General features: G+C 32.7%; 22 protein-coding genes and 4 long non-coding RNA genes across 58 annotated transcripts in view; 14 read left to right on the forward strand and 12 right to left on the reverse strand.

Annotated features, from left to right (window-relative positions):
- Positions 1-9,240, forward strand: part of LOC146910349 (myosin-6-like) — a 13,025-nt gene extending 3,785 nt beyond the window's left edge. For both annotated transcript variants that reach the window (XM_085722382.1, XM_085722381.1), the window contains exons 13-39: positions 1-92; positions 650-687; positions 779-905; positions 1,020-1,190; positions 1,275-1,406; positions 1,529-1,638; positions 1,724-1,784; positions 2,124-2,301; positions 2,401-2,606; positions 2,761-2,880; positions 3,222-3,320; positions 4,164-4,376; positions 4,515-4,654; positions 4,741-4,858; positions 4,944-4,988; positions 5,075-5,155; positions 5,252-5,422; positions 5,955-6,110; positions 6,202-6,387; positions 6,600-6,725; positions 6,843-6,913; positions 7,032-7,131; positions 7,280-7,336; positions 7,969-8,025; positions 8,183-8,263; positions 8,353-8,429; positions 8,805-9,240. The exon at positions 1-92 is cut by the window's left edge and continues 10 nt beyond it. In XM_085722382.1, the coding sequence (XP_085578508.1) occupies positions 1-92; positions 650-687; positions 779-905; positions 1,020-1,190; positions 1,275-1,406; positions 1,529-1,638; positions 1,724-1,784; positions 2,124-2,301; positions 2,401-2,606; positions 2,761-2,880; positions 3,222-3,320; positions 4,164-4,376; positions 4,515-4,654; positions 4,741-4,858; positions 4,944-4,988; positions 5,075-5,155; positions 5,252-5,422; positions 5,955-6,110; positions 6,202-6,387; positions 6,600-6,725; positions 6,843-6,913; positions 7,032-7,131; positions 7,280-7,336; positions 7,969-8,025; positions 8,183-8,263; positions 8,353-8,429; positions 8,805-8,919 (3,128 nt within the window). In that variant the 3' untranslated portion in view covers positions 8,920-9,240. The remainder of the gene's footprint in view (positions 93-649; positions 688-778; positions 906-1,019; positions 1,191-1,274; positions 1,407-1,528; positions 1,639-1,723; positions 1,785-2,123; positions 2,302-2,400; positions 2,607-2,760; positions 2,881-3,221; positions 3,321-4,163; positions 4,377-4,514; positions 4,655-4,740; positions 4,859-4,943; positions 4,989-5,074; positions 5,156-5,251; positions 5,423-5,954; positions 6,111-6,201; positions 6,388-6,599; positions 6,726-6,842; positions 6,914-7,031; positions 7,132-7,279; positions 7,337-7,968; positions 8,026-8,182; positions 8,264-8,352; positions 8,430-8,804) is intronic.
- Positions 9,241-28,645: 19,405 nt separating this feature from the next.
- On the forward strand, positions 28,646-29,681 carry LOC146910350 (uncharacterized). The gene is made up of 4 exons (XR_015019920.1): positions 28,646-28,755; positions 28,842-29,224; positions 29,331-29,402; positions 29,557-29,681. It is a non-coding gene; the product is annotated as an uncharacterized LOC146910350 (long non-coding RNA).
- Positions 29,682-34,279: 4,598 nt separating this feature from the next.
- LOC146910351 (putative indole-3-pyruvate monooxygenase YUCCA8) lies at positions 34,280-36,469 on the forward strand. The gene is made up of 3 exons (XM_085725888.1): positions 34,280-35,118; positions 35,230-35,604; positions 35,900-36,469. The coding sequence occupies exons 1-3, from the start codon at positions 34,471-34,473 to the stop codon at positions 36,125-36,127; spliced, it is 1,251 nt and encodes a 416-aa protein (XP_085582014.1). The 5' UTR covers positions 34,280-34,470; the 3' UTR covers positions 36,128-36,469.
- Positions 36,470-52,236: 15,767 nt separating this feature from the next.
- Positions 52,237-53,434, reverse strand: LOC146910352 (photosystem I reaction center subunit IV A, chloroplastic-like). The gene is made up of 3 exons (XM_085722737.1): positions 53,123-53,434; positions 52,667-52,732; positions 52,237-52,574 (listed from the first exon to the last, which is right to left on the reverse strand). The coding sequence occupies exons 1-3, from the start codon at positions 53,369-53,371 to the stop codon at positions 52,470-52,472; spliced, it is 420 nt and encodes a 139-aa protein (XP_085578863.1). The 5' UTR covers positions 53,372-53,434; the 3' UTR covers positions 52,237-52,469.
- A 23,626-nt stretch (positions 53,435-77,060) lies between these two features.
- On the forward strand, positions 77,061-82,320 carry LOC146910353 (uncharacterized). 2 transcript variants are annotated; one of them, XM_085730377.1, is made up of 6 exons: positions 77,061-77,204; positions 77,648-77,808; positions 78,311-78,390; positions 78,569-80,413; positions 81,189-81,336; positions 81,453-82,320. In XM_085730377.1, exons 2-6 carry the CDS (start codon positions 77,664-77,666, stop codon positions 82,181-82,183), a joined length of 2,949 nt encoding a protein of 982 aa, XP_085586503.1. In that variant the 5' UTR covers positions 77,061-77,204; positions 77,648-77,663; the 3' UTR covers positions 82,184-82,320. The 2 variants fall into 2 exon arrangements, with proteins under 2 accessions (XP_085586503.1, XP_085586505.1); XM_085730379.1 differs by having other exon boundaries at positions 78,314-78,390.
- Positions 82,321-95,169: 12,849 nt separating this feature from the next.
- LOC146910354 (RNI-like superfamily protein) lies at positions 95,170-118,008 on the forward strand. Of its 3 annotated transcripts, none has more exons than XM_085731137.1 (17): positions 95,170-95,310; positions 105,208-105,301; positions 105,387-105,501; positions 106,960-107,031; positions 107,128-107,244; positions 107,338-107,411; positions 108,086-108,188; positions 109,923-109,965; positions 111,172-111,234; positions 112,643-112,884; positions 113,481-113,601; positions 113,683-113,789; positions 116,239-116,352; positions 116,438-116,608; positions 116,681-116,830; positions 116,905-117,050; positions 117,828-118,008. In XM_085731137.1, the coding sequence occupies exons 2-17, from the start codon at positions 105,229-105,231 to the stop codon at positions 117,983-117,985; spliced, it is 1,869 nt and encodes a 622-aa protein (XP_085587263.1). In that variant the 5' UTR covers positions 95,170-95,310; positions 105,208-105,228; the 3' UTR covers positions 117,986-118,008. The 3 variants fall into 3 exon arrangements, with proteins under 3 accessions (XP_085587263.1, XP_085587264.1, XP_085587265.1); XM_085731138.1 differs by having other exon boundaries at positions 117,834-118,008; XM_085731139.1 differs by having other exon boundaries at positions 111,172-111,207.
- On the reverse strand, positions 96,727-105,080 carry LOC146910355 (outer envelope protein 80, chloroplastic-like). Of its 7 annotated transcripts, XR_015020717.1 has the most exons (15): positions 104,656-105,080; positions 104,451-104,491; positions 104,197-104,292; positions 103,704-103,852; positions 103,415-103,482; positions 100,640-102,918; positions 100,087-100,296; positions 98,971-99,414; positions 98,692-98,780; positions 98,480-98,573; positions 98,323-98,394; positions 98,089-98,207; positions 97,654-97,766; positions 97,231-97,434; positions 96,727-97,122 (listed from the first exon to the last, which is right to left on the reverse strand). XR_015020717.1 is itself a non-coding variant. In XM_085731143.1 (13 exons), exons 11-13 carry the CDS (start codon positions 98,137-98,139, stop codon positions 97,044-97,046), a joined length of 243 nt encoding a protein of 80 aa, XP_085587269.1. In that variant the 5' UTR covers positions 98,140-98,207; positions 98,323-98,394; positions 98,480-98,573; positions 98,692-98,780; positions 98,971-99,414; positions 100,087-100,296; positions 100,640-102,918; positions 103,415-103,852; positions 104,197-104,292; positions 104,451-104,491; positions 104,656-105,080; the 3' UTR covers positions 96,727-97,043. The 7 variants fall into 7 exon arrangements, 6 of the variants coding, with proteins under 6 accessions (XP_085587269.1, XP_085587271.1, XP_085587268.1 ...); XM_085731143.1 differs by lacking the exon at positions 97,231-97,434 and having other exon boundaries at positions 103,415-103,852; XM_085731145.1 differs by lacking the exon at positions 97,231-97,434 and having other exon boundaries at positions 103,415-103,852; positions 104,197-104,347.
- A 3,093-nt stretch (positions 118,009-121,101) lies between the features above and the next one.
- On the forward strand, positions 121,102-124,500 carry LOC146910356 (uncharacterized). The gene has a single exon (XM_085725373.1). It carries the CDS (start codon positions 122,156-122,158, stop codon positions 124,244-124,246), a length of 2,091 nt encoding a protein of 696 aa, XP_085581499.1. The 5' UTR covers positions 121,102-122,155; the 3' UTR covers positions 124,247-124,500.
- Positions 124,501-126,651: 2,151 nt separating this feature from the next.
- On the forward strand, positions 126,652-144,467 carry LOC146910357 (CLIP-associated protein-like). Of its 2 annotated transcripts, none has more exons than XM_085727418.1 (21): positions 126,652-127,237; positions 128,647-128,802; positions 128,905-128,967; positions 129,652-129,720; positions 129,896-130,061; positions 130,838-130,999; positions 132,198-132,295; positions 132,598-132,672; positions 132,750-132,818; positions 132,904-132,989; positions 133,060-133,177; positions 134,043-134,141; positions 134,224-134,581; positions 134,729-136,536; positions 137,197-137,298; positions 139,773-139,877; positions 140,046-140,120; positions 140,205-140,273; positions 140,392-140,460; positions 141,748-141,849; positions 144,152-144,467. In XM_085727418.1, exons 1-21 carry the CDS (start codon positions 126,905-126,907, stop codon positions 144,311-144,313), a joined length of 4,344 nt encoding a protein of 1,447 aa, XP_085583544.1. In that variant the 5' UTR covers positions 126,652-126,904; the 3' UTR covers positions 144,314-144,467. The 2 variants fall into 2 exon arrangements, with proteins under 2 accessions (XP_085583544.1, XP_085583545.1); XM_085727419.1 differs by having other exon boundaries at positions 130,841-130,999.
- A 5,380-nt stretch (positions 144,468-149,847) lies between these two features.
- RR24 (response regulator 24) lies at positions 149,848-151,847 on the forward strand. Of its 2 annotated transcripts, none has more exons than XM_085727420.1 (3): positions 149,848-149,990; positions 150,133-150,398; positions 151,480-151,847. In XM_085727420.1, the coding sequence occupies exons 2-3, from the start codon at positions 150,183-150,185 to the stop codon at positions 151,654-151,656; spliced, it is 393 nt and encodes a 130-aa protein (XP_085583546.1). In that variant the 5' UTR covers positions 149,848-149,990; positions 150,133-150,182; the 3' UTR covers positions 151,657-151,847. The 2 variants fall into 2 exon arrangements, with proteins under 2 accessions (XP_085583546.1, XP_085583547.1); XM_085727421.1 differs by having other exon boundaries at positions 149,969-149,990; positions 150,130-150,398.
- Positions 151,848-161,257: 9,410 nt separating this feature from the next.
- LOC146910359 (transcription factor PIF1-like) lies at positions 161,258-166,434 on the forward strand. 12 transcript variants are annotated; one of them, XM_085723091.1, is made up of 10 exons: positions 161,258-161,465; positions 161,547-162,237; positions 163,908-164,003; positions 164,096-164,161; positions 164,279-164,344; positions 164,927-165,319; positions 165,639-165,702; positions 165,777-165,846; positions 165,958-166,072; positions 166,153-166,434. In XM_085723091.1, exons 1-9 carry the CDS (start codon positions 161,389-161,391, stop codon positions 165,962-165,964), a joined length of 1,530 nt encoding a protein of 509 aa, XP_085579217.1. In that variant the 5' UTR covers positions 161,258-161,388; the 3' UTR covers positions 165,965-166,072; positions 166,153-166,434. The 12 variants fall into 12 exon arrangements, with proteins under 12 accessions (XP_085579217.1, XP_085579221.1, XP_085579220.1 ...); XM_085723095.1 differs by having other exon boundaries at positions 165,811-165,846; XM_085723094.1 differs by having other exon boundaries at positions 164,945-165,319.
- A 2,204-nt stretch (positions 166,435-168,638) lies between these two features.
- On the forward strand, positions 168,639-172,819 carry LOC146910360 (uncharacterized). The gene is made up of 2 exons (XM_085723105.1): positions 168,639-169,476; positions 171,685-172,819. The coding sequence occupies exons 1-2, from the start codon at positions 168,886-168,888 to the stop codon at positions 172,459-172,461; spliced, it is 1,368 nt and encodes a 455-aa protein (XP_085579231.1). The 5' UTR covers positions 168,639-168,885; the 3' UTR covers positions 172,462-172,819.
- An 833-nt stretch (positions 172,820-173,652) lies between these two features.
- Positions 173,653-181,700, forward strand: LOC146910361 (uncharacterized). The gene is made up of 3 exons (XM_085723109.1): positions 173,653-174,248; positions 174,562-175,592; positions 181,387-181,700. The coding sequence occupies exons 1-3, from the start codon at positions 173,667-173,669 to the stop codon at positions 181,565-181,567; spliced, it is 1,794 nt and encodes a 597-aa protein (XP_085579235.1). The 5' UTR covers positions 173,653-173,666; the 3' UTR covers positions 181,568-181,700.
- Positions 176,635-181,016, reverse strand: LOC146910362 (uncharacterized). Of its 9 annotated transcripts, none has more exons than XM_085723110.1 (6): positions 180,733-181,016; positions 180,610-180,659; positions 180,427-180,464; positions 180,241-180,312; positions 177,482-177,552; positions 176,635-176,964 (listed from the first exon to the last, which is right to left on the reverse strand). In XM_085723110.1, exons 1-6 carry the CDS (start codon positions 180,748-180,750, stop codon positions 176,932-176,934), a joined length of 282 nt encoding a protein of 93 aa, XP_085579236.1. In that variant the 5' UTR covers positions 180,751-181,016; the 3' UTR covers positions 176,635-176,931. The 9 variants fall into 9 exon arrangements, 1 of the variants encoding a protein (XP_085579236.1); XR_015017665.1 differs by lacking the exons at positions 180,241-180,312; positions 180,427-180,464; positions 180,610-180,659; positions 180,733-181,016 and adding exons at positions 177,678-177,763; positions 178,065-178,127; positions 178,762-178,831; positions 179,174-179,355 and having other exon boundaries at positions 176,827-176,964; XR_015017667.1 differs by lacking the exons at positions 180,241-180,312; positions 180,427-180,464; positions 180,610-180,659; positions 180,733-181,016 and adding exons at positions 177,678-177,763; positions 178,065-178,149; positions 178,762-178,831; positions 179,174-179,355 and having other exon boundaries at positions 176,827-176,964.
- A 1,169-nt stretch (positions 181,701-182,869) lies between the features above and the next one.
- LOC146910363 (histone H4) lies at positions 182,870-183,482 on the reverse strand. The gene has a single exon (XM_085723108.1). The coding sequence runs from the start codon at positions 183,392-183,394 to the stop codon at positions 183,083-183,085; it is 312 nt and encodes a 103-aa protein (XP_085579234.1). The 5' UTR covers positions 183,395-183,482; the 3' UTR covers positions 182,870-183,082.
- A 629-nt stretch (positions 183,483-184,111) lies between these two features.
- On the forward strand, positions 184,112-187,528 carry LOC146910364 (uncharacterized). Its single transcript, XM_085723106.1, has 2 exons — positions 184,112-185,135; positions 185,780-187,528. The coding sequence occupies exons 1-2, from the start codon at positions 184,527-184,529 to the stop codon at positions 186,749-186,751; spliced, it is 1,581 nt and encodes a 526-aa protein (XP_085579232.1). The 5' UTR covers positions 184,112-184,526; the 3' UTR covers positions 186,752-187,528.
- LOC146910365 (histone H4) lies at positions 187,044-187,507 on the reverse strand. Its single transcript, XM_085723107.1, has one exon. The coding sequence runs from the start codon at positions 187,505-187,507 to the stop codon at positions 187,196-187,198; it is 312 nt and encodes a 103-aa protein (XP_085579233.1). The 3' UTR covers positions 187,044-187,195.
- A 10,457-nt stretch (positions 187,529-197,985) lies between the features above and the next one.
- On the reverse strand, positions 197,986-199,656 carry LOC146910366 (uncharacterized). The gene is made up of 2 exons (XR_015017673.1): positions 199,207-199,656; positions 197,986-198,355 (listed from the first exon to the last, which is right to left on the reverse strand). It is a non-coding gene; the product is annotated as an uncharacterized LOC146910366 (long non-coding RNA).
- A 2,944-nt stretch (positions 199,657-202,600) lies between these two features.
- On the reverse strand, positions 202,601-207,874 carry LOC146910367 (26S proteasome regulatory subunit 4 homolog A-like). The gene is made up of 6 exons (XM_085723112.1): positions 207,359-207,874; positions 206,097-206,342; positions 205,119-205,288; positions 204,747-204,963; positions 204,506-204,646; positions 202,601-202,901 (listed from the first exon to the last, which is right to left on the reverse strand). The coding sequence occupies exons 1-6, from the start codon at positions 207,836-207,838 to the stop codon at positions 202,818-202,820; spliced, it is 1,338 nt and encodes a 445-aa protein (XP_085579238.1). The 5' UTR covers positions 207,839-207,874; the 3' UTR covers positions 202,601-202,817.
- A 12,557-nt stretch (positions 207,875-220,431) lies between these two features.
- On the reverse strand, positions 220,432-221,054 carry LOC146910368 (Putative membrane lipoprotein). Its single transcript, XM_085726637.1, has one exon. The coding sequence runs from the start codon at positions 220,954-220,956 to the stop codon at positions 220,642-220,644; it is 315 nt and encodes a 104-aa protein (XP_085582763.1). The 5' UTR covers positions 220,957-221,054; the 3' UTR covers positions 220,432-220,641.
- A 3,704-nt stretch (positions 221,055-224,758) lies between these two features.
- LOC146910369 (heat shock cognate 70 kDa protein 2-like) lies at positions 224,759-227,865 on the reverse strand. Its single transcript, XM_085723113.1, has 2 exons — positions 227,559-227,865; positions 224,759-226,700 (listed from the first exon to the last, which is right to left on the reverse strand). Exons 1-2 carry the CDS (start codon positions 227,770-227,772, stop codon positions 224,965-224,967), a joined length of 1,950 nt encoding a protein of 649 aa, XP_085579239.1. The 5' UTR covers positions 227,773-227,865; the 3' UTR covers positions 224,759-224,964.
- An 8,634-nt stretch (positions 227,866-236,499) lies between these two features.
- Positions 236,500-241,267, forward strand: LOC146910370 (fusaric acid resistance family protein). The gene is made up of 3 exons (XM_085723114.1): positions 236,500-237,093; positions 239,121-239,288; positions 239,414-241,267. The coding sequence occupies exons 1-3, from the start codon at positions 236,539-236,541 to the stop codon at positions 241,130-241,132; spliced, it is 2,442 nt and encodes an 813-aa protein (XP_085579240.1). The 5' UTR covers positions 236,500-236,538; the 3' UTR covers positions 241,133-241,267.
- Positions 241,268-242,043: 776 nt separating this feature from the next.
- LOC146910371 (dolichyl-diphosphooligosaccharide--protein glycosyltransferase subunit 4A) lies at positions 242,044-243,319 on the reverse strand. The gene is made up of 2 exons (XM_085723116.1): positions 243,244-243,319; positions 242,044-242,301 (listed from the first exon to the last, which is right to left on the reverse strand). Exon 2 carries the CDS (start codon positions 242,299-242,301, stop codon positions 242,188-242,190), a length of 114 nt encoding a protein of 37 aa, XP_085579242.1. The 5' UTR covers positions 243,244-243,319; the 3' UTR covers positions 242,044-242,187.
- A 1,648-nt stretch (positions 243,320-244,967) lies between these two features.
- LOC146910372 (uncharacterized) lies at positions 244,968-246,408 on the reverse strand. Its single transcript, XR_015017674.1, has 3 exons — positions 246,335-246,408; positions 245,442-245,797; positions 244,968-245,311 (listed from the first exon to the last, which is right to left on the reverse strand). It is a non-coding gene; the product is annotated as an uncharacterized LOC146910372 (long non-coding RNA).
- Positions 246,409-250,448: 4,040 nt separating this feature from the next.
- On the reverse strand, positions 250,449-251,719 carry LOC146910373 (uncharacterized). Of its 2 annotated transcripts, XR_015017676.1 has the most exons (4): positions 251,475-251,719; positions 251,249-251,308; positions 251,051-251,117; positions 250,449-250,769 (listed from the first exon to the last, which is right to left on the reverse strand). It is a non-coding gene; the product is annotated as an uncharacterized LOC146910373 (long non-coding RNA). The 2 variants fall into 2 exon arrangements; XR_015017675.1 differs by having other exon boundaries at positions 250,449-251,117.
- A 5,195-nt stretch (positions 251,720-256,914) lies between these two features.
- LOC146910374 (cation/H(+) antiporter 20-like) lies at positions 256,915-267,221 on the forward strand. Its single transcript, XM_085723117.1, has 4 exons — positions 256,915-257,206; positions 257,722-258,750; positions 265,096-266,052; positions 266,512-267,221. Exons 1-4 carry the CDS (start codon positions 257,027-257,029, stop codon positions 266,902-266,904), a joined length of 2,559 nt encoding a protein of 852 aa, XP_085579243.1. The 5' UTR covers positions 256,915-257,026; the 3' UTR covers positions 266,905-267,221.
- The last annotated feature ends 21,137 nt before the right edge of the window (positions 267,222-288,358 follow it).

Below are 288,358 nucleotides of genomic sequence, written 5' to 3' on the forward strand. Positions count from 1 at the left end.
AAATGGAGCAAGAAGAATACAAAAAAGAAGAAATTGATTGGAGTTACATTGAATTTGTGGATAATCAAGATATTTTGGATCTGATTGAAAAGGTTTTCTCACTCTGAAATCCTTATGTTGATTGTTTTATCTCTCGCTGCATGATTTTATATAAGATATTCAATCTTGATAAATTTTACTCTCTCCGTCCCAAGTTTTAAGTCATTTTACAATATCAATGAAACATTAATTTTTCTTTTCCTATCATACCTTTTACTATTTATTACTCTCCCTCATTCCAATTCTATTAATTTCTCTTTCCCTGACCAGTAAGAAAGGATAATTTTGTATAGTAACTCATAATTTCTCTATCCCATACAAAATTAACTATATTAATTTGTGAGAAATTGCCATAGTGACTTATAATTTGGGATAAAGGTAGTATGTATTAAATGTGTTGGTGATTGGTTATGGTCATAATTCACTTCTCAAGCTCAGTTTAATATGGGTGGCTGTATATCAAAGATAAATTGGCTTGAGAGTTATTGGTAATTTTTCTATTTTTCCTTTTGATAGACTAGTAATATGATTTTGTTTGGTACTGTCATTAATGATTTTATTATCATTTGAAATATTTTTAACTTTGGAATTGTCTTGCATTCATTTTCAGAAACCTGGTGGCATTATTTCGCTTTTGGACGAAGCATGGTACACTTTGTACCGATAACCCATATATTATATTTTTGTTTTAATTATTTCTATGCATGCTCAGTTAGTTGTATATGTTTGTTTTATGCAGTATGTTTCCTAGATCAACACATGAAACTTTTTCCCAAAAGCTGTATCAGACCTTCAAAGACCATAAAAGGTTTAGCAAGCCCAAATTATCACCTAGTGACTTCACAATTTGCCATTATGCTGGCGATGTAAGTTGTTAAAATTGTAATTTTAGCTTAGAAATATAATAACTAGGATACATATATTATATAATAATATATGTCAATAATGCCAGTTCTGATTTGTTTATTCTTTTTCTGTAGGTTACTTATCAAACTGAGTTCTTCCTTGACAAGAACAAAGATTATGTTGTTGCAGAACACCAGTCACTTCTTTATGCTTCCACATGTCCCTTTGTATCTGGCTTGTTTCCTCCTTCACCCGAGGAAACTTCCAAACAATCAAAGTTCTCTTCAATAGGTTCCAGATTTAAGGTGCTTTGAATTTATTACAAAACAATTAATTTGTCTTTCTTGCTTAATCATTGGGATCGTAAAAACTCATCATATGTCCTGCAGCAACAATTGCAATCTTTACTTGAAACTCTAAGCTCCACTGAACCACACTACATTCGATGCGTGAAACCCAATAATCTTCTTAAGCCGGCAGTATTTGAGAATAAAAATGTTTTGCTGCAACTGCGCTGTGGGGTAAGACTGCTACCATTTTTATCCTTTTTTTTTTTTTTTTTACCATAGACTCATGTTGTAATTGAAGGTCAACCATAGAATAAGTAAGTCTATACTTATTAAGATAGTTCACCTGGTTGTAGGGAGTTATGGAGGCAATCAGGATTAGCTGTGCTGGTTATCCCACTAGAAAAGCCTTTGATGAATTTGTCGATCGATTTGGCCTTCTTGCTCCTGAAGCATTGGATGGAAGGTATCTATGTTGTTCATCTTCCTTATCAGGAATCTTAGATGTTATTCTGAAAATGTTTACTTATTCCATATTTTAATTATGTTAGTTCTGAGGAGGTCACTGCTTGCAAGAGGATCCTAAAGAATGTTCGGCTTGAAGGTTATCAGGTAACCAATACAATGTGGCTTAACATTTAATTCTTATGGAATTTTTTATTTTTATTTTATGCTCATTGTTGCTGGGAGAATTGGTAATATTTCCTTTTCCATCCTCTTTGCATGCTTCGCATTCACTACCATTCTGTTGGGTGTAGATTTTGAAAGTGTACTTTGGGTTTAGGAATATCATATTTCATGTATTTGTCATGTGTGTAACGAACATGAATTGCTAAGAATTCGCATCTATAGTTACTTCTATAATGTTCACCGTTGCATTTAGTGATTGCAGATTGGCCATAGAAGGTTATATTATCTTTTTCTAACTAATTTTGCCGGTTATTGGCACAGATTGGTAAAACAAAGGTGTTTCTTCGAGCTGGTCAAATGGCAGAACTAGATACCCGTAGAAGTGAGATCTTAGGAAAGTCAGCAAGCATTATTCAGAGGAAAGTTCGCTCCTACTTGGCACGTCAAAGTTTCATTTTGCTTCGTGTGTCAGCTTTGCAGATTCAAGCTGCATGCAGAGGTCTCTGCTCATTGCTTCTTAAGATGTTAGCTCACAGTATGGAATTGGGGAATTACTTAGACTGTTGACGTCTGTTGTCTTACTTTGTACTAATTGCAGGACAACTTGCTCGGCAAGTTTTTGAGGGAATTCGGCGGGAAGCTTCTAGTCTGCTCATTCAAAGGTGTTTCCGCATGCATATTGCTAAGAAGGCGTACAAAGAATTGTATGCCTCTGCTGTCTCTATCCAGACTGGTATGCGGGTGATGGCTGCTCATTGTGAGCTTCACTCTAGAAGGAGGACTAGTGCAGCAATTATCATTCAGGTAGGGTATATTTTGAAGAGCTATCAGTAAAAGATATTTTAAACATTTTTACTGTTATTGTTGTTCATCCATTGAATACAAACTTATTATTGGTGAACTTTATTTATTTTCGTTTAAAAAACTCTTCCAACTCAGATGAATTTTTGTCGTGCAGAGCCACTGTAGGAAATACTTGATACTACTTAACTTCACAAAATTAAAGAAGGCAGCAATTGCAACACAGTGTGCATGGAGAGGAAAAGTTGCCCGGCGAGAACTGCGGAAACTCAAGATGGTAAACACCTTTTAACCCGTTAATCCTTTGACTCCGGCAATGAATGCATGTTTTAAGTAAAGTTGCGAGTTATAAATATCATATTACTGATAGAACTCAAGATATAGCTTGCTGTGACCGCTGAACCTTATAAAGGGCTACCTTGAAATTCATAGCAATAAGCTTCATATGCATCCGTATGTGTACTTTATATGCTTTTGAACGAAAATAAGATAGTGGAATGTGCCAACTTTATATGTTTAAAACTATTAGATCTTATGACCAATTGGTTGTGCATTGACAATTGACCTCTTTTCATGTTCTCATTTAGTGATTCAGATTTTTCGCATTTTTGGTTGTAGGCTGCAAGAGAAACAGGGGCTCTGCAAGATGCCAAAAATAAGCTTGAAAAACAAGTTGAAGACCTTACATTAAGATTGCAGCTGGAAAAACGTTTAAGGGTAAATGACTATTATTTTGCTATTAGTGTATGTTAATTGGTGACAAGCCTTAGAAGCATATGGCTTCTGCCTGATTAGCAGCAAGAAATAGTATATGGAATGCAATTTTAGGAAAATGCGAAACATTTGTAGATTAGAAGCAGTTGTAAACCAGCGAATTCAAGCGGGGTGGTTGAAATGAAGGTGTTTTATGTGATACAAAAGTACCGTTCAAGTTGAAGAGAAATTTTTAATGCATATCTGCAAGACCGACGATGTTGTATGGGACGAATTGTTGGGCAGTAAAGAACTGGCATGAGAATAAAACAAGAGTAGCAGAGATGAGGATGTTGCTTTGGATGTGTGGTAAGACTAGACGTGATAGGATTAGAAATGACAACATTAGAGGTTGGGGCAGCACCTATCATAGAAAAAATGGTGAAAACTCGGCTTAGGTAGTTTGGGCATGTAGAGAGAAGAGATGTAGATTCTATAGTAAGGAGAGTAGATCAGATGGAGGAAAGCCAAATCACTAGAGGAAGTGGAAGACCTAAAAAACTACAAGAGAAATTATATCTTGAAATTAATGAGTTGGATAGAGATATGATAGAACATTATGACGTCGTTTGATCCATGTAGTCGGCCCCACTTAGTGGGATAAGGCTTGGTTGTTGTACACTGGAAATTTTTCAGCTGTATGAATTAACAACTCCAATTTCAGTGAGATATTGTAGTGGAATGACATTGATTCGTGAAATTGATAAAATAGTTTTTTTTGTTGTCCTTTTCTGGTAAACATGCACGAAAGTGGTAATACAAAATTTGGTATCTGACCTTGCAATAAACTTCTAATATCAAATATAGGTGGACGTGGAAGAAGCAAAAGCAAAAGAAAATGAAAGATTACAGTCAGCTTTGCAAAAGATGCAACTTCAGTTCAAAGAAACTAAAGTACTTCTTGAAAAGGAGCGGGAGGCTACGAAAAGATTGGAGGAGAGAGTTCCTGTCATACAGGAGGTTCCAGTTGTTGACCATGCTTTGTTGGAGAAGCTAAGTAGTGAAAACGAGAAACTCAAGGTGAGATGCTTTGTTGACCATGCTCTGGGTTTTATTTAAAAAAAGTATTATTATATTGATGGTATGCTTCCGATATTTTAGCATAAGATAGTTTACTGAATTTTATTACTAATATAATGCTTCTCGAATTTTTTACAGAACTTGGTGAGTTCACTGGAAAAGAAAATTGACGAAACAGAAAAAAGGTATGAAGAGGAAGCTAAAGTTAGTGAAGAAAGGTTGAAACAAGCTTTGGATGCAGAATCGAAAGTAATCCAGATGAAGACTGCGATGCAAAGGTATCGTTCATTATAAAGCTTTGTTGATATCAGATTAAGATTTAGTTGAACATTATTAACATTTATTTCCTAATTAATATTGATAGGCTCGAAGAGAAGTTCGCAGACATAGAATTTGCAAACCATGTTCTTCAGAAACAATCTCAGTTAATAAACTCACCTGTGAAAACAGCAGTGGAGAACCTCTCTACCCCTGCATCTGAGGTAATTCATACCAACGAAATTATGTAGGTTCTCATTCTTAGTATTTGCGCATGGATTGTTTGAATATTGACATTTTGATATGCAGAAGTTGGAAAATGGTCACCATGTGGCAGAAGAACCATATGATGCTGTAAGTACATTGTTTGCTACTATTTTTGGGTTCCGTTTTTAGAAGCGACTGTGTTTAGTAGAATAAAATATGATTCATCTTTCCAGGATACATATGTTACACCTGTAAAACAATTTGTTGCCGAATCTGACGTGAAATTGAAGAGATCATGCAGTGAACGACATCATGTATGTGCTTAAGTTTAAGAATTTAGTTATGTTGGTTTTTTTAGTTTTTTCATGCAAGGGTACCATTCTCAATTTTAAACTCTTGTTATGCTGTAGGGGAGTTTTGATTCACTCGTCAACTGTGTTAGTAAAAATATTGGGTTCAATCATGGAAAGCCTATTGCTGCATTTACTATTTACAAATGTCTTCTCCACTGGAAATCATTCGAAGCTGAAAGATCTAGTGTATTTGATCGCCTTATCCAGATGATTGGTTCTGCAATTGAGGTGACTTTCCTATTTTCTATTCTAAATTAGACTGTGGGCACAATAATATCAGGAAAAATCTTCGAAAACAAATTAGACTTGGGACAAAAGCATTTAGTTATGAAAAACGCCATGCAAATCATCCTATTAGTTGTGATAATTAACTTGTATTTCATGTTAAATTGCAGTTAGGACGAGAGCATTTAGTTATTAAACATGCCGTGCAAACTAATAATCTTTGCTTGGTTTGCACTTTGCACCAAAAATATTGTTTCTTTGTTGTCCTCTCTTTTTGTTGGGGAAGTTTCATTAATTATTCATCCAAGTGCCAAGTCAAACACATGATTATGGTTTTAATCTCTTTTAATAATGTTTTTGTGATAAAAATTATTGAATACAGTCTAGTGGAATGAATTGTTAAGGCTCTTCGTACAAGTTGTCCAAACAAGAATTATAGTTTTACTAGCTTTTGTATTGAAGGTTTGGGGTATCAGTAGGTGTTTAAAATAAGTTATTACGATTCTTCAAACAGACTCTCTCTATGGCCTTGCAGGATCAAGATGACAATGCTCTTATGGCCTATTGGCTGTCAAATACATCAGCATTGTTGTTTTTACTTGAACAAAGCCTGAAAACTGGGAGTTCAACAAATGCAACCCCAGTTGGAAAACCACCTAATCCAACATCCCTCTTTGGAAGAATGACAAAGGTAATTAATATTACATTGTATATTTTCTGATTTCAATTAAGCACTTCAAAATGGAAATATTCCACTTATTCATTCCGAGGGTAAATTGCAGAGTTTTCTTTCATCCCCTTCTTCCGCCAACCTTGCTTCACCTTCATCAGTAGTACGCAAGGTAGAGGCCAAGTACCCTGCTTTGCTTTTCAAGCAGCAGCTCACAGCCTACTTGGAGAAAATATATGGCATCATCCGAGATAACTTGACAAAGGAGTTAACATCAGCTCTTGCACTATGTATCCAGGTTTGTTGAAATCTAGTTGGAAACTCAAGTTAATTTTAAACCAACAATTATCGGATGGATAAATCCGGAAATATTGTCTAATCCGAAATAGTTTTCCTTTTATGTTCCTATATACACTTATTTTCTAGAAACTTCAAATGGATCGAGTTTGCATATTGTTTAGTCAAAAAATTTGTTCTGCTTCTTATGCAAACCACATTGATGATACACAGGCACCAAGAACATCAAAGGGAGTGTTACGATCTGGCCGATCATTTGGTAAAGATTCCCCGATGGTTCACTGGCAGAGTATTATCGAATCCCTCAACACCCTCCTCTGTACACTGAAAGAGAACTTTGTAAGGAGCTTTGTGACTATATTATTAACATCTGAATATTATGCAATTACCTCTCTGTTAGCCTTGTCCATTCATTTTTTTTAAATTGCTGAAAGATAATAATATTTTTGGTTTCAGGTTCCTCCAGTTCTTATCCGAAAGATCTTCAGTCAAACATTCGCATTTATTAATGTTCAACTCTTCAATAGGTACGTGATTTTTACATACACCCTTTAACATAAAAGCCATTTTTGTTGTATCATAATTTTTCTATCTCATAAATATGGAAAAATTAACAACTCTTTCCTCTAAAATGGTTGCTACTAGTCTTCTAGTTCGTCCCGGTTGTTGCACATTCAGCAATGGGGAATATGTGAAAGCTGGATTAGCTGAATTAGAGCTGTGGTGCTGCCAAGCAAAGGAGGAGGTAATTTGTTTTCAATTTTACTGTAATGTGTTAAAGACTTAATCTTGAGTTAGCACGTATGTTACTTGGTGTCGTGATGACATGTCATTTTCGCACTGGTTTTCACGTCCTTAATAAAAGCTCCAAAATAATTTCCTTATGTTTGCAGTATGCAGGATCGTCTTGGGATGAGCTCAAGCATATAAGACAGGCTGTTGGATTCTTGGTAAGTGTGTCTTGTTAGATAATATAGTACCTTTTCATACTAATATTTCGCCAAATTGTTTTAATAATCAATAATCAATGTTGGTTTTCTGCCTTTCACAATTCATGCTATTTTTATTTACTTGATTCATACATACCTCAGAGAGGCCAAGTCTATTATGATTAGGTTTTGTTCACAACTTGACTGGATATAAATGTCTATACACATTTTGAAGTAACCTCCACCGATTTTCTCGTACAAAATGCTCTTGCATTAGCTCTAGAAAGAAAGTCATGCTCAATAAAATTACAATGAGAATAAATAATTTCAATTTTAAACTTAAAATTTATCCGAATAGTAACAAGGATATCATTAGTTTTAGAATGAAAATCTTGCTCAATAAAGTTACTGAGACAAAGTGCCTCTTGCATTAGTTCTTGGAATTACATGAATTGTGGCATCAGGCCTATATGCACCTGTGCAGCCCGCTCTACTTTTACTGTGCAGACGGACAATTGAAAATTGAAAATCATGGGAACTTTTTTTTTTTACCATATTAGTTCAAAGACAAACACGTTTTGTATGAAATAATCTAAATCCAATCTTGTTTTAATTACTTCCACATTGTTTAATTTTTGTATCTTATATAACAGGTTATTCATCAGAAGTATAGAATATCCTACGATGAAATCATTAATGATTTATGCCCTGTAAGTCTTTATCCATCTCAAACTCCACATGCGTGCATGAAACCTGCGTCTCTCATTTATACTCATGCCATTATACTAACAACTATAATCTCATCGTCACAGTTTTTAGAGTTTATATACTTTTTATCTCATCATTTCCCTGGTTTTGCTTCTACAGATCTTGAGTGTTCAACAGCTATGTAAAATATGTACACTCTACTGGGACGACAACTATAATACACGAAGCGTATCACCACATGTAAGTTTTTGTCGATATTTTCTCCAATCACGCAAAAGGTATCCTTGAAATGGCAAATGTTTGATTGATGCGTTTAAATATTCCTTCAGGTCCTTGCAAGCATGAGGATGGACTTGGACTCCAATGATGCTCTGAACGATTCTTTCTTGTTGGATGATAGTTCCAGGTGAGGGTGCTTTACTAACACGCACTTTGAGCTTTAATAAAATCATGCAGTGGTGGAAATTATCTTGATACCTTCCAATATAATAGAAGAAAATTGATATAGTGAAATTCTTGGTCAAATATTATAGAAATTATATGCTATTAGATTTTTTGGAATTGCAGTTGATTGAGAGATTAATTAGAACATATTAAAGATATTCAATAATTTAGAGATTAATTTTAGATATTGTTTTGAAAAAGACCGAAGCTATTTTGTTTGTTTACTATAATATTTTTTTTTTTATATTTTTTTTAGTTTAAAAAGAAGTTATAAAAAGTTGAAAAAGACCGAAGCTTATATTATTTGTTTATATTGTTTTTTTTTTTTTTTTTACAGCATTCCCTTCTCAGTGGATGACCTCTCTACATCTCTACAAGAGAAGGACTTTTCTGACATGAAACCAGCAGATGAACTTCTTGAGAATCCAGCATTCCAATTTCTAATTGAGTAGCCTTACCTTGCTCTTTTTTTTATTGTGCCATTGGTGCTTGTAAATCCCCTTTTATATTTACTTTCTCTTTTACATTTTTTCCATTTAAAAGGAAAAATATAGTGCATCTTTTGGCCATATCCCTGCATCATCATGGTGCCTCAGCTGTATAGTGTTTTTTTTTCTTCCATTCTTTTGTTGGCATTCAACTATAAAATTTTAGTTTATTATACGGGGAGGTATTTTTTGGGAGCTTGCCCTGTATTTTTTTTCTTTTTGTACCCCCTTTTTGTAAAGTCACAGGAATGAAGAAATATATGAAAAGCAGGAATTTGAACTCTAGTTATTATTTTGTATTTTTTGTTCTAATTTTTTGGGAGCTTTTTCTATTTCGTCGGTAAGAATAATTTCATTCGTACACAAAAATAATGATTATTACAAGCCAATTTATTAAGCAGTGATTGATGGGTGGCACTTTGGTGACATAATGTCACCGTGACATTAAATCTGGGCCACACAAAGGTGTGTGTTGTGTGACCCAGATTTAATGTCACGGTGACATTATGTCACCAAAGTATTATCCAAGGCGATCCCCTGAGAACAATTTGAACTTAGAAGATAGAACACCTAAATCAACAACACTATAGAGCATTGAGTTTAGGGGCTCCAAGTCAAATTTTGTACCCTAGCTTCCAACAAATCAACCACTTAGTCCTTTGGTCTATGACATCAAAAAGATGAGACGTCAGGGGTTTAAAAATTATCCAATTGCGACAATTTTTTGTTGTTGTTGTGGACACTATTCGAATTTTACTGGTCTCGTGAAAGTCCAACTTAAACCTATATATGATTAGAAACCAATTGAATGTAGGAGAGCATACAAAAAATGATTCCAATGGTGTGTTGATATCTCAACAGTTGTAACGAAAAAAGAAAAAAAAAACTAAATTTGAAGGAGAAAGGGCTTTCTCATGATAAATGGTAATCAACTTTAAACATACATGTGCATCCATTGTGGCCGCACAACCATCGCGACTAAGATAAGAGACAAAGGGGAAAGACAAGCCTTCTTGACAACACAACAGAACGACATAATATGTTTTAGATTGACAACCAGATTCGTGCAAGGTGGCTTGACTTATCCAAGACGGTAGCAAGAAGGTAGTCCAGAGAGCCAATAATGGCGACAATCTTCAATGATGGCAGGTAGATAAGGGGTCACAGAAATAGACAATTGAATAGAAAGGTGAAGTGGCAACGACCATGGAGGTAGATGACGGTCGGTGAAGCGATTTCATCATCGATAGGTGTGGAGTGAGCAATTTGAGCCCCCATAAGAGAGAGAAATGATTTACACGAAGAGAGGAAGGGATCAGACCATTACGTTCGATATGAAGACCAATGATCCAATTAGAAGAGTACCCATCTTCAAAAACACGACCAAAGGAGACATGTTTGGGAAACACAAACACCAGAGGAAGGATATATGACTAGAAAACACCAATATTGGGAGGCACCACTATAGGGATGTGAAACACTATTAGCTTCCAAGAGTCCAATTATGGTTGAAAACCCTAGCAGAGCTATTTTTTGGGATCTTACTCTATTTTTATTTTTACCCAAAATTCTACATAAAATGTCTTTACAATCAAACCTAACAATAGGGAACAAAATTTATCTAATACTTAGTTTGCCTTATATGTATGCTTGAACCTTGAATGCTTTCTTTTTTTGGTTACAACCTTGAATGCTTTCTAAAGTAATGGTTCTTTAAGAACTAAATAAATAAAATAATAAATTAATCTGTAAGCTGAATGTTTGAATTCCTTAATTATTTTTATAAATATTATGAAATTCAATTTTTTTGGGCGAAGAACTCTTCAATTAAAAAGGGTTTGTTTTCCCTTCTTTTGCCGTTGAAAACTTTCTATCCAAAATTAGTTTTGCTTAGGTCCACAACATGAAGCATGCCTTTGAAAGTACCAAAATGTTGCACCCGTTCTCCAATTTTAATACTTTTTATTTGTGATTTTCTTCATTTTTTTTAAAAAGAAAACCGGACCAACATCTACGTGAGTCAACAACTCTCCACAAAAAGAATTGGTGTTCGATTCTTGAAGTCTCCTTTTTAAAAGATAACTCCGTCTTTGTAAAAAAAAAAAAAACCTAGTGTGACGACTTGATGTTGATTACTCATAGGGTGACTCACCGTAATTAGGATATTTAATCTTCGGTAGGATCGCCTTATGGTATCCCCATAGCTTAGTCTAGTTTGGTACCAGAAGAAAGAAAACAGTGCGAACATTCGTTTATTCATGCCGACAACCTCTTTCTATCATATATCCAATTGGGTTCAACCCAAAGTTTATGAAAGGAACTAATTTTATGATGTATAATTATTTGCTATGTACAAAATCTGCCTTAAATGAGCACATACAAGATACTATTGAAAAATTTCTCAAGATTTGAAACATTTTCTGCCCAACCCATTTGGAATTCACATGGCACCTAAAGGAAAGATACAAGCCAGATTATCCCTACCCCAAGAAAAGGGTTTGGGACCAAAGCTCCTATCCTTCTGGACCACCCTATATAGTCTAAATTTGCAGCCATTACAACTGTAACCTTACTACTATTTGATAATGTCACAGTCAGAGACTAATAATATGAACAAATTGAAATGAAATAAACGATTATGAATTTAGTTTTTGGATTTGGATAAGCTTTGGTGGCAAGAAAACGAGTAAAGGAAATTTGTTTCAGGTTAGTATGATTCATGCCCATGCTGTGTGGATGTATTTCTTCACGAGGTTCACCTGAATTTCTCACTATTGTTGGTCCATTCCAAGTGCTACAAGGTCCTTACCCTAGCCCTAGCCCTAGCCCTAGCCCTAGGCTATTAAATTAAAATATATACTTCATAATCCTATACCATCCCTATCTATATGCTAGTTGTGGAAATTCATTTATAGCATTCACACAACCTGATCATAATTTTCAATGTAGTAGTATACACAGCAATGATTTGGCACTGTTAGATCTAAACTTTAATTTCCCTTCTTAAATAACATTTGATTGGCTTTGTTCCCAATTTTTCATGCTACTAGGTCTCCCTCTCTAGGCTTTTTTTTCTTTCTTTTTCAAATAGATATTTTTTATACTTTTGGAAAATGATTTTTCTTCCATTTTGACTGGTTTTTCCTCTACTTTGTTGTTATACTAGAATTAATTTTATCCATTTGAAGAAGGAAAATTTAACAAGGAGTATTTTGTTGAATACTAATCAATAAACTAAACCATTCTTTTAGAAATTCAATATTTATTTTTTTGTGAAAATTGATCAAAAAACCATTCTGTTATAATTATATCTTTATAAAAAAACTGAGCAAAACACATCAAAGTTTTCAGCTTGATGTAACTTACTACAATAGATATTAATTAACTAATATATAGGACAAAACAGTTTCCTACATATATAGACGATGAAATTTCTCCATTTGGACCATCAAACATGTAGAAGCTTCCACAACAAGAGCTGTATAAGCATTTTCTTCAAAAAAAAAAAAGAGCTGTATAAGCATGTAGCAAAATTGGAATGGAAAAATAAACACTATGTAGGAAAATGACAGTGGTTTTATTATTATCTGCACAGACACACACTATCATACAAAGGAATTAAATTTCCTCTTTATTATTGTTTTTTTAGGGGTATTATTTTTGTTTATAATTATCTATATAATTCCCAATTTTGATATTTTAAAATAAAAATATTCTATTATTCATTTGAAATATGAGAAACTCTTGGGTGGACACAAAGATTTGGACCCTTTATTTGGTCACACACACATAAAAAGGAAAAAGTAGAAAAAATAACAATTAAATAATCATTAATTTTCAAATGATTTTAACATGTTCACTTTTGTGTGTGTGTGACTAAATAGAGGGTCCAAATCTTTGTGTCCACCCAAGAATTATTCTTGAAATATAAAAACAATATAATTCAACAACCACTAATATTTTCAACAACAGTTGACATCCATCAATCAAAATTTAACAACAATACAACTAAACTCATAATTCAAGAACAATAATTCAACATAATTAGTGATATAACGATAAAACAAAAACTGACACAAATTGACACCCTAATTTAAGAAACCTAAATAAAACTCTACAGACAGTTTAGACACCTGCAGTTTGAACAATCCCACAAGTATAGCACTCTAACTTCAATAACCATCATGGAAAGATTGGAGCGTACGTCAGAATCATCCTTAAAAATCTCTAGATAGTAAACATAATTTCATTCGTTGTTATTTGAACTCAAATTTGTGTGTAGGACTTGAACTGCAATATGATTTGCACGACTTCATGAATGAAATGGTCAAGTTGTCTCTCCAACGATCAATCGAGTCGTCGGTGGGGGCTAATACATTTTAATTATCTTCTTCAAAGCTGCAAATCGGACATGAGCTTTGACTAGAAGCATGTTTGGGTCAGTGCTTGTGTGGGTGCACTTTGACATGATGAAATTGTTTACCTCATCTAGTGAGTGTTTACTTCATCCAATTGAATATGTCTCTTATGATGAATCTACATAGCAATAATACAGGCACATGACAACCTAGAAAAAAAAAACGATAATCAACAATGTAAACAGTTCAAAGGATGTTATACTTGTGCATTGACGCCAAATTAGTGTAGAAATACTTTAGCTATGCTTTGATGATGATTCCTTGGTTTTGATTTTATTTTTTTGAGCTTTAATGTAGGTGATAAAAATGTTGTCTGCAATATAACAAAAAGCAGATCGGGTCGTAACTCTCGAACTTGAGCAAACGGGAGTTAAGACCAAATGTAAAAATAGGTTCATAAATCCCGATAACGATATTTTAAACATTTTGAGGAGAATGTTAGCAAATCAAGGGGTCGATTGACCAATTTTCCACTATAAAAGCCTATATATTTCAGCCCATTACGCATGAATTTGGGAAATGCATGATAAATCATTATTAGGAATTTTTTTTTTCCTACCCCTATCACCAAAAAAATTGATATGTCTGCCTCTAGTTGAAAACTATTGATAAAAATGCCCCTATTCTCCAATTCATTTGGCGAGAGTGTTGAAAAAGAGTTATGGTTCGCCAAATGAATTGGAGAATAGGGACATTTTTATCAATAGTTTTCAACTAAGGGCAGACATATCAATTCTTTTGGTGATAGGGGTAGGAAAAAAAAAATTTCCCATTATTAGTGTGTATTAGTCAAAATGATGCCAACCATAATCTATAGGAGTATAATTTAGGCATCCAAAGCTATCACTATCATGAAATTCACTGCCACGAGTGACGCAATCTTTTTTCTTGGCTTTGTCTTACTTGTGATATTAATCAATCAATATAATATAATGAGAAATTCCAGGTTGGTCATTTTCTTCAATTTTCACATGGCTCCAAAAATGCGTCCCCAGCCACGACTTCCAAATTTAGACTTGAATGATATATCCCTATCTATATAAGTACACACACATGTCGTAGTTGAAAAAAATTTGTGGCTTAGGGTTAAGGAAACAAAATGAAGATAATGAACATGTTCCCATTTTTTCAGTATGACAGTTCGAGAGGGAATGAAAGAATAATACTCACTTGGCTGGCCTTCAATCAATGTTGACGATCCAATTTAAAATAGCTGGTAAACATTTTTATCAAATACATAGGACTAAATATTTTTTAGAAAAAACATAAATTATTATAGGTGATTAGGAAAAATGATTGTGAAAGGTATATAATATATATTTTGGGTTTGTCTAATATAGACCTCCCAAAAAGACTTAAAAAAAGAAAAGAGATGTAATATTTTATTAAATTTATTGATTAAAATAGCAAGGGTTCAGCCTTATATCATTGGAGATTTGGAGGTCAATATTAGATCTACCCATGTTTAAATATTTTAAAGATTATTAACTGATTAGTGTGATTTTTTTTACTCTTATATTCAATCATATTTCACTATACTATGTCATTTCAGTATTCTACTTTCTAAAATATCTCTCAAAATATTATAAATATAGTGAAATATAACTGAATGCAACTCTAAAAATATTTCATGCTATTACTTCATATATAGTCCTAAATTGTCTAATAATTTATTTTTGGTAACAAAATTGTCTAATAATTTGCACTCAGTTATAAACCTTTCATGTCAACTAGGTATTTATTTTATGGACCATTCTACTAGAGGTAAAACTATCACATCATTTCCTCTATGTTGGACAAAATCAACTAATTCAGGTAAAAGTCGTAGATCACCTTTGAAATTATTTTTAGGTCCAAATTAGAGGGGGGCCATACTTATAGAGTATTAATATACAATTTATATTGGATTTTTTTTTTCTCCGCACAAAGACACTCACAACCTACTCACATTGAGTTGAAATGGAAAACTATTTCAAATTTCTATTGAAATTATATGCATGCAGGTCAACTTAAAAGCAAAGATCGTATTTTTGTTGTTGACAAGATTAAAAGAAAGATTGTTAATGATAATTAGTCAAACTATATACCTACTGCACATGATGTAAGTTTCTTAATTAATTAACGATTAAATATTCCAAATTGTAATTTAAGCTTCCTTTCCATGTGGTCTCATGTGTTTCACCGGAGAGTCCACATTTCTTCCTAGTGATGTGGTGTGTATATGAAATCTTCTTGAAATATAAGTATATAGTATATAGAGTCAAATAGGTTTCATAAAATGTAATTTATAATATATGATCATAAGCATCTAATCCACCAGCCATGTTCTTCGTTTTCTTTTGGTAAACGGCCGGTCATGTTCTAAGCATATAATTAATATCATTCTTCCTAACTATCTTGAGATATGTATAATTATTAATTAGTTTTATACTAAAATAATATATGGACGTTTCTTTAAAATTCGTTATAATCTTTGCCGTTATGGTAGTTAGTAGTTAATAGTAAGTGGTAGTATGTGACTAATAATATAGTAATGCTACTGATTACAGCATCTCTTCTATAATGCACTTAATCAATAGGAACACCTAACTTCATGTTCATTTGGGTAAGCACTTAATTTGTCGTTGTGTGCGAAGTGAATAATAAAAAATTAAATAATTTGCATGTAATTCAAATTGATTATACAAATGTGCTATATAAATTGATGGTTTACACACTTATGTACATACCATTTGTCAGAAAGAAAAAAAAAAAAGATTATTGATGACTACTTATGTTTGACCGTTGAATTATCATACCAAACATTTATGAAGAAAGATTTGAACTTATCTCCCAAAATCACTAAAGATGGTACTAATCAAGTTTTTTTAAATTAATTAAATTAATTCATGGATTATTTATTTTGAGAAAATTCATATGCATGTTTTATAGGAGACAACAATAGATTGTACAAAAGAATCCGAGTATTTAAAATGACCAAAGTTTGAAAGATTTGTTTTAGGGAATTGTCACTTAAGTTTTTGACTCTGCATCTCACTGTCACAAAAGTCATTGGCTCATGATTAAATACAAAGTTGTATCTGAATATGTACTTTTGTTATCATATTAGTCCATGGGAGTAAAAACTTTTGTTAATTGATGAGGTGGCAAATGTTTTGTGTTGACAAGGTGCATGAGGTGTCACAGGTACTAAAGTGAAAGTAGAAAATGGTCACTTTAGCCCCTGAATAAAAAATCAATATCCCCAAATTGAATTTCAAATCCATAAATCCTAAATTTAATCATCAAATCCTTAAATCTCATCTAATTCACCCTTTTTTTCAAAATCAAATCTCCCATTAAACACCAAAACCGAATCACATATGATGATGGGTGTTGGTGAAGACTCGTCCCAACGAAGTGTTGCTCATTCGTCAAGAACTGAGTCATCTTCCTCAATGAAGTTGTTCTGAGCATATAGAATAAACAAACAAAAAATATTAAAATGGTCATTAAGGTCACTGATTGTGCATACTTACAAAAAAAAAATTGGATGTAGAAAACTACTATATACCTTGAATTTTTTGTCATTTGTTTCCATTAACAACGGAAATGAAATTCGTTAAATAATTAGTATTTTTTCTATTGTTTTAAGTTTAATCATGCATGCTATTACTAATTTGCTACTATTTTATCCAGATATTAGTACTAGTTTGTCACTATTTAGAAAGAAAAGACACTTTTTTAAGAACCTACAACCAAGATTCATTTTGCACTAAACAAATTGATGATTCTTTTCCAGCTTACGGTGTTTCTTTTTATCATGAACCCAATTTTTTATATTAAAACAATTATGGTTAGTGAAGTTTAACCGAAGTTAGTTAGTTCATCTTATACAAACTTACTTTAATTTACTTAATTTATAAGAATGACTATTTTTTATGTTATTTACAACTTAAATAGATGATAACTATTGTCTACAAAATCATGTTTTCTATTTGGAACTTGTTTTTAATATTTGAACATGACTTTAAATTTTATTGAAATAGTCCTGATAACATACGTAGGGTTTAGAGTTCAAACCCGATTCATCTTAGAAAACTGAATTTCTAGTCACTAAGTATTTAAAAAATAAATAATGTGCATGAAAAGTGGGAAGTGATATACGTGGAACGTGCATGAATCTTATTAAACCTAGAGCATCCACGTAGACATTTTAAAGTTTATAAAATTCGTTCTTCTCGAAACAATGCCTGGGGATTCTATAATTCACCTACATTATGCGTTTGAATTATGTCGACGCTCTATCCTTCACTAGTTCACTCCATTATTTTGTTCTGACACCAAGAATTTTCACAACAATATAAAAATCCTACTCCACCACCTTCCCGAGTAGAGTATATGAACCAGTGCTGAAAATGCGACCTCAATGAGTTCGTAATCAGTGCAGGTAGTACAATCATCGATATTATAATATGGAACCATCACATGTTACGGTTAGTGATTCACTTAACTACCACCTTACATATCCACATACAACAATTAGTTAAGCTTAATTACATTTACATTCTGCTAACTAGTAGGATTATCTGGTCCAAAATTGATTTGTTTATAGTTAGTCAACATATTCTCGCATACTATATTTCTTCTTGAACAAAAATGAGGAAACTAACTAGTATAATAAACTCATGTAGTATGTAGATGTTGGATCTAGCAAAAGATGTTAGTCGCTCTACAATGTGGCAAATCAAAATTCGTATTTCGATTGAGAGAAATGTTCATTGTTAGGAGTCTCACATCGGAGTAAATAAAAGTGTTTGATGTGGTACTTCTCTCCCATCTAATGGACTAGTTTTTTCATGTTGGACTCTCCTCATGGGCTTAAGTCCTAACAATTGGTGTTTTCATTAAGAGTTGAATCACGGAAAGGGCTACATATAAGTTGAATTAAGGTGTTCCACCGAATACTGATAGGTGGGTGAAACCGCCAAAAAAGAAAGGGCTACCATCGGATCAATGCCGACAGAGTGAAAATTGTCGTGGACGTCGGCTCTTTAAAGGTGCAACAATGTTAGGAGTCCCACGTTGAGTAAATAAAAGTGTTTGATGTGGTACTTAAGCCATAAGGCTCTCCCACACTGGTTGGGCTCTCCTCATTGGCTTAAGTCCTAACAGCCATGTTTATTCTCTAATAGTGCTTCAAATAAGACTATATTATATGTAATGAATCCATATATATATATTTTTTTTGAATGGCATAACGAATCCATATATAAATATAAGAAACCAAAAAAAAAAATTAATGTTACCTAATCTTATTTAATTTTTTTATATTATTATAATAAATTGATTTCCTAAGTTATCCTTTATGAGAAGTTGATAATTTATTCTATAAGAGTAAAATTGTTGTTAAAAAAATAAAATCCAAGTTTATATAAAATATTTCCATAGTCTCATTTATAAGAGATATTTGAGACAATAAAAATCAATACATTTGGGTTATATATCAACTTTTACTAACCAAAATATCTTCTATAAAGAGAATCAGTGTGAGTAGTAGTATATATTTTAAGAATAATATTACGAAATGAGGTAAAATTAGCTAAAGTTTACTCTTTTATCTGATTTATGGATTAATTTATAGACATTGAGTGTTTTCTTAATAGGCATTGTGACATTAATTAACATTGCGTACCACCCACCATGTTGAGCTCAAATTTTAAAAAGAATAACCTCATCTGAAATAGTGTGTGGAACGTGAGGATTTTGCTATAACCATGGCATGAGTATTGAGAAGTGTCTCTGAGGGTGGCACCTAGAATAGAGTGAAGGGGAATTTCAATTTTAAAATAAAAATAATCGCATCTTACGGTAAGAAATCTTAAAATGAGAGCAAAACTTGCCACATGCGAATAGGAGGTCGTGCCAAGTGCAATGCTCCTAACATCATAATGGAGTGACTAAACTATATGACTTCAAAGTTAAAATTTACAAGTGATCCCTCCTATTAACTATTTTAAGCAAACATTTATTTTTAAAGTTTATTAAATAATTGTTATATTAGATTTATAATATAATTCAAATACACCAGTTATAAAAGAATTCTAAAAAATTAAAAATTTTAAAAAATTACTTGCTTATAATAGTAAGATGGTAATAGTTTTAGTTTTAATTCAAAGAATTATTGAACTTATTTTTTAAAATTTTAGTGGCCTCCTCTTCCACTTTTTCCGCTCCTCGATAATCTTTATCTTCCTTTGTTTCTATTTATTTAGGCTTAATTGCATGTTTGGTCCCTTATGTTTATTTTAGTTTTCAAGTTGGTCCCTTACGTTTTGAAAGTTTCATGTTGGTCCCTTACGTTTTAAAAGTTTTCAAGTTGATCCCTTACGTTTTGAAAGTTTCAAGTTGGTCCCTTATGTTTATTTTAGTTTTCAAGTTGGTCCCTTATGTTTATTTTAGTTTTCAAGTCGGTCCAAAACATAAGGGACCAACTTGAAAACTAAAATAAACATAAGGGACCAACTTGAAAACTAAAATAAACATAAGGGACCAACTTGAAAACTAAAATAAACATAAGGGACTAACTTGAAACTTTCAAAACGTAAGGGACCAACTTGAAAACTAAAATAAACGTATGGGACCAACTTGAAACTTTCAAAACATAAGGGACCAACTTGAAAACTAAAATAAACATAAGAGACCAAACATGCAATTAAGCCATTTATTTATGTCATATGTATTCATACCATATTATTATTATTATTATTATTTTCATTTTGGTGTTGATAAAGAAAATTGATTTATTATTACACGTGACAGAACTCTAGATGGGAATTGTTGTGCCCAATGCGCCAACTGAACATAACCGTTTGAAAATGTGTGCCTTAACTAAAATAAGCAGGGAAATTAGAATTTTCGAAGGGTTTAGAGGCCACGATTTAGGTCTTAAGTTCTCGGATTCTTTAAGGAAGGACATTTATATTTTAAAGATGGGACAGAAAGTAAGTAAAGAATGACTATGAATTTGTTTAAACTATAAATATTTCAAATGATTTGTTTTTAATTATAATTTATTAACCATTTGATCGTCGATTGTTTGGTTAGAGAGAGTATGATATAGAAATAATATATAAATTAAACTATAAATGTTTCAAATGATTTGTTTTTAACTTTGTATTATTTATTGGCATCAGACACTAAACTTTCTATTTTGGTGGGTGGTTCTCTTTTGCACGCCTTGTGCGAGATGAACCACTTTTTGTGATCTAATATATTTCATTTTGCCTTGTTCAAAAAAAAAAAAATTTAACTAAAACTTATTAATCATTTGATCGTCGATTGTTTGGTTAGAGAGATCACGATATAGAAATAAAATATGAGTTCGTATATAAATAATTTGTTATTGAAAAAAGATGAATTTCTATAAATAAATAAAAAATAGTTGATGTTTTTTAAGTATGTTATATGTGTCACCTATCTCATTACTAGAAATTTGTATAGAATCAATATCACGACAATCCAAAAAAATTACTATGTCAATTCTTGTTACTGATTATTTAATGATTAAAAAATGACATGTTTTAGTCCCTATAAAAAAATTTCAGTTTTGGCATGCCATATCAACAAAGACAAATAATCATATATAGTTATTTTTTACTAGGAATAATTTTTCAATTTACTTTTACTAGGTATAATTTGTTCTAATAAATAACGTATCAGTTTTTGTAAGTACGACTCATATGATAAAATATTGTATATACGTTTGATACAAGGACTGGTGATTAGAACACTCATTTTTTCAATTTTCAGCATTTAGTGTGTGTAAGTTTCGCCGTTAAACTCTTTGATTAGAACTGATTTTAATATTAAAATAATGTATGCGTTTTTAAATTAAATAGGGAGAAGTGAATTTTTTTTGGTACAAAAAGGGGAAGTGTATGATCATTAGTTTGTTGGTCAAAATATGCTCTCATGTTAATAAGTTTGTTGGTCAAAATATGCTCTCATGTTAATAAAATAGTAGATTACAAAATTATTAAGCAATACTTAATTTTCACCAATATGATTCCATCTCGTCATGGTTTGCATGACAAAAATCCAAACCAATAATAAATTATTGATATTTTAATACCAATCATATTTACTAAGATTTTGTTCCATTATCTAGCATATCCAAACACATGCCAGAAAATATTCCACCCGACGAAAAGTTGGTATAATTTTGTCACTACAACACTAATGAAAACTTATAGTTTGTCACATGAGTTATGTGATAAAATTAAGAAGAACAAGAAATTAAGCAAATTTCGGGAAAACGAAGATCTTCTAAAATCTTGTTAAGGTTCTTGTTATGACCTCGTAGATTTGATTTGTATATTTTATTTTTCATAACGGTTATGGTGCTATGCCATGTGACTCAATTGATGTAAGGTTTCGATTGATGTTTCAATTGATGTTTTTCTTTAGGCAAAAGAAAGTGAGCAGTATTAGGAAAGGTCGGTCATGATCTTAACCAAATTGATAAAAAAAGACAAAAAAAGATTTAGGGCACATAAACCAAACCTATAAAAAAAATTAAGTAAAATTTTAAAAAAGTAATACATAGCCCTTAAAAAAAGTAATAAATATATATAGTGGTTGACAAATAAAACTTGGCCAGTAAAAGAATGAACATAATTTCACCAAGTATTAACACTTTGATAAATATTCATAGAGGCCAATTATCACCTTAAGATTTTCTTTTGAGAAACTCTAAATTGCATGGAAGTCGGAAGATAACTTTAACAAAAATTATGTCATGTTATCCAAAGCATATGAGAAGCAACTCAATCATTTGATGAAAATGATTGAACGGCCAGTACTTGAGACAAATCATATTCTAACCATATCATCAAGTAACATTTTTTTATGCGCAAAGTTAATTGGTCTAAACCGCTTTTAAAAATTCTTTCAAAAAAACTATACAATAAAAATATAAGATATACCAATATAAGCACGTAAAAAACTTGCAACTACCCTAGTTTTTTTTCATGTAAGCTCGGGTATAGACTAAATTGTTCTAATTTATTTTTCTTAAAGACTTACTCTCTTTTTTTCAATGACTGAATTGGATTCTGTCTTTTTTTATTAGGGGACGAGCATGGATTTTCACAAAAATATAATCTATATGTAGAAAATTTATTTTCTTAGACCTACATATATAGTCGATAGAGATATCTCAGTTTAGTTCACAGTATCATTCATTCAATCTATTAGGTACCTTTATTAATCATCAATTGAACCTAACTTTAGTCTTTTTCTTAGTATGTGATCTCTATAATATACTATCATGTTTGTTTTATTATCGATCTAACCAAAATCAATTGCTAAAAGAGATGGATGATTTATATTCCCTAGTAGTTGATGACCTAGAAGAAATATGTGGGCAGCAGAAGACCCTACCTAACAATGTGTGACGAAAATGCTCAAAATTCTCTCAATCTATACAGCAAGATACTTATTGTTGGAAACTTCAACGTCTACTTCTGATCGACAATGTTTTACATTTTTTCACTATAATTGTATAAAATTGTTTTTTTTTAATATGAAATGTATACAGTTTTTTACTTCAAGAGTCTTTATTATCTATTTGTTACCAAGTATAATTTGCATTCTAAAATGAAAATGGATATATTTCAGTCTGTTTATTTTTTGTGAAATATATATATATATATATATACACACACACACACACGTGTGTGTGTTTGGGATCGGCATAAAGCCTAAGGTGAATAAGTCCAACAAGAGAGGCTCGGTAAAGTCAAGACCCATATTTCTCATAGGAAGCATAGGAGCGCTCCAGGATCAATTATGGCATGTCCAGATCATCTCTAATGTTGCCTCCATGATTACGCAGTAAAACACGAAGACGGTTAACGCTTTCATCGGCTATATAAGTGTGACTCGGCATTATGCTCCAGATACTTTCATTTACCCAATTTTTGCACACAATCCACATCTTTCACATACTGACTTGAGCGTTGAAGTACTAACGTGCATGCATGAACCATTCTCCTCCTCCGACGAAGTTGCTCTCCTCACGGAAGCACCGCGACAGCAACTGTAGTTCTCGCAGACCCACCACTTCATATTTCTGTTCTTCTCCCGACATATCAACATGTATTTTAACTTGTCAACAAAAAAAATTGAGAATCTTAATGTAAACCATTGTAATTGAGAAAAGATGAAGCGCCAGTCAAAACTCAAATATGATGTAAATCTGAAAATAATGAGATTTTTTTTCTTTCCATTTATATTGTTTTCAAGATAATGTACATAGTTTTTACTTCAAGAGTTTGTTATCTTTTTTTTTTTGTCAGCTTAGAATAAATGGCAGGCAAATAAACACCACACACACTCTCTTCTTCGTAAGCCCTCCCTAACCCTTTGCTATTAGTTAATTGGATCCCTTGTTTTAAGCCTTATTACTAATAAAATTTGAGTTAACATTTCATACTCCCAAAGGACAATCTCACACTCTTTTTTTTGCAAAACAATCTCACACTCCTAAAATGATATTATAAATATCTATAATAGAAAAAAAATATCAATATTAATCCGAAACCAACCTAAAGGCCCTCATATCTAGATTCGAAAATTTCAAATTTAATTTTAACAAGTTGACATGCATATTTTTAATCAAAACCTAAAAGAGACCATTTTTTTAATGAGCAATAACAAACATCCCCCTTGTGCATTTGCAATGAACAAAGTATATTAAGTTATTAACAAAAAAAAAAAAAAAACTTTATTGGTGTCACACCCCTTACTCGGTTCTCAAAACCTTCTCCACCTCCAACCAACGTCGATCCACTCACTTAGAAATTTCTTAGCAGCAAAACAAAGTGATAATACATGGAAGTGGGACTCATAGCTTAATAGTTAAATATATAAACAAAAATCGTACTAATTGGCACCGCCTTATAGCCATATTCCAATGCAAATGGGTTATAACTTTATGCTAAGGTGAAGTTGGCAATTGAGATTTTTCATCAATCCAAAGTCAAGAGATCACCTTATTTGTGTATATATATCCCAATGATTTCGCCTTTCTTGACTACGCGTGAACTTAGAATCACATTATATTAATTCTACTTTACATGCAACTATAGTTTAATATTACTTAGCCACAATACCTGTTTTGTTTGACACTATATCTAAGTTCACAATACATACATAAATATATATTCTTGCAAATTAAAAACGCGTTTATTTAAATATTTATCATTGTTTAAGTAGATCATCACCGCCGACGATTGAAAGCCCTAGCTAGTTCATTATTTATCATGCACGGAATTAAAGCCCTAGCTAGCTATGAGATATCATCGATTACTATAGTTCGCTTAGCAAATTAAATTAAAAGAAAGAAGAGAATCAAACAGTTAGAAAAAAGATGGGGAAGATACATATAATTAATAATGGAGGGAAAAAATAGTATTTGAATATCACATAGCAACATTAGAAAATGCCTAGCGCAATTCGGAATTAGGATTCTCTATAATCACGGGATCCATGTAATTCAACAATCAAGATTGCCCTCCAAAAAGGATCTAAATTTAAGCTCTTACCATTTTTAATTAAATAGTGGAATTCCCAATAGACTAATTAAATAGTTATTAAATTAAGTTATATTTTCTAATAGTGAACCCCACTACTTTAGACTATTTTTTGAGGTTCATATTAAATATATATGTCTATTAAAATTCGACAATTCAAAATTTATATTAATTTATATTTTTTATTAATTATAAATTATTTGAGTTTAATCTATTATGCTTAAAAAAAATCAAGTTTTCTGATATTAATTATAAATTTATATTAATTATAAAATCAAGTTGAGTTTAATCAAGGTTGAAATTCACTCTTCATGCCATTTAGAAAATCTCGAGCTGACTGTGCATTGAAGTGCAAGCTGGTATGAGGAGGAGCTTAATTAGGATAAGAAATATATAAAACACATAATATCTCGATCATATCATATATATGGGATATGACTAGCTGAAAGAATCATATATCTATTTCATATCTCGTTTGGCTACATTTCCTCTCTCATATCTCTTTGGTGTGTAGCCATTTGTAGGATTGTTTTTTGGAGCATTTGATGGTAGTAACTGGAGCAAGATTGGAATGATATGGTGGCTAGCTATAATTCCATTCATTTATTCCCAAAGTATATTTAATAATAATATTTACAAGACTTTTAGAGAAACGCCAAGCTTGTTGCTTACAATCTTTTCATGAAAAGGAGAGACTCCTATGATGTTCAAGCCTCATGCACATGCTGCCCTCTCCTACCCATCAAATTTTAACCATTTCTCAAAGTGGAGATGTGGGGTACTCCATGATTTTCCCAAAAAAAGTTCTTCATATGCAGCCACAAAGTTGTACTTCCATGTATCTGTCATATTAATAATTATATATAAAACTTAATTATAATTTTGTTCCATGTAGTTTGAGTTATATGTTATTTTCATCATTCTTTTTTTTCTTCTTTCAATCCTTTATTTTAGCACTGCTATTATTAAAAAATATGACCCACCACCGATTTTCTTTCACCTAAATCCCTTAGAATCTCATTTTAATTTGCGAAAATATTTGAGATTTAAGGATGAATTTATGATAAAAATAATAATATCGTAATTTAAAAATAAAAAAATTAGAGAAACCAAAATTATATATAGTAAATATAAAAAAGAGTTAAATATGTTTTTGGTCCCTATAAATATACCAATTTTTCGTTTTAGTCCCTCTAAAGTTTTCCTTCAACTTTTAGTCCCTCAAAAATTTTCCATCTTCACTTTTGGTCCCTCTTTTAAAGTAAACTCATACTTAGAATTCTTATTTTTGAATAAAATTTTGCAGAAAAATTCATAATATTATACAAATCTCTCCAAAAAAATTGAATTTTTTTAACAAAACATGAATTTAATATGAATTTTAATATTTTTTTTACGGTTAAAAATTCATATTTAATTTATGTTTTGTTAAAAAAATCTTATTTTTTTTGAAAATATTTTTACAATATTCTACACATTTCTGCACAATTTCATTAAAAAATACAAAAATTAACTTAAAAATAGTGATTGAAAATTTTATAGGGACTAAAAATTGAAGAAAAATTTTAGTGAGACTAAAACGAAAAGTTGACATATTTATAGTGACCAGAAATATATTTAACCCTATAAAAAATAACATAAAAAACTATTTCTTTTTAAAGTAAGAAACCGAACCTGTAATGCAGAAATGAATCATTTACAACACACCTAAAGTAACATACTTCAATCATTTATCGTCCTTCCACTTCCACGTATAGCATAGTGTATAACTCCCATGTCCTTCCAATTAAAGTACATGAAAGTGAAATTAGACGTGCCATTTGCCTATACTATAACTATATTATGCATCCGTCAAAAAAAAAAAAAAAACTATATTATGCAGTTAAAAGGTGATAGTCCAAAAGCTAACCTAAAAAATATCCACTCTAGTTTGTATAGTACTGCATGCACTATTTACTTTTTTTTTAATCATTTTCATGATTGCCTAGTCTGTACAAGTATATATATTTATTTATTTTTGGTCAAGGTACTGGTACAAGTATATATATAATTCAAATGGTAATTAGTAATATATATTATTAATAAGAGAAAGTTAGTGAAGAAAAATTATTGGCAAAATGTTAAACAACACATGGCAACGGTGGGGGGTGTGAAAACCAGCAAACGGGGTTGGCATAGTGGGCGAGAAACAGCCGCAGGTGGAATTTGCCGGTAGTTTTAGCAGGCTGATTTTTATTTTATTTTATTTTTTAGTTTTATAAAAGGTGAGCTGATTTTTTTTATCTTCTTTATTTTACAAAAAAAAAAATACTTTATAAAAAAATAAGTTATTTGAACGGAAAAAAATGAATCATAAAACAAAAAATTTAGTAGAAAATTAAATTGATACACCATCATTTTTTATTGTTGAACAAGCCATCACTTTTTTGTATTTTTCTCACATAATTAAGATATCTAATTTTTCAAAAAAGATTCCAACTAGTGAGTTGGAATCTTGGTCCTCATTATTTTTAGAGTTACAAATGTTAAATGTTACATAATCAAATTGTTTTATGGCACTATGTTCATCGCTTAATTACTACTAAGTAATATCCTTTATTATAAAAGCTAGAGTTGTTTGGCTACATGTTTGCCCTAATTCACCATATTTTGCCCCAATGCCTAGCATTTTTCCCTCCTAAACAAGTATTGATTGCTACTCTAATCTCACCGTTCAAACTCTATTTTCACATTTGATCACACCCATTGATTCAAACTCTAAAAATGTTTCCTCATATAACTTCGTTAATGCAATTAAAGACGTATTAAATGCTAATCAATTCATTCAACAATCCCCTACACTAATTGTTCATCAAAAAAATCATAAACATCCATTAAAATGAACTTATATCAATTGGTCACGAAAAATAAAAGCTAGACTTGCTTGGCTACCATGTTTGCCCTAATTCACCCTATCCTTTATTATAAAAGCTAGAGTTGCCAAGCTATCATATTTGCCCTAATCGCCCCCTCTTTTTCCCTCCTAAGCAATTAAATGATCTTAGCCGTTTATGTGAATTCCTTGCTAATCTAATCTCAGCCGTTGATTCAAATGATATGTTTTAAACTACTCATTTCCTATCTCATACAGATGCGTCATAATGTCCATTAAAATCGTAGTTAATGCCAATCAAATCACCATAACTCCCAACGATTAGTAAACTTTTCTATTTAGGGAATCATATCGTATGTATTCATTTAGTGAGTAAAATCGTAACTACTCATTTCCTTTCTCATAGAAATGTGTCATAATGTCCATTAAAATCGTAGTTAATGCTAATCAAATCACCATAACTCCCAACGATTAGTAAACTTTTCTATTTAGGGAATCATATCGTATATATTCATTTAGCAAATAAAATCGTAGTTAATGCCCTAATCACCCCCTTTTTTCCCTCCTAATCAGTTATATGATCGCTGCCATTGATGTATTCATTAATCAATGCAAATAATGCAAATAAAATCGTAACTACTCATTTCCTATCTCATACAGATGCGTCATAATGTCCATTAAAATCGTAGTTAATGCCAATCAAATCACCATAACTCTCAACGATTAGTAAACTTTTCTATTTAGGGAATCATATCGTATGTATTCATTTAGCGAATAAAATCGTAGTTAACGCCAATTAGTGCCCTAATCACCCCCTTTTCCCCTCCTAATCAATTATATGATCGCTGCCATTGATGTATTCATTGTTGGTTACCGTGGTTGATGGAAAACTATCTTGCAAATGATGCAAGGAATGCAAAAGCGTTGTTCCGAGGTAAATATGCCGCTTTTTATATGAAACATATCAATGCAAATAATTAAATTGGATTATAACTGATATCATTAATCAATCCATTGTAGGTTCAAGCTGCATGTCATTGTCATGGATGATTCTGGCTCGACAACATTTGTTCTCTTTGATCGTATTGTCACCCAGTTCATAGGAAGGAATGTCCAAGACTTGATTGCATAAATTAACAAGGTTGCTTTATTCTTAGTTTTATATTTTATATGCAGATTCAAGTCAACACTAATCACTACAAACTCCAATTTGCTTGGTGCAGCCTGAGAACAAGTCAATTGGTTATCCTATTGATTTCAACTTTTTTGTGGACAAAAAAATGCTCTTTAAGGTGGAGGTTAGTGATGGTAATATCAATAGGAAGTGGAGGAACTATGGTGTCAAAAGGGCTACTGATGATGTTGAAGTCATCAATGAATTCATCAAGAAATACAATCTCAAGGTTTTTTTTTTGTTTATATTTTTTTGTACTATCATATAGGTATGGATTCTTGCGCATGCCGTTATATATTAAAATTTTGACACGGAAGAAACTGTCTTTTTAACAGGATTCAACTGATGATGATGGTGTTGATAAGGAATTAGAGTTGACTGCGCTGGGTAGTGATGCCAATAATTTGGTGAGAAATTTATAAGCAGACTAATTGATCTTATGCCTTTTTTAGCATCCTGATGGCCGGATTATATCAAGTCTAATATTTTTAAACATTTCAGTCACTTTTGCGCAATCACAACTATATGAAAATTAATCGTTTTGCATATATCCTCTCTCAGGTGGGGTGTAGCATTACTACAGATACCTTTGTCAACATGCTGCAGGTTTCAAAGATGATTTCTGTAGTATTTCCTTCCCACGAACATATAACTGTCTACTACGTTTTAAATGTATAGTTTTTTTCATATAATGTAACAAGAAATTTATAGAATCCTCCTAACCGTTTTCTTATGACTGTAGAAAGCAATACGTGGTTAAAACTTTTAATTGCTGCAATTAATAGGAATTACTACCAATTGATTTACAGTGATCATTTACATTAAAAACTTTCTATAAATCCATACGCGGTACAAGTGAAAATTTCCATGAATTATTTCTTATGACTTTACAAAGCAATACGCGGTTAATGCTTTTAATTGCTGCAATTAATAGGAATTACTACCGTTTGATTTACAAGGGCCATTTACATTAAAAACTTCCAATAAATCAATGCGCGGTGCAAGCGAGAATGTCCATGAATTAACGTTGTGAGTATTTACAAAGCAATACGCGGTTAAGGCTATTAATTGTTGCAATTAATAGGAATTAATACCAATTGATTTACAATTGTCATTTACATTAAAAACTTGAGTAAATTACACTCACCTCCCCTTAAAGATGCTTGAATTACACTCCCCTCCCCTCTTATGTTAAAATACACACTCCCCTCCCCTCTTATTCAAAACATATTAGAAATTTTTTCACTCCCCTCCCCTGAGAGAAGCTTGAATTACATTCCCCTCCCCTCTTATGTTAAAATCTACACTTTACTCCCTCAATATTTTTTTTTATTTCTAATAATCTAGCAAAAAAAATAATAATCTAACACAATTCGAAAAAATAGTATTGCGATTCTATTTTAATATAATAAAAATTTGAATACATATTTTTTCGCTATTTTTTATTCATAATTTCATTAACATGTAGTTTTAAACTATGTTATAAAATATGAACAACCCAAAATAAAATTAAAATATGTGAAAAATTACTAAACACAATAAAACATGGTTATTTAAAAGTTAATTTTATACCACAAATTATAAAATCAATAGCAAAATATTTAAATTTAATTATCATTGACATTTAAATTATAAAGAAATGAATTAATTTTTCTTAAATGGTGATTCAAAATTAATGTATATCATAAAAATATTTATTTATATTAAAATAGATTAAAGTGTAGTGCACGTTTAATTATTAAGGGAGAGGGTTGTAATTCAAGCATCTTATAAGGGATGAGAGTATAAATTTTACTTTTCAAGGGAGGTGAGTGTATCTTTTAACATAAGGGGGGAGGGGAGTGTAATTCAATCATCTTTGAGGGGAGGGGAGTGTAATTTACTCTAAAATTTTTCTATAAAGAGTTGTCTTCTCCCTGTAACTTTGTGCAGATTTTCGATTCAAAGGGTGCGATATTCGGCGATGTACGCGTAAGTGAGTTTCTGTTTATATATTGAGGTCATATTTATACATCTAGCCATTATAAACTAACCTATTGGCGCTATATAATATATATTTTAATTTTTTTGCTGTTTTGCTTTTTTTCAATTCCAGTAATTTATACGATTGAGTTTCAAACCTTTTTGTTATGTATGCTACCATTTCATTTTGTTATGTATGATATAAAACTTCTATCGCCAATGTATGGTTACATTATTTTTATTGTTCCGATCAACTTTTACGTGGTTGGACCCGTGCGGTAGCACGGGTCATTGGTCTAGTTTGTATGAAAATAGTTGCTACGGGATAAATTATGCACGAGTGTGATGAGTAATAGGTGTTAGTACGTGTCGATTACTAGCTAGGTTAGTGAGAAATGAAATGAGGGAAGAAGAATGGTATATATAGAACTAAAATTTTACATCTTTTTGCAACAAAATCACAAAAGTCTAAACAAAATAAATAAACTGTAATTTCAAGTCATTACTTCATAATGTATATCAGAACTTTGTTTAGATCGTCTAAATTTCAATTTTTAACTCAATCACGGCTGCCAACACATATTTTCCTCGTCAAACCATTTCATATTGCATAGAGTATATAAAAACTTCGTTCATGACTATTTAAATTTTAACTCCTAACTACAAACACATATTTTCCTAGCCAAACCATTTGATAATGTATGTAGTATATCAAAACTTTGTTCGTGATCATCTAAATTTTAGTACCTAACTCTATCATTGATGTCAACACATATTTTCTTCGTCACGCCATTTTATAATGTAAGTAGTATATCAGAGCTTTGTTCATGATCATCTAAATTTCAATTCATAGCTCAGTCATTGTTGCCAACATATATTTTCCTCGTCAAACCATTTCATAATGTATGTAGTAGTATATCATAACTTTGTTTGTGATCATCACATTTTCAATTCCTAGCTCTAACATATATTTTCCTCATCAAACCATTTCATAATGTATATAGTATATCATAACTTTGTCGTGATCATCTCAATTTCAATTCATTTGCTCCATCACTTCCGCCAACACATATTTTCTTCGTCAAACCATCAAATTTCGTTATCACTCCTTTACTAGTGGTCCCTAAAACTCTCATTTGCAATTTGACTCATCCACTCCATGTGGTCTGGCTCCCCTTACTCATCACTCCCCATGCCATCTCATCATTTTCCTATAATAATGGATTATTTTTTTAAGGAGAATAATGTATTATTTTTTATTTCTAAAAATATGTAAACTTGATTAATTTGTTGTTCCCACCCCTTTTCCGCGTCTCTTACTTTTGTGCTATTTTTACAATTAAAAATATCTTTTTACAATTAAAAATATCTTTTTCTTTTCCTTTCTAAAAAGCGTTTCATTGTTTTTATTTTTAAATAAAAAACATTCAACAATTCATTTTTATATTTGAGTTTAAAGTTTAAACGTTTTTATTCACTAATCAAACATCCACCGATGTTAAGTTTTTTTAGTATTTATATGAAACTTTGATATTCACTTGAATTTTGATTGGGAGTTTAGAAGAAGCGGGGAAAGAAGAAATTTGAGAAAAAAGATTACACACCTTCTAAGAAATATCAATGTACACATTCTTCCAATATTGTGGACACTTGAGTTAAGAATTTCCTCTAAAGTCATCAGCGTACACATACATCCTACTTGCATAAGTGACATGCTTTCAATAAACCAATTAATAACACTAATAAAAAAAATCAACATGAAGGTAAGGTCTATGTCAATTATCAATACCAAAACGGCTAGGCGTATAGGCTTCATACCTTTATTCGAGTTCATATTCGAAACTTCGCAGTTGTATGTGTAAATTTTAAGTGATATGTGAATTCCAAAAGAATCCTGTGTAAAATTAAGGATGGTTTCACTCGCAAACGTAGCACTTTTCATGGGATGTTACATAATTGATTCAGGTTTAGCGTTAGACCCCTTCATATTATTTTATTTATTTATTGTAAAAAATTCCTTCATATTAATTAGGATGTTGTTCCTCTTACATGAGTTTTCATTTAAACTTTAAGGGTTAGAAGATATTTTAACTGCTGACAAAATTTCAATTGCTTTCTTTTACATTTATAAATAAAATATCAATTGTCAATATTCCCTATAACTATTTTTTCATGAAAATTAGATTTTTCATTAATTAGGCATTTCTTTGTTTATATTTTAGAAAAAATTTAAGGTAAGGGGGTGGAACTCCAATCCAAGGTAGAAAATACATCATGGCTCAAAGAAGGTATTTACATTTGAATTTAATTAATATTTGTAGTGTCAGTGTATAATTATTTTACATATGTATCTAACGTTATCACGTCAATTAATTAATATGGAAATTGGTTGTCATATTCATTAATTGCACAACACGTCACTGGATGTTTGTGTAAATTAATTTTACACAATCGGTGCATAGTAATTAAACTCATTCACATTTACCTCCTCTGAATCCATCAACGAAGCTCTAACTTTGGATATCTGATTCCATGGAAGATTTGTCTTTTTACGGGTAAACATAACTCATGGAATTTAGGTATTTATTTACTTATTATTAAAGTTTGCATAGATGTAATATTTGAGTTCCGCATGAATGAAAATTACATTAAATAAGGTTGAAACTAATAAGGAGAATTAGACTTACACGATGTGACGAATCAATATTTAAATCTTGATTAAAGTGTTCAAATTTAGTGTCAACAATAACTAAAATATTTTCAATGGAGGAAACATGTGAGAAATGGGGGAAAAAATCTATACATACATAAGAGTCAATTAGTACCTAATTAAACTTTATTTGTAGAACAAAAAAATTTTAAATTTTTTATAAAAAGAAAGAAAAAAGGAAACCCATAACCCATTGAGAGTGTGAATGTGATGATTGAAGAAACCTTTCCAAGTAAAGAATTATTCCCCCATAAAATTATATATGCTACTAATCCCTCCCACATTATTTCCACCAAAACAATCCCTCCCACATTATTTTAACAACTAGAATCTAATAAAATAATAGAACAGAATATAACGTAAAATATTCACATACCAAAAACATATAACATTCAGGACTATGATTTGACAGTGTACACATCAAACTTAAATGTCAATTGACACTTAACTCATTTCATCCAAACAAAAAAAATCAAAGATGATAAGAAGTTTATTAAACTATACACTTTAATAACAGAACCAATTTAACAATTAAATAATTATTGAAAGAGCAATAACTCCCGCACCCTATCACATGCAATTCTCCTCTATTTAAGCCCTTCAACTCCTCCCTCTTTATTCATTCAATCCATTACTCACATTCTCAATTCCATAAACCAAACTTCATCAAATTCTCTCAATCACAAAAAACTATTCTCTGTTTCAATATTTCAACTCATAACACTTCAAAAACCAATTTGAAACAAATTCATCAAAGAAAAAAACAATCTTTCTCACTTCTTGATCAAACACAAATCATAAAAATGGAAAATTTATTTCGTCTAGCTGATCACCAAGACTTTCTCTCACGCCGTTGCATTTGGGTCAATGGACCTGTGATCATAGGTGCAGGTCCATCTGGTCTTGCAACGGCAGCATGTCTTAGAGAACAAGGGGTACCCTTCGTTGTTCTCGAAAGAGCTGATTGCATAGCATCACTATGGCAAAAAAGAACCTACGACAGATTGAAACTTCACCTTCCAAAACAATTCTGTCAACTACCTAACCTTCCAATGCCTGAAGATTTCCCTGAATACCCTTCAAAGAAACAATTCATAAGCTACCTTGAAAACTATGCTAACAAATTTGAAATCAACCCGCAATTCAACGAGTGTGTTCAATCTGCTAAGTATGATGAAACCAGTGGATTGTGGAGGGTTAAGACAAATGAAGTTGAGTACATTTGTAGGTGGCTTGTTGTTGCTACCGGCGAAAATGCTGAGTGTGTTACTCCTGAAATTGAAGGACTTTCTGAATTCAAAGGTGAAGTTGTTTATGCTTGTGATTACAAGTCAGGGAAAAATTTTGAAGGAAAGAAAGTTCTTGTTGTTGGATGTGGAAATTCTGGAATGGAACTCTCACTTGATCTTAGCAATCATCATGCTTTACCTTCCATGGTTGTTCGTAGCTCGGTAAGTTCTTTTTCAGTGTCCGGTATCTGTGTCAGTATTAATTTCATAGTAAATTTTTTTAACTTAGGATGAAAAAAATCTAACTGGGCTGTTCTGTTTTTTTTACTACAGGTTCATGTGCTACCTAGAGAAATATTTGGAATATCAACTTTTGAATTAGCGGTTATGATGTTGAAGTGGTTACCACTTTGGATTGTGGACAAGCTTTTGTTGATTTTGACATGGTTCATTTTGGGTGACATGGAAAAATATGGTATCAAAAGGCCTTCAATGGGTCCTTTGAAGTTGAAGAACACAGAAGGAAAGACACCGGTTTTGGACATTGGTGCTTTGGAGAAAATTAGATCCGGTGACATAAATGTTGTACCTGGAATCAAAAGGTTTAATAATCATGGTGAAGTTGAGCTTGTTAATGGTGAAAAACTTGATATTGATGCAGTTGTTCTTGCTACCGGTTACCGCAGCAATGTCCCTTCTTGGCTTCAGGTGAATATATGTTCTAGATCTGTTTTTCTTTTTTAACTAGTTGACCTAGATCCTCTTCTGGCCGCTCTGGCTAAATCTTAGTTGTTGGATTAATCTAACATCTGAAATGTTAAAATATTCCGACAACAAAGATTTTACCGGAGGATAGAAAAGACATGTTGTACTATTGTACAATGTCAAATTTAAAACTTTTTTAAGGCATATGGTCTTATTTTAGAAGCTTCTTTTTTTATTATAATTATTATTATTTGTTTGTGTGATCAAGTAACTAATTAATTTTGGTTATGTTATACAGGAAGGTGAATTTTTCTCCAAAAATGGATACCCAAAGATGCCATTTCCACATGGTTGGAAGGGAAATTCAGGACTATATGCTGTAGGGTTCACAAAGAGAGGGCTTTCTGGTGCTTCATCTGATGCTGTAAAAATTGCACAAGATATTGGAAAAGTTTGGAAACAAGAGACAAAACAAAAGAAGCAACGCACCACTGCTTGTCATAGACGTTGCATTTCACAATTCTAAGTTGCTAAGGACTTGGTTAACACACAAATGCTGCTTCTTTTTAGTCTCAGGAATTAATTTTTTGTTGTATAAACAAAAAAATAATAACAATATCTTGTAAAAAAAAAAACACACACATATACAAAAAACAGAAACAGATAGCACACAGAAATATAGCCCTCTCCTAAGACCCAAGTTTTTTATGTGGTTGGTTAGTTTTTGAAAACCATAAGGATGATGAGGCTCTTTCATTCTTTTCTTTTTTTAAACATTCCAATGTATTTCATTTGGTTGATATATATGTAACAAAGTATCATAGTTTTTCAGTGATTAATAAATTTAAGTTCAATGTTCAATTTCTAACTTCAGCTTCAATATCTCTCTAGTGTGTGTTTGATGTATAAAGATCTAAAAGTGAATCTGCAGATCATTTGATTGGAATGAAATTTGAAAAATAAACGTATTCGTTCCATAGCAAATCTATTAAAGGATCAATTTGGATTGGCTCTGGTTCGTTTAGATAATATAATTCGAGGAACTATATCCGGAGCAATTAGATATAAATTGATACCGACTCCTCAGAATTTATTGACTTCAACTCCATTAACAACCGAGTTGTTTTTTTGGATTACACCCATTATCTCAAGTTTTAGATCAAACCAATCCATTGACCCAAATAGTTCATGGGAGAAAATTGAGTTATTTGGGTTCTGAAGGATTGACGGGGCGAACTGCTACCTAAAATTGATTTTGACTTGGTTGGGTGACAATTAAAATTGATTTCGTCTATAGAATTGATTCTTGACGTTAATAAAAAGTTTGTAACTTTTGATTCTGAACATTTTTGTACTTAAATATTGTTCAATTCGTTTTTAAATGGATGCATCCAAACAAAATTAATTTCAATTTTAACTTGATTTCAACGAAAATCAACATTTACAAAATCAATTTTTGTAATCAAACTTGTCAAGACTATCAACTTTTCCTCCTTAATTGTGTTATGTACCTTTTTCATTGTTGGCAAAAAATCTTGTGTTCTTGATTAGTAACAAAAGTTTTTCAGTTTGATTCACATATATAGTGAGCATGCAAGGACGAATAAACGAATATACGGTAGCTACATGTGGTAATCACAACACTTGATGAAGAGAAAGGTAAAAAGGTCAATAACTGCTTTCGATTTTGAGGCTTCATCTTAGATTATCAAGTCTTTTTCCTTCTTTCCAATTGCTTTCATGAAACACTTTCTAGACACGTTGGTGAAACACTGCAACAGAGTGCAATTCCAAGTCCCCAAAGTTTATAGAATATAATTCCAATCAATAGAAACCAAAAAACAGAGTATAATAGTTACAGAAATCAATTTAAATCTTCAAATATCTAACAAAATCAAGAAATCTTAGAATATATTAGAAATCTTAGAATATATAAATATAATCAGAATCATTTCTCATATACATATGCTTCAGCACTAAACATGTTAATGTGTGTGTATTATTTTTTATTTAAAAAAGGACCAACATTATTCATCATTCATCCAAAATTTATAAAGGATCAGCACTCAAATGTTTCTGATAAAAAGTTGATTTAGAAAATACTATTTATATTCATGATAATTCATTACAATAAATCAAATTTACCTAAAAAAATATTCGCCCCACATTATAGAAACATGAACTATATGAGAAATATTTACCGTGTCAACAGGAGTTCATAATAATACAAAAAAAAAAAAAAAAAGTGAAAATGACATGTGGCTGATCTGGAGGTTAATTTGGTATGAATAGTTTATCCATGTATTAATTTTTTGTATTTAATTATTTTGAAGTCAATTTAAATTTAAATTTTGAATACTGTTTTACAAAACTCTATGGTATTAAAGACTATTTGAAAATAATTAGATTTTGAGGCTTTATCATTGCAATAAGAACTTGAATCCAATGAAAGTTTTTTTTTTGGTGGCTGGGGTTTGAATGCATTTGTTCCTACCAACTGAGTTAAGCTCACGAGGACAATCAAATGAAAGTTTATAAACAACGCAAAAGTAATTTTATAAAATAAATTGATTGGCAATATTACACTAAAGGTCTTTTATTTTTTTTATTTGTAACACATTGGTCCTTTATCTTTTTTTTGTCCCATCTAGTTCCTTTATCTATTGAAATGTGCACAAGTTAATCCTTTTGTTCATTTTTCTATTAAAAAAACAAGAAAATATTAATTTTATTAATAACTTAATTTTATAAAATATTTTTTAATAAAAATAAATAAATTCATAAACCATATGAACATCTTCATCCTCGTCTTCATCTTCTTCCTTAAATCAAAAAATTGTCCACCCAAATACACCTTCAAATTCCTTAAAATTTTTCACTTCCATCTTCTTCTAAACACAAAATTCTCAAATTTCATAAACCAGTTTACCAAACCCAAAATTTTGGATTTTGGATTTAAAGAAAGAAATTTGAGCAAATTAAGATTTTTTTTTTTTTGGTGGGCTTCTTTTGATTTAATATACAATTGAATGAAAAATGAAGGATTTGAAGTTAGGTTTATTTGGAATTCGTAAGCTTCCTGCCTTCATCTGTAGTGAATTTTTTCGAATAAAGTTTTGATTTTAATGTTTTCATTTTCTGATTTTTTTTTTGTTACAGGAGAGGTTAACCATGGCAACTGCAGCAGATAAATTGTAATACACATTGATTAGGAAATTTTGGGTTTCTTTCTTTAAATCCAAAATCCAAATTTATGGGTTTGGTAAAGTTAGGGTTTATGAAATTTGGGGACCTTTAGGGCGGTCGGTGTTTTTAGGTGGAATATGTTAGCCGTCGTCGATTCTCTAGATGTTTCTGTTTGGCGTGCTCTTATTTTGGAGTTATTGAGTGGGCACCGCCTTCCTTTGTTTTATTCCGATTGGCAGTGGAATTCGAAGTTGTTTGAATAGGTGATTTTTAAGTGTTCATTTAGCTTAGTTGTGAGAAGAGAAGCAGATGTGTTGTTGCATGGCTTTTTGATCAGGTTGGTGGTTATTTTTGAGGGGTTTGTGGGCGAGTTATAGGTGTTTGGAAGTTGTTTTTGTTGGTCGGTCGCGATGGAGTTAGAGAGTTTGGCACAATATTTGTTTATGTTGTGCGAGGGTTTGACTTCGGCTTTGGAGTTGGTTTCGGTTTTGGGGTTTAGTTTTTTATTTGTGTTGGTGGTAACCCTATATTAAACGGTGTTTTTGATGTATTAGGTATATGAATTCTCATTTAGGTGATCTACCTATGTATGATGCCCTCTATTGTGTTTTTCTCAATCTTGCATGTCTAATTGTCTATGTTGTGTTGTATGTATGTCTATGTTTTTGCAATCTCCTAATCTTTACAAGTAAAACCATTTATCCTTTAAATCATCCAATCATAATAAATCAATTTTACAACCTCTAGAATCATCGTTAACCTTTCAAAATTGAAACTTAAAATTAATTTTTATCACCCAAAATCAAACTCACATTTCAATTTTTTTATATAAGCATTTCAAATATTGTGCATGTGAGATGGAAGGTTGATTATCCTGTTCACCTGACACATTTGCAAAAATAAATGTCATAACTTAGGTTGTCTATTCTCAAATAGTACAGTATAGATGAACTTATATACTCCAATGGCCCACCCAATTCAGTGTTTCTGATTGACAACATGCCCGTATTACTGCTAACATCAGATGGATAGGACCCACAACTCAACCCGATGGCTCCCACAAGCCCACCAATTCATAATTAACCACATCTCTCTTTTGGTGGCTAAAATTGGTTACATTAATATTCCTTTTAAAATTTCTATTTTTGGGTTTGATTCACAATCAGAAATGCTGAGATCATTGTATACTAAAAAACCTCTGCTGTTTGGCACATGCTTAAATAAAGCCTTCACAGCCACAACCAGACTTTTGATGATATTTTTTTTTGTTTTGGAAAAATGATGTATTTTTCCCTATCGACCAGGTTTTTTCTATGCTAGATCGAGTTCAAACTTTTGATCATTTGTACCCTAAGGCTAACCAATGTTTGGTCCCTTGAAGTCGACTAAATAGCAGTCAAATAATTAATTGATTTGTGTAAATTATAATATTTCATAACTTTAATAAAGTTCATATAAGTTTGTAACTAACAATGAAGCCATGAACAGAATGAATTGATGGTAAAGCCTACTATATGTCTCTGGTCAATTGCACTAGCTAGGCCATGTACGTGAAGTTACGGTAAACTAACAGCATTTTACGGGTTCTTAACAAACTCAGTTCCGTTCCGTCACAGATATAAAATATAGATAAAGTCTAAAATAAAACAGTAAATCTATTGATGAAGTAAAAGCAAACAAGTTACTGATGATTTACAGGATAGGAATTCTTGCTCGTAAAAAAAAATTTGTTTTGTTTGTGTGCACACATATTTTCATCTAGAGGAATAATCATTGGCACTGACATACATGGATGTCAAATCAGAGAGAGACCCCTCTATGAATCATGACTAGAACAGTGATTATTTATATATTGGCAGATGTTACTAAGTTATGAGCTGTAATTTTACATTTGTAATAACTAATAATAAAATTAAAATTTTACATTGTCCTATACACATGCAAGATATATGACTTGAAAATATGTTTTGATGAAAGTGGTGTTGAGAATTTTATGTGTAAGATATATGACTTAAAAATATGTGTCAAGTTGGGTCATCTATCATCTTACACGCAGGTTTCGTAAGAGTTGGATCTTAGTAAAGCAGTATGTACATGTAAGTTATGTACTAATTAATTTGTTAGTTATGAAATTAGTGTTTTGAGATATAGACAGTGTATATTTTTTAGATATAAACAATATATTTGTTGTGTGGCCTTTTTTTTCCTTGCATATACATCCTTATGTGTATGTAATCTCTTACGAGCGGTTTGGTTTGAATCAGTTTTGAGAAAGAAAAAAAAAACTCACTCAATTCAAATATTGTAGAGTATATGGGGGTATGAATGAACTATTCTGAAGCATCTAGGAATTATTCTGGACAAGCTCATGAAGCTTGTTAATATCTACCTTAAATGTAGAGACATTAGTACATTCAAACGCTAGAAAAAAGTGTCTTCTTAGTAAATAAGGAGATGTGTATTTTTTAACAAATCAGTGGAGGCAATTAGCTCTAATTAAATTTAACGTTCTATACTTATAAATTTAAAAGATATGTACTAAACAATTAATAAAATTCTATTGTTTTGTTGCATCACTACCTTTGTAACTACATTTCAAACAAGACATGAAAAAATAAAGGTTTCCATTGAACTTCAAAAATTAAGACTGATTTACTTGTCTATATTTGCCTATTGTGAGACTTGAGATCACCCTTCTTAAAGACTATCTAGTAGAAACAGCCCATATGAGTGCCCATACTGACTGACTCAAAAGTTGAATAGTAACTATCACCATAACTTATTTCATCAAATTTCAAGTCAGTCAGAGACATACAAATTTCATCAAATTTCACTGCATTTAACAGCTCCACTTTGTATTGTTTCTCTTGGCTTTCAATACATGTTTCCAAAACCCCTTATCATTCAAGATTATTCACCAAAAAGCTTTGAAAATATACACATGGAATGGCCATGAATTGTTCTTCTCCACATGACAAGGGACCCATTCTTATGCCTCCTCAAACTATACTACCTACTATAGTATGCAAATCATAACTTGTTATCTTCACGTGTTAATGTCTACTATGGACATGACCTGAGAAAATCCTAAAATGAAAAAAGAAATTGCTACTATGATGATACAAGCTGTTTCTAAAAGAAATTTTATATAAGTAGATATGCACTGTACTATATACATTTGCAAAAATTTAAAACAATTCTAGCTGCATTATATGTAGCAATGGATCGAAAAGCAATCACCAATGTTGGTTAAATTTGCTTTTCTTTCTTTGTCCACATCAGAAGGAAAAATATCAGCCCCCCAATCACTTTCAGCAGTGTATATTCGATAATTGTTAATCATGTCTGAAGATTGTAAATACTTGTACTTGTGCACATTCATATGTCTTCTTGTACTCTTAGTACGTACTATTGAAGTACTAATTAGTACTCAGTACTGTTTTGATATCCAATCCAGAGAAATACATGAGTGGAAACAATCCTAAATAAACAATTTTTTGGGCACACATAAAAAATATATAGATTATTTAATTATTTTAAAAATACACATCATTTAATTCTCTTTTCTTCTATTTTTGTGTGTGCACGTTTAAATGGTATATCTAAGTCTTGTAATCACACAAGAGTTTCTCTTTCTCGAAACTAATTTTCTCCTTTGCGTGATTATCATACTTGATTCTAAATATATTTTTTGACTATTTTTGTTCATCTCGAACAATGCTGTTGGAACACTAGTCATTCTAGTGAAGAAAGTTGGAAAGAAAAACACTATGAAAGAACTAGTGTGTGGGTGTGACTTAAAAATGTCCCACATTGGAGGGTCACCCCAACTAGTAAGTGTTTATATATGGGCAAAGTGACCTCCAAGGGTGTGCCCTTGGGGGTACCCAATTTTGTGAACGGGTGAACGCTTACAAAATATATATATCATGCGCGCGACGACGCCGCCGGCCGGGCCGGGCTTGGGTCGTGGGTTATAAAAATGATATATATTTTTTGTTAAATTAATTATCTCACAGTTGATGCTTCCTGTGCGGTTTTCTCTCTTCTCCCTTTCGATTTTAACAAATCGTTCTTCTTCTTCTACTCCTTTCTGTCCCTTCGGTATTAAGAGTGTTCTTAAGACCATAGTCCCTTGGTCTTAGGTTCATATTCCCTTCGATAATATATGATTCTTCGGAATATAGAGTACTATTAAGATCATATTAAAGAATGATCTTAACAGTATATATATTATTTTAATAATTTTAAGGAGAAATGGTGGTATCACCATATTTGAGTGGTCGTAGTGCCATATTCATGTTTTGGAGAAGTTAGAATGGTGGTAACACCATATTTGAGTGGTCTCAGCACCATAATAGAATGGTAATAATACCATATTAATTTGAACGGTTTCGAATAGAGCGGTTACGTACCGTATCGAGTGGCTTCGATCAAACGATTGAGCCATATTTTGAGGGTGTAATTCTCGAACGATTTATCTACAGTGCAGTAGTTAATCGAACAGTTGTAGCTGGGCTTGTTTTATCCTGGAGGCGGCGTGGTTGATAGTCTACCTTGCACAACTTTGGGTAGTGCCACGAAACGTCTTAAAGAGAGCGACCTGGTCGTGACTCAACCTAGTAATAACTTCGGTAGATGATAGAATTTGGAAATTCAAATTTAACAGTTTGGAAATCCAAAAACAACAATTTTAAGACGTTTCTATATGCTATGTCTACCGAAGAAGTTACATATTGAGGTTAAGTTGTCCCTAAATACATTAAGGATAAATCAAGCTATAGATTTACATCTTTCGAATGAAACGATGAAGTGATTGTTGTCTCAATCAACAACACTAAAAATTTATTTGATGAAAATAATAATTTGTCACAAAACAAATTATTAGTTACTAAAAATTTATTTGATGAAAACAATAATTTGTTACAAAACAAATTATTTGTTACAGAACCAAACAAGTTTAGTTTGTTACAAAACATAAAAAAAATTGTTTGGAGCAGAAAATAAAATAATGCAAGGCCGTTATTTTGTTATGGTGAATTCTAAAAGTGTTTTGTTTAAACATTGATATTACGTACTGGTTTTCAAATCTTTAACAAGAATTGATAAACATATGCATTGATCGCTTTAAATAATCCAAACTTATAAATAAGGAAAATAAATGGAATTGTGAAATTCTATTTATGTTTAAGAAAGAATCTGAATTTCAGATTTCTATTGAATAAGACTGAGTTGACTCAGACTTAAAGAGAGACTTGTGTACCATGCACTCTTGTGAAAAAGATTGCACTTTGATGGTATGTTAAAAAATTAAATTCTCCTTCTATGTTATTAGTTGTGTGATTTTAATATTTGACATATCAAAATTGATCACGAACAAGTGTTTAAACAATTTTATTTATTGCAGTCAAGATATATAAATCAAAAGTTCATATAAACTAGAATTTAGAGGATATGAATCTCTAAACATAATGATATGTGTTAATTTGATGACACATAAAATAGAAATGATAAAATAATATTTTTATCATATTTATTGATGACTGTGAACTTTGGAAAAATAAAATTCATATGCTTGAATGTTCAATTTTTTATAACGAAAATTGAAATTTATTGAGTACCCAAGTCTAAGAACAAAAATTCTAATTAAGAAATTTTTGAAGAAAAGACAATCCAACTTGTCTTATTTTTTGAACTTGGGATTGTCTGGACTATATTTAGATCCTGGACCCCAAGAGAGTTGAACTCACTAGTAGAGCTTATGAATATGTATTCATTAGGTATGCGATAAATAACAAAACATATAGGTTTTATGACCTAAATGTGAAAGTGATCATAGAAATTAAAAGATGTCGAATTCTATGTAAATATTTACCCCTTTAACTAAAGAATAGTGGAGGCACTAGTGGGGGCTCTAATGGGAGCACGACATTAGTGGGGGCAAAATAAATTTCCCTTTAAAAATTAAGAACTAGTGGGGGCACTATATCTAATCACATTCATGTAATTAGAAATAGTTATGAAAACATCATACAAGATGTTATAGAACCTCAAGGAGGTAAGAAAGCTAAAATTGCTAAAGAGTATGAACTTGGTTTATACATTGGAAGAAGATTCATTAAGCCTTAAAGAAGTTATATCCTCATTGGATGCTGAATTATGGCAAAAGCAATAAACGATGAAATGAATTTTCTTGAGTCTAACAAAACATGACACTTGGTTGACTTGTCTCATAGTTGCAAAACCAATCAGTTGTATTTGGATTTTTGAAAAAAGGAACTAAAACCTGATGGTACGGTTGATGAATACAAGGCTTTCCTTGTAGTCAAAGGTTTTAAACAAAGAGAAAAATATAGACTTCTTCGACATTCATTCACCAGTCACGAAAATCATATCCATGAGAGTACTAGTCCCTTTAGCCGCCGTTTATAACTCGAAAGTACTCCAAATGGATGTGAAAGTTGCCTTTTTATGGTGAACTAGAAGAACAAGTCTATATGAAACAACCTGAAAAAGTTTGCAATTCATGGACAAGAAAACAAGGTCTGTAAGTTAGATAATTATTTGAATGGTCTAAAATAAACTCCTGAGGAATGGCATGAAAAATTTGACATTCTAATATTATCGAATGAGTATAAAGTGAATGAAAGTGACAAATAATATTTGCACGATCATATGTCTCTATGAAGACGACTTGCTCATATTTGATTTAAAGATTCATGTTATGAATTATGTGAAATCATTGTTTATCAACAACATTGATAAGAAAGACCTAAACAAAAATTGAAGTAATTCTTGGTTTCAAGATTACTAGATCAGAAAAGATAACTTTTTTGATAATTCTCACAAAGTTGAGAAGATCTTAAAGAAATGTAATTATTTCACCGTAAACTTGCAATCACATATTATGATCCAAGTGTAAGAACACTTGAGATGGAATTAGAAAAACATAATATACGAGCATCATTGGCAGCACTTAGGTATGCCACTGAATGTATTAGATCCGACATTGTCAATGTCGTAAAACTCTTGTGCAAGTTAACTAGTAGACGGATGGGAAGCATTGCCATGCTATAGAAAGAGTCATGAGGTGTCTTAAGAAGACTATAACTCTAAGAGTAACATGTTGTACTTAAATGGTACAAGATATAAAATAGAACATCTTTTAGATGAATATTTAGCGACTAGTGTTTGCACATTGAGCATCACTAGAGGAGTTGTTTGTTAAAACAAATGATATTGACTCAGTCCACTATGGAATGAATCTGAGATGAGAACACTAGAGAAAAACTAGTGAAGAAGCAAGTTGGCTAAGATCCTTGCTAGCTGAAATCCCCTTATGGGATAAACCGTTGCCAGTTGTGTTAATTCATTGCGATAGTACCGCGGCTATTGCAAAGATTAAGAATCGTTATTACAATGGTAAGAGACGACAGATAAGGCGAAAACACAGCACGATTAGAGAGTGTATCTCTAAATGGAGCGGTTAGAGTTGATTTTGTACGTACGAATGAAAACTTAGTTGATCCTTTGACGAAACGACTTAATAGAGAGAAAGTCCAAGAAACATCCAGTAGGATGGGACTAATGCCTATAGCCCACAAATGATGGTAACCCGACCTATATGACTGGAGATCCCAAGACTTAGGTTAAATGGGTAAAAACAAGTCATGAAGTGGTAGAACATGCTATGAGAGAAAGAATTTAGAAAGCATGATCCTGCAGCGAAAGAAGGATGAGGTAATAGTAACTCTTAATGAGATCTATACTCTATGTTGAGTGGGGTACACAGCTACAGGAGTACCCTTGATAGACTCCCCTATACGAATGTGGAACTTAGGCCGGTCCTATGGAATTTTGAGGCAGAATTCCTAGAGCATTCGTTAAAACCGGGATACACGTGCAGGGCCTTAAAACGCACGGGCTTTTAGAATACACCTATGAAAAGATTTGTGTGTGGATTCTATGTCTGAGATAGAGTTCAATGTTGTAAGCAACTCTTGTTAAATCATAATACCTTCCACTATGCAAAGGTTCAAGTTGTTGGCGACACCTTTGTATATTAGCAAATCTTATGGAAACGTTTTACGTTATTTCTCGAAACCATTTTGAAGTCAAGTGGGGGATTGTTGGAACACTAGTCATTCTAGTGAAGAAAGTTGGAAAGAAAAACACTATGAAAGAACTAGTGTGTGGGTGTGACTTAAAAATGTCCCACATTGGAGGGTCACCCCAACTAGTAAGTGTTTATATATGGGCAAAGTGACCTCCAAGGGTGTGCCCTTGGGGGTACCCAATTTTGTGAACGGGTGAACGCTTACAAAATATATATATATCACGCGCGCGACGACGCCGCCGACCGGCCGGGCTTGGGTCGTGGGTCGTGGGTTATAAAAATGATATATATTTTTTGTTACTTGAAAATGTTAAATTAATTAATTAATTAATTTAATCATTATCCGTAAGCGCTACGCGTAACAAATAAATTTGTTACGATCCGATCCGACCCAAAACGCGATCCAGAAACTTCCGGATATATCCAATTAAGAAACAAAACGCGTTTGCTTAAGGATTAAGCAGACTTAATCCCCAAGTCACTCGTTTTTTGTTACAAACTCTCCTTATAAAAGGAGAGCTCGCCCCATTCATTCTTTACACCAAAATCTCACAGTTGATGCTTCCTGTGCGGTTTTCTCTCTTCTCCCTTTCGATTTTAACAAATCGTTCTTCTTCTTCTACTCCTTTCTGTCCCTTCGGTATTAAGAGTGTTCTTAAGACCATAGTCTCTTGGTCTTAGGTTCATATTCCCTTCGATAATATATGATTCTTCGGAATATAGAGTACTATTAAGATCATATTAAAGAATGATCTTAACAGTATATATATTATTTTAATAATTTTAAGGAGAAATGGTGGTATCACCATATTTGAGTGGTCGTAGTGCCATATTCATGTTTTGGAGAAGTTAGAATGGTGGTAACATCATATTTGAGTGGTCTCAGCACCATAATAGAATGGTAATAATATCATATTAATTTGAACGGTTTCGAATAGAGCGGTTACGTACCGTATCGAGTGGCTTCGATCAAACGATTGAGCCATATTTTGAGGGTGTAATTCTCAAACGATTTATCTACAGTGCAGTAGTTAATCGAACAGTTGTAGTTGGGCTTGTTTTATCCTGGAGGCGGCGTGGTTGATAGTCTACCTTGCACAACTTTGGGTAGTGCCACGAAACGTCTTAAAGAGAGCGACCTGGTCGTGACTCAACCTAGTAACAACTTCGGTAGATGATAGAATTTGGAAATTCAAATTTAACAGTTTGGAAATCCAAAAACAACAAATGCTATATACTTGAATAATTGTAATCATCCATTCTTTTCCAATTACTCTTTTTTTGACGAGTTTTCCAATTACTCTTATTACATGTTGGTGTAATCAATTGTACTCTTAAAATAAATTTAGATTGTGTCGTGGACTAATTGGTCATTCTCAATTTCAAATATTTTGTTTATAAAAAAATTGTACATATTAGCTGGTGTTTTCTTTCCATTTTAATTTAGTTGTTACGTATTACTCACTTTCTTTGTTTTAATTTTTATCATAATTTATCACTTGGGACTTGATTGCTGGATAGGGCTGCTAAATATTACAATTGATGGGACTGATCAAACAAAACATCCTTAAATATTGCAACAAAGATAGGGCTTGATGTTCAATATTTTGATTTCTCTTTGAATTTGTGGATGTTTCAGATATGGATGCACATATGGATAACAGGATGAGCATGACTGCCTCAGCAAAGCAGAAGCGCTCGAGGAAAGTCAAAGGTGACAGACTCAGACTCTTAGGAGCCAGAGCCACAGCATATTCCGAGTCTATGTTTGTGCACGAGGCACAACAGGTGGAGGTTCAGCAGGAGGAGGCGTCGACACAGCCTCAGAAGTTATATCCTATTGGCCCGTTTAACACATTAAAGCTTTTAACCTTGATAATATGATAAGGATTTACTCTCACCACTCTAGCATAAAATCGCCCTCTCAGAAGATGCATTCCCTATATATAAGTATATTCACTTGTGTCTTTTGCGTTCAAGTCCAATACCTTTCTCATATCTTTTAGTTTAGTTGCTTTCCAAATTTTATTATATCTTTTATGCTAGGTAGTGTGGACGATAATCTGATAAGGAATGAGGTGTGTTGAAAAATATGCAGTTGGTAGTGGAAATCTAAAAATAGCAGTCCAGGAGATGGTTCCATTGGTGGAACCAAAGTTGGCTTTTACCTTCCATTAAAATTACCCAAATGTGCAAACATTGCATTTCCAGAATGGTCATCAATAGCTTGCACTTCTGCTGGACCATTATGTACTTCTGGATGAGCAACTGGGGGGTCATCAAAAGTGTGGAGCGAGCAAATGAAATATTTGCTGATTTTAGGAAATCGACCAGGACTGACTGCAATTCTGCACATAGTATGAACCACAGATACGGACACGACACGGACACTGACACGCCGACACAGCTAATAATTTGAAAAAATCACATAATTCAGTGTAATTACAAGTGTCGGTGTCGTGTCGGTGTCGGACACGACACGTGTCCGACACGCCTAATCCGAGGAGTGTCCGTGCTTATACTCATTAAGTACATCGCATAGCATTTCAGGGTTAATTGCAGACAGAAATAAGGCATGCTGTTGAAGTACTATGCATCACATTCCAGGGTTGGTTGAGTCACATGTGAACAAACATGAGTGAAGTCTGGAAAGTCCTACATAGTGGAAACTGATCTACTCTCCCAAATATCACTACAAAAAAAAAAAAAAAAAAAAAAAAAAACAGATTTTGGTCGACTCATTACAAATGTATAAAATCCTCTAAATATATGTGGTCAAACAAATCACCATAACAGCAATCAAATCCAAATCAGGATTTCACACGCATGAATACACAGGGCCAGTAATTCTCGGACATAGCCCGAAATCAAGGAATTTACAAGAACCTGACAAAATGGTTTTGCTTGAATCAGAAAGAAGAAAGCAAAAAAGAAGGATCATAGACAAAAATAATCAAAAGGGTCAACGAAAAAGAACCATGCAGTATCAACCAATAGTTATCAACAATTCCAGAATCAAAATCCCTAAATTAATTTTTTTAAGAAGGAAAGGTAAATTTAAATAATCAAATTTCTGCAAAGAACAGTTATCAATTAAGCCAAATCATCAAATAACTTTGTGGCTTTGTCGTAGATTAGAGAGGGTAATTGAGCAAGTACCTTATGAAGGAATTTGAAATTCCATGGAATTCAAATGCTTCAATTGTTTGGGTCAAGTAATAGGATTTCCTTCATTTACAAAATTTGTTGGTTGGGTCTACTAATCGGATTCCTTTCATTTGCAAAATTTGTTGATTGTACAAAGTAACTGGATTCCCTTCATCTATACCCCAAGTCTTATACAATATAAATGGTACGACCTTATCTCATTCAAGAAGACTTTTTTTTAACTTGGATAAGACCCCAAATAAGAAACTACGGCTCACTCTAATTCAACTTGAATTAAAAACAATAAAATTAGACAATGGATCACCGGGAAAATGTGATAAAGCATGCACGCGATAGTTGTAACTGAAAACTAACTTAAAATGTAACTTGAAAGTCAAAACCATGAGCACACTTAGGACAACAACATATACAACAACTTAAACAAAACTAAAAATCAGGAAAATGTAACTCAAAGTTTAGACAACAGCATATAAAGCAACTTAAACAAACCTAAAAACCATGAGCACACTACCATTACCCTTAAAATTGCAGATGAAACATGGGCACCGCCAACAAAAACATCTGTTTCATGCCGAAAACAACTGCTAAAAATTGCCACGGGCAAACGAACAGGTACAGACGTCCTAATCCGCGGTTTGCAGGATGATTATATGATTTCCTTAAGTTTATCGAACAACCCTAAAACAGACCAGCTATGTTTGATCCGCAGTTATTCAAGCTTCTGCACATACCAGTTATTTTAGATGTGCTATATGGCATGACAATTAGAAACTCTACTTATGTGTAGAATTTTATACTCCAAGCACACATAAAAAATTCTAAATCCTAATAATGATAATTAATTCTAGAAACCAACCAAACAACACAAATGCATATGGAGGCAAATAGTCACCATAGTTGTATTATAAGCAACAACATCAGGAACCAATCTCAAACTCTCCATCTCATCTCTAAGCCTAACTGCCTCGTCAATCTTACCCTCATCACACAAACCCCTAACCATAGTATTATAAGTCCAAACGTTCGGCAACACACCATTCCCAGTCATCAATTCAGTAACCTCAACAGCTTCCTTCGACCATTTCAACTTACAATACCCATGAACCAAAATATTATAAGTATTCCTATTAGGAACATGACCATTATTCTTCATTTTGATACAACACATCCCTAACTTTACTCAACTGACTTCTCTTACACAGAGCAGTCAAAACAGTATTGTAAGTAACATTATCAGGAAAACAACCAAATTCCCCCATTTGATTAATCAACCGAAAAGCTTCTTCGAAATTTTTTTCAGAACAATGACCATGAATCAAAATATTGAAAGTATTTGTATTAGGTTGCACACCAAGTTTAAAAGCATCCTTAAAAATCTGTCTGGACAAAACCAAAGAGTGAGAGGAATTAGACCTTACAAGAGCATTGCGAAGAGTATTGCAAGTAAGGGAATTGTCAAGTAAGGGTTTAGGGATGGAGTGATCAGAGTGAAGGAGGTGGGAAAGAAGCAAATGATGGGGGTGATCGGAGGAGATGAAATCGAGGAGGAGGGATTTAGTGTGGGAGAATTTGCGACGAGAGAGAAGAGGAGGGAGGAGAGTGAAGAGGGGTTTAGGGGAATGGGAGAGAGAGGAATGTGCATTTGTTTGGAACCATTTGAAGAATGAAAGGAATTGGATTGCTTCTAGCACCATGAACTCGCACAGCAACATTAATCAAAATATCAGTATACTTCAGGCAGCAAAATCAAAAAATATATTTCGCAGCCACACATCCCAAATAAATAATGACATTCCCCGTAATAATCAAGTACCAGGAAAACAATTTGCGTGACAATACTCCTAAAACATTTGATCAACGGTGAGTTGTTTATTCATTATTTGTAAGTCAACTAACGGTGCCTGATTGATCCGTATATCTTCGACAAGGATGCCATCATTGCTTCTGTTTCAAGCATGAGGAGCCTTACATATAAAGTTCCAAAGATCCTAAATGTGGACTAAAGTTGCTTAGATGCGTTATTTTGATATAAAAAAAAAAAGTAACACATGAAGACATTGTCTTGTACCTTGAATTTGTTGGTTCTTTATGCTAACAATCTCTTACGATGCGTATCAAACATATTCTTCAGAAAAACCCGTAATAAGCAAGTTAGTACCCTTAAATTGATAGCAGTAATGTGCTTAATTATTCATTTAAATTATAAAGAGGGGAAGTTTAAGTCTATTAAGTATTATCTGTTTATGAGGAACTACTGCACATGTATATAATGTGTCATCAAGAGGTAGAATGGTAGACATCACACAAAATATGATATACACATTCATTCTTCTTTGTGACATGAAAATCCTTAATCTAGCAACTTGAATTACAAATTAAAGTAGTAGATGATGATGACTCATTTGACTTCCTCAATCTCATCCAAAGCATAGTTGTTTGTTGATACATTTGCATAGTTAACTTTGTTGAATCTTACCACAACTGGGTAGCGAGTATTAGGATCCTACACAACACAATAAAAGGAAATTAATATAGTGAAACTTACAAAGAGATCAAAATCCACATGATTGATTTTGAAGTAGGAGAGAAACTAACCTGATCAACAGCAACAACAGAACCAATACCATTGAACCAGTAGGATTCTTTTCTAAGAACCTTAACCTGTTAAGTAGAACCAACAAAATAAATAAAACTTAGAAGAAGAAAAAATGTTTTTCCTACTAAATTATTGGTTGACAACACAAATTCCAAGTTACTATCAGTTTATAATCGAAGTTTCAAAACAATTGCATGATTTTAGTGCTATACTTATTTGTATAAAAATATTTTTGCATACTTAAACTTACAATTATCATATAAATTAAAAAGGGTGTGACATAAAATGTGATTCCAATTTCCAAATTACAAACTAGGGCCATAATTCTTACTAGAAAAAACTACGGGAACCATTTTCCCAATTCCATATTTCTAAAAAAAAACTACAAATTAAAGTATACTTTCATACGGCATAATTTATTTGGAAGTGTATAGATGACACAAAATATAACACACCTTAGCACCTCTTTTGGGACCAATTGGTGGGGGCTTGATTTTTGGAGCTGCCTCACCTTCAACAGTTGGTGTTGCAGCAGCCTCCTCAGATGCCCTAACAACAAGTCTAGAATTGGTGTTCTTTGTAGTAGTAGGGTACATCACCATGTTCATTCTAGATGCTAATAAATTAGTGTTTGTGTTGCCTGAAACATTATTAGGTGACAACACAAACCCTGAAGCTGCTGATGCTATGTTGCAACTAGCCATGATACCTCTCTATGTCTTTGTTGATAATCTAAAGTGTGGCAATATAATTATAGTAGCTAAGATAAAAGACAAGAACAAAGATTGAGGGGCTTTGAATGAACTAAATTTTGTTTGTTTAGGAGAATTATTATCACAATCTTTTCCTCCATTGTGATAATGCCACCTATGCACCATATCTCATTCCTTTGGATAATGTTGTTACGACTCAATCATAACAAAATCACATAGCGAATCTTGGTGACTATACTCACCCCATAAATATTTCTAGGGAAATGTTAACGAGTGCCACGGGCACTCTTTAGCACTTTAAATAGAAAGTTTTTAATAAAAAATTGTGTATTGAAAATTGTAATAGTTGATTTTTACAAAAATAATTACTAAATTTGAGTTGTTTAAAGAGTGCTCGGGGATACTCGTTAACAAGACCCATATTTCTATTATCTAAAATGTCACAAAAATTCCTTTCCTTTGAGTTTTGGCATTGTTAAACATTTCACTTCTTATAACTATAGACACACAGTTTATAACCTTGTAGTATTAAGGAATGAAGTTCAAATCCATTCGAATGTAAAATGAGCAGCAATGCTCTTTAGTTAATAATTATTAATTATGCTCTTCTTCTCCAGTTTTATATATAAAAACTATATAAGTTTATAGTACAAACTTTTCTAAGAAAAAAAAATGTACATTCTAAGTTACTCCCTTCGATCTCAATTATAACTAAAATTTTAATTTTTAGATTTATTCAATAACTAATTTATTTAGTTTGTATTACAGACCAAATACATTGATTATTTGAATGAATCTAAAAATTGAACTTTTGACTGTGACTGAGACCGAGGGGAATTTTATGTTTAGAGTGTTGTTTTAAAAATATATCCCATAGATCAAAAATTGCATGAAAGGTGCTTGTTAAAATTGCTATATGATTAAAAGGTATGGAGGTATATTACTTTTTGATTTTTGCTCTACACCCATCACTTTTCGCTCGCGCCCTGCAGCCATTCCGAAAATATCTCTGCGTGACTTAAGTCACGCAGCATGATTTAACTCACGCAGGTGTTACTACCCGCGTGAGTTAACTCACGCAGTTTAAAACAATCAAGTTGGAATTGTTGTTGTCATCTTAGGCACATGTTTCTTGCATTCATGACTTTGTAGTGGATAAACCATTTAATGAATATTAAATACCATGCCAATGAATATTAAATGCATGAATCAAAAGAGCTGGCATGCAAATCTATAATTCAAAGCCACATGTATGGGAGAATCGATTGTCTTGCATAGAAAATGTGACAGCAAGACTTGTAAAAGTTGAAACTTAATCATAACATAGCACCACAACATTATAGTATGTAAGGGGTAGCATATTATAATATAAAAGGCTAGCTTGTTCTTTTGTTTTATGCACCTATGATGACAACAACAATACCAGCGTGATTGTTTAAAACTTGCGTGAGTTAACTCACGCTGCGTGACTTAACTCACGCAGTGTTTTACACTTGCGCATCTTAAGTGATGCAGCGTTAATTAACTAACGCATAGTTTTACACTTGCACTAGTTAACTTGTGTAAGGGTATTTTTAGCATGGCTGCAGGGCGCGAGCGAAAAGTGCTGGGTGTAGAGCAAAATTCTTACTTTTTTGTGTGGAATTGGAGGTATGTTTCACAATTGAATTGATAGCTTCTTTCTAAATGGTTATTGCTTGCAGCAGCTAGAACTTGGACCAACCTACACGGAAGGGTAAGTAAATGGGCTTGATGCCATTTGATTAAAAAACGAGCAGTATTGCTAGTCAGGACCCTTTCTTTTTGTAGTGAATTTCATAGGTTTTTCAAATTACTTATGGAACACAAGAAAACAAATTACTTATGGAACACAAGAAAACGAATTTTGGAAAGAAAAAAAACTGAAAAAAAATTGAGTTAGAAAGTAATTTCTGAACACAGGAATATGTTATGGAAACTAATTTCTGAAACATATCAAGAAAACTTGCATTTTTTTTATTTAGTACAATTGGATATGGAGTATCTTTGATATCATGATGTCCGGGGAAGTGAACATACTAACTATCAATATGTAAGTTCTCTCAAAAAAAATATCAATATGTATGTTTTGGTGGTGCATACATAGCTAGTTGAACGGTAACTGTTATGAAACATGGTATCCATGGATGAAGGAGAGAAAAGCTTAACAAACTCTTTCTATTGATGGAAAATGAAATATTACAATATGAGAAAGTTACAATAAAGGAGTACATCAAGGCCTATTTATAGGCATCCACTAACTAGTAACTAACACTTCTTATCACTAGCTCTAACTAACTTCATACTTGGCTATTGAGTAACAATTACACCAACTACTAACTATCATTATTCTTAATAGCCTCCCTCAAACTCAAGGTAAGAGAACTCTTAGCTTGAGTTTGAATTACAAAGCTAGCACCAAACAGAGAGAGAAAAAAAAATGATCAATACAAATCTTCAAATCATAAGAGAAAGCTTCCAAACAGAGGTTGCTCTTCAATTTTCATACAAGGAACACTGAAGGATAGGGAGCTTCAACCAAATATTCTCTGCAATTGATGTTGCCACTCAATAATACTTCAAATGTAGGAGCAAAATAAACCTCCAGTAAGAATGAACATTCACTCCATAAAAAGAAGGTACCAATAGTGCATGCAAGGCAAATATAGTACTCACAAACGACAAAGGCTATCATCAGTAGAAAACCTTTTCCATATAACTCCTCCAACACAGTATGGGAGTATGAAATGCACCACAAAACCATATCCAAACAATGTCCAAACACTGACAGCAAACTGATAAAAGAAAACCATAGAGAGAAATACTTAACCATTAAGCAGAAGCCACAACTCAAGGCTTAACCACTTAACAGAAGCTAAGATCAATAAAGCCAACAAAGGGCACAATGCTTAACCACCATAGGGCAGAAGCGAGAAAGATAATATAAAGAGTGCTTAACCACCATAGGGCAGAAGCTAACATCAAACAAGCCATAAGCCAAAGGCTTAACCACCAAGCAGAAATTATACTCAAAGTTTAACCACTTGACAGAAGCACACCAACAAGAAATGCTTAACCATCTATGACAGAAGCATCATACTTAACCATCATAAACAGAAGCTAAAGAAGAAGAAGAAAACGACGCTTTACCATCCTTGGACAGAAGCACAACGATGCTTAACCATCCATGACAGAAGCACAACAAAGCTTAACCATCCTTGGACAGAAGCACAACAACGCTTAACCATCCATGACAGAAGCACAACAAGGCTTAACCATCATGGACAGAAGCACAAGACAAAAATCAACGCCATAGGCGAATAAGAAAGATGAAGAAGAAAGTCATGGACAGAAACTGTAGCCACATCATGGTATAAAAAACCAGGAGAACAAGAGAAAATTTCAGTAACATCCAGGACAAACAAACTGAGAATCAACAGAACAACAGAACCACTTGCACAAGAGCTTGACAATATAGAGAAACAATCAATTCGGAAAGGAGCTGCTGAAATGAGCTTCTGAAATGAGCTTCTGAAAAGAGCTTCTGAAATCTCTGAACACAAAAACAACATATGCTTCTAAACAACAAAGAATGCTTCTGAAGAATACAACTTCTGAACCAACAAAACAGCTTCTGAACCAACAAAACAGCTTCTGAACAAAACGGCTCCTGAACAAAAACAGCTTCTGAACAGAGAAAGCAGCTTCTGAACAAAATGGCTCCTGAAAAAAAACAGCTTCTGAATGAACAACTCGCTTCTGAACCACCGATGCCAAAGATGCTTCTGGAATGCACTTTCTTCAATCAGAAAGGCTTGTTGCAAAACGCAATTTTATCAAAACATGCTACTAGAAGGATCAAGAAAGAATCAAGAAAGTGAAACCGAATCAAAAACGAAAAAGAATCATGAATTAGATTCCGATCAAGAAATCGAAACCGAATCTGTAAACGAAAGAAGAATGATTGATTAAAGAAGAGAAGATGAAAAATGTAAGACTCACACAAATTCGAAACAAGAATCGAATTGTGAACCGAATCGTGAAAAGCAAGGACGATAGAGAATCAAAACACAAAAGATGAATTGAAATAAGGAATTGGGAAGAAAGTGATGATGAATGTTGAGAATCAAGAATGAACCAGAAAGGAATTGGAAACAAGAACTCTAGAATTTGGGGAAAATTGCAGTAACGACCGATTTCGAGCAAGAAACTCAAATCGAAAGTGAAAGTCAATCAGAAACTGGATTCTAATCCAGAAATTGAAACCGCATTTGCAATTGAAGTAGAATCATGAACAGTAATGAAAGGAAATTGAAAAACACATAACCTAGAATTTGGGATTAAGAACAGAAGAAATCAATCGAGGAAGAAACGAATTCGAAGGAGGAAACAGAAACAAGAAAGGAAGAAAAGAAAATGAAACTGACGTGAGAAAATTAAATTTTCTCAAGAAAAAGGCAGGCTCTGATACCATGTTATGAAACATGGTATCCATAGATGAAGGAGAGAAAAGCTTAACAAACTCTTTCTATTGATGGAAAATGAAATATTACAATATGAGAAAGTTACAATAAAGGAGTACATCAAGGCCTATTTATAGGCATCCACTAACTAGTAACTAACACTTCTTATCACTAGCTCTAACTAACTTCATACTTGGCTATTGAGTAACAATTACACCAACTACTAACTATCATTATTCTTAATAGTAACAATTCTAAAAATTACTTAGCAGAAGTCATCAATTAATACTACTCCCTCCAGATATGTTATTTCTTTTGTCCTTTTTATAAGAAATATTGATCAATTTTTATTTTTAATTGTATTAGATGTTTAATTTTATATGTGCCCAGATTTAACACGAGAGAGAATGTTAAGAGTATACAAATAAGTTGAATGAAGAGTAATTAATATAGAGGTATTTATGAAAAAAAAATGAATAAACTTATAGGAGTATTAAATGAAAATAATTATTTCCAATATGTTTCTTTGGTTTTAATGATTTAGGGTTTTTTTTTAATAATAATTTAGATGTTTTGTTTATAATAAGAAGGACGAGAGGAGGGAAATGAAGGATTTTGGGGGTGGGAAATATACAGGGAAATAGATAAATCTTTCACATTATTTTGAAAGAGTGTTTTTTTGGAGAATGATAAACTAATGTTTATGATTCGTATATTTTTAATATTAAGAATGGTACAACACTTTCACATTTTTTTGAAAGAGTGTTTTTTTGGAGAATGATAAACTAATGTTTATGATTCATATATTTTTAATATTAAGAATAGTATAACAATATAGAAAAAATTTGAATAATTCATGTAAACTTTTCAAAACTCTCCTCCAATACAATTTTTCCTCAAATGAGGATGATTTGGTATTATGAAGAAAAATTAATCTCCGAAAACCTTTTCCTCCCAATGTACTCTATTTCTTTCACTTACTTCTTTTTTTTTTCCAAAACCCACAACTCCCTTCCTCTCAAAACTCGCAAACAAAGCATTATAGTCTTATCTATTTTTTACCCTTTAGTTCTCTATTCTCTCATCCCTCCCTTTGTGTTTGTAATGTAAAGGAGAGGATCCAAAACACAACAAAAACACATAGAACCGGGTGGTTCACCTAAAAAATATTATATTATATAAAAGGGAAATGTTAACCTATACCCTTAATGCACAAATTTAGAAACCAAATATAGAAATAATGTATTGGAGTGCGTGCATTAAACTTAATATTTAATGTTTTAATGAATTAAATGCACAAAGTTTAAGAGAATATTTATTTTTTTAGATTTCTTAACATGCGTCCTAAGGGCACAAGTTAACACTACCCTATATAAAAAAATCTAGAAACGAATTTATTTAAGAATAAAAAGAAAATCACTTCTTCTCTTCTTAGGGAGCGTTTGGCCCTACTTTTTTGAGGTCTAAAAGTTACTTTGATAATAAAGTTGCAAATTAAAACTTTAAAGTTAAAGTTAAAGTCGTTTGCTATTTGTTGTTTTTTCCAACTTAATTAGAAAAACTTTTTAAGGTTGTCTAATATAGACCTCTCAAAAATAGTCCGAAGATGGACATTTACAATTTATAGATGTTAAAAAAATTATAGTAAAGCATAAATTTTATGATAATAAAAAATTGAAAATAAAAATAACATTTTATTAAAGTTTTTTAAAAATATGATGGTCTATTGTTGGACCGGATACATATTAGACAAACTCTTTTTTTAAAAATATATTTTCATTGAAAATCTTGATCTTAATTGATAAATAAGGAAAATATATGAATTTTGCATATGTGATAAATAAAAATTCATAAATAATTTTATTAAACACATACAAAATATTTTACAAGAGTAATTATTTGAAGAGAATTTAATAATATATTAGCTATAAATATAATAATACCTTGTAACATATTTAATCATTTTGATAATTAATATTTTGATAATATCTGGTCAAAAAATTAGATAGCCCAACATGTATATATTACTATAATATTTTTCTCAAAAGAAATTAGATAGTTTATTTTTAGTTGTATACATACGTTGCTATTGAAATTATTAGAAAATAAAAACGTTGGCCATTGGGCTGGATATGCGATAGCATTTTTAATTAATATACAAATAAAAAAATAAAACTAAAATATTTAATGCTTGGAGCTGGGTGGGCACCAGCAAAATTTGAAATGAGGTACACAATAAATAATAAAATAAAAGTAAAAATGTTCCAGGTAGGTATCGAATGGTGAACCAAAAATGTAAAATGCCGTGTAAGTAGTTTTAAAGTTGATTTCAACACCTTATTTTCAAAGTCACTTCTATGTAGTTTTCTTCCTTACAAATAAGTTACTTCTTTTAGAAAGAGCTTTGTTGAAATTGTGTTTGGCCCTACTTCTCCTTAGAAGTGGAAGATAAGTAGAAAATAAGGAGGGTCAAATATGTTCTTAGTTTATTGCGTGCATGCTTAAATAATAGACTCCTTTTATTTTTAAAAGAAACACTAATCAGTAATCACCCTTGCTTGTTAGTGGACGTAGCTTATTATTATGATGTCATTCGAACAAGTTAAAGGTGAATCTTTCTCCTTAATAGGGGCAATGATATACCCTTGTTAGCAAATTATGCATCATAAGTGACACTTAAATTTAGCTTGTGATTAAAAAATCGATTTAGAGGGTCATTTTCAGATGCATGTGCAACTTGTACGTCACTCTTTGACAGGCAACAAAATTAAAGCGACATGTTTTGTGTCCCGTTCAAGATTTTCTTCCCGGATTAACGGCTACCTCATGTACATATTTCTATGTTAACTCACCTATAAGCCCCTAGGATTTGTTTAGATTTGGGTGCGTTTCAGGGTAACATCATCAAATAAATTATTATCAGTCACAAAGTCAAACTAAACAAAATTGTGAAAGAATTTCTTTTATCCCTCTGTTTGGTAAACTCAAAAAAAGAGCTTTTAGCTCCTAGCTTTTAACTTATAAGCTCATTTGACAAAAAAAGTTCTGTTTGGTAACACTTTAGCTCTGTTTGGTACAACGAGCTTATAGCTTATTTCAGGAGCTTATAAGTTATTTTTCAGAAGCTACTTCAAGTAGCTTTTGAGCTTATAGCTTTTAGCTTCTCATTTTTTCTTCCATATTTACCCTTATTATTCAAAGCAAAAGCTATCAGCTAATTTTACCAAACACTTCAACTAGCTTATCAGCTAAAAGCTATCAGCTAGCTTATCAGCTATCAGCTAATTTTACCAAACAGAGCCTACATGTATATCACCCTCTTATGAACTTGATTCATCACCCGTCTCATTTTGATAAGATGAAATCCTGAAATGATAAACTTGTTTTTTATATGCTTTGGCATGTTATGATTGTTAATAAAATTATAGAATTACGGTGAATCGTTGTAATTTTGATAAAAAGTAAAATTTAGAACTTTGATAAATCACAATATCTTTGTAATTTTGTTGAAGTTGTCGTCAATCAGAACATACACTAATGATTTGTAAGAGCATATTTGATGGAAGAAACTACAAGTATTGATATCAAATTGATGCTCCCTTCGGTCTTATATATTCATTGAAAAATTAATGTATTTGGTTTGTAGTATAAAGTAGATATATACCAAAAAGTAGATATATTAGTTTTTTTTACGAGAAATTAGATACATCAGTTATTCAATGAATTTGAAAAAGTCTTTGGTAGTGGAACGAGGGAAAACGAAAAAAAAAACCTCAGTTGTGCCACTAGAATAAACTATAATACACAAATACAAAATTTAAGTTGTAATAAACATTAAACACATAGTTGAAGTGGAAGAGTTTAACTAAAAAGCTCGGAAAGACACTTTAAAAAAATGAATTACATATTTTACAAATTGAACACGAGTTCTCCCGAATTATTCGTCCTTAGACGGAGTTTCTTAAGCATTTTGTCTCATCCACTTGGTCGAAGCTGGACATTTTAGTCCCTAAGTATCACATTTTTTTTCAATTTTGATTTCACCTTGCAGGTTTAGCTCCAAGCTATCTGAGAGACAAGAGAAGGTACAGATGGATAATAAAACATTCAGGAGATATAAGAGAGTCTAGAAAGAAGAGAAAGACAATTAAACGAAGATAATAGGGGAATTAGTCACTTTAGTCCCTGAATGGGGAACGATTCGTCAATTTAGTCCCTGAATGCAGATAAATTGCAAAATAGTCCCTGAATGTAGACTTTGTTAGTTAATTTAGTCCCTGAATGCAGACTCCGTTAGTCAATTTAGTCCCTGAATGTAGACTTCGTTAGTCACTTTAGTCCCTGAAATTGACCATGCAGGGACTGTTTTGCATATTATCTGCATTCAGGGACTAAATTGACGAATCGTTCCCCATTCAGGGACTAAAGTGACTAATTTGTTGGAACAAAATGTGTTTAACAATGAACCTTAAAGAGTTTTGATGATAACAAGGTATTAAAAATTGTAAATTGGACTAGCTAATATTTGTTCAAGTGTACAGGACCATAATTATAAAGTTACATCATCATTGGTTCTGAATGAGCAAATAAAGAGCAAAAGAAAATGAAGCTTAGATGATTCTGAAGGCAAAGCGCTCCTGAAGTCAAGCTGCTCCTGAAGAAATAGCGCTCCTGAAGTAAAGCTGCTCCTAAAGAATAGTGCTTCTGAAGACAAGAGGTCCAGAAGCCACATCATCAGAAGCTGCGTCATCAGAAGCTGCAGAAGTCATATCATCAGAAGCTGCATCATCAGAAGCTGCCTCATCAGAAGATATTTCACCAGAAGCTGAATCTCAACTGAATTTTCAAAAGATTCAAGAATTGAAGAATTATCAATGCAAAAGCTGTCTATTGGATTCGAAAACACAAACAAAGGATTAGTGGAATTTTGCAACGGTCATTTCAAAGGTGTTTGAAGGCTTGTGCTTGCAATTTGGACGAAAGCGTTGACATTGTACTTTGTACGAATTGTACAACCACGTTCTCCACTACTCTGTTTTGTGTCCACGCTACAAGACAAGAAAACAGCTCCAGAATACAGCTTCGCCTGCATAGATGTTCCTTTGGATAAGGAATGGATTTCAAATTGGTTCTTCGTAGGACAACAGCCAAATCAGGCAAAAGATCATTAGTGAAAGATCAAGCTTCAACAAACGACTCTTTGGTGTGCTGGCAATTTCACAACGTCTCTTTCACACCTCTATATAAAGGAGTGAAGACCTAGAGATTTGGTAATGCAAGAACGCTGAACGAAAGACTCACAAGATTTTCACAAGTACCAAACCTCTGCTGAAATTGTTCTGCATTCACTTAGAATTTCTGTGTCTCAAAGTCATATCTTAGAAATTCTTAAGTCCATTGAGTCTGTATCTGATTTGTATTGTGAGCACCTCTGATTGTATATCAAGTGTTCAACCTTAAACAATTTTCTGTGTAATTTTGTTTAGTTAGGAAGTCTCTTGCAGTTGTGCTTGAGCAGGAAGTCTCTTGATTGTGTTCTTGAGCAAAGGAAGTCTCTTGCTTGTGTGCTTGAGCATTGGAAGTCTCTTGCTTGTGTGCTTGAGCATTTGTAATCAGATATTACTCATAGTGAAATCTCCTTGGAAGTGCAAGGGGGACTGGACTACTTCCGGATTGTGGAAGGAACCAGTATAATTGCTTTGTGTCGTTCTTCTTCTCTCTCTCTGTTTTATTCCGCTGCATTTAGATTCTGATTATCACTTCAGAAGCTGTCTCACCTAGCTTCTGATCAGTGTGTTCAGTTTTTAGGAGAAACGAAGAATTTTTTAAAAACACAATTCAACCCCCCTTGTTGTGTTTTTCTCACCTTCAATTGGTATCAGAGCCTTGGTCTGTTGTGTAACACTTAACCGTGCAACAGTCAAAGATCTGAGAAAAACATGTCTACTCCTCCTCCTACTGGTCCTAGTGATACTAGCTATAAACATGTCTCACATGATTATAGTGATAGTAAGAAAACCAGTGTTGGAAAAGTTCCAAAGTTCAATGGAGATGCTGAAGAGTTCTCTTGGTGGAAGACCAACTTTTACAGTTACATCATGAGCCTGGATGAAGAATTATGGGATATTCTGGAAGATGGTGTTGGTGATTTAGTCCTTGATGAAGAAGGAGCTGCTGTGGATAGAAAGAAACATACTCCAGAACTGAGGAAACTTTACAAGAAGCATCATATTATCAGAGGAACCCTTGTCACTGCCATACCCAAAGCAGAGTATATGAAGATGAGTGACAAATCCACTGCTAAAGCTATGTTTGCTTCTCTCTGTTCAAATTATGAAGGGGGCAAGAAGGTCAAAGAAGCAAAGGCTCTCCTGCTTGTACATCAGTATGAGTTATTCAAGATGAAGGATGATGAAACTATTGAGGAGATGTACTCAAGGTTTCAAACCTTAGTTTCTGGGCTACAGATTCTAAAGAAGAGCTATGTTGCTTCTGATCATGTAAGCAAGATACTCAGAAGCTTACCTGCCAGATGGAGACCAAAAGTGACTGCCATTGAGGAAGCTAAAGATTTAAACACTTTAAGTGTCGAAGATCTTGTTAGTTCTCTCAAAGTTCATGAGTTAAGTCTTAATGAACATGAGTCTACTAAGAAGAGTAAATCAATAGCTCTTCCATCCAAAGGCAAGTCATCAAAAGCTCTCAAAGTGGTTGAATCTGAAGAGGAAGAACAGTCAAGTTCAGATTCTGAACCAGATGCTGCTGAAATGGCCATGCTCTCAAACAGACTTCAATATCTGGCCAAGAAGAACAGAAAGTTTCTCGCCAAAAGGGGTAACTCCAGAAGCTCAAGGAAAGAAGATCAGAAGGGATGCTTCAACTGTAAGAAGCCAGGTCACTTCATTGCTGAATGCCCTGATCTTCAAAGAGAAAAGTCAAAGGACAAGTCAAAGAGGTCTACATTCAAACCAAGCAAACTCAAGAAGCAGATTAAGCAGAGTTTAATGGCAACCTGGGATGATTTGGGTAGTGAATCTGGATCTGATAAAGAGGAAGCTGATGAAGATGCAAAGGTAGCTGTTGGGTTGGTAGCAACAGCAACTTCAGAAGCTGGATCAGATTCAGACTCAGAAGATGAAAACGAGGTATATTCCAAAATTCCCAGAAATGAACTTGTTGAGTCACTTAAAGAACTTCTTACACATTTTGAAGTAAGAACCAATGAGTTGAAGGATTTAAAAGAAAAATATGCTGATTTGGTACAACAGCAAAAATCAACTCTAATAGATCTGAAAGCTTCTGAACAAGGACTTAGGGGCTTTGACTTCATGTGTAAAACATATGAAGATCAGCTCAGGTTCTTATGTCAGAAGCTACAAGAAAAGTGTAATGAAAAACCTTTAAGTAACCATGAAATTGCTCTTGAAGATTTTATTATATCTGGCATTGACAGAAGCAGAGTGGCTTCTATGATTTATAGCATTTACAAGAACAACGGCAGAGGAATTGGTTTTCCAGAAGTGAAACTTGAGAAAACCAATCTAAAATCTTGTTGTGAATGTATCAAGGAAGGTCTGAAAACATTTTTTGTACCAGAAGGGGCTGAGTTGGAAACTGTTGTTCAATCAGAACCTGAAGCTTCTAGTTCTAAGGCTAAAATTACTTCAAAGCCAAAGAACTCTAAGTCAAAGGCTATGATCAACTCTGATTCCAAGACTTCAAAGGTCAGGATCTTGAAAAGATCAGAACCTATTCCTCAGAGTCTGGTGAAACCAAAATCTGGGGTTCTGAAGTCTAAGTTTCAGAAGAAGACAGTTGCTGCTTCTGAAGTACCAAAACCTAAGGTGATGGTTAATCAGAAGCAACCCAACTCACAGCACAAGGTACAAGAAGTGAAGAGTAAAGCCTTAAGTACTAACCTTCCAGGACCCATAGAACAATGGGTACCTAAAACTAAAAATGTCAATGATGCAGGTATGTCTAAGAGCAGTGCCAAAGCAAAGATCATGGTACCTAGACAGCGGTTGCTCAAGACACATGACAGGAGACAAGTCCATGTTCCTCAGCCTAACAATGAAAGAGGGAGGAAATGTGAAATTTGGAGGCAACCAGTCAGGCAAGATCATAGGTACAGGAACTATTGGTAATTCCTCTACCTCAATTAATAATGTATGGTTGGTAGATGGTCTTGAACATAACCTTTTGAGCATTAGTCAATTTTGTGATAATGGTTATGATGTGCTTTTTGAAAAACCCAACTGTACAGTAATCAACAAAGAAGACAAATCCATTGTGTTCAAGGGAAAGAGAGTTGACAATGTCTATAAAATCAATTTTTCTGAACTGGCTGATCAGAAGGTGATTTGCCTACTATCAGTGAATGATAAGAAATGGATGTGGCACAGAAGGTTGGGACATGCTAACTGGAGGTTAATCTCTAAGCTTAGTAAGTTACAACTTGTGAAAGGGCTACCAGACATTGACTATCATTCAGATGCACTCTGTGGTGCATGTCAGAGAGGGAAAATTGTGAAATCATCTTTTAAAACCAAGGACATTGTTTCAACCTCAAGACCTTTAGAATTACTCCATATTGATTTATTTGGACCAGTGAGTACTGCATCCCTATATGGAAGTAGATATGGATTAGTCATTGTTGATGATTACAGCAGATGGACTTGGGTGAAATTCATAAAGAGTAAAGATGTTGCGTGTGATGTATTCAGTAGCTTCTGCACTCAAATTCAATCTGAAAAAGAATCAAAAATTTTGAAAGTCAGAAGTGATCATGGTGGAGAATTTGAAAATGAGCCATTTGAAGCTTTTTGTGAAAAACATGGAATTTTCCATGAGTTCTCTTCTCCTAGAACACCACAACAAAATGGGGTTGTAGAGAGAAAGAATAGAACTTTACAAGAAATGGCCAGAACCATGATTCATGAAAACAATTTACCAAAACATTTTTGGGCAGAAGCAGTGAATACAGCATGCTATGTTCAAAACAGGATCTATATTAGACCTATTTTGGAGAAAACAGCATATGAACTCTTTAAAGGAAGAAAACCCAATATCTCTTACTTTCATCAATTTGGATGTACATGTTACATTCTGAACAACAAGCTCTACCTAAAGAAATTTGATGCCAAGGCCCAAAGAGGAATCTTTTTAGGTTACTCTGAAAGGTCAAAGGCATACAGAGTGTATAATTCAGAAACACTTTGTGTTGAAGAATCTATGCACGTTAAATTTGATGACAAGGAGCTTGAAGATAAAACTTCAAAGCAAGGTGAAAGTTCTGCAGAGATACAGGTTCCTGAAGCTACTCCAGAACCTGATCAGATAGCTGAATCTGAAGATAGTCCAGAAGCTGAACCCACATCAGAAGCACAAGATGAAGCTGCTTCTGATGAAGCACAAGATGGCTCACATCAAGCAGATCCTCCCAGAAACACATTCAAACACAAGTCTTCACATCCTGAGGAGCTAATCATTGGAAACAAAGATAGTCCAAGAAGAACAAGATCACATTTCAGACAAGAGGAGTCAATGATTGGACTAATCTCAATGATTGAACCTACAACAGTTGATGAAGCACTTTCAGATGATGGATGGATCCTAGCTATGCAAGAAGAGTTGAATCAATTTCAAAGAAATGATGTGTGGGATCTGGTACCCAAACCTCAGCACAAGAACATTATTGGAACAAAATGGGTATTCAGAAACAAGCTGAATGAGCAAGGTGAAGTAACAAGAAACAAAGCCAGGCTTGTTGCACAAGGGTATAGTCAACAAGAAGGCATTGATTACTCTGAAACGTTTGCTCCAGTTGCAAGATTGGAAGCAATCAGGTTACTTCTTTCCTATGCAGTTAATCATGGCATAATATTATATCAAATGGATGTCAAGAGTGCATTTCTAAATGGTGTCATAGAAGAAGAAGTGAATGTCAAGCAACCTCCTGGATTTGAGGATATTAAATATCCCGACCATGTTTTTAAACTGAAGAAATCACTATATGGCTTGAAACAAGCTCCCAGAGCTTGGTATGATAGACTAAGTAATTTATTAATCAAAAATGATTTTAAAAGAGGACAGGTTGATACTACACTCTTCAGAAGGACCCTTGAGAAAGATATTCTTGTTGTGCAAATATATGTTGATGATATAATATTTGGTTCTACTAATGCATCTCTTTGCAAGGAATTTTCTGAGTTAATGCAGGATGAATTTGAAATGAGCATGATGGGAGTGCTGAAATTCTTCCTGGGCATTCAAATCAATCAATGCAAAGATGGAGTCTATGTTCATCAATCAAAGTACTCAAAGGAGCTTCTGAAGAAGTTCAAACTTGAAGATTGTAAGGTGATGAACACTCCAATGCACCCTACGTGAACCTTAAGCAAAGAAGATGAAGGAGCTAAAGTAGATCAGAAGCTGTATAGAGGTATGATTGGTTCTTTGTTATACCTCACTGCATCTAGGCCAGATATTTTATTCAGTGTATGCTTGTGTGCAAGATTCCAATCAGATCCTAGAGAATCTCATATGACTGCTGTCAAGAGAATCTTCAGGTATTTGAAAGGAACGACCAATCTTGGACTCCTTTATAGGAAATCCTTAGATTATAAGCTAATTGGATTCTGTGATGCTGATTATGCTGGTGATAGGATTGAAAGAAAGTCAACCAGTGGCAATTGTCAATTTCTGGGTGATAATCTTATATCCTGGGCTAGCAAAAGACAAACAACTATTGCTATGTCTACAGCAGAAGCAGAATACATTTCAGCTGCAAGTTGTTGTACACAACTACTTTGGATGAAACATCAGTTGGAAGATTATCAGATAACTGCTAACAGTATTCCCATTTATTGTGATAATACTGCTGCTATTTGTTTGTCTAAAAATCCAATTTTGCATTCAAGAGCTAAGCACATTGAAATCAAACACCATTTTATCAGAGATTATGTTCAAAAAGGAATTTTAGATATACAATTCATTGATACTGAAAATCAATGGGCTGATATATTTACTAAGCCTTTAACTGTTGAAAGATTTGATTTTATAAAGAAAAATTTGAACATGCACTTTGTATCTGATTAAATGCTTGCTCCTGAATAGGATTTTAGGTTCTGAAGTTAGTTCAGAAGCGGTAGTCCATCAGAAGCTCTTTATTGAGGTTCTGAGGAAAACTCGCTTCTGATGATGACGTCAGCATCTGAAGTCCAGAAGCTGGATGTGTTGCTTATGAATAGTTGAATTAGTGGAAACGTTGGAAGTTACCTTTTAAAAAAAAAATAACTTCTGGCCCATTAACTTGGTAGTTACTCTGTGAACTTCTTACGTGGCCTGTATGTGTTGGTGTATAACTAAAAGGGCAATGATGATTTAATAGCTTTGAAAGTACTTTTCACGCGCCCCCAATTTTGTCATTAATGTTATGTTTGTTTGTCTCTTTTGAATTGCAATCGTTTTACTTTTAACACTTTGACAATTGACACACTACTCACTCACAACAAACACATTTGCTCTCAAACCTCTTGCGAAGTAAGCGCATTCTCTCAAACTTAGAACCCTAAAATCTTCATCTTCTTCAAATCTTCGTCAATCATCAAATGGCATCATCAAGCTCAAAAGTTTCAGAATCTACATCAAACAAGCAAAGCGTATCAGAATCTGGGTCCATCTACAAAGAGAAGACTATGGATATTCCATGGAAATCCTTAATCGTCCAAGTAGAATCACCAGTGGACTTCACTTCACTCAAGAAGTACGAAGTGGACATGGAAGGCTACATAGAAACTCAGAAACTGTCTGGCTACTTCAACATGCTAAATGGGCCAACATATGTGAACTTGGTCAAAGATTTCTAGTTAAAGGCTGAAATTGTCAATAGAAAGCCTGTGAAGGCAGCAGATAAACCAACTGGGTCGAAGAAAGGAAAGAAGGAGATTGAGTTGAATCCCACTTCCTTCAGTAGCCTTGAGATAAGGTCTGAAGTGATGGGTATTCCCGTAATCATCACAGAGGAGATAGTTGCTAAAGCTTGTAGAATGGATGCAGAAGGAAGGTTTCAAGAAATTGTTAAGAAGGATGATGTCCTGCTGCAAAACTACTACAACACTCTTCTGGGTGGTAACAAAGATGCTAAGCCTTCTGAAATGGAGATTCACAATAGAATGTTGGTGAAATTCAGCAACGATTGCTTCTTTCAAAGAGCAGGTGGGTCTGATCAACCCAACAACCAACAGAAGCTAGCAATCTATTTCATGACCAATCTGGAAAAGATAAACTTTCCAAGATATGTATTGGATCATCTCTGCTGGGCTATTAATGAAAGCACAGTCAAAGGAAGGAAACAAGTGCCCTATGGAAGATTGCTCTCTGAGATCTTTTATCAAGGGAAAGTGCTGGATTTGTTGAGAAGAACAAGGGATGCTTCTGATAAATGCTTCGAAGTTTCTACTGCAGAGAAGACTATCAGTAGCAAGACTTTGCATTCAATGCACTTTTTCAAGACAGCTCCTAAAGATGAGAAATGGTTGGAGTTGACCACAGAAGAATCTGAGATTATCAGGGACTTTCCTTCCATAGTTAAGGAAAGTAATCATGAACACTTAGCTAGATTAGTAGCTGAGTACGTCTTGGAGGAAGATGCGAGGTCTCAGGAGGAAGCTGCTCTTGCTAAAGGGAAAGGCAAGAAGGCCAAAGCAGTTGATGTGTCAGAAGCTGCTGTTTCTGATGCACCTAAAGGGAAAAGGGCCAGAACTAGTTCAGAATCTGATGCTGCTCCTACTAAAGGAAAGAGGGCCAGAACTAGTACTGAGTCAGAAGCTGCTATAGCTAAACCTGTTTCTATCAAGGATAAAGGAAAGATGCAGAAGGTTGGTGCTGCCTCTATTCCTCAGAAAAGAAGAAAAGGTAAGGCAGATTTGGTAATCACCCAAGAGCAGCTGGAGGAAGCTCTTGAAGAAATGGAGAAAGAAGAGGCTGATCCCAAGCTGAAGAAGAAGAAGGCTCCCCTTCAACTTGTGTGTCCTATGGTTGAGATGACTCCAATAAGGAAAAGGATGGCAGATGAACGTGCTTCTGAACTTATTTCAGACAAAAAGGATCTAAAAGCACAATTCACTCATCAAAGAGATGAAAAGCTCAAGGCCTTGGGTATGGAAGATTGTGATAGGTACTTCAAAGAGAAATTGGCTGAAGTAAGAGCCATTGCTGGTAAATCTACTGAAGACAATGAGGATGAAGAAATGATGATATTTATGGAGAATGCTCCAGAAGAGGGAACTTCAGAAGTAGTTCCTCAAGCTGCTAGTCCACAGAAGATCTCTTCTGAAGCTGGTCCTGTAGTTCAGGAAATCCAGATTCCAGTCACCTCTATCCCCATTTCACCTTCTTCACCATCAGTACCTGAACCAATAGAAGACACTTCTGTCTTAGACAATCTTGCTCTTCACTACTCAGGTGAGTTACCCATAGACAAATCTACTTCAGAAAAGGCCTCTGAAGCAACTCCAGAAGCAGTTGCTTCTGAAAATGTTGTTTCAGAAAACCCCCATCAACAAACACCTGAACCACATAAACCCACAACACCCCCACTATCACCAACAGCTACCATTGACCCCCAACTCAACACTCAAACATCAACTTCACCACAACAACCACCAACTGAAATTGAACACTCCCCAGAACCAACTGAAATTGTCCAGCCTTCATCTTCAAACACACAAACACACTTTACCATTCCAGTTCCTAACCCTGTTCAAGATTTGGAAATCAGTGATTCTGATCTTGAAATCCTTGAACAACCACCCTCAAACATCCTGGAATCTGGATATATTAATTCTGAGCTTCTCACAATCCTGAGTCAGATGCATAATCTTGTGGATCAACGAAGGACAATTGATCTCACAAGTGCATATGAAGACTCCTGGGCATCTCTTCAGAACCGGGCAACTGAGCTAATTGAAAGCATAAGGGCTAAGTGCATCAGAAGCAAGGAAGCTTCTGTCAGGAAGTTAATGGAGCATCTGAATCAGAGTCTCAGAGTAAGAAGTTCTACACTGCTCCTGGCAAACTAGCCTTTCTTCTCAGAAACGGCCTACTTGACCAGAGAAGCAAGGTTGTGTAAGCTTCTGAAGAAACAGATGGCACAGCAGCAGCAAGAAGCTAGAGAAAGGGAACAGGCTCTTCTCTAGAGGCAACAACAGCTTGAAGAACTGTTGCAGGAGAAGATTGAAGAAATGGAGAAGATGAAGAAACAACAACAAACCAACCCTTAGTTGCACACATTTGTGTTATTTTTTTTTTGTTGTTTGTTTTAAATTCTTAGTCCTTGTTTCTGAAACCATCTTGTTTTATTTCTCTATGCTTCTGAATGCTTACTGCTTCTGAATGCTTACTGCTTCTGAATGCTTACTGCTTCTGATAATTGGATATTCATGCTCATGTATTTTGATCTGATTTGTTTAATTAATTTCTTGTATACTCTCTTTTGTTTGAGTTTTTTCTCAAATCTTTTTGTCTTTTATGCTTATTTGTTTATTTCATTTTTTTTTATAATGACAAAAGGGGGAGTATATGTGACAAGTATTTAAAGGCTCTGAGCCCCATTAATGACATTTGAAATTTTTGAAAAACTTCTATCATTTTTTTTTACCTTATTGGTATAAGCTATGAACGAACGAAGAAGTATCAAAATTCAAGTAAAATTAATTGAACCATTCTTCTTATCTATAAGTTAATTCTTTCAATGATTCAATTTTTTTTTAAAAGCTCTGATAATTTTATTGTGCGAAAAATGAATTTAATTAACCTGGATAGAACTTAGGGGGAGCTTACAAACCTCACCTTAAAGACTATCAGACTCAGGGGGAGTTTGAGCTTACAAACCTCAGACTCTGAGCTTACAAACCTCAGAACCCCAAAGTCAACTTGTTAATTAGATTAACAACAATTGATCAATTTTAAATACTTTTGTTTGTCATCATCAAAAAGGGGGAGATTGTTGGAACAAAATGTGTTTAACAATGAACCTTAAAGAGTTTTGATGATAACAAGGTATTAAAAATTGTAAATTGGACTAGCTAATATTTGTTCAAGTGTACAGGACCATAATTATAAAGTTACATCATCATTGGTTCTGAATGAGCAAATAAAGAGCAAAAGAAAATGAAGCTTAGATGATTCTGAAGGCAAAGCGCTCCTGAAGTCAAGCTGCTCCTGAAGAAATAGCGATCCTGAAGTAAAGCTGCTCCTGAAGAATAGTGCTTCTGAAGACAAGAGGTCCAGAAGCCACATCATCAGAAGCTGCGTCATCAGAAGCTGCAGAAGTCATATCATCAGAAGCTGCATCATCAGAAGCTGCCTCATCAGAAGATATTTCACCAGAAGCTGAATCTCAACTGGATTTTCAAAAGATTCAAGAATTGAAGAATTATCAATGCAAAAGCTGTCTATTGGATTCGAAAACACAAACAAAGGATTAGTGGAATTTTGCAACGGTCATTTCAAAGGTGTTTGAAGGCTTGTGCTTGCAATTTGGACGAAAGCGTTGACATTGTACTTTGTACGAATTGTACAACCACGTTCTCCACTACTCTGTTTTGTGTCCACGCTACAAGACAAGAAAACAGCTCCAGAATACAGCTTCGCCTGCATAGATGTTCCTTTGGATAAGGAATGGATTTCAAATTGGTTCTTCGTAGGACAACAGCCAAATCAGGCAAAAGATCATTGGTGAAAGATCAAGCTTCAACAAACGACTCTTTGGTGTGCTGGCAATTTCACAACGTCTCTTTCACACCTCTATATAAAGGAGTGAAGACCTAGAGATTTGGTAATGCAAGAACGCTGAACGAAAGACTCACAAGATTTTCACAAGTACCAAACCTCTGCTGAAATTGTTCTGCATTCACTTAGAATTTCTGTGTCTCAAAGTCATATCTTAGAAATTCTTAAGTCCATTGAGTCTGTATCTGATTTGTATTGTGAGCACCTCTGATTGTATATCAAGTGTTCAACCTTAAACAATTTTCTGTGTAATTTTGTTTAGTTAGGAAGTCTCTTGCAGTTGTGCTTGAGCAGGAAGTCTCTTGATTGTGTTCTTGAGCAAAGGAAGTCTCTTGCTTGTGTGCTTGAGCATTGGAAGTCTCTTGCTTGTGTGCTTGAGCATTTGTAATCAGATATTACTCATAGTGAAATCTCCTTGGAAGTGCAAGGGGGACTGGACTACTTCCGGATTGTGGAAGGAACCAGTATAATTGCTTTGTGTCGTTCTTCTTCTCTCTCTCTGTTTTATTCCGCTGCATTTAGATTCTGATTATCACTTCAGAAGCTGTCTCACCTAGCTTCTGATCAGTGTGTTCAGTTTTTAGGAGAAACGAAGAATTTTTTAAAAACACAATTCAACCCCCCTTCTTGTGTTTTTCTCACCTTCATAATTCCCCAAGATAATAATGGTTGGGTCTCTATTCCTATCTCTCATTCATTTATCTGGTCCCTCTCCCCCTCCTCTCCCTTTCTTTCTCTCTCTTCCTTCTCTTTAAAGTACCTCTGTTGTATTTTACCACAACACCCTATGACATCGTCTATCAGAGATAGAGAGGAGAACTACACAGTAAAATATCTCTCATCAAAATCTTTTGTCTCTCTCTTACCTCTACACCATCCCTGTTTTTCTCCTGCCCATCCTAACTTTTTTCTTAATTTTATTTCCTCACTGTATTTTTTCCTTATGTGCCCTTTCTTGTATCTCCCTCTCCTTTCCTTATCTCTTTATGTCTTTCTCTCCATCTCTCCTTACTCTATTCTTTTCAAGATAAAGAAAGAGAGAGAAAAAATATAGCAAAGAGAGAAAGAGAGAAAGAAACCAGATACATCCTAGAGAAATACAATACAGTGCAATAGAAAAAAAGAGAAATTTACAAAGAAACAGATGAGAAAAGTTATAGATGATATTGTGTATCTCTCTGGTTCTCTCCCCTCAAAATTCTTTTATCTCTCTTTACTACATCATGTCCTTAATCTCTATCATATGCAGTCTCTGCCTCTCCTTTTCCTATTTATCCCCTCATGTCTCTTCTATCTCTTTCTCTCTATATCTGTATCCTCTACATCTCTCCCTCTCGCTCCTTTGTTGATTTTTACAACTATAAACATTAACATTTTGATATATATATATATATATATATATATATATATATATATATATATATATATATACATGCCATTAATATATTTAAAAAAAATGTAATTAGATTATTCCATTGATGCTTGACCAACATTTGACTAATGGAATGACTTAACTATAAAATATACTCCCTTCGTTTCAAAATGAGTGTCGCTTTAGCAAAAAAAACTTGTTTCAAAATGAGTGTCGCTTTCAGTTTCCAATGCAATAATAACTTTTTCTTTTCAATTGTACCCTCCAATTAATACTCTGCACACTACTTCCAAAGTATTACTTTTAAAACTAACCAATAGTTAATAAGGATAATTTGGTAAAATAATCATTCTCTTTCTCTTAATCATTGTATTTCTTAATATGTGTGTAAACACCTAAAACGACACTCATTTTGAAACGGAGGGAGTATTAGTTTAAGGACCTAATTATTGATTTTCTATTTTTTTCAGTGTAAGGACCTATCCAAAAATTCTCAAATGGTGTAAGTGTCTACGAAATAATTATATCATGAAGTTAGTTTAATATTTCATTTATGTACGCATTTGTAGCTTTACAAATCAATCTTAGAGATTCAGTTATTCAACACAAAGATAAAATACACACTCCCATGTGGAGTATATGTTCTAGTTGTATATTGAATGGTGGCTATGTAAGCACTACCATCCCTCAAAAAAAATTTAAGCACTACCTCTCTTCAGAGACCCACTTAATAAATTGTATCAAAATAAATAAATTTCATTGTAATACAATCATATGGAGTTATTTATGGAACCAAATTTATAATTTTTTTAAGTGGTGAGTTGAAGAGATTTATTGCTTATTAAACAGAAGCACTAAAAAAATACATCACCCGGTCACTGTTGTAAGCAAAAATTAACATTTTAGATTCATTCATTAAATGATGTATATGGTATATAATAAAGACTATATACATCATTAATTGAATGAATATAAAATATAGTTTTTTACTTGTAACAGTGTTTGGAGGGTGTATAAAACAAGAGATGTGTATAAGTGCGACAAATTTAATCATACTAAATATGGAGTTCTATTTTAGATGCTCTTAAGTTATGTTTTGGGAAATGCTACACTTGTTTATAAGTTTAAAGAAAAAACTTTTTATTGAAAATTATGTATTCAATACATTGAAATTTTAAAAAGGAACATTTTCTACATAAAGTTTACAAATAATTTCCATTTTTGAATTCTTAACAAGTGTCCTTATGCATTGATTAACACAATCCATATGTTTACTAAATACTCCATCCGTTTCAAAATATAAGCAAAATTAACTTTTTACGTTCATTCATTTAATGATGTATGTGGTTCATAATATGAACCACATATACATCATTAAATGAATGAACCTAAAAAGTGAATTTTGCTTATATTTTAAAAGGTATAAAATAGAGAAATGTTTTTCGAACACAACTAATTCCACACAAACACACACGATTTCTAACTTTCACATTTTTTTATATTTCATCGATATCAGTATCACCCACAATTAAGTTATATTTTATATGGCATCAAATACAATATTCGACTTTATGCTTGTTCCTCGTTTGAGAGACTTTGTTGAATTTTGTTTTCGTATAAATTCCTAGTTTGTAAAAGATCGAAATACTCCGGCTTTCATATATGCAATGTTGAAGATAAGTCATTGGCTGAATCAACAAAAGACCGAAATCAAACAAAGGCAAACATATTTTGTATTACAAAATACTAATTTTTTTTTTATCACAATTTCATTTCGAAATCAAAAATCGAAAAAATCATATATTCATACAATATTTTAATTGAATTCTATGTAATGATCAATAATTTCAGTTTAATTCCATATTTATGCATGTCCAAATTCTATTAACAATTTAATGTACAAATTTCAGTTTAAAAAAAGGACTTAGACTAAATTGGCAATGTTAAATAAGGAGAGCAGGTGTGTTACTAATGTTAATAAGCTTGGCGTAACCCAAAAGTAATAAATGAGTGGAATGGGAAGAAGATAGTCAGAAAAGGAAGTTTCAAGTCCGACCTGACCACGCGACGCAAACACCTAACTTAGCTAAGCTAACCCAACCTAACCACTCCGCTCTCTCTCTCTCTCTCTCTCTCACTCTCTCTTCTGAATGCAATCACCGTCTCCTCCTCCCAGGTTCGCTCTCTCTCTCTCTCTCTCACCCTTTCTTCTCTCCTTTTCCTTTTTCTCCCTCCACCGACATTCCCCTTTCCTTCCAGATTCCAGATCAATGTCGTTTTCCCCTTTCTTCACCGCGTTTCATTCTGTTGCTATCCTTTTCCCAAAATCAACTAACCCTTTTATTTTTACTACTACTATCTAATTTATTTATTTATATAATTAATCAACGATTCTTCTACCTTTTCTTCTTCTGGGTATTCATAAATTCTTCCTTATGTTAGTTGCATTGTTGTTCATTCCCTCTTTTGGATCTCGTCTTTCACTCTCCATTGTTAACTTCTGTTCTCTTAATTTCACGTGTTTGGTTATTTATTTTATGTTTTTTGTGGATGATGTTTTTGTGTCTTTTTTAAGGTTATAGATCTCCACAACCAACTAACCATGATGTTCTTGTGTAGGTGACTAGGTGTTAAAATGAGCGGTGATACAAGGGTTCACGCTGATGACAAACCTTTTCCTGGATGTCTGGGAAGAATGGTTAATCTCTTTGATTTGACTCCTTCTACTGTTGTAAATGCAAACAAGCTTCTCACCGATAAACCGCACCGCGATCATCATGGTCATCTCTCCTTCTCAGATTTACAGTTTTTTTTTTTTTTTTACTATTAGTTTTCACTTTTTGCAACCAAATTCATTAGTTTGTGGTTTTCTTTTGTTGGGTTGTAGTATGTTTTTTGGGGTTATGGTACACTATAGAGAATAGTGGGTTATTTGCTTGTAGGTGTTGATTAATAGGAAACTTTGCAAACTCTATATTTCCCTAGTTTGGTTGCACTTTCCTATTTGCCTTGTAGTTTTAATTATTATTATTTTTAAAACTAATTAACCCACTATTAAAAAAATAGGAAAGTGAGTTGAGTTATGGATAGACAACACTCTTTATGATCTGTCCATTTTTGTGTTTAGCTGACTTTAGCATCATAAAACCCGGTCAATTGCTTTTTTTTTTATATATTTTCAACTTGTCTGTAATAATAATAATTGTGGTTTTGTCTGTTGGAATTTTTTTATGCTATTAGATTTTGCCATATTAATCTCACTGCATTATAACTGACTTGCAGCAGCATCACTTTCAAGAAGTCAATCAGATGTTTCGAGGACTGCAAGTCCTTCATTTGGTGATCGGATAGAAGATAAGCCGGTAAGTTGGAGAGGATTACTCTTTTTTTTTTGTCGATTGAGTTTGCTGGGTGTAATTCAAAAGAAAAAAAATAAACGAGATGATAGTGTCATATGGAGTGTTCTTATCATTTTTAATTTACCACGTGCTTTGCTGTACTTGTTTTGATTTTTTTTTCCCATTTTTATGGGCTTTGCAGATTGTTTCTGACTTAATGAGAGCATCTTCAAATAAGAAAGTAAACGGAACACCCATCAAGATGCTTATGGACCAAGAAATGTCCAAAGAAATTGTTTCCAAGCATAGTCCACCAAATGTGGTTGCAAAATTAATGGGCCTTGAAGCCCTTCCACGGGGAGAACATAGTTTAGCTGTGGAGAGAAGCCCTGGAGGAGATTGTTCTCAGCATATGTGTAGTCATTCTGCGACATCATTCAATCATTGGCAGCTGGAAGATAGGTTTATGGACAAGGAAATGCTTCATGAAGTTCATCCGAGCAGAGAACAGGTTGCTTACAAAGATATTTATGAATTATGGCTGCAATCACAAAGAACAAGCAATGTAAGAGACAAGACACCGGAGAGACGGAAGTGGGTTGAAGATGTTAATGAGAAGAAGATGGCTCTTATACGCCAAAAATTCATGGAAGCAAAGCGTCTGTCTACAGATGAGAGGTTACGTCAATCAAAGGAGTTTGATGAAACCTTAGAAGTTTTAAGCTCCAACAACGATCTGTTAATAAAGTTACTGGATTCTCAAAATCTATATGAACGACAGTCTACTCCACTGGCTGAGACAAAGCGTATTACCGTTCTTAAACCTTCAAAGATGGTTGACAATGAAAAATTCTGTAGAAAGGGAAACAATAATGACAAGCATTTTAAGAAACCATTAAATAATGATGTTGCGTGGGAGAAAAATAGTCCTGGATACTCTCCAGCCAGCCAGAAAGTTGATGAGTTTGCTGTTCAACCTACTCGAATAGTGGTATTGAAGCCAAGTTCTGTGAGGGCGCATGATATTAAGGACGTGGTTTCTCCAACAGTATCATCACCTCAAAATCTGCAAAGTGGAAACTTCTATCATGACCCTGAGGATGATGATCTACTGGAATCGAGAAAAGTGGCAGAAGAAATTACACAGCAGATGCATGAAGACGCGAGGAGCTACCAAAGAGATGAAACCGTATATTCTTCAGTATTTTCCACGGGCTATATTGGCGATGACAGTTCATTCTACAAATCAGATCATGAGTGTACTGCTGGGAATTTTAGTGATTTGGAAGTTATGTCACCATCTCCAAGACATTCTTGGGATTTCGTCAATCGCTGTGGAAGTCCTTATTCGTCTTCATCCTTCAGTCGCGCTTCCTGTTCTCCTGAGTCGTCAGTATGCAGAGAGGCCAAGAAACGACTTTCTGAAAGATGGGCCATGATGGCATCTAAGAAGGGTTTTCAAGAACAAAGACATATGCGGAGAAGCTCTACCTTGGGCGAAATGCTTGCTCTTTCCGATGTGAAGAAATCTCTAATATCTGAGTTTGAAGGTATTAATAAAGAACAAGAACCGAATGAATCTGTTTCTTGCAGTAAAAATTTCAATGAAGAAATACGCGCAGATGGTTCTCCTAAAAACCTTCCCAGGTCAAAATCTGTCCCTCTTTCTTCCACTGTCTATGAACATGGGCTCTACGTTGAAGCTTGTAATAATGATGCGGGTAAAGCACACGACTCCAAGGAGCTGACAAAGTCAAAGAGTATGAAATCATCATTTAAAGGGAAAGTTGCAAGTTTCTTATTCTCAAGGAATAAGAAATCAATCAGGGAAAAATCTTGTCTATCTATTTCTACAGACGAGTCCCAATCAACTGTTGCAGAAACATCAGTATCTCCAATAAACTCACCTGAAGTCCTTAGGAATGACATGTCTCAAAGCTTCAACGGTGGCTTCTCTGGAGAGTGTTCTCTTCCAACTCTTTGTGAATCATCGGGCAAAACTTTATCCAGTTCTGTCTTGAACAAACAAGGCGTAATATCTCTGGAGGTAATAGCATTTGATCTATGTTTTCATGATGTATTGTGCAAATTTTCTCCATTGGCAAGTTAACTCATAAATGTCTCTAACTCTGCCACCTTTTCTTAGTTGCTCAACCCCCTCCTCTCTTCCCCTGCGATAGGGCAAAAGGGAAAGAAAAATGGGAACTAATTGAAATATTGAGGAGTAAAACAGTACAAGTATACATCGATTCTTCTGAAATCCAAAATATGTTGTTCGGTTGTATGGCTGACTGTCATTTAATCTGTGTCTAGGTCATAACATGATAATAACAGTCTTAAACTGTATAATCTTAAGTACCACTTCTTCACCATCCAGACGTAAGTTTGTGCTCTCTCTAAGCTAACTAATAAATTAGTCCCTTGAAACTTGCACTGTTGTAGAGATGCTCGTATGTGTTGTTGCTTCATGGTATACTGTAGTGTTAAGTGTTAATGAAATTGGATGACATGGTGGCGGGTTCTATGTAAGCAAAACTATTTTCTTGGGGATTTTGGTATGTGTCGGAATAGCAAAATAAATGAATACCTGATGAATATCATAGGGCCGGTGATAAATAATAGGACTGTCTTTTCTCGGTCAGCTTAGACTTAGTACTGTGAAGCACAACCTCTTTGATTTCTTGTTGTCGAAGATTATAGAATGACGAACTTAATGCCATATATCCTTGGATCATATTTGTAACAAATACTTTATATGTACTCGAAGTTGGTAAGTAAATGGACTGGAGAAGTTTCTGAGACTGTTTTATTTGTTTTCACAGCCTGAATTGACCATGTCAAAGCCCAGGGTGCCATGGATTTCCAGTGAAAACCAGGATCAGCCGAGTCCAATCTCAGTTTTAGAACCTCCATTTGAAGATGAAAATGCAGCTCATGAGTCCTTGGACTGTATGAAGAGTGGTCAGCTTGGTAATGCTGCTTTGCTCTCTCTCTCTCTCTATCCCGACCTTGCTATTTTAGCATGTTCTTAATTGAAATTTCTTGTCATTATTGGTTTATTTACTCGAATGTTATCTATTCTGTAGGATCACGGGTGTCTCTGAAGTCTAATTTAATTGACAAATCACCACCTATAGGATCAATAGCTCGAACCCTCTCATGGGATGATTCTTGTGCAGAGGTGGCAAGTCCGTACCAATTAAAGCCTTCATTGGTTTCCTTGGACACGAAGGTAGAGGATCAAGACTTGCTTGTCTTCGTTCAGAAATTACTATCAGCTGCTGGACTTGATGATCAAGTGCAGCCTGACTCGTTTTATTCTAGATGGCATTCTCTTGAAAGTCCATTGGATCCAACATTGAGGGACAAATACGCCAATCTCAATGACAATGAACCTCAACCTGTACACGAAGCAAAGCGAAGACAGAGGAGGTCTAATCAGAAGCTTATATTTGATTGTGTCAATGTTGCACTAATGGAAATTACTGGTTACGGATTAGAAAGTTCCTTAATGGGCAGGTTGTGGAGTGGGGGCCACAGAAGGCTCCAAGGATCAGAGGGTGCACCTTCCCTATTGGTGGATTTGATTGTATCCCATATGAAGGAGTTGACATCTAGTGGCATGAGGTCTGTTTGGGGGGATTGTGGGGACAGCAACAGCCTGGTGGTGGAGACTGTTGTCAGAAAAGAGGTCGTGGGTAAAGGGTGGGTTGAGCTTATGGGATTTGAAATGGATATTTGGGTGAAGGAAGTAGAGGGGAAATTGCTAGAAGAACTTGTGGAGGATGCAGTGGTTGATTTGACAGGCAGGGTCTGAATGGTTGAATTGAATCCTTGATGTGGCTTACTGCTTTGTTTTTTGAATATTGTAACTCTATTATTGTTGTATTCGATTATTAACACATGGTCCTACTTAACCTAATTTATTAAATGCTACTGAAAAATGTTGCAGTATGTAGTTCTTTTATAGTAATGAATCTGTAACCAATTAAATATCTTCACCTCTGCCGAAACAAAGTATATAAAGAATTGCACTGGTTTTAAGATATACCGTGTAGTCCATTCTGATTGCAAGTATTAGTAATATGAGACTATTAAATAATAAAAAATGTAAACATTAGGTATCTTACTACTCCCTCCGTCCCTTAATGTAACCACTCATTTGATTTTATTTTTGTCCCTAAATGTAACCCCCTTTTCAAATTACTAGATGCATTTATTACTTTTTTCCTAAACATACCCCTAATTAATAATACTAACTTGTCTTGAAATATGAATAGTCAAATTTAATACACATACAAACAAAGGACAATTTGGTAATATTAATACACAAAACAGACACATTAATTACACTGACAACTTTTCTTAAGAAATGTGAAAAATACAAAGGGGGGTTACATTAAGGAACGGAGGGAGTATTTTTTTCCTAGGAAAAAAAAAGTTTTTGCCCTAGGATAAATAAGAATGACTAGTTGAAATTTGTAGAGGTTAGAAGAATAATACAGTTAGAAGATGCCACTGTCCCAGAAAAAGGAAGTTCACAGATTTGCAAATGGCATCCCTAAAAAGAGTGAAAAAAAGAGAACTGCAAAAGTGATTGATAGATAGACTGTAACAAGCTACTACTACATTGCAATAAGTGTATAATCAATTAAGCTCTGGCAGTAGAATAATATAGTAATTCAGACTCGGTTTTGAGTACTCAATCATCAACTTTTCAACGTTGAGTCTGTCTCAGCGGGTGCAAATGTAGACACAGCCGTGGGGCCATATGGTGCTGCATATCTGTACAACTTGTATGGAACATGGACCCACCATAACCCCTAAAGAAAGGAACAGTTCATTCCCCTCCTTAGAGCATCCACAATGGGAGAGTCTTAAACATTTAAGACCTGGTACCTAATAGGTACCCCCATTGTGGGAAAAAAAAGTGAGGGTCTTAAAAGATGCAAGGTCTAAATTAAGACCTCATTCTTAAATGGACCCACATCACCTTTTTATTAAAATAATAATTAAAAAGTGTATTAAAATAGATAGTGTATTAAATAAATAATATTGGTGGGACCCAATTAGACCTTTTGTTAGAGGGTCTCCATTGGAGTGGTTGAGTACCTATTAGGTACTATTATTAAAAAATTATTAAAAAGTGATGTGTAAATGTGGGACCCATTTAAGACCTCAAAGAGGAGAGTCTCCATTGTGGATGCTCTTATTGTCTACATATTGCAATAATCTGCTGGTTGGCTTCCATTAAATTACGATTAATGATGAATGAAAAGATAGAATCCACAACTCACAACTTCAAGGATCGTTGTCACTCGTCACAAGTTTATGACTGTACGTAGTTAGTAAGCTCAAAGTCATCCGATCAAAATCGAGCTCAAGATTATCCGATCAAAATCAAATTATCTACATTTCAATCTAAAATGTATTTGATCTTAATCAGATGGTTTTGAGATGCTGATCATTAGCGACTGAACTTAAGACATGACCATAAAGGAATGAATTGCATTTCCTACAGTTGTAATCTTGACCGTACGTTGAAGATCGAATGATTATGATTTTAAGTAGTATTATACATCTATTTTAGAATTTAAAACATAAAGTAACACAGTAAGATTTTGTGACTACATTCAATCTGATGGAATGATGATGACTTTTTCACAACCAAACACTATCATGTTGAATATTGATTCTAATTCCCTAATCCATATTATACAGCTGAATGGGAGCACGTTCAATATGTCTGCTCTAAATTAGTCCATGATGGCTGATAGTACATCAGATGACAATACTAAGATGCAAAAGCATATCACTTGCACTTTCCAAACAACCTTTCCCTTTTGTCCCAAAACTTGTCTTACTCATTAGATGAAAATCAAAAAGTTCATTTGTTATCCGAAAAATATCTTATTTTCACTTTTAATTACAAAATTGACTTTATATTTATTGTTTTTCATTTTAAAAGTGAGCGTTGTTTTTCATTGCCTTATTTACAATTCTTTAAAAATAAAAAATTATTGAATAAAGTGAGAGTTTAAAATCTTAGAAAAAAAAATTAACCTGACCGAAACCTGTGTATCATATCATGCATTCAAACTATAACACAAGATACTTCTTATGAGCGAATGTTAAGAGATAGTATTTTTTAGCAAGTTTTGAAGGTTCCATATATTTAAAATACATTAGACGTCAGTGTAATGCAATAAAGTAAATTACAAAAATGTATGGATATTATAAATTTATAGCTGGTTTTATTCATTTTTTTCTCTCTTTTTCCGTGGGTTTTATGGCAAAAGTAATCATATTTGAGCTATTGTTAGAGAGACACGCTAAATATAAACACCCTTTTCGGGATGATTTAAATATTGATTCAGCAAGTTATGAGCATTGCGAATGACTAACCATTTTTGCTAGATTCAATCCTCGGCTGTAATTTTACTCATTTATCTACTTGGATTTCAATGCTTTTCTTTTCTTCATATATATAACTATATTTAATATAAGATTCTCTTACAACACATGGAGTGTCGCATATACTAAGGGAATTTAGTGGTCCAAAAACCACTCACGAGTCGAAACAAGTTTATTTTTTATTATCGTTTTTATTTATTGGCACATCCATTCTATAGAATCTGTTTCGTTTGAGAAAAAGGGGTTATTCAGGATTACGTTGGTCAGAGCTGGATTCATCTGAAAAGTATTATTTATGATTAAACATGGTATATAAAATAAGTACAAACCAACAATTGAAAATTAATACTGTTATGGGATTATCGTGCCAAATTTTGCTAGGCGAGTTGGCAAACTATAAGACATCCCTTGAAAAGTACTGTAATAATGATATTTAATCTAAGTCCTAAGAATGATTAGAAGGTGTGGTCAACTTGTATTATTTTTAAATTTTACATCCTCTTATTTATTTTTTAAAATTCTTGCGGTACAAGCAAAACGTACATAAGCTATGATGAAAAGTTGATGTTCCGAGTTTGAACCTACGCTCCTAAATATCAATTGTCTCCGCAACTTTTTACCATCATAATTGTGTTTACGCGGACATGTATTATTTATATGTCCACATTATAATTGTATATTTGTATATACTAACTTGTGGGATGCAATGAAAGCGAAATAGATTGAGAAAAAAAGATTCTTGGTATATATGAATATGATCATGTAAGCCAGGTACTAATCATAGTAGCTAACTCAGAAACTGAATCAAAAGAGACAAATAATTCTCCAAATAAGAAAGGGTATAGTGGCATTTGTCAAAAGACTCAAAACTCAAATGTGAGAGAAAAAAAAAAAAAAAAAGAATATTCCAAAGTGGTAGGTATTCTGGCAAATGGTGTGATTCACTGAAGCCAAAATTATTGCATCTTCAACTTAAAAATTGAAATATGAAACACAACCCGTGACAGCTCTATTTGACTATGTTGCACAAAGATAAAGTTTATAATAGAGAATAATTATTTTCCTTCAAAAAAAAAATAGAGAATAATTAATTAACTTCAGCTTGTACATCCTTATTGCAGGAGTAAGGCTGATTCTTGAAAGGGACTGAATTTTTTTTCTTTATCACTTGTCATTTTCTATATCAAATAAAAAAAGATAAAAATATCGTACCAAAGAAAAGATAGAAAGATGCCTCGGGCTCTCTCTCAGGGATAAGGATAGAAGAAAAAAGCTTTTTTTTTTCTTTTTTCATTTTAAGGATTTACTAAATTGGTTTGACTGGAATACAAGAACTGAGACTAAATCCTCTAAATTTCTTAAACAAAAAATGGAGATATTTATTACTATTATTTTAATGTATAAACGTCTAATTCATATTATTAACTTTTAAAAAGTGTGTATTTATTCTACTTCTATATCCAAAAAATACGGTAATAGACATCTCAATTTTTTTTTTAAAAAAAGGAAAGTGTTTGTTCATTTAAAGGATTTCAGATGGACTCGTTTATGATTCAAGACTCAATTTATGTAATTTTTATTCTGCATGTAGACGAAATGACAGTAACAATTAGAAATTTGCACACATAAATGCAGGAGTCGGGGTTCGACAATTTGCACACAATTTATGTTATTTTTTACCAAGAATGTCTTATTTTTTACTAAGAATGTTTTTTTACTACATTTTTACCAATAACGTAACAACATTAATTTAAATTCTCTAAAATGGAAATTAATTTAAATTATTTGTAAAATAACAGACTTGAAAAAATATAAATAAGCTCAAATGGTGGCCCATAACTTATTCAACTGACCCGCTAAAATTGTGGTGAATTACATTTTAAGGTTCACAATATCTCTTAGGCCCCTCAAGATTCCCTTTTTACCCATCTACATAACTTAGTTGGTTTGGTTGAGATATATCATTGTACTTATTTTTTTGGGTTAAATATGTTTTTGGTCCCTATAAATATACCAACTTTTCGTTTTAGTCCCTCTAAAATTTTCCTTCAACTTTTAGTCCCTATAAAATTTTCAATCACTACTTTTGGTCCCTATTTTTAAGTTAATTTTTGTATTTTTTAATGAAATTATGCAGAAATGTGTAGAATATTGTAAAAAATATTCCCAAAAAAAAATAGAATTTTTTAACAAAACATGAATTAAATATGAATTTTTAACCATAAAAAAATATAAAAATTCATATTAAATTCATGTTAGGTTAAAAAATTCTAATTTTTTTTGGAAGAGATTCTTATAATATTATGAATTTTTCTGCAAATTTTTATTCAAAAATATAAATTCTACATATGATTTTACTTTAAAAGAGGGACCAAAGGTGAAAATGAAAATTTTTTGAGGGACTAAAAGTTGAAGGAAAATTTTAGAGGGACTAAAACGAAAAGTTGGTATATTTATAGGGACCAAAAACATATTTAACCCTATTTTTTTTTAACAAATATATCATTGCACTTAGTGATTTCAGAGTTTAGAACATAATTGTTGTTTTATGTAATAGAATTGGGCATTTATGTATGAGGGCTGCTAACTTACACCCACCTAAAAACATTAAGGTGTAAGTTAGCAAGCTGCACCCACTTGTTATTTACTAAAAGACCATTTGTCATTGTTCAAACTAATTTTAAATGGAAGGGTATTTTATAACTAACCAAATGACACAGTCCTTGTTTTTTGGTTTCTCGGCAGAATATTGTTGATTTGTTCAAATTAATTAGCTATTCTTCAAACAATTAATGAGCACCGACGAAAGAAAAAATTCACATTAACGTTGTTGATGGCTTTTGAAGCTTAATAATTGTTTTGACAGTCTTAATAATTAATAACCAAAATCAGTTTTTTTTTTTTTGTACGCCCAATTTATCCCTTCAAAAAAAAGCTCCAATTTATAATTGACACCCTGTTCATAAAAAAAAAAATTGGAATCCAAAAAAAATAAAAACAAGAAAACCTTTTGTTTTGGTGTACGCAACATTACTTCTGTTCCGTCAAACACGGATGTTTTGTTTTTTTATTGAATGATAAAGTCAAATTTACGAAACTAACCTTTTATTTCAAGTAACTTGAACAATGGAGATTGGTTTATTTGTAAAAAACAAGTGGGTGTAGCTTGCTAACTTGCACCTTAGTGTTTTTAGGTGGGTGTAAGTTAGCAGCCCCCATATGTTTTATTCTTTATGTTGCTCCTAGTCCTTTCCTGTGTTATTATTCTTTATACCTCCGGAAGATAACTCCAAGATGGTTAGGGAGATATCTACCGGATGGTTTGAGAGATAACTTCCGGATGTAAAAAATACGGGTAGAGAAAATTTTGGGGGGCCTAGGAGATATTGAGGATGTCTACTAAGAAATTCTCAAAACTGTAGCGGTGTAAGCTGAGGCATCTAGCAAGCCACAAGTATTGGGCCTTATTTTCACTTTTCATTTGGTTGGTTTTCTTCAGGGAATTTCTTATCCCACCCTCCAACATTTTCACGCATCCTATTTATATTATAAAATTTGGAAAAACGGTGTATTGTGGAGGTGTTTTAATGTGTTTTGGAAGATATTTTTTTACACTTTTCAAATTATAAAATCCGAGATTCGTAGGACGCGCGGGAAATCAATAAGGTAAGAAAAGACACATTATTTCTTCAAATGGGACATATTAGGACTAAAACTGATTGAGCTTAACAAGTGAGCATCTCAATCATAGAGAGTCGCATGCATTGGTGCACTCATAAGTTTCTATTAGTAAGGGAAGCATATATATTTCAAAGAGAAAATGAGAGATACCATGTCGCCGTAAAATTGTTTTACATTATGGTTTAATAAAACAAGTAAATAGTAGCTAGTTCAAAAAGCCCATAATAAATTAGAAGTATGTAATGTAACCAAAAAAAAAATTAGATGTATGTATGTAATAATCTTTTTTGGGTTGCAGTTTTTCTTTAAATATTGAAGAATGGAATTAATGAAAAGTATTGCATGAGGATCTTAATGTAATATCATAAACATATTGGAGTTTTGGAGAAGAGACGAGGTTGAAAATAATTTATTTTATTTTCTTATACAAATAATTTTTTTATGTTGTTTCTAAAAAAAGTTTATCTAGGTTGTGTCATTTTGAATTTTCGAAAAACAAATTTCAAAATTGAAATATTGGAAAAGAATAACATTTCAAAATATCACTTTTTTCAAAATCACAAAATCAAATAAAAAAGGAAACGTGTTGAAATTTGGGGCCTAACTCATCCTCACAAAATCGGCTTATGAGGTGAGGACTGTCTTCTCAAGAGTCTTATCTATCCGATGTGGGACTTGAGTTTTTCCCAATACACCCCCTCACGCCCAACACTCGTTGGGCTTGGTGCGTGAATAGGTTTAGGCGGCCCTGAAATTCGACAAGCTTTGATATCATCTTAGGCTTTGTTTAAAAATAAGCTATAAGCTAACTGATAGCTGATAAGCTAGCTGATAGCTGAAAAGCTAGCTTATAGCTGATGACTGATAGCTGAAAGCTTATAGCTGAAAAACTAGCTGTTTGAAATTAAAGTGTTTGGTAAAATTAACTGTTGAAATGAGTGATAAGTATAAAATGACATAAAAGTACATGTATGTTTTTTTTTTATAAATTACATTTATAAATATTTTTAACTGATATATTTATATTTTTAAAAGATTTTTTTTTATGAATTTTATATCTTTTTTTATGATTTTTTTCTTTTTATTTGAATCAATAAATAAATTAAAAGAAAAAAAATGATAATATGAAGATATAAGTTCAATAGAAAGTGTCCCTTTTCGAACAATATTTCAAAGAACTAGAATTAATCCTTCAAAAAAAAGAACTAGAGTTAAAAAAATAATAAAAAGCAACGTAAAAACAAGAGAATTAAAGAAAAAGGAATAATAGAAAAAGGAATAAGGCCTATTTAGTGGAAAAAGCAACGTAAAAAATATTTTTAAAAAGAAAAGAAAAAGGAATAATAGAAACTAAGAACGTAGGCAGTTAAGGCCTATTTAATGGGCAGTTTATTTTTAAAAAATAATATTAAAGGTTAAAAATGGAAGAAAATATAAAAAGCTACAAGCTATAAGCTCAAAAGCTAATTGAAATAGCTTCTCACAAAAAGCTATAAGCTCATGAGAAAAGCTTGTTACCAAACACGTCACGTTTTCATCCAATGAGCTTATAAGCTAATCCAACAAGCTATAAGCTAGCTTATTTGTGTTACCAAAAGGTTAAAAATGGAAGAAAATATAAAAAGCTACAAGCTATAAGCTCAAAAGCTAATTGAAATAGCTTCTCACAAAAAGCTATAAGCTCATGAGAAAAGCTTCTTACCAAACACGTCACGTTTTCATCCAATGAGCTTATAAGCTAATCCAACAAGCTATAAGCTAGCTTATAGAAAATATAAAAAGCTACAAGCTATAAGCTCAAAAGCTAATTGAAATAGCTTCTCACAAAAAGCTATAAGCTCATGAGAAAAGCTTCTTACCAAATACGTCACGTTTTCATCCAACAAGCTTTATAAGCTAATCCAACAAGCTATAAGCTAGCTTATTTGTGTTACCAAACACAGCCTTAGAAATTGTGGTCGGGTCTAACACAACCCCACAAAACTGGCTTGTGAGGTGAGGATTTCCCCCACTTATAAACACATTGTCAGGCCATCACATATCCGATGTGGGACTCTTAACATACCCCCTCACGACCAGCGGTATTGGGATTGGTTCGTGGACATAAATGGTGGGTAGTCCGATAGCGGATACCTGATAGCAGGTGGCCCAATGGATCTTGGAGAGGCTCTAATACCATCTTAGAAATTGTGGTCGGGCCTAACACAACCCCACAAAACAGGCTTGTGTGTTTATTGTTTGGTTTTTATTTTGCGATTGTTAATGAAGTCACTTTCGTGATATGGCTTATGAACCTCATCGACGTGACGTCGAAACCTCCGATGAACAACTTGATTTTGATTGAAAAAAGGTTTGAAGGAAAATCTCTTCCTTCATGGCAGAAACATGTTACTGTTAGGGCAATATTCGTGAGTATCATGATGTTAGTGATGTTCACATTCATTGTCATGAAGCTGAATCTCACTACTAGGATTATTCCCTCTTTGAATGTTTCGACTGGGTTGTTAGGGTTCTTCTTTGTCAAGACATGGACCAAGTTATTTGAGAAAGCTGGTTGGCTTAACCAACCTTTTACCAGACATGAGAATATATTAGATTACAACCCGTTAGATTAGATTACTAAAGGAAAAAAAACAAGAATAGCACCACAAAAAGTCCCACCATAATTGTGTCACTGATGTAAAAAAAAAAAGTGAATAAGAACACCAACCCACTGTAACGCCCTCCTTTTTTATTTAATTATTTTTATTAAGTTGGAGTCTATTTATGTGATTTATTTAAATATGTGAGGTGTTAGTATTTTATTAAGTGGCATTATTCTATTATTTATAAGAATATGAGAATTATTAGAGTAAGTAGATTTGGAGGTAGTTTTGAGATTAGATGTCTTTTTATGATTTAGTCGATTATTTTGATGAGTGGTATTTTGTTATGTTATATGTTGGTATTTACTAGCATAATATATTTGTTATTTGGTGTAGAAATATATTTGTTAGAGATATATTTGTTATTTGGTGTAGAAATATATTTGTTATTTGTTAGAGATATATTTGTTATTTGGTGTAGAAATATATTTGTTATTTGTTAGAGATATATTTGTTATTTGGTGTAAAAATATATTTGTTATTTGTGAGAGATATATTTAGTTTAGAAATAAATAAGATTATGAGGAAAATAGTAGTTTTGAGGTGTAAGAGAAATAAGAAGGTGTTATAAATAGAGAAGTTAGGTTTTTAGAAAGAGTTTACCTAAAACCGCTTTTTGGAAAAGAGGAGAACAAGAAAGAATAGAAGAGAAGAGAAGAGAAAAGTCAAGAGAAGAGGAGAAGACCTTAGGAAAGAAGAACGTTGCTGCTGATTCAGGAATTAATCTAAGGTAAGGGTGAGACTATCTTGCATTAATATTAAGTTGTTAAATCATTAGACTGCATCTAACAAGTTGGGGAAAGTTTGTGAGAATTTGAGAATTAGGGTTTTGAGAGAGATTTGATGATTAAATGATGAAAACTTGTTGAATTGATGTAGAAATTGTATACAGTCCTTAGATAACCCATACGACGATTATTGGATGTAGTTTTGAGGTTAGAACCATGGAATTGGATGAGATGTTGGTGAGTTTAAGAATTAGGGTTTAATAATTGTAATAGGTTGTTAATAGATTTGAGAACCCTTTGAATTTGCATACAGTAAGTTGATGAATAATTAGTGCTCTAATGATAGGGTAATCATAGGGTAATGATTAGGGTCAAGTTTGGAGAGTATTGGATCGAATAAGAAGTGGAAAAGATTTCCCCAAAGCAAAATCGCAGCTGAACTGCGATTTTGCTGTCAATGTGCAAAACGCGTTTTTATTGTCTCAGTTTGACAAGTTTAAGTTCCGAACTAGGTTTAGGTGTAAACATGAAAGTTGTAGGTATGGATGTTAGCTTTCTAATGCCGTTGGTCTCATGTCAATAGGATTTATAGAACTTGAGTTATGGTCAAATTACTGCACGTAGGTCACAGTGAATTTTTATGGACTTTCAGCACAACTTTTCCGAATTTAAAATAAAAATTGGTACTGATCGGTACAGAATTGGTCTTAGGCGTAAATATGAAAGTTTTAGATAATTTTGTTAGCTTTCTAGTGGCTTTGGTTTGACGTGAAAAGGATGTTTGGTCTTTGAGTTATGATGAAAATACTACAGGGAGGTCTTAGCAAAATTGTACGGTGACAACATTCTCTGTTTCATGTTTTTGCGTTTTGTTCATATGTTTATGTTTTGAATTGATCTTTGTTGTAAACATGAAAGTTGTTGATATTTGTGATAACTTTCCAGTAGCTTTGGTTTGACATGAAAATATGTTGTGGATAATTTATTATGTTTTTACAAAGATACATAGTGATTTATTGTTGATATTTAAATACTATGTTATATGATGTTGTTTATGATTGATGAATATGATGTTTTAAGATGTTGTTTATTATCTTTTGATATTGTTACATTATGATATGACATGAATTATTTATGTGATCCATATGTTGTCAAGATGCTAAGATGTTAAGACGTTAAGATGATAAGAGTTGTATGAGTCGGTCTAAGTTGTCATGATTTAAGAAGTTGTCCATTTTAATGGAATTGTATAAGATGTTCACGTTGTTGTCCAAGTTGTAGGAAGATTGTGTCGTTGCATAGTCAGTGATGGGGGCTTAATGCCCGACAGGTTCTTTATGACCTTAGCGATGGGGGCTTAATGCCCGACAGGTTCTTTATGACCTTAGCGATGGGGACTTAATGCCCGACGGTCCAAATATGACCTTAGCGAAGGGGGCTTAATGCCCTGGTGGTACCACATGCATATTGAAGTTGTCGAAGTTGTCTAAGTTGTTGTCGAAATTGTCTAAGTTGTTGTCGAAGTGGTCTAAGTTGTTGTTGCATTGTAGAGTCGTCATAACTTATATTTAATGATGATTTGATAAGTGATGTTCGATGATGATGTTTTGATTATGTTTTGATGATGATGTTGTTTATGATTGACGATGATAATAAAATGATATTAAATGAATATTAACGCTGATGTTATGATGTCTTGAGTTGTTGAATATATGATGATACTTGGTTATGATTCAATGATGATGTTTGTTTAAGAAGTTGATTATGAACTTAATTATGAAGTTGTTTTCGATAAATGATATGCCTTGATAATGATACTTATGTGAATTACATGATGATGCTTATGATTATATTTGGTGTTAGATGTTGATGTTTGTGATTAACATATGTGCTGATGTTTGTAATTAATATTTGATGATGTATGCTGATGTTTATGATTAGTAATTGATGTTATATGATGATGATGTTTATGTCTATAATTAAGATGATATAAGATGAAGTGTATAACTAATGTAGGAAGATTAATGATAGTAGTTAAGGAAGTTTAAGTTGTTAGATATGATTAATGAGTTATAAGATGTTTAAGTTGTTGAATGTACTTTATATGATTTATATGTTTAATATTTTTGTTTTGAGAAATCTCACCCCTCTGCTTGGAAATGTTGCTCTTCGTATGGGTAACTTGCAGGTAATCAAGATTATAGGCGTCGTGAGTGGACTCCTCACATCTGTGTCTAGGTGCTCTGATACGTAACGGGATGACTTTACTTCTATTCCTTACGTATTGTTTATGAACTTTTATGAATAAATATTGAACTAAGACTTATGAGATTTTCTGATGAGGCCTGCTTGCCAAAGACTTTTTATATTGAATGAACTATTTTCCGCTGCGAAGTTTTGAATTACTTATGTTAAATGATTTTGAAGAATAAATTGTTATTTATTTAGTTTATGAATTTTTAAGAAGTGTAACATTCCGTTTAAAGTTGAATTACTCTGATTTTTAATTATGAAATTTTTACGTTGGAAAAACGGGGTGTTACACCCACTGTCTTTGTTTCTCTTCCCTTTGCCCACTGTCTTTGTTTCTCTTCCCTTTGCCACCACGTTTCTCTCCCCCGCCACCATCGACGACCACCGTGTTTCGCTCCCTCTCCACCATTGTCGTTTCTCTCCCCTCTGTTACCACCACTTTTTTCCTACCTACTCTCTTTGTCTCTTTCGCATAGATTTTTTATGCAATTCGAATTAGATATGGACTCTCTCTCACCATGTGTTGGTTGTTGTCGTTGTTGCAGTTACCGTCGCCGTCGTTGCGGTTACCGTAACAATCATCGTCGCTGATATCGTAATTAGAGGTGTTCACCGATGTGGACTTTCTGAATGGGAATACACAACACATATCACTAAGTAATTTGTAATCCTATTAGATCTCACTGTTTTGAAAACTGTGCCTGGGATCAGAAACCGAAGTTTAGGAATAGTTTCCCGATCCATGTTTTATTTATTTTAATGGACTGATTCAGTTATCAACAAAAATGTTTTTTTTTTTTATTTTAAATTTGATGCACCCAAAATATGGATGTGGTCCAAGTGAACCGGTTTTAACGCACAACCCTAGCTTAGACTCTACTCTATAGAAATGATATTTGTACAACTATTTTGTGACAACCTTTTTGACAACTTTCTCTCCCATGCTCACATTATCTTATTATTCTCTCTCTTTCTTTTTCTCTCTCCATTGTTTTTAACCAATGAAAAGAGAGAAAAAGAAGTTGTCAAAAAGTTGTTTCTTCAAATATCATTACCCATATTCTATAAAACAAAAATCCGAACCGGCCCCAAAGCAAAAGTAGTAGTCATTAATTGAAATAACCGGACACAACTAGAGTATCTAGTTGCAATAACAAGTCATTGCTTAGACTCTATTCTATAAATTCTCTCGTGCGTGTTTCTTCTTCGCATTTTCACCAAAAACTAGTCACAAACCCGTGCTTCGCACGGGTAGGATTACTTTTTTTCGGATAATTTTGTTTGCAAACACATTTTTGTTAACGCTTAAAAGTAAACTGATTCCAAATATAGATATTACATGCATATAAATATAAAAAACCATAATAAAATTTTCTCCAGCATTGTGTCAACTCAATTCCTCCCCTACACGACCTTTGTTGCTTATTCATGTCAATTCCCCTCCATTTTCTTCTTAAACCTTCAATTTAATCATACCTTAAAGGTTAAAATAATTTGTTGCCATAACTTAACATTGAAAGTGCATATTAACCTCTTGGAATAATTTAAAAGGATCGACATAAACATAGAAGATTAAAGATAAATTTATAACTTTAAACTAATTTTAAAAAAAAAATTAGTAAGTTTGACTAAGATATTGCAAAAAAAAAAAAGTTTGTCGAAGATATTGATCATGACAATACTAAATACTATATTCCCTAGATGCCTAGAACTTGAAAATATCTACTTTCTTACTTTTATTCAGATTCAATACTACACATAGGGGCAATACTCGGAAAATAAAATAAAATAATTGTGTCTAGTAATTTGTAACATGACTTATATTTAGAGACACTTTTTTTCTTCTTCCGAATGAGACTTATATGTATGGACAGAGGTTATATTGATATTGCTGTTTTGTTTGGGTGTTTATGTCTAGTTCTTGCGTCGTTGCTAGAAACTGCAGTATAGTCCTTATCTAGTGCACATTGTATGGCTGAGATTAATGTTTAAACCGGTAAAATCAAACTGTAAATACTGTATGTGTCATGATAGAATTGGACTTGAGGAAAAGTTGTTTTGAGTTAAATTTGCGTTGATTTGGAGCAGTGGGAGCATGAATTGTTGCTTGCTTTGACTCTCTGGAGTGGATATATGGCAGGTTATTATTGATTCACAACCTTTGACAGTGGTTGTACTTGCGGCTTTGCTATTTGGTGAGTCCATTGGAATTGTTGGAGCTGCCGGGCTTGTACTTGGTGTCATAGGACTTGTGTTACTCGAGGTAGATTAATTTTGGTCTCATACTCTTTATGCACAGCCCAAAGTTAGCTTATTCTTATAATTGGAAGGATATCAAGGATATATTTTGCTATAGTTAGAACTGTCCACAACCAAAAAATACATTACCGAGTTGATTTTTTAATTTTGAGATGTACAATTTCTCTTGGCCTGTCCAATACCTTCTATCATGTAGTATTCAGTAATGCAGCACTACTTGTTTACTGCAGTTACCTTCCCTATCAATTGATGGGAGCAACTTCTCACTATGGGGAAGTGGGGAGATGTGGATGCTTCTTGCATTGTGACCAAAAACGAATGGTTTTTTTACTAACTATGAACTGTTAGAATATCAAAAAGGATGAAAAAGGCTTGAATGCTTGACAGAATGCAAAAAAATTATTTATTCATCACTCCATTATTAGTACAGAATTTGTCCTGTTTCTAGACCGAATTCGAATTGTCTACTGTCAAAATACTCTTCATTTACAGTATTCATAGATCTCGAATGTTGGATTAAGATTAGATGACTCATATTCCGATTTCCGACACAACCAAGTCATAATTTAAATACAAATTTGATATATGAACTGTCCGGTCTCAACCCAGAAGTTGAAATTTGCCGATTGCAATGACGGCGGACTACTTTCACTGCAGCTAAACCAAATCCTTCTAAGCCTTGCCTTTTGAAGAACATCTAATGCCAAATTCCCAAAATGACTGAGACAATGAATAGCAGCAGAAGTGTCACATTTCCTCCTGGAATGAAAGTTGGCCTGCAAAATCATTCATTACAATTAGATATCAGTAACCACAACCTTTTCCTTCACAAATTCTAAGGGACTGAAAAATTGATTAATTGAAAGCAAGTTTATATGTATAACTTGTTTGAACTCCAATGAAGCACTAACACGGACATCGAACACAACACGAATACTGACACGTCGACAGTGGTAGAAATTTGAGAAAATGGAATAATCCACATGTGACAGTGTCATGTCAGTCGGACATGCCATCAATATGAAGGGCAGTAATGCATAGGTACATTGTGCCTTTCTTTTGAATGCTTAATTTTGTTATGTAAAACTCTGCAACACAAACATTTTGAAACATGTTGTCAGACACATCACAGTGCCCAACACTGGCACGACACTGACACATGTGACTACATTCAACAAATTCATTTTCTTAAATTATTATCGGAGTCGATGTGTTAGTGTCGTGTTTGGTATTCGTACCTGTGTCAGTACTTTACATCGTGAAATGTATAACTCTAATTAGCATCACTTGGAAAACACAAACCATACCTGATTTTTCCCTTGGATTGTTGATGAATATAAGTCATGACAGGAGGAATAATCCCAAACAGAAAGCAATTTGCATAAACACCAGCAAAATAAGAGCTCTTGAAAAAGTAGACCTGAAATACGAATCTATCAACACCGAAAAACAAAGTACTAACAATGTTACAAACAATTTAATTCCGCGGCCGGTAACATAAGGTGGCACGGGGGTTGCATTTCCGTATCTAGCCGCAGCATCAAATGTACCAGTAGACTACATGCAAATATGAACATTGTTCAAAATACAAAATAAAAACAAAACAAAAAATTGTGGAGATTCTATCAAGGGACCTATTGCTTACCTCAAAAAGAGAAACAAAAGAAGTAGTTATTTGAAAAAATAAGCTTAAGTTGTTTATCTCAACAGGGCATAAGTTTAAGTGCAAGACCATTACATACCTTCTTCAAGTCAACCTTATGTGGAGGCCCCTCATGGTAAAAGCTTGGCATAGGGCTTGCTTTAATTTCTAAACTCCTCCTCAACTGTTTGATGGCTTCCTCTTTCTCTTCCTTAATCGCTGAACAAATTGGAGTGAGAAAACTAACATAAGTTTATATCTATAAGAAGAAAAGAAGTAACAGAATGACAATGTAATTCATGGTTTTTTGAGATAATAAACAAATCCCTTTTACCTTGCTTCTTGCTTCATTTTGGTTCTTCTCAGCTTCCATTGCTTGTTGCTTTTCCTCTAATTTTGAATAGAACTATGACACAAATAAAAGGGGATGCTCCGATCAATTTGGGATGAAAACCCTATTGAAACAAAGCTAATTAATCAACAAATTTTACCTCCTTTCTTCTTTGTGCACGTTCAGTTGACCGAAAGCTTGGAGCAGAAGCAACAGTCGCTCTGGACTTGAACGGCCTCACAGAAGTTGCAGTTCTTTACATGGCCACGGAGAAAATTATAAGATAAAGTAAAACAAATTTCATTGCTAGAATAAGGAAAACAATAGATGAGATTTTGACACCCTTTGACTATAAGGTTTATAAGAGCATACCCAGAAGCAACTGAACATGAATCGTCCTCGTCAGAATGTTTCTTGTTATCAGGTTTCAATGGTTTCCTTCGAACTAAAGGAGACTTCAACTGCAAGGCACAAACATTCAAAACAACAGTCAAAACAAAAGTTTCGAAACTAACTCTGAGTACATAACAATAAATTAACCATAAACATTTCAGCAATAGATTAGACAATGAAGGAGGAAGCAAATTCAAAATCCGCATATACCTAACCCTGTTTAAGCATATTGGAAGACATCACATTCTTTTTACTTACAGATTTTCTCCCGTTAGCGGCCTTGTTATCTTCTTCAAAAGTAGGACGAGTTACAATTGTAGCACGCCTTTCAGTTGCTAGGGAAAATGGTCGCGGAACTGTAGGCTTGACAATATCTTGTGCCTTTTGATTACCCCTTGCTTTGTGCGATTTCGAACTTTTTTCGTTGAGAACACCCTTAAAATCTGGTACTTACTTATTCTCAGTTTTTTTGATGTCAGATACTTTATCTTGAGCTAAAGTTCTTTCACCTCGTATTCCTTTGTGCTTTCTTCTGAACTATGATGTTCAGTAGTCTCATTGATATACTCATAAGACTCTGTCATATTGTGATTATCAGTTCCGGTTTCATGAACTGAATCGTGCGAAATTCCATCGGAATAGACTACGACACGATCTGGCTCCTTGATGATACAAATATCTGAATCTTTTATTCCCATTGCACTATATAACAAAGAAGTGTGAGAACAAAAGAAATTGAATGGTTAACTGAATGTACAATCTTTCACAAATAAGTTATATAGTTAAATTGTTTCACAAAATCTTTCTACAGAAAACCAAAATCAATTATCTTACATAGGTATAGATTCAATGCTGAAATAGAAATTAAAGAATGCTTCCAAAGGGTTTTACTCAAGTAATTTTATGAAATGGACTATATAGGTTCTATTGTTGAAATAATCTTTCAGTTATATCTTGGAACATTACATATCTATTCTAACATAGATATATAAGAATACATGAAAAATTCGGTCAGGTCGACTACATTGCAAATAAACAAAAAAAAAATTGGTAAGTGAATATCAACTATAAAAACAATCATAAGTTATGAATTAGAAGTTCATCATAGTTTTTAAAAGCATATATTGAGCAAAGTGATTCATTGTGTTGCTTTTCATAAACTATAGGCTTTTCAAAATTCTATTATGAAGTATTAAATTAGAAAGGACCACTTAAAGAGTATTAAGGGCTAAGTGAACACTGTATTTATGTGGACTCATGCTTTGATGAAACATCCCGTAATTCAAAGTTCAAATTACTAATCTTAATATTCTTCAAAGTGAATTGATTTTAAAAGGTAGGACATGGGTTTATAAATTGGTATATCATACGTACCTGTTCACAAGAATTTCCCACTTCAATTTGCATGAACTGCAAGGATCTGCTTTCTGGTATAATATCAGTTGCAACATCTTCCTTGGACCTCTTGCTATCAGGCATATTCCTGACAGGACTACTAAATAATTTCTTGTAGTCCCCTGCATAATCCCATTGTACAATATATCTTGCAGAAAACCTTCTAACTGATTAATTCCTTGACTCCATCTGTGCACATAATGCATCAGGTTAAAAAAAGGCATTTATAAGCTCAAGAAAACCTTATAAGATATCTTACTCCCGGAAACTGAGTAGGATACCAATTTCTTTCATTTTCCAAGCTCAATGTGATTTTCAAACACTTTTTTATTTAGAAAAAGAAGTGTCAGAACAAAAGAATTGAATGGTTAACTGAATGACATCATCACTTTTTTAAATTAATTGGAAGGTGGAAAATCTTTATATATCCTTTAATCTGTGATGCCATTTTATGCATAAATACAAACTTAAAAATTAAATTACAGGTGTTGCAAAGTTACTGTGATCTCTTCATAATAACAAAAATGGTTACCTGTAGCTTCCTTTACAGCAGAATACCCAACTTGCAGAGCCAATTACAAAGAACTGATTAACCGAATTCTACGTATTTATAAGGGTAATCAACAAACCATAAACATATGCAAAGGGACCAATCATAGTCACATTCAGTTTAACCTTTCCGGCATAAGACAAATGACAGTTAGGAAAGTGAAGGAGCCTCAAGAAGACGCGTTCTATAAATGCACTAAGGTTTCCTTCAGGTAACCACAAAGGAACCAAATATAGCTAGCAGCTGATGTTGAAATGAACCATATATGCAAACTAACTCAAAAGGCTAAGCAAGTCATGTGATCTCTTTCAAAAAACAAAGATAATGACCTGAAATTAGAAACTCCCTAGTTACAAAAGCATGCAGCAGTTTCTATGAAAATTGACATCAAAGAAAAGGTTCATATTTAGATTAGCATACCAAGCAATAACTTTCTTAAGAGGTTAATGTGTGCATCCATGTTAGAGCTAATATTGTGAAATTTTTTTTAAGGCAAACAACTGATCAAACGGTTGCAAAACATTAGAAATTTAAGAACTTCAATTCTGCTATCAGTTGCCACTTAAAAAATCCCTCAAAAAAAAAATTGAGCACCATGATACCTTCCAAACCTGGTTTTTTCAATCACTGTATCATAAATTTTCTGTAATATTTATATCATAAATTTTCTGTATCACTGGGAAAACTTTTTGTATCATGAACTTTCATATAATCAAAGGCCTTTCCATATCATGAATATAAAACCTTTCCATATCATGAATTTTGGACAAATAACATGAAAAACAAAGAAAATTTCTGTAACATGTGCTGGAATTCTTCAGAAATGCAAAGACCAATCAAATGTGGTTTATTATTACACCAAATTCTTCAGACAATGAACGCAACATATTACACCAAATTACCTCCATAAAATTCAGAAAAACCAAAAGACAATCACTTATCAATAGATACAAACAAACTAAGTAAGGCTACAACAACCAAAATCTGAATTGCAATATCAGAGAATTCACTCACTGTATGAAAGAAGCTTTTATCTATATCATTTTTATCTATATCACGATTTTTGCTAACACAAAATCACTCACTGTATGAAAGAAGTTTCAAAGCGAGAGACAGTACAAATGAAACATCAACCGAAATTTAAGCAACATTGAAAGTTCACCAGTCAGAATAGATAGGCACATTATATTGCAACAAACAGATAATTTACATTTATTTTGGTTAGTTATTTTTCCTGCACGCAATAATTAAATCGGACATGAATTTTTATACAAATTTTTGTTAACATCCAAGTATAATGCAGAATTTACTTCATATCATTACGTCACAACTATACTTATTTTCTTAAAAGAATTTAATGCACTTTGGACTCAAATGGTTAATAGCATTAGTGATTAAGAATAACTTTGCAGATTTAGCATGTTACTTTTACTAACCATATGTACCAGTAACTGCATATTTATTTTAAAAGGTTGATAGGTTGCAAATTCATAATCAAGTAAGGCAGGTCTAAATACACCAATCTATTCCAATAGTGCAAAACCAGATACTGCAGAAAACACCAATACGCAGTCTAAATATACCGATTCTCAAACTTCTATATAGCAGAAAATATTTTGCAAAAAGTGCTGCACTATAACAGAAAATGCTATACCATAAAGTCTCAAATTGCTGAAAGTGCTGTAAATATTGTAAATAATCACACTATATATGTGTCTGGTCATCCAAATATTGTCACCTTTTTTTCTTGCATTCAAATTACGATTTTCCTATGAATAGAACAATAGAAATAACAGTGTACGACAGATTTGAGTCAGGAAAAATTGCCTCTAAAATACAATGTAGCATCAAAATGAACCATTAGAGGAATCACCGTCTTTTACAAACACATAATTCCTTCAAATCTTCAATTTAATTTAAGAAACATATATCTGAGCCATAATATTTTTTCAGGAGACATAACACCTTTCCCTAAAATTTGTTGGTGGATATTGCGAACGGACAAGGACAAAAACAACGACTTCGCTTGCTTGAGACTCAAGCTAACAATTTAAGAGGTCATTTGCCAGTGAATTTTCCCAATTTAAACAACCTTACTACAGTAGATTCACCAAACATTCAATTAATTGATCCCATTCCAAAATAGTATGGATCAAAAATAAGAACATGGGGAATTTCTGAAATGTGAAACTCTTATTTCAATATTTGCCGGAGCAGAATTTCTTGGTTGATTTCGTCTTGGTTTAATGATCTTCTTATTCCTGTGATATGGATACATATATCAATATCAATGTATGCATATAAGAAAAGTATGATAGCTAGAAAAGAAGGTCACTCATGTTGACTTCCTTCTGTAGCAATGTATGACTTAGTCATGTGCAATATTCTTTGCCTACTGATGAAAGCTTTTGATACAATGTATGACTTAGTCATGTGCAATATTCTTTTCTACAAATTAAAGCAAATTGCTATCAAAATTACATGTAAGATCCTCTTGCTACTCTGTTCATACAAATTTGAAGGCTTCAACCCTAATACTTTATATACTTTTAGTACACTTAAGAGAAGTTAACATGAATATATCACCTTTAGCTTAATTCCTACCCACCCAATTTCACAAAATTAACTCTTTTCATGTCGATAATAGTACTTATGTGCATATGGGTGATCTCCAGAATATTAATCCTCAAAAGAAAGGATCAATTAATTTAAATGAACTTCAGTTCAAAAAATAATATAAATGAAATAAAGACCTACCAGGGACAGTCGAGCCTGATTCAATCAGTTCCATAGTCAGAAAATATCACACATTCTAATGGCTTCATCTGCAAATAGAAACAGTGAAGACTCACGAAGTCTTCTACTCTATTCTCTGTATTTCAAAAGCATGCCTCTAGTCTCTACTAAGAAATCACTCAATTCGGCAACAAATTTCATATTCAGCCAGGACTAATCAAGTGCTTATCTTGAAAATTAGGATTAGCATAAACACACATAAGAAGCTAAACTAATTGAGCAGGAAAAAAGCTTAATAAAATTAAAGTACCATAGGGGAGACAAATTTCTCCAGAACCAACAACATACGATCGACCAGAGCCCACACCGCCTTCTTCATAGCCTCTCACACTGTTCGTTCCACCAATGGCAAAAGCTTCATAGGGAGAGAAATTTCCTACCACATGACCACCAGAGAGACTGGCAGTTTACCAATTAAAGTCAGAAAAACATAAGATTATTGTTTGTATTAATATAAAGTGTAAGCAACAATAATACATATACATCATTTCTTAATTGATTTAAATAGCAATAATGGCAAAAATCCATAAGCAAGAATTCAACAAACAGGACAATAAGGGGAAAGATGCAAAGCAAAATCACTAAACATTTACCTCAAATATGGAAATTCATAGAGAATAGTATCATAATTCTCTAACTCACCAAATATGTATAATACTGATATAACATGAAGATTCATATTAACTCCCAATTTACATCTTCAAAATAAATATTTGCATTAAATTAAATTAAATTTTTCTGACCATATTTCATCCATGAATAATCATCTGGTGGAATATCAGCCATCTTCAAGCTAATTGCAGGAACCCTAACAACCCTCTTCAATCTCATTTTGACTACTGCAATAACCCAATTCAGAATATCAGAAAAATTAGACAGATTCGCTTCATAAACCTGAAAAACAAATAAAATCAAAACTTTTTTTCAATGTAAAGCAAAACAATGGAAAAATCAAAAAAAATTTATTCAAAGTATCTGAAAAAAAAAGAAAACTAACATCAAGAAGCTCCTCAACAGTTTCTCTAACCCTCTTCATACCTACACAATCAAAATCACATAATTAAATAAAAAAATTAACAATTCAATTGATAAATTATATCAACAACTACATTAACAACATAATTAACAATTTGATTAACAATAACATTGAATTGAGTGTATATGAAGATGACCCAGAAAGTGAAAAGGTAAAAAATTCATACTTTATGAATTCCCAACGAAAATTATGCTGAGAAAACAACTTGAGTAGAAAAAGGGGAGAATTTCATCTTCTCTTCTCTCTGAGGTTCAACCACCGAACCCATAAACCCCATTAACCAATCTTCCAACTTCCATGAATCAAGCCATACATGTGATTATTCATTTCTTTTCATCTCTTTTAGCTGATAGAAGGTGGAATTCCAGCACAGAATGAATTGAAAGATTAAAGGATGGGGTTAAGGTTCAGTTTGGACAGAACAGGAAGAGGAGAAGAGGATTGAGTCTTGATGATGATTAATCCATCATGAGGGTTTCAAAAATGAGTTTGCATGATGATTTTCATGGGGTTTGGGTGAGGATTGTAGAATTTTGGGGTTGAGAGTGAGAGGGCCGAGAGAGAGAGATGGGAGGCAGAAGGAAGAAAAGTGAAAGAAGAACCAAAATTGTGATATATATACACATATGCAAGTCCAATAAGTGAATTACGAAAATACCCCTAGGAATGGCAAAATGGTAAAATCAACGGACATTTATTTTCTTATCTAGTTTAGTAGACACAATTCCGGTCAGATACAATGGTGGAGGAAGCTCCGCCTTCTTCGCTGATTACTCTCTGTATCAATCATCTCGCTAATCAACTCCTTTTCGGTATACACTTTTCGTTCTCTATCTATATTGATTGAATATTGCAATGTTTATGAAATTATAACCTAAAGTTTTGAAAATGTTTCAGGGGAAGGTGAAGTTATTGCTATCATTCCAGTTATATATGAACTTCCATCACATTTGCTAGATGATTTGATTTCACGTTTAACTCCTCATGCATTGTATCATTTCCACCTTCACACGTACGTTTGTTAATCAACTCGATTTTTGTTAATGATTGTTTATCTGAACTATTATCTGGGAGTTAATATTTAAGAATGAATCACTGATAAGTTTGTTATGAACTGTAGATCAATCAATTTCATGATTTTCACTGAAATTTCATTGATCAATGATGACTAATGTGTTATATGTTATTTTCATTTGTAGGTATTTTATTTTTGTTTTTGGAATTTGTTAATCTCATGCAGCAAGTTTTTGATCTTTATGATTTTAGGGCTAAATTGGCGATTCATGTTGTTCAGTGTTTTTTTTTTGTGTTTATGATTTTTTTTTTTTAATCATATAGTATTAGCCCTTCATTGATCAATCAGGACTGTTGTGATATGATATTTTCAATTTTAGTTTTTTCTCTTTTTGGAATTTTGTTAATTTCACGCACGAAGTTGTTTGATCTTTACGATTTTAGGGCTAAGTTGGGGATTCATGTTGATTGGTGATTTTTTGTGTGTTTTGAGTATTAGCTGTCATATTGTTCTGTTTTATACTATTTAGTGAGTGAATATGCAAACTGGTCATCGAAATTGTGATCATCGGTGAAAATAATCCCTAATTTTTTCGAATTGGCAAATACATCATTGAAATTGTAAGATGTTGGTTAAAAGTCACTCTGATAACTTTAATTGTTTGAGACTATAGTTTTACACATTAGTTGAATACGTGGTCCCTCCAAGTTGATTTCACATCAATTTCACCTCACTAGATGCTAATTTTTCTATGAAGTATAGGTCTCTCAATGACTAACTTTGTCAGTGACTGTCCCTGCACAATTGCAATTACTGACAGTTTTGTCCATGAGTTGATCTAAATTTCATAGGCAATTAAATCCCTAGTGAAGTGACATTTATTTGGAATCAACATGCAACGTGACACATCCAGTTAATGTGCCAAGCCATAGCCTCTTACGGCAAAAATTAACATAGGGACTATTTTGAATGTCATTTTACAATTTCAGGGAATGTATTGGCCAATTTGAAAAAACGAGGGACTATTTTGACCGATGTTTACAATTTTGAGGCCAAGTTTCTTATTAATGTCCCTATTTAGTGTTGTGTCGATAGTAGGAGAGTTTCTCAGTAGATCGGGTAGTAGTTGTTCAGTGCTTTGTTAGCTGCTGATGTCATCTCTATGTTCTTTTGATGTCTTTGGTTGGGTCATTGTTGTGTTATTTTTGGCACAAGAGAAAGTTAAAAAAAGTAACATTCTCCATTCAACACTAACTTTAGTTTCTGATAATTGATACAACAATTTCAATAATAGAACAGTAGAGTGTTCTGCTAACTAACAATGATTATATAGCCTAAACCCCAAACACACTGTAACAATCATAGTGAAAAGACACCAAACAACTACACAAGCACATCCCAAAACACTTGTGTACATCATAAATTTCGGCGTCTGAATAGTTATTATTGGTACAGGCCATTTCAAGATGTAAATGAGGAAGATTTTTCGCGTGATGACTCAACGAACAACAAGAGAAAACGTTCCAGGTTGAGGAGAATTTTATACTCATCTGGTTTGTGCAAATGCATTCTAGTGTTATCCTTGTTGGTTATGAATTTTTGAATGGAATCTTGTTATTACAGGGATCGGAATCTAAATACAGCCTGGCAGAAGTTGTTTGAGTTGCGGTGGCCTGATCTCATTAATCAGATTCAACCAACCGACTGGCAGAAAGCATATTGGGAAGCCCATTTGCAAAAGTATTTACACCATAAAGCATTATATTATGTCTATCAATTGATATCGTTTTCTCTCAAAATTCTTATTTTTGTATAATCTACTTAAAAAAACAGCTGTCTGGATGAAGCAGCAGAGATAGCACTAATTTCACCTTTTAAAGGACGTCTTGCTGACATAAATATTTCAGGTACTATGCTAAGTTGCTTTCTCTGTAATGAAATTTTCAATGCCAAGTTGCCTTTGATATGTTTATGTTAATTGAGGAAATTTGACTCAGTTAGAAATTGTTAGAGATGTGGGTCATGAGAAGTATGTTCACTTTTTAAAGTGGTTATGGAATAAGTCGGTTTTGTTCTTCATACAAGAATGTTGCTAGTGTTCTCCTAGTTAAAGAAGAAATGTGATTGTAACATGTTGCTTTTCACTTTTAAGGATATAGATAGTTTTTAAGACTTTGACATGTTGAACGCCTTTGGCTGATGACAAAGAATGAATGAGCAGTATAGATGATTCAAAGTTTGTTCAATTGATTGATTGTCCTTTTGGAAAAACTATTGAAGTGCCATTTTATTCTTTAAGTATTTTCTGTGATTGTGATATCTCCTACGTGAGTATAAAGCTTCTTAGCTTTTGAGAAGAAAAAAATTTTAGTTGCAAATAGTTTGCTTTGACATCAATCACATTCAGAGTCTTTTTTTTTTTTTTTTTTGAAGAATCACATTCACAGTCTGTATACTTAAGATGCCTTAAACTTTGTGCTTAAATAATATTTTCTGTGTGGTGCACAACCCACTTCACTCTGTTTTATTTTGTCAATTGATAATTATTGAATTTTCTTCCCTTTTGTACTCTTCTTTTCAGCGAGCATACTGCGCCATATTGGTTTTGTGAGACTTGCAGAGCATGAATACGATAAATATTCAAAACTCTCTTATCATTGCCTACAATTTGGAAGCCACGTGAGGTAACATGTTAAATTGTTATCTTCTATTATAATTTATATGAAAACGATATTTCCCCTGGGAATTGGAGGGTTAAAATAAAAATATAATAAAGGGGTTAACCATGGATTACATTTTTGTATTCATGGAAAAATACTTTCTTTCTATTGGTAATGGTCAAATGCTTTGACTGTTGTGGCAGCCACCTTCTAGGTTCGATCATTTTGATAGTGAGGTATTCTGGTTGAATCACGGTAGTGACGCAGTCACACAAATATTCAAAGAGAATTGCTAAAATTACTCAATTTGACAAATTGTAACCGAAAATAAGATCTGAATTTAATTCCAATTAAGTCACGGCAACACTTTTAAGACATAATCTAGTTCAAATTGACCAGAAACATAGTGATGTAATTGTAAATTCACATCCAATGATCCAACCAAATGCAATTCAAGAGGCCAAGCGATACACTCAATAACATATATTAGGAAATGAAATGAAAGGATAACACAATAATTGCTTTTGATGGTATGTCAGAATCATGGCGACCCACCGTGATTTTCCAAAAGCTACACTTAGTAGCTTCTGCAAAATCACGGTGGATTGTCGTGAGATACCAAACATACACCAATTCACTGCTTGTTTGGCGGTGGTGTAAGAAAACGTGTCCAGATGGCTTTGCGCCATGATTTTAAAGAAGCTTCAAATACTAGCTTCCTTGTGGCCGCATATTTACATGGACTCTGCTGCGATAACAAACACATTATAAGTCATTCTTCGAAGTCATGTTCCCCAAAGTCAAAATCCTGACTACACCCCTGAAAGGAGATATCATTGACCAACACTTCTAAGGGTGGCAATTTACTCCATTTATTCATCATCCATCCATTCCATCCAACTATCAATCCATTGACTATACAATAAAATTGTTAATAGATTGGATCCTATTTCTCTATTTTCTTTTTAAATCCAATTGATTACTTTTTATTTAACGAACTTTTTTCGAAAAATCCAATGGATTTTTTTTTATAAATAAAATAGATTTATGTAAAAACGAAAAAATAATTATAATTATTTTAAAAATTAATATTTTTGTTAATTAAAAATCAAAGGTAATTATCACCAGGCCGGTCGTTGGTTGCCACTTTTGGCCTCAGTCAGCCACAGCTGCTACCACCGCCACTTCCATGTATTATAATTAAAATTATTAATAAAAAATTTAAATAATAATAATTTATTTTTTGAGAGATTTGTTTTATATAATTTAATAAATGGATTGGAAATATTGTAATGGATGGTTTAATATTTCAGTGGATTTTGATTAGATATTTTGAACTGACTTTTATTGGGTTGTAAATGGATTGTTTGAATCCATCCAATTACAATCCAAATCCAAATCCAAGGTTAATATAGAACATGCCCCCTCACGTGAGAGGCCAAAGAGCATTAGGTGCATCATAAAATAACACCCATCTTGTTTTTTTTTTCATTTTAATCGAAGCTTATTGATTCTCGTCGTTGACAGAGTCGCACTTTTGATGCATGTATCATTCACTATCCATCACATGATATGAATCATTGGCTTGCCCAACTGCATCGAATTATGATCACTCATGAATGATTCATAAGATTCTAAGCCATTTACAACCCATCACATAATACAAATCATTGGCTTGCCAAATTGTATCGAAATGTGATCACTGCATTTTGTCTTGATTATTTTTTTCACTTCTTTTATCAATTTGTCTTGATGCAGCTGTCTGAGACTGCAGAATATTCTGTGCTCTGCAGAAACTACTGTAAGTTGTGTGCTATCTACAATATCATGAAACACTCCTTGATTACTCCGCATTATTTAGTTAATCTTTTTGGAATCACTTTCATCATATTGTCATCTTGTTAAATGCATTTGTAGTTTTCATAACCTTAAGGAAAGCACTGACAGCTACCTGTTATATACAATACATTTGCGTCTCCACATCTTCTATAGTATAAATGCCACACACACCACTTTAAATCTATTATCGCCGCCATGACCTCCGACCAGACATGTTCTGTGCCGCCGTCTGCTTCCTTTCTTCTATCCATGGTGTCGTTGAATTTCCCAGTTCCATGTATGTCTGCTTCCTTTTGTTTTGTTTGTTTCTGAATTCTGCTTAAATTTTATCCTCCATCTCTGCTTTGTCCTGCTTTCTTTGTGTAAGAAAGGAAGTGAAACAAAGCAGAGACGAAGGATAAAATTCAAGCAGAATTTAGAAACAAAGAAAGCGGAAGGAAGCAGACATCCCTGGAACTGGGAAATTCAACGACGCCATGGATAGACGAAAGGAAGTAGACGGCAGTGCAGGACAAGTCTGGTCGGAGGTCACGACGGCAATGACAGATTTAGAGTGAGGTGAGTGGCTATTATATTGTAGAAGATGTGGAGACACAAGTTAATTAACCTAGTTTTCGTTCTTCCTTTTTTTATTTTTGGGTTTTTTGTGTTAGGCCGTGTCCTATTTGACGAGCACCGCAGTGTCGCGTCCGTGTCCCATCCTTGTACTTTTTTTTTTGTTGGATACGGCGTATGACGCGAATCAAGTCCGTGTCATACGTGTGTTGGAATCACGGTGAATCGCCATACTACCGCCATGTATTCATTGGTAGAAAGTAGAAACCAATTTTGTTTGATATTGTCAAAGTATTTTGCTACTTTCGTGTTCATACTACCGCCTTGATATTGCCATACTACCGCCTTATTCAAAATATCACAAGTTTTAGAGAAATGGTCTCCAAAATATATTTTGAATGTTGAGAACCAACTGGTATTCATGCATTTTGAACAGTCAATAAAATGGGAGGGGTTGGGGGTTCCCTTGAATCTATCTGCGATTTCCACAATTTCTTATATTTATCGTACAATTCAAGACATGCATTATATGATGTTTTCATATGCTTCAACTTTTTAATGCTTTAAAACCACATAACATATATTCATCATATACCCTGATTTTGACTTGCAGCGTTTATTGAGAGAATGCAAGCTGCAGAGTATGGTGGTAAGATGTATCCGATCTGTGGAACAAGTGAGCTATCTTTCTCCGATAGATATGTATTATCTATGCTCCCTCAGTCCCTAGTAATAAGCACTCTTTCCCAACAGTTTCAAATCTTTAATGATTGCAATTTCATAATTGTGTTGAATTGAACTAAAACAAGTTGTGCTAAATAATAAATTAAAGTTTGCTAATAATTGTTTCTGACGCGGACATGAGGCCTGAGATTACTAAAGTTTACACATAAGATTGAATAATATTATATTTATCGTATGAAAGCGAGAGTATGCAATATATATACATTAGGCTTAACCTACTCAATCCCTAAGATACGAGAATAGAATCAATTAAAAAGGGGATAATATCTAAACAAATTATGTAAGTAATTCGAGGACCCTATAGAGGTTTAGTTAATATGTCGTCAAGTTGATCCTTACAATCAACAAAGGAAGTTCTGATGATTCCAGAGAGAATATTATCTCTAATAAAATGACAATGGACTTTTATATGCTTTGGCCTCTCATGAAAAATTGGATTGGAGGAGAGGTGCAAAGCTGATTGCATAAATGTTTCTGCCATAAATGTTTCAACCACAAAAGTTCACATGTGGCATGAGCCATAACCTGATGCTCGACTTCTGTACTCTACCAGGCAACAATAGTATGCTTTCTGCTTTCCCATGAAATTATAATTCCACCCATGAATATGCAGTAACTAGAAGTAGACCTCCTATCACTTGCATCTCCAGCATCAAAATATCCAACGATAACAGTGTTCCCCTTATCTGTGAAAACAAGCTCCTTTCCAAGAGAACTTTTCATATAATTAGTTATTTGAGCAACAACATTCCAATGACTATCACAAGAAGAGTTAAGGAACTGACTTACTACGTTGAAAAGATAAGTTTTGTCTGATTATGATAAGATAATCTAATTTTCCTGATCAGGAAAAAGCTTTACATCAGGATCCATAGGAGTGTTGAGTGGTTTAAAATCTATAAGACCTGTCTCCACGTAAATATCAAGAGAATACCCTGAGAAATAATAATAACCAACTTCGACTGAGCCACCTCTATCCCAAGAAAGTAATGCAGTGGACCCAAATTCTTAGTCTGAAAGTTTTGAAACAATGCCTTGATACCCTCATAATCATCACACATAATCACAATTTCATTAACATAAACCACAAGGCAGATATATATTTTTGATGATGAGCATTTAAGAAAAACAAAGCAATCTAACCCTTAACAGATCATCACATTTTAAGCAAAGAGGAGTGTTTGAGTTTCACAATCTCGCGAAGCACCTTATAGATTGGAGTGTAGATAGATTGTTTTACTTTGTACATATGATTTACTATATCAATATTTTTTCCTACTGTAAACTATGGACTGCCTCTTTATGACTTGATGATTTCATTTGTATTCACTGTTTCACAGGTTAATGGATTATGCAGACTGATCACTCAACATAGCAGGACATTAACGTCGCTGGAGTTTATTCACTGCACACTCTACGAAAATTTTCTAAATACACTACTTGATTCTGTCGTCAGAAAGAGTGTACATAAATATGCGCTCCAAAAACACGGGCTCCAACACCTCTCGATCGTCTCCTCAAGTTTCGGACTATGCACTGGTTCTTTACCTACTGGGCTTCAATCACTCTTGTCTTCAGCAAGGTACATGAATGTAAACTGATTTTTTTTTTTTTTTTTGTTTATTCGCAAACTTCTTCACACTCTTTTTTATGCGCTATTCCTATTTGTTATTTTATCAAAGTTTGATATGTTCTCTGAGTGATCACTATTTCAAGACTTAGTATGATGATCTTAATATAAATGAATAATGGCTGATGCATTTGCTATTTCTCTGGAAATCCAGTGTACAGTTGTTTCTCCAGTTTTTGTTTTATTTGGCTAGGTATGGGTGGTAGAGTAGGGTGATTATGTTCATATATATTGCGTCTATTTGAATGATAATATTATGATGATGACATCGATTTCGGATATTGAAGAAATTGACAAACTTGAGAAGCATTCATCTTATGATAATGTATTAGATCTAGTACTGAAGTTAATCTCCTACTCTGTTCCTCACTTCGCAATTGTTTTATCAGACTATTTAAATCATTTGCAATTGTTTGCTTGATTAATTATGCTTATATATATATATATATATATATATATATATATATATATTGTGTGTTTGTATGACTAGATCATAGCTTTTCTGTCTGTTAAGTATTTACCTTCTTTCATGCTGATATTGCTGCTAGGTCCATGTGCTCATTAAAACTATGTGGCAGTCGCCTTGGACGGAATTTTGCAAAAGCTCTTTTTGTGACTCTTCTCAGTGTTTCCTCATGCATATCTGTTCTTGACCTTTCTGAGAATGAAGTAAGTTTATCATCTACAAAATCTTGTGTTCGGACTTATTATCATTGTAAGCTAACATAAATTTCATGCATACTATTCAAGATATCGGGATGCCTTTCTCACTTTAACAGGAGAATACCAAGTGATTTACGTGAGTCACATATTGGAATTGGAGAGTCCTTGCAACTCTTGCGTGTTCTCAACCTGAGGTAGCACCATACATACTAAATAGTTGTGTTTTCTGTGTGATATGAGAAATCTTTGATAATTTAACGTGTACACTAAGTATGAGAAAGTTTCTCTATAATTTTATCACGTCATGCTTTGGTATATGGGTGTTCACAGTCCAATTGAGGTGAAAAGCCATTTGATCCAAAGTTTTAAGTAGTATGTGGTTCTGTTTAGATTGTTTCTTCAAAAGAATCTAATATGATCCAATTCAATTAAGTTCGGTCTGGATTTGATCGGTTCATTCAGTTTTACTAATATGCGTAATTACATATTTATGTAATGTCAAATAACTTAATACAAGCTAAATTATGTTTGTAATTGTTAAAATTAAGAATCTTTAGATATTCCTTTAATTGTATAACTTCCTACATTGATTGTTATTCTAGAGTATACAACTTCCTAGGCTAGTGCCTCAGTTCTGCCATACACTTCCTCAAAAGGGGTTCTACCAGTGGATGCATGAAAGGTGGTGTTGAACCAGTATTCTGTCCATGGCACTGGCAGCCAATGGGACCATGTCTTTGATCAATCAGAAATGAAGCATCTCAAATAAGTCTTGGCACACTTATTCACTATCTCCGTCTGCCCATCTGACTCCGGATGGTAGGCAGAACTCATCTTGAGCTGCGTCCCTTGCATGCGAAATAATTCTTTCTAGAAGTTTCTCACAAACAACCAGATCTCTATCACTTACTATAGCTGCTGGTAACCCGTGAAGACGTATGATTTCCTTTGCAAACACTTGTGCTACTGTCTTCGCCATATAGGGATGTTTGAGGGGCATGAAGTGACTATATTTTGACAATCCGTACACCACCACAAACATCGCCTCGTATCCTTTAGACTTGGGCAATTCAGTTATAAAATCCATTGACACTTCTTCCCATACCATTTCTAGTATAGTCAGTGGCTGCAAGAGCCCTCCTGGTGATGCAGCCACATACATCTGTCGCTGACAAACATCACAGCTCCGCACAAACTCTTGAATCCTTCCTTTCATCCCTATCCAATAAACATTTGTAGCCATACGCCTATATGTTCTGTAGAACCCAGAATGCCCTCTCATTGGTGACGAATGAAGTTCCTGTAACAACTTAGGAATTATATGTTCTGTAGAACCCAAGATGTTTTCCTGTATCCGCTTTTACCTCCTCTATTATCTTAATCAGAATAGGATAATTTTGAACTTCCTCCATCAACTCCTCTCCTTCCTCCCATCGAGGGAATGAAGCTATAGTCTGTGTAACTCTGCTGTTTCATTGATTCTGGATAGCGCATCTGCCCCACGGTTATCATGGCCAGGTTTGTACACAGTATAAAAACTGTACCCAAGCAACTTAGCCACCCAATTTTGCTGGTCTCCTGTGGTAATGCATTGTTGTCATATCTTTCGTAAACTTTTCTGATCAGTGGATACTTTGAAGTGTCGTCCCAACAGATAAGGGCGCCAATGCTGAATTGCAAGAACTATTGCCATCAATTCCTTTTCATATGCAGATTTTGACAAACTTCTAGGTCCCAACGCCTTGCTGAAGTACGCCAAAGGCCTCCTATCTTGCACTAATACTGCCCCCAGCCCCACTCCCGATGCGTCACATTCAATGAGAAATTCTTTGTTAAAATCGGGCAAACCTAAAACAGGGGCAGTAGTGACCTTTTCCTTCAAAACCTCAAACACTTGTTGAGCTGCAGAGTCCTGTGAAATCCCTCCTTCTTGGCGAGTTTTGTCAAAGGTTTGGCTATCTTGCCATATTAATCTTTGATGAACTTGAGATAGTACCCTGTCAACCCCAAGACTCTCCTCACTCCTTTAACATTTTTTGGGTACCGGCCAATTCAACACACTACTGAACTTGCTATGGTCCACATTCAAGGTCTAACTTAGACAAATAATTTGTCCCATTCAATTCATCAAGCAATTCATCTATGATAGGGATAGTTGGGAACGATAGATATTCATTCACGATCTTGAGGAGTGTTGCAAATAGTGTATTTTTATTTTTATTAGCAGTTTTTTGTATTCCTCCCACTAGTCCATTATTAGTCAAGCAAATAAAGTTAGAATAATCTATATAAACACTTCAGTGGTCGTGCATTATTCATAACTTCAAATATAATATATACGCTTAGATTCGGTATTAAAAAAAGAATCTGAAATCTGATTAAATCCAAACCTAATGGTTTACACAAAAATATCCAAAAGCATAAAATTCGGTTTTGTGTGTTTTTTGGATTTTTTTTTATCTGTTTGTAGCTGTTATTTGGATCGGTTAGGATGTGAACCACCTTAGTTTGATTCCCATCTTTTTATAGTCACCTTTTATATGAGCTGCTCTAAGACAATGTTGATAGGTTGTTTGCATATGTGTTTTTCATTTCAGACAGTATTATATAAACAGAATTTCTAATCTGGTTTTTGTCACATAGGGGGAACAATCTACGGAAAGATGATGCAGAAAATCTTGGATATGCTTTTGCATACATGCCTAACTTGGAGGACCTAGATATAAGTGACAATCCAATTGAGGATGAAGGACTCAGGTCAATTTTATTCCTATTTTGTTGGTATATTTCTAAGATATGAAATCAGAGTTGAGTGTCTAATTGTCTACCATCAAATTTACAGGTATTTGATCCCGTATTTTGCTGGAACATCTGAAATGTGCTCCCGCCTGGCTTGTTTGAAATTAGAGGCCTGTGACCTGTCCTGTGATGTAGTTAACCATCTACTAGATTCCCTTCCCGTCCTCAACGGAACATTGAAGTCTCTTTCCATTGCTGAAAATTGCCTTGGAAGGTTTGTGTGTAGGCTGTATTCATCTCCCAGTTCATCTCTCCACCTTAATTTTGATTGATTTTTCATATGCAGCAAAGTAGCAGGACCTTTAGGAAGGTTTTTGAGCACTCCTATCGAAGTACTTGATGCATCAGGCATTGATTTGCTTCCATCTGGTTTTCTAGAGCTTCAAAATATGCTGACAATAGAGGAGGAGCTTAGTTTGGTGACAATTAATATAAGGTTAGGATTAATACTTTATATTCCATGATTGCTTGTTTAATGCTGTAAAGTGACACTTTTTTCTATGTTGGCAGCAAAAACCGTGGTGGGATCCAAACTGCTAGGTTTTTGTCAAAACTCTTACCACAGGCTCCTCGACTTGTTGACGTGAATGCAGCAAGTAATTGTATGCCTATTGAATCACTGTCCATCATCTCCTCTGCATTAAAGTTTGCAAAAGGTATTTATGGTGTTCCTGTCTCTTATATTGGTGACCTCTTGGTTCTCAGATGCTGGCAGGTGGTAACTTTGGTTATTAAATTGATCAGTTATTATAACATGCTCACTAAACTCCCATCTGTCGCTATGTCTTGTTGCACTGTCACAGTCGTGTAAATAGCACCGATCATACGCTCTAGGGAGGCATTACGGAAAGCATTTGAAAACCCAAAAACACACATAAAGTACAAAGTATGTTTTTGGTAGTTTAGGGGGGTTTGGGTCCAAGTAATCAGATCTCAGAGCTGAACACCTATGTGTTGAGAGCTCTTTTACTCCGCACCCATCCGACCTTCGAGGAACTTTTATAAAAAAAATCGAGTATTTATTCATATACTAGTATAAAATTGATCTTCGGAGAATTTGTTTTAAAAAGAAAAAAAAATCAAGCATTCATTCATATATAGAATTGTTTAATCTGTCATAAAAAAGTAATAGAATCGTGGACATTGTGCTATAGCATTTTTAGGGTTAGCCGCATTTTGCGGCTATCTAGGATTAATAAATATGATCTATGGTTATACTTATACTCCAGCTTGCCAATAGTATAATATTATAGTGTAAGCAACTAATTTTAGCTAGAAGGAATACTCCTAGTTCAACCTCATTTTTTTTTTCAAAGAATTGAGAATGGATTATCTTTCAGGACAATAAGTAGTTGTAGAACCTATTTCAATCTAGTTTGCTAAAATATATTTTGAAGTTCCGATATTTATTTATTGTTTCATATCTTTGACAGCTGCAGGTAATGTTCTGAATTTGGACTTGACGGGACATGACTGGGACTATACGCCAGAGCTTACTTCCCTTTGCACTGAATTTGTACATAATGGAAAGCCTATATTGATGCTTCCAGTATCATCAGCCACTGCTGCTCCTATTGATCATGATCCTTAGAAAACAATTTTGTTTGATTTCAACTAGTGTTCATGCTCAAACCGGTTTAATTTAAATTAAATAAATTAAAACTGCAGGCAGATCCAAAAAAAACTTAAAAAACCACACAAAACCAAATTATTAGATGTTATTGCATTTTTTTGTTGTGAAAACTGCTCGGATTTCAGATTTCAGAACTTTTTCAAAATCAAACCAAACCAAATAAATAAATTTAAATACTTATTTTTTTTTTGTTTCTTTGAGATATTTCATTAGTCTATTATTTGTTGGTTTTCAAATATTTTAATATTTTTCAAATATTACATTAATCTATTATTTATTTCAGACATTTTAATAATGTTTATTAGTTTAATTTAATCTAAATTTTTGTTATTTCACATGTTTCAAGTATAATCAGTCATTCCTCAAAAAGAAAGTATGATCAATAATTGTTACTCTGTTAATTTTTGGTATATTACGTTATATTTTGCATTAAAATTATTTCAACTGCACTAATAGAATATTTTTTTTTAGAATTGTCATTTGGGTTACCGTAAACCGATCCAAACAAAACTGTTTTTAATTGGATTAGATTTCAAGTAATTTGAATCTTCGGATCAAATGATTTTCCCCCCTCAAAACCATTTCAAACTACACCGCAAACAAATCCTAATTTCAACTATGTCACCATAGTTGAAATTGATAATTGTTTTTGTTTCTGTATTAATCATTTTGTATGTTAGATCAGTTTCATTCATAATGCTTGCAAACTAAATTTATTTTGTATTTAACTGTGGCACAAAGTTAAGGAGACTATATAAGTGTGTGTGTATATAATTTAATATTGGGCGGTTTCTGTTCTATGTTTGAAAGCAATCTGACTTTCTTTTTTTATAGATAGAAAAAGTCATATGATTTCATAACTCTATTTATGAGGTTGGTTTACTACCTAGTGTTTTGAGTTGTGATTTTGCTCATTTTAATTTTTTTACCCAATGATTTGGTCGCTCTTTTAAATATCAATGAAATTTTTTATAGCGTAGCAATTATCAATCATTCGGGATGGGTTTGAGTATGAGGTCGGAATGAGTACCTGTATCCTTGTTATTCGTCTCATACCTGTGTTTTGAACACAGAAAATTCAAACTCATACCCAAAAAACCTGTCATATCAAGGTGAGTTTGGACAAAAACACGCGGGTATGTATTTTGTTGTCATGCCTAATTAAGTATGAGTTTTAACTTTAATATTCACATGGCTCACCAACCCATAGAACATCTCTTTTGGTACGTAGTCCATTTTAAAGCTCTTTCTTGCAACATTAATGTTAAGAACATAAATTATTTTTAGAGCATTCGCAACGAGTAGATGTTTCGTCTATTTAATATCAAGTTAAATAGGTATTTTTTTAAAAGGAAAATAGGCATTTTTATTGTTCAGCTAAAACTTTTGGTGCTTTTAGAAAATGATGTTTGTAGAATGACTATCTCTCTTTTCTTTTTTTATAGAACTGACTCAATAAATTGTTTTTAAATAAATAAACATTGGTGAAATACATTAATTTGTGAAACTCAATTAATAAAATTTTTGTGAGGCGCTAGATTGGAGGAAGTGAGTGCCTATTTAGTAAACATTAATATTAAAAAATTATAAAAATAAATGATGTGTATGTACGAGACCGACTTAGACACTTAAATAGTTGGAATGTTTAAGTCTTAACTTTCTTGTTTAAGCCTTAAAAATAAAATTAAGAGATTTACTTTTCCCACCCTGTGGGTTTCCTCGCGCGCTCTATTTTTTTCAAAAATGCCATTGAGTTTCCGGATTTTATAATCCGGAATGGTGTTTTCTTTTGTTAAAGAGTGAAAAAATGAGTAACTGATTTGTAATCCGGAAACTTCAAAAAATAGGGTGTGTTACATGATGTTTCCGGATTACATAATCCGGAAACCCCCTAAACACCCTTTTTAAGGTAAAACAGTTCGGATTATATAATCCGAACTGTATCAGCACAAATTCTAAACATGTTTGTAACATGGATAGTCATTTTAGGGACAATATTAATCTTCCTAACTCTCATCCTTCTGTTTTTGGGTCATTGTTACCTGTTCTTAGTCAAAAATCGGGTTTTCGGGCTACTTGATCGGATTGCTCCGAAACTTCCCCAGAAAATCAGGAAAAATTCAAGGACCATGACTCCCTTAGAAGGGACTTCTTACGGGACTCCGCCCCTCAAAATCCAAAATTCCATCGTTTAGACCAATTTTTTATTTTTTTTTTAATTTTTCATATTCTCAGAAAAATCCGAAAAAATTTGCATTAGTTTTATTTGATTTTTAGAATTTTTCGGTGCTATTTTTTATATTTTTATGATTTTATTTGACAGGTTTTTAGCATCTTTTACTTAGTTTTTTTTTTGTTTTTAAAAGCAAAACTCAAAACTGCTGAAATGGGAGAGAGTCTGATGGCTGATTATACATAAGAATTGTCCGGATTATAAAATCCAAAATAATAAACATGAATCCGGATTTTAAAATCCGGAATGCACACGGACATTTTTGGAAATTTTACAGAACGCAGAAGAAGGTCATAGGGTGGGAAAAGTAACACTCCTTTCAATGCATCTACATGAAATGATCTCATGTGATTTAAACTAAGTGATAAGAGAAATTTATGGACTCAAATTCCAATATACACCTCTCACCCCAATTGGAGATGCTGCGTTTTCTGGCCTGCACCGTGGAAGAATAAAGTAGCTTATGTATAAGAAGGTTGCTTTTTTGACAAGGAATACTTCCAATTGACACATGGAAATGACTATATTGCCCCTGGCGGTAGTTAACTGCCGCTGGGAAACACGCCGGCTGTTAACTACCGCTGGCACCCAGCGGTTGTTAACTACCGCTCCAGTGTTTCCCCCCAAAATCAGCAAACCCCTACCTCCTATTCACTTATCAGCTTCTTTCTCACCATTACCAACCTCAAAAAAATCCCATTTAAAAAATGTTGTGTTAAAATCATGCCTCCAAATCATTGCTGATCGAATGCTAAGACGTTTCTGCACACAAAATGCATTAAAGAACAGGTATTACAACGTTAAAATCCATTACATTTGATGCATTTTTTTGGTTTTTTTTTTTGCAGGGGAACGCGTTGTAGCGGCAGTTAACTACCGCTGGGAGTGAGCGGCTGTTAACTGCCGCTAGAGACTTAGAAATTTTTTCAAAAAATTTCCTGCAATAGCTACTGTGAAAACAATGTTTTTCCAATTTTTTTTTTCTTTTGTTTTTTTTGTTTGTTTATGTTAATATATGATATTAGATATATGTTTATTAATTAGTTTAGTAATTGTATGTTGTTTATTTATAGATAATGTTGAGAAAAAGCAATTGTATGTTGTTTATTCCTTGTCAAATAAGCAACTTTTTTTGTTGTTTATTTATAGATAATGTCGATTCCATTAAGGTTGAAGCTCCCGCTAAGGTCGAAGTCTCCGTTAAAGTTGAGGCTTCAAGCGTCAATTCCGATGTGGACACGGCTCATTTCTTTTCAACCCAAGACACATGGAAAGATAAAAACGAATTGCTCGGTTGGGTCCGTCGACAAGCAAATAGGGCTGGATTTACGGTTATCATTAGGAGATCTTGTGAAGGAAGAAATGCTATGTTGGAGTTGGTTTGTGAACGAAGCGGCGAGCACAAAGTACCGAAGACAAAAGTGAAGAATGAAACAATTGGATCAAGAAAGTGTGGGTGTTTGTTCAAGGTGCGTGGATATGTCGTTAGGGAAGACAATGCTTGGAAATTGACCATTCTTAATGGCGTTCACAACCATGAGATGGTTCCGTATGTAGCAGGGCACCTTCTTGCCGGAAGATTAACTGAGGACGACAAGAAGCTTGTACATGACTTGACCGATTCTTCGGTGAAACCAAAAAATATTTTGACAAACTTGAGGAATAAAAGGAAAGAGTCCATGACAAATATCAAGCAAGTCTACAATGAACGTCATAAATTCAAAAAGGCAAAAAAGGGTGACTTGACGGAGATGCAATATCTAATCACAAAGTTGGAAGAGAATGGATATGTTTATTACGTAAGAGAAAAAAAGGAGAGTCAAACCGTTTAAGACATATTTTGGACTCATCCAACTTCGGTAAAGTTGTTTAACACTTTTCCTACTGTTTTGATAATGGATTCCACGTACAAAACCAACTTGTATAGGATGCCATTGTTTGAAATAGTTGGAGTCACCTCAACCTATTTAACATATTCGGCTGGTTTTGCATTTATGACTAGGGAGAAGGAGGATAACTTTACTTGGGCTTTGCAAATGTTGCTTAAACTTCTTGGACCAAATAGCGATATGCCTAAGGTGGTCGTGACCGACAGGGACACGGGTATGATGAATGCCGTAAACAATGTTCTCCCCGGTAGTAGTGCAATACTTTGTCATTTCCATGTTGGCAAAAATGTTAGATCAAGAATCATCACCGATTTCAAAGTTAAACAAAACGTTGTTGTGGTGGATGGCCAAAAGAAGATTGTCGACGAGGAGAAGCATAGTAAGTTGGTTGATACCATATTTGATGCATGGGAAAAATTGGTTGAATCTCCTACTCAAGAGTTATATGCGGGTAATCTAGTGGAATTCCAAGATGCTTGTAAGGATCATCCAAACTTTCTTCACTATGTTCAAGAAACCATTTTGAAGCCTTTCAAGGACAAGCTAGTGAGGGCATGGACGGACCTTGTGTTACATCTTGGGTGTAGGACCACGTATAGAGTTGAAGGAGCTCATGGTGTGGTGAAGGAATATTTGTCCCCCTCCAAGGGTGATTTGGGTACTTGTTGGCATAAAATTGATGAGATGTTGGCAAACCAATTTGGGGAGATACAATCATCGTTTGGTAGGAGCGTTACGGTCTTGGAACATCGATACAAAGATGTCACTTTGTACTCCGGGTTGGGTGGTCACGTGTCTAGACAAGCCATGAATTTTATTTTTGTGGAGGAAGAGCGTGCTAGGAGAACCTTGTGCATTGAGAAGAAAACTTGTGATTGTGTTCAAAGGACGTCGTATGGCCTACCTTGTGCATGCTTCATTGCTATGAAAATCCGTCACAACATGCCCATTCGATTGGATGAGATACACCCGCATTGGCATAAGTTGTACATGGGTGAAGAACAAAGTAATGAAGATTTGTTTTCGGTCGCGGAGGAGTGGCATGGTATCCAAGAACGTCTCCAAAGAGTTCCGTTCCAAATGAAACTAGAAATCAAAGAGGCTTTGCGGTTGTTAGCGTTTCCGGAGACCACAATGTTGTCACCATCTCCAAGAAAGGTGGCAACCAAAGGAGCTCCCAAAAAAATCAAAACCATACGTGGTAGGATCCCATCTACGTGGGAGACTATTGATTCTCAACATCCGGAAAGCCAATCTTCACCACGGAAAAAATCTTCACAAACTAAAAGGAAAGGTGCTCGCATTGGCATTTCTCCGGTTCCGGTTCCTAAGCCTAGCTTGGTTTCAACAAGTTATGATCCATCCAATCCTATGTATTACATGCCAAAATTCATGATACCATACATTGAGAGAGTTGTGGATGTTATTGGTGACGGTCATTGTGGGTTTAGGGCTATAGCGGAAGCCTTGGGTTTGACGCAAGAAAGTCATGTTATGGTGCGGAGAGCACTTTTTCAAGAGTTGAAAGAGCATAGGAGCAAATACATTGAGGTGTATGCGAGCGAGAACCGTTACAACTACATCTTGGATGGATTGTATCCTCCCAAAAATCCTAGTAGCTTTGCACCTCCCGACAAATGGTTGACATTGCCGGATATGGGACACATCGTAGCATCATGTTACAATAGGCCGGTGTTAGAGATGACTACATGGAAAGACTACATCTCCGCAACTTTTTTCCCACTTAGAGGACGGCCTCCGGTTAACCCGAAAAGCAACATGATTTGCCTTGGTCTAATCCCAGATCATTTTATCCTTCTTTCATTAAAAGATGGTTGCCCACTACCTCCAACATGCACGGAGTGGAGAAATCACAGGAGCGAAGAGGCGGCAACATGGGAGGATGAATTTTTGGATCAACATGATCGTTTCCAAACACTCATGGACATTGAGCTCAAAGAGAGACCGGTTCCACCAAAGGAGCCAACAAATGAAGACAATCCAATTATGTTTGATGACACTCCGGTTAAAGCAAACACCGAATTTGAAGATGTTCTGGAACATTTAGATGATTTGCTTTTATTAGATGAAATGTGACACTTTTTGGTCGGTGTTAATCCGTTTTTTGGTTGATACGCGCCGACGTATTTTTTTGGATATATAATGTAATGACCAATTTTTTGGGTGATATAATGTAACTAACCTTTAACTCTTTATATGTATATCAATATATTTGAGTTTCGCATTTATTAGTAATTAATGTACATTACGTGTAATGTTTTGCATAATGTGGAAAATTTGATGAATTTCAAACAATTGTTAAACGTTAACGCATTATCGGTTTGATGTAATGTAACCGAATAATTGATAAACTATGAAATGTTGATGTTTGCGATGGCTGGATGTTGTTGTTTTGGTTTGATTTCCTCCGGAATTGCCGTTTGAAATTACAGGTCAAACAGGACACATTTCCTGGGCAAAACCAGTTACAGACTGCACTGGTTCTGTAACTGGTGTGAGCGGTAGTTAACAACCGCTGGGTACCAGCGGCAGTTAACAGCCGGCGTGTTTCCCAGCGGCAGTTAACAACCGCTGGGGGTATTTTGGTCATTTCCATGTGTCAATATGAAGTATTCTATGTCAGAAAAGCAACTCTCTATGTATAATGTATGTAGTCATGGTTATATGAAGATGAAAAAGACATTCCACCCATGAGAGTTGAGACATTGAACAGAGCAGGAACATCTTATTATGGAATTCCTGAAGAATTGTTCTAGATAGAGTTACAACGAATTATTTATGTTCATGCATTTGGCTCTACATTAACGTATTCCATAGATTTTTTTTTGTTAAATCTAATTGAGGCAAAGGCAACAGACACAATCATGGTTCATATAAAGCAACAATTGAGCAAATACATAACTTCGGTCGTAGTATTTTTTTTAGTTTTTCTTAATTTTGTGTATGTACACAAAAATTTTGCTCTCATTCAAAGCAAGTGAATTGCATAGCTGCTAATAAATTCGGTGTAATGTTTTAAAAATCTGACTGGCCCAATTAGATTGTCAGTTGGTTTGATCTCAATTGACCTGCAACTGGATTGAACCGTTTGAATTTTAGTTGCTTCAACAGTTTTTTTTGTTGTCTACATTGTTTATTTGATATTTAGTTCAATCATTGTCGAACTAATTAACCAACGATTTAGATGTCTCCGTTTGTCCGATCTCTCATACAACATAAAACATTATTTGAAGTAAGTATATACAATTAGGCACAGTTAGATTTTTTTAACACTATTTGAAGCGTATGGGTTTCTTGGGCGTAACTTTTCAACGATATAGGTTTTTTACTTGTGGAATTGGTTTCATGGTAGATTAATTAATTTTTCTTTCATATTTTACGGAGTGCCCAAAGGGGTTGTAGGCCAGTATACCCTACAACTTACGGTACCCAAGACTTCACAGGACTTGCATCATCATCCAAGCTACTTCATTGGCTTAATTGATGAAATTAATCAAGCATCAAACAATATATAGTAGTAAAACCTAACGACTGACGTGTTGAGACAAAAATGTTCATAAAAAAAGTTATTTTGTATAATTTTTTGAACTTTGTCCAATATGGGTTGTTGATTAGGCTTTGTCATGAAGGTTAGCCTCTATTTGCTCTACTTGTGGCAGTTTCTATCAACTAATGTCAAAGCTTATCACTTCTCAAAATTCATTTAACAAACCTGATATAATAATGTTCTTGAAAGACATGTGAACAAACAACTTTTAAGTTTTTGTCCGGTGGAAGTGGGACTTCAAATATGTTTTAATGTGGAGTCTTAACCATCATTACGTGATGAAAATGTGAATAATGCAATGTAGAGTATCATGCATGGGACCATTATTATGTCTAATTTACACGCTGCCATAAGACCAAAAAAATTATTAGTGCTTTTATCATATTTGTGGTGTACATGCGTTTGTTTAGACTCTTTCAAAAAAATGTGTTTGTTTAGACGTTGAAAAGATGGTTACTGGTTAGTTAATTCTTATAATTTTTTTTAAGGATATTATATAGCAACTCTGAAAATTAACTATGTTTTTAGTTTAATATTTTATTAAAAAAATTTGACAGTAACAATTTTTTTAATTTAAATTTAAAAACATATAAAATACAAATACAATGAACTACAATAAAAAAATGAAGATAGACTTGCTCATGACATATATATAATTCCCATAAAACTATTTCTTGCTACCAAAGAAAACAGTTAATTTTTTTCTTACAAAAAAAACAGATAAATTTCATTTTGAAATTGATGCTTTTTTAATTTATTAAAAAATCTTACTACAATTTATGAAGCGGGGGTATTTTCAAAAAAGTATTCGAAATATTGTCTTGACAATTTTGTTACCAATGCAATAAACAACGTAAAGCAAACATCAACGTGAAGAACAGTGGTATAAAACGTAAATTTGAAGTATAAGTATGGTTAAATTTTCAACAACCACACCCTCAACAACACCACTGTTAATTTTCTTTCAATTTCATTTTCAACTTCAACTTCAACTTCCATTCATTCATCATATCCTTTTTCTCTGTCAATCTACCCTCCCTCACTCTCTCTTTCTCTTCAATTCAACTTCTCCGCTAAATTAATCACTCAATAATCGATTCTCAAACGCGCTTCCAAATTCAATTCACTTTCTCTCTTCAACCGCGCTTAACTTCCCGAAGTGATTATTAGATCTGAAGCAGATCCAAATGGAGGAAGCGTTGGAACTCACACGCGCCAAAGACACAAAGGAAAGGATGGCTGGTGTGGAGCGTCTCTACCATCTTCTAGAAGCTTCTAGAAAGAGTCTTTCATCTTCTGAAGTTACTTCGCTTGTTGATTCTTGCATCGATCTCTTGAAGGATAACAATTTCCGTGTCTCTCAAGGTGCACTTCAGTCTCTCGCTTCCGCCGCTGTTCTCTCCGGCGAGCATTTCAAACTTCACTTCAACGCTCTTCTTCCCGCCGTCGTTGATCGTCTCGGTGATGCTAAACAGCCTGTTCGTGACGCCGCGCGACGACTACTTCTAACGCTGATGGAGGTTTCATTTTCATTCTCACTTTATTAATATAATTTGATTTTAATTTTAATCGAATTTGAAGTTTAGATGGTAATTACGGTGGAAAATTGTTCTTGATAACTTGAGTGTATCGAAAGTTTCTAATGCAGTAAAATTTGTTAGAATATTTGCATGAAGGTTTTACTCTTCATTGATTGTTTGAATTTATTGGTTATTACTAGTTTTCGGTTGTTTAATTAGTATTGTAAGGTCTTTAATTGCATGAATTAAAATGTTCTATTCCAGAATCGTGTTTGAGTCTTTCAACTCTAATGGAATAATTAACATTTAACTGTTTTTAATTAATAGTATGTTTTGCTCTTAATGAGCACTAAGAAACACACACTGAAATGTCCGAAGCTATGAAGCACAAACACACAGAAACTATACCGACATGTCGACTCTGGTAATTTTTGGAAAAAATGACATAATTGAAAGTAACCACATGTGTGGTGTCAGACTGACACATGTCAGACACGCCTTCTATCAGAAGTGTAGGTGCTTCTGAATTCTGCAAGTAGCTTTTATAGAAGAAAATGCATGCGAGATTTCATTTTCTGATAGTCTTAATTTGATATCTATAAAAATATATATCTTATATCTATCACCTAGTGAAACCTATGGCTATGCGCTCTATTATGTTAACAATAAACTAGTTTTAACACCTGTGCAAAGCACTCGGAGGTTTGTGCATATGAATTAAACTAATATATAATTGACATTAAATACTTTTGGCATATAAGGTAGTAGTTAAAATAATCTGGTTCATCTATACAGCCAACTAACTAAAATGATTTTATAATTTTAACAGCAAATGTATAGGCTAGTTTGTATCCTGCATACAATACCATAAGACCCTGTACTGGTCTACAAACTATGAAAACAACAAACCTTCAGTTAAATATATAGTAAAAAAAAAATACAGGATTTGGAATATGATATTCCCAGGAAAGCAAAAAATCCAGCCGAAGTAAACATTGTAGTGCCTATAATGAACAAATGTGAGATGATTAAGTTTGGTACCTTTGTCTTGTTAAATATATGTAGCTATAGAGTGACTGTTTCTGGGCAAATCATTTCTAAAATGGCCTATGGTTAACAAGTTAAGCTGGAAGGTAGATTTTCTATGTCTTATAGATCCGCTTGATTTATATTGCATAATGTAGATATTGTCATAAGCTTGTAATTTATCACCAAATGAACGAAGTTTGACATGGCCAATGGGTCAAAGTAGGATTTATTTATCTGTATGACCTTATTGTAGGTTGGGTGTTTCTTTTATGCTGCCATTCTGTGTCTCTTGCCAACAGTAAAATGCATAATGTTTCATGTGTATTCTGGAGTTTATGTTCTGTTTTGCTCACATTTTGAAATATTATTATTGTTTGCAGGTTTCTTCTCCTACAATAATTGTTGAAAGAGCAGGATCCTCAGCTTGGGCGCACAAAAGCTGGAGAGTCAGAGAGGAGTTTACGCGAACTGTAACATCTGCAATTAATCTATTTTCATCTACCGAACTTCCACTTCAACGGGCTATCCTTCCTCCTGTATTGACTTTACACATTACAAATAAGCAGCACCCTTCTTTGTACGGTTAAATTGTTTTAGGATCTGATACTAACTCATTTCAACACATGATCTATTGTCAGGTTTTGCAGTTGCTAAGTGACCCAAATCTTTCTGTTAGGGAAGCAGCTATTTTGTGCATTGAGGTATGGTTTATTTTGTTGTTATTGTATGTTATAACTAAAGGATTAGGTGAAAATGACATTATTGAGTTCATGTTAGCTACTGAAAAAGGGTTATTTATGCCTTAAGATAAACCCATGATGCATGTATAAAATTCTGTCAACATTAAATTAATATAGAAATGTTGGCTATCAAGTATCTTAGTCTTGGCTGAAAACAAAAAAGAATTGCTAATATTGCATTTTGCTTTTAGGTTTGAAAATAACAAACGGCATAGTTATTGAAGAACAAAAAAGTTGAAGTGGGTATAATGTAGGACGTGGTTGAATCTTAGAACTATGCTATGTTGTGATTTTTGTTTATACTATTAATACTATAATCTCAGCCGGTTTTATATAAAAATTATTTTTCAAGGCCTGTTGGCTGTGAATTTCATGGCTTTAATTTTACAAATTGATTTGGTGCTGATTTATTGTTCTGAAAGTTTGAATTCGTTTATTAATGGAATGTATTTGCTTGTGCATACTATAAGTAACTAGATTACGTTTATCATATTTTATTTAATGCTTTGGTAATTGATATCATATGATGCAATATGTTGATTTATTGATCTGTTTATACTTATACACCTGAGGCTAGCATTTGTGGGTATTTAAACTACAGTGAATGTTATTGTTAGTGTATTTCTTTGACAATCTCTTTTACAGGAAATGTATACACAAGCCGGACCTCAATTTCGTGATGAACTTCACCGCTACAATCTTCCTTCATCTATGGTATATATCAAAAAAGAATTGATTTCCTGATTGTTTTGATATAAATATCTGCAAACATACACACATTTAAAATTTTAAACTCACGGATATGGATCTTTGAAGGCCGTTTTACATTTTACTATCAGCTATTGTGGGAGTTTATTAATTATTTCTCATTGTATCATGATGGTTTCAGGTGAAAGATATTAATGCCAGGCTAGAAGGGATTCAACCAAAAGTTCGCTCTTCAGATGGTATTCCAAGTGGTTATATTACCGGGGAAATTAAGACTTCAAATGTTAACGCCAAGAAAAGTAGTCCAAAGGCCAAAAGTTCTTCAAGGGAGGCCTCTCTTTTTGGAGGTTAGAATATTTTCAATTCTTGGATCTAAAAAATTTCTATATTAATTTAGTATTGATGCAATTTTGTACATGCATCATGGGTTTATCTTATGCATAACTTCCCTCTTTTACAGGTTCTATAATTGTATATTTGCATTACCTTAAAAAAAAAATTGTTCATTTGAGATAGCTGCATGATAGTGATGTGTTTGTTTAATAGTGCGGTGAATGTGGAGAGTGGCGTGTTTGTTCTACAGATCCCATTTTTCTATTTTAGGGTTTGAATTTATAGTGGTTTATTCTACTTTCTATCTTATCATTGAAGTTTTCATATTCAATTGGCACTAGCTGTGTAGATTTTCCTTTTGTTTTTTTGCATCAATCTGTTTTTGGAACTTAGAGATACTGTAGCCAACATGCATCCCTTGGGTAACTCCACAAGTTATGCCTACATCGTAATTGGGATTCTACCTTAAGCTTTAATTACTTTTTGCCTTGGGATCTTCCTACTTTTAGTTGTCGAATGTTGGATATTTTCTTCTGTATTTCAATGAAAAGGTTTACATGAGATGTGAAAGCAGAATGTGTTAAAATTAAAATCTGAAATTATTTTGGTAGTGGAACTTTGAAAGAGCTAAGTAACATTCCTAGTTGTAAATTTGCAAACAAAAAATTTCCACATTGCATGTAAATTCTTTGCATAGTTCAACACTTATCCTTCCCTTCTTAGCTGGGAAGTTGATGCTTTAATTAATGAATTATTTAACTTCACATTTTGTTTATTAAATCACGAGCAGCAGAAGGTGATGTCACGGAGAAACCTGTAGACCCTATCAAGATATACTCCGATAAGGAGTTAGTCAGGGAAATCGAGAAGATTGCATCTATCCTTGTGCCTGAAAAAGACTGGTCCGTTCGTATTGCTGCTATGCAGAGAATTGAAGGTCTTGTTCTAGGAGGTTGGTGTTTTGAAATTCCTTTTCAGTTCAGGATTGTGTACTGACTACTGATCTTCATATGCTATAATACAACTTTAAGAACCTGTACCCGTTTTGAGGATCTTAAGAGGGATAACAGTTACTGCTGTAGAATATCTTTGACTTGAAGGACTGGATTGAAGAATGTTTATAGTGACGTTTTATGAATTTGATTTTGGGTTTTTATGGTGATGTTGATTCGAGACACCTTCATCAATGAAACTATGTCATAAACAATTATAGAAAGGAAAATAAAATGCTACCATGGGCTTGTTTGGATTTACTTATTTAAGCTTATCTACTGACATAAACACTTGGACCCGTTTTGGATAACAACTTATTTGCAGCTTATAGCATAAGCACTTATGTATAAGATATTTCCTCAGCAAAAAGTAAAATAAGATTAAATTGTTTTTGTATAAGCTATAATGTGTTTTCATAAACTATCTTGGAGAACTAATGAAAATAAGCTGAAAACAGCTGATGAACATGCATAAGCTATTTTTACAAGTTCTCTCAAACAGTCTCACAAAACTTATCCCTGTATATAAGCTCAAATAAACCAATCCAAACAGGCCCTTGTTAGACTGCTTGAGAGAGCTTATGGAAACATGTTATGACATGTCCATAAGCTGGTTTCATCTTATTTCCACAAGCTCTCCAATTTAGCTTATGGAAAACAGCTTATAGCTTATATGAAAATTATTTGACTTTATTTTATCTTGTTATAGAAATAGCTTATACAGCAGCACTTATATGTTAAACGCTTATGCTGGAAGCAGTTAATTAAATTGTTTATCTAAACAGGGTCTAGGACCAAAACTACCACTGTCGAGGGATAAGAGTAAACTTTTGTTCCATTTTAGGAGGAGCGTATTAGGATCCCAGTTCTATAAAACTGGGGGATGTGGGCTTATTTAGGGGCTTAAACTTTAGTTTCATTTTTTAATATAAATTGATCAGAGTTCAGAGTAGACATTTCATTGAGTCTATTATGTATTTTGAAATTTGAATTATCTTCTTTGTTCATATCTATTTTTTTAATCAATTTTTTTGTCAATATTTAAGGAAAAGTAGCTGTACATTATTGTAATTTTATCTGAGCTATTTTTGTGTAATACAGTCTTTTTTTGTTGTGTCTGTAATGATTGTTGAATCTTCTTAATACTCTCCTTGTCAGGCGCTGCTGATTATCCATGTTTTCGTGGACTCCTGAAGCAACTTGGCGGACCTTTAAGCACACAATTGTCAGACAGAAGATCTAGCATCGTAAAGCAGGTGCACCAACATTTTTATTGTATTATACTGTCATTATTTAATGCAAGTGGTTTTATTTGTTAGTAAAAGATAATTGTACTTTGCCAATGTGAAAATTTGATTGCCTGTTCATCCTTCTCTATTTAAAAATTGAGGTTTGTGAATGTTCTCTGTTGAAGGCTTGATTACTTGAAGCAGTCCTGCTTTGTTTATCATCTTAAAGTGAAACTTTCATCTATCCATTGACTTTGTCATAGGTGAGGTTCATGTTATATTAGTACTAATACCAAACTAATTTTGGTTTTCTCTTTGCTGTATTATAGGCTTGCCATTTATTGTGCTTTTTGTCAAAGGAACTCTTGGGTGATTTTGAAGCATATGCTGAAATGTTTATACCAGTAAGTTCAACCAGTTATCTTTGGACTGTCATGAATGTGATACTTTCAAAATTATTAATTCTTGATCTGATAATCAGGTCCTTTTCAAGCTGGTTGTGATTACTGTGCTTGTAATTGCAGAGTCTGCAGATAACTGCATAAAAACGGTAATGTAATCTACTAATGTAATTGTCCGCATCTTTTTATGCCTTTTATGTGTTCCATTTTCACCTTCGTCGTTTACCTTTCCAGATGCTGCGCAACTGCAAAGTTGCTCGTGTGCTTCCCCGTATAGCTGATTGTGCTAAAAATGACCGGAATGCAGTGCTTCGTGCAAGGTATGGATTGTCAACTTTTGATAAGTGACTTGAGAATTTTTTGGTTTTTACAACTCCATTTGCACTGTAGGTGTTGTGAGTATGCTCTTTTGGTCCTAGAACATTGGCCAGATGCACCAGAAATACATCGTTCGGCTGAGTTATATGAGGATATGATAAAGTGTTGCGTTTCAGATGCAATGAGCGAGGTAGAGTTATAGGTTCAGGTTATTTGACATTCAGTAAATATGTTTTGTGCATTGAAGTTGTAAATTTGACTAGCTTTTTCATTAGGTTGCTCTTCTTTCTGAGCTATGCAAAATAATAATTTACATAACTTTGGTTGGTGTGTTGCATTTGCAGTTGTGGGAAGTGACAATGTTTCTCTTGTTTGCTCTTTACTTTAGGAACATAGCCATTCCCATTAAATGTCTAATGTTGTAAATTGTAAATTCCATTGGCGATACTGAAATTGTAAAAAATCATATGCTAATTGGTTCATTGTTTGGCTTTATGTCTCGATATTGTCGGTGTACGGTAAAGGATAATTAATTCTGAAAATTTGCGTCAATAAAATTTGTGCAAAAGTGACGCGTCTATTATGTCTAACCAAAGAAAAGGGGTCTGTTCAATGCTCTTTGTGCGCGTATACATGTGTACTGCACTTGCAGAAATGCATGATTAAAGATCAGTTTTACTTTCCAACATGAACATAAGAGAGAAAATAAGCATCCAAAAAGAAATTGTGTTGTAAGAAGCTCACTACTCTCCTGCATCATGTCCCTTAAGAAAATCAGGGTCAGAGACATAAAATCTTTTTTTCTTCTTCCCAAATCTATAGATTTTATCATTTGGAACACATTATTTGGATTTTTTATTCTTCTACGTAAAAGAGCATTCAAATGATGTGATTATTTTTTATTCTGTTTCATCATATAATGATGCTTGGAAAGATTTTGAGATATTGTCATGCAGTATGAACAATATTCATTGACATGACATTGTTCATACCAACCACATTATTGTTGCCAAAGTATATGTGCATGAAAATGATTACTGTGTGAAAATTTATAGGTACGATCTACTGCAAGGATGTGCTACAGAATGTTCGCAAAAACTTGGCCAGAGCGTTCTCGTCGCCTATTTTCATCCTTTGACCCTGTTATCCAACGGGTATGCACTTACGACGTTGAGGGTGTTTTTCTTCCTTCACTTTGTTGTGCCAGTCATATTTTAAAGTGAATTTTAATTGCAGTTAATAAATGAAGAGGATGGAGGAATACACAGGCGACATGCTTCACCTTCCATTCGTGATAGAGGTGCACTGACGTCGTTACCCAGTCAAGCCTCTGCTTCGTCTAATCCACCTGGTTATGGAACATCTGCAATTGTTGCAATGGATAGAAGTTCAAGTTTATCGTCGGGGACATCTGTCTCCTCTGGTGTACTTCTTTCACAGGCAAAGTCACTTGGTAAGGGTACAGAACGTAGTTTGGAAAGTGTGTTGCATGCAAGCAAACAGAAGGTCACTGCTATTGAAAGCATGCTTAGAGGCTTGAATATGTCTGATAAGCATAATGGATCATCTCTCCGGTCATCAAGTTTGGATCTAGGTACTAAATAAGTTTGGTTGTTAAATATTTTTATTTTATACTCAATTTTCAGGATTTTAAACTATTTCATGGTTGGTGGTAGTGGTGTGTTTCTTTTGTAAACTCTTCATGAGCGGCTAAATTTTTCTCTTATTGCCCCTAGTGCAGAAGTTGACCCTCCATCGTCTCGTGATCCGCCTTTTCCAGCTGCTGCCTCTGCATCCCATCATTTGACAAGCTCTTCAACAACAGAGCCTACTGCTTATGGTGTCTATAAAGGTAGTAACCGAAATGGTGGTCTGGGCTTGTCCGACATAATCACTCAAATTCAAGCTACCAAAGATTCTGCCAAGTCATCATATCATAGTAATGTTGAAATTGAGCCTTTACCATCCTCATATTCAACTAGAAGGGCTTCTGAAAGATTACAAGAAAGGAGTTCTGCTGATGACAATAGTGACATCAGGGAGGCTAGGCGATTTATAAACCACAACACTGATAAGCAGTATCTGGATGCCCCTTATAGAGAAGGAAACTTTAGGGAATCACATAATAGTTATGTGCCTAATTTTCAGAGGCCACTAGTGAGAAAGAATGCAACTGGACGTATGTCTGCTGGCAGGAGGAGGAGTTTTGATGATAACCAGCTATCTCTTGGAGAAATGTCAAGTTATTCAGATGGACCAGCATCTCTTCATGAAGCTTTGAGTGAAGGACTTAGGTCAGGTTCTGACTGGTCTTCCAGGGTTGCTGCCTTTAACTATCTTCACTCGTTGTTGCAGCAAGGTCCAAAGGGAACTCTAGAAGTTGTTCAGAATTTTGAGAAGGTAATGAAGTTGTTTTTCCAGCACTTGGATGATCCTCACCATAAAGTTGCACAGGCTGCTCTTTCAACACTAGCAGATATAGTTCCAGCATGTCGAAAGCCTTTTGAGGGATACATGGAAAGAATATTACCACACGTCTTTTCCCGGTTAATTGATCCTAAAGAGGTTGTTAGGCAGCCATGTTCAACAACATTGGGAGTTGTTAGCAAAACGTACAGTGTCGATTCTCTCTTACCTGCACTGTTACGTTCACTAGATGAACAAAGGTCTCCAAAGGCTAAATTGGCCGTGATTGAATTTGCAATCAATTCCTTTAACAAACATGCAATGAATGCAGAAGGTGCTGCTAATATTGGCATATTAAAATTGTGGCTTGCTAAGTTAACCCCTTTGGTTCATGACAAGAATACGAAGCTTAAAGAAGCAGCTATTACATGCATTATTTCAGTGTATAATCACTTTGATTCGACCGCAGTTCTTAATTTCATTCTGAGTTTGTCAGTGGAAGAGCAAAATTCTCTGAGACGAGCCCTAAAACAGTACACCCCTCGCATTGAAGTAGACCTAGTAAACTATCTACAGAACAAGAAAGAGCGGCAACGTTCCAAGTCTTCCTATGATCCATCTGATGTTGTAGGAACGTCATCTGAAGATGGGTATGTTGGTTTCTCTAGGAAAGCTCATTACCTTGGAAGATATTCGGCTGGTTCCCTAGATAGTGATGGTGGCAGGAAGTGGAGCTCTCAGGATTCAACTCTTTTGAAATCGAGTCTTGGTCCAGCAGCTTCTGTTGAATGTGAGGATCATAATCATAGTCATAACCATAATCTTGAGACTGACTCTAATTGTGACAGTCCTGGTTCAAAACCCAAAGATCTTGCATATTCAGTCAATCCAATGGGTCAAAATTTTGGCTCTCAATCTAGCCAACTTGGACAAGTGGACAGTAGCATGAATTTCGAGGGTCTTTCAACTCCTCGTTTAGATGTTAACGGTCTGATCTCATTAGAGCGTTTAAATGTTGGTGAAGGCTATGCACTTGACAAAGAACTTCCTTCTGCATTGGAACTTAATCACCACTCAACTGAAGCTGTAAAGATCAATTCCATGGCAGACACTGGGCCCAGCATTCCTCAAATTCTTCATATGGTGAGTTATGCGACTAGTGGAGGAACAAGTTGGTTTTTTAATTTTATTAATAGAAACAAAAGATTCTGTAAGAGAGATAAAGAGTGGGTGAGAGGAATAGGAGGGAATTAAGCCATTCTCCATGAAAAACATATTGTAGCAAAAAAAGTAGGAAGAAAAAGAATCATCAGCTCAAGAAAAAAGGAAAATTGATCAAAAAATCAAAGGAACTAAACAATTTGCTGAGTACTGATAATTGGTGAATGGCTTATCTTCAATTCCTCATGGCCCTGTTTACTCAATCCAAAAAGTATAAATGAATCAGTACCGTAACTAACCCCTCTAACTAGACAGCCAACTGCTCTAATGATCCCTCCTTGACAAAAACAGAAACCCCTAAAGTCATTGGCTATTAAACCTTTCCTTGTATCTTTTGTATGCTCACCCTTCCCAAAACCTTGATAATGAGCTGTAGGAAAATCGTCTACGGTAGCAGGGACCTAAATCTCTAAAATTGGCCTATAGATTGATTAAAAGCAGCCACATCATGCTACAATGTAAAAACAAATGTCTGCTAGTGGAATCATTTTTATCTAGCTGATCATTTTTTAGGTTTATTATAATAGTTAGATATTATACTATTTGGCATCACGACTCAAAAGATATAGTTATTTTGTGTAGATATGCAATGCTGATGACGGTAGCCCTGTTTCAAGTAAACAGACTGCACTTCAACAGTTATTTGAAGCTTCTACAACAAATGACCAGTCTGTTTGGACCAAGGTATGCTTTATTTGATATTGACTGTCTCTCTTTCTTCTTGTCCCCATGTTGTTTAGCTGTTATTGCTACTTCCAAATACACTCTGTTTTGTTATGATAAAGTAAATGTCCATCAAACTTCATTATTCAAATGTGGCATTTTATTGCGTTACTAATGTTTATTTTTTGATAGTTGTTATCAAGTAATTCTTCTTGTCTTCCTATCTCTGATATTGATATTATAGGGTTTTTTACACCGAGGGAAGAAAGAAAATAATGACTTTGAATTATGATTTATGTTTAAACACAAAAGACTAAGGGCTAACTTTTATATATTCTGGTACTGGATTCATTATCCTAAGATCCTGATTAAATAATGGAGTTGGAGACATTTAAGAGATGACAATACTTTGCTCAAAGGACAACTCTACAAGATGGCTTGTATGATCATCAATTGGAAGTGCTGTTTGACATTTTGTTTAACCAAAATGAACATGGGAGACTTTGAAATCACAAAGAAAGTCAGTATTTTTACAAAAACAAAATAAAATTGAAATTGAAAACAAAATAAAATTGAAATTGAGCTTGACGTGCATTTCAGGTATAAATAAATCATACAGCATACCTTATTATTAGATAGTAGAAATCATTGTTGGCGTAATTCATAGTGGCTGGCATAGATCACAGTTTTTCTCATTACTATTTTGGAGTAGTCAATGTCAAATTGCGTATGGGATTGCCTAGGCCAGATTGAATCTGGGAGAGTTAAAGCCAGACTACATTTAGGATAGGATCAAACTTTATCTGGGACAACTTGAGGTTGAGACAAATTGGTCCATGGCTTTTTGTGAGTTGCAGAAGCGATAAAAATTGTGCATGACCAAGAAAAGGCAAGAATCATGGAGATAATGTGGTGATTATAGTTGATTTCAAGATGTAAGTGAAGTTGGTAGCAAGATAGTGGTGGAACAGGTCACAGAGGATGGCAACATACTCCACACTGATACCAAACCCATAGTGAATAGGTGAGGAGGGAATGAAGAAAAAGTATAAATACTTTGGATTGTGATTATGGTTCAATAAGGAAAAGACATCATGGGATCCACAAATCATGACTGGGTAAACAACTCAAGGATGTAGGAGACATTGGAGAGACATCAACACATTGCTTGAAAGGCAATTCAACAAGATGGCTGGAATAGTCACCAATCTGAAGAGCTGTTTGGATTCTTTGGAACCGACCTGAAACTGGTTTGGTTATATGATATAAAATAGTATTCTCGAAAATGATAGTCTTTGGAAAATCATGTTTAGGAATTTTAATTATTTATTTCTTTGGCGGGATGTTTTGGAAGGTTATTACTAGGTAAGTTCAAAAACATGTTTGGCTGCATTTAGGATTGATGGGGATAGTTTTATATAATTCAAGCAGCAGAAAAAGATGGGAATGGAATTCCTATATCATGAAAGAGAAGATACCCATCCATAGGAATAAAAAATTAGTATAATTGTGGGCATCTTTTTTTCTTGGGAATCAATAATGCCCTAGATTTTCTTTTATAAGAGAAGTTTTATTTTATTTTTAAGAAATTGTGACAAACAGGAGAATGTAATATTCTCACGTTAAATTGCCTGGGAATATTTTACATAACCTCAAACAAACACACAGATAATTTTGTCGAGGTTTTAGGGTTGAATATAAAGTGGGGAAAGAAAGGTTAAAGACTTATGGATATGGTTTGATATCATTGTGGATTATGATTTGATTTTGATTCAAAAAGGTTAAGCACCAAGTTACTAACACTTATTTATATTACTACAGGACTCTGAATCATAATTAAATAAGGATACAAATCATGCCTACAATAAGAAATATGAATAATAATCTTAAAAGATAGTACTAACATAAGAAACCAATCCTGGGATGAAAGATACTTGGAACTCCATACCAACAGATTTGTAGATGTTTCATACATATTTCAACAAATCTAAGATACTTTGCATTACGTCTGAGATACAACTCAAGTATTATGATAGATTTTTCATATATTATAATATAAGATGTTATTTTCTATCCTATGAAAACACACCGTGCTAATTTCTTTAGATCTATCAAGTTTTGTTTGTGCAGCACTTTTTTCGTTGAAACTTTATGATCTGTGTTCAATCTATATTCTATTGTTGTATTGGTGTATTCTTAGAATCTGGGCTTGGGGTCTAACTCAACCCACAAATCTGGTTTGGAAAGTGTGGGCTTCTTAAGCCTCATAAGCACCAAGTATCTCTAGGCAATATGGGATTAAGCACACCCTTCACATTTAGCACAAGTATCAATGTTTTTGAGTTTATACTGATAGTTCATGTGCAATCAATCAATTGATTTATAAAATAGACAAGTTATGTTTGTATAAGAACAATATGTCTGATTTAGGTGACAGCAAGTATATTTGGATTTTTTTGCGCATAAGTAATGGTAGTTTCATGGTGTACTTGCAGTACTTCAATCAGATTTTGACGGTTGTGCTTGAGGTGCTGGATGATTCCGATTCCTCTGTCAGAGAGCTCACTCTTTCGTTGATAGTTGAAATGCTCAAAAACCAGGTTCGTACTCTGTTTTAAGCCATTTTTTTAGACTGCTCTTATCAGTACCTTCCACTGTATCTTTCTTCCTATCTATAAGACATTTTTGGGATTTCAATAATATGGTAAAAAAATATAGTAATTAGTTTTGCAGATTATTTATTTATTTTTTACTTTTATTGTTAACAGAAAGATGCCCTGGAGAATTCAGTTGAGATTGTAATTGAGAAGCTGCTTCATGTTACAAAAGATATCGTTCCTAAGGTAGCCAAAGTTGTCCTGTTCTAGTTGGTCTTTTCTATTGTTCCTTTCTTTTCCTAGTCTCAGTTTCTTCCATCCCTTATACAGGTTTCAAATGAAGCAGAGCATTGCCTGACCATTGTTTTATCTCAGTCTGATCCATTCAGATGTTTGAGTGTACGTTTATGCGATTTTTGTACTGTGTAGCTAACCTCATTCCCTGTAAAATGTTTGAGAAAAGAAGATGGGATTCTCTTTGTTAAAATCTAATGCTCAAAGTTTTAAACTGTTTCAGGTTATTGTCCCTCTACTGGTTACCGATGATGAGAAAACACTTGTCACTTGCATTAATTGCTTAACAAAGGTAGTTATCTCTTGAACAACCTTTTTACTATTTTGGAAATGCGTGTCAATGAATCTTTTATATATTTGTAAATGAGGCGAGGTGTTACTTTGTGCCCATATGCTATACCAATGTGCTGGTGATAGCGGTGGGCGTGGTTCGATTTTTGAAGAAAATAAAATCGAACCAAACCGATCCAACGGTTCGGAAAACTGAACCGAACCGTTTGAGTTTTGCAAGGAACATTATGGTTCAGTTAACCGTTTTGTTGTCTACAAACCGAACCAAACCGAACCTAAAATAATATTTTGATCCAAAATGTATTTTCTTATCCTTTTGCAAACCAATTTGTTTTTTTGTTCTTTTCATAAATTTGAATTGTGCGGCGGGTGTTAAGAAATTTTAACCTCTCAAAAAGGTATTAATACTTTTTATTAATTACTCCCTCCGTCCCTATATGTAAACACCTTTTGCCTCTAATAAAAGGGTGCTTAGATTTAGGGACGGAGGGAGTATATTTATACTATGACCGAATGTATTAAGCCTTTTTAAAAATTAAATCACACCGCTTATTAATTTCTTGTGGTTTTACTAGTTGTATTTTAGGAATATCAACAAAAACATTAACAAATTCCAATGATAATGCATGATGAAAGGGAAAATAAAATTTCATTATTAAAATACGAAGTTTATTCTTTGCTAATGGTTCTGTTCGGTTCATTTCGGTTCAAAATGGTTCGGTTATGGTTCAATAACCGTTGTTAAATTACTAGTTTGGTTCGCAAATCACTTTAATGGTTCAGTTTGGTTCGGTTCAGCGGTTTGGTTCGGTTTGTGGTTCTTGTTGCCCACCCCTGGCTGGTGATACTTGTAAAACATATCGTGGAAGTGTCTTGATATTCTTATTTATTTTATATCCTATGTTAATTGGCTACCACATTATATGAATACAACAGTTTTAATTCTTTGTACAAAAAAATAGCATAAACCAGTGAATGATCCTTAAATTGGACTTGAAGCTTCAATCTAACCAGCAAACTGTTGTATCCTCCTTCGATTAAGTCTTTTTCCTAAAGTCATTTTCAATCTAAAACTCTGTTTTCTTGTTTTATGAATATGTTTATGTATTCTAGGCCAGGCTAGCTGTATCATGAGAATTCATTATATCTCCATATCTGTATCATACGATACATGTATTACATACCATTCTTCTTAGAAAAGAATCCATTTTAATAAACGGATTAATTAGTTATGCTTTCTAAACATTTATTTTGTGTGACAAATAACATCATATTATCCTTTCTTCAGCTTGTGGGCAGGCTCTCTCAGGAGGAACTGATGGCTCAGTTACCCTCGTTTCTACCTTCTCTTTTTGAAGCTTTTGGAAACCAGAGTGCAGATGTTCGCAAGGTACTTGGGTCTCTTACATTTTCTGAAATTTTTGGTGATAATTTCTTAACTGTCAAAGAACATTGTGATATGTGTGTATGTAGTATATCCAATTTATTTGCCAACCAAAAATCAGATGTTTGAGACCTCTCTGGTTATCTGGTACCTACTTAAACGTATTTGGTACCTTAAAATAGTTATCTGTTTCAAATATTGATGAGAAATCATTTTGGTCAATAAGACAAACGTGTCACTAATTGAAACATCTTGGATTATTGAACAGAACTTGCTTTTATATGACCTCAACATTCATCATCCAAAAATGTCGTATGAAGTTAAGTGCTGGACAAAAATTATTCAATAAGAAACTAAAACTCAAATGTTGGGGATGTGAGATGGTTAGTTAAGTTGTCATACCTACTCACACAAAACAAGATAGGATTAGAAAGGAATGCATACAAGGGATGAAGTTGGGGTAGCACATATTGTCGCAAATATGGTACAGTCTTGCCTTAGTCTAGCCTTGTCGTAGAAGCGCTAGTATTGAGGTAGATTAGATGTAAAATGGTTCTTAAATGAGGCACTGGCAATTTGTATACCTTCCAATACAGTCTAGCCTTTTATTATTATTATTATTATTAATAATAATAATAATAATAATAATAATAATAATAATAATAATAATAATAATAATAATAATAATAATAATAATAATAATAATAATAATAATAATAATAATAATAATAATAATAATAATAATAATAATAATAATAATAATAATAATAATAATAATAATAATAATAATAATAATAATAATAATAATAATAATAATAATAATAATAATAATAATAATAATAATAATAATAATAATAATAATAATAATAATAATAATAATAATAATAATAATAATAATAATAATAATAATAATAATAATAATAATAATAATAATAATAATAATAATAATAATAATAATAATAATAATAATAATAATAATAATAATAATAATAATAATAATAATAATAATAATAATAATAATAATAATAATAATAATAATAATAATAATAATAATAATAATAATAATAATAATAATAATAATAATAATAATAATAATAATAATAATAATAATAATAATAATAATAATAATAATAATAATAATAATAATAATAATAATAATAATAATAATAATAATAATAATAATAATAATAATAATAATAATAATAATAATAATAATAATAATAATAATAATAATAATAATAATAATAATAATAATAATAATAATAATAATAATAATAATAATAATAATAATAATAATAATAATAATAATAATAATAATAATAATAATAATAATAATAATAATAATAATAATAATAATAATAATAATAATAATAATAATAATAAATGCTCCACCCAATACAAAGTCAATTTGTAGACCTCACTCATCTCCATCTGCCACCACTGTCTCTGAAAAGTCATCGCCGGCCCAATCATCCCATGGAAGCACACTGCAAGGAAAAATACGATATTTTGAAAACTTGCAATGGGCGAGTTTAGGGGGAACAAGTAGGGGTCTTGGTCCCCACATCCTTGCAACAATTTTTTGGTTATATTTGATATCATATTATCATTTAATGTTAAAAAGAAGTGTTCCTGCTACTGCTGTCCGATTTTTCCCCCATGTCATGACCTATGATTAAAACAAACTTAACTGGACGTTCCAATAATGTATTTGCAAGTAATGATGACTTACCATGGTAAAAAGAAAAAGTAATGACTAACCTTGTTACCTTAGTTATTTGTTACTTCAGTACCCTACTATTTGCTTACATCTTTTGATTCTTGACAAAGAAGTTGACCCCTCATTCCTAGGCTGTCCTTCCTATAAACATAAACTTGTTTGTACGTTATTCCAGTATAATTTGCCATAAGAAATGCATTAATAGAAATCGATGATCATTCCCTTCCATTCTTAAATTGAGGGATTATTCTATTCCATCCCCTCATTTGAACAAAATTATTTTCGGGAACTAACTAATGCTTTCCATGTATAGAACTCCTTGTATTTTGGTGCTGGCGGTTTGAGCTAAGCATCTGAATTTGCATTGCACCCGCTGACAAAATAATGAAATATAATTGAATATTCATATCAAAAGAAAGTGATAAATCTGAATGGCTTAAATCTGGCTGGTTCTATTCTTTTAATGAGGATTAGAGTAATATTTTTATCATTAATAATTGTTGGTTTGTTTTTATATACATGTCCTTTGTTCTCTTGATATCTGGTCTGTTTCATTGCTCATTTTATTTAAATGGTGGATGGTTGCAGACCGTTGTTTTCTGTCTCGTGGATATTTATATCATGCTTGGGAAAGCATTCTTGCCATATTTGCAAGGCCTTAACAGCACACAGTTGAAGCTGGTCACAATTTATGCGAATCGAATCTCACAAGCCAGGACAGGCAAAGCAATTGATACCGTTCATGATTAGCAGGTTCATTATGTAAAGAAAATTTGTGTGTTTTGGGTGTTGTCATCTTCGTTGCTGTGCATTTTGTATATTACCGTGAAAGAATTTTAGAATTGGGTTCCAGTTCTTTACTTCTTCACCTTTGTTCTATATATATATAGTTTTTTTTCCTTTCCTTTTTGCCTGTCAATGTTTGTTGGGTGTTTTTTTGACAAAATATTTGTTGGAATTTGGAGAGTGCTAGTGAAATACAGTGAAATTTGTAAAATCTACATTGAGAAACATTATTGATTGTATTTAATGGTTTTCAAAAAAGCCGCATTGGTTCAGTTATTTGAATACTTTGGATGTTTCCGAAAGCTTTTCTTCTAGCTGTAAATTTGATTTCCTCCAACAGCGAACAATAGATACAGGCTTTTCTTTCTAGTTCTTTTTGGGGTATTCTCAGCTTCTCGTTCCACAGCCAAAAATTGCATTTGGACGCGATTTTTTTAGGTTCAGCATATTTGAAACTCCACACCAAACTCACACTAAGCCCATGCCAAATCTCACAAAACTCTGCATCAACCTACGCATTCATCTCGTTGAGAACATACTCAACCATACAATTGACCTTCACCCACCTATAAAGAGGAACCAACTGGATTTGAATTGCACTGGAAGCATTGACCCCTAGGATGATGCCAAGACCAAGCAAAATTTTAGGAAAAACGTTTTCACCTCCCAACATGTGTTTGGATGTACACAGGAAAACAACTAATTTTGACCTGTTTTAAAGTGTTTTTTAATAAGCAAAGTACAAAGGGTACTTAATCCTATAATACAATTACAAAAAAGAATCTTTAAAGCAAATTAATGGATTGATCAACTTACTAGTAGCCTTACAAGCAACTCATGTTTCTACTTTTCAAATAGCTAGATCACTCCCTTAATATGAATTTGATTTGTAGTCACAGAAATCTGCAACAACACCTTCGAGCAAAATCTAATTTTTATAATTCCATATACTAAAACAAAAACCAGCAAGTTCAAACTACTCCCTTTCCATGCTGTCATTTTGCTATTGTGATGAAAACAAATATTGCACCAACTCCTCACATTTGTTCTCATACGCTTTGAAGACAAGTGAGAGGGCTATTCCACCAAATATTGCTTACACAGATGTCAAAAACTCTGCTCCATAATACTTTCCACTCCCATTTGTCGTTTGCCCAACTCACCCAATTAATCTTCTTATTTTCACCCCCTCCTACCCACAATATTCTTTTTAAATTTGAGAAATGTCATTAAAGATCTTCTTTGGAGCCTTGTAATAAGAGAAGAAAAATAGTAGTAAAGTACTCAATACTGAATTCATTAACACTTACTCCTATAGATAAATGTCTTCCATTCCACCAAGAAAGTCTCTTTCTTAACTAGTTTACTACCGACTTCCAAGTTGAATATCCACGTTGCAATGCAGGAAGTTAGATGCCACCAATAAGACAAAAGATTTATCCAAATTTAAACCACATAATTTGGTTTTTAAAAAGTTCACTTTTAATCCGGAAACCATTTCAAAACTCCTCAAAATGGTTTTTCGTGCCCGTTTGGTTCAGCTTTGAATATAATTGATTCTAAGAGAATTGATTCTGATAGAATTGATTCTGACAGAATTGATTCTGAGAGAATTGATTTATGTTTGGATACAATTATGTAGAATTGATTAAACAAAATGATTTATGTTTGGATGCAATTATGTAGAATTGCTTTTGAATGTATAATTACTAAAATAGACATAGCTAAAGGAGAATTGATAAAGAATGAGAATTGATAAAGGGCAATAAAGTAAAATAACATGTTGTAATAATAAAATATACAAACCTATACACGTTGTTCAAGGAGAATTGATTCTAGAAAAGCTAGAAGCTAGGATTTGTAGCTTCATGGAGAATTGCTTTTGGAGGATAAAAGCAATTCTGAAAAGCTGAACCAAACACGTTGTTTTTGGCTAGAATTGCTTTTGGCACTGTAGAGAATTGATTTTGGGCTAGAATTGCTTCTCAGAAGCCAAACCAAACAGGTCCTTCGTGTAACTCCGAACCATTTGTGCTGTTTAAAAACAAATTGTGACATTTAAAAAAAAAAATTTGTGCCAAAACTGTTCACAAGTACACGACATAAGATATTTTTTAGTAAGGAACAACTCTAGTCTAAAATTCCCATCAATGTTTTGGGTTCAGCGATGGAAAATCGTCACATTGCTATTTTTTCAAAAGCTGTCAAACTAGAATATTACCACATTCTCATTCCACTCAACCTAAAAAAATGTCATAGCAAGCAAGTACATGTGTTTAAAACAATTAAATCAATAAATCAACCCATAGTTTTTTCATGTGACAAAATATGTTATCATCATTCTTTTTCATCTACTTCTATTGTTGATATCCTTTGCAAGAGTCAACCTGCATCTTGACTCTTTATCCAGGGTATGCTAAGGGTGGCCATTAGCAGAAGCCAAAAAGAAGAGAAACGGCACTTTATCCACATTGACATTGTTATTAATAGGAGCACGATACCAAATTGCTTGTTGAGATACCATTCCTTAAGCCAAAAGTTAATTAAAGTTTTTTTTTTGGTTACAAAAAGTTAATTAAAGTTTGATATTAATATTATCCAAAAAGATAACAAAAGCAAACGAAAACAATATAGCACATGACATGCAATCGCCAATGACCACGTCATCTTAACACATTGATAAACGTTTATATTAAAGTGAAAATTAAGTGTTGAATGAATGTTAGAAGAGTAATGTTGTCTATATATCATCGTTGAATTGGATATCCACAACTTAAAAATAACCCTAACTATTAAATATTTTACCCATAATCATATTAAATATTAAACAAGTATAATTCGAACCATCAAGATGAAGGAGAATTAAGAGTAACAACCATGAGGCGAGTAGGGGCATAGTACATGAATTCGCTTAAACATTGTTAGCACACGATGAACAAAATTATTTATCTATTCATTCAATTTTGCGCTTGAAATTTTCCTTTGAGGCCTTTTCAGAAACGTGTTGCTGACAATTCCATATACTTTTAGTAAATTAAGGTATCTTATACTGTTATACACGCATGAGCAGAAACTAATCTCTCAAGGAAATTGATATTCCATTTAACGGTTCGATATCTTTTGATAAATATTTTTTCATACACCGGTCAATGATTAAACATTAAACTAAATGATCAAGGGGCCAAGTTTATGCTATTTATGCTATAGTATGTTGATTATAAGTTCATAGATACTATTCATAGATACATGATTTCAAAAAAAAAAAAAATCCATAGATATATAACGCTTTCTTGGTGATGTGTGATGAGTTAAGATCATCTCCATTTATTATCCTTTCCATTTCTACCATTTGGAGAGATAAAGGCACACAAAAAATTAAAAAGTAATTAAGAATGGTGGGACCCACTTAATGGTAGGATCCACTACCTATTTTATGTCTCTGTCTCTTTCAAATTGCATCTTCCATTTATTTTTATAAATGGAGAGGATCTTTACCCGTGTGTGATATATACGTGTTTGGTTTAGTTTTTCGGTGTTATATGTATGTTTTTTTTTTTTTGATATATGTTATACATATGTTTAGCATGCCGTTTTGCTGTGAATTTGTAAAGTCAAAAATCTCAACTTTTAGTATACGTGCGGCTAGGCATGACAACGGGGCGGGGTGGGGACGAGTTTTACATTCCCCCGTCCCCATACCCGATTTGCAACCCCTAAAGAAATGTTGTAATGCATTATCCAGAAATATGCTCACTTTAACATTTGTTAGACCGATTGATTTAATTGCTCCTTTAAATATCAATGGTAGTTATTATAACACGACAATTATCAAACAAAATAACATGACATATCAACATAAAGTAATTTTCTGCATTTGGGACGGGTTTGAGTATGGATTCGGGGTGGGTACCTATATACCCGTTACTCGTCCCATACCCGTGTTTTTAAATCGGGGAAAACCTAAGCCCATACCCAAACCCAGTCAAAACGGGGAAAACCGTCAAATTGGATTTAGTTCGGGTGGGTAACCACGGATATAAATTTTGTTGCCATGCCTACGTGCGGCTGCGTCATTCCTACCGTGGAAACAAATAGTCCAATAGTTTATTTCTTTGTAAACTTTACATAGCACACATAAGGCAGGAAACCTTATGTAATTAATTATATGCAATACTACATCAACATTTTTGTTGATAGCAATATTACATCTACAGTAATCTTTTTCTTCTCATTATGTTATTGCCACAAAGTTTTTACCGTCTTTTAACAATGATCATTATAATTGAGGAATTTGTGAGGCACACAACGTTGGGTTCTCATCTTTTAACCAAATTTTAGGTTTCAACCCTGAATTAAAAATGTTTGGACATGCACACATATAAAAAAATTGAAATAGAAAATAATATGATTAAATTATTTCTCTTGTAATTTATTTTATTTGCATGTGCGTTTAAATATTTTTTATTTTGGGTTGTTCCCATGTAAAACTTGCTCTAGATTATGAGAAAGATTTTATATCTATCTAATATTACACAGATGTTAGACGACGTAATTGAGAAGTGTAATATTGATGTAAGATTACAATTGTGTAATTTGATTACTCGTCGCACATATATAGTAGTACATATTGTTGGTAAAACAATCTTGGTTAGAATTTACTTATTTTTCGATTGAACTCTAGATTTTTAGGGTCCATTTCTCCTGAGAACCGAAGGGTTAACAAAAAAAAAATTGTTGGATCATGAAGGAAGCACAAAGATCATCAAATTACACTAAAAACAACTACACAAGTGAGTTGCACACTACATCTTTACCTCTAACCTATAAAACGATTGAATGTTTATCCAATACTATTATAAAATTATAAGTGGCCGGTGATATACACATAATAGACTTGTTTAAATACCAAAAGTGGTGTATGCTTGCCCACTATATATAACTCACACTTCCTCCAACAGATATAACATGTGGATAAATATGAAATAAAGAATCAAGTTCTATGTATAACTAGTAGAATTTAGTAGATAGTAGGGCTCTATGATTCTAATATGTTGTAGACATCACTTACCTCTGGTGCCAAAGTTTTATACGTGGACATGTACGCGTACTTACCTGTTTATTCTTTTTCCTTTGCATTGTAATGTAGGGAAAGCACTTGATGGCTACAAGGAAGAAGAAATGAAATCACAAGTTTAATTTGGTTCATTCATTTTTAGTGCCAAAGAAAATGAAAGGCAAGTAGCAAAAGGACCTCAAAAAAATATACAGAAAATTTTATTGTCTTCTTGTTTAGCTTAAAATAGAAAAATGATGCCCTACAAATTTATTCAAGATAGGAATAACCTCCATTTTTGGAAAAACTATCACAGTCCCTTAGATTTTGAGATTTTCAGCAGAATCTAAAGGCACACTTGCACAATGCAAGTTGATGCTTACGTACTTCTTCCAATTAGGCACTTCATTTTCCTTTGAATCATATGTCTCAGCTCACTTATTTATCCACATGCTATAGTCAATATATAATAATTAATTGTATATACAACACCTCATCATTTAGCTATATATATTCATGTTCAGTTTTCTATTCCTACTCATTAGTGATCTCATCAGAATCTGGAGAAAGAGTTAACTATACATCCAGGTTAGTATTAATACTACATTATCTTGAATCTACATATATATTTAAAAAATCGAAATTATTTATGTAACAAAAAAAACATATAGTTTTGTTGTCTTGAGAAAAAAACTAACTCATTTTGATATTTTATATTTTGTGCAAGAAGTGTAAGGAGTAGTGAAAAAGTTGTACAATATCTTAAAAACAAAAAACTGAATGGCATCACCTCAAAACTTTGTATCCAAGCTAACAGCACTGGTTGTGGATGACAATATAATCAACCGAAAGATTCATCAAAAGATGTTGAATAAATTTGGAGTCAAAAGTCAAGGTGTGGAGAATGGAAAAGAAGCAGTGGACATTCATTGGCGTGGGCAAAAATTTGACCTAATTCTCATGGACATGGATATGCCTATCATGAATGGCATTGAGGTATACCTGTACTTAATTAATTATAGAGTAGTGATATATGTACAACCATTTGGGACAATTTGATGACAACTTTCATTTTCTCTCTTTTCATTGGTCGAAAACAATAGAGAGAGAAAAAGAAAGAGAAAGAATAAGAATATAATGTGAGTATGAGAGATAAAGTTGTCAAAAAGTTGTAATAAAGTGGTTGTACAAATATCATTTCTCTTAATTATATTACGCCCCAAGTTTATATATTTTTATATGATTATGGTCTATATAATTTGGCTAGAATTTGAAATCAATATTTTCTACATTTAGTGTACTATTATTGTTCATGGAAGAAAATGAAAATACTTATGGCCCAACATTGGTGAAGGTACTTTTGTCATAAAAGATAAGAAATAAATATTTATTTTTTGAAGGAATAAGAAATAAATATTTATTTATAGGTAAATATAAATATTTATATAGTTTGTTAGAGGAAGGAGAAATTATTGGTAACAAATATCGAATGTTGGACCTCATTCTTAAATTCCTTTAGTGTTCAGGGTTGATCCAACGACCCTGCAAGTAAAGACACAACTTTGGACGTTAAATTTTTCATGCCTCAAAAGTAAAATATTTTTTTTAATAGTATTAATTTTAGGCCTCGTATTATAAAGTTCACTCATTTGATTTTGTTACTATGGTCAATTTAGTAAAAAATTAATTAATTACATATATAATTTAATTTTTATTTAAATATTGTAAAAAAATAATTAGTCTTAAAATCCCTCCAATTTTATAGTTAATTTTAGTGGCTTTTATTTGAAAGTTTACTTTAAGTCTCTCTAGATGTTTAGGAAGAGTGTCTTAATCCATACAACTAAGCTACATCTTCAAGGGAGGAGGAAAATATGTTCACTCATTGGTTAGATCAAGTATACCACTTGTACTAATTCCTTCTTTCTCAATAAAACTATCTTTGCTATTAAAAAAAAACTCTTGTGTTTTATACTTTTTTTTTTTGCTTCTATAAAGATCATTTTTACTTTATCGATGATCTTATTTTCCTTTTTTATTTATATTTATATTTTTTGTGTGTTATGTGTTTATATAGGCAACAAAGGAACTTCGTGCAATGGGTATTTGTAGCACAATTGTTGGTGTGTCATCACGCTCTATGGAAGATGAAATACTAAAATTCATGGAAGCTGGATTGGATGAATATCAAGAGAAACCCTTGAACAATGCAATACTTAGTTCCATTCTTGGCAAGATCAATCCAACTGTGTGATGGATGCAAGGAATTGAATAACATAACATGCAGTATTTATATTTGTTTCCAAATTCCGTGTATTTTTTATTTTTCATTTGCACCTATGTAGTTCTACCTTTTTATTATATTTTAAAATAAATAGTTCTACTCTTACTATGGTCAAATCTATAATTCTAGTACAGCTTTATGAGATCTTAAATATTTTTGCACATTACGTGTTATCATTTTCCAGAATTCCCACCCAAGACTCTTGAACAATTTTTTTTGGAGGGGAAGGGACAAGGGTCTGAAGTAAAGTTTGAGAGAAGTTCTAAGACAGACACAAACACAAATCCAAATCATTTAGGCACACATACAACGATACACGTTAACCTGAGAAAGTTTATCAATTCACAAACATAAATAAATAGTGTTTGGGCACACATACATCAGAAGATTTTTTTCTAATAATAAAAAAGAAATTGATAATAAAATGATTTAGTCTTTTGAAAAAAAGGTTTTTGATGTGTGTGTGACCAAATACTATTCATTTGTATTTGTGTCCATACAAGAATATCTCCATTAACCAATGTTTTCAATAATAATAATAATAAATTGATTTTTTTTTTTCTTTCTCTTTTTACATATTTCTATTTGTATGTGTGCCTAAACCAATAATATTTGTGGTTGTGACCACACAGCTCAAAGTTTGATAATTATTTTTTACTTTAACATAAAAGCTTTAAGTCAGATCTTTTTGCTAAAGAGAGATACCTATTTAAGCATTTTGATTTTTCTATTTTGTCAAAGCTGCAATTTTGGCTCTCACTTTAGAAACCTTTATCAACGATTTTGATCATCCAATTTGATAACGTGGCAATATATTTGGTGAAAGTTTTTAAAATTAAGGTGTTAAATTGAGTTGTGACCATACATAAACAAAAGAAGATCGATTTCTTTTTTTGAAGGACAAAAGAAGATCAATTGAAATGATATAAAATGCTCAGAATGAACAATTTATTATCACGTCATCAAATTGAAAGGTCAAAATTATAGATTAATCATTTTTTTAAGTAAGAGACTAAAATTACACAATTAAAAATAGCATAACCAAAATTGCAGTTTTAACAAAATAAAGAGAGAGAAATGCAGTTAACTCAAAATAATAATAATAATAATAATAATAACAATAATAATATGCAATTTATTTTTTAGAAAACTAAAGCAAAGGTTTCGATGCGATGGCATAGAGGTTGGGTGGGCTCTGCCAACATGTTACACAGAATAAGGTAAAACACTTGTTCCATCCATCAATATTGAAATCTTAGAGGAACTAATGATTAAACAATGACTTATTCTTCTTTTTAAATGATATCGAATCAAATGAAAAATGATATTTTGACACCCACTTTTTGACAACTTTTGGACAACTTTCTCTTTCATACCCACATGATGTTGTTATCCTCTCTCTTCCTTTTTTCTCTCTCCATTGTTTTTGACCAATAAAAAGTGAGAAAAACAAGGTTGTCAACAAAGTTGTCATCAAATGGATGTCAAAATATCATTACTCAATCAAATATATGATGATTCGTATAAAATTTGGTTGGTCGCTAAGATGTAGGTGACAAAATTTACATGTCCCTTGAAACATATCTTAAAGTTTGGAAAAGTCATAAAAGTGTTTTACATATACTCATTACAGTATATTGCCAAACCAAAACCATCAAAGAATAATTTTTTACAGCTTCAAAGAATAATTTGACAAAACCATCTACATTATTTACCATTTTATGTATTGTTTGCCACAAACGAGTCACTTCCCAAACTTGTCTTGTCTTGCGTATCCAAAGATTAAATGTCACTCATTTTCAAAATTTGTTTCACAATGGGGACAATTATCCTGACATGGAACCCCTTTGTTTTGCAACCGATCCCAGGTAGGAAGACATGTTCAATGTTCATACAGTCTCAGTCACCATGAATTTTTGTTCATTATCGATGAGGAAATTCATCGGATACTGGTAGGCGGACTTCACCGTGAGTATAATGCCTTTATTATTGAACATCCACAAAAGCTGACGTTTCTTTTAGAACCTTCTCTTTATGAACAAAAATTACTCAACCTGCTCATTGATTCATCCAACATCGATAGTTTCAAAGAGTCCTACGTTAAACAGAAATAAAGGATGAAGGGTAAAAAAAAAAAATCAATCTAATTCATGTTAAAATTCAGCATACTAGTGCTTTGTTAGATAATATAAGGGATTTAAGCATTCCTTAAAATAAAAATAAAAAAGGATTTAAGCACATTTCAATTGTTTTCCAAAATATGGGTTTTGTATATTTGAAGACCAACAAATGGGTTTTGTATATTTGAAGACCAACAAATCTTGTAAATCATTTTTGTTTGTGTTTCATATTTATTGAGAAGAAGGATAGGAATTAAAGAAATATAGACAATAAAAGGGGTTTGATCAAGAGAGGAGGGTAGTGTAACTGCCTTTGACGACCCTGTTTTGTTTTTTAATTTATTTAATTTTTAAGATAAGTTAATGAATTTTTATGTTTGACTACTCTATGATTCAAAAACTCACTAAAAACTTCACTTTCAACTTTAGTTTTACCGTTTTTAAAGTATAAAAATTTGATGGAGGGACCAAAATTGTGTGATTTTAAAATGTGTAGATCAATTTCATGAATGAGTGAAAATAAGAGGACCAAAAATGTAATTAAGTTAAGTTTTAACTATTTTTGCATTGTAATAGATCTCAGATAACTCAATCGGTCTTATCAACGAACAACTAATTATAATTTGCCTATCTATCTCAAGTGTCTTGAATCCTCTATTCAATATTATAAAGAGTTACGAGGATTACACATTAATTTCACATAACTTGCAATATTTTCATACTATGAAACTCTATGACCTTGACATGTATCATATCAATTGTAATCTCGACTAAATCAATTACCATAATCACAACATTCGTTATATAAAACAAATAGTAAGAATCATTCATTTGTAAAAATGAAGTTTAATTTATCATGTGACGTTTTAATTGCATCCAATACCAACGAAATAATAAATATTTTATCGCCATTTCTTCCCTCTCTCTATATACTCTGTGTAATTAAAACGGACTTTGTACCCCGAAAAATAAAAAACGGACTCTATTTTTTCTAAAACATTACCGTGAAATTTGATATCAACGAAAATACAAAAGAGACAAACAAACAAAACTAATCTCACAATAAACTAACTTCATTGCATCTGCAAGAAGAGTTGAAGAAAGGTGAGTAGGACAAGATTGAAGAATGACAATAGCTTGATTAGAAGAAGCACCATGGTTAGCAAGTCAATCTGCATAAACATTTTATTCACGGGAAAGTGTGAATGAAACTATGATTTCAATTATAAGATAAGTTCCTCTTGATATGGAAAATCAATAACGCATATGGGTGAGTCAAAGGGTGATTATCCTCCTAGAAAAACATTCGCTTGAAATGATTCTTGAGAATATAAAATGGAAAGGTTAAAATAAAATTATGTCTGTGTTGCTGAGAGTGGCGTGAAGTGACTTGAAGCTGCACGGAGACCATGGCTCTGTTTGGTAAAAATAGCGGATAGCTGATAAGCTAGCTGATAGCTTTTAGCTTATAAGCTAGCTGATAGCTTTTAGCTGATAAGCTAGCTGATGACTGATGACTGATAAGCTAGTTGAAGTGTTTGGTAAAATTAACGGTTTAAGTAGCTGATAAATGTAAAATGACATAAAAGGGTATTATTAATTCAAAATATAAAGTTTATATAACTTGATATTTAAATATTCATGAATTCTTAATTCAATTTTGTTTTTTAAAAAGTAAATAGACATTTTTACAAAAGACTTAAAACAATTTTATATGGTTTAGAACCTAATAATTGACGGTTACAATGAATTTTTTTTTTGAGAGGACCTTCTTGAAATTTATTTTACTGAATTATTAAATACATTATCAATCAATAAGGGATAAATAGACATTTTTACAAAAGACTTAAAACAATTTTATATAGTTTAGAACAAGGGAAAAAAACAAGTGAGGTATATTATCATTTAAAAAAAAAATAACACACAGGGGAGGCATATATATATACACACACACACGTCCATCATTATATTAGAGTTGTTGAACTGCAATATTAATGTGCTAAACAAAAGCATTGTACGCCGTCCAGTAGCATTTTTTTTAAAGTATAATATATTATAAAGGGTAAATATGGGTTTTAATTAAAATAATAAGGGTAAAAATGGAACAAAAGATGATAAGCTATAAGCTATAAGCTCAAACGCTACTTGGAATAGCGTCTGAAAAATAGCTTATAAGCTCGTGGAAATTCGTGAAATAAGCTATAAGCTCATTGTAAAAAAAGTTACCAAACAGAGCTTATTTTGTCAAACGGACTTATAAGCTATCCGCTATAAGCTATAAGCTCTTTTTATGGTCTTACCAAACAGAGCCCATTTCTTTTTCTTGCTCTCGTGCCGGATGTCATCTCGGCATATAGTGATTTAAAAATAGAAAGAATTGATATGTTTTATAAAGTTTTAATTAAATTTTTTTATCTAAAACCAATATATTGACTTTTTCTAGTCACACCCCAAAAAAATCTAGTTACACCCAAAATCTATAAAAATTAAGTCATAATACCGAGAAAGTCCTTGTTCATACAAAAATTTCAAAAGCAATTTTTCATCTCTTCTCCTCTCAAAATATTCATTAAAAGTGACCGATTTTGACAAACAGCTAAAGATTGGAGTATAGGGTCTTCTATCAATACTCGATTTCAATGACTTTTATTTATTTTTTTGTTCAGTTTTTTACGTTTTCAATCGTATGCAAACACAATTGATACATTGCTTTGCTGGGTTAAAATCCTCTCCATTTGTAATTTGTTCCATTTGTTGCAATTTGGAGAGAGATAGACAAAAAAAAATAAGTGGTGGGTCCTATCACTAAGTGGATCCCACCATCATTAATTTTTTTGTGTCTATCTCTCTCCAAATTGTAACAAATAGAACAAATTATAAATGGAGAGGATCTTTACCCTTGCTGGAAAATCATAATTTCCAGATAGTACGTGAATTCAATTCACGTAGGTGTCCATACGTGAATTGAATTTCTTTTGGAAAGCATGAGTCAATTGAATTGGCAACAAACTCTACTTCTTTTGTTATTGGTTCCAGCTATGTAATCTGAGAATAACACACCTTACATATTCAATTTTTTTAGGAACAACTTATATATTCAATTGGCCTTCTTCCTTTTGATGGGGGCGTGACAGGTGCATGGTGTGGGTATGACAAGAATCTATGCCAAAATTTTGTAGCTTACACGTACAGGCGAATTGAATAACAATTTATGTAAAAATTGAAGATGAGCGTAAACTGAAATAACGTATGTGTATTAAAAACCGAGTGATACATACGTGATCTTGGTTCACGTCGTCAATTTTCATATATATGTGAATTTAATCTACGTATACCTCTACCACTAATGACTAAGCAAAACGCACAAATAACCCATTAGGGGTCTTTTTGTCTAAAGTGGGTGTAACCAAAAGTTTATAGGGTGTAACTAAGATAAATCCAATATATTTACTTGGTTAAGAGGTTTTGCAAATATATTTATAAGTCAATATATCTAAAACTTCTTTTTCTTTTGGAGAAATGACTTTTCAATTAATCTTTTAAGACATTTGTTAACATCAAAAAGTTGCCCCGATTAGATTTTTTTTTTTTAAATACAACTAAAGATTTTGTCATTTTGATGTTTAAAAAAAAAAAAAACTCCTAAAAAAGGTAAAAATAAAAAATTCCGAATCCAATACTGATGCTTCACCATATGTCTTTTAACCTTCTTCATGGCCTTTTTGAAGCACGTGGGAGAAGTACATATTGCTCTTGTTGCCAGCCACTTATACATCTTTTCCCCTGTTGGTTGTTTGATGAAAAGTTATCTATCCAGGTCATGGTAACACTATTACTTCAAAATCATCTTGGATTTGTAGGAATGGATCATCTCATGTGTGGCTTACACATAAGAGAGTAATGTGCAATATCTCTCAACATTAGTTAGGGTACTTTAAAAAGAAAGAATATAATTTTTATAAATTCTCTTCATTAGAGATAATGATATTTAAGGTATATCAGTTATTAAATGTGGATATTTTTCTATGGCAAAATTCAAACATTGATTTGTTGAGGTAGTCTATCATTTTCTAATATACTCAACCACTATTGGTAACAGAATATAAAATTTATCTTCAATTAATTTGTACTCAACCACTTTTCACACTTTTTTGTAATCTGGTTTCGCGCCCGTACGCGAGTTTGCTAGATTGCGCCAGTGATTAGTGTATTTTTGTTAGGATATTTTAGAGTTGTTTCACTTGGACTGATTTATCACGATGTCTCCCCTATTGGTTTTTCCTGGGTCAGGTCAGATGTCCCCCCAGTCTTTATATCTTTTCCTTTGTTTTTATTATATTCTCTCTTTGGCTTAAAAAAAAATCTAGTAAGAAATAATTTCATCACTGACTTTATTTATTTTACTCTATTATTTTTACTATTTTTGTTTTTTAGTAAAACTTCCCCCATCCTTTTTATTTGTTGTAAAAGTCAATTTATTAATTAAAAAAAAAGAGTATATAATCAAGTGGATGGGCCAAAACAAATCCCCACTTAAACAGGAAAAGGAAAACAAAATACAAATACAAAATGCACGGTACAAAATACAAAAAATATCAAGTGGAGGGACCAAATCAAAAATTGAGAAAACCAGCTAAGTCTTGAACTACAAAGGGGCAGGCAAAGTCAGGCAAAGCTATTCACCATTGTCTGAAATCCAAATAAATTTCATGTCTAGCTAAAGAATTCGTTGCGAAATATCCTTCCCAGTAGATATGAGTATGAATGTTATATAATGTCCTGCTACATATTCTGAATTCTCTAAGGAACCTTCCCAAAGAACAGAAATTGCAATGCATTGCTCACTGCAAATGAAATCACGATAAAAGTATCAAAGGAATGCTTCGAGAGATTAGGAATGTTATTAGGTCTAACATTGATGGTGGAGAAAATACTTTTGCATATTAAGGCTATGCAAGTACCAATTAGAAATCTGAACCGTCTTTTTTTTGTTGGATTGTATAATCCAAACGGAGGTAAAAATGGAAATTTAGAGGGCGCGTGAGAAACGCAGAGAGTGGGAAAAGAAATTCTTTAAGAAGGAGGAGGAGGAGGAGGAGAAAGGTTCGAGAGAAAATATAACCAAAATCATTAGTATTTATAATTACCATTTGGTTTATATGATTTGTAAAGTTTGAGCCTTATTTTTGAAGTTTTGGAGAAATATTTTATGGATGATGTTGGTGTTCTTTATTTTATATGATTTGTATTGTATAATTTTAACTTTTAATTAATATTATTGATAACTCACAGAAGTTAATGAAAAAAGGACCAACATGTCAAGAACTTGTGAGTTTGATAAGCATCCTATGCTTGTGTAGTTGATGAATCATGTTTAATTGACAATAACCCACATCTGCTTGAAACAACAACACATTATTATTTGACTCATAAGAGTTGTGATGAATCCTCGACCTCTTTTCAAAATGTATGTGGAATTAACTTTTGGATTGGAGCAAAATTGGTAAAACCAAATCATATTCTACTTGCTCAAAGATAGAGAGCTTTTAAATCCCAAAATGGACAATATAAAAAATTGCACAACCAAGTTTTACAAATATGTGGAAAATACAACTCCACTACTTATAAGGGAAGATGAGAAACACCGAGTCCAACAATATAATGCATTGACAAAATATTTTCAAAACAAAACACATGTATCTTAATTGTTGTATTTCTTGAGCGAAGTCAAGTTCCTTAACAGGGGTAACAAGAGTCTAGACGTTTTGGAAAGAAGAGACGACATAACTATCAATTGATAACTGTCATTGTTGAGGAGGATCATGCCAGAGATCGTTCTAACACACTGGGTATCATACAAACCCTCTACGACATAACGAAAGAGGGATTGCGTTATAGTGACTCAGTTGAATACTTTCATGATCTCATAAGGAGGATGCATGATGATATGTTTCCGACCACCACGTATTTTAGAATGTATATAATAATGAATGATTGGATGTATGTGTGTCGAATAAATGATAGTATTTAAGAATGAAGATGTAAAACTTTAGGGTCACTTCTCACTAGTGTGGTGTTCTGCCCTTGTTCTCTATTACCAGAGCACAACGGCAATTAAATGTCGGTGGTGTCAACGACAGTTAACTATCGTTGGTTAAATGATTGTTAAAATTGCTAGGGGTGAACAACAGTTAACTGTCAGTGAGTATTTTAGTATTTTGGTGTTAGAAAGCAATTTTAGAAGGAAAAAGAGCGATTTTGCAATCTTAATCATAATATAGTAACATGTCATCCCTCCTATCTTATGGTATGGAGGACACATTTCTTTTCTCAAGTCTCAATGCATCTTCGTTTCTAACATTTAAAATCAATTTGACCCTCTCTCCTAAGTAAAATAATACCTTGTTCGTTCCAAATTATATGTCATTTTGGAAAGAAAAAAAATTGTTCCAAATTATATGTCACTTTACAATATCAATTAAGCACTAATGCTATTTTTTTCTATTGTATCCTTAATTATTTATTACTTTCTCTTCTTTCAGTTCTTTAGTTTATCTTTCTCATACCATTTATTAAGCACAATTTTGTAAAACAACTCATAATATTTTTTTCTTATACAAGTTTATTACATTTCTTCATATTGTGAAATAATCAAAACATCATATAATTTAGGACGAAGGGAGTAGTAATAAGATGAAAGCAAAATGATTTTTATTTCCATGTTTCTATTTCTATTTTGATTTACCTGCTAAACTTAGAAGGAACATAGTGAAATCAATTTTCTTCCTATACACCAAACAATGCATATTTCTATTCTTTTCTCATACAAACTACAATTCAACATGTGAAACCGATCAAACCACCGATTTTACCGGTCTTTATCTATAATCTTGTTCTAATGCGTGACGATTTTAGGGGCAATTTGAACTGAACGTGGTCCAGCTCCCGCTCCAACTGCTCAATAGATCGAGAAAGACTTGTGTGGACCAGGACCACACAATTGGGTTTGGTCACACACATAGTTTTTTCTTTCTTTCTTTACTTTTTTCATTTTCTCTCTCTTCTCTCTTCTCTCTTCTCTCTCTTCTCGCTCATTTCTTTGGTTGTGACCACACAATGGGGTTTGGTCCCTGATCCACACAAGTATTTTCCCAATAGATCGATTCGATTTTAATTACCTTGATATAAAGTGTGCAACAAAAGTAATATTTTTTTTAAAGAGAGTATAATAAAGTTTTTAAAATGGAAAAATAATAGGAAAGCTTGAAAAAAGTATTTCGTCGTTTAGCTTGGCATTATTCGTAGAGAAACATCTTCTTATCTATCTGGGTATATGTGGCCTCGCTTGTGCTCTGTCCCGTCGTAGTGTAGTGACTATTCTCTTATTTCCAACAACCACACGTTCTATTCTGCAAAATTACAATATTCATTCAATTACTAACACACTCGTCATACTCACTCAACAATAACAAACTCTATAACCTGTCATCTTTTAATTACACCTTCACCGACTTTAATTTGCTTTCCCACTAATATGTCATGTCATGAATTTTGATTTTAAAATTTATTTGTTTTTCGTGACATGAACTACTGCGTTTCATATTTCGAATCTCAAATGGATCAACAAGCAGGATTACCTCGTCCTAAGAAACCAATCATGTAACTTTTCCGCTTCATCTTACCGTTTATTAATTATTTTGTGTTTATTTAACTAACGAGTGATGAAAATTGAAACAACAGTGCAGATGATGAGATCATGGAGCTGTTATGGAAAAACGGCCAAGTCGTTACACAGAGGCCAAACCACCGTCATCTGAAGAAACCACTGCCGGTGAAAAACTCCGACGATTCAACTCGCGGCGGAGGAGCTTCATCGGCGAGGGAGATTCGACCAGTAGAAAACTACAATCAATATCTCTTCATGCAAGAAAATGAAATGGCTTCATGGCTTCATTACGATGATTCTCCTTTCGAACAAACCTTTTCCACCGATTTCCTTAACCCGCCGCCGACGGTTAATAACAACAGTACAATACAAACTCCGACGTCGGTGGTTCCTTCTCGTCCTCCAATTCCCCCGCCACGGAGGATAGGGCACGTGCAGCCTGAGACACCGAACTTCGCGTACTTTGCGAAGCACGGTGTAAGAACCGAGCCAGGACCGTCGTCAATTTTGAACACTGCTGCGAGGGAATCAACAGTGGTGGATTCGTGTGATACACCAGCTGTGATGCCGGCGGCGTTTTCGGAGACGGTAAGAAGTTTAGCGGATCAAACGGAAGGAGACACCGAAGTGGCGGTGGTTTCGGCAACTTTTGATGAACCGGGCGGTTCAAGTAGCAGTGAAGAAGCTGAACCGGTTGGGAAGGTAGCGGAGCAGGACCGAAAGAGGAAGGGAGTAGAAGCGGAGGAATGGGAATATCAGAGCGAGGTGAGTGAGTTAACTAAGCGCTGTTACTTTTTTATTTACTGTGTCGCGTTCATATATTCAAACATTCACCCACGCCGCTGCTTTAACTTTTGGATTCTGTTGCTGTGTGTGTGATTGTGCTTTATGGAACCGTAGCTTTCATAAAAGCGGCCATACCAGCCGTGGCTGCACATGGCTTCGCCATGTGTATCGTGATAAATTCGATACCTTTTAAAGAAACTTTTCTAGGAGTAGAATATGTTTTTTTAGATATAAACACCAGCCGTACATAGTGTGAGCAACTCAGACTATTTTTTGCAGTAGCGTATGGTTGCATGGCAAGAAGAATTGGTTTGAGTGAATTGATTCTACATAATCGATTTTGATTAAAAATGAGTTGAATAGAAAGTGAGTTGTATTTAAATATAATCATTTGAAAGTGATTTGAACTAAAAATCTATTATAGAAATCAAAAACTACAAATCTTAGTTTCAAGTATTATCAATTATTGAGGTAAAATCAATTCTACAAAGTAATCAAAAATGTCAGAATCAATTTTGACCCCTTAAAAAGTAGAACCAAACATACATTTTTACTTGTTGTTAGTTGCGACTTTACCACTTGGGCATATGGTTTAAAGTGTAAGGGTAGGGGTAGGGTGATGTTTGAGCAGGAATCAAAGTTCAATTAATTACAGAAGGGTTTTATGATTGAAGAAGTTGGACATGATGAGGAATATTGGGTGGCTGTGTGATCTCGTAATCATTGTGAAAGCTGCTTAAGCATGGTTCTCAGAATAGACAAAGTAGTTAAGCTGTCATGATGCTGCATGTGAGCCACCAAGCTGGACTAAAGTTCTTTGAATGCATTGCATATTCTATTAAATGGAGAAGTTCTGCAAATATGAAATAGTATTTAGAAAAATGCATTCTTGAACATGGTTAGTTGTGGATGTATAGTATGAAGATTATCAAATTGTGCTTAGTTGTGGAGGTTGAATAGGCAGGGTTTTTAGGTAGGAATCCTTAGCAATTGGCATAAGCGGTGATACTTCCCGATGAAGCAGGAAAAGTTTGGGTTTAGAGTTTATATATTTATTATTATCAACGATGATAGTATAATTTTGCCAATTGCTACGATAATCATTTAAGCTGAGGACTAAAATCAGTTTGGACATTACAATAGTGGCGAAATGGAAAACGTGTAGATTAGATAAATAATGTTAATGAATAAATACCTAGATACAGAAAGAAATAGAAAATAAGGGATTCAATATATTTGGCATTTGGGGAGAAGACTTGAGGCTGTAGTGAATAGTGATTTGTTCTTCTTCTTCAAGAATTCCAGAGTTCTTTTTCACTTCAAAAAGAATATTGCCTTTCACTCACAAGTCTCAATATCTAATGTACTTATTTGTTTTCTTAATCCTTTATTTCTCCTATTTATACATGATAACCCCTCTACTTAATCAACTACACTAACTATAACTAATCCTTACTACTCTATTACTCTAACACCCATTTATTCTTTATTCTAACAGTTTCCCATGTTTTTGTACTGTCTATTGTCATATACATTTTTCAACATTTTTGTGAGATGGATCCATTTTTCATTAACATTTTTTACATCTTTGATAACGTAGATTATTTGCAACTTCTAAATTCTTATTTCTAATTGTATTGCTGTAAAAGGATGTTGATTTTGAATCTGCGGAAGCCCAAAAAAATATCAGTGGATCATCTACAAAGAGATCTCGTGCTGCTGAGGTCCATAATCTCTCAGAAAGGGTTGGTAGTTTAGACACACATTTCTCTGAGTTTACATATTATATTCTGCTTTCCTCGCAACATTAAAATTTTCACATTGCATTTCTATGCAGAGGCGTCGTGATCGGATTAATGAAAAGATGAAAGCTCTGCAAGAACTTATACCTCGATCTAATAAGGTAAACTGATGTTTAGATTTCCCAGTGTTTTATTTCTTGATAATGTAAGGGGCAGGGTTTTAGATTTAATTTACTTCCTTATTTTTGTTTCTAATCTTTCTCCTACTCTTAATTCAGTCTGACAAAGCATCTATGCTGGATGAAGCAATTGATTACTTGAAGTCGCTGCAGTTACAAGTGCAGGTAGATTCTTCTTTTTTGGTTGAACACATTCTTCAGTTTTTCCTCACGTTTGTGTTGTAAATTCATTTTCAAGTAGTATATTATACTCTATGCTCATAAATTGCTTAGGCGGATAAACTTAGCATCTGCTCATTTAATAAATTGTTTATTAAACAAGATACTCTAGTAAGCTTGCACCATGCCACCATCGGCCGGTGGTGGAACATTACAAAAGCAACTCAGTTGATTACGGATAATTTATCACCTTCCTCCCCAAGTGTCTTTATAGCTTCCAAAGGTTTTAGGAGGATGGGTACTATAACATAGGAAAGCTTAAGATGGTAAGATGATGTAATAAGCTTTCGAAATCTTAATATTTATATTTTTAAAGAAACTTCACATCTGGAAATTGTGAGAGGGATGTAGCCACTAGACAGTCATAGATGCTGTATTTGTTCATTATTCTGTTAAGATGAAACAATTTAATGTTATTTATCCAAGTTCACGCATTAGAAATGACCTCTATATATTCGTGACCTTTACAAAAGGTCATGCCACTATGTAGTGTAGCAAGTTGGTCATGTAGTTTCATTTCTGAAACAGAGAGTACAACTTATGCAGATGATGTCCATGGGATGTGGCATGGTACCTATGATGTTTCCTGGAATCCAGCAGTATATGCCAACAGTTGGAATGGGAATGGGGATGGGTATGGAAATGGGAATAAACAGACCAGTAATGCCATTTCCCAATATGTTATCCGGTTCTGCTTTGCCTGCAGCCGCGAATTTGGGACCAAGGTTCGTGATGCCTCCTTTCCACATGCCGCATGTTCCTACACCTGGTTCATCCAGAATGCAAGCAGCAAATCAGGTAGATAATAATGTGATCACCTCAGCTGGAACACATGATTCAAATCAGTCACGTATCCCAAATTTCAGTGATCCTTATCAACAATATCTTGGACCCCACCAGATGCAGTTTCAATTGATGCAGGTATTTTGTCCTCTAATATTACTTCTGAGTACAAATTTTTTAAATAATATGTGAAGTAACTTGTTGCACATGAGATCCATTGGATATCCTGCCACCACCACATATATTATTTTACTATGGTAATAATGTGTGTGCTGTTTTACTTTGCATTTTAAAAACAGATCAATCAAAAAATTTATGTTATGTTATATATAAATTGGTATTTTACTTTTAACTCAACTGGGAGTAAAACTTCATTTTTGCAAACTTTCTAAGTTTCTCTTTTTTGTTTTTCCAATAAAAACGATCAAATGTTTATGAAGTCTGTTTCCATGTGTAGAATCAAGCAATGAACCAACCAAATGTCAGCAGGCCTCTTGAGAAACCAGAAACCCGCCAGTCAGGTAAATTGCCTTATCTTAGTATTTTGCAGGATTTGATTAGTTTATTATTCTGTGTTTTAATGATTTGGAAATAGCTCTTGTCCTGTGTTATGGGTTTCTGGAGCACAGTGACTTCCAGATCTGGTTGTTTACCATGTCAATGAAGTAATTCTATTTCCAAGAACCAATTTAACCTTCAATTCAAATTTGTACTGAACCTTTATTATACATCAAATATGGCTAAGTATCTCAATTTTTTTCTTTGATTATGTTCAGGAGATAAATGACTGTTTGATTGTTTCAATCAAGGGCTGGCTATGCAGATGGTGATTCTTATTATTGTATATTCTCTTATACTACTAGCTCTCAATATGGTACTACTAGTATTATTGTAAGTCCCGGAAAAACTATATTTCACAAAACATGGATAACTATGAATAATTAATAATGGAGTTCTTGCGTGCATTGCAGGTTATATTTTCTGCCACTCCTAATACAGTATGCCAAGTTTTGTAGTGTAACGGAACAAACTTTTTAACAGTTCTCAGTTGCAAGCTAATCTATACTACACGGCTAACATGTAAACTATTGTAACTTAGTTTTTTCTCTTCCCTCATTTACACTATTCTGTTTACAAAATAAATTGGGTACAATAATTGAACAGAGGATAAAGTGTCCATCGAGTATATGTATGTAAATGTAATGTTATATACTTATCTCATGAAAATAGTTTATAGCTGTTTTATTCATTAATGACTTGTGAATCTGTCTCAATATAATGTTTTAGGCAGCTGTTAGGTTATGATTTTCTTCTGGCCTCTAGCGGATCTCTTTAGCCCGTGTTAGATGTGCAGTCACACAACGCCACTATGCGTTGAATTGGAAGTTCACTATTGTAGCCTCTTTCTTGATGTGCATTGGGATGCAAAAGATGGTAAACGTTCAAACCAAATACAATTAGGGGTGTTCATTGTTCTAAACTGCATTGGAACTGAACCACATTAATGGATACAATTCAGTTTTTAAAACCACTTTAAAAAAAACTGGTTAATTTTTTAAACCAGTTCCAGTTCGGTTTAGAACCGGTTCAGAACCGGTTTACAGTTTTGAACCGGTTTATTTATTTTGAACCGGTTTCGAACCGGTTTATAGTTTTAAACCGGTTTACTTATTTTTAACCAGATTTTTTTTTTAACTGGTTTTCTACTACCCGAATTATCACCTTCAAAATCTCGATACAAATCATCATCATTATTAACATCTTCACCTTCTTCAATTCGCGAAGAAACCCAATTCGATCTTGGTCTTTTGGAACCCTTTTTCACTTTCCAGCTACCAATAATTACACCGTCGGTGTTGGTTTCTACGTCTTCCATCGAAATCGGAAACCGAAGTCAAATTAGTCAAAGGACGAGTCTTCGAGGGTTTACCTGAGACGTTGCCGAAGCCGAATCGCCATGATTTTGAACTGCGGCGAGGGTGGGAATCAGAGGGTTGGTCTCCGATGTCGCCTAATCGGACGCTGGGTCGGTGTTGCCGCTTCGATTCGTGAGGTTCTGAAGGGGGTAGTGTTGCTGCAGTCGTTGCTCCGCCGTTTATTTGGACCTTCGGTGGCGGAACCTCTTCCATTTTCTTCCGTTTCCAGCGAGATATGTTGTGGTTGCTCTGTTAATTTGAAGTAGGATTGATTGGGTTGTTAAAGTATGAAAGAGTAGATAGAGAGTGAGGACTGTGAACGAAACGATAGGAATCTTCAGTTGCTGTGTTCAAAAAACTTAAACCGGTTCAAAACTGTAAACCGGTTCTGAACCGGATTTAAACTGCACTGGAACTGGTTTGAAAAAGTGGTTCAGTTCAAAACTGTTTGAAATGGTTCAGTCCAAAACAGGGTTGGATGCAGTTTGGTTCATAGTTTGGTGCAGTTAACTGAATTGTTTGAACACCCCTAAATACAATCATATGGAAAATGCTACTTGAGAACCATTACTGGCGAATTTATCCCGAAAGCAAAACTGCCGTGTTTTGATTGGATAATCACAATTTGACTCCCATGGTTTCAAAAACCTTCCATGTATTCCGCCCTATAACAACTTTTTATTGGTCATTTGTTTTTTCTGCGATCACTTCGTGAATGCATGTTTCGCTGTATATAGCACTGCTATAATCATATATATTTTTTGGAATCTGGATCTACTATACCTATATATTTTACAGCGACCGTTGTAGATGTTAAATTAAAAGAAAGAAAATTGATTTCTCTTAATCTAACGATCTATAGCCAACTGATCCTTAATATTTGCCACAGAGAATCTAATTTGCACTCTTGAAGGAGGAAATGATTTTCACTCATTATTAAATGACGAATCTTGTGTACCATGATCACATGTACACTCTACTCTCCATTCTATAGGTTTATTATAGTTTAGTATGCATTTATGTCCTTTTTTGTTTGTGGATCCAAAAATATGACTTTTCATTTCAATATACCATTGCACTTTCCTAAATGAAAGAAGTATACTATTGCGCTACACAGCTAGGGCTTATTTTGCTAATTAGAAAATAGAAGTGCATGTAATTAGTATAAAAAAGAATAAAATAATTATATGTCATGACATCACAAGACATTCTATGAATGATTTAAAAGATAAAATAAGTATATGTGATGACATCACAAGACATTCCTTGAATGATTCTTAAAAAATTCCATGTTGTTGAGTTAATATGATGCACTTTTACTCGTCCGGTTAGCGAAAAAACAAGTTGCAGAATTCAATTCTATTAATATGAAATAAATGGAAATGAAATTTGAACTGAAAAATTTAGTAAGACTTCTTTTTAATGATTCAAATTTTAATAAGACTAAATTAAATAAGAAATTTTTTTTTTGAAAGAATTAAATAAGAAATATTTAACATACTTTTTTTTTACAATAAGAGGTATTTTATAGATAATTTTTTTTTGGGGAAATAAAATTATAATCATATGAAACTCTATCATAAATTCAGAACGTGACCGACCATTGGGTTTTTATATAAAGATCAAAGTAAACGCAAAACATATCCACCAAGAAAGAAAAAGTAAACGCATGCAAAACCCATCTCAATAAAATAATGTTTGAATTCTCTCTCTATCTCTTCTATAAGCTCTTACGTTCAGAAATGAAAATTTACAAGGAGCCCGTATTTGAATCCCAATGTTTCTTTGATGGAAGAGTTATCTCCAAATTTTGAGGATGATACGGTAAGAGCACTCTATGAAGCAATAATAAATGGTAACATAAGTGCCTTACAAAAACTAAATCCTCTTACCTTAAGCAAACTTTCATTCTCTCCATTTGGTGAAACACCATTACACATAGCCTCTTTGTTTGGATATTTAGAGTTGTGTGTGATTTTTCTTGAAGTGAATCCAAGTTTAGCTAGTGAAGTGGACTCAAAAGGTCGTTACCCTCTTCATTTGGCTTCAGCTGAAGGACACATTCAAATAGTGAAAGCTTTATTGATGACAAATCCAAATATTTGTTTGATTCCCGACAATGATGACAAACTTCCTATACATTTGGCCGTGTCAGGAGGACACCTGGAGGTTGTTGAGGAGTTGAAAAATGCTAAGCCATGTTCATGTCAAAAGATTGGTGATGATAGGTCAATATTGCATTTGTGTGTTAGATATAACCATCTTGAGGCCTTGAAATGCATAGTGCAATCCGTGAGTGGAGCACAAGAGTTGTTGCATGTTCAAGACAAGGAGGGTAACACGATTCTTCATTGGGCAGTTAACCTCAAGCAAATTCAGGTATTCAACCTTACCACATTTTTATTGGTTACTATTCAGTCCTTACATTTTATTATACATTTTTAATAAAAAAAAAATGTCTCTTAGTAGTTTTAATTGAGCTTATTTAAGCTTTTAAAATCAATTACAATTAAAAAAAAAATGTTTCTCCTTATTAAAATTAGAAGCTGATTGTAGTAGCTTTTGAAAAAAAAATGATTTTGATGAAAGAAGTAAATGAAAGAGAAGATTAATTCAAAAGGTGATTGTGTCTAGACAAACACAAATTTATAAGTATTCTTCAAAAAAAAAACACAAATTTATAAGTAATAACCCACATATTTTTTAAGGAAGCAATAACCGTGGCTGATCTTGAATTGATTTGTTGGGGGTACCAAATATTTGTGGAATAGATATTAAACAGTTTCAAAAAGGATCAAAATTATGATTTGTTGTGGTGGTTCATTTGCTTAATTGTAACATAGAGGATTGCGGTTCTTAAATTCCACTAGGTACGTCTTTTTTAATAAAATATTAAAAGTACAAAAGAAATATTAAAAGTAGGGAGCCATGAATAATATAATATATTATGTCTAATATAGAATTTATAGAAAAGTTGGGGGTGCAGTGGTTTTATGGATCTCAGATCCGCCGCTGGCAATAATCCACATTAAGGTCACTACAAATAATTTTATGATTATGTTATCTAATAATCATTGTTATTTTAATCTTAAACAAGCAGACTTAGGGAAGAGCTTGACTTTTCAATAACAAGTTTTTTCATTTACATTAATTGAAACTTTACTTATAAAATTTGAGTCCAATTCTACCTAAACCAAAGATTTATAGAGAGGTGCAACATGACGACTCTTTTTTGCTTATAAAATTTGAGTCCAATTCTACCTAAACCAAAAATTTATAGGGAGGTGTAACATGACGACTCTTTTTTGGAAGAGTAACATGAAGACTTTTGAGTTGTTCTTTATTTATTTATTTTGGTCAAGTGTGTAGTTCTATTCTTACCTACCATATTTTTTTTTTCTTTCTATTTTTACTCAACAACTTTTCTATTAAATAGGATGAATTTCCAAATGATGTATAACTCAGTATAAGTGATACTTATTGATAGTTCTATCTATTAGTTTGAAAATCAATAAAAAAAAAAATACGTAACCACATATAATTAACTTCTCTTAAATTAATTATTTTTTTAGGGGAACTTCCCTCAAATTAATGTCAACCCTCAACATTCTAAACTTATACTCCTTTCATTTTATTTTATTTTTTTGAAGGAACTCCTTTCATTTTATTGAGTGTCACATTTAATTATTTTACATAAATTAGAAAGAACTTACAAATAAAAGAAAGAGATTAATAATTTTATCATAATAATATTTTTAAGTATTTATGTATTAATCATTATTATAAACACAAAGTGAAATATATTGACTTTATTTTTTTTATGGATAGTGAAATATATTGATTTAAAAGTGATACACGTAATATAAACTAAAGGGCAGCTAAAAAAGCAAATAATGTTATACTCCCTCTGTTTCACGATACTTGTCCATTTTGAAGAAATTACACATACCAAGGAATCAAATAAATGTTTTATGAAATTCTTTGTGTTTTTCTATAATACTCTTATTCATTTATTATTTCATTCTATTATTTCTCTATCTACAATAAATAGATAGAGGTATTATTGATAAACCAATAATTAATGTTGCATTAAAACTTGGAATTGACAAGTAAAGTGAAAAAAAAAATTACTCCCTCCGTTCCTTTATAAGTGTCACTTTTAGAGAAAAATTTTATTTCAATTTAATTGTCACTTTCAAAGTTCAATGCAACATTAAATGTTGTTTTACCATTATTACCCTTGGTTATTTATTGTGGAGAGAGAAGTATATGAAAGAAGATATTAAATGAATAAGGTCATTATGGTAAAAGTATACATTATTGTATCAAAAGTAGTAACATTTATTTATTGTTTTGGTATGTGTAAAATATCAAAATGTGACAATTAAAAAGGAACGGAGGTAGTATTCTCTAAAATGGATAAGTATTGTGATGGAGTATTGAAAATTGAAATTCATAACAATTTCTTTTTGTCAACGTGACATTCATAATGAGATTCAGGTATTACATTGTTTTCGTTTTTAAACTCTCAGTTTTCATTATTGAGTTTCTAAAAGTGATTGATTTTCCTTAACGCTCTGTGCACAGACCATAAAATTCTTGCTTTCGCTTCCCCAAATGAGAACAGCAGCAAACACTTTGAATAACAAGGGTCTCACACCTTTGGATATATTGAACAACCGCTCTCAAGCAGATTTCATAGACATTGCAATCCAATACATTTTAATTGAAGCAGGGGTCCAAAAAACTCGTACAAATGCACATGCTAGTAGTACTAATGAAGCACATCAATCCAATACATTGAAAAATTGGGAGAATTTTTTGTCAAAATACATACAACATCAAGGTAATTGGATAGAAGAGACACGTGGCACATTAATGATTGTAGCAACCGTAATTGCAACCATGACATTTCAATCAGCATTAAACCCACCAGGTGGAGTTTGGCAAGAAAATACACATAGTGGTGCATACACTTGCACTACTTATGGTATTTGCAAAGCTGGAACTGCAGTTGTTGGATATGATTGGTCAGAAGATTATGTTAAATTCATGTCATTTAACACTGTCTCCTTCTTTGCTTCACTTTGTGTTGTGTTGATTCTTGTTTGTGGCTTTCCACTTAAGAATAAGGTTATAATGTGGATATTAACTATTGCAATGACCATTGCGGTTACTTTTATGTTGCTTACTTATATGTGGGCCATTGGATTGGTTACACCTGGTCATATTTATTATGATGCTTATAGGTTAGGGTTTCTATTAGGTGGTGCGTGGGGTGTTATACTTCTTGTTCTTGCTTTGATTCAAATTGTAAGGTTTGTTTTTTGGATAAGGAAGAAGAAGAAGCAGCTCCAAACATAAGCTTATTTCTAAATTGTGGTTCGGGATTGCAATTGTGGCTTCAATATAAAGATTTTAGAGGACTTTATAATAACATCGTTCCTCAATTGCGATTATATCAACCATATTCTGCCTCTATATCAAAACTCGCAACGTAACCACAACTGCAATCACAATTTTGAAAATTGGTTTGGGAAGGTATTTTGTATTCTCTGATTGAGAAAAAATATAACTTGTGGCGCGGGTTAATTGTGTCTTCTATCATGTGCACAGGAAGCTGAAGCTGAGTTCTTGCATATACATCATTTAAAGGGTGTATTGTATTTGTGTAATGCTTTAAACCCTCAGAAGTATAATACAACATAGTGTGTGTGTGTGTGTGTGTATATATCTTGTATGTTTAATTTCGTTGTAGAAACTTCCAAGTGAATCCGTGACATGATTAGGTACCTTAAATTTAAAATAACATAGGAGTGTTTTCATTGAATAAGTATACAATGAATTTTACATAAACATTATAATTTCATGCTCAAAAGGCGTGTTTAGAAGATAAAATATTCCTCCACAAGTCTTAACTTCATTTAGACAAGTTAACAATAAGGACTGAAATTGGTGAAGAAGAATAAGTATAGCGCAAAAATTTGAATTAAATTTTTGAATAAACTAAAAATAGAAGTTCATTTATTTAAATGGATGAGAAACATGGTTAACTCAAAAATAAATCAAACAGTGAAGAAAATGATAAAAGACAGGAAATAAAGTACTATGATTTGTGTAAATAAAAAATAAAAATATTACATATGTGCTATATAATTTGTGCAAACCACATCTGTCTTCAACACATTCAGAAATTTTAGACATTGGTGACCGTTCAATCAAGATTAGACGATTCAAATTTAACTTCGGTATTAAATTATAAAATCAAAATCAACTTTTTTTAGATCTTTCAATCTTGATTAAACGGTTATCGATGTTTCAAATGTGTGTATATGTAATCCCTATACAACTCTTAATTGTCAAAACTCATGGTTGGCTAGCCGGCTGTCACCTTAAATATCATCAAACTTTTTCTTGTTACTCCTTTCTACATGCTCATTGGTTTTATCAATCCTTATTTGTTGAAGTATAAATTTCTTTAAGTATAATTTCATTAACTTGTCAGAGAGTTGAAGTAAACCATATCACTTGGCTTAGCTTCCAATAACCCTTAAACGGAGATTTCTATAATGAGAAACCTCTATGATGCATCATTAAAAGGATGTGTGATTAGCTTAAAAGCACTTATCCAAAAAGACCCTCTAATTCTAAGTAGAGTTTCACTCTCTCCATTCTCTGAAACCCCATTACACATAGCTTCTTTACTTGGACATTTAGAATTAAGTCAAATTCTTCTTGACATAAATCCCAACTTAGCAGCTGATGTGAACTCAGAAGGACATTGCCCTCTTCATCTAGCTTCGGCAAAAGGGCACATTGAAATAGTGAAAGCTTTGTTGTCGACAGATCCAGAAACTTGCTTGATTCGCGACAAAGATGACAAACTTCCTCTCCATTTTGCTGTAATGAGAGGACGCGTAGGAACCATTAAGGAGTTGATAAGTGCAATGCCGGAAACAGAAACTATTCGGGTGATGGCTGAGATTGATGATCATGGTTCCATTTTGCACTTGTGTGTTTTCTATAATCATCTAGAGGCATTGAAAATCCTTGTTGAATCAATGAGAGGAGACATTGATCAATTTTTGTCTTCTAAAGACAAAGAGGGTAACAATATTTTGGATTTAGCTATCAAACGAGGACAAATTAAGGTAATGTTTTTTCAACAACAGATAAATTTAGGATTTGATCACTTTCTAAAAATATTTTCAATTTACAATTTAAAAATCTGAATTCATTTTAAACTGCTAACAATAAGATGAAAGTCTATTGTGACAGACAGAAGGTGAAAGACTTTTTAAGTAGAATACATTTTTAAAAATAATGAAAACAATGTTTTCACATTTTCAAAAATTATAAAAGAAAACTACAAGGAAAATACTGAATCTTGTTTTGAGCCCTTGAAACCTTTTCATATGAATAATTGGATTAAACATTAGTAACAACTTTTATATAACTTTGCAGATCATAAAGTACTTGCTCTCACTATCTGAAATGAGTGAGACAATAAATACCTCCAAAACAGAAGCTTTAAGAGCTTTATATATGTTGGAGCATAGTCCAAGAGATTTTGCTAGCCATACAATTCAACACATTTTGACTGAAGAAAGAGCTCAAACATCTACAAATATAGTTATTGCTCAACAAGATCATGTTAACTCACCAAGGAATGATCCTCGACAGTTACTAGAACAACATTCACAAATCAATGGTCATGAACAATCACAAACTTCATCACCAAACAATGATCCTCCACAAAATCAACAACCATCACAAAACATTGATCCTCCACAACCACAACAATCATCGATAAATGATCCTCAAGTAACTCTAGTCCAATCACCGATTAGTCATCCTCTACAACTAACAAATCCTTCACCACCCAATAGTCCTTCACAACCACCATCTCACAATCCCTCACTAACCAATGAGCCTCAACATCCACAATCACCATCACCACACAATGATCCTACACAAGAAATTACACATTCATCACCAGGCCTCAATCCTCTACAACCACCACCACCATTCTCACCAAGTGACGACCCTTCACCAACACCAAGCATAGCTAATGAACAACATGAACACAATAGATGGGACAGGGTTGAGAGTTTCTGCAACAAATACCTAATAAACCAAGGTTATTGGATAGATAAAAAGACAAGAGAACAATTAATGGTAGCAGCAACTGTGATTGCAACTATGACTTTTCAGTCAGTAATTAGTCCACCGGGCGGTGTTTGGGAAGAAGATACAACAAAAGGTGGTTACGCTTGTCCTGATTATGGTTTTTGTGAAGCAGGAACTGCAGTTGTAGGATATGTTTGGTCACCAGATTATCTTAAATTCATTTTCTTCAACTCTGCTTCTTTCTTTGCATCACTATGTGTGCTTTTGGTTCTCGTAAGTGGATTTCCTCTTCATAATAAGTTTATAGTGTGGGTTTTGGCGGTTTTGATGATAGTTGCAATCACATGTATGTTGCTTACACTAGCGTTTCCACCCGTGCAACGCACGGGCGAACAAAGATTTTTTGCGGCTTAGCCAAATTATTACTTTGAATGTACCACCAAAATAAAAACATATTATGGACTTGTTAGACAAATCAGATTATGTTGTCATCATCAAAATAAAGATGTCATCATTTGACATATAGTTCAATTTAATTTAAAGTAATTATACATAACCCTGACCAATAATGATTAATGACAACATAGGTTATAAGTGTCACAAAAAAGTAATCGACACTTGAAAGAGAAATTAATCCAAAAAAAAAATCCTTCTTTAAGATAGATGCATCATCGCTTGATAGCTCCAAAGTTATCTACAAAATTAAACAAAGGTTTTTGCGTGTGATTAATGTATATTGGATAATTCAAATTGACCATGAAGCTTAAATATACCCATATTCATACTTGATAAGCTATTTTCTACAAATTATCAAACACATCCGAATAAACAACATTGATAGTTGAGGTGCATGGATTGCCATCTTCATCCAAAATCAACATTTTCAACCCTGAGTGGAGTTTGTCTTGTAATTTAATTGAGTGGAGTTTGTGATTTTAACATTAATACAATTGTTAATCACAACAATATTTATACCTACAATATAATAGTAACATAAACTAAATAACTCTAGCCCCCCATGTTTGAAGAATATGAAATTTTGGACTTAAATCAAATACTTATAGCCTCCCATATAAAGAGAAATATAAAATTTCAAACTACCATCAAATACTTATAGCCCCCCATGTATAGGAAATATTGATTTGCTTGAGGGTAGCATTGAAATATATGTTTAGAGAATATTCAATATGATTTATGTCATACACAGAGAGAGAAGAAGAAGAAGAAAGAAGGAGTGAGAGATTGAAAGTGTGAATTTTGAGTTTGAATTGTAGGTGAAGTTTGTCATGTAATTTAATTGAATTTTGAAATAATTTAATTCAAACTTAATAAACAAAACACTAAAAGAAATATATAAAAAGAAAAAAAAATGTTACAAAATTCAAAAGGAAACTTAGTAAAAAGTCATTGTCAATAATAGCTTCAACATCTACTTCACAAATAAGTAAGCATCTGTTATGCTTCCCATAAATCATACATCATTTATATCAATTTAATCAGTTTGAGTTACAAATTTGATAAAGAACTTAATACACAATTGTCTAATATTTTTTGCCTTTCAATCAATCTCTATATTTTTTTTAAAATAATTGTCTATTGTTATTGTATGTAACACACTATTGAAGAACTTGATAGACAGTTGTATTCACTCTTATACTTGTTGCAGAAGCTTATAGCAACACTTTCCTATCCATGTAAAATTAGTCACATGCTAGTCTCCCATTGCTCCAATATTGCCTATACCAGCAAATTTATAAGTCAATGATACAGTAAGTAGGGAGATTGTTTTATTAGTCTTCAAATGAGTGCAAGTGAAAACTGTTTACTCTACAATTATTTTATCACTAAATTCTTCATCGCCATTCCAAAAGGGAAAAGGAATTCGAATAAAACTTGATTGAACATTGCATTTAACACAGACAATATCAATTTTAATGTGTTCTTGTCATTCAAAACAGAAACGTAACTTGGTTTATTGCAGTCATTTGGTAAAAAAAATGACTATGCCTCTTTAGTATCAATTTTTTAACAATTATTTATGATCATTTAGGTAAAAATCTTAATTCAGCACTATGAAATGGCTCTGCAAATTCAATAATGAATTTTGTAACAAACAAAAATGAATATTCTTTAAAGGAATTACAGTAGGGAGATTGAAATTAAATAAGAAGGTGATAAAAGCAAATGCAACCTAGCTGAGAAAACATAGTCTAACACATGGCTGAAGATAGGAAGGGTAGAATTAATTAGATACCTTGAAGGAGAAACTCTCAAATGTGTAATTGGTTGTGATATCTTCCACACTAAGATTAAGAAGAGGTAAGCCTATTTAAAAAAAAAAATCAAAAGTCAATCTCAGGGTAAATTTAATATTGTTAAATTGCATATACCTATTTAATCTTAACCGTCAAATGCAGGAAAGGAATAAAAACATGTTCTTATCCATGTACCTCATCATAACTGTTCCAGTTTTGTATCATAGTGAACTCAAATCCACCCTTACTTATTGTTTCATCTTTGTAACCTTCCATTGATCCTAACATATCGTTCTCTCTCATCAAACTGATTATAAGTTTAAAAATGATGATAATCTACTAAAAGTATTTAATTACTTAAATGTATCATCCTAAAATATTTCAAAAGCAAGACAGTTATCCATGTTTGGGTACAATAGTTTGAGAACTAAAGTTTAGGATCTTATAAAGCATAAGCAAGACAGTTATCCATGTTTGGGTACAATAGTTTGAGAACTAAAGTTTAGGATCTTATAAAGCATAAGCAAGACAGTTATCCATGTTTGAGTACAATAGTTTGAGAACTAAAGTTTAGGATCTTACCTTAGTTCATAGAACCGCAACAGCCAAAAAGCAAGGGCATCATGAAATTAATCAAAACAGGTCCTGGTTCAATAGATAAATGAACCTATAAGTTGTAACACTAACAATTAGATTTCCAAACAGTGTCAAAAGGAGTCAAAAGACTTCTACGAATTACAAAGGCCTTCAATATAAATCTATATGTTAACTTGTTAAGTGAATTAGTAAAGAAATTGCCATGGGAAAAAATGCCAAGCATTTCAAAACCCCGTTTAGATTCGTTAACTATTTGGAAATTAGATAGCATGGCATATTCATAAAAACTTAGTGTCAACTTAACACTACATGCAAGCTGGCAAAATAATAAAGTAAAGGTTAAAAGCTCAATGATATGAACAACAAATTGATATACCTCCTGGCAGGAATTTTGTCTTGTGGCCCATCAACTCAAAATGACAGTAAATTTGTACAAAATATTTCAGCTAACAATTAGTATCTTCAAAGACATGGACTTTTCACAAAATTTCATATAGAAGAATATGATAGCTAGTTTAAGACTATGATCAGAAAAATATGATAATCCTTTTACTCCTAGAATTGAAATCCCACAAAAAACTTTGCCATAGGGTGTATGGAAAGAGCATTAGGATCAACAATTGAGTTTATAGTAAAAACCCAGAATAGCGAAGGATCAACATAATAGGTAAAAAATAATTACCATAGTTTGACACCAAGGAGCAATCAGTGAGGCCACATCCATAGATATTGCAAAAGGTGAAAGTCCAACACTGTCAGCCACAAATATAGGGATCAGAAAACATTTTGGAGGGATTTGAATTTGAAAACTTGATTGAAAAAGGAGAAAATTGCAGATGGAATGGGACTGGTCATGTGTACAACAGATCATCTTTTTTTAGGGGACCAACAAAGCATCTTGTGTTTAAAGAAAATTGCAGATGGAATGGGACTGGTCATTTGTAGAAAAAGCTTTCAACATCATAAGCTATTACTTATATAACAAAAATTATAATTCATAACCAAAACATGAATCTATTTGAAATATGTGATGAATTTTGCGAACACAAAGAATATTACACCTTTAAAATAATTGTATTAATTTAAGAAGATACCTGCAAAATAACTTTCATGTGCCATTTCAGTTGAAACAAAGCGCCCATGGCCTAATGGATAAGGCGCTTGACTTCTAATCAAGCGATTGTGAATTCGAGTCCCACTGGGCGTGCTTTTCTATTTTAGCCGACCCCACTTAGTGGGATAAGACTTGGTTGTTGTTGTTGTTGGTTGTTGTTGTGCCATTTCAGTTGAACAAATAATCAAATACCTAGTCTTCACACCATGTATTCTTCAAACCTGCAATTGAAAGGAAAAGGAAAATGAAGTTGGTGTCAATTCAAAATGTCAACAGAAAGTCACTAATAAGTCATGTCTCAAACATGTATCTAGTGTGTTTACAAACATTTGAATAACCAAAAAGATAGAATGAAATCCACTATTAAAATCATGAAATAAGAACTAACACAAATAATAGCATCAAAAGATGATGAAATAAGATACTAACTCTTGTAATTTGAATTTGTGTGAACTAATTATGAAATAAGAACTAACACAAATAATAGCATCAAAATGAATCTGTGTATCAATGTGTAAACTAATTAGCTTGTGCAACAAATGAACAACTATCTCTCTCAAAAATAAAATAAAAATGAACAACTATCTTGAATTAATTATGAAGTTGATTCAATTTAAACTCCAAAGATCATTCAATTGTTTCAGTCGATATGACTTTAAACCTCAAAATTACATTTGAGTGAACAATTTAAAAATAAGTACTAATTGAGTTCATTGGTTCTAATTGATAATATGTCATTGATAAGTATCTTTCAATGCTTGAATATAATAAAACAGTCCAAACATTGTATCATTGCGCTCAAATCACAACATGGCAGCACTTGTTAAAAGTGAAAAAACCTCCACAACATAAATCACAACATGTAAACAGTATATTTAAATTCCCATTTTAGATGGCATATGACTTGGATTTTTTGCTGCACAATAGTTTAATTGAAGGACTAATCTAAAAATTATAAAATTACACATTCAACAAAACCTTAATCTAAAGGAAATATAAAAAGAATTTTTTTTGTTAAAACTATAAACTGGTCAGAAAACCACTAACCAAGGAAAAGAAAGATATGGATCACAACATGTTGCAGTTGTTCAAATTCCTCTAATTTTTCTTCACCTATTGCTGCACAAAAAAAATCAAAACAGAAAATCATTTATCATTATTGCAAGTGGTTGAATGAGAAATAGAAAATGTATCCAAAAAGAGGAAAAAAAACAAACAAAATTAACAAATAACCTTTGAAGAGATTATCGTTACAAAAAGTGACAATAAATCTGCAAAATGAAATGAAGAAAAAGGATTATCGTTCCATTGAACCAAACAGAATCAAAAGCAGAAAACATTAATCGAAATTTCTAACAAAGAGGATTTGAATTAAAAATTAAACCATAAACCCTAATTTCTATGAACACAAATTACCTTCGCATGAGATGATTCATGTTGAAAACGGAGATTCGTGTCTGCCTGAACTAAAGGAGAAGAAAAATTACGATAGCGTGAATTTTAGGGTTGAAAGGAAAGTGATTGAAGGAGAAAACTTACAAAATCGTGATTGAGCATTACGCCGGAAAATGAAGGAGGCGATGGGAAAGGCAGTGAAAGAAGAGAGACAGAGAGAGAGAGAGTGAGAGAGAGATTACAATCTCAATTTTTAGGGTTGAGCGATTGTGGGCGGGAGAGAGTTTTGAAATTGTAATTTGAATTTGAATTCTGATTGTACAGAGGAGACAATTTTCTGGTTTCAAAGCAGAGTGGTGGTGTCATGGTGTATGTCGTGTTTCACATATGAGGGTTGAAAAGTTTTCTTCTCAGCGTGAGAATGGGGGAAAGCGTTCCTCTTTTTTGCTTTTGCATTTATTGTTTCTGATGGTAGAGTGTTGGGCTTGGGCTTTTTTGAATATTTGTTTTGTTTTTTACTTAAAAATAGACCCAAATTTCCTTTTTCTTGGAGGGAAATCAACAAATTCAAATATTAATGCCATAAAATGGAATTTGATGATTTTAAAAATGTGAAAAAATGTGGATTACATCATTTTCAGCTCCTACTTACTATTTTTGATGATAAAATGAGCTTTATAGAAGTGATGATTTGGCATTGGGTGCTTAAGAAGTTGACACATTGGATTGAGGATGTGCCACATTGGATTGGTGTAAAAAAAGTTGCTATTTGTTGCTTCATGTTTGTATATTATTAAGATACATGTGGGCATTGGGATTAATTAGTCCTAATCACATTTTCTATAGAATTCGTGATTTAGGTTATATCTTGGTTGGAATTTGGTCTTTCTTACTTTTTGTTGTTTGTTTGATTCAAATAGCTAGAATTGTGTTCTGGGTTAGGTCTAGGCGCAGGTCCTCGTCCTCCACAAATATCTAAGTTAAAAGTAGAAAAGGTTGCCTACATGACTCTCTTTCATGAACCAAAAACTACATTTGCATATGCCCAACTCCTATCAATTTAAGCTTCATGTGTTGATTTAGGATATCCTTTCTGAAAATCCTCTGCCACACTATGGGAAGCACTTGGAGAAGTGCGATGATTCATAAAGCATCAAGACAACCAATGTGGATTAGTTAACACTTTTTTCACGAAATTAAATGATCCAATATTTCCTCTACCTACATGTTATACATGGCATCAACTAAAACCAATAAAAATGTTAATAAATCCACCAGTTGGCATCTTACACTGTGTTTGGTTGAAGAGAAATAGTGAAGAGAGAAGTATTGAAGAGAGAAAAAGAAGAGAAAGGGTGCATTTCTGTCGTTTGGAATGAAGAGAAACTGAGGCGAGAGAGAGATTTTGCATGGGCCCCACACCTTTTTCCAGTCTTCTCTATGGAGCGAAGAAAGGAGCTAGAAACACTCATGTGTCTTGAAATTCCATTTTTGTCCTTTTCTTAAAAAACTGCCACGGGAAGAAGAAAGGCTTGGGTTTTTATGTTATACTATTAGTTTTACTTTTTTGAAGGAAAGGTCTTTGTTTTTTAGTTGATGTGTGAAATTAGACTTTATCAAATTAAGTTAATACAGGCAAAATAATGAAGGGTTATCGCTAAATTAAACGGTTTCAAAATAAAATAAAATTATTTAGCTAAATTAAAACTAATAAATTATTTTATACTGAACTATTGAAAAAAATTATTTTAGAGAAAACTAATAGATTTAATTACTTAAATTCCCTTATATTAATATAATTGATTAACTGAAAATAATTAATTTTGTAATTTAAAAATTAATAGAGAACAAATTAATAATGAAATTAATTTTTTAAGTCTTTTTTAGTTTAGGGGTATATTTGTACTTTTAAAACTAATCAACACTTCTTTCTCCTTCATTTCTCTTATATCTCTCTTATTCCAAACAACCTATCAAATCTACCGTATTTCTCACCTATTTCTCTCTCACCATACTCTTTCTCACCTTTTTCTCTCTTATCACTTTCTCTTCACAACCAAACACACCCTTAGAGAGCAGTGGTAGGCTGTCTTATGTTAGAACTTTCTCACAAGCTAAAATTTATCAAGTCACTCTGTTTTCCGTATTGATTTCTTATGTAACCTTAATTATGTTTTAAACTGGATCATGATTCAAATAATTGAGAATTAAGTTCAGTTGAAGATCTTAAGCATATTGTATTCAAACATGAAATTATAAACAAATATGCGCTTTTCAAAGATACTTGCAAAGAGAATATGCATTCATTCATTCATTCATCCATCCTTGAAATACAAGTCCACATACTAACAACACAGAATTAATTAGATCTAAGACTAATCTAATCAAAGGAACTTAAACAAGAACGTAATAATAAAAGACCGAAAATAAACACGATTTACAGCTAAACCAAAACCAAGCTAGAGCAAACGAAACCCTAAATCGGACCCAAAAATCAACCACCGAAACCGTAAAGGGTCCTTCCCTGCCTCTTGAGAGCATAGACAACATCCATGGCGGTAACAGTCTTTCTCCTAGCGTGCTCAGTGTAAGTAACAGCATCGCGAATCACGTTTTCCAAGAAGATCTTGAGAACACCGCGAGTCTCTTCATAGATGAGACCGCTGATTCTCTTCACACCACCACGCCTTGCAAGACGACGAATCGCAGGCTTTGTTATGCCTTGGATGTTATCGCGAAGAACCTTTCTGTGTCTCTTTGCTCCTCCCTTTCCCAAACCTTTTCCACCTTTTCCACGACCTGACATTTTCGCTTGCACTGAAGAAAAGGATTTTTTCTTAAAATTATGAAGAAGATTTAAAGAGAAGATTGATTTTGGAATGAATGAATTGGGATTTCGTCAATTCGGGCTTTATATGAAGAAGATTTGAAGAGGATCGGAAGTTAGAAGAGTACGTTTGGCCGTTGATTAGAATTTAATCGATGGATGAGGATGGCGATCCGCGTCATTCCGTTTGGTTTGTTCTATACCGTTGATGTAACACGATCAACGGTGTTTCTTTGATATTGTAATTCTTGAATAGCTCATCATTTCTCGCGGATCGATGACGTGGAAAAGAATCTCCCTTGTTTTTAACTAATCTCCCATTTTTTAACACAGAATTTTATTAGTTTCTTTTTTTCTAAGGAGTGTTTTTTTTAAATGGTTAATTATGTTTCTAGTCCCTATAAAATAGCGACCTTGTAAGTTTAGTCCCTACTTAATTTTAATAGCATTTTTAGCTTACTAGTATCAAATATAACTATTTTATCTCACTACCAAAAAAAAAAAAACTATTTTATCTAAAACGGACTTCAATAACTTTCTTCTGTTCAAAACCTTCATAAATTCTTTTTTTAATAATTGTTTAAATGACAAATGGCTTTAACTAGTTTGACTATCACGATCGGTGACCTTGTGGCAGAGGTTTAATTGGCCCAACCAAGCCTAAAATTAAGGTTAGAAGACTAGGAAAATTAAAGCAAGTAATAAATTAACAAATCATGAAAGCATTTTTTACTCACAAAAAAATCATGAAAGCATTTTGTAATCAAGCATGTCGCACGAGAAGGTAAAATATTATAATCAAGAATCAAGATATCAGTACATATTGTGCTCAATTATTCAAACGTTCAAGCATTTTATATAAACTTCAAAGGACACTTAAAGGTTGACAATTGAAACCTCAATTAACAAAGTTCCCTTCCTGTTAGCACTTTCTTCCGGAAGTTCTTTGATTATGTTTTTACCCATTAAGCACAAGAGAGAGCCCTGAAAGAAAAAAAAAACTTTTAGTTAGATCCCGAGAGCTTACCAGACCGAGAGAAAGTGTCGAGGTTCAAAGAACACTTCAAAAGACTCATCAATATTACTTGGTTTGTTGTTTGATATTTTTTAAATGGAGATTTTACAGGATGATACAATGAGAGAGCTCTACAATGCATCATTAAATGGAAGTGTAAGTTCCTTAAGAACATTGATCCAAAGAGACCCTCTTATTTTGAGCAAAGTTTCATTGTATCCCTTCTCTGAAACACCATTGCACATAGCCTCTTTGCTGGGAAACTTCGAGTTTTGTCGGATTCTTCTTGATATAGATCCCAATTTAGCAGCTGAAGTGAACTTAGAAGGACGTTGCCCTCTTCATTTGGCTTCTGCAAAAGGGTACACTGAGATTGTGAGAGCAATATTGTTGACAAATCCAAAAACTTGCTTCATTAGGGACAAAGATGACAAGCTTCCTATCCACTTTGCTGCAATGAGAGGACGTGTGGAAGCAATTAAGGAATTGAATAGTGTCATGCCAGAAACCGAAATCATTAAGGTGATGTTTGAGACTGATCATCATGGTTCCATTCTACACTTGTGTGTTCGCTATAACCATCTAGAGGCTTTGAAAATCCTCGTGCAGCTAGTGAGAGGAAACAATAGATTACAATTCTTATCTGTCAGAGACAAAGAAGGTAACACTGTTCTGCATTTAGCTGTCAGACGTGCACAAATAAAGGTACTGCTTGCCATTTTTCTAAAATAACTTGAATGTTTTCTCAACTATAGTATTTTCTCCAAATTATTTATATTAAATCACCTCTATTTTAATCTATAACAAACGGACTTATAGTTGACTCAATCAATACATTTTACCTCCCAATTCCAACTGTCTTGCTAGGTGAGTTGTGACCTGCCTGCATACCATTTTAGCTCACCCTGATTCTATCTGACCTTGTGTTCAAGTTGAGCCTTTGAGGCCTCATGTCTGCTTTTTCCTTAATTCTTGTATATAAACCATTACTGTTATTGGGTTCTCATAGCAGGTTGAACTTTGAGAGCGACCCAATGTGAAGAGTATTGATTGAGATATCGATCCAAAACGACTAGACTTTATAGACTTGAAATTTAAGGAAGAACTTCCCACGCACCGCAATATCACTTCAAATGTACATGTCATAAAAAAAATGTAAATTTTATGCCGTCTAAAAGAACACATTCATACAAAACATGTCATTCAAAAGTACACAAATGTGTGCCAAGTAAAAATGCTCCGAAAATGTATGTACACCTTCGCTCTCTTTAATTTATGCCGTATGAAACTTACATGTTCATCAACATAAAACAATAGAAAAGGCTCTACTAACTTGTGTAACATTGCAGATCATTAAATACTTGCTATCACTGTCTGAAATGAGCACAGCTATAAATAATTTGAACAACATGGGTTTAACACCATTGGATATGCTGGATCACAGTTCAAGAGATTTTATTAGTCTTACAATCGATCATATGTTAGCTAAAGAAGGAGCTCAAAGGGCTACAAATATTGTCACAACACATCTACCAGCTTCCTCGTCAACTGAAGTTAACATACACCAAATGACAATGTCACAAAATATAGTTTCTGCACAACAAGATCATATGCTCTCGCCACAACCACAGCCGCTACCAACACAAACATCACCAAAGAATTCACAGTCAACACAGACATCAAACACTACTAATGAACAACACAGACGCAACAGATGGAACATGTTTGAGAACTTCTGCACGACATACCTAATAAACCAAGGTAGTTGGATTGATAAAAAGACAAAAGAACAATTCATGGTAGCAGCAACTGTAATCGCAACAATGACATTTCAATCAGTAATAAGTCCACCAGGCAGTGTTTGGCAAGAAGATACAAAACACGGTAACCATGCATGCACTACTTATGATTTCTGTGAAGCAGGCACTGCAGTTGTGGGTTATGTTTGGTCACCAGACTTTATGAAATTTATATTTTTCAACTCTGCATCTTTCTTTGCTTCTCTGTGTGTGGTGTTGGTTCTCATCAGTGGATTTCCACTTGGGAATAAGGCCATGATGGGGATTTTAGCAGTTTTAATGATAATTGCTGTCACGTTCATGTTGCTCACATACATGTGGGCACTTGGATTGGTGAGTCCTAATCATGTTTATTACAGAATTCGCAAACTGGGATATGTTTTGGTTGGTACCTGGTCTTTCTTACTTCTAGTTGTTGGTTTGATTCAAATTACAAGAGTGGTGTTTTGGATTAGAAAAAAACGTGGATTATCGACAAATGCTTTGTTGTGTCAAAATTCTCCTCATCAGTTGAATAGCTAATTGTATATTGTTGAACTACTAACTTCATAATTGCAGAGAATGAAGTAAGGGCAGTACGGTGTGTGTTGTACTATTGATTTCTTATGTAAATTTATTTTGGTTTCTTTTAGATCATTTCCAAGAGCTTAAATTGTAAAATAAGTGAACTTCTTGACTCTTGATTAATTTCTTGATGTTAAGTTCTCAAAAAATAAGCATGATCACGGAGATGAAACACATCTAACAGTAAAATTCAAAAAGATTATATTCTCACAGAACTAAAACAAAAGTAAATGTGCTATTTTCAAAGTAATTGCAGCAAAGAGAAAATTCATTCATTCATTCATCGTTAAGATACAAGTCCAGATACTAGAATCATAGGACTAATCATTCAAGTACAATTCAACCAGATCTACGAATACTAAATTTATATTAACCAGATTTAGAACTAAATAAACCCTAAATTTAACCACCGAAACCGTAGAGAGTCCTTCCCTGTCTCTTCAAAGCATAAACAACATCCATGGCGGTAACAGTCTTCCTCCTAGCGTGCTCAGTGTAAGTAACGGCATCACGAATCACGTTCTCCAAGAAGATCTTGAGAACACCGCGAGTCTCTTCATAGATGAGACCACTGATTCTCTTCACACCACCACGCCTTGCAAGACGACGAATAGCAGGTTTTGTTATGCCTTGGATGTTATCGCGAAGAACCTTTCTGTGCCTTTTTGCTCCTCCCTTTCCCAATCCCTTTCCTCCTTTTCCGCGGCCAGACATTTTTGCAGAGAATGAAGAAAATAGATTATGAATATGAAATTAGAAGAATTGAAGAAGATTGATTTTGGAGTGTGTGATGCTATGTCCTCAATTTGGGTTTTATACGAAGATTTGAAGAGTATTGCGAGTTCAATGGGAAGCGTTAGCCGTTGATTATAATTTAATCAACGGATGAGGATGGCGATCCGTGTCATCTCTATGGTTTGTGCACAGCCGTTGATAATTTAAGATGGACGGTGTTTCTTCTTTCATGTTGTGATGCTGGAATAGCTCGTTTCTCACGGATCGATGACGTGGCAAAGTGTTTTTCGCGGATTCATTTTTTTTTTTAACGATTGAAATGAAATGAACCGGATTTCAAATCCGCGCATATCACTCCAATAGTTTACTGTATGTTTGTAACTTGTTTCTTTTTTTCCTTTTCTTTCTTTTGTTTTAGCATTGTACGCCAAAAAAAATATATATATATCTCATAAATACATCTTTATAAAAAAATGATTATATTAAATATTTTTTTTAAGAAGAAAAATGAATTATATATACCAATAAGACATGTTTACATTGTCAGCACAATAAAATGCAACCAAAGTCACACAAATTATTACACAAGAACAATTAACAAGTGTCCAAACAATCTCATGGGCATGCAAGCCAATTGTGCACCCCAAACACGTAAACAGCATTAGCCGCCTTCATCCATTAGTAAGAATGAAATTTTATTTTTTCAACCAACTGATGCATGTCGGTGACCTTATTTTGAAACATGTTGTTACGTTCTGACCACAAAACCCAAACACGCAATAGCCACAACATCTGCAGAAAAGATCGCTGAGTCGCTGATTCACCTGTCGGATGCATAAACTGATGAAAATGTTCATGAATATCAGAGAGGTCAACCCCAGACACCCTTATCCAACCTCTGACAAGTTGCCACAATTCACTGAAAATATTACAAGAAACAAACAAGTGTTGAGCCGTCTCCACTTCTCCACACCCCGAAACACATAGATGCGCCTCTGATGAAATAATCCCACGAGCCAACAAATTAGATTTCGTAGGCAACCTATTGCAGAGAAGACGCCGCGCAAGGAGAGCCACTTTAATCGGAACATGTATGTGCCAAATGAACTTGGAAGTAAAATCTGCCACCTGACTGTCGTCTGCAGTAAGCATATGGTACACACTGCGGACATAATAGCCATCATTGTCAAGGTGCCAAATCCATTTGTCAGAGATCGAAACCTACAAAACAATGTCAGACAGCAGCAACCTACCCTCCTGAACCAAGTCATCCTCCCAATCCACAACCTCCTATGCCACTATCAAGCCTCGCCCCCTTCCTCCAGCCCCAACACAAACATTTCCCTCACCAGACAATTTTTATGAACACTTAGATCAAACAGACACCTAAACCGCACCGCCAACGAAATTCCACCTACCCACAGGTCAGTCCAAAAAAATGTATCCATACTGTCCCCCACCTTCTTAGAAATACATTCTTTGAACCACCCACTCCACTCCCTCCATTACGAACACGCGCGACTTCTCTCCACCAATGAGAGGACCCCCCCCCCCCCCCCCTTCAACAACAAGCACCCTATACCACAAACCCTCTCTATCAACTAACGTCCTCCAACACAATTTCCCCAACAAAGCGATATTAAATTCTCGCAACTTTCTCACCCCCAATCCTCCCTCCTCCTTAGGGGCACACATATTAAATATGTTTTGACTCCTTAGGGGCACACATATTAAATATGTTTTGAGTCTTTATAAATATATCAATTTTTGTTTTAGTCCTTTTTAAATTTTTCTTCGACTTTTAATCTCACGGAAGTTTTCCATTTTTACCTTTGTTCCTTTATTTTAAGTAAACCTATATTTTAAATTCATATTTTTGAATAAAATTTTGCAACAAAGTTTAATATATTATAAGAATTTCTCGCAAAAAAACAATTATAATTTTTTAACAAAACATGAATTAAATATAATTTTTATATTTTTGCAGTTAAAAATTCATATTGAAGTCATGTTTTGTTAAAAAATTCTAATTTTTTTGGGAGAGATTTTTACAATATATTATACATTTCTGCACAAATTCATTAAAAAATACATGAGTCAACTTTAAAATAGTGACCAAAAATGGTGATCGAAAATTTTATAGGAACTATGGGTCGAAAGAAAATTTTAGAGGGACTAAAATGAAAATTCAATGTATTTATAGGGACCAAAAACATATTTAACCCATTATTTTAAAATAATGTTTAAGACAATCTTCATCTTCTTTCTTCCTATTGATCAAAAGCAATGGAAAGAAAAAAGAAAATAAGAACACAATGAGAGAATAAAAAATAATGGTTAAAAAAATGTCATGAGGTTGTTATACAAATATCATTATTTTTTTTTTAAAAAAAAAAATCTCATGTGAAGGTATATTATTTTTGGTAACAAATAAAAAAATAATGTCTTGTTCCCGTAAACTTATCTCCATTGATATGAACAATGCATTTAAACCTTAAATTCTTCGCTTATTTATTTTAAGGGTGAATTTCTAACCATTGGAATACTCAATAATAAAAATAAAAAATTAATTAATTCATTTGACTCAATAAAAATAAATAAATAAACCCATAAAAGGAAATGCTAAACATTGTCATTGGGGCATTGGTTAAGAGAACAATAATAGAAATATTGTGTTGGGAAGTGGTAAAAAGTGATTAATTCAACTTTTTAAAAGTTTAAAAATTGTAATTTCCAATGTAAAACTACTATTTTTGGTTTCCTTAATCATTGCCCTCGGGGCAATGGTTAGCAAGACCCATAAATAAATAATTCTTTTAACTCTTTTCCTTTTGAGAATTTAATTCTTTTAACTCTTAATAGTAGAGAGAATGACACACTAATGCTCGCTACTTTTGGAGGTAGTCTATGTGCATGTTTGGTTCTACTTTTAGGGTGACAAAAATTGATTTTGAAGGTGTAGAATTGATTATGACATGTTTGATGTTATCGAATATAATTGATTATGCCTCTTGAATTGATTCTACTTAAAGTTTCGTAGTTTTTTATTTTAAATTTGATTTTCACACATAAATTTATAGTTGAACTCACTTTTATATGAATGTACCCAACACAAAAAAGTTTTAATGAGATTCGTTTTTAACCAAAATCAATTTCACTTAATCAATTCTATCAAAATCAATTTTTCTCACGGCAACACACGTTATATCATACATAATGGGATATTATCAAGGAAGATGTTGAAAAGGTTGTTTTACTACTAGTTGTTAGGGATGACCGGTTGTTTCCCAATTTTAAGGCCCTGTTTGGATAAACAACTTATATTGATGCTTATAGCATTAGAGCTTATAGCACTAGAGCTTACATCATAAGCTCTTATACTCAATATGCTTTTTATGTTTGGATATGTGCACTAAAAAGTACTTATGTAAATTGAAGTGTTTGGATGTGTCATTATATAAGCAATTATGAATGTTAAAATATTTTTGATTTAAATTAGAGAATCAAACCACAAATTTTTTAAGTAATTAAACCACGATTATAAAGTTGTAAAAAGAACAATATTAAAATATAGTAATAATTTTAACATACATATAAAAAAGAGTTAAATAAGCTTCTGGTCCCTATAAATATAGTCAATTTTATTTTTTAGTCCTTATAAAAAAATGACATGTTTTGGTCCCAATTAAAAAAATTTAGCAAATGGTTTTAATCTTTGTTAAATTAAAATTTGTTTAATTATGATTAAACTCTGAAATTTTTGAATGGTTTTTTTTTTTTTTACATACTTGCTTAAAACATTATAATAAGTTCTGTTTTGGACCGGTCAGAAGACCAATCACACGTTCACACGTGGGATAAACTTACACCGCCTTAAGGCCCCGCGCCCGAGGGAACACGCTAGCTCGAGTGCACCGCACCACACAGAAGCACACCTCAGTGCGAGGATCACCCTACATGTGTCCTCAAACCGTCCACGCCGCATAACCTGGAAGCGGTTATGACCAACGCGCGCCTATATAAGGTTACACTTGCTTCACCCTCAAGGTATGATTCACTCTTCTACACACTTTTTCTTAGTTCCATTACTGACTTGAGCGTCAGAGTGCTGACGTGTCTGCATGCACCTTTCGTTCCACCGCAAAGACTCAACGCCGCTATACCGGAAACCTTCACCGTCACATCGGAGCACTAACAACCACCGTTGCCACTCATTCATCCTCACCAGACGGATCAAGTTCCTTCACAAAAAATGAGCTCAAAAAATTGATTTTTAAGCCAAAAGTTTACTACTTTTATCTTGAAATTTTGACGTTTAAAAAAAATCATATTTAATTCTTTAGATGATAAAAAGTTATTATTTTTGGTAAAACAGTTTTTTTATAATATTCTTAACATATCTGTCAAAAAACATTAAAAAATTTAAAAGTTTAAGCATAACTACACAAATTTTAATTTAATAAGGACTAAAATTATGTGCTGAAATTTTTTATAGGAACCAAAATATATCCTTTTTTTTATTAGGACTAAATGAAATTAGATATATTTATAGAGACAAAAAACTTATTTTACCTTATAAAAAATAATCAATATTCGAATAGAACAAAATTACTATTAAAGGTGTAGATAAATAGATTGTCTAAACATCACCATTCTTAAGTGTAATAATGTAAATACCCTTTTAAGAAAAAGTATATTTTTTTTTAAGATTTCAAGAAAAAATGTAACAATGCAAATATGAAAGTAAGAAATTATTAAACATAGGTAAAAGTTTTATAGTCCGTATCATTGTTGAAAAACTCTATTTTTTTTTGTTGATAGTTACGTGTGTTGCTTACATAAAGATAAAACAAAGATAAGTATATAACAAATCATAACAAAAGATAATTATACAATAAATAAAATTCAGGCTTTGGGAAAGAAGTGCAACGAGAGAATCGAAGCACATCCTGTTATTTGCATAAGCTCCGTAAAGCTATATGTTAAGCTCATAATTTAGCTTATTAAAATATGGCATAAGCAGTTTATGAAATTGTGAAAAGCTGTTTTTATTGATTTACCCAAACACCTTTAAAAAGACTTATGTTAGTAGATAAGTCCACATAAGCTCCGAATAAGCCAATCCAAACGGGGCCTAAATCTAGTTGGATGTAATGATTTCATAAGCACAATGGTGTTAATAGGATCGAACATTTTAGACCTATTACTCTTGCTAATAGGTTATTTTAGCTTCTTATATCATTTCTAATATGAAATTTGGAACATAAAGTAAATTGACGCTAAATATGAAATTGTTGTGAATGTAATAATTTTTCTTAAGTATAGGATAATTAATTAGCTTTAAATTTGGAACATAAAGTAAATTGACGCTAAATATGAAATTGTTGTGAATGTAATAATTTTTCTTAAGTATAGGATAATTAATTAGCTTTAAATTTTACAAAATAACCATTAAGCACAAAAAATTAAGGTGATCATGAGTTCATGAGTTTATGAAAGAGAAATTATAAGATTTGTTGTTAGTACGGTTTTTATATTGTTAGTATATTAGTATTTAGTAGTAGATAAAAAGGAATGAGATGAGAAGGAGAAGAAAGAGGAAACAAATGAGGTTTCTTATATGCAAAATAGAGGCAATCAGTTGTGAAAGGATAAACTATAAAAATTTAAACTAAAAAAGGGAGAATCAAGAGGAAAGATCAAAGGGATCAAAACGAGGACAAAGGATAAACTAAAAATTAAAGAAAATTAGACAAGAAGGAGAATAAAAGGATAACCTAAAAATTAAAGTAAATTTGAATAGTAATATTATATATGTAACCAGACAACGCAGAGAAAATAAACTAGTTTGTTTATTAAAGTATTATATTATATGTGTCATTCAAAAAGATAAGAATTTATATTATATTTGTTATATTATTGATGTCATTGGAAAAAATAAGATTGTTTATTACAATATAAAATTGTAAAATATCTATACCTACAATTTTAATTAATCAAAGTCAAAATAATTTTATTAAAAATTTAAATTTTATAAAAACTATTGATCATAATGGGCACGGAGCTCGTTTAAACACTAGTTGATATAGCTAGAAGAGATGGGTAATTACTAATCCATGTCACTAATAGTCCCCGTTAACCCTCTTTTACCTCTGTTAACCACATATTTTTTTTTTGAATGGAAAAAAAAAATATATATATATATATATATATATATATATATATATATATATATAATAGAAAGATAAAAAAGAGTTTACAATACAAAGGGGAGGCACCAAAACGGGACCCCACAAAACACCACCCCACGAGACACCTCCGACCCCACAGACAGAGCTAGAGGCACACCTAAAGACCCCCAAAAAGGAGCCAAACACCAAGATAAAAGCCACAAAAAGGAACACCAAGAAGCGGAGAGCCAATCAGAATAGGAAGACCATCAACACCTGCAAGAAAAGAGAACACAAGAAAAACCCCGAAAGCCACACCGGGAAGGAAGGGGAGATACAACCCCACCCACCCCCACAAGCAGCCCCAGGTACACCTACCACCACAAAACGCTACCGACTCAAACACAGGACGGGTTGCGCCTCCCACTCATAGAGAGAACAGGAACTAGCATGACACTTAGCCAGGAACCACTTCCAAGCTAAGAGTTTAACCCTATCCACCACTGGCTCCTCTCGGAGAGTACCACCAGCAAAGATAAGGTCATTCCGGGACGCCCAGATGGTCCAGATAACAGCATGCCAAACAAGAAGCAAACCTAACCTAACTCTCCTCCCCCGTCCTAAACTCGTAAAGGCCTGAAACTGCTGGGCTAGCCCCAGGGGCATCACAAACTCCCAGCCCAGCCAACGAGACACCTGATACCACACCGGGAAAAACGATGGACAAGAAAGGAATAAGTGCACCGAAGACTCAGACGGATCATCGCAGAAGACACAACCCCTCCCATCAAAGGGGAGATTCACCCCGCGCCTAATAAGATTGCTACGCGACGGGATCCTATTAAACTCACAAAAAACTAGCACAAAACAAAAACTCATGCTACTTTTTTATCAGCCGATTTTATGTTGTACATCTGTGTTGTTCCCCTCAATACAACTGACAAAAATTGCAAGTATTTTCATATCCCTTCCACAAAAAACAGTATTTCTATATTATTTTATTACTTCCACAAAAAACATTATTTCCATTTTTATTTTATTATTTTATTAATATAAGTTACTCGTCCTTAACCTTTGATCAATTGTAAAAAATGTGAGCAAAAAATAATGTAAAGATTGGACTTTAAATCCTCTAAAAAAAGATTAGTAACAAACGTGAGCAAAAAATAATGTTAAAGATTGGACTTTAAATTCTCTAAAAAAAATATTAGTAACAAACGTGAGCAAAAAATATTGTTAATTGAACTTTAAATCCTCTAAAAAAATATTAGTAACAAACGTGAGCAAAAAATAATGTTAAAGATTGGACTTTAAATCCTCTAAAAAAATATTAGTAACAAACGTGAGCAAAAAATAATATTGTTAAAGATTGGACTTTAAATACTCTAAAAAAAATTAGTAACAAACGTGAGCAAAAAATAATGCTGAAGATTGAACTTTAAATCTTATGAAAAAAAGATCAGTAACAAACGTGAGCAAAATATAATGTTAAAGATTGTACTTTAAATACTCTTAAAAAAGATTAGTAACAAACATAAGCAAAAAATATTGCTAAAGATTGGGCTTTAAATCCTCTAAAAAAATATTAGGACTCAAAATATTTTAGAAAACAATTTGTTAGCACTATATTAAATATTACAGTTCATAGTTCGTTCCCGCATTGTTTAGTTTTTCTCAACCTCTCTCAGCCCTCTGCATCAGAATTCAGAATTAACCTGTAAGTTTTTTTCTTTTTCTTTCATGTTACAACTAATCAAAGTCGATTAATCATATGAATTATATTTGACTTTGCTGGTTTATAAGTTATTATAAGTCAAAAATAATTTTGTTATATGCCTTGATAATATTTTGTTTATAAATCAATATATCAATAATTTTCATTAATAGTTTAATATTTAAAATTTTAATCAAAATTATACAAACAAACATAATAAAATAATCACATGCGTTAGTGTCTGTCTTTCCGATATTCTATTGTCATGGGCGTTAACAATATAACAAACCCAACAAAACCATGTTTATCTATATTTCAAGGAGACAACCATAAATATTATTATACAAAAGTGCTCTCAATAATCATCACGCACAATTATTAAATTTCCTCCAAATTCAAGCTCGGCAGAAAGAAAAGAAAGAAGTCCCCCGAAGATTATCTTCACCGCGATTTTTGCGAAATTTTTCAAATATTTTCGGAAAAAAGGTTAGTGGAGAATATTGCACCATCATTTTTAAATGTTTTCTTTTTGGAGTTGCACCATCCGACCTATGATTTTTATGTTTCGATTGCGGTGTTATTCATTGATATTCATTTTTTCGTTTTAATTTGGTGTGAATTTTAGTGAAGATGGAATGGGTCAGCAATGTATGGAATGTCTTGATGGAATGGGTCAGCAATGTATGGAATGTCTTGGTTGGTAATCAACGAGAGACACCAGCTGTGAAATGGTAATTCATTTTACCCCAATTTATTTTTTTTTTCTTCTAAATATTCATTGATTTTTTTTTTTTAAGGCAAACACATTTTCTTATAAATTTTCATTGATTTTTTTACAGCAAACGCATGGTGACGAATGTATCTATAGAATTTTTGAGGAACCTGGACCAATTAGAAAAGGAGGTGGAAAAAATTGAAAAGGATATAAGCACGTGGCTTCAAACGAAGAACTCCTTATATAAGGCAAATATCAAGGTTGTGCAAAGTGGCGTATAACACGTGATATAAATTTTTGTTTATTATAGTGATCGGAGGGTGTATATAGTATATATATTTTGTAATTAACACGCGCGCGCGCGCACACACACACATATATATATATATATATATATATATATATATATATATATATATATATATATTTGAAGAACTAAGTTGTTTTTTTTAAGGAGTTTACATGTTTGTTTGTTAATATTTTATCAGGTTCTCTCGGTGTTACAAAAAAAACGAGACATATTAATCGCGCAAAGATTGGTTCATTGTTGTGCTATGATTCATTCGACAGAAGAGTTATATGTAAATAGAAGTACGAGGTACTAGTATTTTATTTTTTCGAACTTAAATTGTTTGTATTTAAAACTCCCTTCATGTTTATTAGTATGTCATCTAAAAAAATGAGTAATGATATTTTGACATCCATTTGATGACAACTTTGTTGACAACTTTGTTTTTCTCACTTCTTATTGGTCAAAAACAATGGAGAGAGAAAAAGGAAGAGAGAGGATAACAATATCATGTGAGTATGAGAGAGAAAGTTGTCCAAAAGTTGTCAAAATATCATTTCTCAAAAAAAAATTGTGTTTTATTATGTTATCTCTTTCTAAATAAAGACCATTTTAACCAAATCATCGAAATTAAGAAAGTTAGTAGTAGTAATAAATTAGTTTGTATTTTATTCTTTTAGTAGTAGTAAATGTAGTTCAGAATGAAATTAAATGTAGTTGAGAATGCAATTTTTGTGGGTTTTTTGTTTTCTTTCGTGCAATGTTTGAGTCCGACACATACACTAGGGGTGTTCATGGTTCTAAACTGCATTGAAACTGAACCACGTTAATGGATACAATTCAGTTTTTAAAACCACTTTAAAAAAAACTGGTTAATTTTTCAAACCAGTTCCAGTTCGGTTTAGAACCGGTTTACAGTTTTGAACCGGTTTACTTATTTTGAACCGGTTTCAAACCGGTTTATTGTTTTAAACCGGTTTACTTATTTTTAACCGGTTTTTGAACCAGATTTTTCTTGAATTGGTTTTCAAACTGGATTTTAATCATTGTTTTTTAAAAAAACCCATTTTTTAGTGACACCGGTAAAAATATTGGTTTTCAGTTATCATAATTTATTTGTTTAAAAAAAGTGATTGTGACTTATTTGTTCAAAAACAGATTATACGCAAAAGCTAGAAACATTATGACTTATTTGTTCAAAAACAGATTATACGCAAATGGTTCACAAATTATGTTTCAATTTTCAATTTTCAACTAAATGGTTCTAGTTATTGTTTGATAAATCATATGTTAGATTATTTTCTTACAAGATAATTTTTAACATCCAAATGAATTTTGAATATTTTGCCAAATTCTAGGAATTCAGCTCAATACACGAGGGTATGAATGGTAGATATTATTGAAGAATGATTGTTGTTAATAGTGTCAAAAGCTTCTTCGTTTGAATCAATTTTTCAAAATGCTGAAGTCGTAGCTATGCTTGTTGGCTTTCCAATGCAAGGTCATATGGCTCGGCCACTTTATGACCTTTTTAGTGAAAAAGTTTAAAAAACGAGTAAAATACAAAAATTAACAAGGAAAATCACATAACCTCCATTCTGGCCAAATTTTTAGAAAATCCTAAAATCAACAAATAGTCATCAAAGACATACAAAACCACAATGTAAACAATAATTGATAAATAAGTTATCCAAAAAGCAAGATAAATGAGTTTTTCATATATGTTGTCGATGAGTTTGATCACACCTCCCCTGCTAACCGAGTCACATGAAGAAACTACTAAGTTAGGTTGGCACTTCTCCTTCTCCACCTTATCTTGATTTGATGATTTGTCATCCTAAATGCCAAAAACAAATTTTTAGAAGAATGATTTGTGTGCTTCTGTGTCGGAGCCCATAATGCTATCATGACCATCCATATTGATGCTGTTGCAATTTTGCTGAAAAGGTTTGGAAAATCAAATTTTAAGCAGAAGCATTATGGAAGGTATAAGCAAAAACTGAAGCTAAGCAAATGGTACTGATGAATGGTTCAATGGAGGTGAAAACTAAACACATACAAAATTAAGTTGGTCATGTAACACATCTTATGTGAAGCACAAAAAAAAAATAACTTTCCAAACATGATTCATCTTATGTAAACCACAAACATGATGTACCAACTAATGATACTCAAACTTTACAAAGCCAACATTGCTAATCTTAAGGATGCTGCAACACCATCTTAAAATTCACTTTACAAACATGATTCATCTTATGTAAACCACAAACATGATGTACCAACTAATGATACTCAAACTTTACAAAGCCAACATTGCTAATCTTAAGGATGTTGCAACATTACTAAGTAGGCTTATAAATTACATCAGAACCTAGAAATACAGACATATGATACAACAAAATACAGACATGACCTAGAAATAAACCTAAACAACAACAGAATTAGAGAGGGAATTAAGAAAACGATCAGAACCTGTCAGATTCTAAATGGATTGCGCCGTCATCGACGAGCTCCAGCACAGTTTTCTTCATCATAGCTCAGAATAACAGAACGAAACAAAAATAAAACTCAACAAAAATTATCAGAAAATTAAAAGATAACATATCACAAACTGAATACAACAAAGGTTCAAGATCAACACCAGTGTTATCTTTGCGGATTTGAGACCCAGAAATCGAAAATTAACATTTCAAAGAGACCCATAAATCGAAAAGCTATAAGCATAAGCATAACAACTAGAAATCAAAAATTCTATACAAAAAGAACAAAACCACAGTAGAATGAGCATACCTGTGACGATGACGAGAGTACGAAGACGAGGGAGAAGAGTACGAAAATGGATTATAAGAATTGGGGCTAGGGTTCGTCCGAATTTGGGTTAGGTTAAGTGAATTGATTTGGTGAATTTGTGATTTGGGATCGATTTGGGGCTAGGGTTCTTCATCATCGATTTGGGGCTAGGGTTCCATTTTGTGAATTTGGGCTTCAGAGTTGTTTTTGTGATATTTTCTATTTTATTTATGTTTTTGAATAACATAGTTTTTTTTATCATTCAGAAAATTTAGAAAAACGGTTCATAAACTTAAACCTGTTCAAAACTGGTTTTAAACTGAACTTAAATTGGTATTTAAAAAATGGTTCAGTTCAAATCTTTATTAAGTGGTTCAGTTCAAATATGGTTCAATACAGTTCAGTTAGTAGTTTGGTTCAGTTAACTGGATATTTTGAACACCCCTAACATACACCGTGTAAACATGTGCACTGTTACGCCAAACAATAAGGACGACGATGGGTATCCTCTGATATAGTAGTATAGTTCCCATCTTCGTACCCATGTTTATAGAAGATCATGATATCTAAGTTTATACCTTTGTGGGTAACAAGTTTGGTGTTCGTCCTGATACTCTCTAGGCATCTAAGCGCATGTACGCATGCACCCGCCTCATTACTCGCACTTTAACACCAAAAAGATGATAAATAACAAAATAATATCACAACAAAATTAAAATACAATTCTTTTTTTTTTTTGTTGAAAGAAATTAAAATACAATCTTAAATTGCTTAAATCAACATATAAAATATTACGCATCATATTATTTAGCCAAATAAAAAGCATCTAAAATATAAAAAACAAGTGCATATGTTACAACAAATATCAAAGATTTAGGATTAAGTAACTAATTAGTTTAGTGTTACATAAAATTATTGGTATAGTCTATGTAATGTGCGGGTGTAGGCGGGGCCAGGCACTAGAGTCTCTGTACCCGCACTCATATTCGTACAAATTTGTGGGTAATTACCCGAGTCCAAATCCATATCCAACAATGCAAGTATTTATCCGTCCATCATGGGTATTTTTTACCAGTGTCTATTGGGCTTGGGTCCAATTGTCATCCTAATATACTATTTCCGGTCACATTTATAAGTAAAAACATAACTTTTTAGGTTCATTGAAAACTAATGTATTTGGTTTATATATAGTGAAAACTAATGTATTTGGTTTATAAATAGACTAGATACGTTAGTTATTTAATGAACTTAAAAAAATGTTCTTTTTCTTCTTATAAATGCGATTAAAGGGAGTGTGTGTGTGTGTGTATGAGAGTATATTTATAAAAATATTCAAAAAATTACACTAATTAATGACCACATTGATTTTAATGTTTTTTGGTTTTTCTTCTTATAATTAGGATCGGAGGGAGTAAGTGGTCAAAGGACCTTCGAATTGCATTAGCAATTCTGACATACATGGCTGCCAGGATCACTCCATCTAGGAGCTTGAATGAGCTTACAAGTTACCTTAAAGGTCGTTTTAGTGGGAAACATGGATTAGGAAAAACCAGTACCTTTGTACCAAGTCAGGTAATTATTGTTGTTTTTTGTGCTCCTTGTATTTTCATTTTGTATCGAAAAATATTTATTTGATCACAAATACAAATAAAATTATTTAAGTGCACACACCTAAATAAATAAATGATGTGAAAAATTATTTTTCATCAATTTTTCTTCGTTTATATGAGTGTGTCACACATTTTTTATTTGTATTTACGCCAAAATAAAACTTACTCTTTTGAATCATTTAAATAAAACTTACTCTTTTGAATCATTTATTAAACTCTATACATGCCAGGTTATCAACTGGTTCACTCCACTGAACCCAAACGATTACCAAAAAGACATCCTTCTTGCAGATATCGCCGCAAGGAATGGTGGATTTGATAACGTCGCAGCGCCACTGCCACATGATTTTGCAATCTATTTGCCAGGTGTTATGGAAGCACTTCATTTAATTTAGAGTTGATTCATCAACTTGGGAGAAATTGTTTTAAATTTTTGGTTCCTTATTAAAAACATTGTAACCAAAGTTTAGGAGTGTTGCTCACATTTGTTTTTATTTCAATTACAACTTCGTGTTTAAAATTATGTTTTCCTCTTCCTCATGTTGTCAGGCAGACTAGATCACCCGTAGGCGTGGTAGCCACATTTAAACAATTGAGCATGTTTTCATGGTCTTGCATCAAAGCAACCTCGACAATTTTAAAGAGTGGATGTTGTTAGTAATAAGGGGAAATTACGCTCACCTCCTCTCCTATAATGTTTTACTTAAAAAAAACACCAACACCTCTTTAATTTTTAATTAAACACTAATACCTTTCTACTTTCATTTACCATCACACGGCGATTGTCTCTTATTAAATCCCCTTCTTCTCTTCCTACTTTTGCAATTTGGGAAATATTTGATTTCGCTCTCGTTCATTCCCTTGTCCCTTACCAAAATTTTGGGGAAGATTGTTCATCAAAAACTTTAAAGTTTGAACCTTTATCATAAATTTCATCATCATCTTTCAAATTCAGCATATTTTTAACCTCTGGGTCAACAGATTGAAATACGATGCTTAGTGTAAAAACCCAATAAAGAATGACGATGAGGACGGAAGAGGTATATGTGAGATTTTGTACAACACCACCTCATCTCTTGCATTTGCATCACCACTTAATAGCACATGGCGATAACTCCTTCTTTCTGCTTATCTAAAAAAGTGAGATTGTGTTGTGAAAATTCAATTTAAGGTACAAATCATTGGAATTGTTTTTCGATTGACAGAGAAGATTCAATTAATTAACATTAGACAAACTTTTATTGATCTAACATATGAATGAAAATAAGAATATGATTTATACGAAATCTTTATATTTTGTAAATTATGACTTTTGTTTATATAAATTTTAATTGTTTTTCGATTGAAGAGTAATCAATGCTTAATTTTTTTCAAATATTTTACATGCATATAAATTTTAGTATAAATATTTCGTTAACGTAACTTAGCCATATAATATCCCGAATTTTAAAAATTTCACATATCCACACGTATCATAGCGTACCCACACTTCGTATACGGATTTCATAGGTGTTTAGTTGAAACCTAAAGGGGTGCTAGTGTTTTCTGAGTAACAATGATAGAAGAATAGGGGGAGATTAGGACTAAAACATTCTATGGAATATGGTTTCCAAAACAAAACAAAAAAAAACGTGTTCGAGCAAACATTCAAACATGTGAATATATCAATTTAGTCCTCGATAATTTTTTTGCATACACCTCCTACTAGCCCAAGGAATAAATAGGTATAGATGGTACCCGTTACCGTTTTTCTTCATTTTAACACCGTGAACAAAAATCACAGATACGACAAAACGCTGTTAATACACTGTTACACCGCAACAAAACACCATACCTTGTCGAGGATTATGGAAAATTTTCCAATTTTTTGGAGTTAAAGAAAACTATAATTCAGGCGATAACGACCATAATTCACAATACTGAAGAGTAAATCTGTTAACACAAAAAAAAAAAAACACACCGAAATGAAACAAGGAGGCAGGGGTAAATGAGGACGATACTTCACATATACAATCCTTCAGGCACCCCTTCTTTCTTCTTAAACATAACTTTATCTTTTGCCTTCTTAAAATCAGCATGGGTCACCTGAAAAACAAGATAAACTACTGATGATGAGGGGTAAAAAAACATAGGCCAACCCACCTCAAAAAATACAAGGTACAAGACTATAGAAAAACTGCCAATAAACTAGCAGAAGACAATTAGTCCAATTAAATGCAAAGCAAGATCTCGAATATGACTACTAGGCCTTGCGGTTAAAAAACACACCAGTGAAACAGTCACCGCCAGTTTAAAAACATACCAAGAAAAACTTTCACCACCATTCTAATATTTTTTTTTTTTTTTATAAATTACTGACTTGATCTAATTAAATTATGTTTAATTTAATTCATTGACCATTTTTTTTCCACTCTGCTAAATCAAGTGAATTAAGGGGATGCAATTCACATAAAGATTGTTGATTCTTGCACGTATAGTTATCAATACCAATTAACAGTATAATTAACAGTATGGAGCTTACCTAAACAAACAGGTCAATAACAAAATAAAAAAAAAAAATCAATGGATCGAACAAATGTAAGCAACTAAAACATTCAAATACAAGAGATGACGATATAAATGTAAAAATACCCAGGACATGAATGGTCAACGATGATTGATGACTAATATAAATGTCAGAAAACACGGGCACCCCAATGCATTAAAGCTCACGCATATGTAGGGTCCGTGTCAGAAAACACGGAACACAATAAAACAAAACAAAAGAGTGGGTAACAGATCATAAGTAGATGAAAGGCTAGACATTGAGATCTACAGTGCTTGCATGTAAACTAAAAGGAAGAGAACATTCAAGCCAGAATTTGTGAGCAAGAGAAAAAAGGGTTGCTGGGCAAAGCCAGAAAATTCAGGCTAGGCCAGAACAATGCCAGCAAGCAGTGTGTTGTACCTAGAAGGGATTGCATCGAAACAGAGAAGGATATAGGTCTTCACATGAAACATACAGTGTTCTAACAAGGGTTTTTGAAGTATTTAATCTATCTATTCTGATTAAAAGAGAGAAATCGTGAAATAAACCAAAAAAATGGGTGAGATTAGCAGACGCAACATCTGCAAAGCCAAAACACTCGGCAAAGGGAGTTATGAGGCAGCTGCAGGATGGGTCACGGCAACAGCAGAGCTATTATACGTTGCTACCAACGAGAAGAGCTGAACTACGATATGTAGTCTGGGTTCTTTCGAATGAAGAAGGTAAAAGCAGCCCCAAAATTGATCTTTTCAGGAGCAATATTCTGCTCTATCTCTTCCTTTCTCTCAAAATTTTAAGTGATGGTTTAAGCCTTTAAGGAGATTCTTACCCAATCTCATTACCTCAAATTATTTGGCATCTCTACCCACTTCATTTTTCCTGCGACTTTTTTTAAAGGTGTAAATTGAAAAAGGTTGGTATTAAACACTTTGATATGTCCGACCATAACCTATGCTATAATTTTGTTATTCTTAACTGAATATATGAATTTAGGGCATATAATGAGCTACACACTAGTCAGTACACTGTACTACTGACTTACAAACAGCAACAAAGTACCAACAAATATTTCCTTCCACATGATCAGCTTTTTGGCCAAAATAGTACAATTTAGATGTTTTGGCCAAAATAGTACAATTAAGATATAGAAGTAACTTCTAACCTTCATTCGGCGTTCTCGTAAAGCAAGTAAGCCAGCTTCGGTACATATTGCTTTTATATCAGCTCCAGAGAACTCATCCTTAGTCATGACAAATTCTTCTAAATTGACATCGTCAGCTAATGTCATCCTAGATGTATGTATCTAAATTTCAAAAGTATGAGATGTTTCAGTCAAACAGATATAAAATATCACAATATCAGCTAAAACAACAAGTGTGCTACTTTTCGCAATTGACGCCTACCGTGAAAATGCGTCTCCTAGTTTTGATATCAGGGAGAGGAAATTCAATTTTCCTGTCTATTCGACCTGGTCTTAGCAGAGCTGGATCAAGGCTTTCAATTCTGTTGGTTGCGAGAATAACTTTAACATCTCCTCTAGAATCAAAACCATCTAACTGGTTCAGCAACTCCAACATGGTCCTTTGAATTTCACGCTCTCCACCTGAGTGAGCATCATACCTGCATGGCATATCAGAAAAGTATAATAAGACATGATTTATATGTACAACTCCTCCACTGTTCCCACACACCCCTACGCCCAAAACAAAATGCCACATTCAAGAAAGGACACATTATTACAATGCGAATCCTAAAGCTGATACTCATTAACGTACCTCTTTGTACCAACAGCGTCAATTTCATCAATAAAGACAATAGAGGGAGAAAGATCATCAGCAACTCGAAAAAGTTCCCTCACAAGTTTTGGACCATCTCCTAAGTATTTTTGAATCAATTCACTACCAACAACACGCAAGAATGTTGCTGATGTTGAGTTGGCCACAGCCTGAAAGCAAAGAAAGCACTCTTTAGATCAAACAGACTGTGCAGAGTGTAATATCTAAAATCATAAAATGCAATAATAATAACAAGTTACAGTTAGACATCCGTTAATTAATGCATATAATTGCTGTCCATACAAGTAAAGATCACATGCTATTTATTACCAATGAGTACTTAAGAAGCAGAAACAACCCTTTGTTTGGTTACTTGCACTTTTGAAATGTCGAACATCAGAATTTCAGAAAGTAACTAGATAGCGTATAATATTTCTCAAAAAGTCTTCCGGTATGGGGAAGACACTGACTAGGTAGTAGGTAGCATACAACAGAATTTATGAGTAGTAACATGGTATCAATGCAGATTATCAACACATAAATCTAAACAAAAAACTTTGTAATCCAAAAACCACACAAATCTCTCTTAGAGAAAGTATACATGAAAAAAGAATTTCACTTCTAATCATTCATTTAGTGTGTGAAGCATGTTTAACTTAAATGTAAATATATTGAGTCTCATTTTTTATGTATAACAATGAAGTGAAATAAAACTATAAAGAGAAGAGGCCATTTAACCCAAGATTGGATAATATTTTTCATCCTGTTTTGAAGTGGGTTCAAAAGACCAATCTTATTGAGTTTTAGTTACCATTTGTATGAATTATCATAGATGTATTAAATTAAAATAAGTGAACATAGAGATGAATTATCATAGATGTATTAAATTAAAATAAGTGAAAATAGAAAATGAGAAACATAAAATGAATTATTAAAATTAAATTCCAATAGCCCTGTCAAACACACAAAAATGCTCACCTTTGCAAGAAGTGTCTTTCCGGTTCCAGGTTCTCCATATAAAATGACTCCCTTTGGAGGCTTGATACCAATATCTTCATACAGTTCAGGATGTGTAAGGGGAAGCTCTACAGCTTCTTTAATTTCCTGTATCTGGGCATCTAAACCACCAATGTCAGCATATGATTCCAAAGGAGCCTTCTCAACCTTCATTACAGAGACCATTGGATCAACTTCATCTTGAAGAAGTCCAACAACAGAAAGAACCTGGTAAAGAGCCAAGCATCATATAAATTATATAAAGCATTATACCTTACTGCATCACAAAATTCACACCATAATAAAGTCACGGAATCATACTAAATATGAGGGGTAATACCATGTCAATTAAGATATGTTCAGTCATTGAGAATGAGAAACATACTAAATTTCTCCATAAATGCAATAGAAAATCCCAAGTGAAGATAGAACACAAAGTATATGCCACATAACAGCCAAATATTAATATCTTTAAGCTATCAACCCAAAATTCTCTCATCTATGTCCCACTTTACATGTTGATTATGTTAACCTGAACAAGAGTATTATTAAGAAAAAAGTACACGGAAATTTTTAAAATTCATACAACCCCTCAAAAAGAGCATAGTGTACCCGCCAACCATTTTATTGATACTTAATACAATGTCAACATAACAAAAATATGTTAAATGTGTTACGTTTTCATAATAAGTGTTTAAACTTAAAACCTAGTGAATGTCATGACTCTTGATTCAATAATTTATATTCAACTTATTTGCAGTTCATAGCACAAGCTCTTATCATGATAAGCACTCAAGTATAAACTATTTTGAGGTAGCAAAAGATAAAATAAACTTAAATTGTTTTCGCATAAGCTATAAGTTGTTTTCAGCTATCTGAGAGAACTAATGAAAATAAGTTGAAAACAGCTTATGAACAATGTCATAGGCTGTTTTCATAAGTTCTCGCAACCAGACTCACAAAACACATGTCAGTACATAAGTTCTAGTAAGCCAAACCAAACAGGCCCAAAATTTTATAAAAACTTTTGAGGAAAACTGATTTACCCTAAAAACAACCAAAACCAAACATACACGAGGTTTCCCAATCAACCTTCCAACTATATGTTTTCTCACTTAAACTAGAGTGAAAAATTCCTAAACCTAAACCTAAAAATTCATCGCAATCTTCCAATATATTCAAACAAAACCCTAAGAATCAAATAATCACCATAACAATCAAGAGAAAAAAGATTAAAACCCTACCTTGTTATGCATCAAAATAGCGCAACCAGGTTCCAACTGATCCTTATCAACAAAGGACAAAATCCCAACATAATACTCCGGTCCAACCGAACTTGAAACAATAGCATGATTCTCATCAATAAGCTCTTCAAGATTGCCAACACTCATAGGCGAACCACGAAGATCATCAACCTTAGATCTATCTTCTTCAGCTTTCTCCTCCTGAGGCTTCAACCTTTCCTGATTCGCTACAAACTCTTCTTCCATTAACAAATAGTCCTTGATTCGTTCCAGTTTCAGTAACCGAAGTTTGCACTTCGATAACGGAGTTACCGTCGGCAACCGCGACGCAGCCTCGGAACCCTTTTGTTTTCGCTGTTTGCGACCGACGCGAGCCGGTGGTGCCGCCGGTTCGAATTTCTTGTCCTTTTTGTCGTTGCCGTCTGGTTTCCGGTCACCCGGTTGCCGGTTCAAACCGCCTCCTGGTGTTCCTTGACCCATATGGTTTTTTTGTTTTTTCTTTCTGAATCGTGAGTTGAGAAGAGTGAAGTGAGAGAGAGAGGGTTATATTATAGGACGATGTGTTGGAATTAGCTTTATGAACAAGTTAAATTGAAAAACCATCGATGAAGGATGTGTTTTTTGGATACTTTTTTATTGGGCCTGTTAATTGAACCTATCATACCTATTTATGTCTAGGTATTCCTTTTATTTTTTGCTATTCACACCCTCTTTTCCTTCGTTTTCCTTATAACCGCTCACCCACCTCTCTATTTTTATCTTTAACTAACTTAGAGAGCATTTTCGTCTATCCTCTTTTTCAATTTGCTTAATTTTATGAGTTTAATTAGTGTACTTTATGAATTTATGATTATTTTACACATTTGTTCAATGATGTGTTGTCACGTCAAATAGTGAAATAACAACTCGTATGTTTTCATATTCATTAATTGATATGACAACACATCATTTAATGCATGTGTAAAATAAAGAGGTTGGTGTTTTCTTTTCGAGCATACATCTCAAATCTCAAACACCCCTCAACCCATATTTTCTCCCCCAAAAATGAAATGAATAAGAAAAGCCGCAAAAATTGTAGCACGGGTTAACATTTTGAATTTAAAAACCAAATAGAATATGATTGGTGATTTATTTGAGAAGAAGAGAAACATACTTTGAGAGGAAGAGGAAGCCATAATGATAAAGAGGTAATTAACAAGCTATATTCCACTACATGCACCCTGAATTGGGGGAATAACAAATTAGAAGATTGAATAATATGGAATGAAATGAGTTCCTTTATATTCCATTCATTTTACTCTGCTAATTATCATCAATCTAAACTCAATTTAAAGAATTACAAAAGCCGCGTCGACCCATCTAATAAACTGATTTCATATAAAAGATGAGCAACCAATATTGAAATAGAAAAGACTTCTCCATTTTGTGTTTGAAATCTAAGTTTTAGACAAAACTCCATTACCCTACCAAGATGCATTTAATTTACTTTGGAATCCATTTATCTATAAATAGAAGCTTCAAGAAACAATTGAGTGAACAATTATAAGTGAAGCACGATCCTCACTCGTAGAAAGTGAGTTGAGAGAAAAATACTGAGGGCTCAATTCATATAAAAATTCAACATTATTACAACCCAATTTGAGTATAGAGCATGCTGCGAGAATTTAGAGAGGGGGAAATTAACTACTCCCTCTTAAGGGTGGAAATGGGCTAGGCCGGGCCGGGCTTTGTAAGGCCTAAGCCTGGCCTACTTCAAAAATGTTAGGCCTGAGCCTGACCTATTACCCGTCATAGGCTCATTTTCGAGGTCTGGCCTGGCCTTTTTAAAGGCCTGATGAAGCCTGAAAGCCTATTTAAAAGCCTATTTTATGCTAAGGCCTGACAACACATGTAAGCCTACTCCTGTATAGGGCAAAACTTATTAAGGCCTAAAGCACAAAAATATGTTTGCTACTAAATAATGAATTCTTATGAAGGTCTAATCACATCAATATATCAGCTACTAAATAACCAATCATATGAAGGCTTGTGTTTATGAAAAAAAACTTCAAAAATATCAATAATAGAAGATATATTATATATGAAAAGCATAATAGGCCGGCCCGATGGGCTTAATAGGTTTTTCGCAAGCCTTAGCCTGGCCTGTTTAATTAAATAGGCCTTATAAAAAACTTGAGCCTGACCTTGTTAATAAACGAGCTGGCCCGAGTTAGGCCTTAAATAGGCTAGGCCGTAGGCCCCTGTCGGACGGTCTGGCCTATTCCCACCCCTACTCCCTCTGTCCCGGAATAACTGACCCATTTTCTAAAAAAAAAGTGTCCCAAAATAACTGACCCATTTCAATTTTCAATACAACTTTCATCATTCCCAATACAATATAACACTAAATAATACTACTTTTATCATTCCCAATACAATATATTACACTTTCCCTTTTATTTATACATTTTTCTTAATATGTGTGAAAAACAAAATTGTGTCAATTAAATTGGGACGGAGGTAGTATATTTTTCATTGATTTCATTATGAGATCATACACTGTTTATATAGGTAAATTTATATCCCCAATAAGACAAGTGCAACTAACATACACCATCCGGTCACAAATATAAGTAAAAATTCATGTTTTAGATTCATTCAATAAATAATGTATGTGGTCTTTATTGTAGACAACATATTAATGCATTATAAATCCTATGTAAGATGAGTTATAATTGCTTCCAGAACTAAGTGAGTCACTACATAAACTCCTTTTTTAAAATATTCTATCATTACATAACTCTTTAAGATCAACCTTATCCTCAAAGTCGTACAAATAATATCCCTTTTGATCACAGACTTTGAAATACGAAGACATCTTATAATTTGTTAAAAAACAATCATCCAAAATGGTATCCCAGCCTATACTATGGTTTGGTGTGTTGCGCCACCTCTTTATTTGCCACCAATATAGGTATATAAGACCATCCTCAATGGTGGTGTCTTTACCAATTAAGACACCGTACCTAATAGGTACCCCCATTGGAGAAATTTTTTTTTTGGGGGTCTTTTAAGATCCGGGGTCTTATTTAAGACCCCCAACTTTAAACGGGACCCGCACACTTTTAATATTAAAAAATTGAAATGTAGTGATATAAAGTTATTGATAGTTGATTAGTGGGTCCCATTTAAGAACTTTGTGCGAGATCTGGGTTGGAGGGATTGAGTGCTTATTAGGTACTACTATTAAAAAATGATAAAAGAGTGATGTGTACGTGTGGGACCCATTTAAGTACCCAAAAATGGGTGTCTCCATTGTGGATGCTCTAAGAGCTATCAGAGGGACACCGCAGCCTTCCAATGACACGTATGGTGCGTCCCACAATCTCCTAAATCTAAAAATATATAATGAAATATAAATAGACTAAACTATCGAGAAATGATATTTGAACATCCATTTTTAACAACTTTTGTGACAACCTTCTCTCTCATACTCTCATTGTACTTTTATTCTCTCTCTTCCTTTTTCTCTCTCTATTGTTATTGTCCACTAAAGAGAGAGGAAAAAGGTTGTCACTAAAAGTTGTTGGAAATTGGATGTCAAAATATCATTCCTCTAAACTATCTTTAACCCAATTTTAACAAAAGACCCAAAAACATATTATATAACTTTCTTTTTTGAAAAAAACATATTATATAACTTTCTTTTTTAAAAAAAAAAAACATATTATGTAACTAACAATAAGATGATTCAAGAGTATAGATAGATGACACAATTTTACATTTATGCAAAACGTTTTATAAAATCTATGCTAGTAATTGTGATTTTTTTTCTTGCACCAAAAAAATTGATCAAATTGTCCTTTGTTGAGAAAAAAATCATAGAAATACCCCTGTTTTGGGTTACTTTTGGCGAACAAGGGCTTTTTTTTTAAAAAAATTTTACTTTTGCTGTTTTGTGTTCTCTTTGGTGAACAAGTCATTATATGTAACCAAAAAAAAAGAACAAGTCATTATATTATTACTTTTTCCTTGTGTTTGGATCATGATTGGCGAACAACATTGTTTTTCCAAGCATAGAATGGTACATGCCTTGTGAGCTTGTCAAGTGATGCTTATATAGGGTTGAGGAGACCGTTATGAATTAATGTTGGGGAGCCATTATGAATGGTGCATGTCCATGAATGTGGTAAATGATAGCCACTATGAGTCGTCCGGTTATTATGCGGCTTCATTAAGGCAGAGAGGATCCGAGATAAGAAGGAGATTCTTCTCACATAGGTCTGTGTAGAAGTGGACCCTTATTTGTGGTGGGCTGGATTTTGATTAGTCAAGAACATTTACCCTGTGCAAAATCAAAATGGCATATGGTTAGTGACCCTCTTATAAGAGGTAGTATAGTGCTCTATGATATTTATCAAAGATGCAATATTTTAGTCTTGAACGTGCAAGGTATTGGGACACAAAAGAAGATCTCAAATCGGAAGAATGTAAAATACAGAGTCAGTCTTGAGAATTTTGGTAATCTAGGCCAGCTAAAATAATGTCGTCGTTCTTCATCATATTTTTTTTTCGTTTTCTCATAGAGGTGGAGCTTGAACAAATAACTTAGAATACCAAAGTGAAGTTTTTTTTTTTTTTGAAAAATCTAAACTGATATATATTCACATAAAACACAACGCCCCTTTAGCACAAGGTGTGCCAAAGAAGCGCACAGGATACAAACAGTCTGTTAATGAACCTTACCAAAGTGAAGTTAAAATATTTAAGGTTAAAATTTAAAAGAAAAAAAAAACATAATTATTAGTGTATAATGACATCAGTATGGTTACATGTAATTTGTCAAAATACATAAAAACACTTCACTGTGTAAGAAACATTACAACCAACAACAACATCAAAGATTTTGCTAAAAACTTACTAAGTTTCAGTCTTAGTAAGCAATAAATATATTTTTTCTCTTGACCAAAATAAATAAATATATTTTTTCTGTTATAGAATAACTTAAAAAGTAAAAAACTTAGATTCTTATAGTAAACTAATTATTCCAATATTTAATGTTGTTCTGGATTGATTTAAAACCTACTTGAATTAATCACAAAGAAAATCATTTTAAAAACCTATCAGACCTTTGTGAATGCATATTTTAATGATTAAATAAAAAACACAGTTAATATATCATTAAATTTAAATTTAAAAAAACAATTACGAGTATTAGATAAATCGCACACGATTAAATTTCTCTCGAAGTCATTCATTTAATCACAAAAGAACGACACTAACTACATTCACTACCCACCAATATATCTTGCAAATACGACTCTTCATGTATTAAACATGACTCAATGACTCCTTCATTTCAATAAAAAATGACATGACAAATTGCATGCATTAATCACTAATAATCTTGCAAATAATATATATCTCTCTCGTTCTCCATGTATAAAATATGACACTATAAGTCAAGTTTGTCATGTGATAAAAAAATATTATATATGTTCAAAATACAAATGATTATAAATTTTAACCCCTCTTGCATTTATGCATTATGCATCTATTATATATTAAATAACTTATTTATTTAATAAATAATCATATAAAATTTTGCAACATGTTATTTTATAAAAAAATTACTATAAGTTGCATTATTTACCACTTTGGAATTATATGACATACTTTAACATCATTAATTATTTATTTGATCTCTTATTTATGTTCATTTATTTTTATTCTTTTGTATTTCCTTCTTTTTTTTTCTTTTCTTTTTATATAAGTGCGTAAAATAAAATACACTTTTACAAATTCACAAATACCAAAATTTGTTGAGATAACGGTGGACAGGCAAGTAGTCATAATACAAAGCATTTAATCATCACAATATTTTTCCTCGTATATGCACAAAAGGATAATGTAAAGTACTACAGGATCAGTTATAGCATATATATTTACAAGAAACTCTTTCAAGAACTAACTTGGAATATCTAACCACCAATACAAAGAGGATTTTTGAAAGTGTCTATAAGCATCCTTTATTGCTAAATGGACTAGTAGATTAAAAATATAGGATTTTTTTTTTTTTGGTTACTTACTTGTTGAAAAGGTTTGGTAACTAAAGTTTAGTAATGTGTTGCTCAAATTTGTTTTTATTTCAAGTACAACGTGTTCAAAGTAGATTGCTTTTCGATAAAATTACGTTTTCCTCTCCTTTATGTTCCTTATGTTTACAATTGATTATGTTTTCATTAAGAGCAACCTAAATTCGGTTTAGGTTGCTAGGCATGAATTTCAACAACGAGATCATCTACGATTTTAAACAATGGATCCATGTCCAGAACTAGTGATGATATGGCTAAACTATCATTGAAAGATAGTTTTCCTAAAAGAAATAAAACGTTTTTTAGATTAGATTCATACACGTGAACATATCAATCTAGTACTCGATTATTTTTTTTCATGATGCTAACCCTATCAACAAAACAAAAACCAATGTGTTAATCAATCAAATCCACCTGTCTTGAGGCCAATTTTGACGCTCGCATCACAAATGGTGAAAAATGAGGAATTGACAAGACTTATGTTATGACAATGCACTGCTTAAAACCTTGGATTTTACTCGTGCTCGAGAATACAAACTTTACTCTATTGGCATCGAATAAATTTGTTATCTCTTTCATATTCCTTATAAGCTGCCTCTAATTTATATCAAGGGTGTTTAAATACAATTTTAGTTAAATAAGACTAGTTGTAGTTTTTTCAAGTAAGATTAGTTAAATAAGGCTGGTTTTAGTTTTGTCAAGTAAGAATGAAGTTAGGCTATTATGGATTAACCCCAACAACATGTGTTAGATAAGTGTCATTTAAGGTTGAAAGTTGTTCAACGTATGATTGTAATTAATTTCACGAAAGCACTGCTTAGTAAAATCAAACAAATTAATTGTACAATATCGTCCAACTCTTTTAACTATTCGTATAGATCTTCTACGATTTCCTACATATGTTCTTTTCTTTCCGTGTATCTTTACCGTTGACCCTGTGCACTATGATGCTTTAAATTATTTTACCGAAATTTACTAATAGCATTTATTAATCAAAATGTGATCAATACAATAATGGTATATCAACCACGAGTAATGTTTGGGTCACACACTCTAACACACTATTTGAACACACTCTTCATCTATTGCGCCACATCACCTTACTTTTTTAATCCTTTACGTGGTAAGTGGTTAGGAGGTTGAGAGAAAAAAACAACTTTAGAGAAAGAAAGCACTTTTTTCCTCTTAAATGTACAATTGTTATGTCTCAACCATGTTGTGTTCATCTCCATCGACAGTCCTTGCTGTTGTCGACAGTTACAATCATATTTGGATTCGACAATGGACCTGAATTTTCAGATTTTAGAGAATGTTTATGTTGTTGGGTTGGCGGAAGAGACAAGAGAGAAGAGAGAGTTCAATTCTATTTCTTTCTTACCCGTCTCAACACAGGGACTCTAGTTTTTTTTTTCCTTCAGATTCTCCATATATCTTTTCACTTAAACACAACCCAGTGATTTTGGTTTTCTTTTATCCTTTTTTTCCTTTTCAAATTTTCCATATATTTTTTCGCTTATACATGATTTTTCTAACCGTGTTTTCCATGGTGGTTTTATGCTTCCCACTGTTAGGACCTCGAGAGTTGATTGATTCAACAACAAATGTGATTTTTATTTTATTTTCCTTTATCTGAATTTTTTTCTTTTTTTTTCTTTTGCGGAAACAGTTGAATTCAAACAAATTCAAAATCGTAAAAAAACCGAATACTTTTAAATGCATTTGAATATGGTTTTGTAAAAATTGTTCCGATCAAATTTCAGATCACTTTTTTAAAACTAAACTGCAAAAGTAAATTTTAATACTTAGTGCAAACTACCCTAAATCTAAAAATATATAATGAAATATAAATAGACTAAGAGCAATGTTATGCACAGTCTCCCTTGCAGTCTCAGATGACCACTCTCTCATATGCACAACCACGTGACGTGGTCGTATCCTTGCGAGAGTGCCTAACATCGAGTGTTAATTCGATTGATGCTAGCATTGCTCATAGACTAAACTATCTTTAGCCCAATTTTAACAAAAGATCCAATAACATATTATATAACTAACAATAAGATCATTCAAGAGTAATTGTGATTTTTTTTCTTCTGGCCCTCACACAAAAAAAAAATGATCATACTAGTAATTGTGTTCTCTTTGGCGAACAAGCCATATATCATTACCTTTTCCTTGTTTTGCATCATATTGGCGAACAACCCCTTTTTTTTTTTTTTTTCTTAATACATCAATTGGTCCCTTAACTTATTTTATGTTTTCAATTTGGTCCCCTAACTATTAAACGTTTCAAATTGGTCCTTTATCTTCTTTCCTTCATTCAATTTGGTCCTATTTTATTCATTTTAACCCCCAAAAAAAGGAGACCGTTGGATAAATGAGGTCTATCGAATCTAATTGTGTATCACCAACACCTGATTTATTTTACTTTTCTTCATCTTCTTCCCTCATCTTCAATCTTCATCAATCTTCATCATCTTCAACTTTTTTTTTGTTCTTTCAAAAATTCATGGTTTCAACTTCAACAAAAACCACATAATCAAACCTTTAAATTTATAATTAACACCACCACCATCATTCAAAATTAGATCACCAAAACCCATTAACTCCAAAAAGAACTCTCCCTTTCATTACAAACAAACAAATACCCATCGTACATAGCTTTATACATTGAATTATTGAAAGAAACCAAACAAAATTTTGTACAAACTTCAAAGCCGACATAAACAAGAATTGGAGATTTTATCTGGCCCTCTTAAGAAATATTATCTTGATTGTCGCGTGAATCTATGAGATTTTGCCGCACGTTATTAACCAGATCATTCACGTTCATGCAGTATTCATCATCCATCTGCATGATATAGCTAAAGCATATTTAGAATTTCAATTTTCAAATGACTATATACTTAAAGGTTTGAATGATGGTGGTGGAGTTAATGGGTTTTGATGATCCGATTTTGAATGACCTCATTTTGGTGATCCGATTTTGAATGATGGTGGTAGAGTTCTTTTTAGAGTTAATGGGTTTTGGTGATCTGATTTTGAATGATGGTGGTGGTGTTAATTATAAATTTAAAGGTTTGATTATGTGGTTTTTGTTGAAGTTGAAATGATGAATTTTTGAAAGAACAAAAAAAAGTTAAAGATGATGAAGATTGATGAAGATGAGGGAAGAAGTGAAGAAATTAAAAGTAAAATAAATCAGGTGTTGGTGATACACAATTAGATCTGATAGACCTCATTTATCCAACGATCTCCTTTTTTGGAGGGTTAAAATGAATAAAATAGGACCAAATTGAATGATGGAAAGAAGATAAATGACCAATTTGAAACGTTTAATATTTAGAGGACCAAATTGAAAACGGAAAATAAGTTAAGGGACCACCAAATTGAAAACGGAAAATAAGTTAAGGGACCAATTGATGTATTAAGCCTTTTTTTTTAACTTTTATATTATATATATATATATATATATATATATATATATAATAGAAAAACATGGGTGTTTTGGTAAATAATATTTGTTTATATATACCCATGTTTTCTATTATAAACAAAATTAAAATAAAGTTTAATAGAGACAAAAAAGTGTTTTAGTAAAGTACAAGTAGGTGCAACTTGTTAACTTGCACCTTAGTGTTTTTAGGTGGGTGCAAGTTAACAGCTCTCATATATATATATATATATATATATATATATATATATATATATATATATATATATAACCTGCTCGCCAAAAGGAACCCAAAACAAGGGCATTTCAATCATTTATTTTCAACAAAGGACTTTTCAATAATTGTTGTGTTTTTTTTTTGAGCAAAAATAATTGTTGTGTTTGACAAATAGTATTTTTTATGTGTAAAAAAAAGAGTGTTTGTAAAAAATATTTCTTTCTTTTTTTACAAAAAATAATATTTTTATGGATATCTACATAACCTTAATCGTTATAATATTATTAGTAGATGTAGGGAGTACAAGTGAAGTGATACATATGTCACGAGGCGTACAAGGGATACATACAACTACAATGTCACTGTATACACACAATTATTAAATTGAATGTCTGATTTTATATTTCATTTGAAATTTATTTTTTCAACAATAGTTTTGTTACATTTCATATTTCTAAACCTCCACTCTAACACACCACCAAAAAAAAAACCTCCATTCTAACACATCATTTTATTTTACCGCTCTTTCCCATTACTTCACCAATATATTATGTTTATCACGTCATTCGCAATAAGTTTTTCATCCCTATAAATGTCACGAATTTTAATTTTAGTTTCTAAGAAATTAAATTGAATGTTTTCATTCTTAGAAACTTTTTTATTTTGTTTTTTTGTCTTTAATGGTCACTTTATGTTCAAGTGAATGTCAAAATTATACATTTTTTTGTTCAAATTGTATCTATGTTATGTCCATTTATTATGTTCAACATTTATATATTCATATCATGTTTAAAAAATGTCAAAAACAAGTCAAAATTATATCAATTAAGGACAAAAAATAAAACAATTTTTTTTGTGAGGATGAAAACATCTCATTTTATTTTCCAGGGACTAAAATTAAAATTCGTTATATTTATAGGGAGGAAAAACTTATTTAACCCTTTACTTCTTTTTCTCAAAGATGTATACAGTCATATTGGTGTCCACCAAACACTTTCTTTTTTTTTTTTTTTTAAACAAAACATATATCCAAAATATATTCTCGATGCAACCCTATTCTTATGGTCACAAAAAAAATGACCACACAGCAAAAATAGACAATGATCAAAATTGAATTAAATCATATTAGATTATATCATATTACATTCAGTTTTAAAATCAAATTAAACCAATTGAATTATAAAACAACAAAGCTAACGAGACTAGATCATATCATCTTTCACCTCAAAATTGAGCAAATCCAATCGACAAGCACCTCGTGCATTCATTTGTTTTTTCCTTCTAAAACCGAGCAGGGTGTTAAACAATAGAAAATCCATTGTGGTTTACTTTTTGTCTGAGCTAGCACACTTCTTACCTTGCAATGGTTTGAGGAAAAAAACATGAAAATAAGATATTTTGACATCAAAAATGGATTATATAAATTGCGGGGCTTTGCTGTATAATAATTTCCCCCCCAAAAAAATAGCACAAACTAGAAAACCTGAGAGGTAATGTAATGTAATAAAGGCAAGAATAGAAGGTAGGTGAGGTTATTTAATTTTGTTAACACCCCCTCCTTACTACTTCAATTCGACCATTCAATTGGCGTTGCCAGTGACAGGAAGTAAATGTAACACGGAGACTGTTGCCATCTGCAGTACTTAGATTAATTACTGTGGTTGGGCCAGCATGTTGTATTTCTCCATTTACGACTTCACCAAATAGGTTGGCACCACAAGTTATATTTCTCCATTTACGATTTCACCAAACTTTCCATTGCGATTGTTAATACCAGTCAAACTTGATCTTCCATTTTGATGTATATATGGTTTGAAAACTGTTTACCTTTGTTTTTGTCCTAGTACAATAATGAATAGTCTAGTCTGTTTACATCAAATATATACCAAATTACATCCATTGTGAACAACACTACGTGTTACCAATTCTGAAAATAAACACCCATTACTCCTTCCTATATCTTAGCAATGAACCATCCTCAACAAAATATATTATCAAATCCATCACTTATGCATAAAGAGTAATAATAGATTATAAATTTAGTAAAAAATAATATAGCAAAATATATAAGTAATTATAAAGCATTAAAGAATTTGTTAAGAGACTCGTTAAATTAGACAATGATGGCCCTAAAATGTTTAGGGTGCATAACCGTACGATGCATCATGCATGTCTCATTTTTTTAGGGGCACCAATAGATTTTATTTTAGTTTTTTTAGGAATTTTTTTTACTTTAGTTAAAAATTTGGAATGATTAAAAAAATTATATGTCAAAAAGCTTATAAAGGGGTTCTTTTTTAACATAATTTATGAAAGAAAAAAAAAAGGTTGTACCAGGTTCACAACTTCAACAGTCACGCAGCTTATAAAGGGGTTCTTTGACTCATATTCTTTGACATTAGACTAGGATCACACTTAATTATAATTTTCTAATCAATTTCCCTCCTAACCGGATGTGGATTCCCAAAAGTCAAGGGAATCACACATTCACTCAATCAAATAAACTTCACCTAATTTGATCCATCCAAAAGTGTAAGAAAATACTTGACATTGTCAAGACATATGAGATCATTATTTTGTCACATTATTTTATTTATTTGTGTATTTTGAATCAAGTGCTTGATCTACTTTTTTTTTTAATCGAATATATTTTAGTTTTACACATAAGTGCAAAGATCGCAAATGCAAAGACTAATATCTTAACTCAAAAGTATTTCTATTTATCATAATCATTTATATATACACAGGAAACAAAAATGCATAAAAAGGGAATAGATAGTCCAGTCATTATTTGTCCATTTTTTAAGTAAAAATTTCGAATTCTTTTTACGAAAGTTTTGCATTTGTTTATATAGTTAAGATAATTTTCAACAATTTTTTTAATAACTTTAATTTCTGCATAAAGTACCGTATCTTGAAAAAGATTACTTAAAAAAGAAAGTGATTTTGAGAACCACAAAAGTTTAGCAAATGTTGTTTGATTATATTCTTAGTAAATGTCGAATGTGAACCCTGTCCAAATGTGAACCTTACTAATTTTAGTAAATTTTAATAAAATGTAGTATATTTTTTCTCCATTTTTATTATTATATAAAATCCATTTTTAATTCCTTAAAAAAATATCCATTTTTAATTAAAAATGGTAATGGTGCACATTTGGACCATTTTCCAGAGGTCCATAATATATGAACAACTGTTCTTATATTTTCTTAAAATAATTGGTTTAGTTTACTTTTAAAGAGAAATAGGATGATAGTACCATTTTTTTTTAAAGAAAACTAATTTGCCATTCAGAAAAACAAATAAACAGAAGGGGAAAAAACATGAGAAGTACTAAATTTAACTTATATATTGCTTCCAAAAGGACACCATACAAGATATACTACTATACTTTTTCTCTAAAAATAGACCATAAACACTAGATAGAAAGCTTCAACGATAAACATTAACAACACGTTACGCAATAAAAGTACGAGTACAAGAATAATAACATATGAGAAACAAAGAAGCCATGCATGCATGCTTTTGTTGAATACTGATCTTAAGGGAAAGGATGAACACCACCAACACCAGTTCCAACACCACCTCCAACACCACCACCAGCTCCACCACCAACCCCACCAAGTCCTCCCAAACCACCAAGTCCACCTAGGCCACCACCACCACCTAAATCACCACCGATTCCACCTCCAATTCCACCAAAAGGAAGTCCATTGTTTCCTATTCCTGAATAACCACCAGCAAATGTCATGAAGTTCTTCTGGTCCTTCAAACCAGCATCAGTTGGTACATTTCTTGCACTTGTTGTAGCCACAACAAGAGCAAGAACCAACAACAACATACACCACTTTGCCATATCTCTCACTCTTTCTCTCCCACTTAGTAGGAATATGTATAATAACTGCACTCACTACTCTCTCTGTGTCTTAACCTGAGCACTTGTGTGGCAAAGTGTGTTTGGGGAGTATCTTTTTATAGCCAAAATACTAAGACCTGATAGGTGAGGCGGTAGTTGAGCATGGTAAATGAAATTTAATTTCTTTGCAGAGCTTGCTAGTCTTGCTGTCATCATATCAGACACATTACCACCAGAGACAGTATATATACAGTACATTTTTTTTTTTCAAACTGCCGTATTTTTTTGGTGTTAACTCCATAGTCACCAAATACGCAATTCATCGGTACGTGGTACGGGTACACGGTTCGCAATCTACCGAGTATTCGGTACTTCAAGGGGTATACAGAGTCGGTACGCTTGGGTTCGTGACATACATATGTCATACCAATAATTATACTATCAACAATTTTTTTTTCTTTGATTAAACGATGAAATTACAAATTAACATATTAAACAATAAAAAGAAATAGAAATGGTTATCTGTTTTTTAATTTTATTTTACTTTCCCAATGTAAGTTCACGTGGAGAGATAAATTTTTCCTTTACCAAAACATTTGACAGTGTGCTGAGACACTTTTTCATTCTTTTTCATTCTTTTTCTCATCTATTTTACTTTCCGAATGTAAGTATGCTTTCAACTATTTGTTCTGTCTGCTTCCATCTTTACCATCGGTTCGTCTTTCAGGAGAATTTTAGAACGAATTTTGACGAATTGGTACGTAAACGCACCGCGAACCGGTACGGACGAATTGGTTCGCGGTTCTCACGGCGGAGAGCGAATTCTGTGACTGTGGTTAACTCTTTGTTATGGACGGAAAAGGAACGTAGTAATCTGTAGTTCAACTGTGTAGTAAGTAAGTTTAATCAAGAATTGTTCGACACAGAAATCGAACTCAGGTTCTTTCAAACAATTCATTTTGAGTGTAGCTCGTTAATCACTTACCTGGTTAACTTAAGTGACGTATATATACACGAATGTATATGTACTGTGTATAACTTTTAAAAGAGACTGATGAATGGGATCCACCGTGTCGAGGGGGTGCCCTCAACAAAGATCGGAATAGGATTGCCTGCTGTAACTGCGTCCTGCAGTAACAAATGGCAGCCATCCGATCAAATCAATGGCTGAGGTTATTTTAATGATTAAAACTGAGTTGAAATTTGAGCCATACAATCTTAAATCAACGGATGTTATTTGTTACAGCGTGCAACTATGTGAAAACATTACAGCAGGGAAACCTAATCCACAAAGACCGAGCCATATCCTTTTAGGTTGATCAATAGTTACAACTTGCAATTACTCCTCCTATTGGGCAATATATTCTGCCACCATATATATCTCCATATCCATTAGGTAGAATAGTTGCAATTGCATTTACTCCTACTGGGCAATAGATTCTGCAAGCATAGGATTGGAGCTCAAAGAAGCGACGTGGCTAGATTTAGAGTAGTAGAAATCTTGAACAAATAAGACATATGCGAAAATGGGACCGTATATATGAACAGAAGTTTTGCATCGTCACGTGACTTTCGTTTAAGCATCGATAATCAAATGAACACACGGAAAATCAACAACGTCGCACAAAACGACGAACAACACACCACTATATTTAGATGACGAAATCATGAAGAAAAAACTTAGATCTATGTGAAAATCACTTATTTAGATTGAAATAGAGAGGAAAAAGATGAAGAGAAGTGATTTCAAGTCAAAAATTGACCCAAAACCACCCCTCAATGAAAAAACGGAAAGAGAAAACCTAGAGAAAAAAAATTAGGGCCGGTTTGTTGGAGAGAGAAGATACCTAAACATCAATTTATAATTTAATGCAATTCTAATCTTACAAATTGGTTTTGGTCTGCACAACTTAACAAATAGAGATGGTTTTCACTCTTATGAGTTGAACTTAAAATTATAGGAACAAATTGTAAGAAATAAAAGTTTTTTTTTTCCTAATATTAACAAAAACGTAAAAAATCGTTGGTCATTTTGGTTTTTTTTTACGACCATTTTATGTCTTATCTATACTATATATAAAGAAAACTACCCCTTTCAGCACACTTTTGGGTTGGACTTTTCTTTCCAAAAATACCCTTAATTTTATTTTAAATACAAATAACACATGTAACAAATAAATAAGAATAAATTTAATTTAAAGAGAAAACTCACACACAATTCCTTATGAATTGTTCTTACTGTCAGTCAGTTATAAAATAGCACGTGGATTACTAATTCATGTCACTAATCGTCCCCGTTAACCCTCTTTTACCTCCGTTAACCACATATCAAACTCACAAAAAACTAGCACAAAACAAAAACTCATGTTACTTTTTTATCAGCCGATTTTATGTTGTACATATGTGTTGTTCCTCTCAATGCAATCGACAAAGATTGCCAAGTATTTTCATATTTTTTCCACAAAAAACAGTATTTCCATATTATTTTATTACTTCCACAGAAAACAGTATTTCCATTTAAATTTTATTATTTTATTAGTATAAGTTACTCTTCCTTAGCCTTTGATCAATTGTAAAAAACGTGAGCAAAAAATAATGGTAAAGATTGGACTTTAAATCCTCTAAAAAAAGATTAGTAAGAAACGTGAGCAAAAAATAATGTTAAAGATTGGACTTTAAATCCTCTAAAAAAAATATTAGTAACAAACGTGAGAAAAAAATATTGTTAATTGGACTCTTGATGATATATTCAGTTGATCTCTGCAATGTTACCCGCATATCGATCCACTGGAACATGCTGTGCTCCCAAAACATGCTCGCCACGTTTTTGTCGTTCTTTAACTCCACCCAAGTGAATGATACTCTCCTCTCGTCGAGCGTTGGATATTAAACATGTTCTCTCTCCATTTTTTATAGGTTTCTCAAAGTAACCGGTAAATCCTTACACTAAGTGAGACACTTCAATGTCAACATTTTCATAAACTTCCATGAACTAAATTAAAACCCAACAACATAATGATATAACATCCTTAATGAGAATGACATATTAGGCTTTCTTAATTGTTTTATATACTATAATTACCCGCTTTGAATGGAGACGAAATAAATGTGTAAAATGTCATCTATTGTTTTCTATTGGTTTAAATGCATCCATCATTTTCTATTGTTTTAAGCAAGCAAATGAAAAGAAGTTGATTTGTGTTCTGGAGAAGTGTTGGTGATGTTGTTATTTTGGTGCAAGTACGAATCCAGCGACAGTTGACCGTCATTGTTCGATTAACAAGCGTCAATTAACTGCCGCCGTTGAAGGCGAACTGTAGTTAACTGATGTTAGGGACAATTTGGAATTTCAGGATGTTAGGAAGCAAAAATGGAAGTGATAAGCGTTGAGTTCTTTGACTTTTGAGAATTTCTTTTACCATCTCCGAGCTTTTGGCGCACCCTCTATTTTTTACCAAAATATCATGTTTGAATTATCTAATTCTAAGTCATTATACATGTATTCAGATTGTATAATCTGAACAAAGCACATAAAATGTTTTTGTAGCTTTTTTAACGATTTTTCATTATATATAATTATATATAAAAAAAATGAAGGTTTGACCAACATAAATACATTATATTTAAAAAAATCATTGTATATAATACGTGAGCAAATGCCTCGGTAGCTTAAAGTCTACAATGTCAACTGATAAATTCATGCAGTAGCACATCACCACGCTAAAATTATAAACATTGGCGGGTGTTATTGCCTCGTCAAATTCCACATATTCGAGAAGAGTTGTAAAATTAGTGGAGCATAATAAAACAAACCTCAAGGTAAGTATTAAAAAAGATAAAAGTCATCCTCCGTTCAATGAAATGCTAAAAACAATACGCATAATAGTACATCAAAACAAAATTCGCTAAAAACTAGCGGTTGAATCCAGCGATTAAAATACATCAAAACAAAATTATAACATAAAAATATAAAACCACAGATGTCAGGAGAAAGCAACTACATTACATTTAGTCAACCTCCTCAATCTTAGGGCCAGCACCGCCTGCATGGGAAGGAGCATCATCATCACCAGGAGCAGCACCCATGTCAGGACCTGCACCACCTTGGTACATCTTGGCAATGATAGGGTTGCAGACACCTTCAAGTTCCTTCATCTTGTCCTCAAACTCATCTGCCTCTGCAAGCTGGTTGGCATCTAGCCACTGGATAGCAGCCTCAATGGTGTCCTCAATCTTCTTCTTGTCATCGGAATCAAGCTTTCCTGCAATCTTTTCATCCTTAATGGTGTTCCTCATGTTGTATGCATAGTTTTCCAATGCATTCTTGGCCTCAACCTTCTTCTTATGCTCTTCATCTTCTGACTTGTACTTCTCTGCCTCTTGAACCATCTTCTCAATGTCTTCCTTTGAAAGTCTACCCTTGTCATTGGTGATGGTGATTTTGTTTTTCTGGCCAGTAGTTTTGTCTTCTGCAGAAACATTCAAGATACCATTGGCATCAATGTCAAAGCACACTGTGATTTGGGGAACACCTCTGGGTGCAGGAGGAATGCCGGAAAGTTCAAACTTGCCCAACAAATTGTTATCTCTTGTCCTTGTCCTCTCTCCTTCAAAGACTTGGATCAACACACCAGGCTGGTTGTCGGAATAGGTAGAGAAAACTTGTTCTTTCTTTGTTGGAATAGTGGTATTCCTTGGGATAAGGACAGTCATCACACCACCAGCAGTCTCCAAACCAAGAGATAATGGGGTGACATCAAGAAGGAGAAGATCCTGAACCTTCTCATTGCCCTCACCACTCAAGATAGCAGCCTGAACAGCGGCACCATATGCAACAGCCTCGTCGGGATTTATGCTCTTGCATAGCTCCTTTCCGTTAAAGAAATCTTGCAAAAGTTGTTGAACCTTTGGAATTCTGGTAGAACCTCCTACAAGAACAACATCATGGACACTCTTCTTGTCCATCTTGGCATCTCTCAAACATTTCTCAACTGGCTCCATACATTTCCTAAAGAGATCCATGTTGAGCTCCTCAAATCTGGCACGGGTAATAGGGGAGTAGAAATCAATTCCTTCAAATAGAGAATCAATTTCAATGGTGGTCTGGGCAGTAGAAGAGAGAGTTCTCTTCGCCCTTTCACAAGCAGTCCTCAACCTCCTAAGAGCTCTTGGGTTGCCACTGATGTCCTTCTTGTTCTTTCTCTTGAACTCTTGAACAAAGTGGTTCACCATTCTGTTATCAAAATCCTCACCTCCAAGATGGGTGTCTCCAGCTGTGGCTTTCACCTCAAAGATACCCTCTTCAATAGTTAGCAAAGAGACATCAAAAGTACCACCACCAAGGTCAAAAATCAACACATTCTTCTCTCCAACGCTGGTAGCCTTCTTGTCAAGACCATAAGCAATGGCTGCAGCAGTGGGCTCATTGATGATTCGCATGACATTAAGACCGGCAATAACTCCGGCATCCTTGGTAGCTTGACGCTGGGAGTCATTAAAGTAAGCTGGGACAGTAACAACTGCGTTCTTAATGGCAGAACCAAGGTAGGCCTCAGCAATCTCACGCATCTTCATAAGTACCATGGAAGAGATCTCTTCGGCAGCAAATTCCTTATCTTCACCCTTGTAGTTAACACCAATCAGTGGCTTTTCAGCTGGGCCAGAAATAATCTTAAAAGGCCACAACTTCATATCACTCTGAACAGAGGCATCACTGAACCTACGACCTATCAACCTCTTAGCATCTGTGGAAGAGAAAACCATATTGTTAACATAAGTATCATTTCATGTATCACATCAATATACCGCATAAAACATTCATAAAAAACTAATATAATTGAGAGATTACAAAATATTATAGAATGATGGCAACTTAAAAAGATAGGCAGCCAACGAAATTAAAAATCATGCGTCAAAGCATCTGATGTGTATCTCATGTATCACATTACACGTCTAACAAGAAAAATCTGGCACTACATGCATTGTAAAGCGTAGTTCCAACTATATCATCAAAACTATGGTATACCCAGAATTATGGAATCATTGCAACTCAAAAAGAAGCATCATGAACATTGAATTTAAAATTACACATGTCATACCAATTCATGATCCACATTACAGATCTACTACGAGATAAACAATAGACAATTCAACTGCAGCTTAGAAATAGGTAAACAATAAAATAAAAATCATGAGTCATAGCCTCTGATGTATCATATTACCGATCTATTGAGAAAATCCTTGCATCATACAGTATAAAAATAAATCTACAAATATCAAGACTATGCAAAATGTAATTGAGATAATTCTAGCATCATGAACATATAATTCTGGCATCATGAACATGAATTTAACATTGAATTTAGAAATAAGTGTTACAGCAATTAATGTTTCAAATTACAGATCTATTATGAATCATAAATAAGCATCATAAAACATACATCCAAACATATCGTTGAAAAACAGAACAGTATCATAAACTAATATCGATTCAGAAATATGCATCATTAACACTAAAATCATATACTCTAACTACGTGCAAGTTCAGTATTATGTAAATAGTGACAAATTCAATAGATCGAGAAAAGAGTAGGAAAACTAACCAAAAACGGTGTTGATAGGGTTCATGGCAACTTGATTCTTAGCAGCATCACCGATGAGACGCTCGGAGTCGGTGAAAGCAACGTAAGACGGTGTGGTACGGTTACCTTGGTCATTGGCGATGATTTCAACACGGTCATGTTGCCATACACCGACGCATGAGTATGTGGTTCCGAGATCGATTCCGATCGCTGGTCCTTCTCCCTTTCCGGCCATCGGATGAAACTTTTTGGGTTTGTTGCGAAAGAGAGAGAAAGATTTGAGTGGATGAGAATGTAGATCACAGCACCAACACTGTGATTCAAAGTGTGGACGAAGAATAGTGGTGTGAGTTAGCTTATATAGTTAGGGTTTTAATTCGTTCTAGAATGTTCTGTTAGTCTGCAGATTTTGATTGGCTGGTATAGCTTACGCGTTTGTGGATCTAATCGTATTGGGCCTGACTATCTTAGAGCCAATGGAGTTTCTCTTGGATTCTCATGTCTTACTCAACTTTTGTTTCTTTCCCCACCTCTCTATTTCTTCCCTCAATTTTATTGTCTTGTGATTTTAAACTTTTTATTTTATTATTTTATACGCATCAAAATAATGATTTGAATATATGCATATGTTAAAAAGTTTTAACATTACAAGTATATAGAAATTAAGTCTTTCAAAAAAAAGTATACAGAAATTAAATAGATGTATATGTAAAAAAGTTTTACGCTATAAGTATATAGAAATTAAATCCTAAAAATAATGATCTAATTTAATTGTTTATAAATAATTCCAAACTTGTAACAAAAAAATATATTTAAGATATAGGTAAAGGCCCAAATGGGACTGACTCATGGCAAAGACCAAGCCATGGGTCCATTATAAACAATAAGACTCTTCCCCCAATCACTCAATGAGTGACTTGAGTATTGAAGTGCTTGTAGATACTTCCACTAACTCACCAAAGATAATTCTTCATCGTTAACAGCCTACTGTGTCAGTTATCGAGGTTTACTTTAGATTACTGTCATTGCCAAGAAAATGAGGGCCTAAGACATGGATATGAGTGATCGTAGACCCTTAGCTCTTTTTTTCATAGACAAATGTAAGCAGTCAAGTTAATTTTCAAGATCGAACCTTGGACCTCTTTCAAACTCCTTTAGATTTTTAATTTCGATTTGTGAGCTAAAGTTCGGTTACATTAAAAAAAAAAAATAAACTCATGTTGCTTGAGAATCAAGGCAAGAGTTTATAATTAATCACTTTCATCAATTCACTACGACGTATTTCATCTAAGGATAAAACGTTTTGCACAAGACTTAAAGCAAACAATATCACAAAAATATGGTGCATCAAACTTAAGGTCAAAATATCAACATATCAATTTTGTGATAAAGGTTGATTAAACCAAATAATATGTTTATTTCTATTTGTAATCATATATTTCATTCAGAATATATGGTCAGATTCAATGAAAACTTTTAAAAAGTTGAAAAAAATTAAAGTCATATTGAAAAAAAAAATTAAACTATAAGTCAATTTAGAATATCAATGAAATGTATAATTAATGAAGGATAAGTATATGAAAGAACTTGTAATTCTCTTTTTTGCACGAAACTGTCCATATTTCTCAATATATATGGAACTGTCAAAGTGACTTATAGTTTGGGACGAAGATGGAAATTTAATGCAACATTTCCCACTCATGAAATTTGTTTAACATACTTCAAGGGTAATTTTCAATTCTTAACTCTTTTTTTTTTAATGTCAAAGTTAGTATACCAATTGTCATGTTAGTAATCTCTCTTTTGTTAGGATTCGAGTTCTGAACTTTTAACTCCTTAACTGCTTTAATACCGTAACTCAATCGAGTGTGCTATCGTCCCCCTTCAATTATTAACCACCGCAGCACACTCTTAAACCTCCCAGTAACTATCACATCACACTCTTTTAAACCTCCAAAGGGAGCAACCCACACTTGTCCATTTTTTTTAGAGTTAAATGGGCGGTCAAACTTAAATTGCAAGGTAAAAAATCCCACCAAATTGAATCTACTTAAAAAAACAGATAACCCATCAATCTCACTTGTTTTTACCATCCATATCGATGTCGTCCTTCTATTTGTTACAAAGGTTAATAAGCCTCCTAGACTTTATTTAGATCAACAAAACAAAATGGAACATTTGAAATGGAGTGAAACAAAACAAAATAGAAAAAAATATTTTATTCTATTGTTTGAGTATTTTATGACTAAAGGGAACAATTTTTCCATTTCATTATTTTAACAATGATTAAAATGAAACAATTTATGATATTTTTATATTATTATTATTATTATTATTATTATTATTAGGGTAGTGTTAACTTGTGCCCTTAGGGCACATGTTAAGAAACCTAAAAGAAATATTTTATAAAATTTAGTGCATTCAACTCATTAAAAAGCTAAACATTAAATGAAATGCACACATTCCAATGAGTTATTTCTATATTTGTTTCATTAACTTGTGCCTTAAGGGCACAAGTTAACATTTTCCTTATTATTATTATTATTATTTGACAAAAATAAACGATATTCATTTATTCAAGCTGATAAAGTACATCAATACAATACAAATTCAAAGTTGTTAAAAACAAAAAGTTTGAACCTGCAAACAAACTCACAACATCCAAGTGAACAACATAAATCGACATAGTATATATGCATACAAATATGACTATATTCAAGCCATTAAAACACTTATGTTTTCGGATTCGCAACCTTGACAACGCAAAAGTCATTGATTGAATATACACTTGATCAAAACTAATCTTTCAACCTAAATCAAATAAACCATACTAAGACGGAAAATAAAAAACACATCGCACAAAAACGAGAAATCAAAATAAACAAAGTCGTGCTAGACGACGAAATCACAAAAACAAACGAAAGAAAACTAAAAATATGTGAAAATCACTTATTTAACTAAAGAGAAAGAAAAACATTTCAATGAGGTGATTTCATGTTAAAATTGACCCTAAATCATCTCTTTTTTGTTGATTAAGAAGAAGAAAAGTTGCTACGGCTAGGGTTTAAGAAAGAAGAGAGAGCAATATTTTTATTTGATTGTTGTATGTATACAACTACTAGCGGGTAGGCGGATACTTCGTGCTTTGTTTGTCTACTCTTTTTTTTTTTACTGTACTAATGCGTATAAGTTAAAAAGAATATTTTATATATATATATATATATATATATATATATATATATATATATATTTAGAAAGTAGATCTTATAATAAATTTGTTTTTGATTAAAATCATATCAACCATCGAGAATCAGTGAACTCCTTCCTATGTCTGAAGCCAATGCTGACGCAAACGGATACACAAAGGATAAGCAGCTTTGAATGAATAAAGATTATATACATCATTAATTGAATGAATGCAAAATGTCAATTTTTGCATACATTAGTGATCAGAGGGTGTAAGAAACAAGAACACGTACTGAATACGAAGATTATAAATCAGTGAGAATAAAAGTAAGAAATAGAAACAAAACACGTATGAACGCAGAAAGAACCTGGAAGAGTTACAAGCAATGAGAAATAGAAGAATAAACAAGAAGGAAAAGGGACGGAGCATAATTTCACCGATAAAATAAAAAATATGGTTAAATATATTTTTGATCCTCGTAAATATATCAACTTTTTGTTTTAGTCCTTTTAAAATTTTCTTTTGGCTTTTAGTTCCATAAAATTTTTATTCATCACTTTTGATCACTTTTTTAAGTCAACTCATGTGTAATCTTTGTATTTTTTAATGAAATTGTGAAGAAATGTGTTTAATATTGTAAAAATATCTCCCTTTTTTTTTTTGGAAATATTCGTATAATATTATAAACTTTTATGCAATTTTGTTTTTTAAAAATATGAATTCTACAAATGATTTTACTTAAAAGGAGGGACCAAAAGTGAAGATAGAAAACTTTTGAAGGACTGAAAGTTTAAGAAATTTTTTAGAGACTAAAATGAAGAGTTGATATATTTATAGGGACCAAAAACATATTTAACCTTATAACGTATGGATAAAAGAGTTTCTTTAATTAAAATTCTCCATTCTATTGTATACATCCCAATTTGTGAGAAAGAAAAATAAAAGGAGATAATGATATGTGATGGAATAGATTCTATTGTATTCCATATCATTCTATTCATTCTTTGCATTTGCAAACAGTGGAGCATGCCCCTCCCATTCCATCATATTTCATCAATTCAAACAAAGCCTTAAAGCTGATTTAATCATAACCTAATCTTACAAAACTGATTTCTAAGGTGAGGATTATCATCACTGATAAACATATGTTCAAGTCATATCTCTCAACGTGTGACTCTATCTGGAGCACGACTAAAGCGGCCAAATAGCAGAAGATGTCTAACGAATCTTAAATTGACTCTGATATCATCTTATACTTTGAATTAAGTCTAACTCAATCTTAAAAAACTGATTTATAAGGTGAAGACTCCCTCACATATAAACATAAATTAAAATCATATCTTTTAATAAAAATATCCTTGGGAAATGCTTTCGCAGTTGTTCATCTTTCAACGCAAGACTCTTAACATTATCTTATATTTGATATTTGATAGGAGGAAGTTTCAAACGATGACAAAGAAAATATTATAATTGTTGAGAAAGATGATTCTGGAGAAGTCGACAAGAAAGAAGAAACTTGAGAAGAAATCAAATAATAAAAATCTCAAAGAAAATAAACAATAGAGTACTGCAGTTTTGCAATACACAGAATACAATGGTAGTTCAATAAAAAGAATGAGAAGAATGTGAAGGTGGCCCCACCAAATAATACGATAATAAGAATTATAAGAAGAAAAAATAAAGGGGGAAATACATTACTAGTTGAAAGCCAAATTTAAATATTTAGAATTCAAATGAGGTGTCTATAGTTTGTTTTTTTCTTTCTTTCTAAAAACTAAAAGATGTCCACATATATCAAAGCAAGGAGTAATAAGAAAATACCTAAATACACATGTTTATGAGAATAATAACTATAGTTGTCATGAGTTTGTAAAGTTTTTTGAATGTTTGTTTTGTTTTTAAATTGGGTTAATTAAGTATATGCTTCCGATAAATATTCGGAATGTTATTTTCAGTTGCTACAAAAAAATCGTATTTTTTAGTTTCTATAAAAAAATTCGTCAATATTTGGTTCATATAAAATTTTCCATCAATATTTTTAATCTTCACAAGACTTATTTTAGTTGGAATAAAAATAAGGTTAAAATACAGCAGTGGGATCACTTTATATTCTTTTTACTTTTTGTCATTAGAGAAAAACTGATATTTGTTCTTAAACTTAGTTGGTATAATTTGTCCCACTCAAACCAACTTAAGAACAATATTTGAGTATGGCATAAGCATTGGAGATTCTTTAAAGAACACTTCACTTTACCAATACACCGTTAGAGATCGGATCTAGATTCATAAATTCCAAATTAAGCAAACTTATAAAATACCTTGCAATTAATCCTAGATATCTAACCTTTCTTGTTAGATTTTTATATTGAATACAATTCATTCTTTCGGGTAAAAAATGCGTCATTCTTTATAATTTTTTTAGACAAATTTATTTTCAAGGTTAAACTTGAGTTTTTCCCAATATAACACAGCTGCATTGTTACAATTAAACCTACAATTTAAATCATAAGGGATACTATGCACCATTTTCACAAGTGGCAGTCCATCCCAGAACCCTTTCATCATTGCCTCTGGTTTGTTTTAACTGATTTTACTGCTGCTTCATAGCCTTCTAGGTGTACCCTTAATGATTCATGTGTAGTATAATTAGTGAGAATTGATTTCTTGCATCTTGGAGCAATATGTGCTATAATATCATTAGCACCAAAAAATCTAACACAACTTTAGCTCAATAGTGTATTAGACGCCTCGTCTCATTTAATACTTCGATAAGTCATTTTTGTTTGTTGTCACATATTTCATCGTTAATGGTTATCTATACTTTTCTTCCAATTCTCTCTGGTGGAGTTGTGAGGAACCCAGTACCCTAGGTTAAAGGGAACTCTATCCACCATTAATAATTTAGTGATGTTATTGGTATTAATTAATTGATCAATTCCCAGGGCATATAAAGATCTCAGGAATGAAAATATATCTGTCACCAGATCATAGGACACTATTTTAGCCGATCCACATGAATTTTCTAGTCTAAATCATGCATCATACTCTGCATTGAGTGTGTCATTAATTTTCAAACAAACCTCTCAATCATAGAAATTCAATTTGAGTTTCTTTTTTGTTATCCTTCCCGGCATTTGAATCCCTAAGAGCCATATAAAAGTTATTTACCGTATAAGAAACACAAACACATACGCTAATATACAAAATGTACATGCCAATAATAATTTTAAAAAAAGTGGAAATGATTGAATTTATTCACATGTGCGAATGATACACGTCAAACACCGAACACACTTTCAATTTAAAGTGTCGGTGCTATATTGGTTACTAATAATCATGTAAGATTCAGGAGTTTTTTTGAACGGTGGGTGTTGTGTAGTGTGTAGCAAGCAAATTTGAGGTTGAAAGTCTCACATTACTTGAAAAAATGGATTGAACATTTTATAAGTGAGATGACCAACAAATCCAATGTCTCAAGGTTTTGAGTTAAGATGCGGTCTCCAACCACTTATGTAGTTAGTATCAGAGCCGATTGTCCGACAAATGATTCGATCGACCCCTTGTGTCGAAAGTCATCCTGACAATGATGGCAAGACGACGTGTCCTATTGATGTGGTGAGTGTCAACGATTGTGCAAGTAAGGGTATATGGATGAAAAACTTCCGCTTTACGGAAATATAATGAATTAATGACGTTGAACACTTATAAGTGAGAAGACCCATAAACTTAATATCTTAAGGTTTTGGGTAAAAATTGAGTGCCTTGCACACTAAAGTAGTTGCTATTGGCCAATGTGGATGATCATCCAAACTCCCCTCATAACCCAACAATTAGGAAGTTCCACGCTTTGCACATCGATACTTAGCACAACACCAACACATATAATTACATTCAAACAATTTATCTTGTCAAATTGATGATAACTGTCGATATATCGGCGTCATTTTCGTGTATGTGGTGCTTCATATATAGTTTACACATACCACTTTACCAGAATATGAAGTGTGCTAAAAACAGATGAGAACAAAGTAATCTAATCACTAACATGCATGCATATGCAAGGAGAAGATGGCTATAGTATTTCTATCTAAGATGAGATAATAAAGAAGCGTACGTGTAACAAAACAATAATAATAAATGGATATAGAAACGATAGGTGGAGAAAGTCAAGACAGTTACTAAGTGTCTACCTTATTTGTTTGATCAATTGCTAGCCCCGCATTAGAACATCAAGATCAGACCAACTTGTTGGGTTTGTGGCTCACCTATTTGGTTCAAGTTTGGATTCCACACCACACATAAGACAACTGTACATTTTGTACTAAATGGTAGTCAGATTAAGTACTTGGACCAAAGTGATTCATTTAATCATTTACAACAAAAGTGCTTATATGTGTGTATTTTAAGCAAGTCTTTCTCAAAAGTGCTTGGACCAAAGTGATTCATCACTTACATTGAAATTGCTTGGACCAAAGTGATTCATCACTTACAGTGAAATCGATGTTTAAATATAAAATTCATAATAATACAGATTAATCAAAGATAATTACATTTTTCACATCCCCCCCCCCCCCCCCCCCCCCCGTTATCACATAAAAATGTCATGTTTGTATGCTTATTTTTCGTTTTTAGTTTGTAATGTAGTGCATGTTTGGTGTAACTCTTTTAAAATTATGGAGGCTCACCATGATTTCGGGTAATCCATCACAATACCAAATAGACACTTCATTTATGAGTTTGGAGGAGAAGAGAGGGGATAACTTTGTATAAAATGAAGGAGGAAAAGAAAATGGAAGAAATGATAGTCTCCCAACTATTGAAGAAACTCCCCTTAAATTGAAGAAACTCGAATGTATTAGAGAAGGATTATGGAAGGTTTAGATAAAAGAGATTGTTAGTTATCGCAAGAGATAACATATCAAACATTCCATGAATGGCCGTTTTACATTTAATATATATTTTCTTTATGCCATACAATGTCCTCCCTTGTTTTCCTCCAGGAACAAATTTACATAGCTATAAGCTTGTCATGATCTCTTCAGGACATATTTTCTCGAGAGCAATAACAATGCTCTTAAATAAAATTTTCAAATTCAATTTATATTGTTGTAAAATCTCAAAATTAAAAATATATTAATGATAAACGTTCATTTATCATTGTCTATAAAAATATCCACTCCCCTCTCAAACTTTCAAACAAAGCCGGAGAGGTGGGACTTATCATGTTGAGGAAGGGTGGCAAAAATATACCTTGCAAATTATAGTAACAAAAAAGTAAGTTAGAATTAGTGGCTGGCTCTACAAGCTTGTTTGGAAACTAACTTAATATTGGATTTAAACAATACAACAGTGACTTTATACATTCTAATATAATTCCTTCATTTACAACTTTATAGTTGAATATCTAATTTTGGATAAAGAAAGAGTAGACTTCACATGCTTGGACTCAATGACTATTGGCCAATCTCGGGCACTTTTTTTAAATTCTTTTGCAACATAAGTATCAGTAGTAGTACTTTTCTACTATAAGAATTTTTTCCCACCAGATAACTATGTCTAACCTACCATGTCTAAAAGTAAACTCACAAGGCCGGACAATCTTTTTATTCATAAAATGTTTTTTTAAGGGGAATGTTGAAAAAATGTTAAATGATAATTGTTGCTGTCTATCATTTATTAGTAAAATACAAAAATAAAACAATAAACACACACACACACACACCAATCCTCAGGTTACTAATATCTATATATAGCTCCAAACTTGAAGTCATAATTATTAATTCTGTTGTGCCTAAAACCACCACCTTCTTTAAAATGTCAGGAACAACAACAATTGCAAAAACAAGGACAGAGTTGTTTCGAACTCGTCTTGGTTCTGCTTTAAGAACAACCTTAGCATGCAGCATAGTTGGTTGCACTGCCCTATATAGCCCTCAACCTATAAAGGGTTACATTAAATTTCCATCTATTTCCTATGTCACAACAATTCTCATAGTGTTGTCTGATGGAACACTTGGTGACGCCGTTAGAGGTTGTTGGCATGTTTTATTGGCAACCATTCAGGTTATGATTTTTTCTCTACTTAGCTTGCAAGTTATACGACCCGATAACTTCGGCAACTGTATGGCTGCGCTGGCAGTGGCTACCGGTGCATTTGTGGTGGCGCTGCCCAAATCGACACACTTGTTGACGAAAAGGATTGCATATGGACAGCTTGTGATAGTATATGTCAGCACAGTTATACATGGTGCACAAGAAGGAGTGGCTACGCATTCAATTCATGTGGCTTGTTCCACTGCACTTGGAGCTATAGCTTCTGTTCTGGCCATGTTGCTGCCCCTGCCCTATCCTCGGTTTGCTTACATTGAGGTAACTTAAACTTTTTTTTAATATTAGAATCATGCTAGATATATGTATTGAATTTAGAACATGTTTTTTTTTTTTTTTTTGTTGAAGTGGATACATGGAGGATGAATAATGTAATCACAATTTAGAATAAACAGGACATTCATTTCTCTTTAGAAAAGCAGATGCAGAAGCAAATTAAGTGATCTTAGGTTATTTGTTACAACTTTTTTTCGTAAAACCTGTTCAAAAAAACTTTTTTTTTCGTAAAAAAATATTATTTTTAACAAAATAATCACTTTAATTTTTTTTCATCTGTTTGTACAAACTATTTAAAATGAGAAGCTATTTACGGTAACTTTTCCATAAGATCATTTTTATTCAATAAACAAATACAAAATAACTTATATTTTTTTTTACATTATTGAGTATCAAAACCTTTTTTTTTTTTTGTGTTTTGAAATTGTTAGAAGTACAAATGATTTACAAAAACAATTAACACAAACAATGAATACACAAAAATTCTTGTTAAAAAAAACAATGAATACTCGATAATTGTTAACAAAGTTCAGTTAAATGTGTCTTTAACAAAACGACTCTTTTTTTTTTTTTTTTTTACGTGATTTAGCAAAACGACTCTGCCTACATGTTGGTAACTATGAGCCATACCCAATCGAAATAACTGATAGTCATATTTAACAATTAAATATTGCTATTGTTATGATCGGTATATATATAATACTGTCAACAAAATAATCTATCTATATTCTATATATAATTAATCTTTTTTGTTTTGACGATATATAATTAATATTTATGACACTTTCAAAATGTGGAAATAATACCTTTAAAAAAAAGGGGGAATAATAATATATTTGGTATAATATAGTTCCAAAACTCCAGGAATCGATTGGGGATCCAATCAACATCTTTATGATTGAGAAGAGAATACATGATGAAAGTTGCAAGCTGTATTGTGTTCTGATGTCACTATGCATTTGTCACTTGGCTCAATTTAACGTACTATACACCTTCATTAATTTTTGTAAAATATAAAATTAACCAATTTAATCATTAAAATGAATGTCTGAATACATATAAATCATTAACAAAATATATAATCCAACGTTTGAATTGACATAATTTATAAAAAAATAAAATAAAATATATTTAAAAACTTAAATCTGGAATTTGGATGGATCCAGTCCAAACTCATATGTCTGCGTAACCAATAAAGCATTTTCACAAGACAGAAGACAGTGCAAGCCAATCTGTCTCCAAGTGTTTGTGTATATTTGCATGAAGAGAAAGACATTTGGTTCATTCTCCCATCACTTAGCATAATAATTCGTAATAAGAAACAAAAAAAATTAATGATCCGATTAAAAACAATCCAACTAATGTCAATTTGTTTCTCTGATCTCATCGACGCATCCTGTATAATTTGATGCAAGTAAGAAAAATCTTTGTTTTTTTGACTGGAAAGTAAGAAAAAAATCTTAACATGTTACTATCGCAACCAAATTATTATATTAGGCATTGACATTTGACAAGCAAAATTTTTCTTAATATAATTTCTGATATTTGTAAATTACCACATATAGTATTACAGAAGTTCTTTTTCAACAATATTTTAAGCAACTTTCTAAAATCATAATTTTATCATATTTTATTTATAGATTTAATTTGAGAAAATAGGATACATCTTAAAATAATTGTATCTGTACTGTGTCAAATTACCTCACTACCCCCCACTTCAATGATATGACGTGGAAAAAATAGTTGATTCTTATTGAATGTTAGTGTTGCAACAATTATGTTTTGCGACAAAGTAGTTTTTACTTACAAAATATATCCATTAAACTCCTTTAATTTACATGCAATGTTAGTGTAAAGTTATTTTACACATGCATCCAATAATGTATTATTACGGCATTTAATTTGTTCGAACACATAAGTTGTCATATTTATTGATAGATGTGAAAACACAATGCATGTGTAACTAAAGCCAAGATATTAAAAGCACACTTTGCACATTGTCTTGTTTTCAGGCAAGGAAGTTCCACCAACTATACATTGAGAATACATCTGAGAGATTAAATTGCAATATAGAGGCCATCTCAGCCTCAGACAACTCAACTGCTGTTGGTTTTATAACTAAAGCCAAGTACCTCTCCACAACAGGAGCCAAGCTTCTCCATAGTATCACAACTACACTGGTAAGTTAAGCAAAGCTTAAATCATTGCATTCAAGTTCAACATTGAAGTAGCTTCAATATTAAATTTCCTAGCAGTTGCGAATAAACTAATAAGTTATATGTTTTTTTTTTTTATAAAAAAACAGGATGGCATGCATTGGGAGAGACCTCAAACAATAATTTCCAACTCTTGTTGCATTGACCCAGAAGAGAAACTGCAAGATTTGGAAATACCAATAAGAGGGATGGACATTGCTCTATCAAGTGGCATGTCTTTTCCTGTTGGTGTTATTGATGAGGAGCTAAGAGGTGTTCTGCTCAATTGCAGAGAACAAATCAGCCAAAAATTAGACCAGCAAGCTAAATGTTTTGTTCCTTTTGATGCAACCACAACTCAAGAAATGAAACAAGACGTTTTCAACAAAAACCCATCCATAGCCTACAAAAATCTCCCAACATCATTCTTTTTATACTGTGTGCAACTTCTCCGAGATGACTTGTCTATTTCAAAGAAAACTGACCATGTGCAGAAAAAAGCTCAGAAAAATGATGATTCCCAATGTAGCTCCAACAAGCTCAGCGAGCGTTTGATGAACTTGATTCCCAGCCACCAAAGCTTGATCTTTGCATTTAAGTCCTCTCTGTCATTAGGCTTTGCCGTGTTCCTTGGTTTGATATATGATAGGGATAATGCATATTGGGCGGGACTCACAATTGCAATTAGTTTCGTGACTGGACGACAGCCAACATTCTCAGTTGCAAACGCACGAGGAACAGGAACAGCTATGGGATCAATCTACGGGATCATATGTAGCTTCATTTTCCAAAGATTTGTGGATTTAAGGTTCTTAGCTCTTATACCATGGGTCATTTTCTCTTCTTTTCTCAGGCAAAGTAGAATGTATGGGGAATCTGGGGCAATTTCGACAGTTATAGGGGCCTTGTTGATCCTTGGTAGGAAGAACTATAGTACCCCGACTCAATTTGGAGTTGCTAGAATGGCAGAGGCTACAATAGGACTTACTTGCTTCATCATAATAGAGATTATATTAAGCCCCTCAAGAGCTGCAACTCTAGCAAAATCAGAACTTTCTCAAACCTTCAGAACACTCCAAGATTGCATTAAGCAGATTGCCATGACTACCCCTAACGAAAGAGATACGTCGTCTTCAAGTTATCAAGCACTGCGAGAAGAGCACAAGAAGCTTAAATCTCTTGTGTGTCGATTAAGAGAATTTACAGCAGAAGCTGAAATGGAGCCAAATTTCTGGTTCGTACCATTTCATACTACCTGCTACAGCAATATGCTGGGATCTCTATCAAGGACGGTAGATCTCTTGCTTTTTGTGGCATACTCAATGGAGCATGTCTCACAATTGGCACAAAAAGATGGAGTAATTTGGATGGATATTCAAGGTCAAGGGAATGAGAATGTGAAGATTTTTAAGAACAAAGTTGCCCCAATATTGAAAAGCTTGGAAGAAATAACAACGACGAAGTCTATTAAGAAACTTGAAAACGAGTTGAAGAGCAAAAATGTTCCTCACGATCTCGAGTCACAAGAATATCTCAATGCAGACACATTTAGGATATTGAACAGAGATGAAGAGGTTGACAGCATTACAAACTCTTTCCTCCAACATCTAGAGGAAATTGCTGGCAAAACTCTTACCAACAAAGATGAGGAGATGCTTAAAATTCAGATGCTTTTTCATTACAGCTGCTTCGGATTCTGCACCAGTAGCTTGATGAGAGAAATAACCAAGATTGAGAGTGAAATAAAAGAACTACTTATATGGGAGAACCCCGCAAGTCAAACAAACTTCAAAGAAATTCACTCTAAGATCAATCCTCTGCAAACATAGTAAATCTAGCACTAGACTCAAAAATGACTCAAATAAGAGGCTTAGATTTATGAGTTGACCAATTACATGTACATTGTATCTTATAAATTTTTTTTATCAGAGGTAGTATCTTATATAAAATCATCCAATTGAAAAGACAAAGTGATCCAACTCTAAAATCTAACTTTTGAAGCATCCAAAAATGAAAAATCAATACTTGATGTGGTATCAACCAATTCTTGAGGAAATAAATTACCTTATTCTTCAATGCACGTCAAGAAGCATCCATGACAAAGGCAAACATATTAATGATATCTTAGCCTGAACTCACAAAGAAAAAAGATACTACAATACTATATTGCTCACATCATGATTGCCCAAGATATTATAGCACATCATCTAGTAAACTTACTAACCTTAATTCATTCTTTACATTAGCTTATTTATGAAAGTTCCATGACCACAAGTCTCATCTCACGCATACAACAAACAATAATCAAGTCTTATCTCACTAAGTGCGGTTAGCTACATGAATCAAACTACGACATGATGTTCCATCATATATCATATCTCTATCCAACTCATTAATCTCTAAATTTCTCTTGTAGTTTTTTTTAGGTCTTCCTCTACCTCTAATGATTTAACTATCCTCCATATAATCTATTCTCTTTACTACAAAATCAATAGGTTTATCTCTACATGCCCAAACCACCTAATCCAAGTTTCCAGCATCTTTTCTTTGATAGGTGTTTACCCCCAACTCTCTAATATTGTCATTTCTAATTATTTTTTGTCAGGTTTTACCACACATCCAACACAACATCTTCATCTCTGCTACACCTATTCTTTACCGCCTAATAATTCATTTCATACAACATCGCCGGTCTTAAGCACACATAAGCATAACAAAAAAAAATAAAAATGGTGTGCTCTTTTGATGTTAATAAAATTTTTAGTACCAAGCTAAAATTAATATTCCCAAAACGAGGTTCATAATTATATCACTTAGAATTCCATCTGTAAAGCATCTCAGTCTACAACATAAAAAAAATTACATCTTGAACTTCAAAACTCTTCTAGTTTCCTTCATACTTTGGGTCAGCCACGACATAGTGATATGCTATCACCAGCACAAAGATGAAGACGCCGAGAAAATTGGCAAAGAAACCCAGATCATTGTCATCAATCATCTGTAACATCATAGTAAAAAAAATATTCGTGAGTGACCTGGTTTGTGATATCACAAAATAGATTTACATCATGAAAATCAATCTACTTTTTTAGGCTCTGCCATATGACAATCAAGCATACCATCAAGACCACAAATTCAAATGTGCAACAAGAAGGGTAAACGAACCAACTAGCTAAACTTCTTATCATAATCTAAAATTGTGAGAAGCTATAAGCCCTGATCCCAATTTTTATAGTAATATAGGCCCTGTTTCGAAAAACAACTTAAATTGCAGCATATAGCTATGAGCTATAAGTTGTTTTTATAAACTATCTTAGAGAACTTATGAAAATAAGATGAAAACAACTTGTGAAATATGAACATCTCGATCTCATAAGCTATTTTCATAAATACTACCAAACAGTTTCACAAGTGCTTATGCAGTAGATAAACTCAAACACATCAATCCAATCAGGCTCACAATATATCAAAGGATTTCAAAATCTCTGCAACCACATCAGGATTGCATTTACAGTTGCATATCCAACATTTGTCAACAATTTTTAACCAGGCTTACCAATTGTAACATATATTTTCTCACAATCATATATACAAAAGTTTTTGTTCCTAATCAAATCTTAAATCCTTTACAACTTAAAATCAAAACAGATCGTTAAGAAATGTAATCAGAATCATCAATTTCATTACGATCCGAATTATCTGAAAAATTTAGGAATTAATATATATAAAAACACACAACAGAAACGAAAATCCCCGATCTGAAAACTCGTAAATCATATCAAGTAAAAAAAGTGTCGCACCTGTAAGAATAAGTGTCGGCATAGTGAATTTGACATGTAGAACAAAACGATTTTTTTAAAAATAAAATAAAATAATGATGATGGCGATAATCGAAAAGTAAAATTGAGAGAAACGAGAATTGAGAAGAAGGCGATGATACCTTGAAAACGCGGTGGAAATGGGTGTTTCTTCTCCGGCGAATGTTGTGGTCGTGCTTCTTAGGTCTCGTTCTGTATAACCTTACAAAACTCTGATGCAAATAACTAGCACAAGAGTCTAGTCTTCATGTGGTTTGACCATTTTACCCATCACAAATTCATAATTTCCAAACACATGGAAATATTTAGTTAATTGACAAATTAATCCCCGAAATTGTAAGCATCTTTCAAGATAGTCCTTTGCTTATTTTGAATTGATAAATAGCAACTAGTCGCCGACCCGTGCTACCGCACGGGTTAATGATGAGAAACATATAGAAGCATCATCATATAGACTTTATTTTAAATGAAAAACATAAAGCTGCAGCGTGTGATATTTGTTAGGGTTAAATAAGTTTTTCGTCCCAATAAAATTCAGGAATTTTGGTTTTCGTCCCTATAAAATAAAATCACATGTTTTCGTCCCTCCTTAATTTTCCATTTTGGTTTTTGTCCCTAAAGTTAGGTCAACTAACTGTTGACTAACTGATTGCCATGTGGCAGTGCCAGCAAAGCACGACACGTTAGATTTTTTTATTTTTTTAATGATTTTTTCGTTTTAATATAGTTGATTTTTTCCCCTAAAAAATAAACTTTTATTACTTAAATCATTTTTTTTTCACTCTAAATTATGACCTTTTTGGTATCTATGACAATTAAAAAACCTAGTATGGATGTACAAAATTTTGTCATGTCCTATGCGGTTCACAAAAATTTAACCGAACCTGTAAATTGGCGTGAGTTTTCAACATAACGTGAAAATGTTTTAAATTTGTTGTTATAACCTGTAATTGACATTGGCATTTATTATCAACATAACCTTGTAAATTTTTCGAGTCAAGAAGCATTTTAAAGTAAAACTAATTAATCTCCACAATCAAAATGGGTGTCTAACATAAGTTTTACAGCACCACGGCACCAAGGAGGTTGCAAAAGCATGCCTATTAAACATGTCATAAGTTTAACATCCCTAATTTAGTTAATACGACCACAAAACAGCCTTACAATCCCAAAATAGTTTCAGTTACAAATTAGTCATATATCCAAAATAAAAGCACAATCTCATAGGCATCATAGTCATTATGTCAAACTCCTCTTAACAGGAAGCACATCAGCTGCATCCACTTCAGTTGCAGGCACTTCAACATAAGGCTTGTTATTAACTTCTCCATTAGCAACAGCAACATCAGTAACAACTACATCAACAGGTCCTTTTTTAGGCTTTTTCTGATTTGGTCCCTTTGATTTGACATACTTTGATGCAGGTTCCTTAGGTCTCCCCTGATTAAATACATACATACATTAGCAGATAGTATATAGTAAAATGTTGTTGGAAATTTTTTATTAAAATGTACCCTTTTGGATATATTAACAGTAGTTTCTTGAAGTGGTGCTTCAACAACAACTTCAGTAGGTTTTGGATCAGAAACTCTCTCACCATAACCATGTTTCCCTTTTTTAATATTTTTCTGACTTGGTCCCTTTGGTTTGTCATTCTTCTTAGCAGGACCCTTGGGTCTCCCCTAATTAGTCATACAAACAGGTTTATTATGTAAAATTAATGTGGTATGTGAAATATATTTATTTGAAGAGAATAAGAAATTTACCATTTTTTTTGTGCAACAGTTTGGCTCCCTTGTGTTGCCAACTCTACAGCAGCTAGTCCGCTATTCTGATTGTCAAGTGCAATTTCTGACTCCTTAGCAACTTCTTTTTTTCCCTTCTTACATATCCTAGCATTGTGACCATATTCCCAGCACACATTACACCTATTTGTAGCTCTTGTCCTACTCCGCCTATTTGTAGATGTGGTTTCATCTGGCTCCCTCCTCCTCAATTTTTTTGGCCTATCAGGACCACGCTTGTAAGCAGGTGGCAGAATATCAGGATAGTTAGTTTTGGACCACATGTTCTGTCCATTGATAGGTGTAATGCCTTGACTGTAACACTCTATATTTCTCAATCCTATAGTGCCTATGAACATAATTTTCTGGGTCATCCTCCTTTAAACGTATAGCAGCAATCGCATGCCTACATGGTATGCCTGCAACTCTTGACAATCCAACATTGAACTAATCTTATTTGAAATTGAAAGTACTATAAATAAAAAGCTTCAAACTATTTGATATCCATGTCGAAAGAATAAGAGTTTGATACTAACCTCATGCTGCTTAAATTGAATGAAAGTGCTTCTCTTGCATGATATGTAGCATTTACAATTGAGGTTTGTATTTGACCTTCCAGACCCTTTTTTTTTTTTTAATCAGCATATATATTGATAAATTGCCAGGCACAAGTGCTAAATGGGACAACAGACATTACATGCGGATGTGCTAAACAGCACAGCAAGACTAACCCATGCAGAACCGCAAAAACAGATGGGGAAAAGCCTGAAAAAACCTGCTGAAAAACACCTAAAAACACCACACACAGCGCTCCTAAGCTGTCAACACCTCTCCTGTCATGTGGCAGCCGAAACAACAACACAAAGATAGCCGAAACACAGCAGCGCAGAGGCTAAAACAGGACAGAAAAATCAGCATAAAAAACAGCAGAAATACCGCGAAAACAACACCTATAACAGCCACCACCACTCACCCCAATCGAACAATGGTTTGGGAGCAGTATGTAATAAACCGACAACAATGGTTTGTAAAATCAAATTAACTGCATAAAGTTTCACATAATCAATGTATTGTATTTTATAATATTAGATTTTTTGTCGTCAAAAGAAGATAACTCCAAATAAGAGGAAGGCATTATGGTTCCTTCCTCTCACCTTGAGAGGAGATGAAAAACAATAGGCATAGAAAACAGACAGAGGAATCAAAATTACATTTCACAAAACAATATTAGCAAGCCTAGGAACAATAAATCCACACAAATAAGTACTCATCCAAAGTCCATAAAAGAAAACCGAAGTTACAGGATATGAATGCACGGATAAGAGACAACCTGAAAATCTGTAAGAAAATGAGACTGAATTCGGTCAAATTTTTTGATATGTCTTGAATGCACAAAATAGGGAATATAGGCAAGAGAAAAATGCTATACCTGAGTGAGACTTCGAATTTGATACAGATGCTTGACGTATTTGAGTTGCTCCATGTTATACCCTAATTTTGGACCTAAAAATACTTGTTCAAAATTTTCTTTCATCTTTGATATATGTCTATTATTCTTGAAGAATTGCCAATTTGCTATTGTTTATACTGACATTTTACTCTGCTTTATCTCTCAACTTAGCTTTGCAAATCTTTTCAACTTTGTATTTGTCCATGTTTTCTTGCATTTCAAGTCATCCAAAACTTCTTTTCTTGTATTTAAAGTCATTTGATATGTCTCTGATTAATTGCACCTTCCTCTGCATCTTATTTCAATGTTACTTGCAAAATTCATGAAAAAGGGCATTTTAGTCATTTCCTGTATCCAAACTCATTTTAGTCCTTTAAAAATTGTTTGAGTCTTTTCAATTGGTTTGAGTAAGTCTTTATTTCAATTCTATGACAAAATCCATTTCAAAAAATTACACTTGAGGTCATTTTGAGTCAGTTTAGCCCTTAGGGGCATTTTAGTCATTTCCTGTGTTAAAATTCCTTTTAATCCCTAAAAAATTGTCTCTGAGTCTTTTAATTTGCTTGTATAAACTCTTGCTTTATTTTCCTGTTAAAAAACCGTTTTAAAAATTGCATTTGAGTCATTTTGAGTCATTTTAGTCCCTAGGGGCATTTTGGTCATTTCACACAAAATTTCGACAGAGAGAGATTACTTTAAAGTACCTCATTTAAGTAGTTGGTTCGTTTTAGTCCATTTTGTGTTTTTTATTGGTTTCACTTTACGTTTATTTCAAATTGCATTTTTTAATTCAATTTTATATTTTTTTTGCATTTTTAGTCCTTTTGTATTATTTTGCATTTTGGTCTTTGTTTCTTATTATTTTGCAGATTAGTCCATAATTGTCCAAGTCATTAGTCCAGGCCAGGTGGCGCATGCTCATTGGTCCAAGGCATTACTGCATCAGCTATAAATAGCCCAGTCATGGTCAAAGGTCAAAGGACCCATTCATTGAATGCCAAATCATCAGAAACATTTTACAGATTCTCTCTCCACCAAAAAACAGATCAAACCATCAAGATTCATATGAACTTGATGAATTTCATCAAGAACACATGAATCTCAAACCCTAACAAACTCAATTTTTTCCCAAAAACAACACAAATTCCCAGAATTCACCAAGATTCAACATCACAGAATTATCATCACCGAATCAACAAACCCTCAAGAACATTCAACAAATTCTGGAAATCATCATCATCAAGATTCGTCCCCTTTCTAAACCCTAATTTTCCAGAAATTCAATTCCACAAAAATCCGTATCAATTCCACCATAAACAAACACAATTAGTCATAAAATTGCAACGAATTTGCAGAGATTCTCAGAGATTCGTTACGAATCATCATCACAGAACCTTTCACTTCGCAATTCAAGCGCAGATCCATCACAAGTCGTGACGAATCCAACGCGATCACGAAGATTTTCGCAGCTCAGAGAAGAAGAGAGAAAGAGTTGAAACGGTACCAAATTCGAGCAAATTCACAGAGAAGAAGCATAAAACGAAGAAGAAGAGAAGATTCCTCCGATTAAAACAAAGGTACAAGTTCTTTCCTTCGTTTTTTACCTTTTCATTTCGAAGTTTAGACCGAATCAAAGAATCCTAGATCTACTCCGATCCAAGCTTCTCCCCTGAAAAATAATGTCAAAATCGTAAAGAGGAAGAAGAGACGAACTCAACGATGTAAGAAAACATTAAAAACCACTCCAGTACGGTGGCGCCACCGGCGAACCACCGTACCGGCACCGTTGAGGTCACCGGAGAAGAAGATCGGAGAAGACGAAGGAAATTGCAGAGCTTCTCTCTCTAGAGAGGCTTAGAGAGAGAAGGAGTGAGAGCAAATGAGGCTCAAACCGGTTCAGGCCTATATGTATGGCCATGAACCGGGTTGACCCACCCATAGACCTATCCATTAAGCCCAATAACCCTTCTGCCATGCCTGTGTGGCCTTCTGCTATGCACACCCCCCCTTCCTGCGTGTTCTTGGCATTTGCTTGCTAGTCACACCCCCTGCCTGGCCTAAAACTCTTACAAAAATTCCATATTTTTTTTAGATGTTCTTGATATTGTTCTTGACCTTTTTGTGATGTTTTTATGTGTCAAAACCTGAGGAAAATACGTGTAGCATTTTTTTTAGTTTGTTTACTATTCTTGTTAAAATTTGTGATTTTCTTGTACATCTTTAAGTCCAAAAATCCTTTAAAAATTCTAAAAATTTTCATGTATATTTCTTGATAATTTTGTGGTATTTTTGTGATGATTTTTTTCATATTAAAAATTGGTAAAAATAATGTGTTAATTTTCTTGCTATTTTGTGATGTTTTGAATTAAAAACTTGTGAAAGTTGCTTGATTCTAATTCCAATTTCTTGAAAAATGTTTGTGACCTATACCATATGATTTTGTGAAGTTTTATCTACTGTTTGTATGTGCTTTTGCTGCATGTGTGTGAATTTTGCTTAATTGCTTGGCTTGCAAGTTATGTTTGTGAATAAATAATGCAAATGTGTCTAAATTCACTTAAAAATGTCAAGTTCATCATGTTGTCTTGATTCTCATCTTAAAACCAGAGTTTATGCCTTTAAAAAATAGGTTGAATTGTGAGAATTATAGGCCATATGATTTTTGCATTTTTTGTGATTGAATTCTAGTTATACCTTGCATTATTTTGGCCATGTCTTGTGTCAATTCCTATGCTCTTGCTATAGTATTGTACTTGCTCTATCTTTACCATATTACACTTCGTACCACTAACCATTTCATTTCATATTTCATGCATCCCATAAGCTCCTCTCATCTCATATTCATCTCTATTTTTCTTGCAATTTAATTTTTACCAAGGCTTAGAATGTAAAACTTAGGAATTTTGTAACATTTTTTTTCTTATGCTTTTAAATTCTTGCAAGACCATAGAATGTATCTAGGCCAATGATGTAAAGGACAATGGACTCTAATGATGTACACCGACACAAGCACCGACACATGCACACACATCACATAGATATTTTTAGATGTATGGCTAAGATATGCATGTTTAGATGTATGTTTAGGATTGAATGTTTAGATGAATGCTTAGGATTTACACTTAGAAAAATCAATTTTCCAAAAAAAACTTGAACAACATCACTTGAAAACCTTTTCCAAAAAATATAGGAGTCAAAACTCCTTTGCATTTTCTCTTTATTTCCTTAATCAAATTTCAATGAAAATTAATCATACTTGACTTTTTTTCCAAAATCACTAATCAAACCTCACAATTTCACAATCTTATGCCCTTGAGGCCTCTCTCTCTCATTCTTCAAAATTTCAATTTTCAAACTTAAAATCAACCAACAAAAACAAAAACATTTTTTGGAAGAGAACTACGGTGGATTTGATCCCTTAAAAGGGTACGTAGGCAAGGAAACAAAATTCCTTCAATTCAAATAAAATAAAAATTCAAACACTTTCTTCTCCCTCCAATTCTTCACTTAGTAAACTCTTAGGTGTAAATATCATTTTTCAAATAGCATTTAAAATAAAGCGCGCGCGTAGAAAGTAAAGACGGTTCCTATAGGATACTATAGTCGTTATGGGTGCCTAACACCTTCCCGTAGCGAAAACAACTCCCGGACCTCGATTCTCAAGGGTTTTGCTTATTTTTTCCCTTCCCAAGAAAAAATGAGATATCAAAGGTTAAAAAGGTTCAAACGTAATCAATGTTTGACACCCGAAAACCAAGATAAAACACTCCAATACAATTGAACCTGTAAAAATCACACGCAATGAAGCTCCTACGTTATGCTTTACCGTCAATTCAACCAATACAAACTTAAAAATTAAAAAAAACTAATTTTCATATATTATTTATGCTAACACGGACAAAAGGATCACACATACAAACAACTAACAAACTATTAAAACTAACATAAACCCTGCAATTGAGGCATGCATCATTTAAAAAAAATCTCATGTTCTAGCTTTATTATAGCAGTAGCACACCAATATAGCTGAAGCAAATCGAGTTAACAGATTGGTAACACAATGAGCATGAGCCCATATAGAAAACCTGAAAAAGGAAACAATAAGATTGATTGTTGAGAATAGATAATTAGAGCATTTGGCATATAATAATCTTTGTTAAATAGTAACTATACAAAAAGTAAAGCAATGTGAGGAAGAAACCAAATTTAATTATCAACATCTCTAGTGTATCAATATCAATATCAAAACATACTAAACTCAACATTATCATAACCATACGTTACCTTAACAATCCAATAGTTTGCTCAAAAACAAAAAACAAAAAACAATCCAATAGTTTAGCCACAAATTCTCTTCATCTATCCTTGAATTACCTCCGTACATTTCTTGCATATGTTGTCATATTACAAAAGCCTTGTGCATCACACGCCCACAATTACACATGCCCAAAAGAAAACTTAATTATCTTAAAAACAACCTAATCTTTTATTACCATGTCGATTTATTTCTTTATTGAAACAGATGAAAATTATACTCAAAGTATGTGTGTAGGTGTAAAACATATGAAGACAATTTTCAAATTCTTGATCCAAAATTTCAACAGCAAGCAAAATCAGATGAAGGCAAGCCACTGAATTTATTCATCTATGTATCTCTAGCAAGCAAAATATAACCAATCATTAATATATCATTACCTTAACTTCCTTTGATGCGGGATTCTCTTCTCGCTCTCAATCTCACGATTCTCCTTCAAACTTATCACTATAACAGAACTCAAAATAATAAATGAAACAAAACAACCCAAACAAAAGGGTCATATATTTATATGAAAATTACTACAAACCAAATTCAACTATAATAAAACGCAAACAAAGTATGCAGAACATCATTACCTCTCAAACTGTTTAGGAACAAAAAGAGAGAGCGTGAATCAGTCATGTCTCAAACAAAACCTGTCACCAAACAAAACCAGGACTTCAAAATAGAATAAAATCAGTCATGTGTCAAACAAAACAACACAATTGTGGAAGAAGATTGTGGATGGCTGAAATGATTTTGAAAACAGAAACCCAGCAAGGGAATTAGAGATAAATGGAACCCCAAATGCTTGAAACTTACCAGTTACTCCAATTTTAAGAATTGATTCATAAAATGAAAAACAAATTATAATGATTTTGTTTGATTGTGAGCTAAAATTGGAGATTGAAACTGTATGGGAGAGAGTGTTTAGGTTTCTGGGGAGAAAATTGAAAATGGATTGGGAGGAGGGGAAGAATAAGCTGCCGTATGGGAGAGAGAGGGGGTTGAAGAGAAAAATGAAAATGAATTGAGAGAAGAGGAAGAAGAATATGTTCTTCTGTTCTGTTCTGAAACCGACCCTTTACTCCAATTGTTCAATTTTCTGTTCTAAAACCGACCCTTTACTCCTATTGGCTAATTGTATTTTGCAGTTTTCAAACCAATTCACATTGCTGACCAAACACACACCAAGGGTTAAACAGTCATTACCACAGTCAAAAACCCTAGGATTTTACCGCCAGGCATTAATTCAGTACAAAATGGAAGGAGCTTCATTAGGTTTTTGCTAGGGCTTTGGGGCAGAACTATTTTGCATTTAGATTTTTATGATGTAATTAGAATCAGACCTATTCTAGTTTTTCTCTTTCAATATTCGTAAGAAATGTACTGGATTATGGTTTTAAAGAACAATTTTTTTAATAAAATAGTAGTATTGAGTATTTTAAAAGACTTTGCAGAATTTTAATGACTTTAAAAGACTATCAAGATTAACAATTTCAATTTAAATGGATTTACATCATAAAATTTTAAAGAATTTTGTAGAAAAAATATATTTTAAAGGGTTTGAATTGATTTTAAGGATTTATAACATTTTCAAAGATTTTATGAATTTTAATGACTCTGTTAGGAATAAATGATTATAACACACTCTCAGAGTCCCAATACAGACTCTTTTCTATATTTATTTATTTATTATTTATTTTTAATGAGAGAGAGAGAGAGGGATAAAGAGATAGATAGTAAAATCTTTAAATAAAGAACGATCCTAAGAAATCTAATGTTTTCATGAAAGACTTTTTTATCCTAAAATTTCATTAGAAAATCCTACAAAATCCATCAAAACCCAATTTGTTAAACAATTCTTCGAAATTTGAATGACTTTGAATACCACAACACTTTTTAAGTGATGTCCATCAAAACCCAATTTGTTAAACAATTCTTCAAAATTTAAATGACTTTGAATACCACGAAACTTTTTTAAGTGATGAAGAGTTTTGATTAAATACCACAAAACGTTTTTAAATGACAAAGAGTATTGATTGAATACCATAAGACTTTTTTTAAGTTGTAAATAGTCTCGATTGAATACCATATTTCATAATAAAAAAAGTCTTTTGAAATCCCTTATAATCCTAATCCAGTGCACACTAATTAAAAAAAACGGTTAATTTAGCTTGGATAAATAATTCATAAATTCTCATCATATTAAAAATTATTGAAATTGATTATCAAAACAATGGATTTTTTACATAGACGAATTTAAATCTTTTAAAAAATTGCATTACCTCAATTTTTTTCCATCCAAAGACACTCTTAAGACTTCTCATGATTTACTAGATACATTTCTTTTAGGAGACTTTTTTCTTCTTCTTCTTCTTCTATTTTTTTTTTTGGCACAAAAGAGGGTGCTTTTTTCTTCTTCTTTTACACCAATTATATAAATTATAAGTTTACTAAATTTATTTTTGAGAACAACTTTTTAAACAACATAAAGAAGAGAGTTTTATTCATGTAAATCTTAACAAAAAGATGCTTGCTTAATATTTATGGAAAACATTAGAACAAGGAGATTAATTTTTGATAAGCCGGGAGAAAGGACATGCATCAAGAGGAAACAACGACATCCAACTAAGTTGGCACCTCGATGAACCTCCTATGACGCCTAACTCAGAAATTTTATTAAAAAAATGGAGGAAAATATATACAAGAAGGGGACCAAACTAAAACCTTCAGAACAAGAAAGAAAAAGAAAACATGAAATAAAAACAACATACTTCTGAATCTGTAATTCGGCTAGGGATGACAAAATGGGTTGGACCCGTTTAACCCGCCATTTTTAGCGGGGTGGGTTGAGATTTTGAACCCGCCACAAGTAGGGTGCTCGCTCCGCCTAACCTGCTAAAAAGTGGGGTGGTGGCGGGGCGGAGCGGGTTGGCCCGTTGGGTTGATATGTTAAAAAGAAATTCTCTTTTTCACTTCTTTTTATTTATATGTCACAATAAATTTTCCAATTTTCACCTCCATATATTGGAGAAAAAATTCAATTAATTCTATCATTTTTGTATTATGATTTTAGCCTTATATTTTTAACAATTAGTTAATTTATAACTCATAGAGTTTTTATTTTCAATGTCTTATTGATTTATTATAGAATTTTAGAAGATGCAATTTACATGTTTGAATAATTATTTTTATATTTTTAGTGGAGTCATTAGTTATATATTTAGATTGATTTAAATTCACCACAAAAAAAAAAGATTTATTTAAATTGATATATTTTTGAAGATCTTAATTAATTATTTATAAAAAAACATTGACGGGTCAACCCGCCATAAAACGGGGGCGGGGTGAGATTTTCAACCCTATTTCTTTAGTTGGCCCGCCCCGCTCCGCCTCTTTTTAGACGGGTTATTGACGGGGTGGGGCTGGACAGGGCGGGTTGGCCCATTTTGCCATCCTTAAATTCGGCAGACCGCAACTGCCCCGAAAGAAATCAAATTGCAAAGACGGCGGTAACGCAATAAGCTCTAACATTCCAAAGGACGAGATTCAACTCTCTCCCTTAGAACGGGTTCTATACGGCAGCTTCCCAAGAATCTGTTGTTGCTTTACTTTAGGATAAGACATGCGTGAAAGGAGCTTTAGCCGACTTCTTATCATACTTTTTGATTCTTTGCCATAGGTTCATGTCATGTTGGATTCTTGGATCATGAGAATTTATTTCTAGCATCATGAGAAATTTTTTTTACACCATTTTCTATGGAAATATTTTTCTTTCCTAGAAATCTTGTATTCACATGAATAAAATTTAATAAGCTTATAACAAACGTTGAAATAAATATCTCTATCATTTTATTCTTAGAAATATATAAATATAACTCGAAACAAACACATTGCATGATCCAATTTTATTAAACAAACCAATCATTGGAGACATGCTTCACTCTTCGACCATAGAAGACATCTATCTTCCATCCATGTCTTATTTAGGTTTGGTTATATGATTGAGCTAAGAGGGAGTGAAACTTATAAACTTTCTTACTTCTCATTCATAACGTGCTATACTATAAAAAATACCTAGCAACCATAAAAAAAAAACTATCTATGCCATCATAAAAAACTGATCTACTTATTTCTGTTTAATGATTTCTGTTTTATAAAATTAAATCACATTCATTCATTTGAAATGATAGAGTGGATAGAATACAAATTCAAAGTTGCTAAAAATAAAAATGATGAATTTGTGAATAAACTCACAACTTTCATGTTAATAGCATAAAACAACAGATATATATACTTACAAATATGACTATATTCAAATTTCAGGAATACACATGTCTTTGGATCTGCAACGTTGACTACGCCAATATCATTAATTGAATATGCATTTGCTAAAAGCTAATCTTTTAATTTAATCAAATAATCATCGCACAAAGACAGAGAATAAAAGTATATTATACAAAAACGGAAAATTAACACAAATAGAGTCGTCCAAAGACGACAAAATCATAAAAACAAATGAAATACAATTGAAATATGTAAAAATCATTTATTTAACTAAAAATATAAAAAATATAAAATATTTCTCGCGTCTAGCACAATCAAAATCGTCTATGTGACACAACTTTATTTATGAGTTTATCCAGAGATTAAATTCATGAATTGTTCTGTTGACATGTGTGGGAACAGCGCAGTTAGAGCATGGACATTATTCAACAAGAAAAAAAGAGCATTCACATCTTATCTGGATCTTTCAGTAGGAGAGCGCTCATTTGGATATTACCTGAATTTTAATATTTGTCCTTAGAAAGTTCTCTTTATTCCAATTATTTTTTCGTAAGGATCTTTATTCCAACCTAGCTTCACAAAATAATTTATTTAAATGAAATCCACCATTAGTTTATTTACCATTATATTTTAACAATACTCAGTCATTTTAAACAAAATTATCTTTATTCGAACCTCGGTCACCACCAAAAAACAAATCAAATATTTGTTTTTTAAGGACATGTCCTTAATTATAAATAAAAACGGATAAAAATATTTGATCCAAAATATATTTTTGGTGTGTCTATCGAACCTTCAGTAAAGTTGAAGGATAGATTTTCAATCAAGTAATTCCAGAATAACCGATTGATCTAAAGTATTCAAATACGTTAACTTTCTTTGACTATTTTTATTTATAATTCAGGACGAGATGAACGGGACCTGAATTATGGATTTTGGGTAATATAGTTGACTTCTTTTGAGGAGTATTGTACAAAGTGCGTAGGGATCATGGCATTCTTTAAAAAAATAAGTAGGATCATGGCATGATGTGTAATTGCAATTTTTTATATTAGGGTCACATTTAAAAGATTTTCAAAAGTCAAAGTCAGACCATATCATGACATAGTTTCAATTTTTTATTAAACTTTTACGGAGGATTGTATTTTAATAAAATGCCTAAAAAAAATATTTATAAATGCGTAAAATTAATATGTTTAAAATACAACCTAAAAATGTCATAAAAAATTTTTTGAAGGAAAAAAATGTTATAAAATTTTGAAAACTAATTTGAATACTTTTTTCCAAAAACATTTTGGAATCTGATTAGAATCCCTGTACTAAACTAATTAAGGAATCTAAATTAAGTTTTTTTTCGAAGTTATATTTAATTAGGTTAATTTATTTACTCCCCTGTCCCCAAAGTAATTATCATGTTTGGTCATTTACGAGTATCATCTTCATATATAAATGTTAAGTAAAAAATGTTGAATTGAGAGTGATAAAAGCGATATATTAATTAGACGATAAAATCGAAAAAAAGAGTAACTAATATTATATTGAAACTTGAAAAGATAAATTATTTTAGGACAATTTTCCTTTGGAAAAAGAATTAAAAATATATTATATTGAGAATTAAAGATATATTATATTTTAGGACAATTTTCCTTTGGAAAAAGAATTAAAAAGAAAAGATATATTATATTGAGACAGATGGAAAAATATATTTGTGTGAACCTAATAACCTCCGAGCGTAATCGTATAAACTAATCATTCAAGTCGAATAATATCCTACCGAGTGGCAATACATTTTTAATGATTGGCATGACTTGTTAAAGAGATCTTTTTAAGATTCGTTAAATGTTTGAATTAAAGATTTTAGCAATTTATTAGTAATAAAAAATAACTAATTGAGCGGAGCCAAAGGTGCATTTATTAAATTCCAAAAGCAGCACCCAAGTCTTTTTCTCTCGACTATAAATAAGCGTCATGCATTCATTCATTCAAAAGCTCCTAGCTCCATTAAATTGCGATCCAACATCATCTTTTCGCACTCTTCCATGTGACTTCCCCCCAGCAAAGCCTAAGCATCTCACACCAAAACCATGCCGGTTAACATAACCTCAATCAAAACTTCCTCCGATGGAATCTGGCAAGGCGATAATCCCCTCGATTTCGCTTTCCCTCTCCTCATTATTCAAACCACCTTAGTGCTCGTCGTTAGCCGCTCCCTAGCTTTCCTCTTCAAACCTCTCCGTCAACCTAAAGTCATAGCCGAGATTGTTGTATGTACCCTATCATCTGCATTCATTTAAATTAAAAGTATTACTAACAAATGTCTTAAAAATATCGTTTAAAATTTCATAGATAAAAACTTTATCTTAAAAATACAAGTTAAACACATTATTTTCTAACCATTGAAAATACCGACAAGTGCCTTTTTCTCAAATTAATTATGTTTGGAGAGTTTTTTCTTCTTCTTTCAATTTACACTCCCTCTATTTTTTCACTTTCCCATTGTGCTTTAGTATAAGACTCTTTACGAAATTTATTGCATTTATATATTTCTTGCATTACTCCCTCTATTTTAAGACATCAAACAATAGTTAAGAATAATTTTGACAAAACAATAGTTTTTTTTTGTTTTACAAAAACAATAGTTATTACTACTTTAAACTTCGAAAATGACAAATCGAAAAGGAACACTTTTTTTTTAAAGGGAAAAATGAACACTTTTAATAACGTGATTTTATTATGGGTGGATAGTGATATATTTTTTTTGAATTGTATGTATGTATAGGGTGGAATTCTTTTAGGACCATCAGCTATAGGAAGAAACAAAGACTACCTGCAACGTATATTCCCTCGATGGAGCATGCCAACGCTGGAATCCGTCGCAAGCATAGGTCTTCTATTTTTCCTCTTTCTTGTGGGACTAGAGTTAGATCTAAACTCAATTCGCCGTACCGGTAAAAGAGCATTCAGTATAGCAGCTTGTGGAATCTCACTTCCTTTCGTCTCCGGCATTGGCGTCGCTATTGTTTTCCGCAAAACCATCGACGGAGCAGACAAAGCCGGATTCAGCACATTCCTAGTTTTCATGGGGGTTGCACTTTCAATAACTGCATTCCCCGTCTTAGGACGAATCCTCGCTGAACTCAAACTTCTCACAACACGCGTAGGCGAAACTGCAATGGCAGCAGCTGCATTCGACGACTTAACCGCGTGGATTCTTCTCGCTTTAGCAATCGCGTTAGCCGGAAAAGAATCCGACGACGGAGACAGTAAAAGCCCACTTGTTGCCGTTTGGGTACTTCTCTCTGGCGCTGGTTTCGTTGCTTTCATGATGATTTTTATAAGTCCCGTGATGAAGCGTGTGGCTCAAAGATGCTCAGTGGAAAATGAAGCCGTAAACGAAGTTTATATTTCTTTAACCCTAACGGGTGTAATGGTTTCAGGATTCATAACTGATTTCATAGGGATTCATGCGATTTTCGGCGCGTTTGTTTTCGGATTGACAATTCCAAAAAATGGTAATTTTTCTAAGAAGTTGATAGAGAGAATTGAGGATTTTGTAATGGGTTTGCTTCTTCCACTTTATTTTGCATCGAGCGGTTTGAAAACTGATGTGACTAAGATTAGTGGTGGAAAAGCCTGGGGGCTATTGGTTTTGGTGATTTCAGTTGCTTGTGCTGGGAAAGTTATAGGGATTTTTGTTGTTGCTATGATGTGGAGGATTCCAGCTAGAGAATCAATTACACTTGGAGTACTCATGAACACCAAAGGACTCGTTGAACTCATTGTACTCAACATTGGAAGAGAGAAAAAGGTTAGCTGCTTGTTGAAACTTTTCCCCCCTCTTTTTTGTTTTCAACTAAGGATAATTCATTTTAGGATCGTACTAATAAGTGTCTAAGTTACTATTTAAGGAATGCATAAAAGAAAAATTTGTCTTGAAGATGCAAGTTAAATATTATTCAAAGGAAGTATGTTATCTGAACCGTTATTCAAAAAAAATAAAACGTCATTTGGACAAAGTTACTTCTTTTGATTTCATAAATAATAATCTAAATACATTTGATGTCGTTTTCCTTCATTTTATTAGTTTCGTTTCACGAGTTATTAGCGTCAAGACAAACGCTAACGTGTTGGTCTTTTCGCTTTTATTAATAAAAAATAATTGAAGTTATTGATTTTATCAGATGATATAATGAAGGATAAAAATTAAATGAGGGGTATAATCTTAAGAAAAATGAAACGATATTAGTTTTGACATATATTTTAGGCTTAATAGCAGTTTTGGCCCCTATATTTCAAGAAGTTGCGATTTTGGTCCCCAAACTAAAATAATTCGATTTTGGCCCCCTATGTTTTGCCCCCTTTGCACTTTTGGGCCCCTAGGCCAATTTTGATCAAGTCAATGCTGACGTGGCGCCACGTGTGTTATTTTTTTATTTATTTATATTTTTTAATTAAAAAATTTTTAAAAAAAGTTTTTTTAATGAAAAAAACTTTTTTAAATAAAAAAATTACACACGTGGTGCCACGTCAGCATTGACTTTGTCAAAATTAGCCTAGGGGGCCAAAAGTGCAAAGGGGGCAAAACATAGGGGGCCAAAATCGAATTATTTTAGTTAGGGGTTCAAAATCGCAACTTCTGTAAACATAGGGGCCCAAAACTGCTATTAAGCCTATATTTTAGGACTAATAAATTTTTTTTTTTTGAAAGAGGGACTAATAATTTTTGACAAATAAAATATAAATAAACTCTTTTATATTGTTAGTCGTAATATTTGATTTTTACTATAAAACACAATTGGGACGTACGTGTAACGTGATAACATGAAAAGTTGAACAAAGTGTGCAAAGTTAAAATTTGTTTTCATACGCAACTTATTTGACTTGGTATATTTGCAGTGCAAAGTTAAAATTTGTTTTCATACGCAACTTATTTGACTTGGTATATTCATTTATATTTTTAACAATACTTGGTATCTTTTGTTGTTAGTTTCAATAGTTTAAGTGTATATGATGGGAAAATAATGTTGCAGTGAATTTCTGATTGACCGACTAAATTGGGAGAATATTTTATTATTCAATTTTTTAATGATATAAGCTATTGATTGGGGGGAATATAATATGATGATTCTTCAACCAAAAATGTTTTTGTTTTCGTCACTGTCTGATTCTGTTTGTTAGATACTTTTAAGTAGAGATGCCAATAGAGCCCCAAATTTTAAAGCCCACTTAAAAAAGCCCCCACCAAGCCCACTAAATTAAAGCCCCCTAATTGAAAAGAATTATTTGGGGCCAAGCCCACAATAAACTCTATTTATTTGTGGGCCTAATAAAGCCCCATATTATAATTTTTTTTTGACAGTTTATTTATGCAAAATAACTTATTCAAAATAGTTTATTTATGAAAAACAACTTATTAGAATGACTTTTTAAAAACCGCTTATTCAAAACAACTTATTTATGCAAAACAGCTTATTACGATCTCATTTTAAAAAACAACTTATTCAAAACAGCTTATTTATGCAAAAACAGCTTATTCGAAACAACTTATTTATACAAAACAGATTATTTGTGCAAAACAGCTTATTCAAAACAGCTTATTTATACAAAACAACTTATTCCGATTTCATTTTAAAAAACAACTTATTCAAAACAACTTATTTTTGCAAAACAACATATTTATGCAAAACAACTTATTCAAAACAGCTTATTTATGCAAAATAGCTTATTCGAAACAACTTATTTATACAAAATAGCTTATTTGTGCAAAACAACTTATTTATACAAAACAGCTTATTTGTGCAAAACAGCTTATTCAAAACAGCTTATTTATACAAAACAACTTATTCCGATTTCATTTTAAAAAACAACTTATTCAAAACAACTTATTTTTGCAAAACAACATATTTATGCAAAACAACTTATTCAAAACAGCTTATTTATGCAAAACAGCTTATTCAAAACAACTTATTTATACAAAATAGCTTATTTGTGCAAAACAGCTTATTCGAAACAACTTATTTATACAAAATAGCTTATTTGTGCAAAACAGCTTATTCAAAACAACTTATTTATGCAAAACAACATATTTGTGCAAAACAACTTATTCAAAACAGCTTATTTATGCAAAACAGCTTATTCGAAATAACTTATTTATACAAAATAGCTTATTTGTGCAAAACAGCTTATTCAAAACTACTTATTTATACAAAACAGCTTATTTGTGCAAAACAACATTCAAAACAGCTTATTTATGCAAAACAGCTTATTCAAAACAACTTATTTATGCAAAACAACATATTTGTGCAAAACAACTTATTCAAAACTGCTTATTTATGCAAAACAGCTTATTTGAAACAACTTATTTATACAAAATAGCTTATTTGTGCAAAACAGCTTATTCAAAACTACTTATTTATACAAAACTGCTTATTTGTGCAAAACAACTTATTCAAAACAGCTTATTTATGCAAAACAGCTTATTCAAAACAACTTATTTATACAAAATAGCTTATTTGGGCAAAACAGCTTATTCAAAACAACTTATTTATACAAAACAGCTTATTTGTGCAAAACAGCTTATTCAAAACAGCTTACTTATACAAAATAGCTTATTCCGATTTCATTTTAAAAAACAACGTATTCAAAACAGCTTATTTATGCAAAACAGCTTATTCGAAACTACTTATTTATACAAAATAGCTTATTTGTGCAAAACAGCTTATTCAAAACAGCTTATTTATGCAAAACAACTTATTCAAAACAGCTTATTTATGCAAAACAGCTTATTACAAATAAGCTCTTTCTGCATAAATAAGTTGTTTCGAATAAGCTGTTTTGCATAAATAAGCTGTTTTGAATAAGTTGTTTTTTAAAATGAAATCGGAATAAGCTATTTTGTATAAGTAAGCTGTTTCGCACAAATAAGCTGTTTTGTATAAATAAGTTGTTTCGAATAAGCTGTTTTGCACAAATAAGCTCTTTTTGCATAAATAAGTTGTTTCGAATAAGTTGTTTTGCATAAATAAGCTGTTTTGAATAAGTTGTTTTTTAAAATGAAATCGGAATAAGCTATTTTGTATAAGTAAGCTGTTTTGCACAAATAAGCTGTTTTGCACAAATAAGTTGTTTTGTATAAATAAGTTGTTTCGAATAAGCTGTTGTGCACAAATAAGCTATTTTGTATAAATAAGTTGTTTCAAATAAGCTGTTTTGCATTAATAAGCTGTTTTGAATAAGTTGTTTTGCATAAATAAGTTGTTTTGAATAAGTTGTTTTTTAAAATGAAATCGTAATAAGCTATTTTGTATAAATAAACTGTTTTGAATAAAAAAAAAACTTTAAAAATAGTTTTTTTTTTTAAAAAAAAAAACTTTAAAAGAAAATGTTTATAGAAATTTTGGGGCTTTTTGGGGCTTTTGATTTGTGGGCTTGCATAAATGTGGGCCTTTTAATCTTGTGGATTTTTAAGCCCCATTACTATGTGGGCTGGGGCCAAAACTTCAAGGCCCCATGATATTGACACCTCTACTTTTAAGGACAAAAGTATAACTTTTTTATTATCTTTATTTGGAGCAAAATATTGAGTAAATAGTCAATTACCTTCTGAAATTGTAAGTTTCGTCAATTACCCTCCTGAAATTAACAAAACTTCAATTACCCCCATGAAATTGCACAGCCTTAATCAATTTACCCCCTCCGTCAAATTTTTCTGTTAGTGAACATGACTTTTTGCAAATACCCCCCTGAAGTTTTGCACTTAGGTGCAAAATGCCCCCTGAACTTACAATTTCAGGGGGGTAATTGACTATTTACTCGCAAAATATTAGATCATTTTGCTTATATTTAAAACACCATACGTAACTCTTTTATTGTTTCTCTAAAAAAAAACACTTTTATTGTTTATATATTTTTTTTGTAGTGATACTAATAGTTTTTTTTTTTTGTAGTGTTTTATTGTTTATATTTGTTACTATGGGAGGAGTTAATGTATAAGAGCGAATACGGTCCCGTCATAAAATGGGAGATGTGGTCTCCAATTTTGTTTTAAAAAAACTGACTTTCTTTGGACAATAATTTTTTTTAACAAAACACTCAAGTACTCCTAAAATAATTTTTTATTGAGAGACTAAGAATTAGCTAAATTTTTATTGAGAGACTAAGAATTAACTAAATTAATATTAACTACCATTTTTTGTGAATCTTGAAACATTCTCAAATAATTTTTTATTTTATTTTTTCTATAATAAAAAAACTTTAGAATTCATATGTTTGTTTAGATTTTTTAGTATTTTAGATTTTTTTTTGAAGGACAGTACTTTAGATGTTAAATAATGATTTTGATCAATTATTACATTTTCTATCCTAAGTATTTAGTTCTAATATTCACAATAAATGGAAGAAAAAAAATTAAAAGTGATTGCAAGAGCTACGAAATAAATAATTATTGTTATTTTAGTCTGTAGAGCAATGTTTTAAAACCCGGACCGGTAGTCGAACTGGTTAAGGCACTGGGTCAGTGGTCGGACCAATGGGTCATTGGTCGGACCACATGACTATTGACCCAGTCTTTATGAAAAAAGTCATGACATAAATTTCATAATATAAAAGTTAATAAAACTTCTTCTATGAAAATATATTTTATAATTATCAAATAAATATGTGAGTAATTATTTTTTTAGGAACATGAGAGATAATTATAAAATATAATTTTTTTATCATATATATATAGTTCATGTATATTTATATACTCGTGAGAAATAAAAGTTTCAGTTAAATATATATAGTTCAAATGGAAATTTAACAAGTAAGTTCACAAAGCCAAGTGATAAGTGTTAACAATATTGTGCTGCATGTACCCGGTTCAACTCCCATTGGCCACAGTTTGATAATTTTTTATAAAATAATCATTTAGAATCCGGACCGGTTCTCGGGTAGGTCATAGCGGTTCATCGGTTCGTCCACCCGGCCCACACTGGTCACATCGGATTTCCTGGGTTGCTTACATATCCGGTCTGATTGGCTGACCAACCCGCACATCCCTCCGGTTCCCGGTTCGACAGGTCGGACCGACCGGGTCGGTCCGGGTTTTAAAACACTGCTGTAGATTTTTAGATGGAATGATAGATGGAATGTTGATTCAATGAGGAGGGAATTTTTTCTGTGCCATGATCAGTTCTTCCCATTTCCCACCACTTTCCTAGCCTTAGTATTAACATGTGCAATTAAATGCTTATTCATAAAATAATTTTTTTGATGATTCATTGTCAGAAGAAGTTTAATTAGCAAGAGATATTTGAAAAGAACAGAATGTGAAGTTAATCTATAATACTCTCGTTATATTGTGTGACGACAAAAGCAAATACTAGATTTTTTTTTTTCCATTACCAATTCTATTTTTATGATATATAACAATTTTTTTTTCTTTTTGGAACGGGAAAGATTACTAATTCTATTATGTGTTAGAGGTTTTTTTTTTGAGGAAAATTATGTGTTAGAGGTTATTATGCGTTATACACATGTTCACACTTCTTTTTTCAAATAATTTCTTTAATGTATAAAAAAAAAACAGTATGAAAATCCTATCAAAATATTGACATGAAACTTTAAAGTATTAATTAGGTTCTACCTATTTTGCTTTTTAATAAGTCTTTCTCAATCTAACTAACAGTCATCTTGTCTTTCTTAGGCAAAACAATAGTAGTTGACTTTATTTTATAATTTGGCTGGGCAACTTGACTACTATAGTACTCCCAGTAGGGAATAAACATTTGGCCTGGTATCAAATTATTGCTAACTCTTTTTTTTTTGAATAGCAATTATAGCTAACTTAGCCTATGGTGATTCTTTTTTTTTTTTTTTTTGAAATGCATCAAAACTAATGAAAGATAAACAATAGAAATATAATCTAAGGTTGTATACACGAAATATAACAATACTTTTTTTAAGAGACAATACCTGTATATGCAAATCAAGACTTAAACAAATAATTCATTTATTCATTCTCTTGAAATGGAACATGTTCCAGTACATCCTGAGGTGGTTATGACATTTTCATCTACACAAACTGCCCCTCTTATTTTACTTTGTCGTTATATGAACTGTATAGTCAATGTATTATTACAACTACATGTTTTTTAACTAAATTTAATTACAGGTTTTGAATGACGAAATATTTGCAATCATGGTACTTATGGCTCTGTTCACCACCTTCATCACAACCCCACTAGTAATGGCAATCTACAAACCAGCTCGTGGCATCACAACCAAGACAATTCGCAAGCTAGGCGACATGTCCTTAAACTCTAAAGACAAAAATGCCGTAGATGAGCTACGAATCCTTGCTTGCATCCACGGTTCAACCAACATTCCATCTATCATCAACCTCATTGAATCAACTCGTAGCACAAAAAATTCCCTCCTCAAACTCTTCATCATGCAGCTTGTTGAGCTCACGGAACGTTCATCTTCCATCATCATGGTTCATCGCGCTCGTAAAAATGGTTTTCCTTTCTTCAACCGGTTCAATCGTGAAGAATGGCATAACCGTATTGTTGGGGCTTTTCATCTGACCTCTAGCCAATTGGGTAAGGTTATAGTCCAGTCCACTACGGCGATATCTTCTCTTTCCACAATGCATGAGGATATATGCCACATAGCAGACGAAAAGAGAGTGACATTGATCATATTACCCTTCCACAAACATTGGCGGCTGGAAGAAGTTGATGATGAAAATGACAATGAGTTCCATGCAGTGTCGGAGAATGCTGGAAATGAGTGGATAGGTGTGAACAAAAGGGTACTAAAGAATGCTCCTTGCTCTGTGGGTGTGCTTGTGGATAGAGGGTATGGCCTTGGGTCGAAGAATTTGGGCTTAGATGGAAATATAGCCCAAAGAATATGCATTGTGTTTTTTGGTGGACCTGACGATCGCGAGGCTCTAGAGTTGGGAAAGAAAATGGCTGAACATCCGGCTGTTGCAGTGACCGTTGTAAGGTTCGTTAAGCAAAATGGGATGATCGGTAATAATATAGTTTTACTCCAATCACCTGACCAAAATACCGACCAAAGTTATAGCTTCTCAGTCGCAAAAATGAACAGACAAATAGAACAGGTAATGCTCCAAATAGATTTAGTGTTAAATATGTTTATAGTCCTAATTGAGGAAATTGTAGCTTCTCAGTACAAAGTTAGCTAGGAGGACTATTTTGTCACATTTTCAGAAATTAGAATAAAAACAAATCATTGTCTTAGTTTTAGACTAAATATGATTATGATTTAAAAGTATAAATATTTTTTTTACACAATCAATTAATCATAGCAGTTTGATCATCGAAAATATTTGACTTTATACGCAATTAATTCTAAAGTACATGCATGAGTGATTGATAGACATCTATAAAATTTATTACACTCATATGTTTAAGTGAACTATAATTTATTCTTGAGCATTTGCCAACTATTTTCAGAGATTTTTATTTCAAAAGAATAAGCTTGCTTACTTATGTTTAGTCATCATATATCTGTACAATTTGAATATTTTCATATAGACACTTTTGTTAATTAATTGCAGGAGTTGGATGAAAAGGCAATGGAGGAGTTTCAAAGCAAGTGTGGTGAAACAGTGAAGTATATTGAGAAGGGTGGTGGCAACATTGTGGAGGAGGTGATAACATTAGGGGAAAGCGCAGATTATGATCTCATAGTTGTTGGGAAGGGTCGGTTTCCGTCGATTATGGTGGCAGAACTAGCAGAGAGGAGAGCTGAACATGCAGAGTTAGGTCCCATAGGAGACATTTTAACATCCTCAACAGGAAGCAAGATGGTCTCATCAATACTTGTTATTCAACAACATGATGTGACATTAACAGAAGATGCACCGATGTACACGGTCAAGGTGCATGATGAGAATGTTGCAGAGGTTTCATCTGGAAGACATGAGATCACTATAGTAAATGCAATGTAACTTATACTTAAGCATTCTATTGTCACATATAGATCATGGGAGACGATACAACTCCAACGTATAAGAAGGCTATAAATGAGAGAAACTTCAAACCAAAAAAATTCCTCTCTATAATGAAATCACATCACATCACATCTAAGTAAATATGTAATTGTCCTTTCATTTTGGTGGGTTAGAATTAGTACCACTGGGCGCATCGATCTTAAACTTAAATCAAATAAAAGTTACAGAGATTTTCTTTTTTTCTTTATGAAGGGTTGTACACTGTATGAACTAGTTTCTCTAAAAAATTACAAATGCAACCTAATTTTCTTTTACTTTTTTCGTTCATACAAACCCAATGACAAAATTCACACACTAAGTGCTAAGAAATTCCTTAAAAAAAAAAAAGTGCTAAGAAATATTTCCTCAAAAAAAAAATGCTAAGAAAGGAGAAATTACATATTTAAACCCGCGCCTCGGTAAACATAATATTTTTGCACTTTTTAACTAAGTTTTACTTACAAAAAAAAAAAGTTTTACTTACCAAATATACCACCTAATTTTCCGTGGACTATAAATTGAACTCACTCACGAGTCACAAACACTATCCATTGAGATCTTGATAGCCTTTTTTTTTTTCCTGAGAGAATGATCTTGATAGCTTAAACTCACCATTTTGAGTTTTACCTTTTACTGTATTTTATTCGTGGTTAAGAGTGTGGACAATGGAGTACTCTAAAATGGATGACTAAAGTGTATCATTCATTCATCCACTCTAAAATGGTTGGGAGTATAATGTGACACCCTCTACCCGAAAATATTTAAAAACATTCACAAGCATAGAACATTTGGATTATTTTTCATTTTAAAAACATTGTAAAATTGTGAAATAACATAAATCAAATTACGAAATATCATAAAATCTCAAAGAGTACAAGCCAAAATAGTTAGTCACATTATACAGAGCTGACTATATACATAAATTCAAATGTAGGCCGCATAATCAATAGCTCAACTAACATTCCAACCTTACGAAGCTTTGTTTCATCGGCCAACTTGTGTGATCAATAAGTGGGGTCAAAATTGTTTACCATGAACATTAAAACAAAAATATATAAATTGAAAACCGGTGAAATGGTGACATCATTATCGTTAAGTAAAAAATTATATCATTGTATATTCAAAAAACAAAGACACGCCCGTAATATCAAAGAATTATAATTCATCTATTCATATGTCTTGATGTTTTTAAAGTGTTGTGAGGTTTTTTATTTTATTTTCAAGTTTCAACGCTATTAAATATATCATTCTCTATGTATATTACAAATTAATCAAAAAAAAAAAAATCATCTTCTAGAGAGGTTTTTTATTTGATCTTTCACAAAATTCACATCAAAGGAATTCCTTTCGAGTCGCCACAGGTAATAGTAATGCTTAGTTTCAAAATTAAGTATATCATTGGATAAGCATTATGTTTTATAGTTTTCACCAACTTTCTTGAAAATCACTAATCCCGTCTAAATTAAAAAATAAAATCACAATAACATATATCCATGATATAATTTTCAAGTCCCACGAGCTTCAAAGAAAAACATTCTGACCGATGAAAACAAACCAAATTAATCAACTTGTACTTGTCAAATAAAAAGATGAATCTCTTAGAGTTAAGCTTGCTAACCAAATAAGCTATTCACTGCTTATCTATGTAAACTTATAATTAAGCGACCATCTCCAATTATCTACTTCAATTTTTTTTTTTTGAGCATTTTCTTTTTGTTTTATATGAAAAAACAATGATCGTTTTTGAAAGTTAAAGCCCAAATGCTAATGTTAAAAAGAAAAAACCCAAATGCCATTTTTTTTACTATTACTTTTCCCACCCTATCCATTTCTCGTGCACCCTACTTTTTTTCTTTTCGAAAATGCTTTTGAGATTTTCGGATTTTAAAATTCGAACTGAGTTTTTCCTTTGTTATGGGATGAAAAAAAAAAGAGTTTTTCACCAATTTGGATTTTATAAACCAAAAACCTCAAAAAATAGGACGTGTTACTTGAATTTTTCGGATTATAGAATCCGAACACCCCATATTTTCAAGGGAAAAAACAGTTAGGATTATATAATCCGAACTATATGAACACAAATTTTGAACATATTTGTAACATGGAGAGTCATTTTAGGTCATTGATAGCCGTTCTTAGAGCACCTCCAAAGGTGAATTCTATTATAGCCTCCAATGGTGATCTCTACAAATTGTTATTTTGTGGGTCTCATTGTAACACATCATCTTGAAGCAACTCACTCATTTCAAACTCCAACGGTGAACTCTAAAAAACTCATATTAGGCCCCACAACTTTGCCTTATATATTATTACTATATTCATATTTAATTTTAACACAATTTAAAATATCAACTAAATTATTTTAAATTAATATTAACAGGAAAATAAAATAGAATTTAAATATTTATGACAGAAATAGAGTGTGATATTTTTACGTTGTAACTTTTCGTGAAAAAATGTTAAAAGATGTATATATACGCTCCAAGCTTTTATAATTATAATGGTAGCAAATATTAAGTGAAAAAAGAAAAGAGGGAAAGATATTGTTTTTTTAATCAAAGTTTCATTGTCATCGTGAACTTAACTCAGTTGGTATGGACAATACATAATATATGTAAGGTTTGGGGTTTGAACCCCGGTCACCACAACAAAATCAAAGTTTCATCAAAGCAACGGTTACACCAACCTGTCGAACTGCAGTGGTATTTGTTGCAAAAGAACGCATGTTTCGTTACTCCACGTTGGCGGACAAGATTGAAATACTACCGTTGGAGTTGTTCTTACAATTTTTGATAGAATTTGTATTGTGAAAAAAGTATAAAAAAAGGGAAATCGAAATAATATTGATTATAAGATAATTGTTACATCAAGTAGTACATTAATACTTATATAGTCCATCAAACTAACTAACTCCTAGTTAATCTAATTAACTTTACATCTCTAATAGCCTCCCGCAAGCTAGTAGATATTTATAAAATTATAACACTTCTTTTCGGCTTGAAAAGTACAAAAAAATGTCGAAAAAGATTGACAGAAAAAAATATAAAATGTCTAAATACGTTGACTAAAAATTGCTTAATCATCAATTTTTTAGTATACCAGCCTTCAGACGACACTTCTAATTTTTTTTTTTTCACTTATGAAAAACATGTTATTTTGTTGTTTAACCATCTTTTTTGGATGGAAGCCAAAGTAGCAACGAGGCTAAAAACAATAAAAAAAAAAATATTGGCCTTCTTGATATATATATTTTTTTGTTTTTGACAAAAGCATGCGAACTGTTTAGAGCATCCTTACTTCTTAGATATGATATCTCCAATCATTTCAAGATTAGTTGTTGCATGTTGTACTTGAATGAATAGAGTTTATTTTTGGAGACAAACTAGCAAGCCGATCATAGTAACTTTTCCTAATTCTACGTGGTCTCTCATCCCATGTTATTATTGTTTCATCTAGAGGGAGATCCGTTCAGGATGGTAAGTAGGGAGGTTTTGATATAATAAGAGAATGCCAATGACACTATGATACTATGCAGATATGCAAGGGGGTAGGAAACATATATTTAGATGCGATTAATAGTGGTGAGAAATAGATCGATCTATATTTAAGTCTCCAGCAAATTGTCACAGAAATAAAGTTTGCCATCTACTATTGAGTGATGATTAAAAGGAGAGTTAACCATGAATTACAGACAGAGCGACTCAATAAATAGAATTTTATTTACATCTTTTGACTCCTTACCACATTCTCATGTGTATCTCAATCCTCACAATTATGTTTATTTGTTCAAAGGTTGCAATTATGTTTTTTATTTTTCTGCTATCTTATCTATATTCAAAAGTCACCAAAACGAGTTGAACACAAGAACCGTCAATATTATTTGACCTTTAATATCTTTAATTTTGTATCATAAAAAATTGTAAAAATGTGATATTTTGAAAAATATACATCGAGACAAACTACCTCACTTATTTGAAACAGGGGGTAAATTAGATGGTTGACTTTACCAAGTATTAAACCCTTCATTGGTCAAACCTATTTGTGATTCAATTCAACAATATGGAGGTTTAGAACAACTCACAAAGATAACGTTGGGGTCCACCAAGTCGATAAAAGCGATTTTTTTTTTTTTTTTGAAAGAAGTCGATAAAAGCGATTGATAACAATGTGATGCTCTTGCGAAAAATAAAATAAGATATGATGCATGTTTTATTATGTCAATTTTTTTATTTCACAAAACAAATATTTAATCTCGTTATATTTTTAGGAAAAAGCTTGATGGTGCGACATAACTGCCAACGAGAAACAACGAATTAATAGGCACGGTAGGATCTTTTATTAGATTGCAGTTTATTTTGACTTTCATGTATTCTGAAAATATAACACCACTATTAGCATGATTCGTGTGTCAGTCGTGCTATTATTTCTCGCACCAAGTAGCAAAGCTCTATTTTTTATTGAAGAAGCAGTTTCGTCACCACAAAAAAAAAAAAAAGCAGTTTCATTATATTGTATCTAATTTTTCCCTATAAAAGTGACTTTTTTTTTTTGACAAACCCTTTAAAAATGACTTGTAATATAAAGAATGTCACTATTTATAAACTATATATCCATTTTTAATGTGAGATTGAAGTTTTTATAAGTAAAAACCCAAGGAAAGGGGCGAGTCTTTAAATCTAAATTTAGAAAGAAAAAAAAATTGAATCGTTAATGATGAATTTGTACATAAAAACATCCACAGAAAATTGATAGTTACCTTTGAAGTTTCCTTTTTTTTTTTTATTACGATATATTTGGACTCAAAATTTTTAACACTGCTATAATTTTAGGGTTTAATTCAAGTTTAAATTCCTTCAAAAAAAAAAGTCAAGTTTAAAATCTCTAATTAAATTGAAAGATATTCGAACCATTTCAACCAAGTGTTTTTGGGACAAATTGCAACTAAGCTGAATTTTAATTGATTGAGGTGTGTCTAAAATGTTATTTACAATGTGAATTTATAAACAATCCTAATTATAAAGTTCCTTAAAATAAAAACTAATATTAATTATAAAGTTAAATCCCACCTCACACGTTAACGGATAACATAGATTTATACACCAATTCATTCAATTTTATAGGCTTTCAACTTGTACATTTAATCATTGTTTTTGTTAGCATTGAAAATTATAAGCAAAGTTTCACATTTTATATACATTGAATAAATTATGTATCTTATTTATAATAAATACTAGATACATTAATTATTTAATGTATCTATAAAATAAAGTTTTACTTAAAATAATAATGGATTAAACAGTTTTCAACAATCCACAATTTTACTTAACGGCTATCAGTCTTTAGAGTTGTTAAGAAATCTACAACTAAGGAACATGATTTCTTCATTGACGTGTAATCATTTGAAACTAAGGGGAGGACTTATTAAAAAAAATTAAGTTTGGATAATAAATACCATTTCTGATGACTAACGTGCTCTCATTCCATGTCTTTGTTTGTTTTTTTTTTCCCTGCTATTGCACCAGGGTCGTCTCTATAAAACTGGAGGCTCGACTCTCGTAGTAAAAATAGACCCCTAATAACAAAAACGCACAATTTTTTTAAAAGATTAATCTTCTATTTAAATTGAAAATAACACTCATGTAATGGTTATTAGCCACCGAAATTAAATTTAGCAATTATTTTTACTAAAGCCATGCTTGTTAATGGAAATAGATGACAAAAAATTCAAGATATATAGTAGTTTTCTACAATCATAGATAACTCTGAAATGCATTTTAAATTGTAATGGCCTGATATTTGTGTATGTAACTGAGACTTTTATATTTGGTTCAAATTCACACAAATGTTTGGGATTGAACCTCAAGACCGATGACTCAAGTGCATTCTATTTTACTACTAAACTATTCCAAGATATCTAATGATTTTTTATATTTTATTTTATATACCTAATACTTTTGAGTGCTATATTAATTTTTTTTTGAGGCTCCTAAGATTGCGAGGCCCAACACGCGTAGCTCACCTTGCATATGCCAATGGCCGGGCCTGTATTGCACTATTGTGTACATATATATATATATATATATATATATATATATATATATATATATATATATATATATATATATATATATTTCTGTGTAATTTTGATTACGATAGTATTTTCATACACTTATCATGAAGGCAATGTATATAGTGTCTCCTCAATTCCGAGGTTCAAAGCTAATGCAAGATAATTTCTTCATTGCATCATTCCTGTCACATTCCCTGCATATTTTTGTCCAAAAAAGGAAACTTTTAAGCCGTGGATCGATTATGTTTAACTAACTTTGTGATTTCCTCCCCTAGTGAACAAAATTATAAATGGTTGGACATTGAGTATGTATTTGTCTATAGTTAAAGTAGTATGTATTTGTCTATAATATAAAATATAAAATGAAAATATGAAATAAAAACTGTCAAAACAATATTTAAAAAATAGTTTAAAAAGATTTTTCAGCAACTGAAAAGATTATTAACATGAGTCTAAGTCACTCTCTTTAACATATTTCGTAACACCGTTCAAAATTATGACAGCGAACTATCAATCACGACGTTCCTAGGATACAACAACACAACTACAACTGTATTGGAGTCCTATTGCACTGCTGTTAGATCCGTTCTAGAATACACCCTCAAATATGATGTTAAGATCACTCTAATATTATTACGACCACTATAGTATGGTACTAAGATGACTATAATATGGTACTAGAAATACTGTAATATGATATTATGATCACTTCTTAACCGAAGTGATAATGATATTATGTCTACTCCTAAATCGAAGAGACAATGATATTATGACCACTTTATGACATTACTATGCCCACTCCTAAACCGAATGGACAATAGTACTAAGATCACTTTAATATGGTATTGGGACCGCTCGTAAACTGAAGGGACAACATTTCTTCGAAGAGACTAAATTTTTTAGAAGGGACAAAATTACTTTGAAGAGACTAAATTTCCTATAAGAAAAAAATTATCGAACTTCAAACAAACAAAAAAAAATGAGAACTGATTCAGAAGTGCGTCGAACACAAGAGAGAGAAGTGAGAATAGTTCTCCATAACACAATAAAACTCTTGGTGTAAAGAAAAGGGAGGATGAAACACCACTTATATACTGTGGAAAACCAATCAAGGTGTGTAAACTAAAAGATACGAGACATTAATTTTTTCTTCTTCAAATTACACTCATAATACACTCTCCTATCCATAATAGGACTCTAGATAATGAATACCCTTTCTGATGTTTTTTTTAGGACCTTTCCGATGATTTAGTCTTATATTTCTCTTAGCGGTAGAGGTGTCAATAGAGTCTCAAATTTTAAAGCCCACTTAAAAAAGCCCTCACCAAGCCCACTAAATTAAAGCCCCCTAATTGAAAAGAATTATTTGGGGTCAAGCCCACTATAAAATCTATTTATTTGTGGGCCTAATAAAGCCCCATATTATAATTTTTTTCTTAACAGTTTATTTATGCAAAATAGCTTATTCGAAATAGTTTATTTATGCAAAACAACTTATTAGAATGACTTTTTAAAAACTGCTTATTCTAAACAACTTATTTATGCAAAACAGCTTATTCCGATCTCATTTTAAAAAACAACTTATTCAAAACAGATTATTTATGCAAAACAGCTTATTCGAAACAACTTATTTATACAAAACAGCTTATTTGTGCAAAACAGCTTATTCAAAACTACTTATTTCTACAAAACAGCTTATTCCGATTTCATTTTAAAAAACAACTTATTTATGCAAAACAACATATTTATGCAAAACAACTTATTCAAAACAGCTTATTTATGCAAAACAGCTTATTCGAAACAACTTATTTATACAAAATAGCTTATTTGTGCAAAACAGTTTATTCAAAACAACTTATTTATACAAAACAGCTTATTTGTGCAAAACAGTTTATTCAAAACAACTTAGTTATACAAAATAGCTTATTTGTGTAAAACAGCTTATTAGGATCACTTTTTTTTAAAACCGCTTATTCGAAACAACTTATCTATGCAAAACAGCTTATTCAAAACAACTTATTTATGCAAAACAGCTTATTACGATCTTATTTTAAAAAACAACTTATTCAAAACACCTTATTTTTAAAAAAAAACCAGCTTATTTATGCAAAAACAGCTTATTCAAAACAGCTTATTTGTGCAAAACATCTTATTTATGCAAAACAACTTATTCAAAACAACTTATTTATGCAAACAGCTTATTACGAATAAGCTATTTTTCCATAAATAAGCTGTTTTGAATAAGTTTTTTTGTATAAATAAGTTGTTTCAAATAAGCTGTTTTGCAAAATAAGCTGTTTTGTATAAACAAGTTGTTTCGAATAAGCTGTTTTGCATAAATAAGCTGTTTTGAATAAGTTGTTTTGCATAAATAAGCTGTTTTGAATAAGCTGTTTTGCACAACTAAGCTGTTTTGTATAAATAAGTTGTTTTGAATAAGTTGTTTTGCTCAAATAAGCTATTTTGTATAAATAAGTTGTTTTGAATAAGCTGTTTTGCATAAATAAGCTGTTTTGAATAAGTTGTTTTGCATAAATATGTTGTTTTGCATAAATAAGTTGTTTTGAATAAGTTGTTTTTTAAAATGAAATCGGAATAAGCTGTTTTGTATAAATAAGTTGTTTTGAATAAGCTGTTTTTCACAAATAAGCTGTTTTGTATAAATAAGTTGTTTCGAATAAGCTGTTTTGCATAAATAAGCTGTTTTGAATAAGTTGTTTTGCATAAATATGTTGTTTTGCATAAATAAGTTGTTTTGAATAAGTTGTTTTTTAAAATGAAATCGGAATAAGCTGTTTTGTAGAAATAAGTAGTTTTGAATAAGCTGTTTTGCACAAATAAGCTATTTTGTATAAATAAGTTGTTTCGAATAAGCTGTTTTGCATAAATAAGCTGTTTTGAATAAGTTGTTTTGCATAAATAAGTTGTTTTCAATATTTTAAAATGAAATCGTAATAAGGTACCGTTTGGCCAGGCTTTTTTTCGGTCTAAAAGCTACTTTAAAACAAAGTTAAAATAAAGCCCTTTAAGAAAAAGTTAAAGTTGTTTGGTTTCTTTATTTTTTTTTTTGGGGAATTAGTCACTTTAGTCCTTGAATGGGGAACGATTCGTCAATTTAGTCCCTGAATGCAGATAATATGCAAAACAGTCCCTGCATGGTCAATTTCAGGGACTAAAGTGACTAACGAAGTCTACATTTAGGGACTAAATTGACTAACGGAGTCTGCATTCAGGGACTAAATTGACTAACAAAGTCTACATTCAGGGACTATTTTGCAATTTATCTTCATTCAGGGACTAAATTGACGAATCGTTCCCCATTCAGGGACTAAAGTGACTAATTCCCCTTTTTTTTTTTAGTTCTAAAGTTATTTTTAAGTTAAAAGTTGTTTGGCAAAATATTGTACAAAATTTTGAATTTATTATTTTTTTGCTGGTGTTCGGGGTTCGAACCCGGGACCTTGCATATATAATAAAAATAATAAGAATAGTTGATTTTTTCTTTTCCAATCATACTCTATAACAAATTTTGTTATAAGAATACCATATTTTTAGTGTCATTCAAAAAGATAAGAATTTATATTATATAATATTAAATTTGTTACATTGTTTTTTTTAAGGATATTTGTTACATTGTTGATGTCATTGAAAAAGATATGTTTAGTTTTTTTAATAAGAAAAAAATATGCATGGTTTGTTAGAATACAAATGTGTAAAATATATATAAGTATAATTTTTTTAGGTAACTACGCTTATACTTTTAATTAAAATCAAAATTTTATAAAAATAATTATACGCATTACGCAACACTACAAAAAAAAGTATGTGCATTAGCGTAACAAAAAAAACAGACAGACGGACATAAAGTATTACTCTATACGCTAATGTGTGTGTGTGTATATATTTCAGAGGTTGAAGAAAGGGAATAAAAATATTCGGTGTCATTCAATGACAGCGTGAATAAAAATATTTGCGAGGTTGTGATAATTAAAAGATATTGAAATTAATGTATAAGTGATAAAAGGATAATAAAATTCCTTCAAAAATAGATAATAAAATTAAATGGACCCTCCTTAAAAAAAATTAAATGGACCGGTTAAAAAAAATAAAATAAAATGGAAGAAAAAAGCATATTGAAATCTAATATTAAAAAATAAAAGAAAAAGGTTGCCAACGTGAGTTGAAGAGAGGTGCTTGTGAAATAAATTGTGGAGAAGTAGTTTTTTGAAGTAATATTCAACAATTTTTGGTCAAAGCTCATTCCATTCAATTTTATGCATTCTAAAAAAAGTACTTTTTTTAGAAGGTATTTAATTGATATTGTGTTTGGCCTAGCTTCTCCTTAAAAATGTAGAGAAGCTGAAAAAAAAGCCTGGCCAAACGGTACCTAAGCTATTTTGTATAAATAAGCTATTTTGAATTTAAAAACAAAACTTTAAAAATAGTTTTTTTTTTAAAAAAAATAAAACTTTAAAAGAAAATGTTTATAGAAATTTTGGGGCTTGGGGGCTTTTGATTTGTGGGCTTGCATGAATGTGGGCCTTTTAATCTTGTAAATTTTTAAGCCCCATTACTATGTGGGCTGGGGCCAAAACTTCAAGGCCCCATGATATTGACACCTCTACTTAGCGGATATATTTTCTTCCAAACCACTTATATATACGAACTTCGCTGTCTACACTAACTTTCCACCAATAACCGATCATATATGGTGATAAGAACTATATTTCAAAATGTTTATTCTTAATAATTGGTAAACCAATACGTAAGGAATTATCCAAAATTGAATTATTCAACCAATTGGTTTTTTTTTTTTTGACAAGTATTCAACCAATGATTAATTAGTAATACTGCATATTGCATATATAATTCTATTATTGTACTTGTTTACTTTTAGTCAATGATGATTGAGCGCGGCCTAAACTTTGGATAATGAAGATTATATATTTTTTTTTTGAGGGAGATAATGAAGATTATATATTGTCTCCCTTTTTTTAAAATAAAATAAAATAAAATTTGAGGCAAAAAGTAAAAAAGTATTGTCTCCAACGTACTCTTACGTGATGAAATAATTATTTTTTTTGACAAGGAAATAATTATTTTTATTGGTTGGTCTTTCGTGTTGTCATCACCCAATTGGGCGTGGAATTAAATTATTGCAGGAAATGAGTAATGCATACTAGGGTATTGTTGTGAGTGAAGTATTTTAGATATAACGAGTGATGTGATTTTTCCAAGGTCCGATTGGTTCAACGGAGGAAGGGAACGAAAGGTGAATTATATTAATTAGATATATATTTGGTTTAAAAGAGAGGAGGGGAGGAAAGATGTGGAATTTTAATCTATCTATCTATTCTACTAACGATATATGAAAACAAAGTACTACCAAAGTTACTTAACTACTCATACCTAATTTTCTTTCAAATTTTTTCCTTTACAACTTTAAGGTTATTTTTGTCAAATTCACTATCAAAACTCACTTTACTAAAACTCACTTTCTCACCTATCTTTATTTAATAATAAAATTTTCTCTCTCATCCCACTTTCTCACATTTCTTTATTTAATAATAAACTTTTCTCTTTCATCTTTCATCTTTCTTTATTTATAATAATAAACTTTTCTCTTTCATCTATATTTATTTAATAATAAACTTTTCTCTCACCTTTATTTTAATAAACTTTTCTCTCTCAATCTCACTCTCCTCTCTTATCTTTTTCTTACCATCTTTCTTCATTTTTCATTTTCTCTCTTCATTTTCAACTCAATTTTCTCTACTAATTTTCAATTCAGTTTTACTAACAAGTTTTTTTTAAAGGAACCTAACAAGTGTTGTTGTTATAACAGAATATGATTTTGTATTTTACGATAACACTATTATAAAATACGTTAATTATGTTTTTTCACGGGACACATATTAATATTTTTCACACTCAAACATATTAGTAAATAAAATCTATGATTATTTTTATTTATTAGCTTTTTTCATATCGTCAATACTAAAACATGAACAATATTATAATATACTATGATTAATCATACTTCAATTTTTTCTGTTGTTTTTTTAAAATGTATCCCTAAAAAACCCGTTGGAGTGTACAATTGTAACACGAGACCCATTTTAATAACTACAACGAGTGATAAGTTTTAATTAGTATTTTTTTAATATCACTAATTTAACACCACAATTGCCTAGGTTTTATTAATATATTAATAAAATATATGTGGGTGTATGGACTATATATTAATAAAAATATATGAGTAATGTTTGTTTTATGGGAATATATGAGTGTATGGACTATATATTAATAAAAATATATCTCACTATATGTTTTTATACGGGAATATGTTAGTATATGTTTATTTGTGAAATGTATTTTCATTTTTTTTAATATCGTCAATACTAAAACAAACAAAAAAATTATAATATACTATGATTAATCACACTTCAATTTTTTCCAGTGTTTTTTTAAAAAATGTATCAATAAAAAACCCGTTGGAGTGTACAATTGTAACATGGGACCCATTTTAGTAACTATAACGAGTGATCAGTTTTAATTAGTATTTTTTAATCTTTCAAAAAAATTAGTATTTTTTAATATCTCTATTTAAATACCGTGACTGCCTAAGTTTTATTAATATTAATAAAGTATATGTGGGTGTATGGACTATATATTAATAAAAATATATATGAGTATATGTTTGTTTTACGGGAATATATTAGTATATTCTTATTTCTGAAATCTAATGAGAACTATATATATTGATAAAATATATATGAGTGTATGGACTATATATTAACAAAAATATATCTCACTGTATTTTTTTTACGGGAATATGTTAGCATATGTTTATTTATGAAATATATTTTAAGATAACAATATTATATAATCAATTAATTATGATTTTTCACGGGATGCTTATTAGTATTTCTCACACCAAAACATATTAGTAAATAAAAACTATGATTATTTTTATTTATTAGGTTTTTTAATATCATCAATACTAAAATCTAATATATATAATTGTTCATATTAAAATTTAATTATTTTATAATTTTTTATTACTAACGATCAATATATACATTATTATGCTTTAAATGCTTTACATTTTTTCACTATAGACAAAAAAAATCACTATGCCAAGTGCATCCGAGACGCGACACGCGGCGGAGCCGCGGCCATACAGCGCGGCGAAGCCGCGCTACCCATGCTGTAGCACGGATATCTCGACTAGTTAAATATATGTTTGGTTCACAAGGGAATGAAAGAGATTTTAAAATCAAATTACTTTTATAACCCTCAATCTTAAAACAATCTCATGATTTTAAAATTATTCACTTCACAAAAAATTAAACATAAAAATTCAATCATCAAAAACTTCTAATAAAATATTAGGTCTTCATAAATATTAGAGCAGTTCCAAACAAACCTAGTACAATATTATAATATTTATAAAAAAAAAATAATGATAGTGCTTTAATATACGAATAAATAGGCAATTACCCCCTCAGAAATTAACAAAACTTCAATTACCCTCCTGAAATTGCACAATGTTAATCAATTTACCCCCTCCGTCAAATTCTTTTGTTAGTCAACATGATGCTTTGCACTTATGTGCAAAATGCCCACTGAACTTGAAAATTTATATATTTTTTCTTATCCTTGACTCAAAAGATATTAAAGACAAACAATTAACAATTAATTTAGGCCATTTTCATTGTTAAATATCAAAATGAAATATGGAACTAGAAACAACATATGGAACATCTTATTAGGCCATTTTCATTGCAACGAGAACACCTTTGGAATCCACACTCATCCACCAACCTCACAATTATCATCTTCTTCATAATCACCTTCATAGTAGATTTTACAATTTCCATAACATGTTTCACAAGGAACAAACTTTATATCACCACTAAGCCTCACATCCACCATCACCTCCTTCAATGTCATCAATCCTTTCACAACAATCAAACAATTTCTCAAGCTTCTTGTCATCATGAAGTTTCTGAATTTCCTCAACTCCACCAATGCATTTCTTTTCAAAAAACACTTTTGATAATCCTCCTTTACCATAGTACCCTTCACCAAGTAACACTTTAAGCTATTCCTTGAATCCTAAATGCATTTCTCAAGCTTCCTTGTTTGCCTTTAATATCTTTTGAGTCGAGTATAAGAAAAAAATATATAAATTTTTAAGTTCGGGGGGCATTTTGAACATAAATGCAAAATTTCAGGGGGGATTATTTGCAAAACGCCATGTTGACTAACAGAAAAATTTGACGGAGGGGGTAAATTGATTAACTTTGTGCAATTTTAGGGGGGTAATTGAAGTTTTGTTAATTTCAAGGGGGTAATTGACGAAACTTACAATTTTAGGGGGCTAATTGCCTATTTACTCTTTAATATACATTCAGTTTAATCATTCAGGATTGCACGTGCCTGTTGTACATAAATCTTGCAAACTCTAATGTAAAGTTTATCAGAAGACAAGTAAATGAAGCGCTCATAGTTTATCTAAGGATGCTCTATCTTTAGCTAGTTTCCATATTTTCTCTAACATTTCCGTAAAAAGTATAATAAAAGAAAAAAGAAAGAAAAGAATACGTTAATAGAAAAAGTATCTCATTAAAAACATGAAGGAAAAAAATACGTAATAGAAAAAACCTGGATAAAAGGATAGCAAGTTAGAAACAAAAGTGCAGGCCATAAGCAATAGGCAATACATTGAAACCGGAAAACGTAATTCTTGAGTATTTAGTAGGGACGATTTTGACATTTTAAGATAAATATGAGGATAATTATGTGAATGTAATTAAAATTTTATTAACTCTTCTATCTTTTCCTCCCCTCCCCTCCAAAAAATGCTTTCCTCTGCGATCAGAGTTTGATGTATTAGAACTAAAATTTGATTTCGAGCACAAAATTTAATTATATGGTCCTGAACACCTGAACACGAATTAGAATACACCATTGTGCTTTCATACATTGTTATCATCAAAGTTTTAGAGACTTTGTTCTAAAATCCACTTTGATTCAACACATTGTACGTGCATCTGGGTGAGCGTCATTGAAGTAAGATTTTTACATCTCATAAAACTATTTACACGTGAGTATAATAGGATCGTTTCCACAGGGAGTTGCGTATATCATAAGCATTTCAACGTCATTTATCATATTAAGTGTTTGGGTATAAATTGTTTGTTTGTGTGAAACTATTTTTAACTATTTTACATAAAAGTAAAACGAGACGAGATAGGGCTATTTCGCTTGGGGTCAGAGACATCAACCAAGCGTAACAGCTGCAATCTCTCGATCAAATAACAGATTCTAGCTTTTTAAACGATATTATCACAATCACTCGACAATATCATTCGTGTCCAAATGATATCGTTATTTCTAAGGGATTATTCAAAAGTCGATTTCCCAAACTATTAAAAAATCACAAAGTTGATCGGATCGTTTAATCGACGATTTCCCAATCTATTAAATGACCCAAAAGCATTAAGTTCTAGATTAAAAGTGATTATCAAATATTAACATCTATGTCTAGAGTGATACCTTAAGATAGATTGTTATTCTATTTCTTAGATCCAAAAGTATTTGTCAATATCATTTTGAATCTCAATAAAGCATTAAATACAAGAATAACAATATTGAATAAATAAGATAGAACCATATATTAAAAGATCAAGAGTTTACATAATAGCTTGTTTGAATACCTCAAAACCCACAAGGGTAGATGTAGCTACATATGTTTATGATAGCTTTGCAAAGGATGAAGAAAAGATGAAGATTCCATGCCTAGATCCATGATGTCTCAACAAATCTTGGGTTGAATCTACTCTTAACTACCTTGCTTTGTGTTTCTCTCTCTAGAAAAGCCCTAGTCTCTCTCTAAAAACCAGAAAAATGCAATAAAACAGTAATTGAATATATCGAAAGAGAGAAGAAAACTATTTATATGGGCAGAATTCGTGTCTGCACGCTTAAGCGTGCACTGGTCGCTTAAGCGTGCCAACAAAATATCTTCCGTTGATCATTGATGAGCTGCCACGTGTGCCTTATCCACTGCAGATGAAGGGACTTCGCTTAGGCGTTCTGGAAGCGTGCAAAAGGATTGCTTACTGGAACTTGCACGCTTAAGCGTGCTAATGTCGCTTAAGCGTGCTGCTTGAACTTTGGGAAAGCGTGCAGAAAGCGTCCTGCAAGCATGCTGATGAGGTGCTCTCTGGAACTCACACGCTTAAGCGAGATGAGGTTGCTTAAGCGTGATGCTTGAATCTTGGAAGCGTGCTGGAAGCGTCCTGCAAGCGTTCAGGAGGGTTGCTCTCTGGAACTTGCACGCTTAAGCGTGCTGTGGTCGCTTAAGTGTGCTATCTTTGGTTCATGAGCTTCTTTCTTGTTCCTGGCTTGTCATTTCCTGCATAAGAGGGATGAAATTAGGCATATAAAGCATAAATGGTGAAATTACAACAAATGATTGTTTTTCCTTAGATAACTTGCAGAACAAGTCACTAAAATGCATAGATTAACACATAAAATATGTTACTTTTGAGCACTTATCAGTCATGCCGTTCACCTTTGGTTACTTTTGCCTAAGGAGATTAACTTCCAAAAAGTTATTTGCCACAAATCCTCTCCATTGTGTTCGTATCCTAAATGAGCAACTGGCATATTCTATAAGTATGTTACGTTAATTGAAGACATCAATGATCTTTGAAATTTGACTAGCTAGCTTTTCATTGCTCACACCTTCCGATAAAGAATTAACTTTGCAAATTTCCTAAACTAGGCTTAATGTTTCTACTACCTTGAAGCTTGGTGCTTCTACTACCTTAAGGAATGATTTTTAACATTATTTTTACTAAAATGTAGTGTCATTTTTTTCACATACATTTAATCTTTCACCATGTTCTCAATTTATTGTAGATTTATTCCAATTTTTATGTTTCAAAAGGTTGGGAAAAGTCAAACAAGCTATTGAATGCAAACATTTGACCGTTTAAAAATATAGATATAGCTAACGAGTGTCTTAAGGTACTCTTTAAAAATTCTAAATTAAGTAATTACACCGTTCTTTTATAGAAAGTCAAATAGTTCAATTTCTAAGGTATCAAATACACAGTTTTTTTTTTATAAAAATTTACCTGTATCGAATACATAGTTTTTCCTAAAAATTTACCTTTTAAGACCCTTAAAGAGTGTCTTAGATGCACTCGTTAATATTTTCCTTAAAAGAATATTACGAGCTATTTTTTTTGGTAGTAATAAGTAGGAAATCACTTAATAATACGATAGTAAAAACATGGTTAAACATATTTTTTGTCTCTAAAAATATAGCGAGTTTTGATTGTAATCAATAAAAAAATAAACCGGACGTTTTCATCCTCTAAAAAAAACTTCGTTTCGTTTTTTGTCCGTAATAACCGATTTATGTTCGTTTCAATGTCAACATTGTGATCGTTTTATGTTTAAAGTGTGTCCAAGTTATTCCTATTTATTATGTTCAACTTTTGAATGTCCATATTATGTTCAAGAAATGTCAAAATAACGTCCATTAGAGACAAAAAAAACAAAATGATAAATTTTGTAAAGATAAAAGTTTTCATATAGTTTTTAGGAATTAAAATCAAAATTTGTTATATCTTTAAGAGTGAAAATCTTATTTATTCCATAAGAATAAGTAGAATTATTTGGATGAAATAAGTTTAACCATTAATCTTGAGTTCCAATCATATTGTCCTTTATGATTAGGGACTTTTAGTGATCGTACAAATTTATTAAAAAAACATCATGCATCAAAAATTTTCTCATATTATATTGGGTTAAATATGTCTTTGGTCTGTATAAATATACAAACTTTTCATTTTAATTTCTCTAAAAAGTTTCTTTGACCTTTAGTCCCCATAAAATTTTAGTCCCTATTTTTTTATTCAATTCATGTGTAATAATTGTATTGGGTTAAATATGTCTTTGGTCTGTATAAATATACAAACTTTTCATTTTAATTCCTCTAAAAAATTTCTTTGCCCTTTAGTCCCCATAAAATTTTAGTCCCTATTTTTTTATTCAATTCATGTGTAATAATTGTATTTTTTTTCACGAAATTGGGAAGAATATTGTAAAAATCTCTCCGATTTTTTTTTTAAATTTTTTCAACAAAACATGAATTAAATATGAATTTTTAACAGCAAAAAATTTAAAAATTCATATTTAATTCATGTTTTGTTAAAAAAAATCTATTAATTTTTTTGGAGAGATTTTTATAATATTATAAATCTTTATGCAAAATTTTATTCAAAAATATGAAATCTACATATGAGTTTACTTTAAAGGAGGGAGCAAAAGTGAAGATGAAAATCTTTTGGGGACTAAAAATCAAAGAAATTTTTTTGAGGGACTAAAATTAAAATTTGGTATATTTATATGGAGCGAAAACATATTTAACCCTTTATTGAAATAAAGTTATTGTTAAATAGTAGGATTCGAATAATTAATTTATTGAAATTTAAATATTAAAATAAAGTTATTCAAAAGTAAGAACATCAATTCAATTTTTTTAAATATTGAAATAAAATATTCGTCCAATATATTAGTTTTGTCTTTTTCTATATCTTATATCATTTCTTTATTTAGCTTTTATTTTTGTGGTAAAGTAGCCTAATGGCTAATTGTACCGACCATTGCATATATAATGTAATGTCCCTACCAATTGAATTATCTTCACAAAGACTTTTGTTTTTTTAAAAAAAATTAAAATTGTTTATTTATTAGTATCAATGGATTTTTTTAAAGTTATCTAAAATTGTTTAATACTTATTAAATTTTAATTACTTTTTTAATTTATTACATTTAAAAATATTGAAAATAAATTTCAGGTAAATAAATGTAATTATTTCATAAGGGTAATTTTGAAATTTGAATATATATTAATTTATCATGTCACTATCAAATGTGTGTATCAAATACATGAAGCGATATAATGATTGTAATTGTAAGATATTAAAAGGTGTGACCCAATTAGCATCTAGGTCGTCCAACAACAAAGTCCATTTTTTTTGACCAAATCAACAACAAAGTCCATTAAGAATATGACATGAAGACCTAATGAATGAGCTAGATCCAAGTCCACCGAGGTGATCATCACGCTTCACAACATGATGCAGAACATAATCCTGCCTTCTGAACCACCTTAAGAAACAATGTTTCGGAACGACATGCAACACATGATAAGAACCTTTTAGGATACCTTAAGAACCACCTCGTTCCTACCTTAGAAATAAATGGAGCGCCTGCGCTCCACCGTCTTAAGTAAAACCGATTTTTGGATAGCTATCAACTCGTTCCTACTTACAAGGACCACATTTGAATTAGATAGGCGCCCTTCGTCTATCTCGAATTCAGTTACCTTAAACAAACCGAAATATCTTGTAACAAACTACAACAAATCGCAGAAGGAAAGATAAAAACACAATGTAGCATATCACCATAATACACCCCTAAATAAGTAAATTATAGTCTCAACCCTAGTATGATCACACATTACATATCTCAGTTTCTCACTTTATTACTTGCTAGAAGTTACTAGAGAATCAACGTAACACACCCCACTTTGAGAAGGAGCATATATCAATATAATCACATAGGTGTTCGATTCGTGCATAATGAATATGTAAAAGGTGTTCAAATTTCAAATAAGGGTTATAATCTTCTTTTTTGAGGGAATGGTTATAATCTTGTTGTTTCTAATGTCCACCAAGCGAAAAATATGGAAATAAATTACCGACATAAAATGAAAGAGCTCTAATATATGTATCCACCAACCGTAAACTATGGAAATAATCGACTGCCACGAACGAACCAAATTTGTAATCAAAGAGTTGGTTTGATTTTTTTCTCTTCTTTTGTTTGTTGATAAAATAATCGAAGAGGGGTTTGATTTTCTTCTTCTTCTTCTTCTTGATAAAAGATGGGTTTGAATTGATTGATGTGTTTTTCATACATGTGTAAAATGTAAAGTTGTTTGGTGTCAAGGAAGGGTTGTAGTCCTCTAGTTTTTTTTTTTTTTTTTTAAAGGAATAGTACTCCTCTAGTTGACATTGCCAATTTCCCACCAACCGCAAAATAGGGAAATATTATAAAAGGGGCTATTTAGAACCCAAATATGGCTGGCACATATTCATTTTGGTCATTCAAATTTGTTTATGGTCCAATTCAGTCATAGATAAAATTACAACTCAAATTAGTCTATCATTTTTATATCGGAGACAAATTATGTATTCTATTATAATAAACCAGGAATTAATTTATCTTGAGTATGAAAATGTCACAAATTAATTTGGATTTCAAAATGGGCCTTCACTCCTTTTTCTATTACTAAAAGAAAAAGATATTTATTTATTTCATTTGATAGAGTACTTCAAAAACAAACACAAATTCAACATTTAAAACGAAATGGATGAATCTGCGGACAAACTCGCAACATTCAAGTTAATAGTATAAAACAGAAAAATGTCTACAAATAATATGATAAAATCAAAGTTACATAAATACTCATGTCTCTGGAGATGTGGCGTTGACACTCAAGTCATTGATGAAATGTGTAATTGATCAAAGTTGATCCGTCAATATTAACCAAACAAACACTACAATAAAACAAGAAATCAATAACATGTAACACTAACACGACGAATAAAATAATGTCGCATTCAGATGACAAAATCAACAAAAAAAGACTGAAGAAAAATCGGATTTATATAAAAATCACTTATTTAGATTTAAAGAGGGTGAAAATGAAGCAAACCATTAGTTAATGACCCGTATATTTCACCATCAATGCTTGTTAAGTTGATGAATGTTTTTCTTGCTAATTTTTATTTTATTTTATGAAATTTTATGAGTAAATTGATGCTTTACATAATCTTTTAAAGAAACAACTTTATCCTTTGCATGGTATTCCGTAGGACATAGCTCAATTTACAATACTGATATTGTTTTGCTGGACACCACAACCAGAATTCGGCGTGGTACCTAATATTTATATGTGTGAGCTTCCGTTAATGTTTGCCAAATCGTCTACAAACCAAATAAATTAAGGTGGAATGCTAACGATTCCTCGAGACATTTGCTATTGTACTGAACAAAATAAATTTGTATTGAAAAAGTTGTGTAATTATTAAATTTGTAACAGTATCAATTTATATTTCAAAGACAAAAATCTTTAAAGAATTTCTTATTCATTGCTCTTAATATATTCGTTAACAAGAATCATATATAAAGTGAAAATAAAAGTGGATAGAATGAGTCACAATTTTATGGATTAAAAAGGAAAGCTTT

This window comes from Medicago sativa, chromosome 7 (genome assembly GCF_051527215.1).
Source record: "Medicago sativa cultivar Bolivia chromosome 7, Bolivia_mono, whole genome shotgun sequence".
Taxonomy (NCBI): Eukaryota; Viridiplantae; Streptophyta; class Magnoliopsida; order Fabales; family Fabaceae; genus Medicago; species Medicago sativa.

Excerpts from the sequence above, each read along its gene's own strand:
- LOC146910367 (XM_085723112.1), bottom strand. The coding sequence starts at position 207,838 with ATGGGTCAAGGAACACCAGGAGGCGGTTTGAACCGGCAACCGGGTGAC. Across the intron at positions 204,964-205,118 it reads GACGCTGTTGGTACAAAGAG|GTATGATGCTCACTCAGGTG; the intron begins GTACGTTAATGA and ends TATGCCATGCAG. Across the intron at positions 204,647-204,746 it reads CTAGGAGACGCATTTTCACG|ATACATACATCTAGGATGAC; the intron begins GTAGGCGTCAAT and ends TTTGAAATTTAG.
- LOC146910370 (XM_085723114.1), top strand. The coding sequence starts at position 236,539 with ATGTCAGGAACAACAACAATTGCAAAAACAAGGACAGAGTTGTTTCGA. Across the intron at positions 237,094-239,120 it reads CTCGGTTTGCTTACATTGAG|GCAAGGAAGTTCCACCAACT; the intron begins GTAACTTAAACT and ends TCTTGTTTTCAG. Across the intron at positions 239,289-239,413 it reads ATAGTATCACAACTACACTG|GATGGCATGCATTGGGAGAG; the intron begins GTAAGTTAAGCA and ends ATAAAAAAACAG.
- LOC146910364 (XM_085723106.1), top strand. The coding sequence starts at position 184,527 with ATGGAGATTTTACAGGATGATACAATGAGAGAGCTCTACAATGCATCA. Across the intron at positions 185,136-185,779 it reads TCAGACGTGCACAAATAAAG|ATCATTAAATACTTGCTATC; the intron begins GTACTGCTTGCC and ends GTAACATTGCAG.
- LOC146910354 (XM_085731137.1), top strand. The coding sequence starts at position 105,229 with ATGGTGGAGGAAGCTCCGCCTTCTTCGCTGATTACTCTCTGTATCAAT. Across the intron at positions 107,032-107,127 it reads AACAAGAGAAAACGTTCCAG|GGATCGGAATCTAAATACAG; the intron begins GTTGAGGAGAAT and ends TTGTTATTACAG. Across the intron at positions 116,353-116,437 it reads ATTGAGGATGAAGGACTCAG|GTATTTGATCCCGTATTTTG; the intron begins GTCAATTTTATT and ends TCAAATTTACAG.
- LOC146910365 (XM_085723107.1), bottom strand. The coding sequence starts at position 187,507 with ATGTCTGGCCGCGGAAAAGGAGGAAAGGGATTGGGAAAGGGAGGAGCA.
- LOC146910368 (XM_085726637.1), bottom strand. The coding sequence starts at position 220,956 with ATGGCAAAGTGGTGTATGTTGTTGTTGGTTCTTGCTCTTGTTGTGGCT.
- LOC146910359 (XM_085723091.1), top strand. The coding sequence starts at position 161,389 with ATGAACTACTGCGTTTCATATTTCGAATCTCAAATGGATCAACAAGCA. Across the intron at positions 164,345-164,926 it reads CGCTGCAGTTACAAGTGCAG|AGAGTACAACTTATGCAGAT; the intron begins GTAGATTCTTCT and ends TTTCTGAAACAG. Across the intron at positions 165,703-165,776 it reads ACCAGAAACCCGCCAGTCAG|CTCTTGTCCTGTGTTATGGG; the intron begins GTAAATTGCCTT and ends ATTTGGAAATAG.
- LOC146910371 (XM_085723116.1), bottom strand. The coding sequence starts at position 242,301 with ATGATTGATGACAATGATCTGGGTTTCTTTGCCAATTTTCTCGGCGTC.
- LOC146910352 (XM_085722737.1), bottom strand. The coding sequence starts at position 53,371 with ATGGCTAGTTGCAACATAGCATCAGCAGCTTCAGGGTTTGTGTTGTCA. Across the intron at positions 52,733-53,122 it reads GTCCCAAAAGAGGTGCTAAG|GTTAAGGTTCTTAGAAAAGA; the intron begins GTGTGTTATATT and ends TCTACTTAACAG. Across the intron at positions 52,575-52,666 it reads CTGTTGTTGCTGTTGATCAG|GATCCTAATACTCGCTACCC; the intron begins GTTAGTTTCTCT and ends TGTGTTGTGTAG.
- LOC146910356 (XM_085725373.1), top strand. The coding sequence starts at position 122,156 with ATGGATTCCACGTACAAAACCAACTTGTATAGGATGCCATTGTTTGAA.
- LOC146910360 (XM_085723105.1), top strand. The coding sequence starts at position 168,886 with ATGGAAGAGTTATCTCCAAATTTTGAGGATGATACGGTAAGAGCACTC. Across the intron at positions 169,477-171,684 it reads TTAACCTCAAGCAAATTCAG|ACCATAAAATTCTTGCTTTC; the intron begins GTATTCAACCTT and ends CTCTGTGCACAG.
- LOC146910357 (XM_085727418.1), top strand. The coding sequence starts at position 126,905 with ATGGAGGAAGCGTTGGAACTCACACGCGCCAAAGACACAAAGGAAAGG. Across the intron at positions 128,803-128,904 it reads AACGGGCTATCCTTCCTCCT|GTTTTGCAGTTGCTAAGTGA; the intron begins GTATTGACTTTA and ends ATCTATTGTCAG. Across the intron at positions 140,461-141,747 it reads GCATTAATTGCTTAACAAAG|CTTGTGGGCAGGCTCTCTCA; the intron begins GTAGTTATCTCT and ends TCCTTTCTTCAG.
- LOC146910351 (XM_085725888.1), top strand. The coding sequence starts at position 34,471 with ATGGAAAATTTATTTCGTCTAGCTGATCACCAAGACTTTCTCTCACGC. Across the intron at positions 35,119-35,229 it reads CCATGGTTGTTCGTAGCTCG|GTTCATGTGCTACCTAGAGA; the intron begins GTAAGTTCTTTT and ends TTTTTACTACAG. Across the intron at positions 35,605-35,899 it reads ATGTCCCTTCTTGGCTTCAG|GAAGGTGAATTTTTCTCCAA; the intron begins GTGAATATATGT and ends TATGTTATACAG.
- LOC146910353 (XM_085730377.1), top strand. The coding sequence starts at position 77,664 with ATGAGCGGTGATACAAGGGTTCACGCTGATGACAAACCTTTTCCTGGA. Across the intron at positions 78,391-78,568 it reads ATCGGATAGAAGATAAGCCG|ATTGTTTCTGACTTAATGAG; the intron begins GTAAGTTGGAGA and ends TGGGCTTTGCAG. Across the intron at positions 81,337-81,452 it reads TATGAAGAGTGGTCAGCTTG|GATCACGGGTGTCTCTGAAG; the intron begins GTAATGCTGCTT and ends TCTATTCTGTAG.
- LOC146910369 (XM_085723113.1), bottom strand. The coding sequence starts at position 227,772 with ATGGCCGGAAAGGGAGAAGGACCAGCGATCGGAATCGATCTCGGAACC. Across the intron at positions 226,701-227,558 it reads CCCTATCAACACCGTTTTTG|ATGCTAAGAGGTTGATAGGT; the intron begins GTTAGTTTTCCT and ends TCTCTTCCACAG.
- LOC146910355 (XM_085731140.1), bottom strand. The coding sequence starts at position 104,132 with ATGAATCTTCATGTTATATCAGTATTATACATATTTGGTGAGTTAGAG. Across the intron at positions 103,853-104,046 it reads TATGAATTTCCATATTTGAG|TCTCTCTGGTGGTCATGTGG; the intron begins GTAAATGTTTAG and ends GTAAACTGCCAG. Across the intron at positions 103,483-103,703 it reads AGAAATTTGTCTCCCCTATG|ATGAAGCCATTAGAATGTGT; the intron begins GTACTTTAATTT and ends TTCTATTTGCAG.
- LOC146910374 (XM_085723117.1), top strand. The coding sequence starts at position 257,027 with ATGCCGGTTAACATAACCTCAATCAAAACTTCCTCCGATGGAATCTGG. Across the intron at positions 257,207-257,721 it reads AAGTCATAGCCGAGATTGTT|GGTGGAATTCTTTTAGGACC; the intron begins GTATGTACCCTA and ends ATGTATGTATAG. Across the intron at positions 258,751-265,095 it reads ACATTGGAAGAGAGAAAAAG|GTTTTGAATGACGAAATATT; the intron begins GTTAGCTGCTTG and ends ATTTAATTACAG.
- RR24 (XM_085727420.1), top strand. The coding sequence starts at position 150,183 with ATGGCATCACCTCAAAACTTTGTATCCAAGCTAACAGCACTGGTTGTG. Across the intron at positions 150,399-151,479 it reads CTATCATGAATGGCATTGAG|GCAACAAAGGAACTTCGTGC; the intron begins GTATACCTGTAC and ends GTGTTTATATAG.
- LOC146910363 (XM_085723108.1), bottom strand. The coding sequence starts at position 183,394 with ATGTCAGGTCGTGGAAAAGGTGGAAAAGGTTTGGGAAAGGGAGGAGCA.
- LOC146910361 (XM_085723109.1), top strand. The coding sequence starts at position 173,667 with ATGAGAAACCTCTATGATGCATCATTAAAAGGATGTGTGATTAGCTTA. Across the intron at positions 174,249-174,561 it reads TCAAACGAGGACAAATTAAG|ATCATAAAGTACTTGCTCTC; the intron begins GTAATGTTTTTT and ends ATAACTTTGCAG. Across the intron at positions 175,593-181,386 it reads TGTATGTTGCTTACACTAGC|ATACATGTGGGCATTGGGAT; the intron begins GTTTCCACCCGT and ends TATATTATTAAG.
- LOC146910362 (XM_085723110.1), bottom strand. Across the intron at positions 180,465-180,609 it reads ATGAATCATCTCATGCGAAG|ATTTATTGTCACTTTTTGTA; the intron begins GTAATTTGTGTT and ends TTCATTTTGCAG. Across the intron at positions 180,313-180,426 it reads TAACGATAATCTCTTCAAAG|CAATAGGTGAAGAAAAATTA; the intron begins GTTATTTGTTAA and ends TTTTTTGTGCAG.